This window comes from Zalophus californianus, chromosome 14 (assembly GCF_009762305.2).
Source record: "Zalophus californianus isolate mZalCal1 chromosome 14, mZalCal1.pri.v2, whole genome shotgun sequence".
NCBI classification, from domain to species: domain Eukaryota; kingdom Metazoa; phylum Chordata; class Mammalia; order Carnivora; family Otariidae; genus Zalophus; species Zalophus californianus.
In genome coordinates this window covers 92,874,283-93,162,640 of record NC_045608.1, presented here as the reverse complement: position 1 = coordinate 93,162,640, position 288,358 = coordinate 92,874,283, and the positions used below count along the sequence as shown (strand labels likewise).

At 50.0% G+C, this 288,358-nt stretch overlaps 1 protein-coding gene across 1 annotated transcript; it reads right to left on the bottom strand.

Moving 5' to 3' along the window:
• Positions 1 to 207,218: 207,218 nt before the first annotated feature.
• Positions 207,219 to 210,954, bottom strand: LOC113912402 (tyrosine-protein phosphatase non-receptor type 2-like). Its single transcript, XM_035723872.1, has 2 exons — positions 210,538 to 210,954; positions 207,219 to 208,517 (listed from the first exon to the last, which is right to left on the bottom strand). Exons 1-2 carry the CDS (start codon positions 210,952 to 210,954, stop codon positions 207,219 to 207,221), a joined length of 1,716 nt encoding a protein of 571 aa, XP_035579765.1.
• Between the last annotated feature and the right edge of the window lie 77,404 nt (positions 210,955 to 288,358).

Sequence of the window (288,358 nt, the reverse complement as noted above, 5' to 3'; positions counted from 1 at the left end):
GAAGGCTCCATGGAGACGCTGGCCCTCGGGGACTTTGAGGTGCCACACTGGCTTTCTGTGGGGCCTCCCGTGTCCACGGCAGTCAGGACAGGTCCCGGCTCTGCACACGGGGGCCAGGGCGGTGGGCGTGCGGGATGAAGTGGGCGTGCGGATGGAAGGTATGCTTGAGAGAGGCTGTGTCAGGCTCCCGGAGAGCGGTGGCAGGAATTTTATTCCGGTGCACGGCACACAACCTGGGAGTTGTTCATTAACTAGTCCTGTGACTGCAGGAGAATTTAATCGTTCTTTATTTCGTATCTTTTTAGCCAGAGGACTTTTCTCTGTATCGATAAACATTACATTAATTTTCCATTGTGCTGGTTAGTTCAAAGTACTGTGGGTCAAATAAAGTCTCCTTAATCCCACTGGAAAAATTCCAAAATAAGCAAAACGAGAAAAAAAAAAAAAAACACCCAACAAAAAACCCTGACGTCTAATCAGGAAGTGATGTCAGCCACTGAGGCTTTGCTTCCAAACTTGAGTGTTTTCCTTGCCTGTGTTCCTGTACGTGCCCCAGCGTGGGGCAGCTGTCCGGGCCACGCGGGGGTCACTGGTCCACGGCGCTCAGCAGGCTGCAGGCCCGGGGGGACTGGAGCTTCGGGAGGGAAGGGGCGCATCCTCAGCATCCTCTGTGATGAGGACACAGACGCGAGGGTGCTGGGTGGAGGTGCCGGCCGCCCACGCGGCCGCCCAGCAACGTGTCAGCGTGGGACCCAGGACCGCGGGCTTCTGTTGCACGGGAAGTGCTCAGCCGCTGGTGACCCCGAGATAATCGCGGGACTTCCCCACAGCGACAGATCCACCCCCTGGTCCCTGAGGCCTTTGAAGTTGCAGACAGTTTCAGGATTGTTGATAATCTAATCTCTGCCCTGTAGGGTTGTCTTTCTCCCTCAGCTTCGGCGGCTGTGTGCGGAGGGGCGTCTCCAAGCCTGCGTGCGGTTTGCCAGGCGGAGTGGCTGTGTGGGACCTGCCCTGTGAGCACCAGGCTTCCGAGAGGCCAAGTCCTGCCAGGTCCGAGTCTCAGGCAGTGAGCCCCGCGGCAGTGGGGAGGCGGGAGGCAGTAAAGGGGTTTTTATTTCTACTACCGTAGGGCTACACATGGCAATTACTACGCGGAGGCCGTAAAGGGCTGCTAATTGCAGGTTTGTGCCCCTGTACCCGGAGCAGGAATGAAGGGACCGAAGGTTACAAAGTGGTACTTAAAAAAAAAGTTATAGGTGATTTCTTTTCTCCTTTTTAGTGGAATAACTTAATTAATAGTCAGGTTTGGGCCTGATGAAGAAAAGAACTCGCAAAGAGGCATCTCATTAGAATAATTAAATTTTTCTATACCCTCCAATTTGCTTTTTGTAACTGTCCATTCTGTTTTTATTTTCCCTAATTATCTCCTGAAATCCTTCAGATGTGGGACCAAGAAAGCGTTAGGTATTAAATGTGCCTCCCCACCAGCATGGGTTATGATATCATATATTCACAGAGACCAAACGCATGCTGTCACTTATTAGCCGACTTCCCTCCGGGACCCGGGCGCCCCATGGTGCCCAGACGCGGCTGGTGAAGCTTTACTCCCTCGTGCCTCACCCTGCAGCCCCATTCTTGGGGGGGGGCCCGGGCAGACCCACCCCCGGGCCCCCACCCAGCGTTTCCACAAGGTGGGAAAGGCTGGCCTCTGAAACGGTGTGACCTAAAAAGTTCAATCCTCCTTGAAACTGTCTGCATTTCCTGCACTGACGTTGGACTCAAAACAAGGTCAGGAACTCGGTCAGAAGCCTGGGCTCACGCCTCACGGCATTAGGGGCCCCTGGACCGTGGGCGCCCGTGCTCCCTGTTTCGCACTGTGGAGGGTGTGCTCACGGCATTTACTCTTTGCATCCCCAGCACAGTGACGGCACACAGGAGGTGCTCACTAAATGCCTGATTGAAACAAAGGCAAGTTCAGCTTTCTGAGTGGTTCCTTCTGGTTCCTTCTGGATGCGATTCCTGGGTGGAGAAGTCCCGCTGCATCTGATTGACCCTGGGGTGTGTTACCGTACACGCGTCTCCTCGTGCTTCCGAGCGGTGGGGGTGAAAATGCTCGGTGCCGCCGTGGGGGCAGGTGGGTGGCTTCGGTGTATGTGAGAACCAGTGACCCTGCCAGGGACTTGCAGGCTTTCTCCAGAGACTCTAAGTCCCAGGAAGGACACCAGGGGCCTCTTGTCTCCCTTCAGCGGAGGCCTGGCTTCCAGGAGGGAAGCAGGGGCGGGAGGGGGTGCCGAGGACCTGCTCACACTCACGGTGAGTGTGCTACTGGGTCCACGGCTGGTCCCCGAGGACTTAGGGCAAGCACGTGGGGGCTGCCGTCATGATGGTGGCTGGATTCTGGGTCCTGTGCTGTCTGCCTGGCATGTCCCTCCTCACCGTTGTGGCGACAAGCAGCCAGGGTGCAGAGGGGTGAGCCTCAGGCCTTCTGCGTGTGTCCCCCTTACATGGGAATGTCTGTGTCGTCTAGGTGCCCCCCATTGAGGTGTGAACCCCACGGGGCCAAAGATCTGCGGTCCTTCCCTGGAGTTTGTGGGCTTGGCCGGCAAGCCGCATGTGTAGGTGCTCGGGTCCGACTGTTGACATGCAGCTGAGAGTCACCGTCCCCGACTCCGCAAGGGGTTAAGGTGGGAGGAGGCCAGAGTGAAGACCCCAGGCTCACGTCTCAGCACAAAGCCGCAGAGTGCAGATCATAACTGAGGCTGCATAAAATGATCGCAGGAAATCTGTTACACGGGACAGGTCCACGGAGAGGAACCGGGGGTGCAAGGTGGCCGCCTCCCAGAGCCTCTGCTCTCTCCTTCCTCTCGGGGTGAGGACCACCACCTGCCCCGCCGTGCATGGTCCCGAGGAGCAGGCGTCCTCAATCTTCCCCAGCGTGCCCCCGGGGGCTTCTCTCCCCTGGGATTGGCAACCCCCCCCGCCCCCGTACTCCAGGCCCAGCTCAGATGCCCCGGCCTTACGTCAGAAATGCGCCCTTTCTCTGCTCCGTCAGAATCGCGTTACTGGGTGATCATTGCGCGGGAACTAGGAAATTCTCAGAGGTAGAAGAAAATGAAAGAAATGAATGATCTTGCCCCAAAACCATTTTGTCATGTTTTCTTTCAGTGACTTTGCTGTCCTTTATGCACCGTGTCATCCTGCTTTCTGAGCGTTGTAATAAGCGCTCTGAGTAAAAAGTGGACTTTGCTGAGATTTCCCACTTTATCCTACAGTTGTTCGTGACGCAGTGGTTCTTCCTCACACAGAGCTCCCGGGGCTGAGGCTGGTGGCAGAAGCACCCCCCACATGGCGCGTGTGCAGGAACCGAGCTCAGAGCACACACCCCGAGTGGCACAAGACGGGCCGAAGCCTCGCGGCTGGAAGAATTCGTCATAGCAGGTTTCACAACGCGGAGCACCTCCACCTGCCTGTTGGGATCCACGTGTGTGGACAACACGGACGATCATGCAGACGTCACAGACATGCATGTGAGTGCAGGACATCGGTGGACGCACAAACTCAACATGCACGTGTACATGCACATGCACGCCCGTGTGCACGATGCAGATACGCACACATATGTGCACCTCCCCGGGCGGACGTCGAGCGAGCTTGTCCTGTGATGCTTGTTGCGGTCTTTTGTGAACGAGACTCACCTTCAGTCACAACAGGTAAATTTTCCATAGGGTTGTGCTGTTTGCAAAGCTTTTCCGTTGCCTCATCTGGTTCTCAGGCCACTTGTGAGGTGACGTGGTTCTTCCTGCGATCGGGGGGAAGCGCCCAGTGGCGTAAAGGATCTCCCCAACATCAGGGCTTCTCTCCTCATGGATCCTTATTTGTCCTTAAATGTCACAGTAGGGACAGAAAGACATGAAGCGTTTTTTTCTTTTATTTGGTGACGAAGGTGAGGCGACGTCAACATGGAGAGACAATAGTTTTAACCACACAGAAATTCACTGGCTAAATGAAAGGAAATCTGCGTTTCCTCATTTTAATCCAGAGTTTTCTGACCCCATTGCTCTGCACTTTACAATCTTACTAAAAACAGTTACATTAAACCAGAAATTAATAGTCAATTTTTCAAATTCTCCACAGACTCCTTTTGGAACTAGAAGTGGTGTTTGAATTTATGTTAGTGTGTTCAGGACTCACCAAGGGCAGATTATTTGGTAAAAATGTTTCCGGAATAAACACATGCACCTGCTCCCAGTGAGGGGAGAGGCAAGTGTTCCGAAGGGGGGCGCTGGGAGCCGGGAGGGGCCTCATGGCTAACACGGCGGGGCGGGTACGCTGGCTTTCCTGACAGCACAGGCCGGTTCCAGTCACAAGAATGCTCTGGAACCTGCAGCGTGAATGCTCTAGAAAGAGACCATGCCCTGCTGGGTCTCACAAGAACACCAATTCCAATATCTTAACCCTGGATTTTTAAATTGAATACTCTGACTTTGAGGATTGCTTTCCTTTCTGAGGTTGAGGGTTATGGACCGTCCACTCATGATGAGGGCGCCGCCCCGCGTCAGACACAGCGTGGCTGAATTGGTCAGTGAGTCACGGTCACAGGTGAGGAATGGAGAGCGGAGAAAGAGGGTCAGTGCCGTGGGGTAGGGGTGCTGGGCGAGCCGCCACCGCTGGTCCCAGGGGCCTCTTGTGTTCTCTGTTCTGCGGCTCTGCCCCCCGCGGAGCCCTGCCTCCCCCGTCCTCACCCCCCGGCACAAGCCACGCTTCTCTCTCACACCAGCCTTTCTGACAGTGCTGCTCATGGTCCCTGCACCTGGCTCTTCGGTGTCCTGTGTTTGTGCTGCGTGGCTCGGATCGCACGCAAGTGTGCAAGCAGGCGCATCTGTGTCCTGCACTGAGCGGAGAGAACCTCGGGTCTGGGGCAACTTTGGCCCCCCCGGGAGCTTGTGGTCCACACCCGTCCTGGCGGGTGGCTGGTGCTCTGTTCCCTCTCAGGGCGCGGGGTCTTTCCGAACCTTGACCCGATCCTCCCGCCCTCGCCCTCCTCTGGGGTCTGATGGGGGAGATGCGGTTCTTGCTGCTGGTCACGGATAAGGGCTAAGCAGGAAAGGGTGATGAGACACCGCCCGTCAGAGCCACCGGTAAGGATACACCCCCGTCTGTTGTGAGTGGAGCCGCGCTGTGGGGGGTGTGGGCATTGCCAGACCCAGATTCACGGTTCCTCCACGGAGGGGTAGACAGAGGGGTGCAGGCAGGTTCTGGACTGGAAATGGCCGCAGACAAACCACATCGCTCACTCTTTCCAGATGGGCGCCTTCCTCTTGTGCTCCACCCGGTGAGCTCCCCGAGCCTCCACATCTCAGCCCGTCCGCCCCTCAGGGCTGCCAGGCCCCGAGCCCCTGGCAGCTCACCTGCCTGGGGTCTCCACCCGCTCGGGCTAAACGACGAAAGCATGATGGCGGCCACGTGCAAAGACAGAGTGGCACGTTCTCCATGGACGAAGAGTTGAAATAATAGGCATTCCCAATCCTGGGGGCGTGCGCGGTGTCTTCGGTGATCTTGCTTATTTCCACGTGTTGTCACGAGTGGACAGTGGCTGGAGGTCCGTGATGTGGCAGGGAGGGGCGGGGTGGGGCGGGCGTGCTTGTCACAGCAGAACCTCGATGGGCTGAGGTTCCCCAGGGCGAGTTCAACCCAGGGCAAAACGGGGGATTCTGCCTCGTTAATCCGGAGAGCACAGAGCCAGTCAGGGGAGCGTATCGTGCATTTTGGAAAGATTTCAGGGAAAAACTGTTGTCATGGGGGGTTAGGAGTGGTACTTGAGAGTGGCCCGAGCACCAGAACACGGGTCCCTCCCGGAGGCCAGAACCCCTGCCCTCTTCCTCCTGCCCCTCCTGCTCTCGTTGACCACTAGTGGTGGCATGCCGGTGCTCTAAGGTTCCTGCCCTCCCCCCTTGACAGCGTGGAGCACCTGTCCCGCCCTCCCTCCTCGACAGCGTGGAGCACCTGTCCCGCCCTCCCCCCCCCAATAGCATGGAGCACCTGTCTCCGGATCCCCCCTCGACAGCGTGGAGCACTTGTAGGCGTCTTCAGAAATGTCTGGTGTTTCCCCATCTGACTTGTTAAATTGTAGTCAAATTTTGCATTGGCCCTGCTGTTCCTTGGCTGTTTTAATGAAACAGCTGAATCTGAAAAGTGATTTGAACACATCCCAGTGACAAGCATCTGAGCAAGAAAGCAATTGTTTAACTTCTTTGGACCAAATTTTCCTGAACTTCATTTGTCCAGAGGAACATTTTCTGAGTAGCCCGCAAATATCCCGGGGGCACCCACAGCACACTTTCTTTGCAGAAATCCCAAGGGGATTGAGAGCAATGACTTGTTGGTGAGAATTTGTTTAAAAATATTGACTTGCATCCATAGGAACATTTAATTCTATAAAACTTGCATTTGTTTGGAAACCAAGTTTGATGCATTTATGCCTGAATATCCATCCCTATTAACAGCTTTTCATCAGACGTTAGCGCAGTGTCTCCCTATGATGTTGGAGAAACTCCGTGGCAGGCCCCTCTGATCGATGGCCTCCACCTTCTCCCCCCGAGACCGGGGACGGCCACGTGCATGGTCTTTCTTCGTGGGGGGTCTTGTGGGGACTGGGTCTGATGGGGACTGTGGGCAGAGAGGGCCGTGTCCCTCAAAACACACTTGGTGTTCTGGGATCGCGGTTCCCCAGAGAGGGGAATCTGAGTCATGTCGGGAAGTCGGGGGAGCCTGTGTGGGGCTCTTCCGCTGTCCTTGCACGAGGGACGCTAACATCACATTTGGGTTGTTTGCTTCATGGAGCTTCTGTGTTTACTGTCTTTCCCATTTAGTGTCTGTTGGTGGCTCTCCCCAAAGTGTGCTGTCTTGGTTTAGAGACACGGGACATGGAGAGACAGACATGGAGCCCAGGGTGTGAGAACAGAGTTACCCACTAGGACCTTAAAACGAGGAGGGCGTAGAGTCCACCTGAACACATCCTGAGAGGGGCTTCTGACGTTCTGACGCGCCTGGGGAGGGAGCCCTGCTCGGGGTCCTTGGCCTCCGCGGCCTCCTCCCTGAGACCCCGTCTGCGTCTTGCCCTCGGCCTCAGGGCCACACTTAGCAGCGCATCAGCTGCACCGTGGTGGCACCGGGAGGGTCTCCGCAGGAACGTTGTGTCCAGAGCCCCATGAGCACCATGTGACATGCTCAGCTGTTTATTTCGGCTCGTGAAGAATAAAAAATCCAATGCGGAGGGATCCCTCTGTGTCCAGACATCGCAGCCCATCCTGTGTGTGCATTCTCCCACTCTCCGTGCAGCCTGAACACCTCCTCTGAGCCTTTGAAGATTAGTGCAGACTCTCTGTGTGTGCGTGCACGTGCATGTGCGTGTGCTCACATCTCCCCCCGTGGTTTCAACGGGTCACTGTGGGAGCTGCTTGAACCTCTCCCTCTGATCTGGAGTCAAAACTGTATTGATTCCCATGAATTGATCTGCACGTCAGAGGAAACTTTGTTCTTTGGCGGCATTTTTTCAAGATGACTTTCCTCGCGTGGATGTCCCTCGAGGCTCCAGGCACTATTCTCCAGCAGACTTGGCTGCTCACGATCACCTTTAATGTGAAAGCGACAGCGAGACTTTGTGGGAATTGTGTTGCTCTGACAAATGACACTTCATGCCCAAGGGAAAGGTGGGCAACGCGCACAACCAGACGTGTGGGTACCTGGACCAGGTATCTGGCTTCGTGGACAGAAACCACTTCGCCCTCAGCCCCCAGCTCCCAACGGTCCCAGAGAAGAGAACAGCTCCAGGCCAGAGGCCAGGGGACGCAGGACAGCCTGGTGGCGGGGACAGAGCCCCGTGGAGGGACCGAGTGCCGTCCTCCGTGCTGCCTGTCCTCCCGGGAACAAGAGTAGGGTGCATCACGGGGGCCTCGGGGGCCCGTCACAAAGGGCTGGATGCAGCTCTGAGACCACTGTCTCCCCGTTCTCTTCCCCAAAGTGAGAAGCAGGAGGGGAGGAGTGGTTCCTGAGTGGAGAGAAGAAGACGAGCCGATTGGCTAACCACAGACGTCATGTCGCTCAGCAAAGATGTCTTCCTCAAAAAGTACTTACAAAAATTCCCCGAGAGTTCCCGCCAGGTTCTCACTCGCGTGTTGGCTTGTTGAGCTCGGAGTTAGCCGCCAACACCTTAGTTTCTAGCGGCCCCGGGAAGCCTTTCGTGGGCTCCACGGTTCGGCTCCTTCCGCACGCCCGTGACTCCCCGCGCACCCTGTGTCCCTTTGCCTCCAGCCTGCACTGCTGTTCCCTGCTCACAGGACGGCCCCAGGGCCGGAGCTGCGGAGCCTCCTGGGCTGCGCGGCTGGAGTGGTCAAAACACCGCGGGAGCAGGACTTCAGGGTGCGTGTCCGCTTCCAGAGATGTGCCTCATTCTATGAGACAGTGGCTGTCAGCAAAATCCAAGTATATTTTATGCAAAGGAACAGAACAGAGCGCTCTTGACGACCGCCGCTTTCCCGCTCACCCCAGGACGGGCGTTTGCGTGTGTGCCGGCGCCCGCCTGTGCCTCGGCGCGGGCTTCACGGGCTCCCACAGGACGCACCGTCACCGTTCACCTGGCAGAGAGCTTTGAGGGGCTCAGGCAACGTCTTGTAACTCAGACAGTAATCCAGAAAACATAGCCTTTGTTCTTCTGAGGAAGACCTCAGCTTTTAAAGATCCTTGTAAATATAAAACGTAGCAATGCAATCATGTATCTTAATTTCTATTAGGTTATGACTGTAGTTACTATTACTGTGTTGCATATTTGAAAGTTGCTGAGAGCAATCTTCACCGTTCTCACAAGAGAAAGAGAGTTTTGTCACTGTGTGTGGAGACAGGAACTGCCCAGACTTTCAGTGGTGACCGCTTCCTGGACAGACACACGCGGAGCCACCAGGCCGCTCACCTGAAGCCAGGACAATGTTGTATGCCAATTATAACTCAGTTAAAAAAAAGAATGCTTCGTCTTTACATTTCGATTTCTTGTCAGGTCTGACTGTCCCCTTTGTGGCTTCCATGTGTCACCGTTTGCCTGGTAGCGGTCCCCCCGTGAGTGAACCGACATGCCTCCCGGCCACGGCGAGTGCTCGGGGCGGCGGAGCCCTCGGAACAGCTACCTGAGAGGTGATCTCTGTTACAACAAACCTTTTCACATGTGCCATATTATGAGTTTCTTTAATGGTCCAAATTTTTTTTTTAAAGATTTTATTTATTTGACAGAGAGAGACACAGCGAAAGAGGGAACACAAGCAGGGGGAGTGGGAGAGGGAGAAGCAGACTCCCCGCTAAGCAGGGACCCCGATGCGGGGCTCGATCCCAGGACCCTGGGATCATGACCCGAGCCGAAGGCAGACGCTTGACTGACTGAGCCACCCAGGCGCCCCTATGGTCCAGGATTTTGAGTGAAATGTGTCCAGCATCACGGCCTTCTGTGCACCTGCAGATTCTCATGATGGCTCTTGGCCAATGATAGGTGGGCAAAGCCATGCGAGAAACCAGAGATGCCCGTTTGGAAAAACGGGGCAAATTTGAAAACAGTCGTCAGAGAAGTTTTCTGCTTGCTGAATAGGTATTTTCTGAGTTTTTCCTCCGGAGTATAGCCAATAACTTCATTTCCAAAGATCACAACTGGGTTACAGGGAAAAAAGTTAACCCTGCCTTAAGCCAAAAACCAAATGACTGCAGATTTTCCACCTTATATTGGCAAGTGTGTAGCTTATACATGGGTGTCTCGATGGGGCAGCTTTTGAGTCTCAGATTTCTTCCAGGAAATTCTCCCAGCATGGGGGGTTGTCAGAGGCTGTACACTTTGGTTGTACTAATCTGCTGAATTTGAGTGAACAGTTTTGAATCCTTTTAGAATCTGAACCATCCCCGTGGATACAGCATATTTTCTGATGCTTTCATTTCTATCTGTTGGAGTCCACCAGCAACTCATAGTTGAGAGTATTTCTTTTTTCTGATTTTTTTGAATTTCAAAAGCTAATGTGCCCTGATCCGAAGTGTAAAGTTCAATGTTAGCAAGCGTTCCAACTCTTGGTCGGGGCCGAGTGGCATCACTAAGGGTCGCTGTGAACACGGGCATCGCAGACCAGAGAGAAACTCATCTTTATCTCCCACCTTCAGTCATGAAAACACACAGAGCTTGGCCTTCTATAACGTACACTGAAAATTATGCCTCTGACCCAAACCTGAGCCGTTAAGAAGGCAGCTTTTCTTCTCAATCACCGTTGGGGACATAAGGCAGGGGCCCGGGTGCGACTCCCAGCTGTTGCGGGGGGCGAGGAGGGTTGCGGCGGCCACACATGGGCTGGCTCTCTGCAGAGGCACTTAATCTGCAGGCCCAGGTCTGCTAAAGCCTCTTTGCCTTTCTTTGCTGCTTCTCAAGCTAATGCTGCATCTGAAAAACCAGAGTGACTTCATGTCAACAGGGGAGACGAGGAACAGCCACGGACAGTGATACCAGAACGCACTGCGGACAAAGATAGAGGCTGGTACAAAAGCATCATTCCTTGATCAATCCAGCAGAAGATTTGCTTTACCCGGCTTGAAAAGTGCGGGACCCCGGCCTACAAAACCAAGTTGTGGGAGCCCCTCGTGGCCGCAAGTGCCTGTGGGTGTGTGTCTGTGTGGAAAACGGAAGGCCAGCGAGCCGGCTCGCCGTGACAGGATCTGCTCCGGATCTCTCTGTGATGTTACGTGCTCCGGATCTCTCTGTGATGTTACGTGAAATACCTCAGGTACAAGAATGGAGAACGTAGCTCGAAAAACGTTCCTTGGCTGGTGTTTGGAGATTGGGAACTCCTTTCTGCCACTTTGAGTGGCCACTTGGTCCACGTGTCTTGGCTTACTCCCATATCTGAAGTGTCGCAGCATGCAGGGGACGCCGTGGCAGGCCACGTGCTGAGAGCAGTGGTCTCCTCACACCAGTACCAGCTTTAATTAATAATGCGCGTGTCAGACTGCAGGGGGTCAGCACTCACTTCCATAACGTTGGTGTTGCTGCTCACGGCTGTGGGTTGGAGGTGTGGTGCAGGCTGGTTCCACGTGTGGCCACTCCTGGGAAGCCCAGACGGCCTGTCAGCCTCCTCCTCAGGGTCCTTGCTCCTGCCCCGGGCAGAGTGCGCCTCCCCACCTCCCACCTCTCCCTTTGTGCTCAATAACACATCCATCCAGAAGGTCCTTGGCCCCACCGTGCCGTCCACGATGAGCCTGTCCACGGAGAGTCTGATTTCTGTTTCCAGCTCTGACAGGTAGCCTGCGTGCGCTCACTAAATGTGAGTGGAGCCAACCAGCCAGCGCGCAAGGTGCAGGAAACAAGGAACTTGCTCCAGGACGCGCTGGCGGGAGGAGAGCGCCCAGGCCGTCTGGCGGTGGTTGGCCCGGAAGGGCTCCTTTGTGGCCATGAGAGAACCGGCATTGTGGGAGTTTGGAAAGTTAGTTTCAGCTTCAATTCCTCGGCTCCCGTTGGCAGACAACCTCAGGGAATAAGCAGATTCCTTTGGCCTGAAACACAGAACCGTCAGGACTTGACCAAATGCAGGTTTCCGGGTGTGTCTCCCTCTCTGAGGATTTACACCTGATGCTTCCACGAAGCAGCGTCAGCTGGGCGCTCCTTACCCACGGGCACTGGTGGAGGGGCATATGCCTGCCCTTAGAGGCACTTTGGGAAAGTTACCGTGGCTATTTCCCCACTTCTGAGCATAAAATGGCTTTCTTTTTGAAAGTAGACATTTTCAGGCCATTAATTCCTAATTCAGACTAACCGCTGCACTGGGTTTGAAGGGTGGCCTGAGAAAAGGAATCGCTGCGGGGGGAGCGGGACTCAATGCTCGTGCACCCAGAGGCCAGGTGGCGGGCCCGGCTTTCACTCTGCGAGGGGCAGAGCACCCGCTCGAGAGCGCGCCACACTCCTTCCTGCCCCTCCTTCCTTCAGAACGTCAGCTAGGGCTCCTGATGGGACCGCATGGTGCCAGACCTCCCAACGAGGTGGGCGCCACTCTGGTTTCGTGGGACCTACAGTCTGGTGATGGTAAATGCTGGGAAATAGAGACAGGACACAGCAGGCAGGCACGCCCGGAGGAAGAACGGCAGGGCTGGTGTGGTCTGGGGTGCAAGCCCCGTCTAGGCAAGTGTGCCTCAGACCAGAGATTCTGGGGCATCTGTGGGGTTTTACATCCCAACACCTGAAACAGTCATAAAGGGGAAATTCATAGCCTGGAATTTGCATATCTTCCCTGCGTGTCCCGACTCAGAGGATTTCTCCAGGGCAAGAGGGAGGTGGTGGAGATGGGGGCAAGACACCAGCAGCTAGCGGGGGGACAAGGCCAGGCAGGGAGGTCCTGCATGCAGGCCAAGGGCAGGCCGTGGGGGTGGACTTGCCCCGTCCATGTCCTCCTTAGAGGCTTCCCGTGACTCCTTATTGGTTCTGGAAAATATAATCTGTTGATAAAATTTTTATTTTTCCTTAATATGTAATGGCTTCATTATTGTTCTTCTCAAATAAAGGAATAGTATTTTAAAGACCTCTCAGTTTTTAATTTTGATGTGATAAATATTGATAGGGTATCAGTCAGCATGAAGAAAAGCTTGCTGGGACCCTCACTACTTTTGAAGAGCATGAAGGGTCTTCCCAGGGTGAGAACTGCTGCTTTAAATTGTGTGGGAAAGTCCAGTCCATGCAATAAGTAAGAAACGCACTTACAAGTGCAGTCTGAGAATTGTTTTTTTATTATTTTTCAGAGGAAAGAGCCCCAGGAGGCCTGAGATATGACATGAGGTGTGAGAGAAGTCAGGGGCTCCAACCTGTGCCAAGCAGTGCTGACTGGTGTGTGTGGAGCAGGACGCCACGGGCACGCTGACGTCAGCCTGGTTGCGTGTCTCCTGCCCCCAACAGAGGCTACAGCCCATCACCTGCTGCTCCTGCCACTGTCCCTCTCCTCTCGTGCACCTAGTGTTCAGTTAGAGAGCCTGCTGGAGACGGTCACTGTGCTTTCACGGCCAACTCTCACGGGCACGGCAAGGTGCTGAGATGCAGGGACGGAGGGACATAGTCACCCACACACATGTGGGCTCACAGTCACAGACAGGAGCTCACACACACGCAAGAACTCACACACAGCTCACACACACGTGCATGAACTCACACATGCATGAACTCACACACACATGAACTCATACACACAGATGTGGGCTCACACACAGACAGAAGCTCACATACATGAACTCACACACACATGTATGAACTCACAGACATGCATGAACTCTCACACGGGCATGAACTCATACACATGCATGAACTCACACATATGCATGAATTCACACACAGATGTGGGCTCACATGCACAGACAGAAGCTCACATACATGAAGTCACATACACGTATGAACTCACAGACATGCATGAACTCACATACAGGCATGAACTCACACACAGACAGGAACTCACAGATGAGATCACACACAGACATGAACTTACACACAGACATGAACCCACATAGAGATAGGAGCTTCTACACACACATGAACTCAAACACACGAACTCACACACATGCATGAACTCTTACAGATATGAACTCGCACACAGATAGGAGCTCATATACACACATGAACTCACACACACATGAACCCACACACAGGCATGAATTCACAGACATGAGCTCACACTCAGACATGAACTCACACACAGGAGCTCACACACACACACACACACACACACACACACACACACACTCACTCCCTGAGGAGATATGCTTGCTCATTACTCTTTTTATTTCTTCAAAAAAGTTGAAACTTGTTTTTCACAATTTAAGTTTCAGTTTAATTCTTGTCATAATTTTTTGATTAAAGTTTGGGTGTTAAGCGCTTTTCTTTCATACCCCAGTTATTAAATGTCTAGAAAAGCAACACCTTTTGGCAAAATTTTCTCAACGTTTTCTGATTTTGACTGAGGCCATCATAAAGGCTTTCGAAGTTGGCGGTGGGAAAACCCGCACAAAGTCAGCGGCCGCTACAGGACATTCAGACGTCTCTCTGAGGTGTTAGACCATCTGCACCCCAACTGCTTATGGTATGCCAGGCGACACGGGGTGACCTGCCCGGGCATCATGGGCTTGTGTGGCTGGAGGGGGGCTTGCCATGGAGCTGGTAGGGCCACACCACCGGGGTGTTAGGGATGGGGTCTGGGAGAACAGGCCAAGGCCGCAGGACATAAGGCCATGGAGCTGGAGGCCAGAGGGTGGCTGACTTCCTGAGTTTGCAGCTGCCCTGAGGCCAGATAGCCTGGGAGATTCACAGGGCCTTTCCTCCTTGGCCTTCCAGCCTCTGAAGGCCAGTGTGCCCCGTCCAGCCCGGCCCAGGCTACCCCACACCCCTGCACTGTAATCCCAAACCCCTCCCTTGTGAGCTCAGGAAAAACCTGGGACTTGTGGTCTCCACCACTGGGTCCCACAGATCCGGATCAGAACTCATTTTGTCCAGACATGAGGCCTGCTTATTTTGGGTTGTTAAATGGATAACTGAGGTTTACAGCAAGACATTTCACATTTTTAGTATATAAATTGACATTTTCTGCTCATGCAAATATGAACTGGGAATATTATGGAGAATCCGATTAAATACTAAATAATCTTCTAGGTTGGAGATTGGCAAATCCAGCTGGCTGCTTATGTTTTCATGGCCTGCAAACTCAAAATGGTTTTTACATTTTTTTAATGGATGAAAAAATCAGAAGATGAATTAAATTTCTGGACAAGTGAAAATCATATGAAGTTCAAATTTCAGTGTCTAAAATAAAGTTTTATTAGCACACAGCATACATCCATTTATGTATCACCTGTGGCTGCTCGTTGCTTCGGCAGCACAATAGGGAAGCTGTGACCGAGATGTCTGGCTCACAAAGCCAGAACTGGCTCTTCACGGAGAAAGTTCTGAGCGAACCTACATCCTATTGCTTATCTAAAATCCATTATAAATTATAATGACTGGGAATTTCATTCTGTGACACTTCTAAATATGCCCACAGGCTATAAAGATACCAGCCAGATAATGCCCAGGGTAAAAACATTTTAATCACATATTGGAACATTCTTTGTATAGTTGAAGGAAATTTCCTTTGACAGAGAACTTCCAAATATCTTTTGCATGCACACGAATATGATTTGCAAAGTATCTGTGAATGCACGGAGTTTCTAACCACTCTGATTGCTAATGAAAAATGCAGCAATAGTGTGCCTCCTTCCAATTCACATGAGTGTAAATATGTCAACATGGTCAATTATGAAATTGTCCCCACCTGATATGAAAAGAGCATCTCAGACTCATCATGCAGCTTGGTTTTTATGTTTTGATGAACATAATCAAAATAAAAGAATGATAGAAGTCCCTGCTTATGTGAGTAATATATATAATTTCTCACCCTCACAGTGGCCTTTCCAGTTGAGGAACAAGCCCATTTTACAGCTGAAGCTTGCAGAAACTTCAGACTTTGTCCAACTTCTCAAGGGCAGTTGAAGGTCAAGGCTAGGATTCCTGATTATGAAGCATCTGCTTTTATCAATTATCTCTTTTTGCATCTCCCAGGTAATTTTATATTCCTACAGCTTTTTAAGGCAAATGTGAAACATCTGAAGGGGGATTTTTTTTGGTTTCTGCGATACAAAGAGGATGTCCTGAGAAACTGACTTCTGTTACTATTTCTGATATTATTATGTGATTTGATTTCTGATCTCATCCAATATCAGAGCTCATGCTGATTGGCCAGAGATGATCATCTTCAAGGACAAAGCTTCCCAGGAGCCTGATCTACTTCCAGGCCCGGAAGCTGCTGCTTTGTGGAATCCCAGCCCAGCACCGGGCTTGGCCATGGAGGGGGTAGCGGGGTTGGAGGGGTAGAGGTGGGGAGCAAAGCTGGCCCCGGGGAGGCTGAGGGTGTCAGGTTCTTGTCCCGTGAAGGTGGTGGCCACTGTGCCAACAAGGGCTTTAAAGGCCAATGATAGTGAGACACAGGCCACACTGGTTGGGGAAATGTGAGACCCCATCTTGCGGGCACCTGTCTGATCTGTGTGGCCCGACCCAGCTGCTGACCGTCAGGACTTCTGAACCTCGCGGGAGGTGCTTGTGAGCAAGATGACTCTGGACTCTGGCAGGTGCTTAGAGTTCCTGCAGAGTTCCTCCCCCTGACATTCACTCTCAACACTGCCCTTTTGCAGGGGCGGCTTGCCGAGGTGTCCCGCCTGACAGGAGGGCACCAACAGCCCAGCTGCCGGTGTGGCATCCCCGAAGCAAGAGCGTGAGCCAGCGCGTGGCTCACAGCCCACCCACCCCATGGCGCGCTCCTCTCGGTCAGATTGGTCAGCGAGAACAGGACCTGCTCCCAGCTCTGTCCTGGGCGCCTGCAAGGGGCTGCACGGTGTCTGTGATTCTACTGTGACGGCATCGCCCTGCCTGTCCGCCAGGGCCTCCGAGCTGGCCTGGCATCCGCCTCAGGGCTTCGGAGAAGCTGCCGCTCTACCTCCTGTCCTGTCCACACTGCCGGGCAGACTCTCCCCCAGCCCCCTGCACCCCTAGACTCTCCTGCTCCCACAGTGCCAGTTTCACTGAGTGCCCTTGGAGTTACGCACAGTGACGTGGAAAACGGCCTGTGATGTTTAAGTCTAAAAAGTTCTGTGTTTAAAAAACTCAACACCCAAAAAAACAAATAACCAAGTCAAAAAATGGGCAGAAGATATGAAAAGACACTTCTCTGAAGAAGACATACAAATGGCTAACAGACACATGAAAACATGTTCATCATCATTAGCCATCAGGGAAATTCAAGTCAAAACCACATTGAGATACCACCTTACACCAGTCAGAATGGCAAAAATGGACAAGGAAAGAAACAACAAATGTTGGAGCAGTTGTGGAGAAAGGGGAACCCCCTTACACTGTTGGTGGGAATGCAAGTTGGTGCAGCCACTTTGGAAAACAGTGTGGAGGTGCCTCAGAAAATTAAAAATAGAGCTACCCTATGACCCAGCAATTGCACTCCTGAGTATTTACCCCCAAAAGACACAGATGTAGTGAAAAGAAGGGCCATATGCACCCCAATGTTCATAGAAGCAATGTCCGCAATAACCAAACTGTGGAAAGAGCCGAGATGCCCTTCAACAGATGAATGGATAAAGAAGATGTGGTTCATATATACAATGGAATATTGCTCCGCCATCAGAAAGGATGAATACCCAACTTTTACATCCACATGGATGGGACTGGAGGAGATTATGCTCAGTGAAATAAGTCAAGCAGAGAAAGTCAATTATCATATGGTTTCACTTATTTGCAGAACATAAGGAATAGCCTGGAGGACATTAGGAGAAGGAAGGGAAAAATGAAGGGGGGGATATCAGAGGGGGAGACGAACCACGAGAGATTATGGACTCTGAGAAACAAACTGAGGGTTCTAGAGGGGAGGGGGGAGGGGGGACGGGTTAGCCCGGTGATGGGTATTAAGGAGGGCATGTTCTGCGTGGAGCAGTGGGTGTTATATGAAAACTATGGATCGTGGATCACCACATCAAAAACTAATGATGTATTGTATGGTGATTAACATAACATAATAAAATTAAAAAAAACCCCAACATGTTGAACTGCTAAACATTTAAAAGTTAGGAACCAAATGGTTGGTAGTATTGCTGTCGGGATCCTGAATGGGGTCCCAGGGAGGGGGTGAGGGGAGGACTTCAATTTTCTATGTTATTGTTTGAATTGTTTTGACAGCAAACACGTTACTTTTACTATCACAAAAATGAAAACGTGTTTACATCTGGGAGAAGAAAGACCTTACTCGTGAGAAGGTGCATCCTCTGTGGGGAATGCCCTCACCTCCGGGGGACCTTCCTGGGCCGCGTGGACCCCAGCCCCTCACCCTCCTGATGTCTGCGCTCGCCCCGGGGGCTCCACCCTCACAGTGGTGGAGGGCCCCCCCCCCCGACAGCGACCCTAGGGTCTGGCTGCACCTGGGTGAGCACCCCCCGCACGGCCCACCCTTGCAGCTGCCCCCTTGGGCACACCCACCTCCACAGCCCCACTCAGTCACCGTCCAGCACAGCCCACCGGCAGACGGCTCATTTGTGGTTTCTGATCCACGTGCCATGGCGCGCCACCTCTGTTCTCACATCACCTTAGCTTTCTAGCTCCTGCCATCAACCCCTTCTTTGCTTAGCACTTCTGCTCTCAAACAATTTAGCCAAGGCGTGTGCAGGAACTCACTTTTGTCATAGGTCGTTGGTCCGCATTTGATTTTCTGCTATTGGGTCAAGACCCTGATTCTGATCCAGATAGTCTCATAATATCAAGCACGGCTCCCTGAAGGCTGCTCTCCATGGGGTGGGAGCACATCAGGAAATGTAACCCATCTAATGCAGTGCAGGGATGTAGGGGCTCACACTAAACAGAGCTGAATCCCCTGTTCTTAAGAAAATGTTGGTCTTTTTCTTAAGACCTTCAAATGCTTAGATGAGGCCCACCCACATTTTGGAGGGCAATCTGTTTTACTCACAATCTACTGATTTAAATGTTAATCTCATGGAATAAAGACCTTCACAGAAACATCTAGAATAGTGTTTGACCAAATACCTGGGTACTGTGGCTGTGATGGTCTAAATGTTTGTGTTGCCCCCAAATTTGCATGATATCACCTATTCCCCAAGATGATGGCATTAGTAGGTGGGGCCTTTGGGAGGTGATTATGTCATGAGGATGGGGCCCCTATGAGAATCCGTGCCCTTACACGAGACCCCAGAGGGCTCCCTCATCCCTTCTGTCACTGAGGACACAGCCAGAAGAAGCAGTGAACCAGGAACGGGACCTGCACCCGATGCCATGTCTGTCTCCAGGACCGTGGAGGCCTGTGGTTTATCCGCTCTGCCCGTGCTGCTCTGGGACGGCAGCCCGTGTGCAAAGAGGCAGTGGCCTGGCCAATTCGACACGTGAAACTCGCCACCACAATACCTTCATCAAAAAGAAATCGTAGTATGTGTTTTCTGACAAGGTGGTTTCATTCTTTCTTCCCTCTCCTTACCATGTCTGCAAATATTTGGGTTTTTGACCATTAATTATTGACAAAAGAGAGAGGAAGACATTTTTTTCCATGTTGTAAATTATTATTAATCAGATGGCGGTATGCCAGTCCACGATTATGGTGAGGAAAAGTGCCAGCCTCTTTGGACAAGCTCCGCTTGGGGTCAGTGCACCAGGCTGGCTCCCAGGGCCGTGTCTGGCCCCCTGCTGTGTGACCTTGAGGACGGTATCCTCTCTGGGGTCCCCTTCCTTGTCCCTGAAATTAATGTAAGAATACCACAGAGACTCTGAGGGAAAGGTAAGCACCTGGCCCCCAGCACCTGCCCTCACCCCACAGTACAGTTAAATTAACTTCGAAGATTTCTCCACCTGTGAGCATGTGGACTGTTGTGGTTTTTAAAAAATTGACTTTAAACTCCCTGGAGATGGACTCAGAGTGGCTGCTCCTGTCATCTGTCTGAGCTGAGCTGAAGGGACCCTTTACCTGATTAATAATGGAGATTCTTAGGGGACAATAACTGTAAATACGTGATACCTGAGCTCCAAGAAGGTTTATTTTTTATCTATTATTATTTTAATTTTTATTAACCTATAACGTATTATTGGTTTCAGGGGTACAGGTGTGTGACTCACCAGTCTTACAGCACTCACAGCGCTCACCAGAGCACGTACCCTCCCCAGGGTCCATCATCCAGCCGCCCCACCCCCCACCCCGCACAGCTCCAGCAACCCTCAGTTGTTTCCTGAGATGAAGAGTCTCTTATGGTTTGTCTCCCTCTCTGGTTTCATCTTGTTTCATTTTCCCCTCCCTTCCCCTATGATCTTCTGCCTTGTTTCTCAAATTCTACATATCAGTGGGATCATATGGTAATTGTCTTTCTCTGATTGACTTATTTCACTTAGCGTAATATCTATTTTTCTTTTAAAAATTTTCTCTCACCGGATGACCCAAAAATGACAGTGCACTGGGATGGGTAGTGGGGGATGTGGGGATGTGTGAGATGGAAGGAGTGTGAGTGTGCAAGACAGTAAATGTGTGAGTGTGAGCATGTTTGTGAGCACTGTGAGCGTGTGTGAGCATTTAAGTGTGTGTGAGTGTGTGATCATGTGAGAATGTGAGAGCATGTTGGTGTGCAAGAGTGCAAGCATGAGAGTGTGAGCCTGTGTACACGTGCACGTGAGTGTGTAAGACAGTAAATGTGTGAGTGTGAGCATGTTTGTGAGCATTTGTGAGCATTTGACGTGTGGAGCGTGTGATCATGTGAGAGTATGTTAGTGTGCGAGTGTGCAAGCACGAATGTGAGCCGGTGCACACGTGCATGTGAGTGTGAGTGTGCAAGTGCGTGCACGTGAGTGTGTGTGAGCATGTGAGTGCATGTGAGCGAATGAGCGCATGTGAGCGTGTGTGAGCATGTGAGTTTCACCCCCGGGAAAGGCGCACAGTTCATGTGAGCGCCAAGCTCGGCGTACGCTCCTCTCAGTTCATCAGAGCTGTTAGCCAGTGGGATTTGCAGGCCCGCGGAGGGGAGCAGGGACACCACGCACAGCAGGCGGGTGGGTGCTGGACGGGGCAGTGGGGGCGGCTGGGAGGGCAGTGGGCGGTCCCGAGAGCCCCACTGGCCATTCTCGACAGTGGAGCTGCAGGCCCCGTGGGACATGACGGTGGCAGCGGGGCCCTTGGGCTTGGTGCTGGCGGCACGCTCTGGTGGCGGGGCCGGCAGGTGAGGTGAGGGGCTGGCCGCGCACCTGCACAGCTGTGCTGAGCTCCCTGTCCTCGGTTCCTCCGCGGGCCAAGCGGCTGGGGGTGGCCGGCCGGGGAGCTGGGGAAGAGTGGCAGCCCCCGCGCACTGACACCTCTTACGGTCTCCTGTTCCTCTGTGCTCCTGCTGGCTCGTGCAGCTGGTACAAGAGAGAAGTTAGGACATTTCTGAATGTACGGCACTGAGTTTGGGAGGAGGAAAGAAGAGGGAGCCGTGAAGCTGCTGAGTGTTTCGCTCTCCTCCTTTTGCAGCAGAAGTTCGGATGTGAATGCTCAGGCTCTCCTCTGCTAGGTGATGGCAGCCCGACGAACGCCCCGTGGCTTGGCACTGCAGGGAATTTGGAGCCCTGGGACCCAGCGCGTGGCTGCTTCTGCCTTGGCAGCGTGGTCTTGCCTTTCTGTGCAGTTTTTTCCTGGTGAAATTGTGACCAGTCAGTATTTAGTGGCTGACCAGACACGCTGGATTTCGAAGAAGGTGCAGCCACATGTGGTCAGCGGAGGACACAAGTCTTGCACGCTCACATGTGCTGAGAAAGCAGAAATCCCATGGCCGAGGGCACGGGTGGGGGCCTGGGGGTTTAGCTGGCTCTCCAGGAGGCAGGGTGAGAACTCTGGGTGCGGGGTGCTCGTGGGGGGCCCGTGGCAGGGTGGTGGCACGGCATGGCGGCCATGGGTCCAGCTCTGCACAGCTGGGCGACTCTGCCTCCCGAGGCCCGGGTCCGCTCTTGCAGACCGGTGATGGCAGCGCCTTCCTCAGCCATAGAGCAGACCCAGCTCTCTTCATCCCCCTCCTTCCCATCATGCACATAAGCCGACAGCGTTTCGTTGGTGTCTCTGCTCACGTGTTGGCTCCAGGGGCGCTGCCTGCCCGTCCACTTCATCCTGGTCGCCTTAGTGCCAGGACCGGGCCGCGCCGCGTGCAGGTATGGGTGGTGGACTGAATGAGCTCTTCCTGGGTGTGTTGCCAGGGTCAGGTGAGGTGAGGGGCGCCATGCCCAGCGTGATAGGGACACACTCGCAGTTGCAGCTGTTGTCTGTAGATGCGCTACTGAGCTGTGCCGCGCGGGCGGGAGCTCTGCTGAAACCCGCTCAAGTACAGGCCCCACAGGCCAGGATGCTGTTGTTTGCTCGCGGAGACCCAACAGCCCCTGGTCACGGACCTGGCACCCAACGGCCATGGTGAGCACTGCTGCCTGAGTCACCTCCATACTTGGAGTGAGGCTGGGGACGCTCGGGTCTTGGTGACCTGTGTGGATCGCACGCTGGTTCTTCCCTCGGAGCGCAGCCGGAGCAGGGCCGGCACTGCCCCCCAGACCCGGGATGCTGGAGACAGACACCGGCAGGAAGCGGCCGGCGTGAATGGGAGCAGCCCCAAGGGGGCGGGGACCACCTCCCGGGGCCCCTGTGGGGACAAGTCGGCACTCGGAAAACCACGCACAGTGGCCTGTGCCCTTCTCCTGGTTCCTTAGTGCATTGCTTGGGCAGATTCAGTGTGTGGTTGGCTTTTCCTCGACGGCCGTGAACGAAAGCATCACAAGACCAGGGGCTCTTATTTGCACAATGATTCTATTCACTCACTTGACTTGGTTACAAAAATCTGACACCCGGTAGCTGAGCCGTGTCTCGCTGATGGGGAAGCAGTGCTCAGGCCTCCACTCATGGGAGGCACGGACCATGAGCAGGGCATTTGCAGGGCTTGGTGGGGACTATCTCCAAAAATGGGAGGAGGTGTTTTTGCAAAGCTGCGAGTGAAAAGACAGTTTGCAGAATCATTGTGTTCTCAGACTTGAGCTCCTGGTTTTCTGAATCATAATGTTAGGATGGAATTACTACATTTCTTCTCATCTATAGCTTGTGAAAAACAAGTGTTCTTCGTGGCCTGCAAACAAGAGTAGTGAACATCAACGCTTTCCCATTGCTTTTTTCAGAAGAAAAGAATTAGTGAAAGCAGGTACCTTGTTAGGAACAGATTACGCATAAAAGGAATGTACAAAGCATTGGAATAAAAAGCCCTCACATCACTGAGATGCTTCAACTTAGCCTCTGGGACAAGTGCCTCTTAGGTCATTTCAGACGGAGGCCCCTTCTTGGGACCCTTCGTGGATCAGGAAATCAAACAACACCCATTGTCCCGTCCCTTTAACCACACTTGTGCTAACGGGTTAATTGGGACTTGTGCTCCTGCATGCTGGGGAACTTTGTGCACGGGAGGCCTGGAGAGTGTTGCCAGGGTTTTGCAATGTGCAAACCAGGATGGAAGTTGCAGGTGGCATCTCTGCTCCCCCACAGAGTGAGACAGAGAGAAACCGAGAGGGGTTCTGGAAGGCCTGACGCTCAACAGAGTTCCCCAAAACACTAAACACAGAGTCACCACATGGCCCCGTGGCCCCACTCCCCGGGACACCCAAGATAAGTGAGCGCACACATCCAAGTAAGGTGTGCACGGGGTCATAGCGGCATTAAGCACAAGAGCCTGGAAATAGAGATGACCGACATGCTGTGTCCCTCAGCGGACGAGCGGAGAGATGACGTGTGCATGGCACATCCGCACAGCCACAAAAGGAGTGAGATGGCCACACAAGCTCAGACCTGGACGGACTCCAGACACGTCCTGCTCAGGGAAGGACCACATAGTGTATGACAGCATTTATACAAAATGCACAGAAAAGCAAATCTACACACCGAAAGTAGATCAGGGTTTGCCTGGGAGTGGGGTACAAGCTTTCTTTTTGGGGTGGTAAAAATATTCTAGCATTAGCAGTTAGTGATGGCTGCATACTTCTGAGAATCTGGAAAGATACTGAATTGGGTGCATTAAGCTCAACTTTATGGCGTGTAAATCATCTCAATAAAATTTTTAGAGACAAGAAAGCAAGTCAAAGTAAATCAAGGGCACCTTTCTCTGATTACTGAGGTTCTTTGCTCCCGTAGGTGGTTTCAGATTATAAAAGTGCACCTGCATGCAGGGTCTTCCATATCGCTGTGTGCGGGGGGCCACGTGCGGAGGGTCCGCTGTGGGCAGACCCCAGAATGGGCTTTCCTGGGCCTTCTCCACTGCCGGCTGGAGTCGGCCTCATGCTGTGGACAGACTGGGGACAGCATGCTTATAGCCTTGTTGACAGGCTTGTCCGCAAGATTGGTGGGGTCCCACGTGACATGGCGGGGCGGCTCGGTGACACATGCCCTGGACCATCACGCACACGCTGAGGCAGATCGGAGAGGTGACATCACTTAGCAGGACAGAATCATGGTGCTCGGGACAAAGAAGGTGTTTTTCAAAAGAGAGAGTCAGAGTGGGTGTGGCTGAGGTCGCAGGGAGCCCCCCACCCTGCGGGATCCTGCCAAGGGGCCATGTTGGGGAGGGATAGTTGGGGTTGCAGTGTACTGCTGAGGCTTGGCTCCCTTTCCTTAATCCGCCCTTCTGGGGGCACGCAGGGCTGTAAGAGTCCGTGTTGACATGGTCTTACAGAATGACGCCAGGAACAGGGCTTAACTAGGACTCTGCTTCCATCACTCCTGAGGACCGCCTGGGATACAGTGTGGTTCTGGCCGAATCTGGGCCACCAGCATTCGCTGGCTGGCATTGGCCAATTGCCACAATGCTGATTTTTCTAAGGAGCCGAGGCAAGGTGGGCTCCCGGGTATGTAGACACAGAGCAATCAGGTCAACGTAGAGCTGTGCCCAGGCCCCGCGGAATCTGGGGAGTGGGGCCCAGAGTTGCGGTCACCCGCCCTCGGATCCCATGCTCTGCTCTTCCTCAGAAACGAGTGACGCAGGCTGCTGGGGAGCTTCATGTGTGAAACAGGAGATGCCCAGTGTCCGGCTGTCGTAATAAAATGTCTAGACAGCAATTAACACTAATTTCCCCGAAGAGTGACGGTGTCATCAGGAAATCCTCACGGCTTTACCAGGAGCTGACCGAGGTCTATCTCACCACAGATCCGTTTCTAAATCTGACCAGGATTTGCATGGATTGCAGTCACAGGATGCACACCCCTTGCACTCCTCGGCCTGCCTGTGTGGCCACCCCACCCCAATTCCAGTGGCCTCTGGGTCCCTGTGCCCCTGACCTGGCTGCTGGGGTTTGGGGAGCATGTGTGCTGGAAGAAGGAGTGAGCACTTTCTCTGTCTGTTCCTATTGTGTTCGAGCTGGAAGCAAGGGCTGGGGATGTGTGGCCGCGGTTCAAGCCTAAGTGACCCCGAGCCATCTGTCCCTCTCGTACACGTGGTCCGGGACAGACAGGTGTGCCAGGCTTCCTTCCAGAGCTGGGGTGTTTTCCCTCCGACCATTCTCTCCTAAACCCACCTTGAAATCCCCTCAGGTGCCCCTCGCTTTTTTTAAAAAAGATTTTATTTATTTATTTGGAGGGGAGGGTCAGAGGGAGAAGCAGACTCCCCGCTGAGCAGGGAGCCAAATGCAGGACTCGATCCTGGAACTCTGGGACCATGGCCTGAGCCGAAGGCAGTCGTTTAACCAACTGAGTCACCCAGGCGCCCTGCTCTTGTGTCCCTTAATCTACTTTCGGGGTCTCTCCCTTCCCGTGCATGGACCTGCCCCAACTGGTGATGGGCAGAGCACTGTGGGTCACTGTCACTGCTGGAGAGTGGACTCTGCTCACTCTCGAGGCAGGAAAAAGAATGATAATTCTCCATTTGTTACGTGACTAAGAGTCTTTCTCAGGGATGCAGAAATCCTTAGAGCGTGAGAGGGGGTAGGTGCTGGTGACTGAGCCCTTCAAACAACACGCCCGACAGGTTCTCTGTTGCTTCTTGGCTACACCACTAAGTGTCCCCGTGAGCAGGTCTCAAAGGAACTGAAACAGGTTTTTCCAAAAGTCATGTTCCCTTTCTCACGCTCTGGATACGCACGTGGAATGGCAGCGCACATCACGGTCACTTACGCGTTAAGCGATGATAAAGTGTGGCGATTGAAGCTTACCTAAGTTATTTTAAATGGGACACTAAATGCAACAGGCAAACTTTGCTGTCACGTGATCGGGTGACCCTGTCTTGCAGGCATCTGGCGCTGAGCCTCGCTTCTACCTCAGGATTTTCTTGGGAGTGTCATGTGGCTCGGGTTGGATTTGTGACGAGGAGTTCAGAGGCCGCCTGACGCCCGCGAATTTCAGGAGATCCTGGTTTTGCTGGGTGCTGCCGCGCCGGTGACTTCTTCATAAGCCACGGTGTCCCTTGACATTCACCACGTGGTGGGACTCCAGCGGGTCACGTGGTCCGTGGAGGACACGCAAGACGTCATGGCCGTGGTGCCCTCCTATCAACGGAGCCTGTGGGGAGGTGCGTTCAAGGGTCGGGAGGAAGAGGAGGGAGGCTGAGGAAGTGGCTCCGTCTCTCCGTGATGATGCCCGGCTCTCGGGTGACCTGGTGTGGAGAGTGTCACGGTGGCGGCAGAGGGGCTGGGGGGGCTCTCTTGGGGGAGGCGGGCTCACCGTCCACACGTGCCCCACGGGCACTGGCAGGCTGCTGGGAAAGCTCCCCATGCCTGGCATCGGTGTGATCCAGTCCCTGAGACGCTCCTGAGAAGGTAAGTAAACGCCAGGGTGCCTGGAGGTGGACTGGCCGGAGCCTGTTGGAGCTGGAAGTCGGCCGCAGAGTCACAGTGACAGGGCGTGGCATGTGGCACGAGGTGAGGTCCTTCCGCTGCGGATCTGGTTGTCATCGTCTGTGGGGACAGGGCGCCGGTGCCCTGGGTGCGCTCAGCACCGCGTCTCCAGCAGGACAGTGGCCTGGGCCCCGACGCCTGTGGAGTTTCCAATGGGCCTCCCGCGACCTTGTCTGTCTGGCACGTGCACAGAAAGGACATCGGAGCCAAGTGGGAACCAGCTGTTTTTAAAGTGAGCAGTAACTTCTGGAAGAAGTCGACCTTCCACAAGGGTGTCAGCTGCGGGCCACCCGTCTCCACCCTCGCTCCCCAAATCGTGGGCGAGGGGCCCAGCTTGCTGCTTCCACCCCACACGGACCGCATCTTTATGACTCTTTTTTTTGTGTAGGGCTCCTTCCTGGGCTTATTTGTGGCCAAGCGGACACAGAGAGGAGGCGGCTCAGCTAATTGCTCTTTCAGTGGATGGAAATTCATTGTTGTTTGGTATCAGACTCCAGCAATGTTGGTAATAACACTAATGAGCAAGGGAACAGGATTATAGGTAAGACACAGTTATAATCAGAAAGCTAATAATTACCTTGCAGCCACAATTGGACTTCTGAATTTTACATTTCTTGCATTTTAAAATTCTTAATTATAATGGTTTCATTAACGAGAAGCAGCCTTCTGGAAATAGAGTGGGATTCCTTTTGACTAAAGAAGACGTGCGTTCGGTGCAGGTGTGGGAACCCCAGGTCCTGGGCCGACCTCCGGGAAGTAGCTGGACGGAAGGGCTGCTTCCCACAGGGAGGCGCCCAGGGAGGCCTCAGAGCATGCACCTTGGGCAGGACAAACCCCGGGTCGTCGGGCTGCACCACCTCCGAGGAGCCCTCACAGCTCAGCTTCCTTGCCTCCTGCTCTTGATGTGGATCAGAATTAAACGCTACTTCCCTAAACTTAAGACGGATCTGTCACCGTGGCCGGTCAGTCGGGGGCAGCAGAAGAGGATCTGGAGAGGCTCTTGCGTGGGGCTTTCAGACGTCAGCTTCCTCCAGGGAGCTGTCTTGGTGCATTAAAAAGACCTCAAGTTCACCGCACTGAAAGGGTGGGTTCGAGCCCCGTGGTCTTGGAGCCCTGGACACAGCCCTGCACCAGGGTTACACATGGCCGGTTGATGGCACTGCGTGGGGGACCGTGCTGCCCACCGACAGACCATCCGGAGACCCGGCCCTTCTCCTGCGGTGGGCGCCCACATGCATCTTCCCTCCAATGAAGGGGCTTCGTGTGTTCCGAGGGCTGCTTTGCCGGCTTGCGGCCATACTCTGTGCTCAGTGCCTGCCCGGACTCGGCCCTCTCAGCTGCTGCCGGAAGCCATCCTCCGTGGATGAGGCGGACAAGGCCTCCGCATCTCATCTCACCATCCAGGGTCCCCTGCGATGATCCCCCTCACCAGCTGCCCGCAGACGGCTGGGCTTCTGCAGATGTCCGAGACCTGGACTTGTGCACGTGGGTCCCCTCCCACAAGGGAGCCTAGCTGGGAAGCACCACGCTCTCCTGCTCCTGGCTGCTGAAAGATCCCACAGAAACCCCATGAGACTGTGTCTGCTATCTGATTATCCTGCGCTCTCAACTCATGGACACTCAGGATGCTCCTGCTGAGAAGTCACAGACACGAAGGGATAAGATCACAGGCCCCTTACCAAAAAGCACTGGATGGTGTTTCAGTGGAGGAGAGCAGAGCAGAGGCCTGGGGTGAGGTGGGAAGCAAGCACCAGGAGCGGACAGCCAGGGGTGTCTGCACCAAGGCTGCAGGATGGGAGGGGCGAGGGAATGCCGGTTTCTGTGTCCAATCAGAATCTGCTTAAATATTGCCTAAAAAAGTCCGGGAAACAAGGGCAGGTGGCGGCTGAGTGGGCTGTAAGCCATGTGCGGGGCCGCCCTGACCCGGGCCCTGGCTTGCACCTGGAGCTGAGGGTGGGCGGTGGGCTGAGGACAGAAGACCGCGGAGCAGGTGAGTCGGCCCGGCGTCGGGTACAGATGAGGAGATGCTGGGATGTTCTGAGGGTCTGACAACTGCAACCACCCTTCAAAACGGACAGCATTTCCTCCCAAGCAGACTCTGTCCCCGCGGGTATCTGCACACCTGCCGGATGCAGGCGCGCGGTGTCGGGGAGGCTGACCCACACGTGGAGACATGCCCTGGGGAGCACGCGTGTGGCGGCCTGTGGCGCCCTGGGCTTTGCCGTCTTTCCAGCACTGATCAACACAGATGTGCCTCCCGCGCCATGTCCTGCCGCTTCTCAAGCGTCTTCCAAGTGCCTGCATTTCCTGAAGCTCCTAGAAGCATGCCAGGAAGTTTTCGAGACATTCCCGATGGGCGTGCCCCATTGGCAGAGCACCCAGGGCTGGGGCCGGGTGTCTGCTCATCCCTCTTACCCTGCACCCTCTCCTACAGGGTACTCCCCCGCCCCAGCCGAGGGGGACGCCCCTGCTGCCTGGGGCTGTGGAGTAGGGGGCACTGGCCAGGCTCTCGCTCATTAGTTTCTGCTTCCCCTGGACTGGACCACAGCCCCCCGGACCACGGTTCTGTGGAGGGTGGCGGAAGGGGCAAGCCGGCACTGACCAGGCCAGCCCGGACTCTCCCACCCTCTCTGTCCCTTTCTTCAGAGCCGGGCTGTGGGGCTGAGCTGCTGCACGGCATTGGGCTCCCAGGACCCCCACCAGCTGGCCCGTCCATTCTGGCTCTCCTTGGATCTGTAGAGGGAAACTTGGGGATGGCAGGTGTCCTTGTTCCTTTCATGTGGGGCTGGGGGCTCCTGGCTTTATGTCTTCCAAGCTGAGAAGACCAGAGAGCTCGCCCTGCTTGACGCTTCCAGATGAAAGCTCTGGGGTGTTTATGAGGTTGACCTAGGACCAGCTGCCTCTGGAGACAACATTAGCCGACCCTTTCCTGGTTGCCTTCGGCCACTTTGTTTCCCCCCATGCCTTACTGTCCTCCAGTCCCGGGGAATCAGGGAAGCACAGCCAATGCCTGGAAAAAGCTCCAAAAGACAGGGAAACGAGTGTGCATGTTACTGGGGGAGCAGGTTGTCTGGAGGGGCCCCACCCTCGCTGTAGGGTGGCCCTTGGTGGGGTAAGCAAGCCGCAGGGTCGGCATGCCGCCGCCCTCAAGCAGCCCTGTGCCGTGTAGACACTGTTCTAGCCCCTGCCCCCACCTGCTCCAGAGCCCGCCCCACGCTGCGCCGAAAATCGCTTCCGTCCCATCTCGTCTGATTTAGACACAGACCCTTGGAGGTTCCCGCTGCCACAGGCCCAAGAACGCCTTCCTTCCTCTTCGAGCAGGCCCCGCCGTGAACGGTGCATTTTCCCGGAGTCTTCAGTGGTGTTGTTCTTCTCAGCCGCATGCACAGAACACCCCTCATCACACTAGGTACGTGGTAAGTATTTTCCCCTTTTTAATTAAATTTAGATTTTAGTTACAAGCTGATCTTTTCGACAAGTACTTTGCTTGTCACTCAGCTGCTTTAGTACAACGAGTGTTTCATCAAGTACATCTGAAAGAGGGGTGCGCGGCCTGGTGAAGGGAGTGCAGGCCCTCTGCATCTGCTGACCTTCTGTGCGCCTTAGAAACTCCCGTCTCTTCCGTGAACTCGCGTCCTGGCCGCCTACCGTTTGTTTACTCCCTTTGTGCTTATGTATCAGGATTTCACAGCTTGGAGCAGACACACACCTTTCCGTCCACACGGGCGGGTGTGTCCGTCGAACTCCTGGTCTTGCTGGCCTGGGCTCCGTCTCTGGGGGTCATTCTAGGATCTTGACGTCTGTTTCAGGAGCATTGTCCCGAGACTGAATTTAACCTAGTTTTGCCCTAAAGGCTTTCCTCCTAAAGAAAAATGACTGTTTTATTTGTTGAATGATAATAGGATTAACCATGCGGTTAACTGTCACAGTAACTATGCAGCATATCTAGGCACAAAGAAACCACCACTGTCTCAGTTCCCATGCTGCCAACCGGAGCCCACTGATTAAGTGACAGACCAGGGGCGTGTGCAGCCTGCTGCTTGTACCTGGGGCTGGGGTCACATGGCATGAGCGTGGAAGGAGGGGCTCAGCTCTCCTGCACACAGTGGGTGCTCAGTGACGTGTGTTGATGGAGCAGAGGAAAGACGGGCCAGGAGGGCGTGGGTCAGCCTTGGGGGCTGGAGCAAACAGATGAGGGTGCTCTGGGGGGTCAGCTCCCACATCGAGTTCAAGTATGGGAGCTCTCGGACACAAACATGTAGGCCAGTTGTTCGGTTAGGAGCACGGCATAGCAGTTCAGTGAGCTGAATTGGGACCCAGGCTTCTGGGTTTAAACCTTGGCTTTGCCTCTTGACCTATGGCCTTGGGCAAATTGATTACCTGCGTGCCTGTTTCCTCATGTGCAAAATGGGGACCGTCATGGAGCCCATGACACGGGGTCATCTTGAGGACTGGGAGGGGACCGTCATGGTGCCCGTGGCATGGGGTCATCTCAAGGACTTGGGGGGGGAACATCATGGCGCCCGTGTCATCTTGAGGACTGGGGAGGTCTTACTCGTAGAGCTGAGGATGGCTCCAGACACGCTGAGTAGTGTTCCTGGCTGTGGTGGTTGTTCTGGAGTTGTGTCTGTTGTGGTTTCTGGAGGTCATGACCCCCACCAGGTAAGGGGCATGGGTGTCCGGGCAGGGCCCCCGCCTCGCCCATTTCTGAATACCCATGTACGCACGGCTCCCCTACATAGAGTCATCGAAACCACCTCTGCATGTGGCTTGGGGGTTTCATCTTGGCTGTGAATCAGCCCCTGGAAAGGGGTGTGGGGTCCGCGTCTGTGCGTGCTGGAGTCGGGGCTGGGCGGGTCCCGATGACATGCGCTACTAAGGGACCCAGAGGATTGTGGGAGAAACTCTCCCCATTTGAGGAAAAAGGACCAGAGTTTCTGTTTCCCTCAGTGGCTCACGCTGTTTTTCCTCATATTCACTTATATTTCTAAGTAACTTAGAACTAGCATGTCCAAGTGACTCAGAAGCACCATTTATTTTCTGAATTAATATTTCCTGTTGTCCATCGAGCCGAAGGTAGCAGAGGGTCTGAGTGGCCCAGGCGCCTCCTGGGCACATCCACTGTGGCCTCTACCACATGCTGCCCTGGTCTCCTGTTGGCAGAACCATCTAGATTAGTGGGGCGTAAAGTGCTTTCCTAAAACCCTGCTCTCCAGCTAGAAGAAACATATCCAAAGGGCCAAAAGCAGCTGTTGTAAAGCAGAAAGCCATCTTTCTCCACAATGTCCTGCCGGCGTGGGAAAACTTGTCATTCTGGAGGGCAGCGCAGCTTTGAAAGTCATGGGCTCCACTCGGAATTCCCTGCTGTGGCCTCTGCTGTTCTTGTGGCCTCTGCTGTTTCTGTGGCCTCTGCTGTGGCCTTGTGCAATCCTGATGGCTCCTGGCATTTTTAGAGACACCTGTCCTTTTAGGGAAAAGACAAGTCTGAGATACAACTTGCCTGCCAGGGTCACTAGACTTAGTTAGCATCGAAACACAGCGTCTCCAAGCTGTATGTCGGTGGGAGGGAGAGCCTCCTCTAAACCATCCTTCCGTTTTGAAGTCATGGGTGTCAAGTGAAAGAGAACATGTTTTGAAGCTCAGAAATTGGTGGAAATATCTGTCTGCTGGGTGATGCTGGACCAGATTCTTAACCTCTCTGAGCCTCAGCGTCTTTATTTTGAAGGAGGAAAATAATGTAAAGATTATGATTAGTCAATGTCCTGAAGCCAATGTCCAACGTTCTGGGTATAATGTAAACCAGAGGCATTTTTATCATTATTATCATGGGCATCAAGAAACTATGTTCTTTGTTGTCCAGACAAAATTTCCCAGAGCACACGTGCCTCTGCGAGCCTCAGCGGTGGCCCGAAGCCAAGCTGGGTGCCAGTGACCGATGAGATCTGCTGGGCAGGGGGCTCTGCCCTGGGGACGCTTCCCTGGAGCTGCCGACATGACCATTAATGTGCCTGGTGAGGTAACATTTAGAAGTATTTACGTTCTATACCTAATTAAGGATGCTCATCAAACCCATTTGGGCAACTTGATATTAAAAGAAGGAGTAATCTTTATGGGAATCGTCTTCTATAGAAAGATGAAGTCAAGACTGTGGAATGCTTGGGCGGGAGCCTGGGGGCAGAGGGGGCCCCAGGTGGTCACTGCGGTCTTACCTAATTCCCAGGCTGTACCCGCCGGGCCACCCGCGAGCTGCAGGCCCATTAGGAGAGGAGCTGCTCTGAAAGGGAGCAGGCCACTGCTTATATTTATTAAATCTGGGGAGAGGCTCCATCCATCACAGCAGGAGGTTTTAAGTGTTTGCTGGGCCAGGGTGAGCCCCATAAGCCCTCTTTGAAGTGTCTTTACTGAAGGTAAACATCTGAAGAACGTAAATAGCTTGCTCTTCCCTCCAATGAGCAACCTTGTGAGGGGGCCCGAGTGGGGGCGGGGAGGACATCTGAAAAGGAAAAGCAATAAAGGAATCCTTAGGACAGCAATTTGCACGTTTACTGCTCTTTGATATGTTAACTAGATTTTTAAAAATGGAATTCTTAGTCTTTGGAGATCCCTGGGCAGTGGTAGCCCGTGGGGACCTGCTGTGTGCAGGGGTGGGGCATCTCCTGACCAAGAAGGAGGCTTGGATGGCCTCCGTGAACCAGTGTGAGCGGTCGTCGGAGGGGAAGGCGGGCTCTTCATAACCCGTCTGATAATTGGCCAAGGTGGGCGCGGGCACGCGTGCGGTCACAGACGGGGTCCACGCGCCTGAGCCCCGCTGCCACACCTCCGGAGGCCCCTGGGTCAGGGGCATTTCCATTCTGAACGCTAGCAATGCTGTCCAGGCCTAAAGTGCAAACGTTTTATTTTACGTCATCAATGTCATCAGAAGACCAAATAGTTCTGGTTCTTTTTAAATTCACTGCCTTTAACCTCAGGGATGGGCTTTATGAGCGATTATGTTAACATGTTTTACTATAACGTGACACATGGTAATGGGTTTTGACATAATATTGGACAAAAATCAGCAGCAGGCTATGCAGATCAGTAGGAAAGCCAAGTGTCCCCAGGTCTGGTTAGTGGCCTGTGTAAGCATTGTTTTCTGCAGATTCACTTAGCTGCTCAAATAGCAACCATATCTTTGACTTAGAAAACTTACTAGCCTTCCAACAGCAGATGAGATGAAACTCGATTTCAAGATCACCTCCTCAGATCTGGTATTTCTCTGTCACTTCTAGGGGTGGAGCCCCAGCCTCTGGGGCCTGGGGGTCGTGGTGAGACGGCCTTGTAGCCACACAGAGCAGTCTGTGCAGTGGTTGGTCACCGTGAGAAAAATGTCTCCTAAAACACAGGCCGGTGGCGAGTGTCAAGCACACCTATCCCTCCCGTAAACTTGGCCAAATCATTTACAGTCTTACCCTTAAGTAACAAGAGTTTTGAGACTGTAGAAATGGGTGCAGGTATACCTGCTCTTGCCCTGGGGTAAGAGTTAGCCAGGATGACCCGACCAAGAGCTACCGGCAGTGCCCGAGGGCCCGCCCCCTCCGTCGGGACCCTGGGTGCCTCGTGCTGGTGCGAAGGAGACCCCCCCTGCCCTCTGCAAGGGACCTTCTCCAGAGGAGTGGTACGCAAGGCATATCTAACCTATTCATGCTTTGTGTTTCATATTTACTCAGGAAACTCACTTTTTCCTTAAAGAAACAGGAGAGAACTCCGTTTTATTCTGTGATGTGCATTGTTCGTCCTCTAGTTGCACGTTTCCTCACTTTGGCTTTCTCTGTAATGGTGTTTTCTTTCCCCTTTCTAATCTCGGACGTGTATTTCAGAAGGAGGTGTGCAGTACTTTAGGTTCCATCCATACGTACGTATGTTATAAATATTTACCGCTGTGCAGTTTTAAGGCTTTGAATAACACAGATTAGCCTGCCTCTCTCCTTCCTTCTTCCCTTTCCTTCTTTTCACTCTATTCTGTTTCAGTCTTATCCTGATTTTAACCCTTCAAATGTCTAGCTTCCCGGCGTTCTGCATGGAAATGCAGAACATAATGTTGCTCGACCCTGAGCCATGAGGGGGCCTGTGCTCCAGCCGGCTCGCTCAGGCGTCGAGTGAGTTCCCCGGTTAATCCGGGCCCTGATTCCTCCTATAAACATTCGCTGAGGGCCCACTATGTGCTGGACACTGCTCTCGGCCTTGGAAAGAGAAGGGTAAACACAATAGAGCCGCTGTTCTGCAGGAGTTGACGGCTCGGAAGGGAGAGGGAGAGCACGAAGCTGAGGAAGATGGCACACCCGCCGCAGGCCGCCTGACTGGTGTAGCGAACGAGCCCCTCGCTGGGGCCAGGGTGGGGAGAGGAGGCTGTGTGCCCTGGGTCTCGGGCGGCGTTCTCCGGCTGGCATTCGCGGTGGCAGCTCGCACAAAGACACAACGGGGGTGGGGAACGTGTCGTGCAAACACGCAAAGTCAGGTTCCGAGCAAGAGTCCGTTCCAGCATGTTCTAGATGGAGGAAGGTCGGCTCCTTGGCTTTGTGAGTATCTGTGGTCTGGGAAACTCTTTCCTGTCCTGAAATGTGCCTGGTTTACTCACCAGGTCACTGAAACACATTGTAGTTCTGTGTTTTAGGGCAGCTTGCAGTTTACGATTTTCCTTGTGACAATTAGAGTTTTGTTTATTTCACTGGGGTAGCAGACAGGGATATAAGCTGCTAGTATTTTTGAACCCTTTTATTTTTGGATACTGGCTTTTGGTTGGAGAAGCCCCTCTGACTTCAGTGGAGAATTTTGTCCTGACTACATGAACGATCTTTTGAGGCTATTGTTCCGTGCCCAGGAACCCCTGATTGTATCTCCTTGCTAAATTTACGTATTTCCCAGAAGACACCTCCAGAAAGGAAGAAGATACGGGGCTAAGGTGTATGTGATCACACGATCTTGGGCCTTATTTTCTTTATCTGTAAGGTGAGGCGACCGGAGGGGCCGTTCCCCAGGGTCACTTTCACCTGTAGCTCTGTGGTTGGATCAAGTGTGTGTTTGGCGCATTTCCTTGAATGCAAGTCTTTGTTAAATTCTTTTACTAATGAAATTTTCATTTTTTAAAATGAAATTCTCATGTTAAGGAGTTTTTGTATGTGTGAAGATAGTAACTTTGTAAGCAAGCAAAACAAGACTGATTCCAGCGCTCCGTGGTGGCTGTGGGGTTACTAAATTTTATTTGAGAGAAGGCTGTGTCCCAGATGCCGCGTGGCCTGAAAGACCCTTTTCCTGCCCAGACCGGACCAGGCAGGGATGTGCTCCCAGCTCACTGTGCCTTGATGGGTCCCAGGGCTTTTGTTTAGAGGCTGCCCAGTGTTCCTGCAACACGGTGCTTGTGGAAGACACAGGACTCTCAATGTGGTGCACGCACAGGGAAGCAACTCTACGCACCAATAAGAACAAACAGAGAAGTAGTTCCACATAACTCTGAGGTAGTGCCGTCTGAAATTTCTCCTTCACTTATTTAAGATTTTACTTATTTATTGGTCAGAGAGAGAGGGAGAGAGAGAGAGCAAGCAGGGGGAGTGGCAGACAGAGGGAGAAGCAGGCTCCACGCTGAGCAGGGAGTCTGCTTGAGATTCTCTCTCTCTGCCCCTTTCCCCCTTCCAAAAAATAAAAATTAAGATTGTGCACAAAACATTTCTTATACAAGTGCTATCTCTCAGGACAATTTTTGAAAATACCCGACTCACCTCTGGCAGATAAATGTATGTATAATTTCATGCATGTGTTTTGTGCACGTACATGTGTGTGTGAATGTTTGAGTGTAAATAGGCATGTTCCTGTCCATGACTGTCCACATGTGTGCTTGCATGTGTGAATGCATGCATGTGCGGTGTGTGAGTGTACATATGTGCATGAGTGTGCATATGTGTGTGAATGTGTGAGTGGTGTATGCATGTGAGCGTGTGCGTGTGTGCATGCTATTGGGTTGGACTGATTTAGCTGCATATTATCTGGCTTCATGTACTTACTCATTAACAAAATCACCTCACAAATCGGAATTTAAATCTCAAAGTCTTGTTGACAAGCTGTTAGGAATAACAGCATGGCTCTTGCAGAAGTGGGGGCAGGTCCTTGGGACTTTCGCGATGCTCCAGATCCTGGCAGTTTGGGTCGGATTCAGGATGCTCAGGGGTGGGATGTGATCCTATCTGAGAGGCACCATGCATCTGTTCATCTTCCATCTGCAAAGCACACCAGACCCTCGGGGGCATTCTGCGGCATGACAGGGATCGCTGGTACAGTCACTGTGCTGCTGGAGCCGTTTGGAGGGAGTCTGTCCCTCCAGAATCACCATTTTCTCATGGCCACATTGCAGTGTTGGAAAGTACTGGGGATGGCTGATGAAATTTGGAGCTAAGTAAGACAAACCACTTCAAATCCTGGCATGGCCTTGAGCCTTTGGGGTGGATCATTCCCAATACTCTATTCTTTACACAGCCTTTTGCTGCGGTTTGCAGATTTGAGACATGGCAATGGGGTAGTGTCTTCTTTGTTAAGTTCAAGTCCTCACTGGTCCAAAAAGTATCCAATGACCTCCACGGAAAGATGGGGTTAAAGTCGAGGTCCTCGTTCAAGCAGAGAAAGAATCTTTTTAAATATTTAAAAATAAACGCTGCATTAGCACTGTCTCATCATTGTTAAGACCACAGCTTTGTCCTCATTACTGAAGACCAGACACCTTAATTTTTGCTGTGTGAAACCAAAGAATCAAGTGGGCAGTCAAATTAAGGAGAGGCCATCCATCCATCTGTGTAGCTCCTGGGGACTCTGAGACAGTGGGGCTGGGCACTGGTTGTGGCAAAAACAAGTATAAATGCCCATTGAGGGGTTACAGACACCTAAAGATCCTGGTGTTGCGGCTACCTGAGCAGTAGTTGCCCTGGGTGTTTCAGTGAACTTAAAGGCTAGAATAAAACGTAGGCAGGAATAGTCTTAAATCTTACGCTTGAAGTCTCACTCCTTGCGGTGTGAGAACTGAGATGTGGACGGCAGGTGTGTGTGTGAACGTGCGATCGTGTGACGGTAACTACGAGGGCCGCGAGGACAGTTGGCGGTGTGCTTTCCTGGTCCTCGTGCCCGTCAGGAAGGAGGGCGCGGCAGGCGAGCTCAGGACTGGACGTTGTTGAGCTCCCCCACCGGCCGCTGAACTCCCTCCGCAGGAGAATTCAGCCATGTCTGCTGGACGGCTTTCTATATGATGAAGGTTGCAGGTGCATTCACACACAAACACGTGTGTTCCCACACATCTGTGTAAATTACACATGGCAGTTAATTGTCATTCTTTGGGGAAATTCTGTAAAGTCGCCAGGAGCACTGAATTTGCAAACACTGAACGTTTGCTCCCAGGGCAAATACAGGGTTAGGCTCCCGAGAGCCTCTGGTCACCAGTTGTCAAAAAACCAATACATGACCTTGTGTTTTATGTCTTTCTGTTTAAAGACACCTTATTTAATGTATATGGTGGACTCGCTAACGCTGAGCTCGCGGCCAGAGCGCCGTAAGCCAGGCCTGAAGGAAGCCTGTCACACACACGTGTTTTCTCCACAAGGCCCGTCACGCCTTCTTGTGCTCACGAGGCCTGGACGGCTCTCCAGCACTTTGCTTGGGGCCGTTTTAATCGGTGGAGTCACCAACAAAAACACACACAAATGTGAAGAGTGTGGCACCAAATCTACCGCAAGGACACGTGTTCATTGTCTAGGAGCCGGAACGAGAGGGCAGAGGGGGACCTTGTTCTGCCACAGCTGGTATCCTGCATGTCGGGAGACCCGGACTCTGCTTGGCACACACCTGTGACCACGAAGTACCGTGAGAGTTGATTTTGAGGTGACAATTTTTTTAAAAGATTTTATTTATTTGAGAGAGAGAGAGAGAGAGAGAGAGCACAAGCAAGGGCAGAGGGAGAGGGAGGGAGGAGCAGGCTTCCCACTGAGCAGGGAGCCCGATGCGGGGCTCCATCCCCCGACCCTGGGATCATGACCTGAGCCGAAGGCAGACTCTTCACTGACTGAACGGCCCAGGTGCCCCTTGAGGTGACAAATTTTAGTGAGTGAGGAAATGTGCAAATACAGAACCTATGGCTCAGGAGGATGGGCTGTATTTGATTATATTTAAGAAGTTCCTAAAAAGCAGGGAAGGTCGAATGGTCCTATTTATAGGAGAAAATACAGTGTGTGTCTCAGAGAAGGCAGAGCACGGCCACAGACGGGCTTCAGCAGCAGTTTGGTGACATCGAGGATTCTGTCTACACCTTCTTGGCAATGCCGCTTGCACCCTCAGCATTGGCTGTGAGCAGGTGTGGCCTTAGAAGTAGAAACACTTAGTTCTGATCTTTCTGAATCTTGCTGGGCTTTTACCCATGTTCTTTCTCATCACGTTGGCTCCTTAAAAAAATTTAGCCCCCTCAATTCTTTCTCGATTCTGCATCTCCTCCATTCTGAACATTTGGTGTGATTGTAAACTAATATTTTGCAGTGAAAGAATAAGAAAGAAAAACATAGAACTATTAATGTCTGCAGGTTCTATCGATCTCACATTATTGTTCCGATGTAAGTCTAAGAGGCAGGTGTGGAAGACAGCAGACTTACTTTTAGTTGACTTATGTCCCTGCTAATGACACCATGGCTTTTTCTGTTAGTTATGATTTTTTTATTATTGGCATTAGCATTAATCTCCAAGAAAATACATATAAGTCAGGAAACACGGCCTGGCCTCAGCGGCAGTACATTATTTTCAAGAACCCGGTTCCGCGGCATTGAGCCGAGCCACTTGCATTCTGCTCACATTCAATCACGGGTTGTCTTTTGTCTCCCTGGGCAATTCCATAACTCTGATATTGACCTTAACTGAAGTCCTTTGTTTTGTACCCTAACAGCCCGAAGCATTAAAAATGCGTGTTTACTTAATTTGTCCTGGCATGCAGTGTAATTACAAGCAGTTTGTTTTCTCTGTTGTAAAATATGGTCTGGAGAAGGAATAAAGTAATGTGGAAAATTAACATTGTGATGTACTGTATAGTGGAATAACACTAAAACACGAAGCAGAGCTGGGACTGGAGGTGCTGTTGTGCTGTGTTCGAGAGCAATAAAGAATTAAATGCGTCTTTCTCAACTATATTTGCATGATTTTCAACTGCAGTAAAATTAATCTGATCTGCCTCTGAGAATAAACAACAACAACAAAATCAAAGACCCCACAGAGTCGAATGGTGCTCTTGCAGCTCTGAAATTCCATTTCTGTATTTGTTTTAATGGGATAAATCATAGGGAAAGCGTCCTTGGCCAAGTCCCAAAGGTTGTGGACCGGCCGGGGGCTCGTGCATGAACGCCAGGTCCCCAGGGGCTCTGACAGGTGTGCCTTGTGGGCCAGTTTCAGGACAGGTGGGCCCAGATGGAAGTGGGGTGTGTGGGTACAGAGCACCCCGTGGCCTCGGTGCCCCCGTCGCTGGAGAGGTCTTGTCAACTTGGCAGAGTTTCCCGCTCCTCTGTGTCACTCTTGCTGCAAAACATTTTGTGATACTCCGTATGAAGGACACTGCATAAATAATAAATTATACTGTATCATTTACCAAACTTCCAGTGATCACAGGAAGAAACATAATAAGACTCTTACAACAAAGGTAACAAATTCACGCATTTGCTCTCGGGCAGGTCAGGACAGTGTCTGTGCACGTGGAGGTGTGGCCCACACGCATGTGAAGCGGAGCTTCCATTATGCATTGGGGATTTGTCATTTTGAACAAAGCAAGGGAGCAGAACGCCTTCAGACACCAGGGAGTGACTCGGCATCCTTCCCAGCTGCTGTGTGTTCTTTGCGGGGTCACCTGCCCGAAACCGGGCATATACAATGCCATGTGCTTTTAAAATGGGCTTGCTTTAAACACAGGCCTTTGGGGGGACAGTTGAGGCCTTTTGTACCTGTGTTTGCTGTGGAAGGAAGTCGATGAGGCTCTGTGCAGAGGGTCCACCCGGGAGCGGCCACCAGTGTCCCAGGAGCTGCAGGTCCCCGAGCTGTGTGCGGTTTACCCGGCTCACCCCCGCCGTCGGACTCGGCTTCATCCTTCACGGGAAGTGGGGTTGATGACAAGGGGAAGGGGCTCTTTAACAGCAGCCGAGGAACAAAAATCCACTGAACCGACTGGTCAGAGGTAGGAAAATCATTACATGAGGTCAGGCTCAGCAAATATCTTAAGAACAATTCCTCCTGTGATTCATGACCTTTTGGGGATATAATCAATAGCACTAAAAAAATCACATCAGCCAGTCAGCCATACAGCTCTTCCTGGCGGGAGCGAGCTTCTTGTCTTTGTAATGTTTGTGTTCTGTCTGCTCGTATGCAATAACCCTGATTGGGGTGGCCTCGTTCCCCCTTCTCTCCATCAGCCGGGGAGACCCACGCATGTCACCCTCAGCTCTGTCTCTGCTGTTTCACCCAGTGAAGGGGGTGAACCGGGCGTGGGGGGCCGGCCGGTGAGCAGGTGCGCTGCCTGCCCCCAGGGCCCTGGCCAGAGGGAGCCCCAGACACTGTCACCATGTTTCATCAGATTCCCACCAGAGGGGGAACCAAAGAGAAAACGGAGCCAGCCCTGTTGGGCACGACGGTCCTTACTCCCCCAAGGTCATTTCTGGAAGCACAGGAAATATGGCTTAAGTTCATTTTTCCCTAACCCAGGTCCTGTCTTGTCCCCAAGAGTGGAATGTATTTGGATTGGGAGCCCAAGCAAATGTGTCTGTTTCCAGCCCTCATGTGTGTGGCGGTAGTGGACATGGCAGGCATGGCAGGGGCGGTCGGAGGACGTGGCAGGCGTGGCAGGCATGGCAGTGGCAGTCGGTGGACGTGGAAGGCATGGCAGTGGCGGTCGGAGGACGTGGCAGGCATGGCAGTGGCGGTCGGAGGACGTGGCAGGCGTGGCAGTGGCTGTCAGACGACGCGGCGGGCGTGGCAGTAAGTGCACGTCAGCTCTGTGGGCCTGTGCATGGACTGATTCCTGCAGGAACTGGCGGTGTGACAGACCACGCACCCGAGGCCTGATGCAGGACAGTCTTGGGCTTCCCAGCGGTTGCTCCTTCCTCTTCCTACCTCCCCAGTGGTTCCAGTGACCGGGAGAGCCAGGGCAGGGGTGAAGCCTGGGGGCGGCTCCCGCCATCATGCACCTGCCGGGTCATGGGCAGCACGTGGGCTGGCCTTTCCCTCGCGGGCTCCGCCTTCCTGTTTCAGGTCCTCCCTGCCCTCAGCAACCCTGGGAAGACCTTGTTCGCCATCGTCCCCCAGAGCGCCTTGCACTGGTGTCTGGAACAGGGTCTGGCCTAGCAGAGGCACTGTGTGAGGACCTGCGAGGGGAACCGTGAATTCCCATGGCGCACTTCCCAGGGCAGCAGTCTCTGGAGCCGCAGGGGCGAGGTCATCACAGCGTCCTCCTTGTTCTGTGTCTGTCCCCACACCCAAATACTGGCCCCTTTCTGAGCTCCATTCTCAGCTCCTTGGGGGTGAATCTGGAGTAGAAGCTACTGTGGGTTCTGCGTGTAGGCTGGCGTGATTCTCCGCGGTGTGTGGGCCCCTGGGTGGTCCTGCAGGACGGAGAAGGAACACGCTCACCGACACCCGGAGAAACGTCCTTCTGGGTGTGTCTGTGCGGGCGCTCCTGGAAGAGATTAGTGTTTGCCTTGGCTGAGAGTAAACAGACGGTGCTCCCCTGTGTGTGGGGGGGCTGGGGCTCATCCAAACCATAGGGTGTGAATGGAACAAAACACGAGGAAGGGAAAATCTGCTCTCTCATTGCTTGGTTGGGTCATCTATGTTCTCCTGGCCACAGACATCGGAGCTCTTGGTTCTAGGGCTGTGGGACTCGGGCTGGAATTTCACCCCCAGCTCTTCTGGGTCCCTGGCAGGAGACAGATCATGGGACTTCTCGGCCTCTGCAATTACATGAGCCAGTCCCTCTAACAGATGTCCTTGTGTCTCCATCTCTGTCCCCAATCAGCCCTGTTTCTCTGCAGAGCCCTGACACCCAGCCTTCTGCTCTGCCGTGGTGGGGGCGCTCTCCTGGACGGCCCACTTCAGACACTGACCGCTGCTTCATGTGGAGCTGTGAGGCCATCACACGGACGGATGCTGACCATCCGACAGGGTTTTAGATATTTTTGCACAGTCTGAAAGGTTGTTTATCTGTACCTTGGCCACTGCTGGACCTCCTTGGGTGGCACGGTCACTAACTCAGGAGAAGAAAATGCGAGTTTCCCTCCATCAAAGAGATGTCATGTCTCTTGTTGTGTTGCTTTTGCTCTGCGATTGATGGCACTTCCCTCCTTCTGTTCCTTCAGGTCCCAGAGCCACCCGGAGCGAAGGGCATTGAACAGGGCTGATCTTTCTCAGTAGAGGAGTTAGTTCTGCTGCCCTGGGTTAACTTCAGGGCACTTCGCCTTTTCGAGAAGCTGCGGACAGAGCCGGCCTCGGGCATGGGCGTGTTAGCTGACTCCTGTTTTACCAGTAATTGTCGGAGACATTCTTCCTGGTTTGGTGTCTGGGCATCGTCCGAGGAACCAGAGGGAGACCTTTTCTGTGCGTGTGCATGAGATTGTTCCAATGAGTGAAAGTCTGCGCCTGGAGGCCCGTGAACAAGGTTGGAGCCGTTAGGCCGGCCCATCTCCTACGTTGCCCCCAATGGAACCGGAGAGGCCAGGTGGCCAGGATTTTCCAGGAAACTGCGCGTCGGGCCTGGGTCCTGCTCACCCTGTGCCCCTCAGCTTCTATCCTCCCGTGAAGTCAAGCTGGAGCCACGTGACTCTCTCTGGCCGACAAACGGTGAGTGGTGCCAGGGTCCCTTCTGGGGGGAGCAGGTGACGCACTTAGGTGCTGGGTGTCCCCGGGGGAGAAGTGGCAGGTGGAGGGGGCCCTGACCCACTGGCTGAGACCAAAGGACGCTGTGCTAACTCACGGAGGTCGGGGTAGGTCTGCTCCCATGGCACAGCTGGACCCAACTTGACCAATCCACGTATTTCACATTTTGCCCCGATTTGTCCTCTCCCACGTTCCACGGTGACACAGATTTCCCATTTGATCCCTGAAAGCCACTCTGACTTACAGTTTTGGGTTGTTTCAGCTCAGGTAACTCCTATCTGATCGATTCCATGAGGATCTAGTGACCAGATGACCCTTTGTCTGTTTCGCTGTGACGAGCTGATGGATTCCTGCCATTACCTGTTCTCTGCGTCTGCCCAGTTGGGTCACCGCTGCGGACTCTTCCCCCCTGGACCTCCAAATGGCCCATCTGCACACAACCCTTTGTAAAAGGCAATACTCACTCTCAGCTTCAGTAAAAAGGAGAATTTGTGGACACAGGTGAAGCTGGGTGTGCTGGTTCCTGTGGGGTCCCCACTCGCAGGTCGAAGTGCTCCTTCCCCCAGGTGTGGGGCTGCTGGACCAGGTCCCAGAACATACCCCCAAGAATCACCCCAAAGGTCACAGTATCTCCCTGGGGCAGCACACCTCCAACGATGGGTGGGCTGAGCTGCAGAGGCCCTCTTGCCCCCTTTAGGGAAAATGCCTTCAGCCTTGGACATGCCCTCAGCTTCCGCTCTGCTTGGTCCTGACCTGACCGTGCAGGGACATCCCTGGGGCACGCTCACGAGCCTGCAGAAACGCAGCATTCACTCCTCGATGGAGGTCATGTGGAAGGGGAACTTGGTTACTGTGGGCTGCTTCTGGCCGTGTGTGCGTGCAGGAAAGTGTGTGTGAGTGTGCACATGTGTGTGTGTGAGAGCCAGTCGTGATACAGGTGAGCATTACCTCACAAGCTAGAGGTTTGACTCCTCCTGGGGATCTGGGACAAGATTAAGTTGTGTGTTTGTTTCCTGCCTCAGTTTTCTCCAGGGCAGCCGGAGACGCCCCGGCGCTTGCTGACACCGTCCGAAGCTACCGCATGCTAGCTTCCAGCAGGTCGATCGGAGGGATGGCTGGCTCAGACTACCCCGGCCAGTGTGTTTCTGCTTGCCATGGACCCAGAAACTTTGTCTCCACAGATCCGTAGTTATCAAGCAGCCTAGAAATATTTTCCTTTAGTGATTTGTCTTAAAGGAGCCGGAGAAACAGGGTGGATTTTGGAATCAGACAGTCTGGGTGTTGCTCCGTGCCCCCCGCCCCCCCCCCCCCCGGCTGGCTGGGAGCTCTGGAGCCTTCTCTGAGCCTCAGGGTCCTGTCCGCACCCCAGGGCAGGTGTTTGGTTACTTGCCATGAGATGCGGTGCCATGTGGGCGGGACTGTCGTGAACCTCGCGGGGGCACAGGATGCTATAGCTGTGTGTGGCTCTGGGGTTTGAGGTTTTAATCACCAGCTAGGTGTCCCGGGCTTCACCTCATGGCAGTTTCCACCCTAACTGGTCTCAGGAGTAGACGGAGTGGGTCATTCTCTCTCAGGTGTGGGCACACAGTTTTTGCTTCCCAGAGCCTTTTCCATTTTAATGGGAGCTCGGATCTGGGCTTTGAGGGTGTCTCTATGGAGTGCGTCCAGGAATTAGGCTGCAGGGGAACTCCAGCACTGGAGAGCGATGTACTGGGCATTGTGCCTGGTCTTGCAGGATGACCCTCAGCCCGAGAGGGTGACACGTGAAACCCAGCTGGCTGCCAAGAGACCCTTGGCAGACGGATTCTGATGGCGGAGCAGTGAGCTGTCCTGGGAGAGCCGCCATTTTACGCGGGTAGACATCTTCTTTGGTCCTCGAAGCGCCCCGGGCAGTGGGCTCCCTATGCTCGCGTTCACAGGAAAAGGCCAGGGACTCCCTCAAGCTTGCCGGTCGAGGAGGTGGGTGAGCAGCCTGGGGCCCAGCCTTGCTCCCTCCTGGGCGGGGCTGGGCGGGGACAAGGTCACGGGCTGCTTCAGCGTGTGCCCTGGGTGGGTGTCGCTGGAGTGCAGGGGCGCGGCCCTGGAGCTGGAGGCCTTGGCGCTCGCGAGGGGAGGAGGGCTCTGAGCACCGCACCTCCTCCCTCCGCGCTCTGCGCCCCTGGTGTCCTCCGTCTGCAGGCCCGGGGTCCAGAGTCTGCGCCCCTGGTGTCCTCAGTCCGCGCCCCTGGTGTCCTCGGTCCGTGCCCCTGGTGTCCTCGGTCCGTGCCCCACTGGCAGGGGATGGACTCACGTAGAAGTTAAGAAGTACAAGTCCAGAGCAGCGAATGGAGGGCTGGACAAGGGGCAGAGGGCCAAGAAGGAGGGTCCCAGGGCTGGGTTTGCATCACTACTGGGCAGAGCCCTGGTTTGGGAAGAAGATGTTGGTTTGGGTTTGGTTGAGTTGGGGCATCTTTATCCTAGGTTGGGCGGGATGCATTTTTAGCCATTAGCAGTGACCCTGACGTCCTTGAGCTCTGACTGACCCCCAGCAGGGGTGCTGTGAGGGATCGAGGCAGGTCAGGCTGCTGGGGGGCTCTGCACGTGGAGGGGCCAGGAGTGAGGTCCCCCTGGGATCCTGTGAGCACTGTTCTCTCCTCTGTCAGCTGGGGGCAGTGATCCTGGCGTGGACCCCCCCGGCCCCAAGATGCTCAGTAAATGCACCTTGCTGAGGTCAGAAGGATTCCTCAAAGGCCTGTGAGCATTCGTGCATGTGGGATGATGCATCTATGGCTAACGAAATCTCACAGCCCGTTTAACTCATTTTAAGAAGCATTGATATTTCCTGTACTATAATTTACCCCACATTAACTCAAACATTATGGGGCCTGTTTTTGGATACGCATGTGTAACTCTCATTAACGCTAATTAGGGATATGCGCAGGCATCGAGAACAGAATGTCCCCTGCATATCTCCCACGGCACAAAGGCGACCTGCCCCCGGGGGGATCGTCAGGCCCTTTTCCCATAAAGAGGTGCCAGCTTCGGGTTTGAGAGGGGCCACGGGAGATGTCCGGTATGGAAACCATATCAAAGGTTACGGCAGAAGCAATCTGTAATGACTCACGATGGAATTACAGAATTAGAGTAGCAACAATTTCCATGCTTTGCTTATTTGTAATTATGGAAATCTTTTGGGAGGAAGAAAAGTATTTTCTGAAATTTATCAACAAATCTAGTATTATCTTCACATAACATGTACCGCAGAAAAAATCCCAGTATAAAATGTAAAAATGTTTTTTTTTTAACCTTTCATATAGTTTCCAGTTGTACATCTATCACATAATAAATGGCAAGCAGCATTCACAAGAGAAGCCAGGGGTCTCACGGTGCCTGGTTGGGAACTGTTGCCCATAAAATAGAGAGGCTTTCTGTCTAACAGCAATATGAAAATGCATGTTAACTAAGTTTCATATTATAGTCATGAAAATATTTCAGGATTCTCCCTTTACCCACAAGGATGTCAGCTGCCTGAAGAGCAACAGAATCTCTTTAAAATCTCCCACAAACTGGGTGAAACAGGCCAGTGGACTTGGTTTTCCTTTCAGTGCAGGGACAGTGGGACATCTTATTGGAAAATACCATTTCTCCTTTTTTGGATCCAGACAGGGAACTCTGCTCTCCTTCTGACTTGTACCCGACAGAACCACGCCTGTAACACTGTGACTGGGGCCTGTGGGTCTTAGTGCACCTGCCGGAGGCGGCTTTGGCCGGAGGTGATTGCCGGCACCTTCCTTCTGGGTGGAGAGATGCTTTTTCCGAATGTTGATCTGAGGGTCGTTGTGCCCGGTGTTGGAGATGTGACCCATGGCAGGGCGGGCATGTAGTGAGCCTGGTGCCACCGCACGGGAAGCAAGGCATGTGGGCTCCATCTGCCGGCGGTGCTCGGGAGCAGGTGCCCAGAAGGTGCCCAGCAGGGAGGCCCCTCTCATGGCCACTGTCTGGGAGGCCACGTGTGGTCAGGGACCGTCTGAAACGTGCTTGCAAAGGGTCTGGGAGTTGTGACATGTTTCTCACCCGCCTTTGTACGCATCTCCCTTTACGAAATCAGCGTTCTTTACATCATCAGACATCTCCCTCCCACCAGCTTTGGAAGGCGCGGCTTCTGACCCTTCGTCCTGGTAGAAAGAGGCTCCTTCGACTCCCGGGTGCTTCTGAATACGGGCAAGGATGTGCTTCTGTGGATGCATGTAACTCTGCTCCCCTTTCTGGCCGACAGGGCTTCTGGTCTCACGGGGCCCTGGCCGCCCGCAGTGAATGGGGAGCTGAGCTGGAACACGGCCGTGGGCCCTGAACGTGTCCGGCCGCCATCCTGAGATGGCCCGCTGTGCTGGATGGTGGCATCAGAAGAGAGTCTGCTGTGGGGACAATCTCGTCATCATTTTGGGAGGTGAGGACTCTGGGGCTTTTCTTGGAAGACTTCTTCCCTTCATTTCCGTGTTGCCCCACGTTTCCTCTAGGACGAAGGCCAGTGCGGGGCTTTCCCGCAATCAGCCTGGAGAGACTCTTGGCACATCAGCATACTGCAGCATGAAGGTTTTGGCTGTTTAAAAAAAATTCTGAAATAATTTTAGACTCACAGAAAAGTTGCAAAGATTGTACGGAGTTTCCGTATGCCCACCCCCGCTCCTCCTGACTCGGACACCGTGGGTGAGCGGGTCGGGCTGTCCAGCAGCGACATTGGCACGGGCGCACGGTGGCCAGATCGCCGGCGGGCCACACCAGGGTTCCCCCTGTTTGCCCAGCAACGTCCTTCTTCTGCGTCAGGATGCAAGCCCGGTCTGTGGCCCGTGAGCTTCCTTTGCCTTCTTCCTTCACGACCCCACAGACTTGAAAGGGACTGGCCAGTTACTTTGTAGGCTGTGCCTCGGTTTATGTCATGTGATGTTTCCTCCTGGCTCGACTGAAGGTGTGCATTTTTGGCCAGACACCAGACAAGTGGAGTTGTAGGATTTCTAGGGCATCCAAAGGGATGTAATGTGAGAAAATCCTACAAACCTGATGACTCGGTTAAGGTGTGGCCAGTGAGTGTATCGTCCTTTGTGGTTCACAAATGCTGTGGGGAGGGAGCGGTACCGGACACGACAGACTCGCGGGCACCGCCTTCAGCGTCTCACTGTACCAGCGGCTGGTGCCATGTCCCGAGGGTAGGGTCCTGCTGTCAGCTTCCCTCTGCCTTCCCTGGTCACACAAGCCATCCAAACCTGCCGATGGGACTGACATGAATAGACGTGCTTCCACTGGCTGGAAACATCCACTGAAATCACACAAGCTTTTTTACTGGGATTTATTCAGGAAATATCTGTCTGGGGTCACTTTATGTTCTATTTGAAGTGGTGACATTTTTTTCCCATGCACTTCTTTGTGCCTTTTTTACTCAATAATGTGGTGGGCTGTTAGCATCCGCATAAGTGGATTTTAAGATTGTTGTCCACTTACAGCACTATCTTGTGATTTAAAACCAGGTGCTAACCCACATCCTTTTAAATAATCACAGAACGTGTGATTCAAGTAGAGACAGTGGAAAACAAGGCAGACAAAGCTGGAATGATCAGTGGGAGTGGCTAATTCAGAACCAGCAGAGACAAGTAAAAACTTTTGGTAAAGAACATCTTTACAGGCACTACATGTCCCCACTCTTTCTCAAGAAATGACACATGGATATTAAAGAATATTTTTGCAAGACTGGGTGATTCGGATGTGTGTTCTTATGCATATAAATGTTTTACTGTCCTTTAGCAGCTGGTGTTAGCCAAGAAACCGAGATAGTTCTTCCTAAGCTTTAAATCAGTTGTTTTATAGAGCACAGAGAATTTTTTATTATAACGTAATTCTGTACATAAAATATCACATTAAAAGAAGAAGATAAAATTTTGTACTTTCATTCTCCATTAATTTGACTGAAAACAATTGCAAAGAAATCTAACCAATCAGAGTTCTCAGTTGGGAAGCCAGTAGGACTTAAAACGCAGAAACTGGAGCCCGGAGGGGAGTCTTCAGTGACCAGATCCCAGAGCCATGGTGGGGCTTTGGTGACTGCATTGAAAAGGTCATTTTAACGGTGAAAAAACAGCTGCTAGCCAGCAGTGCTGAGAAAGGCGTACCCCCTAGCTTCGTCAGAGGTTAGGGGTTGTGCTGATGAGCGGCGTGCCCCTCCTAGACCCTGCTGCTGGGGTGGCGGCCGTCCCCCTGGGGCAGCCCCGCACAGACACTGGATGCTGAGGCTGGCTCGGATGGGTCGCAAGCGCCTGGCTGCCTTGTCCTGACATCCTCAAGGGCCGCCCTCACGCGGAAGCCCTGTGTGGGTTGGGGCCTCTGCTGCAGCTGCATCCACAGCTGAACGTGTCCCGCTGTCCCCTGCCTCTCGCTCGCCCTCCCAGGTGCTGCCCCCAGGAGCACTGCCTGATCAACCTGCTCACACCTCCGTCTCTTTCCTGGGGAGCCCAGCTGATGACAGATGTAGGAAGGATTTAATTTTTTGAATATCCCAAAATGCCCTATAAAGAACCAGTCTCCACTCACTTATATTCTGAGTATATTGTAAACAGGCTGAAATGGTGTGTTTTGACTGAAATTATGAGGAGAAAAAAATCAAGGTCCACCTTTTTAAAAAATGAGAAAATTCTGCCTTGCGCACACACCTGTTCTCCTTGGTGACTTTAGCCCATCTGATACTCTTGTCAGACAGCCTCACATGTCTCCATGCCTTTGAAAACCTGGTTGTCAGGATAATTAAAACTTCCTATATCCTATTTTTCTGCTGCTGGGATGATGAATAGCAAATAAACTTTCTAGAGGACCAATCCCTCAGGCGCTCGGCAGTTATCTCTGCTGCAGTGCACCTGCATGGGAGTCCCTACTAATGTTTTCAGCACTCTTGCATTAGGGGAACAGGTAATTACATTTTATGCAAAGAAAAGTTTAGCTGAAATGTTAAGTCGATACTTCAGAGGATGTGCCTGGAGAATGCCAAGGACCACGGACAGCGACATGGCTAGAAAAATGGATTTGGAGGATTGGAAGAGAGAGTCTGCTGGGGAGTGGGGATGGAGAGAAAGTCTTTGAGTACGCCCTTACCTCAAGCACCACAGTTCCCGCTGCACCGTCTTCCCATAAGGAAGGGGTTAGTAACAGGGTCCATAGATGAGCTCACTGAAGCCAGGACTCCCAACGAGTTGTCCAAAGTCATAACTTGTCCGAAGACAGTAAGCTGCGGCCAGAGTCCGGTCACCAACTCCTTTGCAGTGTTGGGTGCCATGCTGCCATTGTTATACCACCTGGTCTACAAATAATGACTACGTAAAGCTCCATTTCTCTCGATGGCCAGTTCCTGTGATGAGGTGACGCTCTTCAGGGCTTGGCTCATGCTGTCTGATACCTTCATTTGCTCTTAGGTACCGATTGTCCTTAAGTCAGCAAATGTGCCCTTTGGATGGGCACCATGAGGTTGGGCAAATATCATAGTGACACCGAAGCTGCTTCACAAGCTGCATTTCCTTGTTGGTTCACCCCAAACTCATTATTCGTGCTTCTTGGCAGCACCCTGTTATTTGTCACTCATTTTTCCCCATGCATCTTGGCCAGCAGATTTGGTTTTCCTCTTTCTAGCCCCCATGGTTAGCACAAGGTTGGACATTTGCTAGGTGTTTATTAAATGTCTGTTAGAAGATTGCATGTACTTTGAAATCTGTAGGCAAAATGTTCCAATGGTCCTAAGTGGGAGCTGTTTTTGGAAGATATGTTTATTATTTAGGAAATGTTGAGCAAAATTTGAGCAGGGTACGTGATTACCCAGTTTATCATGTGTATAGTTTTGATTTTACCAGTGAGAATGTGACGCTCCAGGCTTGGCAACTAAGTGGCTACGGATGACTTTCTTTCCCAAGGACACATAGCATGGAGCGGTGGAGACTTGACACCGTGCTGGACCCACTGGGAACTAATGCACTTCAAGCCAAAGTGAATCCTCCTCTCTACCAATCAATGCTATTTATCAATCATTTTATTAATCCCTTTCGACTCCTTATTGCTATGTTTTCAAAGTATCCTCAGCAGAATCTCCTGGGGGTATTTGTTAAAAATGCAGACTCTCAGGGCCCCATTCCCAGATCTGCTGAACCCACACCTCTGGCCATGGGTTCTGATATTTTGCTTCTGATGTTATTTCTTAGCACAGAAAGATGTGAGAACAAAATGCAGCAACCCTGCTGATGTTTTTCATACTACTTTTGATGAAAATGAGAGGATCTTGGAAGAGATGGTTTTGGAGATTGGGTTTTTCCATCCACAGTATGGAGCCATTGCTGGGAGGGCTGTCTACATGGGGGCACATCTCATGGCTCCCCTGCTTCGTGGTAGGCCCAGTGACGAGCTCTCGCCAATGGGATGGGACTGGAAGTTACGTGTGCCAATTCTGAGTGTTTAACAGCTGGTGGTTGTCACTGTAAGATGAAAGAAGCCTGGGGAGGGAGTGGGAGCTGACCCAGTCCGGCTGGTGAACGAGGAGCAATGGTGGGTCTGAGACCGTGTGCCGGGGAGGATGCTTGCCTCTGCTGGCTGGGGCACAAAGGGCCTGGAAGCAAACAGACAACGTGCCTCCTGATCCTCTGAGTTTCTGGGAGACTAACAAACACCTAGACTCTAAGAGCTTTGAGCATCAAGCCTCAAGACCCCAACTCCACACAAGTAGAGATTGGCCGGCACCAGCCGTCCCTCCTCAGCTATGCCACCGAGGATGAGGGGCTAGGAAGGGCCTCCTAGAGGCAGAGGCAAGGGTGTGAGTTCTTCCCCGAGAGTGGAACCCGAGGCCACCAAAGTGCCAACCATGGTGCTGGAGGGACCAGCCTTGTGGTGCTCCTGGCAGGACTTTGCCTGCCCCTGCGCTCATCGGTCTCTGGAGCACCAGGAGGCGTGTCTGGACCCTGTCACCTGCCTGGAGTTTGAGCTGAATGTGGTGTTGGTGGGATTTGGGGTGAAGGGAACGAGGCTACACACAGATGTTCGGTAGCTGGAGCGGGATTGCAGACATGACTGAGGCCTCCGTGCTGTGTCCTCCCTCTTCCATGTGGCAGGTGTTCCTTGGAAGTGGCTGCTGGAAGCGGTTTTCTGTTCCTCCCTCAACATGTTCACCACAGGGGTGTGAGCGCCAGGGATGCCAGTCCACTCTGGCCAAGCAGGAACCCCCTCCATCTTCCTCACTTGTTGGTTGAGTGAACAGGAGTCTGGGGTCCAAGGGGAGGTCAGAGCCACGAGATGGAAAGAGCTTGCACCCCAAATGAACCAGTGGAAGGTGGAAGGGTGCCTCGTGACTAGAAGCAGTGACACTGGACCATAGGTGAGAAATGAACCCTGACTGTGTTCAGGAGGTGCCTTCTGAGGTTGGTTTGTTAGAGCAGATAGCGTGACCCTCCTCAGAGATGCACAGACCCTGCATTTGAGCTAGTAAAGACTTCAGCCTTCTGTGATTCCGGCTACCACCGCTGAGTCTTGAAACATCCCCCAACTTTGGTTAACTCCCCGACCATCTTGGCTCTTCCCTTGCATCCTGGTGACTCCTTTCTCTCCCTGTGAGATTTTCTTCTCTTTCTTCCTCTTTAAAATGCACATCTTGGCAAAGGTCCCTCCCTAGGCCTCCGCTCTCCTCTCTACACTACATTCTCATTTATCTCATTTATTCTCAAGCCTGGCCTCTCCCCACAGATGGCCCCCACGTCTCTACCTCCAGCCCCCATGCCCCTCACGGTGTTTCCAGCTCCCCGATGGCCATGGCCACCTGGACAGCTTGCTGGCCTCTCAGTGTCCACATGCATTCCCCAGCTAGGTCCCCTCAGCACTGGGCTTCATGCGTGATGTTCCTTTTATTGTTCCAGTGTAGATGTTTCAGACTTGGCTTATATGACAGTGGCATGTGCCTTATATTTGATGAGAGGAGGTGACGTATTTCTGAATGAGGCTAAGAACCAGGTCACAAAGATGAGCATGTAGTTGTCAGGTGCATTTTCCACCCTGAAAAAGATCTTTCAAGGCCAGCATCAGTGCCTGTGTTCCTAACAGCGCCGGCCCTGGCTCTGTCCTGACTTTGAGCTCATTCCTCATTCATTCTCTCTGCACAATGACATCGTGTCTTGCCCCCTGCCCACCACTGTCCACCTTTCCGGAGAGCAGGCACCCCACCGGACATCTGTGTCCCGCTCACCCAAAGGACAGGTAGGTAGACGGTTATCGGCCCTCCGTGGTGTGACTCACCGGGTATAACGTTTGGCCAACTTAGTGAGGGAGCCAGTGGAGATGCACACATTCCTGTAGAAAGAGTCTGAAGGGCCCCCGAAGCAATCGGTGTTTGTCTGCCAGGACACCTTTGTCTTGTTGGTGGGCGTGGTCTTGGCTTGCAAGGACTGTGGCGGCTCTCCCTGGCTCTCCCCGGAAAGCGTCAGGAGACTGCTTGCCCTTATGGAGGCAAAGGCACACTCCCCACATCTGAACCAACCCCGCCGGCTCGTCCAGTTGTGGGTCCTGGAAATGGAAGGAGAGCTGGGTCGTGAGCAGCACCACCATCAAGGTGCTGGGGGCGGGCAGCGGCCGGACTGCAGGGACCCAGCAGTAGCAAAGCCAGGCCGTGAGGGCTGCCATGGGGGACTCGTCCTGGCGTCCTGGTGATGGGCCAGCCACCCTCCACCACCAGCGCTGTACTCCATCACTGAGCATCCCTGTGCCCAGCACCGTGCTCGTTCAGTGCTGGGCGCATGGGCCGCTGAGGACGCTCACTCACCAGGGCTCACGCTTGGGCGGGCCTGAGCATCACCGTCACACAGGGTTGGCAAGAATGCCTGAGACCCGTGCAGGTCCCGCGGGAGCCCCGAGGAGGAGCATTCTACACTCCCAGAGAAGTCAGAAGAGCTTAGTGGGGCTGCAGATCCCAGAGGTGGACTCAAGTTTGACCGTCAGCCGGGAAGAGGAATGTGTTGAAGCTGTCAGAGCTGGTATGTGATTGGATTACCAAGATCAGCTGCTGCAAACCCCACCACGGAGGGCGGACGTGCACACAGGGCCCGGCCTCAAATGGGAACAGGAGGCCTGGGGTTGGGGGCCACCCATGAGAAATTTGGTGACAAAAATGACCTTTTTCTTGTACTTTACAAGAAAAATAAGTTAAGAAGTATAAAGGAATACATTAAATACTGACTTTGTCAAAGACTTCTGAATAAAATCTGTTTAAATTTTGTTTCAATGGGAAACCTGAGCCTACTTCTGTGAACACAGCTGTTTTACACTAAGCTTAATGACTGGAAGATCATAATGTGCTGGTGGCATGATATTTCAACTTCATTACCAAATTATTAATTACTGATGCTCAATATAGACCTAATATACTGGACTTCTAGGCCTTCTGGCTTATTTTCAATTTATCACAAACATTTTTGAAGAACAAAAGGGAGCATCAGATTGTGATAAACCCAAGGTGGTAACAAGTCAACAGTTACAATGTCCCCGATGACTGTTGCCCGAGCGCTAGTGGGGAGTCAGACGGGTGAGCCCTGCAGGTGTCCTGGTAAATTATTCTGTGTCAGTGTATCGCATTAGAGAAGAAGACATCTAAAGAGTCTTCCGGAGAGCAGAGAATAAGAGTTTTCTCTCTTATGGAGAGAGTTTTTATGAACTATTTGATTTCCTAAGAGGGAAATAGAACTTCAGAAACAAAACGTATTTTTCAGGATGGCTTCTTTCCAAAGACTTTATGTATTTCATTTTGCTATTAATTTTACTTTGGGCAAACTAAATGATGTTACAAATCCATTCTCGACACTCATTGCACATTATAATTAGCATTTTATCACCAAATTCCACATTAAATATTGTCTTTGTTGGAAAACAGGTCCTACGCAGCCCTACTGTATGACCTATACTTTTTCTCGTGTAGTCTGTTCCTCTCATTAAAGACCCAAACCGCCAGATTTACTTTCTATTTTGCTGTATCTCATTTTTCAAAGGGAGGTGCATCAGGACAACAACTGGAATAACTTTCAGCTTTTCATTTTCCAAAATAACACAACAAGTGATTTTTAAGAGCAAAGCATGGGAAGCCATCAGGAGGGTGGGAACGTGCAATTTGGGTTGGGCTGTGGTGGAGGGTCTTCACGTTCTCACCACGTGAGGACTCCTGTTGCAAAATTTTCTATTTCTGTGTCCCTAGAAGCCACTAGGCCTGTGCGACCTACAGCACAGAAGAACCCACTGACGGTGCCGCCTGAATGTGATGGAGATGTACGTGCGTTCGAACGTTGACTGTGCTCCACGCGACGATGCTCACAGCCCTCCTGGTGGCTCCTGTCTTCTCCATCTTTCCCAGTTCGTGCTCCATCTGCCTGTGCTTTTTGCGCTGACATTTCGTGAAGCCGGCTATTGGGATGGAGAGCCAGATGCCCAGTGCAGGCCCCTCAGGCCACCTGTGCTTATCCACACCCGTGAAAGCCTGCATGGAGGGGGCCCGGTGCACTCTGGGAGCACGGACAGGCAGACCAGAGGGCTTAGCCAAAGAGGTGACTGGAAGGGTGTCTGGGTGTGACAAAGGCACAGAGGGGCAAAGGACCAGCCCATGCTGGTGTCAGTCGGGGTGTGTGCACGTCAGGCCCTGAAGGGTCCACACTGTGGGAAGGTGGGGTTGGGGCAGGAGAGGCCCAGGAGTGAGGAACAGGCCAGATGGTGCGGGTCTCACCCCACAGCAGGGCGGGGATGTTCCTGTGAGGGCACTTGAAGCCATTGCCAGGTCATGGCAAAGGTGGCGTAATCGGGTCGGTAGCTTGAAAAGATCACAGCAGGGCTGTGTGCGGGAGGCCAGAGTGGGCTTGGGGAGGCCAGTTAGGAGGCTTCTGTGGTGTGTGCACCCAGGAGCACCAGCCTGGACACAGTGGGCTTGCAGGGCATGGTGTGGGCCATGACAGAGGTCAGGGGCAGCAGTAGGCTCTGCTTGATGGGGGCCCCATTTTCTGAGGTGGGAGCCTCATGGGAACAGCAGGTGATGTGGCAACGGGACTGGGGAGAGGACAGGCTGATGCTGGACAAAGGATTACATTCAATGAGAGAGACCGAAGCCCCCTGGGCAGACACAGGAAGAAGACAGAAGAACACTAACGGTGGCTGTTCTTCCCCCGCCACTCTCCCTCCCCTACCTCTCTCTCTCTCCCCACACACGTACATGCTTACATCTACACGTATATATACACACAATCATGCCTATGTATATGCACACCTACACCCCCCACATATGTACACACATGCACACACACGTATACACATGCACACACCAACATCTACACATGTATATGCACACACATGCTTGTCTAAGCATATACACACATGTATACACACAACCTACAGCCACACATGTATATGCACACACACATGCACATGGCACATATGCACATGCATGTACATATGTGCACACACATCTCTGTACACATGTGTACCCACACGTGCACACACCCACATCCATATGCATCTATATCCACACATGCATGATTCACACACACACAGGCACAGAGCCCAGGATGTGCATGGATCTAAGAGACAGTGTGAGTACCCATTAGGTGAGGGAAGGAACCAAAAGAGGGTATGAACAGAAATTACGACTTTGAGCTCTTTCTTTAATAAAATCCTAGGCTGTTTTTGTCTTCAGTTACACAGGGGTAGGAAGTCATAAATGTTTATTGGACTCGAGAGCCAGGAAGTAGCAGTTACACAAGTTTTATCTTGATGGTCAAAACAACGTCAAATATCAGTCAGGGCGGGAGCCAGCCCACAGCGAGGCACACGTCTTTGTTTCCAACGTGAAGGCCATAGTTACTCCAGCTTCTGAATTTCCTAAAGAATGTGGGTCAAGGTTTGTCTTTGGAAGTTCTTTCTTAAAGTTAAAATACACATCTTCGTCCCTGAACAAAATGTGGGCCTCATCCACAGTGGTGCAAACACTTAAAAAAAATCACATATGGCCTCATAGTCTGTCTATGGGAAAGAGTACTTTCTAATTGGGAGTGTCCCCCCAGAAATGCAAGCCTATAGTTTTTCTGCTTCATTTTTAGCTATTCTTGACAAATATCTCTCTTTCACAACAGCATTCTGACAAAGCCCATTTGAAACCGAACACAGACAAAGGGAAGCGCCTGCCCCAGGTGCTCCGAGGACTCTCGGTCCTGGGGCCGGCTGCTGGGCAGGGAGGGGCCCCCAAGTAGCACGGAGGTCCACTCTCCTGTTTCTGAATCCTTTCTTTCTCTCTTTCTGGAACAGTACTTGTCTTTTGTGATATCAGCAATTTCATTGGAAACTGCCGTTGTTGGAGCATTTAGGGGAAAACACACATGTGATGGGAGATTCATTCTTTGAGGGGGACTGAGCTGTAGAGACTAAAATCAAAATGGATATAGGGTCTCACATCGCTTTGAACTTTACTGGAGGAACTTCTTGGAACATTGATAAAGACCATCTACCGCCTCAATCATTTAAAAAAGAATTTCGTTTTGTTTTTTGAATTAACAATAATGCAAGCACATTTTAGAAAAGTTGGAAATTAGGGAGATGTCTAAAAAAGGTAAGGACTCTCCCATTATTATATCATCCCGAGACAGCTACGCTACGATGTGTGCCGTTTGCCTACGGGTAACCATCTGAACCGACCGTGTCCGGAGTAGTAGGTCAGATGTCAGATGTATGATTTATAAAGTGGAGTCCAGTCCAAGGAACGCACTGTGTCCTGGTTCTCCACACCCCACTTACCGCAAACATCTTTGTGTGTTGCCAAACGCTCCTCCCGAGAATGACTTTCCGGAGTACATGACCCCAGGCGAGCGGGCACTGGTCTGCGGCGGCAGGAGAGAGCGCCCACTTGCACGTCTTTTCCACCACTGTTTACTGATGTCCTGTTGGGAGCTCGATACTGGCCACGAGGGGAGAATTTACACCACAGAAATTGTCAGTCATGACAAATTGGGGCTTTTTCTCTTTTTCTGAAGGGACCGTGGTTGAGCAGGTGTAGGCACACCCCTGATTCTGGGGTGTGCACGTAGCATAGTTAACATAAAGTTTTGCTCTTCCTAAATGTAGGATATTGTCATGACTGTGAAGATCTTGTACATAAACCTTTGTCTACGCTTCTGATTGTTTCCTTGAGAGGGAACACTGCACGTGGAATTTCAGGTTCAGAGGGTAAGAGTGTCATTAAGGCCCTTGGTATGCATTTTCGCATGCCTTCCCAGAAAGGTTGACCCATTTGTAACCATAGGGGCAGGTAGAAGAGTGTCTGATCACCAAATCCTAGTTCCTATCAATTACCACCATTTTAAACAATCTTCGCTAATTCGGAAGGAAAAAATGACATTTCATTGTTGTTTTAATTTGTGTTTTTAAGTTATTAGCAAAGGTGAATTTAAAAAAATGTACTTTGGCCACACGTATTTCTTCTTCTGTGAATTCTTCACATCCTGTGTGCAAGGGATTTGAAACCGCGTGACAACCTTTCAGAAAGTTCACGCATGTTACAGCTTGTTGGCGTGGAGGCGGACACCCTGGTCACAAGCTTTCTGTGTTATGTGACTGGACCGTGCTGAGCATCACTTGCATGCTTCACCTGCGGGATAAACAACCCTCAGCCCAGCGCTCGGCGCACTGGGGGGCTTCACCGTGTTTTGTTAATTCCATCACTTTGTGCAGAAAGCAGGTTGGATCACATGGATGGGGTAGGACTGATGAGACTCTTGTTCCAGAGCCGTTTGGTGGCTGGACTCCGAGGTCTGGACCAGGCTGGTGAGGAAGCTGCATGGCGGCGTCCCAGCCCCTGGCCGACCCGAAGCCCCCGGGACTGTCTCCTGGTCGGTCCACTGGCTTCTCCAGGAAGGCATGGGCATGGACGCATGGACGCTATGGATGCCCCTCCAGCCTCGACACCAACCCCGCCATCCTGCGGGGGGCACTTTAAGTGGCCCACCTGCCCCCCGCAGATCCCCAGCTGTTGTTGTTGGAACCCTGGAAAAGGCGGGGATGCCTCTGTCCGCCGGGAAGGAGGCCTGCAGCGCGGGGCAGGGGTACAGGGCGGAGGCCCGCGGCCACTCCTGAGTTGTCTGACCCTTACTGGTCTGAGGAGGCGAGAGGTGCGGGAACATGAAGCTAGAGACAGAAGATGTGTGCTGAACTTTGCACTTTTGTTTTAGGGCCTTTGGGGGCAGCAAGGAACGCTGACACCCAACCATAAAATGCTCTAACTGTGAGCTGTCGAGGGCAGGACCGCTTACCACGTTTGAATTCTCGGTGGTCGGCACACAACAGCGCCCTACAAATCTGCACAACCTGTGCGGTAACTACAGCGTCTCAGTCCCAGAGCTAAACGACATTCTCTGGCAGAAGGACTTCCTACAGCAGGAAGGCAAGCCCACCGAGTCTGATGAAAAATGCCAGTACAGCGGATGGGACCCGGTCCGCCGGGTGATGCCATCCCTGCCCGGAGGTCCCGTGAACACGAATCCTCTCCCAGCCTTCGGAACATCTGCCTGTCATCCAGTAACCCACCGCTCGAGCGCTGTGCTCGCGCTCACGGAGATTGCCAAAACTCTGCGTGTCTACCGGGGCCCGTGGCATCCAGCACAGCAGCAAGATGTCCCCTGGTGACCGGTTCTAAGCTCAGCCTGTCGCGGTCAAGCACATTCTACCCTTTGGGTCCGGCCACATCACAGGAGCTGGGTCGCGTGCTGAACACTGCAGGCTCCGTGGTCAACGGCTGGCCCGCACACGCTCTGGCCAGGGCCTCTGGGCCCCATGCCAGGCCTGCCACATGCCTGCAGCGTGTGCAGGGCCCTGGTTATTTACATGGGAAGGAGAGCTTAGGGGAGTCTGTTCTCCATGTTTGGCATCACATGGGCACACGCCTGCACGGCTGCTTTCGGGAGAAACTGCAGAAAGGTGAGCTGAGTGTGCCTCCTTCTTTGGAGTCCAGGCCGCCTGCACCCTCGTGTGGACCACGTTGGGGGGATCGCAGGATGCCACATTCTGCGGGTGGGTCTCCCGTGGCTGTTGCAGCATGGGGGTGAGGGGGAGCCTGGGGGCTCTGAGGTCTGAGAGGCTGGCAGGGGCCCAACACACACACACATCCACAGCAGGTGATTGCAGTTAAGAAGGAAAGAACAGCTATTTTTCTCTGCAGTGACGTGTATGGTTTTTTCCCAGTGGCTCCTAGTTGACAGGACATGAACATGGGTTCTCTGGTTTGGACCTGCTTCTCGGTACACGGATGTTTCGTATTTCTCTGGCCTGGGGAGCCGTGAGGGGTCGCGAGCAGAGCAGGTTTGGGATCTTCTGCTCCAAGGGTTGGAAGGGCGTGGGGCCCTGCTCTGCCACGGGGCCGGGAGCAGCCGCTCGCTCGGGAGTGGGCTTCGGGGAGGCCCGAGCGCCAGGCCGGGCGCTGCTGGTGCCGCGGGAGATGCTGGGAGACACGGCCGCAGTCCTCGGCGACACCACGGTCACTCAGGAGGACGTGGAGGCCTGGCCTGGCCAACGCACCCTGATGCTCATCTGGTCCCAGCTGTGGGCTGGGCCCCGCCGGCGGTCGGGCTTGGCTGGGCGCGTCCGAGAGGCGCAGCACTGGCCTGGGGAAGGCTGTGAGGTACGTCCTTGTCCATCCGAGGGAGTAACATTGGAGAGAAGCCCAGCTGAGGGCAGGTACCTCAGATGGACAGCTTGGAAGCCGCAGTCCTACCGGGCAGGCTTGGGAAAAACTGGGTGGTCTGAGGTCATCCTCACCAGGCCTTCCTTTCTGGGTTCAAAATGGGTGACTTGCTCCTCAAAAACGAAAGGCCAACTCATGCGCAAGTTTGCATATGAGGGCGGAGTCTTTGTGTGGGAATTGTCCCAAGGGGGATGAACCCCTTCTGGAAGCTTCTGCACAGCTTAGGGCACGCTCACAACTTCTCTGTGAGAACTGACTGGGTCTTGGGACCTCCAGGGTCTGGTCAAGGTGTTGGACTCTTGAAATGCTCGGGGGTGGGGCTCTGGTAAAAATGGGACTAGCTTCAATAATGTATACTTCCATCACCAGCATTTTATCGAAACAGTGAAAATGGGTCAGATTCTTCCATACAAGCTGGTTTGGTGTGATAATTAAAAATCCAAACCCAAAGTAAACCGAAAATTAAATCAGAGGCTGAGATACTGTGTTGATAACTTGTGGAAAGTTTACGTGAACCGCAAAACATGGTTCCCTAGTTTGCTGGTCATTTATATTGAGAAGAAAAGTTTTTGGACTTCAACCAAGGTCAGTATTACGTGCAATGGTTTTGTCGTAAATATAAATACCTAGAAGCACTTACCTGAGTATTCCTAAAGCGAGTGGTGGTTACTCATTGGAATTCACTAATTCACTCAAAATGCTGAACACAAATAGCCCCACGCCCGCCCCACGAAAACCCTCCTAAATCTGCAGTTGTTTTGTGAATTCGTTACTCCCAGGGATGCAGATTCGCCATCGAAAACACTGGAGTCCCTGTTTGCTATGGCTCAGTGCACAAGCACACACTGTAATTATGGGCTTTATAAGACAAATGTTATTTACCTATTTCAGATCACTGGGCAAATAATGATTTTAAAAAATTAGTGACATTCCCTTTACAGTCCATACGAAGCAGCTTGTGTGTAAGGAAGTGCCTGACTTGGGGCTGGAGGAGGCCTCTCTTGGTTGGCGGCACAAATGTGGGGACACCCGGCCCTTTCCCATAGTTGGGCTCCTTTCTTCTCTTGGATCTTTCCAGAAGCCCCGGGGCAGGAGTGAGGGGAGCCAGCAGCTCTCCCTGGACAGGAGCAGAGGTGGGTTTCAGACTGCAAACCTCTCCAGATGCCCCTATGCCTCTGTGTCCCTTGCACACTTGGCGGTCCTGGGTGGGGGTGTGTGTGTGTCAGCTTGCTTACTCAAGAAGTGTTTCCAGAGGGACATGATTGTCTGGAACTTTCCAGAAAGCTTGGCCACTCCCACAGAGCAGTTAGGTCTTGTTGGTCCTTCAATGTGCTCAGTGTTGGGGAGAAAGGTGTTCGGGGGCCCTGGGTTGTGGGGGGGCCTTCATACCAAACACACGTGTTGTGGCAGAGGACAGAGGCACCTCCTCTTCTTGTCCCCAAACATAAAAAAACCATTAAATTTTTAGTTGACATTGGTTGGAAAGTAAGGTTTGATGGTTAAATTTAAAAATTAACTATAAGGTTTATTTATTTAAAAAAATGCATCCAATTGTATAGTTTTGCTCAGAGATACCCTAGAAAGGATCCGTTCTGAGTTGACCACAGTGACCAACCTTGTAGGAGCAAAGGTCATTGCCGACGGCGAGCCACCCCAACGGCAGCGTCGAGGGCCCATGTCCCAGCACATGTGTGCTGAAGCCTGGCAGTGGGATGGACCTCCCATGGCCCTGTCCCTCCAGCTTCCAGCTCTCCTGCTCTCTAAAAGGCCCCATGAACTCTGGTCCTTTCGTAAAGCAAAGTGTGGTTTCCTCATTGCACCTGTGTCGAGAGTGGGGCTTGAGGCTCAGCAAGGAGAGGACCTGGCATGCGTCTGGCCTGAGCGATGCATGTGTGGACAGGTAGCCTCCCTGCTCCGCTTAGGCCGCTGTCCACCTGCCTTGTTACACACTCTGATCTCAACCTTACCCGTGAAGAGGGGGAGACAAACCACCACTTTGTAGAAAGACTGAAGAATTTTTTAAAAAGTTGTTAAAATTTATTTGAGAGAGACCAAGAGACAGAGAGACAGAGAGACAGAGAGACAGAGAGAGAGAGCACATGAGCAGGGAAAATGGGCAGAGCCAAAGGGAGAGGCAGACTACCCGCTGAGCACAGAGCCCTACTCGGGACTTGATCCCACGACCCCAGGACCATGACTGGAGTCGAAAACAGGAATCAGATGCTTAACCGACTGAGCCATCCAGGTGCCCCGAAAGACTGAAGAATTTTTAAAAAGGTGGAGACAAGGATTTGAGAAATCAATTTAGTTTGTGGGTTCTGGATCTGGTCCTGGACCCCAGAAGCATCTGCCGAGCACGTGGTGAGTCAGGTCCGGTGACGTCCCTAGCAGCTGCTGATTCCAGCAGTGGGTCCTTGTCCTCGGAGTGTACCTGGATCTGCTTATGGGGCCAAGAGCATCTCTCTGGTGGTGCCCCAAATATGGGCACGCATGAGCCCTCCATCCTACGCCGCCCTCTGGGCATGTTGGGTTGTCCCGGAAACACGCACCCGAATCGGCTGTGGTGCTCGCCTAGCACCTTCTGTTCACCTGCGCGGGGCTGGAAATGTGACCTGGCAACGGTCCTGATGAGCAGACTCACGTTAACAGGCTGGCGTATGGTTCCACTCTACTCAAGTCCCGGGGCAAGGATGGATTTGGGGGCACTTCCCGGTGGAGCCCACAGCGCAGATGTGCTTCACGTGTCCTGAATAAACTCTGGAAGCAATGAAAGGGGTGGATCAAATGAGAATAAAATGAAAAGGAATTTTATGATCATTGTGAGAAACTGATGGCGTGTAGCTGGTATGGGCTCCTATAAAATGCAACCAGCTCCAACCAGCCCAGAGGACAAGCATGCACTTTCCTTCCTGTGGCTTATGAATTATTACCGCTGTGTATTCCAATATTTACTTCTTAGCATTGAACCTTTGCAAAGCTGTGATCCAAAACTATATTGCTGTTAATTGGAAATACCCCTACGATGCCTGGAAAAATTAGTCTTAGGGAGCAGAAGAAGAGAAGCTATAACCTAACAGGTCAGTTAGCTCTGTGATTTACGAAAGGGCGTCCTCGCTGACCTATGGTGTTATTCACAATTCACAGCCAGATGACAGAAGGAAAAAGAACAGGTTTCTTTCAGGTTGCTCTGTACATTGACATACATATAATTTAAATATTTATCCACTGGGAAAGCCTGCAGTGCTGGGCGCGGTGGTGCCAATGGGGACTACTCCTGGGGCATGAGCCTTGCTGACTTTGGCCTGTTTCGTGCTTGCCGGTTGAATAACACATAGCACTTTTCTTGAGAAACCCCCACCATGATTTCAAAACACATCAGTTTCAATTAACTCTAAGAAAAAAAAATGGGATCACTAATTCTGGGCTGTAGTTACTGATTGTGGAGCTGGTAGCTTTGAATTTGAGGACTTTGATGGAGACTTAACCAAAGGACATGCAATAATGGAATTTTTTTATTATTATACCTGGAGCGACAAAATTGCCAAACGGTATATGTTCTGGCTTTTAAACGGCATCACACCAGAGCCTGTGTGCCGGGGAAAATCTAATACGGATGTTGATTTCGACGTTGTGCAAACCGCGCCCCGAGAGAGTGAAGGGGCTTGTTTGTCTTACTTATTTCATCGACCGTGGTGTACCTGCTTTGCGGCAGACGCAGGGAGCACCCAGCGACGCCCCTTCCTTGTGCCGCCGTCCTGAGATGTGTGGGGATGCACTTGGGCTGGGGTGGGGGGTATGCTGGGCTCCCCCACGTCCCACCACAGCAGCGCCCCGGCCCACCTGTACACACACTCCAGCCCGATTTACATCTATGGTAAAAAAGTTCCAAGTTATCAGTTGAATTTTTCATGAGAGAATTCTTTTTTCTTTTTAGTTATGTTTTAGATAATTGTTGCTGGGAGCAGATACTCACTACCTAGAGAATATCCTCATTTTTGCTCCTATTGCTGCTTACACAGAGATGGTGGATAATTACATTTACACGTTAAGTGTAAATTCACTCTTTGCAGGGAGCACAGGGGGGTGGGGGGGCGGGGGCAGGGATGGAGCACAGGGGGCGGGGGCAGGGATGGAGCATGGTGGGGGGCGGGGGGGGCGGGGGCAGGGATGGAGCACGGGGGGGGGGCGGGGGGGCGGGGGCAGGGATGGAGCACGGGGGGGGGGGCGGGGGGCGGGGGCAGGGATGGAGCCTTGTGGGGGGGCGGGGGGGCGGGGGCAGGGATGGAGCACGGGGGGGGGCGGGGGGATGGGGCAGGGATGGAGCACAGGGGGCGGGGGCAGGGATGGAGCACAGGGGGGGCGGGGGGGCGGGGGCAGGAATGGAGCACGGGGGGGGGGGGGGCGGGGGCAGGGATGGAGCACAGAGGGAGGGAGGTCGGCCCAGGGTAGGGGTGAGCACTACCCAGGGAGAGGGGAGTCCCGGAGCAGAGGTGCAGGGTGCGCCCTGGGCTGGTGGAGTCAGGTGGAGGGGGAGCCCCATTACAGCGTTGTTCTGGACGGTCAGGACGCCCCCTCCTATACTGCAATTTTTTTTGTTTTCTGCATCTTGTGGTAAAATCTGTCCCATGTTGTCAGGGGATGTTGTGGAGAGAAGGGGCCGGCCACTGGAGGGTGTGAGGCAGGTGGCCACAGTTCTGGCTGGGACCCCCAAGAAGTGCCCTGAGTGAGGGTCCCAGCACCTTCATGAGTGACAGGAGCCCAGGGGACCCTAGGGCAGAGTCAGGACAGGGCCCTCGCGGCTTCTCTCCCAAATGTTCTCCCGGGGACGCCTCCCTTGGGGAAGGACAGTATCCGTGTGCAGTGGACTCCTTCCTCTTAGCAGCTGCTGTCCCGAGCAGAGGCTCTCGGCGGCTGGGTGGGCACCAGCTTCCTGCACGCTCCACCAGGGACCCCAGGTGTTCTTGCCTTCAGGGTCCCAGATCCATACGATGCCCTGCTGTGGCCCCTAGAGGTCTGGGCTGGGCAACCAGGTGGCCCCGCGGTCCAGGCCGGCCCTTCAAGATCTCACCTCACCTTGGGCTTCGACCTGGTCTCCACCACCTCTCCCCGAAGATGCCCTGCGACCGTTCGGCTGGGCCGTGGATCAGTCCCCTTGGACGGGAGCCGGCTGCCCTGACCCAGCTGGTTACACTTGGGCCCTAGAAGCTCTTCTCTTCTTTCTGACTTTCCCTGAAGTCCGTCCGTCCTTCCCTGGTCCCCAGAGTGGGTGGGGGGCTGTGGGTGAGGGTCCTTTGCCACTTCCTCCCTGGGCAGCACTGTCCCTGGAGAGTTGAGCACGCTCCCTCCAGTGACTGTCACATGAGATGGGGCGGATGACAATGCGGCATGTGCCCTGCTGTCCGACATTGATCAGTACCCTCTGGAGAGCGTGGGGGTCCCACTGGGCGGCAGGTGCAGGCTGATCTCCAGGTAAGTGCTCACTGGAGCTTCTAGTCCCCAGGCCCTGAATTCTGCAGATGTGTCTGGTTGGAAACAGAGATAAATAAATCTTACGTGTTTCTCCGCACTCACCTACCCTCAGGATTCTTCTCCACTCCCCTCCCCCCCGCCCCCCAGGACACAGAATGACACAGCTGCATTCTGCAAAATGAACTTCCCGTGTCCCGTGGCTCCTGTGGGGGACTTGTTCCTCTGGGACCCGAGTTCTCTGCCCACAGGTTAGTGGGCCGCCTCGGGGGGCCAAGGGAGCCGAGGGGCAGTGTTCCGCAAATGCCGTGGGCATGGCAACCACCAGTCTGTGCAAACGCACTTGGTGTGGCTGAAGGTACACATGGCCCAGCTTCATTTTACAGGTGGAGAGGCCGCTTCCTCTGCTCGGGCTGGGGTGTGACTCCCTCGGGACTAAAGTCACCGCTGATTGCAGGAGGGTAACTGGTCATGGGACTCCATGGACATAAATGTAACATCCCCTGTGAGCGTCTTTGCCGTCTGGCTATAAACCCTGCCTGGGCACGAATCCGGGCGGCTTACAGGCTGGGAGGTGCCCTCCCTCAGGGCAGGCGCGTTCCTGCCTTATCTCTTTTATTTTTTCTTCTCTCCCGACAGGACATAAGGCACCCCAGCAAGGAGTCGTTTCTGTAAATGCACAATGGAAGTAATTCGACATGCCAGGCCCTGTCCAGTTTAAGTTACATGCACACAAGGGGCAGGTGGCTCTGAGTGCCCAAGTGGGCTGTGAAGGTATTTGCGAGATTTTGTTCATAAGCCCCGGGCATTAAATTTCACTAGGAAGCTGGGAGTTTGCAAATGTGCAGCCCTTGGCAAGATCCCCACTCACTGCGAACATTCAAGAAGGTGACACTAAAGTCTTTAAAGAGATTCCCCCGTTGGAGCAGAGACGGTCTCCCACCATTTACACGGTAAATGTAGCTTGGGTGTCGGTTCCAGCCTCACTCACCTTGGATTAAATCCAACAAATTTTACTGGAAAAAAAAAGGCTGTTTCCTTAATTGCTCAGGGATCTGGCTCTGGCTCATCACACCTTGAACTTCTTCTCGGGGACAGGGAGAATGTGTGGCCTCGGGTCCTGCCAGGAGCACAGGGAGCAGAGAACGGGGGTCTAGAACCCAGAAAAGTCCCTGCCGCTTGCCAACATGGAAAGCCCTGAGGACGGGCTAGTTGGGGCTGGAGGTCCTCCCGTCACCGTGCCTGTGCGCGGCTCCCGAGACCTGCTCCAGGGGCTGTAGGTGTCGGAGCGCGGCCACCACGGGTCCACGCCAGAGGAGCGTGCTGTGTCTGAACACCCTCGTGTCACCCCTTCCCCAGCGGGGTCGGACACTCATGCGCTCCAAGAGAGCTCCCCACTGTCAGCCCAGGAGGAGGGTTTGGGATGCAGCTTTGACAACAGCCGGACAGAGGATTCACGTTTCTGATGTGTGTTGAGCCACAAGGTTTAAATAGCTTTTTCAAAAGATCTGATGTGTGTGGAAATGGAAAAACTCTTACCAAGTTGGATTTTAGTTCAGAATTCACATCAAGTCATTGAGGATTAAAAATTTCTAAGTGTATCATTGAAGTAAAAATGTTTCTGCTTAACAATAAAAAGTCTGGACAAAATTATGGGGGGGTACAGAGAGAATGAAGTGTTTTATACACACATATTGTGTGCTAATTCCAATGGGATGCTTTATTTGCCTGAATAATAATTAATGATGACAAGCTCCTTTTCTCTGAAAATGTTTTAAAAATTAGACTGCAGTTCTTATACCAGAGCTAGTTCAGATGACGAGGGGTTTTAGGTGGGCTGTGATTTAACAAACCGAGTCCGCCCTCCCTCTCTATGCTCCCACGCTCCTGCAGGTAATGCCCTCCAAAACGATGTGAGGCTGGTCCCGTGACCCCCTGTCCCAGGGCAGGGGCTCGCGCTCCGGCGCCTTAGTGGTGGGGCTTGGAGGTGGGTCCAGGGGAGGCACGTGTCACTGCAGGACTTTCCCCTGACCCTCTGAGGCCACCTCCTGTTCTGACTACGGACTTGCTCCCACCCTCCCATCTTGGGGAAAGTGTGTCCAGCTCTGAGAACACAAACGCAAGGGTGGTGACGTGTCCCAAGTCCAACTTGAATGCATTCTAAAATAGGAAAACACTGAGTGAATTGGCCGACGTAAACTTTGATCTGGATGTGCCCCCAGGAGTGAGCCCGAAGCACCCAGCGCTGCAGGGAGGCAGCCCCAGGTTTGCAGAGATGAATGAAGTTCATCTTCCTACATCAGTATCTGCCCAGCCCCAAAACATGGACGGCAGACAGAGTAAGGAGGAAAGAAAAGAGCGAAGGCCTCGGACCAGCTGCCCTTCTGTGCCCTGAGGACAGTCACGAGCTAAAAATAAAGGACAAAGCCTGTTCTGTGGAAAGCAGAGAGGCATGTTTGTGAAGGTAATCGTGCATCCCGAGGGACAGTGGGTGGCCCCGCAGGGCCTGGTAGCCAGTTTCCTCCACGATGTCACCCAGTGTGGGAGGCTGGTGTGACTGCCCTGCGCTGGGGGTGTGTGTGCACAGTGGGCGGGTTGGCGGTGGGTGCCTGGTGGGGTGCATGCGCCGGGGGTAGAGGGCCTCTGAGGTGTGTGTGTGTTGGGGGGGCTTGCGCCAGGGTCCTGTGCAGGGGGTGGAGCGTGTATGGGTTGGCGGGAGGGCTGCAGGGGGCAGGGTGTGCATGGGGAGGGGGGCATTCTAGGGGGTAGGCAGTGTGCACACCCTGGGCCCCCACCCTTGCTCTGCCACAGCAGGACCTGGGCTCTTCCACTCCAGCTCGTTCTAACCCAGGTTTGTCCCCCGAGGGCTGGAGTTTTGTTTTGTTTATTTGTGTTCTGCGGTAAACCTTCGGCTGCCCAAAAGCCTGGGCAAGCGTTTGCGTCTCGGTGTGAACCTTGTAGACGGTGGAACAGGTGGTGGGTTTGTGCAGGTTTGCCCAGCGGGAAGCTGGCTGAGCACTGTGCAGAGGGGTGCCGTGTGGGCAGTGCCCATCTGCCGCGAGCACAGGAGGAGGTCAAGATGGCCTGGGGGCTCCTTGGCCTTTCGGGATTTGGTTCTGTCTGCAGCGTTGCACCCCTACGAAGCGTTCCCCTGCTTTTAGGTTTCACAAAGTGGCTCTCCTCTGGCCTCTGCCCAGCGTGCGAAGGCAGCGTCAGGGTGCTGCGGGTGCACGTGCAGGAGCTGCTGTCCCAGGACCCTGCCCAGGGGATGGAAATCTGCCCACAGAGGAGGGCAGGAGCCCAGCTGTCAGGCCCACCCGCCTGCAGGAAAGCTCTGTCCAGCAAGGCAGGTGCGGACACCTGACCCCACCGTGGCTGAGGAGCGGCTCCGTGGGTCACCTAAGTGGGGATTCAGCCGGGTCTGGGAATGCAGAGATCTGTCTCTCTCCCCTGGCGCCCTCTTCCCACAAAATAATATTTTTTTTTTTTTAAAGCCCAATTCCCAATAGATAAATAGTAATTACAATTACAACTGCATATGCCTAATAAATACTGAATTGGCTGTCAATGCAAGAACCTCAGGAAAGTTGCCTTTTACAAACAAACTGATGAACACAATCCCTGGGGCTGTCTTCCTTTTTTTTTTTTTTTTTAAGTAATATTTAACGTCACTACAAGCGGTTTGTTGTTTAAAGGACTGGACCAGCCCAGTTGTCCGGGGCATGCGCGCCGTTCCCAGGACTGCTGCGCCATCCTATAACCGTCAGAACCACCTTCGCCTCTGCTGGGTCTCTAACACGGCGTTATTAACAGAGGTCTGTTTACCCAGATGGAGAAGGTGACCGACCAGATGTTCTGAGTTTTAAAGGGTCGGTGGGTGTCCCCGCGATTTCCACTGGGAGGTTGACTTGTCCCAGATTTTCCCGCTGAGGCCGGAGTAGCACAAGCATCGCCAGCACAGGAAAGCTCTTCCAGCCCCCGGGCGCTTGGGGTGCTGCTGGAGGAAGGGACAGGCTCTCCCTGCCCTCCGGCCCAGGGTCAGCCCACATGCTGCGGACTGACTGTGAGAGACAACAAACAGCATGTTTGGAGCTGTCTGCAGTAAAACGGGAGAATGCTGCTGCGACAGTCTGGATCCAGGAAGGTCACAAAAGGGAACCGTGTGCACCCCTGGGCCCGGCCCCTGCTGCTGAGCAGGACCCGCGCCCTCCACGCTGCCGGAACCGCCGGGGTGGCAGACACCCCCGCTGCAGGAGTGAACCCCACGCCTGTTTAATGTGAACCCCTGCACTAAGCGGAGGGTTATCTGCTTAATATGGACGAAGGGTCTGCGCGACCTCAGGTAAAGCCAGAGCAAACAGTCACATCGATTAAACGCAGCCCCCTCCCCTGCCTGCCACGTTCCCGTCACGGCAGGGGCCTGCGTGCTTATTTACCTGGAGAGCTGATAAAATATTTTGCTTTCTAAAGAGATGTGGAAGCCACCTGCCATACCCTTGGCATCTTCTCTGTGACAGAGCCCTTCAGGCTTCGGGCTGGAGCTCGCTGCTTGGCTCCACACCCTGGGCCAGAAGAGGAGTCAGGAGAAGCAGGATCCAAGCAGAAATTATTATTGATTTAATCACATAATCAGCAGCAAACACTTCAGGCTAAGATAGCAAATCCATAACAGCCTGCCCATACGGCCTCCCTTACGAATTTACCAGCCAACATGGCGCACACTTAGCAAACAAGCAGAGCCTGGGGTCAGCTGCGCTAGGAGGCGAGCCTCGACGTTCCTCGGGCTGAAATATGCTCGGAGTCAAGCGTTATCCATCAGTGATAAGAGTCGCATGTCTGTTAAACATAACGACATTGGCAGGAGGATTATAGAATGCTTTCTTGCCATAATCTAGAAGCATCTTTCAGACAAAACTCTGCTTGAAATCAATTGTGTGCAAGGAGCTGCCTGCTGGGGCCATTCAGCGTCACACAAAAGGGGTGAGCGTCTCCCTGTGATCTTTCACCAAAACCGGTTTATCTAATGAGACCACAGCTTTAATTTCTTTTCACATCAAACATAGAATCAATGCTCTGCACTCAGCAAAGTGTGGAAACGGCCGCATAGCCCTGTCCGCCGGCAGCCAGCTCAGCCGCCCTGGGTCCTGTTCAGACGGGAACCTGCGCCGTTGGCTCCTCCTGGCGCACCGAGCGGGTGGCGCGGGCAGGGCAGGGCCTCCCTGCCGTCAGCGGCTTGCAGCTTTGCTCTCTCCCCATTTCGGAAAACCGAAAACTGGTTTTCCAAGGTTCTCACCCTGTGATGACCCCAGATGGGGGAGGGATGACCGGACTAAGGGTGTGGGTTACCTTAGTAACCAGGGTCTCAGGGGAGGGGCCCAGGGAGAGAACAGGAAGCACTGCACCTGCATCCAGCCGTGCCTGAGTCCCAGGTTCTGGAGGGCACGCCCCCAGAAGCAACTCCTGATGCAGGCGAGGCTGGCCACACCTGTACCCTGGAGCACAAGCTGGCCAGCACGGTGGGCAGAGGGCCGGGACCACCGCCCAGCTATGCAGGCAGAGGGCACAAGGGGCACTGAGCTGGGAACCCCCAACTTGCAGAGCCTGCCAGCTGCCGGCCCAGCCCACAGCCAGGACGTCCTCTGCACTCAGCTCACAGAAAGGCGGGGCTGGACTCACTAGGGTCAACTGCTGAGCCTGTATGCAGGCAGCCAGGGCCAGAGGTCCCAGGTTCCCAGGTCACGGGTTCATAGGTCATGCGTCACCAGATCCTAGGTTCAGAGGTCGCAGGTGTTTCATTTCACCAAGCCCATCACATCCCAAGATATTTCTTTATCATCAGGTTTAAATGATACACTTGAAAGAATTTGTTTTCCTCCTTTCGATCTTATTTCCTTTCAGAGTCTTTGCGCTCCTGAGGAAGGCTTCTTGGAGAGTCCCTGGGAGCAAGCTGGTGGGTGGGCCCTCTGTGGGGCCCGTAGGGCCCTCTGTTGGACGCTGGCCTCAGCCCTGCTTCCTGACGGCGCATCCACGACTTGCGGGGGAAGCCGGCAGCAGGGGCTGCTGGCTTGTGCTCTGTGCAGGTCTGCAGGCAAGGGGCTTAGTGGTGGGCCGGTGCCGCCCGGGGGCCGCTCCAGAGTCCCGGAGCTGCCGCCCCGCTGTGAGGCTCGCTCACTGCCACGCCTGCGCCCCACGCCCCCGTTCCTGGGGCACCAGTTCCCCACCCCGGCGCTCGCGGAGCACCTGTCCTCGAGGCCTGGGCCCTGGCCCACCAGCACCTGCCCGCGAGCAGCTCTGATTGGAGGCCCGCATCCTGAAGAGAAGGTAAGGACACCACAGAAGGTGGAGAGGAGAAGCCGGGGCCCGTGGCGCGGCGGGGCTGCTGCTGGGGCCCGCGGCCTATCCTGGGAGAGTGCACGTGTGGGGACCCTGAGCCTTGCGCAGGCCAGGTCCGCCCGCACTGACCTCTCGGTGCCTGTCCTCTGTCCGAGCTTAAGCTCCTCCCGCACAGTAGGCCCAGCAAACCCTCTGGCCGATGCTGGATTTCTCCTCTTCCACAGAAGACAGGGAGGCCCCCGGCAGAGGACCAGATGTGCTCCGGGTCTTCCCCGTCCCTGTGCACTTGTTTCCTGAATTGTCTTCTTCTCCTCTGAAGGCCCACACCCCTTCCCTTCAAGTTGCTTATACACGAATAATGTGCATTGTTTAGAAAATTAGAAAAAAATTCAGAATATCACGAAGGTGAATATAGTAAGTTCTCAAAACTGTACGACCCCAGTAAACAAATACTAACACTGTTTTCCTTGTGTTGTGGTTTTGGGTGAATACTCCCTTCCTTCACTGACATCAACTCACTTAACACTAAAAGTGGGGTGTGCCCCGGCCACACCACGGGGCGCCGCTCCTTCCAGTAGGAAGAAAATCGTGTGCATGGAGACTCATGTCTGACAAAAGCCTACAGCAGATAGTGCTTGTCTGTTAAACAGCCATATCCACGTCGCCCAAACGTTTAGTACTGTGTAGGGACATTCATGCCGGGAGGAGCGCCCAGAGGAGCCACCCTCAGAGCCCGCGGGCCTCAGTTGCCAGGGTCATGTGGAGTCAGGGTCCTCTGCTGCAGCCCCAGGCCTCTGCCATGGATGCCTTCTCACCACAGATGGAGCAGGAGCTCCTGAGCGGCCCTTCATTGCCAAGGCTCTTGCTGTGTTCTCTCTACCCTCCCGGTCAGAAACTTTGGTGACCCCGGACTGTTTGTGAAGAACACCCCTCTCCAGAGCCTGGAGTGGGAGACGCCAGTCTGGTCTTTGGTGCATTCTCTCCCACTGGCCTGGGAGGGGCGCCCCGTGCCCGCTGAGGTCATGTGAGCATGATTTCCTAAACGTGCTCTTTTTCCTTTCTCGTATGTCTATGCCTTTGATTATTCAGTTATATCCGGCAACATCCTTCCCATAATCATTGATTCCGAAAGCTTGCTCTGTTCGCGGGCCCTGGGGCTCCCCTTGGAAGCCGTCAGCATCACCGTCACCAGCTGTGTCTCCTGTGCATCTCTGTGCCCCTCAGGGCTGCTCAGCCTGGTAGCTGAGTGACTCTCTGATGCCATCTCTCCTGGATTCCCAGCCACCCGACGGCGGGACCCGGGTCTTACTCACCACTGTACTTCCTTCTCTGAAATAATGCTTAGAACTGAGACTCGGTCAAGGAAGGTGCTTGGAAAACTGTCTAATGAATCATTAGTAAAAGGAATAAGTGAAAAAAAGAAACTTGGAGATTGGAAGAATCCTCCCTTGTTGGTATTTTTCTGTGTCAGTAAAGCTAGGGAAAATGCCATGGCCATTGGGGGAAGCTGGATGAAGAGCTCTCTGTGCTCTCCACCACTTTCCGTGAGGCTGTAATGATTTCCAAATCCAAGTAAAAAATCAAAAACACAAAAAAGCCCTTTGATGCCTGGGATGCATTTATTTTGCTTACATAGGTGTACTTATCAAGTTGGAACGTGGAGCCGTATAGGTCTGTGAAATCTAAAGTTTGGGGGAGCCTCAGAGTGGGGACATACAGGTCCTGCTGTCACTAAGCTTCAAAATACCCAAGCGCTTTGACCCCGTTAGCACATCATTGTTTTAGACACTGCTTCTCAAAGGAAATAATTAGGTAATAAAAGTATTTTAAAACCACCATATAAATTTTTTTCTGGATGTGGACACCCGCCTGCCACACGACAGCTGGCCGATCCTCGCGGCAAGCCTGCTCCTGCACGAGACGTGAGAGTGGGTTTGGTGTCTGGCTGCCGAGAGCATGGAGAGTGGGTGCTGGAAGGCAGGGGCTGCCTTCACACGGCGTCTCATCAGAGGGGAAGGAAGGTGCAGAGCAGAGGGGTCTGCAGGCGCTGAGGGCGCAGGGCCAGGGACCTGCAGTGGCGGGAAGAGAGCTGCTGCCGATCCAGCCCTGGGAGGAGGGGAGGCAGCCCGTGTGGCTGGTGTGGCTCGCAGTTCTTTGTTTATGAGAACATCTGTCTAGGGCGGGACAGCTGGAGATGTGTCTTGGAAGGGCTTTTACTACTTGGAATTTGTTTCAGCAAATAGATTTACTTCTATGTATCATTTTCTCTTATCAGAAAAAAAAGGAGGAAGAAGTTGGGCTTATAAACAATTTTCCTCTATCGTGATTACTTTTATTCATAGATTATGAATGTGTGGCATATGCTTAGGTATCTTACAGAAGATGAACCAAATTTTCATGAACTGTCAAATCACCAACCAAAAAAAAATATTGTGTAATTTTGGCCCACACTGGCTTTTTCCAGTGACTTTGCCAAACTAGCTAAATTTATCAAGACATCTCTGGAAATTGAGAACAGAAACATTCATTTGAAAATATTGTTCTTAATGTTGAAAGTTTGCTTCAAAGCAAAATTGTGCTAATAGCCTTGTTTCTTCCAGCCATTGAAATGCCCTACATACTGGAGAAACAGAAAGACCAAATTCATTAGGGATAAATTATTAACTTAAATCTTCAAAGAAAAGCTTAAAGAAGGAAAAGCTCACCGAACGGAAAGCGAGGCCCAGCAAGTGGCACATAACTTCACACCATTGTCTGTGTATTATTACAGCTGTTATAACTAATTGATGCACTAGCGGCTAATTAGTAGCCTGGCTCCTCCAAATGTTTCGCAGGACAATTACTCTGCACTGCTTCCAAAGGCTCCGCGTTTGAGGGCGGTGTTTGTCTACCTCTGCACACTGTCCCGCGCTCCCCCAGCTTGCTCCTCATGCGCAGGGAAATGGCATGGGAGGCGTCCTACTGCACCCGCCCTGTGTTCTTTGCCCAGACAGAAATCTCCTCATGGCCTTTGTGTGTTAAATGGTGGGCAGGAGAGAGAGTCCACCGAGATTAGGGAGCGCGTAGACTCAAAAGCAGCAACCAGAGCCACTCGCGAGCTGTGGTGCCCCGAGCCCGCCATGTCCAACATGTCTCCCCCTTCAGCGTGGCCAGCCGCCCCCCACCCCCAGAGCCAAGAGCTCCAGGAGCCAGGGAAGGAGCCGGTGGGGTTGTAGTGTGTTCATGCGCCCTCCCTACAGGCACAGTGCGTTTCTCTGGACCCAGGAGATGTATTTGCAATGATCACATTGTCTTGGGGGGTTGCTAATTTTTGTGCTTCTAAATCATCTGCTTGATGAAGATGGAATTCACGTCTCCGGACAAGAGCTGCACCTTGCGTGGACTGCTGCTGCCCACAGACCCAGGTTTGCATGGATGCACTCATTTCCTCTTTCATACCATTTCTAGCGCAGTAAAGATAGCGCGTACACAGATGGTCTCTAGTGGCTCACGGGTTCCCTCCTGCCCTTTGGTTCTGGGCTCTGTGTGAGCCGAGTGGGCAGCAGCAGAGGGAGGGCCACCAGGTTTTGTGGCTTTGCCACCGGAACACGATTTGTGTGTGGCTCCCTACACACGGGTCATTGGACCACACAGAGGCAAATTGCGTGTCTCTACCCTGCCCTGAGCGGCCTTGTGCAGCTACACTTCTGCTGGAAGAATGAGCTAGAAGAATATGTGTGTCTAGGAGCCTGTGTCTCGATCTGGGGACTTTACGATGTGTGGAAGATTGGACGTCCTGTAAGTCAGATCGATGGGCGTGTCAGTCTTCTTATGCTCCTTCATACTCTTGCACCTAGGACTTCGTGGTGATGGGTCCACAATTCCTCACAGGACCGTTGGTGCCCAGTGAATATTCGTTGGATACTGATGCTTATGCTACTGAGATACCAACTTTCATTTGTAGGGGACGCTAGTAAGTCTACAAAGGGCTCTCAGAAGAGCTAACCCCGTTGAGCCTCATGAGCCCAGGGGACAGATATTGTAAGACCATTCACGTGTAAAACCCCAACACTCAGGCTAAATGATGCACCTCGACAGGTGGTAGCAGGCAGGACAGGGACTTACACTACGTCCTCTGCATAGTGCTGCCACCTTCTTACCGATTCATGAGAAAAAAGTGAGTTCAGAAAGCGCATTTTATATGGAGAATTCACTGATTCCTTATTTTGGAGAAATATGGCACCATCTGAATTAGACTTGAGGTTGGGAAGAGCTTTCTGGAGAAGGCACAATTTAAGCTATGTTTTGAAGGATGAGTAGGAGTTGGGTGAGTAACTTGGAGACAAGCATTTTAGGCAGAAGGAACGGCATCGTGCAGGCATGGAGGCAAGGAGCAGTGTTTATGTGGATGAGCTAGAGGTGGGCAGGGGCCTATATCAGGGGTTAAACTTTATCCTGAAGGGCGTGGGGAGCTGCTGACAGCCCCATGGTAGTGGAGGAATTTAGTCCACTAGCATGTTGGATGGACGCTCATTGGAGCAGGGCGTGGCACAGTGGTCAGGGAGACAGGAGGGCGGGGCTGGCCTCATGGGGCCTGGCGGCTGGCTGAGGGTGGGCAGGAGGGGAGAGTCACCAGTGACCCTGGGCTCCCTGCCGGGATCCTGGGATGGTCGTGCTGTCCAGCAGGAGACGCAGTGGGGTAGGCATTGGGAGGTCCGACAGTAAGTGCTCCAGAGGGGGTCTTGGAAGATGTGTGTGGGTCATCAGCACAGAGGCAGTTCAAGCTCTGGGCTTGGACGAGGTCTCACGGGAGAGAGCACGGAAGCTGGGGGTTGAGCAGGAGTCTGGAGGGCCCTCTTCCTGTCGGGCTGCTGGGGACAAGGGAAGCATGGTCTGCGGATACACTTGGGGGCTCTAGAAGAGCGGCCTCCCCATTTCACCACGGCTACTGCTCCTTGGGAGGGAGACTCTCTCTTCCTCCCCTTCCTCCTTTCTGAACTGGCTGCTTCGTCTCTAGCAGACCCTGCCTGCTCGGATACCTGTGGGCCCCTCCCACACACTCCCCTGTGCTGCTGGACAGGTCCCAGGTGAGAGCTCAGCCAGGATCGGGGGGACCCTTCCATCGATGGCTTGTCCCTATGTCTGAAGATACCGCTGCATGCACTATGATGACACTCGCGGTGAGGGACAGCTGCCGCCTGGCAAGCGCCTTTATTCCTGCCCGCCTGAGGCCGGTGGGGCCACAGATTCACCTCTTTGTCCCACGTCTATCTTCAATGGGCTTACTTCTCAGCTCTCGCTAAGCTGGAGCGTGAGGCCTGCTGCCTGATGACCACGTCCTCCTGGTCCACGTGTATGTGGAGCCCCACGAGGTCACGCGTCACGCTGCGTGGAGGCTCTGCTGTGGCCGTGGGGCAGGTGTGGGCCCCTCCTTGGAACCAGGCCCTCGAGGAGCCGCCATGATGGTGCCTGCTGCACTGCGAGCGGGTGGTGGGAAGGTGTTTTCCAACAAGCAAAGAACAAATCCTGCAGAAAATATACCTACTGAGATGATTCAATTTCATCTGTAAAAATGTGGCTTTATTCAGAAATTGTCAGTGATATGATACAGCTAATTAAGGCATGCATGGTGTTAACAGTTTCATTAGAGGAGATAATATTGCACAAGAAAAATAAGAAATCATTATGATGAATGTCTCAACATTACATTACATGTTAATGAAGTGTAAATGATCTAATTATTTTTGAAAGAATACAGATTCGATTAAATTGTCGGAATTAAATTGGAAAGGACAGCCTATTGTACTTTTTATGTACAGACAAGTTAACGTTAATTAGGCACAATCTACAGGAACAAATGAGGCACAACCCTCGGTGAACAATCATGGATCCATTGCTCAAGGCAGGTTTCATAAAGAATTATATTAGGGGAAAAATTGTAAGTCAATTACATACAGTTCTGCAGCAGTGGGAGGGGCCGGGAGGCGTGAGCCCCGCGTCCTCCCTTCCCGCTGGGTTCTTACAGCACCCTGTCAGTGTGCTCTCCCACCAGTTCCATAAATTCTGATTCTACTGGTCAGAGGCATGATTGATTTTCATTGTGCATCCCTGAAATAGCTTCCAGGAGGCAGCATGACCCGGCGGACAGCTTCCCACCTGAGGATCAGGCCTTCGGAGGTGGCTTCGCTGCCAGGTGTCCCCACCAGGACCTCAAAACAGGACGCTCTTTGGTGTTATTGTCATCGTCATGGCAACACGGCAGCCACTCTTGGCCATTCCTTTCCAGGTGCTGTGACTGAGCTGTGAGGGACGACTTGGGTCCCCCCTTACCTGTTTCAGATCATTTGACTCAAAGAAGAAGAAGAAGAGGAGGAAAGAAACTGTCGTGAAGCAAAGAACCAAAATCTGTAAACTTCGTCAATACTCCATCAATACACACCGATCTTTTTTTTTTTCTCTTTTGGAAAAGCAATTTTGAAAACCAAATATTCTGCATCAGGCTTTATTTCTATCTTGTTTATATTTTTATAGAATCAAAATCTGAAACTAGAGGAGTCTACTTCTTAATGGACGTGTCTGCGCCCTGAGTTTCTGGACCTCAGTGCAGCCGTGTGTCCTGCGGGGTGCTTGGTGGTGCAGGCGTGGCATGCGGCGCCCGCTGTGGCAGGCACTCCCGTGGCTCCACACGAGGCGAATGTGCCCCCAACCTCAGGAGGGAGGTTTCTTGGACCTTCTTCCTAAATGCAGACACTGCAGCTGTTGACATGTCTCTGGAGCCGCTCACTCTTGAAGTCTATGAAAGCATCAGTCTGCGAAAGCGTCAGTCTGCATCTTGGACCTCTGTACCAGGCCTCTGTTTGCAAAATGAAACTATACACCTGCTAAATTATATTCTTGTTTAATTATGGAGTTGTCCTACTTTACTAAAACCCAATACACAAAAATATGACTAAAAACCTTCAGGGAAATGAAAAGATGATTATTTACAAATAATACAGGGTTTACTGCTGGGGTCCTGTTAATTCTTCTGGTTCATTAAAAATAAGATATAGTTGGCACATTAGCCCATGAATATATTTATTTCATAAAACAAGGGATTCAGTGTCCCCTCCCCTTCCTCTCCCTCAGTAAGTTTCACTGGGGGTAAGAAGGAAGAGGGCATAGTCTTTTGGTTTGCAGAACAAGAAATTTCTTTTTACACCCAGCTCCAAAACTTTAGGGTAATTATTAATAATTAGAATTGAGTGAAAAACCCACACCAAGTGAGTTATTCAGTGTAATTTGCAGTTAACAGTAGTTGCCTTTTTGAAACCTCAGGAGTCAGAACAAGAGAGTCATACAGTCTTTTTGTTTTAATTTCTGGCAGCTGAAGGGACCAAGATTTAGAAAAACCCTATAGAGGGAACCACATGCTTAAGAATTACCAAAATAAAAAAAAAAAGAGCACACACATCAACAACAACAAAAAGTAATTTGTAAAATGCATGGAATTTGGGGTTTTAAATAAAATATATTTGGACTCTGCTCAAACAATGTTCACAAAAGGTGCTCACAGCAAGCTGGGCTTTTTGTTTTAAAAATTTTCAGTATATGCTAACAAAACTCCATCCTGAAAAATATTCCTGGGGGAAGATTCCAAGGCTGTGAGCCTTCAGTTCCTGGAGCACCGATGATCTAGGCACCAGGTGGTGACCTCTAGGCACCGGGTGATGACTGTGGGTACCAGATGATGACCGTGGGTCCAGGTGATGACCACTAGGCACCAGGTGATGACGGTGGGTACCAGGTGAGGATCACTAGGCACCGGGTGATGACCATGAGTACAAGGTGATGACTGTAGGTACCAGGTGATGATGGTGGGTACCAGGTGATGACCACTGGGCACCGGGTGATGACCGTGGGTACCGGGTGATGACCACTGGGCCCTGGGTGAGGACCATGGGTCCAGGTGATGACCACTGGGCACTGGGTGATGACTGTGAGCACCGGGTGATGACCATGGGTACCAGGTGATCACTGTGGGTCCAGGTGATGACCACTGGGCACCGGGTGATGACCGTGGGTACCGGGTGATGACTATGGGTACCAGGTGATGACCACTGGGCACCGGGTGATGACTGTGGGTACCGGGTGATGATGGTGGGTCCAGGTGATGACCGTGGGTCCAAGTGATGACCACTGGGCACCGGGTGATGACTGTGAGCACTGGGTGATGACCATGGGTACCAGGTGATCACTGTGGGTCCAGGTGATGACCACTGGGCACCAGGTGATGACTGTGGGTACCAGGTGATGACCACTGGGCCCTGGGTGAGGACCATGGGTCCAGGTGATGACCACTGGGCACTGGGTGAGGACTGTGGGTCCAGGTGATGACCACTGGACACCGGGTGATGACTGTGAGTACCAGGTGATGACTATGGGTACCAGGTGATGACTGTGGGTACCAGGTGATGACCGTGGGTCCAGGTGATGACCACTGGGCACTGGGTGAGGACTGTGGGTCCAGGTGATGACCACTGGACACCGGGTGATGACTGTGAGTACCAGGTGATGACTATGGGTACCAGGTGATGACTGTGGGTACCAGGTGATGACCGTGGGTCCAGGTGATGACCACTGGGCACTGGGTGAGGACTGTGGGTCCAGGTGATGACCACTGGACACCGGGTGATGACTGTGAGTACCAGGTGATGACCTTGAGTACCAGGTGAGGATGGTGGGTCCAGGTGATGACCGTTGGCACCGGGTGATGACTGTGAGTACCAGGTGATGACCTTGAGTACCAGGTGATGACCGTGGGTCCAGGTGATGACCACTGGGCACTGGGTGATGACTGTTGGCACTGGCTGATGATCGTGGGTACCAGGTGAGGATGGCACAAGATAATGGCCAATAGATACCAGGTGAGGACAGCCCTGGAGAAGAGGCACGCAGCACAGCCCCTCTCGCTTGTGGCCACAGCCAGGCTTTGGTGTTAGGTCCTGGAATGTCTACCACTGGCCCTGCCACCCATCCAGGCCCTGCAGTCCTGGCTGCTCAAGGCCCGGTGCTGTGTCTGGAAAATGAGTCTCAAGAGGGCAGGTACCTCCTGAGGTTTTGTTGGGAGTCAGGAAAGTGCCCACAAAGCATCTAGACACCTAGTCAGTGTGGTGACAATGAATACTTTATGAACTGGGCGGTGGGCAGTGGTTGGCACAGTGCTATGCGGACATTCCTGTCTGAGGGTCAGGAGTCCTTCTCAGTGGTCTAGAGCCGTCTTCAGACCTAGGTTGCTCATGACGAGTCTAGCTGTGGATTCAGAGCTGGGGCAGGGGAGGGGCCCGAGAGCACGCATTTCCACGGCACTGGGAAGGAGCGTGCCACCCTGCTTGGTTTCTGAACCAAGACTGTGAAACAGCCCTGCTCAGCGGGAGGAAAATACCACAGCGGTTTCCAGGTACCTGCAGGCAGGGGAGTGGCTGCTGCTGGGGGGTGTCTCTGCATTTCAGGGTCCTGGGACCCTATTTTTCATACGAAGGCTTCAGTTTCTGAGACCCAGTGTGGCTGCCAGAGGTGGCTTAGCTGGAGCAGGATGACACGTGATCACAGCAAAGGAGGCAGAGCTCAAGAACATCCAGGGTCCTGGGCTTTGCCCTAGTTACCCTCTCCCCAGGCCAGCGTGCTGACAGCTGCCTAGACCCTGCCTTCTGTGGGCAGGCCGGCCGGTCGGCCCCTGGGGGCCGGCAGCCTCAGTGGGGAGGCCAGCGGTGGGGCCGGGCCTGGGGCCCCAGGCACGCCCTGACACCACGTGTGACGCCCTGCGTTCTCTTTTTCCCGTGTGAGTTCATCCATCTATTGCTCAGCCCATAAACCTGACTAGAGGATGGCATTGTGCCCCCTGTTTATTAGAGACAGTTTTCTGCACACTTACCTGCTAGTCTTTGTGAGTTATATTTAGAAAATAAAATTCCCTGCACACAAATATCTGTGAAAGATTAGCAAATGTCAGAAATCGTATTTAAAATCACTATTTCCTTAGAAGAGAAATATTTAAAGACAAAATATGCTTCAAAGCATATCTTGAATCAGTGGACACTTGGTGGACTATGGGTATATCACACGGCCACTATCTTTCCCAGCTAGAAAGCATCTTATATAATCTTCACTTTAGAAATATTATGAATTTCCCTTTGTAATTCGGGGTAATACTAATGGAAAGCCCTTGATAATAACTATGAAGCTGGCAGAGAAACAATGCAATATAACCATGTGAACGAGGATATAGCATCTGTGTGGTAACATGTAAAATATACTATTTTGCCAGTAGCTAATAATGCATTAACAATTATTCTCTTATTCCTCCCAAGGGACTCAGTATAATCAATTTCAGGTAATATTTATTAGGTTCATATCCTGTATATCAACCACTCAACTGGGCTTTGTAAACTTTTTTCAGGGGGGAAAATAAAATGTTTTATTCAATAGTATTCAAAATAGTAAAATGTTATTTAACTGAGTTTCAAAGGCAGTGCGGGTATTGGGGGTAAGAAATATATCTTTGCATTCTTACCTTAGGATACCATGTTCCTGCATTATTGAGATCCAGACCCTTTAATTATAAACACTATATCGAGTCAGGCAGTTACTGGAGCATAATACTCAGATGAACATGGCTAATATCAGTGTTATTAACATGGTCACTCGGAAACTGATTGTAGAACACAGCTAGGGTGTCAGTCATATTGTGCACTAATGCTACACAATGAAAGATTAATAATAGCAAAAAGAAAGGAGAATCTGTGACTGCCAAACTTCGAAGCCCAGTTGCCAAGATGGTGGGAAAGCTCTGAGAGAGGAGGGGCCCGCCAGGCAGAGATGGCTTCCAAAGAGAAATTGTAATTTGTTTCTGTTTTTTCCAGCATTGTGGACATGCTTTTCTGTTCAGTTTAAATTGATTTTTCAATGTGATCTCAAGCCAGACTATATGTGACCTGATGAAGTCTCAGCCCTCCCAAGCCCAGATCTTAATCTCTTGTCTGAAATAGTTAGCATAGTCTGTGTCTCCTGCATGGAAACCGAATGGACTAACGGACTCCTCTGACCATGGCTTTAAACAAACCAATTAGGTGTCCTCTGTTGGTGAACTATGGTGTCAAGGAGCAGTGAAAGCAGTAGCCACGTTCCTCTCAGTGCCCCATGCAGCAAGCAGGACCTCATCGGTCACGATCTCCCACCTCTGCCCACAGCCTGGCCCCTACCCAAGGAGGGCTGAGGGCACCAGGCAGCCTCTGGAGCCTATGTTCTGTGCACTTAACCTCCCTGGGTGTAAATAAGCCAGGGGCTGGAGCTTCGACAGTCACCGGGGGATTCTATTCTTTTGAGTTCAGTAGTTTAAACGTTCACTTGTGTGATAAATGTTGTCTCCTCTTGATATCATTGCGGTTGGAAATGTACAGGACTTCAGGGATTCAATAGGAAAAATACTGGGTAAACTTTATTCATGTCTCAGGCCAGTGTAGCTAGTGAACAAGTCTTATGTGCCCTGGACTATTCCTTGAACTCTTTCCATCCTGAGCCCACAACACGGTTCTTTAGTTTTAGTTTTGCCAAGGGTTGGGTCTCTTCCCTCGCCCACTTTTCAGCTGTCTCCTTTACAAAGATACACTATTCTCATCTGTTCCAAGGTCTTCTGCTAAAGCTTCTCTTTACCTCTACACCTCCTAGTTTTCTCTTTTATTTTCCTCTTAGTTATCCTTGGTAGGAAAAATGGGTGAAGAATGGGAATAGGCCTGCTAGTATCTGGAAGGGCTCTGGCTAACATGTATGGGGCCAGACGAGGCAGGGTGCTAGCTCCTGCGAATGACTCACAGGTTATCTACGACTATGGAACATCAAGAGACATGTCGAAGACTCCAGGATCCCGTAAGATGACATGCAGAAAATACACAAAACAACCAAGATATTGAGAAACAGAAGTACAAATGTTGTCTTCTGTGAGGTTGGGCGACGTCTGTAACCCCGAGGAGTAATCTGTGGGGAAGGCCTGCCAAACGCTATGAGGGTAAAACCGGAATGATGCAAGCCGCCCCAAGAAGATAGGCACAGCTCCAGGTCCCCGACAGCCCACAGAGCTCGGTTCACCCTGCAGGGCAATGAGTTTGGAACAATCAGAAATGGGTGGAGGGTTGGAGCGGGTCTTGACTAAGATGGACTTGAAGAGGCACAGAAGGTGGGGCTGAACATGGCCTTACACAGACAGACCCCACTGGCAGTAAGCTGCTGGTTGGTAAGTCAGAGTGGGAGAGCCCCTAAATCCTGAGCAGCCCATTAGTTGCTGATCTGTGAGAAGCAAGAGGTATACCTTCGATACCTACAGATTTTTACATGTCAATCATACCCCAATAAATTAAAAAGAATGCTGTCATAGGGCAGATAGAAATCGTGACAAAATATATTTTTATAGCTTAAAAAACAGATACATATTTTCTGAAGCAATCACTTCCACAAAACAAGAGGCCAAAGAAGAAGTAGTGGATCTAAGAGGCAGTACAATAAGACAAAGGAAGAGATAAAGCCAAAACTGATAGAGCTCATGAAGGAAGTGGGGAAGGAAAAACATCACAAAAACAAAGTCCACATTAGAAGGAGCATAAATTAGACGGGACACTGCCGGGTCCTAGAAAGGATGCACAGGGCAGAAGCAGGAGAGAAAGCAAGACGAAATGAAAATGAAGACAATGTTAAAGGAGTAGATGGAAATCACAGCTATGGCAGATGGGAAATAAGGTATAAAATATGCATAAATGACTTTCAATGAAAAAGATGATATAATAAATTATGTTATAAAACAGAATCATTTTTTCCCCAAGAATAAAAAGAAGCCTTGAAGTTTTAGATTTTCACAGTATAAAACAACATAGAACAATCAAGATAGGAACCGACTCTGATAATGTTATTGGATTTCAAAGACAAAGAAATAATGTCTGGGTCTCCCAGCCAAAAACACCCACCAGGAAAAATCATTTCAGACATCTCTGAGGCAAAAGTCTACACTAGAACACAGCTGGGCAATGACTACAGTGCCCTCAGAAGAGGAAAAATGTGAATCAATAAGTTTGTACTCAAACTATTATTCAAGTGGGAAGACAAGAGACAAATATTTTGAATTTCAGTCACTAAATTAATACAGTTTCATGATCTATTTTAAAGTTAGCTATGATGAATTCTAGCTAATAGACAAATGTAGAAGACAGTCATTGGGTACCGAATCCATATGACTGGCAGATGGACAGGGACATGGCACTGGGCACTGTTGGGTATGGGACAGAAGGTAAATGTTACAAAATCTAAAAATGTGGACATCGTATAGCGAAACTCAGGAGTAGACGGAGGAAGGGAAGGTGAGAATTAGTAGCAGAACTTGGGTTCCATGGTCTTTTATGACTTGGAGTATAAAAATATAGAAGTAGTCGAAGCATAGGTATATTTAAACTGTTGTAGTCTATGGATTGAGATTCCCTGAAGATGAGCAGTGTCCAACATGAATGCATGTACATGTAGATTCTATTTCAAGACAATAGGCTAAATTCTAAAAAAAAAAAAAATGATCAAGTACAACCAGTTATAAGGGGGTGGTGATGCATTGGGAAGGCATTGAAGAGTAGAAATGCCCTAATTTCATTCTTGCTTATGGTAAGGTCCAATAAAAACTGCCTAAAAGCAATAAATATATCACATAAGTTTTTTGTCAAACATGTAACAGCTAAAAGTGCAAATCTTTCTGCATATGGAAACACACAGAAAACAAAGCAAACACAGGATATGTAGTCAAAGAGGAAAAGGCAATAACGGCAGAGAGCATCATGAGATGTGATAATGGAGCCAAGACTATGCATATACCGTGCATCTCTACTTGTAGATGGACTAAATGAAAATATTGAAAGTACAAGGATATTTTTAACATCACTGAGTCCAGAATTTATAGAATATAAATGGACCAAGTAATAGAGAAACATACAGAAATAGGGCAGGTATGCCAGGCCTGATCTCACAGGAAACCAGTGAACCTTTAAGAAATAGGTGTCGGCAAGGACACTGAAGTTGTGTCTGTGTGGGAATAGACTTCCAAATTCTCTCGATGGATTAAAAACTGATAGCAAAATCAGATGAAAATAGCAGGAAAAAAGAGAGCCTCGGCTGTGAGCTTGGTTAAAAGAACAACATCTGTCCTGAGTAGAACTCTAGAGAACACAGTACGGTGATGGAGGGAAAAGAATCGTGTAACTTATGCGATGGGGCTTATTTCAGGAATCCCAAATTCACTATAGTGTATTTGTTAACAGTGTTTACTACATTAATAAAAATTTACATAGATGTGAGAAGCACTTGTTAATACTCAGCACCTATATGTGATTAAAAGACACTTTCATGATTCTGTTTCTTTTTTTTTTTTTGCAGCATCAGATACACATTTCCGCGGTGCTACAACACATATGTTCAACTACATGGCATCGTGTGTGATGGGAAAACGCAGGAGCATCCCATTCAAGGCAGGAAAAAAGTCAACCCGGGATAACCATTGATATCATTGCTTTCTGATACTCTGCTGGACGTGCTGGGTAATACAGTCAGAGGAGAGCGAGTTATGCGTCCTAAAAATTAGAAAGAATCAAAGCCATCATTATTTTCAGAAATACAATTATTTACTTAATAAATCCAAGGGAATAAATTGAAAAGTTGTGACAAATGAGAGAATTTTGTGAGGTGGCTGGATGTTACGTATATAGAAATTAATACCAGAAATATCCATTTAGAATTACTGGAGAAAATAGGCCACTTGCAATTGCAACAGTTAAAAAAATACCAAGAGATACACTTCACATGTTCAAGTCCTATCTGTCTGGAAATGTAAAACATAGTGTGGGATCCAGAAAAAAAAAAAAAAAGAACTTGGAAAGTTCCAAGCCTGCTTGGAAAGACTCATCATAAGGAATCACTTTTCCCTAAACTAACCTATGAATTTAGTTGAGTAGCAATCCCACAGGAATCTATTAGGTGATTCCAAGGTTATATTGAAAAATTAGCAAGAATAGTGAGGAACAGGTGGAAAACTTAGTGCAAGCCAGCACTGCTAGACTTTAAATGGTAATGTTGCGAGGTGCTTGTGTAATACTGGACAGATAGGTGGTAAAAGATGTTAGTGCATGAAAGAAAGAGTCCAGAAATAGTCTAAATACACACTGCAGTTTATTATATGGTAAAGATCAATGGCCCAATACATGGCATAGGGACACTGGGTAATGCTCTTTCAAAAATAAATTAATAAAACAGGACCTAGGGCACGTACTGCATGGAGCACTAGGTGTTATATGAAAACAATGGATAGTGGGTCACTACATCAAAAACTAATAATGTATTGTATGGTGACTAACATAACATAATAAAATAAAATTTAAAAATTAGTAAAAACAAAAAAAATAGGATCTATCTCATACCTTCTTTCAAAATAAATATCAGCTGGACCAAAGATTAACACAAAACTATGAAGGTGTTCAACATAAAATTAGTATTTCCACCCCTGAATCTTGGAATGGGGAAGGTCTTTTTAAGTGTAAAACCAGACCTACAAGGTATAAAAAGTAGATTAAGTAATTCAACTACCTTAAAATCAAACAATTTTTAATGACAACTATAACATAACAAAATCAAAAGACAAATGACAAGTTGGGGAAAATATATGTAATTTATATCACAGACACAAGGCTAATTTTCTTAATATGTGATCATGTATACATAAGTTAAAAAATATTTTTTTAAAGATTTATTTATTTATTTATTTGACAAAGAGAGACACAGTGAGAGAGGGAACACAAGCAGGGGGAGTGGGAGAGGGAGAAGCAGGCTTCCCACGGAACAGAGAGCCCAATGTGGGATTCGATCCCAGGACCCTGGGATCATGACCTGAGCCGAAGGCAGACGCTTAACCAACTGAGCCACCCAGGTGCCCCATAAGTTATAAAATATTTAACAACCCCAAAGAAAAATGTATATGAACAGTTTACAGCTAAGAAAATACAAATGGATCTTAGACATTTTAAAAGATACTCAACCTCACTCATAATTAGAGAAATACATTAAAATTATGCTGAGATTTTTTTTCACCTATTACATGCACAAAGACCAAAACTTTGGTAATACAATGGTTTGACGAGAATATAGAGAAACAGGAAGCCCCCTCATTTGTTGTAGTTACAGTAAACTATAAGCCTGCATATTTTTTGACCCAGCCAGTCTATGTACAGGAATTTATCACATACACACATTTAAGCATGTGTGAAATAGTGTACATGGATATTCATTGCATTGTTTGGAATAGTAAAAGATTCAAACAATCTAAAAATTCCACAAAGAGGGAATTAGATAAATAATTCACAGTTCATTTATTTTTTGGAATATTCTCTGAAGGTGTGAAAAGTATGGAGCAGTTCTACATACATTCATACGGGAAGATCTCCAAGAAACCGAACACCGCCCCGCCAAAATAAACACATGGCGTCGTAGGCTCACGATTTCAGTAGTAATACCCTTTTACGCATTTTGTTCTCCATCAGCTGGCAGTGGTGGGTGAGACCCTTGGGGAGGGCTCTGGGAGGTGGGGGAGACCAGGGGGTGTCACATGGTACTGGGTGCTGAATGGCCCAGTCAATAAGATTAAATGACATTTTTGGTTGCTGCGTAGAGGGAGCAAGGATTGAAATTGCACGGCTGCTGCCCCGTCTATGGACAAGGAGGAGGCTGGTGAGTTCCAGCTCACGTGGGGGTACTTGGTGGTGATGAGGTTGGATGCCTACAACAAACCTCCTTAGACCTGGATGAGAAGAATGGGGACCAATCGTCAGGTGTAATAGTTGCTGCTGATCACCACAGGATTACTGTCACCACTTCCGTGGGGTTTGAGCTGTGGCTGTGAACCCCTTGGCAAGCCCAACACTGTCAGCAGATTATTCTCCTGGGGTGGTCTTGTAGACGGACGACTCTTAGTGCTAGGTTTAGTTACTTCCTTTGAAAAAAGGTTGTGAGTTTGGTTAGCTTTGCAGCGTAGCTTATCACTGGCAATACTCCTTTGCGCTCTTTTAGGTAATGGTCAATTCCTGGTCACAGCACATCATTTCCAGTCAACACCTTCATACCTTCCACTGTGGAGAGGCGGCCGTGACCTTTCCTGAATGTGGGGCGCAAGTCTCCCCTAAAGACATCTTTCAGAGGCAGACTTCGTTGATGCCTTGCAGTTGGCTTGGTTGAGGAACACTTCCATCTGGAGTTCTGTGGCTTTGGAAGGTGGCCAGATGTACTCACACCATCAGTGGTGTTGACAACATCTGGTCCGTTAGCGGCAGGCGAAGTGGCTGATGTCAAGTGGCAGAGCCGTTAGGATTGAACAAAAACAGAAGGGAAAGACATCACAGTTAATATTCACTAATTCCTACTATGTTCCCCTTGCTATCTAAGCAACCTATTGGGATGCCTCTTTTCCCTTCCGTACGGATTCCCACGTTGCATGTGTCGATGCTGGGGCCACGTGTGCAGACTCGCGGTTAGCTGTGTCAGAGCTGGGGTGCAAAGCATGTGTTCCGGGTGAGCCCACCAGTTGGGGGGGTTTCTTGCGGCCGCACGAGAACGAGAGTGGGCCGCTCGGGGTGGCACTCAGCGCCGCCAGCATAGCTGGTCCTCGTGGCATGAGCCCCCCCGCCTGTCCCAGAGTCCAGCTCCCCCACCACAACGTGGAGCGGGGCGTCCTGTGAGGGGGCAGGGTCATGGGCGGTGAGGCTGCCGGCCCCTCAGTTCTGCCCCGAATGTGGTGCTCAGCAACGTCAGCAAGAAGAGTTTGGCAAGTTCTGTGAGGCTGTTTGCTGATTATTGATGTGCTGCAGAAGCAGGCTGCATCTTTCCCGGGAGCATTTATGATAACTCAAGAAAACACTGCTGCATCCTGACCCATCTGGGCTGAGTCCTCGGAATACGATACAGTTGTTTGATTTTGCTGTCCTTTGGTTAGCTGAGAGGGGAGGATGTGGCTTCCGGGCAGATCTCTGGGGGGCGGGCCGTGGCAACCCTGGAGCCTTGCTGACTGTGTCCACAAGGCACGGGCCAAACTCAGGACAGCAGCTATGCTGAGTTAAAGACAGACGCCCTTTTTTTTAAAAAATTTTTTTATTGTTATGTTAATCACCATACATTGCATCATTAGTTTTTGGTGCAGTGTTCCGTGATTCATTGTTTGTGCATAACACCCAGTGCTCCACGCAGAACGTGCCCTCCTTAATACCCATCACCAGGCTAACGCATCCCCCCACCCCCTCCCCTCTAGAACCCTCAGTTTGTTTTTCAGAGTCCATCAACTCTCATGGCTCGTCTCCCCCTCCGACTTACTCCCCTTTATTCTTCCCCTCCTGCTATCTTCTTCTTTTTCTTTTTTCCTAACATATCTTGCATTATTTGTTCAGAGGTACCGATCTGTGATTCAACAGTCTTGCACAATTCACAGCGCTCACCGTAGCACATACCCTCCCCAATGTCTGTCACCCAGCCACCCCATCCCTCCCACCCCACCACTCCAGCAACCCTCAGTTTGTTTCCTGAGATTAAGAATTCCTCATATCAGTGAGGTCATATGATACACGTCTTTCTCTGATTGACTTATTTCGCTCAGCATAACACCCTCCAGTTCCAATCATGTCATTGCAAATGGCAAGATCTCATTCCTTTTGATGGCTGCATAATATTCCATTGTGTATATATACCACTTCTTCTTTATCCATTCATCTGTCGATGGACATCTTGGCTCTTTCCACAGTTTGGCTATTGTGGACATTGCTGCTATAAACATTGGGGTGCACGTACCCCTTTGGATCCCTACATTTGTATCTTCGGGGTAAATACCCAGTAGTGCAATTGCTGGATCATAGGGTAGCTCTATTTTCAACTGTTTGAGGAACCTTCATACTGTTTTCCAGAGTGGCTGCGCCAGCTTGCATTCCCACCAACAGTGTAGGAGGGTTCCCCTTTCTCCACATCCCCGCCAACATCTGTCGTTTCCTGACGTTAATTTTAGCCATTCTGACGGGTGTGATGTGGTATCTCATTGAGGTTTTGATTTGGATTTCCCTGATGCCGAGCGATGTTGAGCACTTTTTCATGTGTCTGTTGGCCATTTGGATGTCTTCTTTGGAAAAATGTCTGTTCATGTCTTCTGCCCATTTCTTGATTGGATTATTTGTTCTTTGGGTGTTGAATTTGATAAGTTCTTTATAGATTTTGGATACTAGCCCTTTATCTGATATGTCATTTGCAAATATTTTCCCCATTCTGTCGGTTGTCTTTTGGTTTTGTGCACTGTTTCTTTTGCTGTGCAAAAGCTTTTTATCTTGATGAAATCCCAATAGTTCATTTTTGCCCTTGCTTCCCTTGCCTTTGGCAATGTTTCTAGGAAGAAGTTGCTGCGGCTGAGGTCGAAGAGGTTGCTGCCTGTGTTCTCCTTTAGGCTTTTGATGGACTCCTGTCTCACGTTTAGGTCTTTCAACCATTTGGAGTCTATTTTTGTGTGTGGTGTAAGGAAATGGTCCAGTTTCATTCTTCTGCATGTGGCTGTCCAATTTTCCCAACACCATTTGTTGAAGAGACTGTCTTTTTTCCATTGAACAGTCTTTCCTGCTTTGTCAAAGATGAGTTGACCATAGAGTTGAGGGTCCATTTCTGGGCTATCGATTCTGTTCCATTGATCTATGTGTCTATTTTTGTGCCAGTACCATACTGTCTTGATGATGACAGCTTTGTAATAGAGCTGGAAGAAGACAGACGCCCTTTAACTGTGAGGTGTGTGATTTGCAGAAGAGGGGCTTTTCCTGGGACCAACGGAGGGCTCCCGTGAGGCTCTCACACTGAGTCTACGGGAGGGGACATAGGTGAGCAGGTGCACCTTGGGGAGGGACTGGGGGCCAGTGGGGAAGCGTGAATGCAGTGCCTGGGGCAGTACATGGCCTCGTCATGGGGGCGTCTTGCTCATGGCCTGTGTGAGTGCTCTTGGGGGACGGACAGACATCTCAGCAGTGCAGCGCCGGAATGTAAGCCAAGGGACTTCAAATTCTTTGGTGTGAACCAAGAGGCCATTTGGGCACAGAGTTTTATGAGATCCTGGGAAGAGGTTGGGTGGTTCCTGAGTGGATGTGAACTCCTCCCATGGCATCCAATCTATGTAACTGAGCAATGGATTTGACTGACATCTTTGTAGCACTTGCAAAGTGCTGTTTTCGACCCCCACTCTCTCTTACTGTAGTATTTTTCTTCACTGATCATGAGGACTCAGTAGAAACAAAATACTAATATTCACGTCTCCCTTTCCTTCCTGGCCTTTTAACCCCCACCCCCAGCCCCCAATGTACCTAAATTTGGCTGGAGGCCATTTGGACTTCTGAGGGGCTCGTCTGAGGATTTGGATGGAGATGAGGCTGGGGTGGAGTCCATCTGCTGGGGTTGGATTGCGTGAGAGATCCGGGAACCAGGACACTTGAGGACCCCCAAGTTCTGTCCAGGTTCTGTCTTGTGGCCTCGTGTCTAAGCTGCCCTCCCCTCCAGCCAGCACCAGCCGGGCCTGCGGGTGCTGCCCTGCCCGAGCACAGCCCCGATGGGCAGAGCACAGGCGCCCAAGGGCTCTCACGAGGGATTTCTGGAACCGACGGGACCTGCACGTGCTGAAGGCTGTAAGAGGCTGGGGGCCGAGCTGGGGGAATCCGCCATCTGATTGTCGTTCAGGCCCTTGTGCCTCGTCTCTCCCAAATGCAGAGATAGCATGCTCCTGAGGGCACTGAGGCGGGGCATTGGCCTCGTGGAAGGGTCCACGGGACACTGGGGGGTGCGTATGTTGGCTGTAGAGTGTAGAGTGAGCGGAGGCAATGTGGCAGGGAAGCCTTTCTCTGTGCTTCGGTCTTGAGTCTGCCGCTTGCCACGGAGATGCAGACCCAGAGCGGGGCACCCAGAGAGCCCCCACACTCACTCCGTGCCTGGAGCGTGGTTTGCAGGACCTCTGTTCCCCTTGGTCTCATTCATTGAATGTTCGGCTTATTTCTCTTTCTCACTCTACATATTTCATTTTGAATCAGGAGGGTCTGTTGTTTGGGAAGAAAATGCCCATCTGTGACCTGACACTTGTCATGTCCTTCTCGTGAGTGTGAGATGCTAGCTGTCCTTGTTTCCCTGCGTCCTCGAGAACCATGCCCCTTAAAGCAGTTACCCAGCACACGCCTCCCCTAGTGACTTGTCCCGAAGATGCGTCTTTGACGGTTGGCTTCACGATCCCCATTAGTTTACAGGGAAGACAAGAGAATTCAGCAACGGAGTGGATTGGACCAAGTGGGTAATGCTCCTGGTCTCATTATATTCTTCCCATAACCCTTTTGGGTGGGTTCTGTTATCCCCATTTTACAGATGCAGGGATTGAGGAGCACATGAGAAGTAACCTGCTCAGAGTCAGACTTCTGGGACGGTCTGAGTGGGGCCCTGTACCAGCGCTGCCCGTCTCAGAACGGCTCCCACGTGCCACAGCTCAGGAGAGCATGGTGTGGGCTGCAACCTGCCCACGTTCCCCAGCTGGCTGTGTCAGCCATTGCCTACTTTCCGGGACATTGTTGACGAGGTGGGCAGTTCGTGCGTGATGCTTGTACTTGGGCTTTGAGACAGGGCTGTGAGTGCGGTGGTGTGGACCGAGTCCAGGGTCTGGGGCACCTTGTGGGGTGACCACCATCCAGCACCCTTTCCAGCAGCTCAAGGGTACCACTTTCTTCAGAGATGATTCATCTAAAGGCAGCCATTTCAACCAACACAGCTCAAGCTAATAAACCTCCCAAGAGACTGATGTATAGACGTAGGAATGCTGATGCATTAATTTAGGTTAAGAAATATGGCTAAGTGACCCCAAATAGTCCAATCCATAGGCAAGTTCCTTTCTCGTGGAGAAGTTTTTGTAAGCCCTGTCTTGAGAAGTTTCTCTTTGGTTGGATGGAAGAATTGGTTGAGGGTCCTGTTGGGAAGCTCTCCTGCCCCCCGTGCACGTATCAGCCCCCTTCAGGAGGAGGTCACTGGCAGGCGATATTTTGTGCACTCCTGGAGGACACGGGCGCTTGGCCTCGCTCGTGGAAGTGACTGTACCCCACGCAGCACCACGCAGCACACCCTCAGGCCATTTATGTTGCCTTCGCCAGCTCTGTTTCCTTTACAACAGACAAGTTCACGCGGCCTTAGGACACTTTCCCTCCCACTGGTTCCGGGTGGGTGTGAGCTGGAGCCTCTGCATCTCGCCAGCTTCCGGGCCCTCCCCCAAGACCAGGTTAGAGGTCACACAGTATCGTCCTCACCTCTCTGGTGCTGGTAATGCGAGACGTTGGGATGGCTTCCAAGGCAGGATTCCACCCTATCCCAGAGCCGGTCGTTTTCTGGGAGGCTCCAGTGTCTCTGAATACAAGCCCATGCAGAGCCCACCCTTTCTCCCGTTTATCTGATTGGCGCTTATCCTCAGCCTGGGACGGTCTGCTGGTGGGAGGTGTGGAGACGGACCTCTTCTCGTGACCTTGGTTAGACCAGGAGGGTCCCCTGTGCCTTTACTGCTTGAGGGAATCTCCCCAGCGTGGGTGACAAACTCGGAAAACCTCGAGGTCAAATCCTGAATCCACCACTTTGATAAGTCAGCCAGCCTCTGGTCCTGGTCCTCCTGGTGCGTGGGGACGGTCACAGACCCTTAAGGTTTGGAGGAGGGAGGGACAGGAGGGCCCTATAACTCTCCAATTGCTCTTTGTGGAGTCGACTAACATCCTTGTTACTGTTGATTCTGCTGTACCTACTTTGTCCGAGCCCCTTGAAATAGTGGGCTGTGCGATCTGGCGTCTCACCCAGGCTGCCATACTGTTCCTTTGGTCTTTGTCCCTCGGCTGAGCTTCGTGCCACATCTTAGGTGGGGTCGGGATGCCGCCGAGCCAGCTCTGTTTGGAGCTGATGTTATGACTTGAGGCAAGTCACTTCCTTTCTGGGGATTCCTGTGTGTCATTTGTGACATGAGCCCTGACTACACCACCCTTAGTCTTCTTACCAGGTCTGACATTCTGTGTTTTCAAGGGTTGTGAAGGTAGTGAGGGTCGCAGTGTGCTGAGCAGTCAGACACCTGAGCCTCAGATGGGCAGAATCACAGTGCTGTGCTGGGCCGGCTCCCACCCGTCCCTGAGAGCCCGTGTAAAATTTTCAGTTTTGTGAGCCATTATTGAAAATCGAGTTATACAAATTTACAGTTGTATCTAGGTATTTGTAGCAAATTTTGTAAAGTTACAATGAACAACAGCACACCGTGTAATGTTACATTGTACGTAACTCTGTACGCTCACGCCTACCCTCTGCATGAACTCCTCTGTGTACGGCTCGGGCCACGTTCAGCGCCAGCCCCTGAGCTGCGCAAGTCCGAAGGGTCTCTGCTCGCTCATCTACAAAAGAGCGCCTGGACTCCCCGCCCCCCAAAGCCGTCATCCCTCCATGCAGAGCCCGCCAGCGCCCTATCCTCAGACAATACGTGAACGTGGTCTCTTTGGGGCGGTCGGAACTGCAGGGGGTGGTCCCGCCTTTCTCTCCGTCCAGGTTCAGGTACTGCCGTGAAGGCAGGGACATGGATGGTCCCCATCGGTCTGGCGACCAACATAGGACGTTGTGAGGAAATGCTCTGTGGACAGGAAGGAAGGAGTAAGAGACTGTCCCCCGCCTGCCCCTGAAGATGGAGGCTTTGGTGCCCTTCATGACTTTCCTGGCAAAGGATTTGTATGCGGGGTGGGTGCACACGAAGCAGGAGGTGGGAATGGGGTTCCTGTTCCACGGTTACTAGCTGAATGCAGACTGGACGCTGGAAGGACAGGCCCCGGAGCTTAGGCTGGGTGAACTCGCGTGGGTCTCTGAGGGAAGCAGCTCTCTGGGTGCGCATGTCTCCCTCTGGTTAGAGTGGGTCCCACAGGTGCTCAGAAAGACCATGGGCCTGCTGTCCATGACCCTGGTGTGAGAGCCACACCGATCTGCACTTGGGGAGGGGGCTGTGCCTCCAGGGGCCAGAGTTTCTTTATCTGTGAAACCTCCCTTGCCATTTGGAGCAGCAAGGGTGTAAATGGGATATCTCAACATCCCAGATACCCCGAGGAACTCGAGCTGTTGTGATTCTTAAGAATCCATTCCCCTGGATGGAAACTCCCAGGAACAGGGGAAATGTGCCGGCTTTCCTTCAAACCCATATTGTTTCAGTAGGCATGTCCTGCCCTTTGCTGGCACTCAATGCCCCCGCATAGTGAGGTTGAAGGGCGTCGAGTCTGTGTCATTGGAGGGACAAGCCAGTCTGTGGGAAGCTGATCTCGTTGGCAGGGAGCTACAGAAGAATAAAGAATGAAGTTTTGGAGCCCTTGCCGAGTGCCGTAATTCTACGCAGCATTCACAAAGGCCCCAGCGAGACAGGAATTGCTCCGCCACTTTACAGATGGGGAGAGGTGAGACCTGCAGAGTCCTGGGGCTGGTGTGTCAGCAAGCCCCTCGAAGAGCAGAGGCAGAGGACGTCTTCAGGAAGCACGAAGGATGACGATGTGTGAAGAAGTCCAAGTATCCCCTGGACTTGTGGGGCCGGGGAAGGCGCCGCAGTGGAGACAGCGGGGTCAGCCAGCCATTTACCTCGGCCACCGCGCAGGACCTGTTTCGACGCTCAGTGAAGAATGACCACAAGGCACACGTCTGCCATGCGAGTGGCAGTGGTCCTGCCTGGGGCTGCGTAACGGGGCCCATGGGCCACACACGAAACATGACAGCCACGTGGCCCTTGCGGTCTTGTGGGCACTTTGTGCTTTTCCATAGGGAACCTTAGGGATTAAGTAAAAAAAAAAAAAAAGAAGCTCCTTTTTCTGGTGATTCTTAGGGAGGCTATGATTGCATTACGTTCTCCTAATCTAGCCATCTCCCCATGCAAAGATCTCATCAATGAAAAAGCAGACTCCTTTCCAACAGCGGGCTTAATCGCTCTGTGGTTTGATAACCACAATGACAATAGGTCAAGTGCGCTGACGGAACACGAGAGAGGCTGTAGGGAGCACGGCTTGCCCTGCGCCAAAGCGCCCAATTCCTGGGAGCTGCTCCCCATTAGGGGCTGGGAGTCATTGAAAACTTGGCCTTGGGTTAAAATCAGAATTCCGTAGGTCAGTGTAGTTCAAAGTCATGGGGACCAGGAAGAATCTGGCTGGAGAAAGCAAAGGAGGGTGCAAAGTGAGGTCCAGCATGCGATAGCCGCCTTGTCCACCCGTCTCTCCTGGCGGAGTGACCGCCTCCTCATCTGCAAGCCACCTCTCCGCACCTGACTTTTTGTCCCCAGGGCACTGGTAGGGAGTAATAATCAAGAATTGGTTCAGTTTACAGGGAACTTGGGGCATTACTGTTATGAAAACTGATGAAGTAAAACCAGTAAAACTATGGGAGACAGAGATGCTTCCTGTCATTGATCGGCAGAGTCCCAGGTGTTTCCGGGTGAGCACAGGAGTGGCATTTGTCGAACAAACTTTAGTAAAACCCACATTGTAGCAGCATGAATTGTGCCAGCCAGCTAGCCCATGGTTGTTAAAAATGGTAAAAATCATTTCTGATAAATTTAGAAATAGAGCAAAGTATCCTGCTGCCTAAAGTGAACAGCTACAGGGAGGGTGGAAACGTGGCTGAGAAGAGAGCGCCCTGTGTCCCCCACCACGCTCGGGCCGCTTTCCGAGCTCAGTGTACCTGCTGGCACCGGCCCCGCGGGAGGGGGGTGCTGCATTCATGCACTGGTTTTGGAGGCGCTGTCTCTGCGGAGATGTCCCTCCTTCCACTGCTCTTCCTGCCCCCGCCACCCCCACCCCCCACTTCACGCATTTTCACGGTTGTGTGGTTTTCTACCTTCAAATAGACACTGTCACTGATCTGTTCCTCTACCAATGGACGCCTGGGTCATTCCTGGTTTTTCTTTCTCTGTAACAGGTCCGCACTGACCACCCTTACGTCCACACAGGGCTTTCTCTAGAGTCAGCAATGAAAGTAGAATATTACAGGGTCATCACATACGCACCCCTTCAAAACCTAACTAGTGTCTCTTCTGTAAATTGGCTTGAGAAATATGGAAACACTGTGTCTTGGAGAACCTCTGTGAACAGGTTCTTCTTCATTCCCAGAACAGATTGAGGTGCACGGTGGTGTCTGAACTTTCTCCCTCTTGAGAGGCTCCTTTTCTCTTTGTATCCCAAATCCTGACCCCAAAGAATTATAAGCAAATAATAGTGTCCATTCCTGTAAATGTACAGCTGCTCGACCATGAAATAATCAACAACAGAATAGGCACCACGGGAGCGGTTATTTCTGGAAACCATCCTAGGAAATAAACCAAACCACTCTCTGGGATGCTTGTTGGGCTGTAAGAACAAAGACACGTTTTCAGAAAATCAACGTGGTTTCCTGGAAATGGTTCTACTGTTTCCTGTTCAAATCTGCATGCGGAGCCCTCGGAAGCCTGGGCCCTGGAGACCGGAGAGGTCACTGGATCCACAGCTGGGCTGACTCTGGTTTGCCTGGCTTCTTAATTAATGTGGGATTTTCTGGACAATGAGCTGACCAAGAAGAGGTCTGAATCTCTCACTGAAGCTCCGAGGTGAACAGCAAGCCCGCGCTGCAGTTTCTGTCTGTCCGAGCACGAATATGACACGGGTACAAGCCTTCACCCCACGTGCAAGGGCAAGCCCTGGTGGGCAGAGCTGGTGGTGAAGGCCACCTCTAAACTGATGGCTCTTCTTTGTTCCACGCCCTCTGCTCTGGAGCCCTGGACGAGGGTGCCCTGAACCCAGCCTTTGAGCTTCCTGCCCGAGGCCGGTGCACAGAGGTCAGTGAGGAGAGGCCCCCTCAGTGCGGAGTCTAACTGGGGCCCCCAGCCTGGACTGCTTCCCCAGCGTCGGGCATGCCTGTGCCCAGCCCACCTCTGCATTTGCTGCCACCTCACCTCACATCCAGGGCCAGATGGTGTTACCAGGATCATTTGCCACAAGCCCTCTGGAACGTTCTGGGGGCTCACTGTCCTGACACCACCCACCTGTTGGCTCTGAGATGGCAACACGGGAACAGAGTCACCGTCTTCCCCTCCCTCCCTCCTTCCCCCCTCCCTGCTTCATCCATCCATCAATCCATCCATCCATCCATCCATCCATCCATCCATCCATCCAAAAAGTGCTTACTGAGCTCCTCCTATGTGCCAGGTGTTGTTGTAAGTGTTGAGAGTTTAGCAGGGAACAAAATACGTTCCTACCCTCTTGGATCTTATAGCGGGGCAGACAGATAGTAAGCGACTAGCCCGGGGAGCTCATGGTGTGCTGGTGCAGAAACAGAGACCCAGCTGGGGGAGCATGTGTGGGTCAGGTTAGATGGGGGGTCAGCCCTCTGTGTTGCACCAGGCAGCAGGACAGAGGGCAGTGGACGAACCTGCACCCAGCTGTGAGCCGGGGAGGAGCAGGTGCAGAGTGGGGAGCATGTCGGTGAGTGTCAGGGAGCCAGGGGCGCTGGAGGGGAGGGGCCGAGGGCAGGCAGGTAGAAATGAGTCCAGAGAGGTCATGGGAAGGTGGGGTTGCTGGAGGGCCTGGCTAAGGGGCAGTGAGACACCAATACCCTTGGTTCCAGATGCCAGGTGGGGTTAGGTTGTCAGTGTTGGCAGTATTTCGGGAGAGAGGGTATAGGCGATGACCAAGTGGTCCTAGAGGGGTTGGTGAGGGGTGGTCATGGTCCAGACACATTTTGAAGAAGATGCCACAGGCTGGGATGTGCAGTGTGAGGGAAGGGGGACAGGGAGGTTTGGGTCGGAACAACCCGGAGGCTAGAGTTGCTGTTCACGGAGATGGCACCCCTGGGAGAGGAGCAGACCGGACCTGGTTGGGGACCTAGTGCCCACCAGACGTCCCCGTGTGGGTCCTGGTGGGTGAAGCCACGGCCACTTGGAGGCTCCCCTGGGAAGCACGTGTGCACGAAGTTTGCAGAGAGGCCTCTCTGGGAAAACCACAGGTGGACGGTGAGACGGGGTCATTTGGTTTACAGACAGATTTGTGAAGTATAGGCCTAGCGAGGCCACCACCCCACCTGACACTCTAGGCCTCTGACAAAGCCCTAGAGGGCTTTTATTCCGTCTTATTTTTATTTTGATGAAGTGGGTGCTGGGAATGGGCTATTCGGCCGCCATTTGTGGGCATCAGTGGCCAAAGCCTCTGAGGATGTGGGCCGACCTTATTGTGGTTTTGCTGAGCTTACTGGTCCCCGACTGGACCAGAAAACCACCCATTTCTCTCCAGAATCCGAATCTCTAAGCTCGGGCAGGACCCTGGAAGCCGCGCTGGGAGTGGGACCCTGGCTCCACCAGCGGCCGCGGGTCTGGAGGGCACCCTGGCAGATTGCTCACCTGGTTCCACGAAGCTCTCTCTTGGGTAAGACTCCCAGGTAGGCTGCACAAAGCACGGTTTTCTTGTTCCAGTGAGTGGATTGAGCACATTTCTCAGGCGGAAAATATTTATCGATGGGCTTTTTATCATAGATGTCACCTGAATAAAAATAATTTTCTAGGACTCAAGTTGGCTAAAATACAGGCGTCAGGACAGAGGCCAGTAAATCAATGTAAGATGTTGATACAGCCGCCCACGACACTTTCCGTTCTGAGAAGCAGTGTCGCTGTGCGAGGCGCCTGACGGCCGTCTGTCACCCCACACACTATGAACCCAAGACACCACAGACTCTCTCTGTGATGTGCTTGCTCTGCTCCCGGCTGCATGGTTCTCTGCACGGCCTCCCAGAGAAGCTGCCTGCAGAGAGCCAGCCTTGGCTGCACAGGGACCCCCCCGCCGAACCAGGCCAGAAGTTGGCGTCAGCGCCACAGACGTGACCCTGGGGCCGCCTGTTTGCTTAGGTAAGGCTCCTTCACCGTCGCGGTGTGTGGGAGTGTGTTTGCACATCCTTGTCCTAGCTGTGTGCCTGGAGCCCGGCGTGGGACAAGCAACTTCTCTGTGCCCTCATTAATACTATTCCAATAATGATATTATTAATTAATTACTAATCAATAATATTCCATAGGAGTTCTGTCCATGTCCTACATGAAGAAACCAAGTTTGCTTTTATTTTTAAGGACAGCACAGGTACATTTTTGAGAGCTGCAGGCCTGACCCTACATCCTGGGGCCGCCCTTAGACCCAGACACGTGACTGCCTCCCACGAGCTCTTGCTTGCCTGTCGCCTCCAGGACTCAGACTCGTGGTGGGCCCATCAGACCTGGAGAGCAGGGGTCCCGGTGCGGCCCACATGTTGGGAGGCCACATGGGCGTGGCTGCGCGGCTTGTGGGAGGCCTCCCCACAGTGGCCCACGTCTCCCCTGGCTTGTTCCTTGTCCCCACGCATTCTCAGCCTGCCCTGTCGGGAAAGGGCCCACTGGACCACTTAGCCTGCTTGCTGATGTGCTGATAAGTCGAGAGCCCAAGACGGCGTGACGGGCTGGGTGATAACCGCTGGATGTGGTGATGCGGCCTGTGGCTGAAGCCCAAGTCTGCGGAAGCCCAACCCGCGCACATGGCACCTGCGGCTCTGGGTGGCTTTCCTCTGCCTCTTCCAACCTCATGGATTAGTTTGCTAGATTGGCTGACTGTCACCTTGGACCAGTGCAACCACAACAGCCCTGTGGGGGTGGGGCTGACGGCGTCCGGCGAACACTGGGCACGGGGGCTTGAGCACGGAGAGGTACCCGGCCTGGCAACCGCCTCGGGTCTGGCCAGGCCCCTAGCAGGCTGAGAGCCCCGGGGGCATGGATGGAGGAACCGGTCCGCTCAGCCCTGGCTCTGTCAGGCCTGCGTGCGCTCGACCGCTTGGCTTGGAGAGTGTCTGTCGTGACAGACGATGAGGGATAATTTTCAGAAAAAAACTGGTTTCTCCTTGAAAAGGACAAATAAAAAAGTAATTATGGATCTTTGCACTTTCAGATTTACGCCCTCATTTCGGCCCCGCACTCAGAAAAAGTTTTCATTACATGGTTCGTGGTTGGAAAATTGACGTTCAGCTGATAAGAAAACCCTTGCTCTTGTGTTGGAAATAGTATAGTTAACTCAGAAATGATGTCTAACATGCACTTCTCAAGTACAGTCCTGAGGTCAGGGTCAGATTTGCATTCTGTAAAATTTCCATCATCTTGGGTTGATTTGTGCTCTTTTGACCCTCAGAGGATGTTAGAAATATGGTCAGCATCTTGAGGTATGATATTGGGGTTTTGTAAATAGCATATCATAGTAAGTAGAAGAAAAAATATCAATTTTTTTGAATCTCTGGCATAAAGGGTTTTAGTTTCTTAAGAGATAGTAAATCAGGAGTCTCAGATTAGAGACACTGACTTCTTTGGATGATTATGAGTTCTCTGTGTGTGTCAGGTCCCAAATGGTCAGAAAGGAAAGATCAAGAGGGCAAGTGTCATAAAAGGATTTGACGGGCAGGTGACCTCAGCATCTGGGGCCAGTCCCCTCAGGAAAGAGCCTGCCCCACCTGCATGTAGAAGGTATGAGAGGGATGGTTGTGGATTCTCTTCCACAAAGAGCCTGCATGTTCCGATGGTTTTGGTGGTGATGCAGAGAACATAAATCCTACTCAGGATGCTTGAGAAGAAGGGATCCTGAACAAGCTCTATTTTGGGGGATTTCCTGTAACTTTGCAAATGCTTTCCGGGAGCCCTTGACTCTTCTGAAATTTCATGAATAATTCCAGGCATTTTTCCCAAACTTACCGATTTTGTTGAGATGCTGTTTTACTGTTTTCTGTGAAGGCTGAAGAGTACCACATCTTAGACACTCGGAAACACATTCCTTTGGGATCACCCCATATTTGTTGGCTCTGTCAGCTCGAGAACCTCGTGCTGAGCTGGACTGGGAGGGCGTACGATGAGTGTGGACCAGGTACACTTACCTGCACTACCTTCCACCTGCCGATCATTGCGGCATCGTCCTCCCTGGCTCTGTTTCTCCTGAGAGACTAACCCCATCTCCCACTTTTCTAGATTTAAAGTTATGTCCCACTTAGCATCTCAAAGACGATTAATAATGTCTTTGAACATCCCAAGTGAACAGGACATTTATGTTAGTTGATGAAGATGAAGTTTTGGAATAACAAAGCGGCAGTAAATTTTCACACTATAGTACAATTTGGCACAGCCCGACTTAGTCATGGTCTTTAAACAAAGAAAGCAGAGGCGCAGACTGACTGAATGCCAAAATTAGCCAGTCCCAGTGAGAGCTAGAAGCTGATTCAATCATTTTCTGGGGGAAAAAAAGAGAAAAGGAAGATAATCCACAACCATCCCTCTCATACCCGTAGTCCAGAGGATGAGAAGCACCCACCTGCCTCGGGCTCGGGGTCTCGGAGGGAGCCCGGTCAAGGGCGGAGTGGGTTTGCTCTCGGAGAGACCTGAGATTGAACTCAGTTTAGCTTTGCGAAAGTGCAGCTGGGGCCCTCGGTGTTCATTTTTAGGATTGTTATGTGAGCCTGGCAGGGCTGGTATGAGAGATACGTACCATAGCTAAATAAAACAGAAAATTAAATAAAATAGTATGAAGAAGACATGCTAGGTGCTCAATAAATTATCACTCAGCTGAGCTATAACCAACCTTCACTCAGTTGGAACTCAGGGAAGCTCAGTGCCCCACCCCCTCCGGTCTCCTGCCCCCTCTCCCGTGCTCCCTCATCTTCATCCATGCCACGTGATAAAATTATGCCACAACCAGGATTTGTGGGATGCCCTTGTTTTTGAAGGAAGAAACAACCGTAACTGGAACCCAGCGGCCCTTCTCGGCTCTCACGCTCCCTGCACCTGACAGCAAATGCCTTTCTACTTGCACAGCCCGCGCTGCGGCTCTGACCTGGTTCGCGGGGGAACCCGGTGTGCACTTGGACCCAGGCCCAAGCCTGCGTGTCCGGTGTGGCCGTCCTCTGCGCTACCTCCCAGCCGGTCAGGTAACTCCTGCCCGGGGGCAGTGTGACCCCAGCAGCACGAGCCCCGGGGGTCCTGGACAACCTGGACACCAGGCCCGCCTGTGCGACCTCACGGCTTTGCCTCCATATGAGTCTCGCTCGACCGCCATTCCCGACCTCCGCTTACGCTCAAGTATTCTTTGTTGGAACATATGACCACGTGGACGGTGAAAACATCTCATCTGCTGTTTGGGAGGAAGAAATGTTTTTGTGCCCCAAAGATGCCTGGCTCGGAGTATAAATATTTTGTCGCCCAGCTTTTCCTTCTAGTCCTGCCTGGTGTTGTCTGCTCTGCTCTGAGACATCACGCCAGGCGCTCAAGGAGGTTCTGGGACGACGCAGACTCGCAGGGACCGCGAAAGGCAGGCCACGGTGCAGACAGAAGTACATTCACTGAGCTCGCGAACCCCCAAAGAGCTTTAGAATGAAGTTCCATGCAGCTATCAGAAGCCGAAGGAGCCACAACTCCTTTTGTAGTGTGACTGAGTAAAAAACAAAGCAAACAAACAAACAAACAGAACCCCCAAATCTACACACCACACAAAGTTTGGAGCAGAAAAATTAGCCCTGGGAAAGTCTGGAAAAGCCCAAGATTATACAAGACATTCATCCTCAAGCTGATTTTTTTTTTTTTTTTTTTTTTGGTACAATCCTGTGTTGTGCTCCAAACAAAAATCTGAGCATACTTCTTAAAGCGAAAACAAAGCTCGGCCCCGGCCACACATCTGTGAGTTTTGAAACAAAGGCTTGTTTGTGTGTTCCCCTCACTCCTACCCATGAAAGCAGACACTTACTTGAAAAACTTTTCAGGGAAACACTCTAAACCAACATCCTGGTATAAATTTGCAAAACGCAATACAGGCCTGATTGTTTTTGGAGTGGATGCAGGCCGCATACGAATAGCTCTTTCTGAAACGTAATGTTCTTTGCACGGCTCAGTGGCTAATGTACAATAAATCAACAAAAGAGGGCTTCAATAAAGCTGGTGGGCGGCAGCAAGGCCGCTGTTATTTTATCTTTTTACAGTATTTAATTGGAAGGTTTTTCCTGAAACTTTAGCCAGCCTTCAAATTACTGGACTCCATATAAGAAGAGATTGATAAGAGAAAATTTTTTTTCCAGGATTTTTCCCTTACAAGAGAGCAAGTTTTTGCAGAGGGAGAATAAAGTTACAAGTGTCTAGCATTTTGCTGAGGGAGAATGAAATTAGATGCTGAATGGGGCGGATAGGAAACGCTGGGAAAATGCAAAGTTGGCAGCGATCGCTGCCAGGTCAGCGCAGAGCCCCCACTGTCCCTAGCTGCGCCAGGTGTCCACCGCATTCAAATGATACTATTATTCATAGACGGGAACAGAGTATTAAAACTCCCCCCAAAAATCATTTGCAACTGAATAAAGATATAATCCTGGAAATATAACTCTCCATTAAGGGTCCCCATTAGCAACACAAGAGCCCCATTGTGAAGGAGTTATGTATATTTATCAAGTTTAGAAAAAAAACTTGTCTTGGTGCTTACATGTTAATAGGAAACTTTTATAGCCCTGGTCTCAGAACTAGTTATGCATAAAATGTAAAGCATCTATTATTCTTTGGCAAACTCTTTACCATTTGACAGTGAATTGCTAATACGTGAATCTCGAATCGTCTCCTGGCTGTGGATGGGTGAGTCCCCCAGGCTGGCCCAGGGGCTGCGTGCGTGGGCCGGGACCCGAGGTTCCACGTTGGGACACGTGGTCCTGCCGGGGATGGGTTTCCCTTTCAAGGGCTCTGCCGGGGTTGTTTCTGAATAGCATCAGTGCTTCCCAGGTGAGGGGCCCCTTCACAGTAAGGGAGAGCGGTGTCCCCTGCCCCCTTGTGCTTTCAGTGTCCAGGGAGGAGCCCCCGCCTTCCCTCCGAATGCGCGACCTGCAACGAGCCAACTCCGCACTCAGAGACCCAGGCTGCTCTCCGCCAAGATGCGGCCCACATTGGCCTGCCCCTGCTGAACACCACAGAACTGCTGCCGCCCACCCACCCCGGGCGAGAGTAAATGGGGTGCCGCGAGATCTAGAGAGGCAGGTGGGGTAAACATGGTGAACAGGGTGCGGTCCTTCAAGGAAGGGCCCCTTCTCCCTGCAGGCTCTTTCCACTTTCACACCAGAACGTAATAAATAGCAAGCAGTGTTGAGATGTGAACGCCGTCCCCTTGGAGTCTGGGACCCACTTTGTCGCATCTGCTGCAAGCATGCTAGGGTTAGGTTTGCTGTGTTCGCCTCGCCTTGGGTTTCCTGTCCCAGCTAGGCGCCACTGGGATTCAGGCAGTGCTGTGATGAGTTGGCAAACCGGGTCCTGCAGGATCCTTGTGGCTTGGACCTCGAGGGTGGATGGGCCCCCTTCTGGGGTCTCTGGGGGGGAAATCCCCTTGCCCATGTCTCTGTTCTTTCCTTACTTCCAGGGTCATTGGCATACTTATTGTTACAGGTTTAGTTGCATCCCCTCAAATGCGTATGTTGGAAGTCCTCGCCCCAGTCCCTGTGAATGTGACCTTATTTGGAAATAGGGGGTCACAGATGATGAAGTTAAGACGATATCATTAGGGTGGGCCCTAATCCCATGTGACTATGTCCTTATTAAAAAAAAGGAAATTTGGACATAGAGTCAGACATGCACCCAGGGAGAACGCTGTGTGGCCATGAATGCAGAGACAGGGATGGTGCGTCTCCCCGCCATGTGACGCTGAAGCTGGCCAGAACCCCCAGGGGAGAGGAGAGCCTGGAACAGACTCTTGCTCAGCCCCCAGAAGGAACCAGCCCCGCCGACACCTTGGTCTCAGACTTCTGGCCTCTGGGAGCTGTGGGAAAAGAAATTTCAGTGTTTAAGTCTCCCCAGCCCATGATAGTTTGTTATAGTGGCCTTAGCAAACACAAACATGGACACATTGTCAGAAGTCCCAGCACAAGGAAATTTATGCAGAAGATGTCATGGCAGCTCATATTAGGCACTGGCAAAGCACAGCTCTCCTCATGGGAGCATTTTGCCCTACGTGGCATCTTGTTCCAGGCAGAGCATCCTTGTTGTACACAGAACATCCTTGATCTACACGGAGCATCCTTGATCTACACGGAGCATCCTTGATCTACACGGAGCATCCCTGATCTACACGGAGCATCCTTGATCTACACGGAGCATCCTTGATCTACACGGAGCATCCTTGTTCTACAGGGAGCATCCCTGATCTACACGGAGCATCCTTGATCTACGCGGAGCATCCCTGATCTACAGGGAGCATCCCTGATCTACACGGAGCATCCTTGATCTACGCGGAGCATCCTTGATCTACACAGAGCATCCCTGATCTACAGGGAGCATCCCTGATCTACACGGAGCATCCTTGATCTACGCGGAGCATCCTTGATCTACACAGAGCATCCTTGTTCTACACGGAGCATCCTTGATCTACACGGAGCATCCTTGATCTACACGGAGCATCCCTGATCTACACGGAGCATCCTTGATCTACACGGAGCATCCCTGATCTACACGGAGCATCCTTGATCTACACGGAGCATCCCTGATCTACACGGAGCATCCTTGATCTACACGGAGCATCCTTGATCTACACGGAGCATCCCTGATCTACACGGAGCATCCTTGTTCTACAGGGAGCATCCCTGATCTACACGGAGCATCCTTGATCTACGCGGAGCATCCCTGATCTACACGGAGCATCCTTGATCTACAGGGAGCATCCCTGATCTACACGGAGCATCCTTGATCTACAGGGAGCATCCCTGATCTACACGGAGCATCCTTGATCTACGTGGAGCATCCTTGATCTACACAGAACATCCTTGTTCTACAGGGAGCATCCTTGCTCTATATGGAACATCTTTACTGTACACAGAGCCTCGCTGCATCACAGGGAAGTATCCCGTGGCTGAGGGTCATGCTCCTAGCAACAGGCTGCAGTGCTTAGCCAAAACTCTCATTTTGACCATTTAAATTTCAGGGAGACCACAGCCATGCAGGGCCCGGTGTAGAAAATACTGAGGCTGCTGGAGATCATTATGCCCAGGACCATGATGGGGTGAGACCAGACCAGCAGGCGTGCAGTCTCTCAGTTACATGTGGTTATGGGCCGTATATAAATAGAGAGGCAATGCTCTTGAGTTAGAGCCACGGAGACTTAGCTCCACCAGTGCGTGATGCACGTGAAGACCGTTACCCGGCAGAGCTGAAGCCAGGCACGGGAAGGCGGCATGAAGGAGGGACGAAGCCACCCCAATGTTCCTGGTGGGAAGCTGTGGCTCCCACTGGTGCTCAAAAGCCACTTGAATGGTTTGTAATGTGACAGCAGCCTTAGCTCTTCCAGACTGCCCGGTGGAGCTCCAGGAGGCAGGACTGGCCCAAGTGTTCATCTGCAGGTGTTGGTTGTGGGAGCAGCGGCCACGCGAGACCCCTGTGCCCTGTTAGGATTAGTTGTCTGGGAGGTGACACTGTCTTGCCCCATTGCTTCCCCTGTTCACTGCATCTCTCTGTTAGTTATTTCATAGGGCACGCGGTGCAGAGGAGTCTGGAGGGACCCCTTGGCTCTCACACGCACTCTTTTTGGCTTTTACTATCCCCATAATAATGCATCTCTTCTACCTTTCTCGTAAGTATTCCTTAGAAACACAAGCAACTGTAGCGCCACAGCTCTCTTGGGTTTCAAGATCATGGACGAGGAAGGTGGGCTGGCTGGCTGGCCTGGAGGGCTCACTGTTGGGTGTGGTCCACCCAGACCTGCAAATTCACAAGTGCTGTGTGAGGTCCCTGGCCAGGTCCCTGCCGCTCCCACTTCAGAAGACAGTGTTTGCCGAGCTTCACTCTGGACTGCAGTAGATGAGAGCGGAAAGCACGGAAGCTGCCTTTGGAAGGCCATGGTTACATTTTCACCCGAATCTGGGCAGCAGCCGATTCTCCTTTTCACTCCTGATTGTGTCGGTGTTGCATGAACCTCCAGAGGCTGATAAAAGAACTGTGAGCATGTCCACAATAGCCAAACTGTGGAAAGAGCCAAGATGCCCATCGACAGATGAGTGGATACAGAAGAGGTGGTATATATACACAATGGAATATTATGCAGCCATCCAAAGGAATGAGATCTTGCCATTTGCAACGACATGGATGGAGCTGGAGGGTGTTATGCTGAGTGAAATAAGTCAATCAGAGAAAGACATGTATCATATGACCTCACAGATATGAGGAATTCTTAATCTCAGGAAACAAACTGAGGGTTGCTGGAGCTGTGGGGGGGTGGGAGGGATGGGGTGGCTGGGTGATAGACATTGGGGAGGGTATGTGCTACGGTGAGCGCTGTGAATTGTGCAAGACTGTTGAATCACAGATCTGTACTTCTGAAACAAATAATGCAATATATGTTAAGAAAAAAAAAAAGAAGGAGATAGCAGGAGGGAAAGAATGAAGGGGGCGAACTGGAGGGGGAGACGAACCATGAGAGACAATGGACTCTGAAAAACAAACTGAGGGTTCTAGAGGGGAGGGGGTGTGGGGATGGGTTAGCGTGGTGATGGGTATTAAAGAGGACACGTTCTGCGTGGAGCACTGGGTGTTATGCACAAACAATGAATCATGGAACACTACATCAAGAACTAATGATGTAATGTATGGTGATTAACATAACAATAAAAAAAGAACTGGGAGCAAGCCCATCGGACTGGAGGGCAGAGTTTGGGGTTTGAGCAGGGAGGCCAACAGAGTGGGCATGGAGCAGAGCTGGAGTGAGATGGTCTCACCCATTCGGATCGAAGCCGTTTTCATTTTGACTTGTTGCCCAGAGCGTCATTTAGCCATTCGGAGGCTCAGCCCCTTCATTTACAGATGGGAATAATAACACGTCTCAAAAGTGATGAAAATACCCAACAAGAACCGTGGCCCCGCTCCCGGGCACGTCCTCACGAACGTCCCTCTCTCTTTTCATTTCTTCCTCCCTCTCCCTCCCTTCTGCTCCGTGGAGAAGTTGGCCAAGGTGACAATGAAAAGATAAAGATCAGTTTTCCTTTTATTCTTGTTGCTCAAAATTCCACAAGTTAAAGCCAGAACATTTCAATGGAAATAATGTCACACACGTGTATCGCTCCCATGCATGACAACACAGCACAGCACAACAATGCAACCGTCAGCCTCCTCCCTTATTAAATACAATCCAGATTAGAAAACCATGCTGTTTTCTGGTAAAACTATTTCTTTTCATCCATGTGGAAGCTCTATAAAGAAAGCAGAACCGATAATAGCACCTACTACATGCCAGATATTACATATTTAATCTCAATTTTTTCTCTCTTAGACCATTGTTCATTCAAAGTAACTCAATATTTTTTGGCGGTCTTTAGAAAGGGTACACTCAAGATATCTTCCCTGATTTTACTTTGCTTTAATGAGTGGATCAATTTTATTGAATCGCTGCAGCATTATGGGAAGGCTATCCTTGCCTGATTTTATCTGGGAGGAAGCTTGCCCCAGTCCGTACAGGCTGCAGACCAGCCACGGGTGGGGGGGTCAGGCAGCGTTCCTGCCGCCCCAGGCTGCCCCCCTGTTCAAGGTGAGAGGAAACATTCATGGGGCAGGACCTCAGCTCAAAACCAGGATTTTTTATTCATGTCCCCTGCAGTGACTGAAGAGAGGGGCGGGGCGGGTGGAGCTGGTGCGGGGGAGGGGGGCGTGGGGGGAGGGGGGCACCAGGGCCGCACTAAGCTCGTGGCAGCGAGGAGAACTGCTTGTCCTGCGTCCACATGCCATCTCTCCCTCCTTCAGGCACCTGGACGTGTCTGGGCCCATCTTCCACTTGCCCCTCTCGTCAACGTAGGACTGTTTAGGTGGGTAGTATGCCGCCCTGAAGACATACTTGCAAATATCCCGTTGTTTAGTCTTTGTGTATCTCACGATTTTTCTAATTCAGGTACAGTTGGTACACAGTGTCACGTCAGTTCCAGGAAGGCCCTCTGTTTGCTCTTTAGCTCATTCTCATTCTTTAATTTTAGCTGGACTGAAACATGGCTTAAATCATTGTCTGTCCTTCTGATCCTTCACTGAGCAGTAAAACAATCTTTGGCAACCCATAATAGCCAATATACTTATTAATTTGAAAAATGGGTCAGCGATTACATTCATGATAACCTACCTCCTTGGGCTGTGTCAAAGAAGGGTTTTCATGCTGTTGCTATTGTGCTATGCTCTTTAACACACTGAAAATACAGTGAAGAATTTCCTGGTCTTTTTAGTCTAATAATCTTGCAGCAGAACATAGAAATACAAAACAAAACAAAACAAACAAAAAAACCCCACATCTAAGTATGTACTACAGTAAATTTAAATCTAATACCATAGTTTTAAGATGTGAAAATACCAGATCACCATGTTTCAGAACAAGTTCCTCTTGATCACACTGATGACAACATGTCTAAATACAGCAGGTTATTTTCTGAAAAGATCCAAATAATTTCAGCTAGTTCAAAAGAACTCTCTAAGTGTGACAAATAAAATCAGTCTGAGCAGCCCCGACTGGCGTGCATGTGCCCCCAAGGGAAGGTGTGGGTTTCAGCCTTCTCTGTCCAGGTCTGATGGTCGACAAGTGTTCACGCTATTGTCAAACTTTGCAGAAAATCTTTCTGATGAATTTTGCCTGTTTCCTTGTTATTTGATTGCTCTTTAATACCTCTCTACCCAAAATGGATGTTTCCCACTGAAAACACATTCGGGCGGCGCCGGCCATGAGCAGTAGCTGGCCCTTGGGAACTGTGGCGTCTCCCTGGGTCCTCCCAGAGCCCTGATCAAATAAAACAGGCAGGTGCGTGTTAGAGGGGTTCCCGATTATTTATGGCTTTTAGATACTTTGTGGGTTTAGCTGGTGAGAAAAGTTTTATTCCACTCACATGGACAAAACCCAACCAACTGTCTGGGCTGATTAAATTCGCATTGTTACATGAGCACATGGCAGGCAGGAGCAGAGTTATGAAATCTCACTGCCCGTGCCATGGCAACTGGGCGAACAGCTCATGGGAAGAATGTGGATAATAGGAAATAGCAATATTTCTCTTTGTGTTTTCACTGCTGACAGTTTTATCCGTACATCTGCCCAATGCCCAGCGCACAGCAGCGGGCCGTCTGGGGGGCTCTTGCGGTCCTTTCTGCCTCCCTCACCTCACTCATCTGCTCAGTGAGCTGCCTGGAAGGTAACACTGTGCACGTAAGTTGCAAGGACACAGATGAGGGAAGTTTACCTTTCAAGTAACTGAAGACGAAAGGCAGTAATGCAATCAGCCATTTAAATAAATCTGATGTAGTGTTATTATGGCTTCTTATTTACTAGGACAATCCATGTCAAAGGCAATGCGCGCTCGAGAGACCAGCTCTCAGGAGCTTTGACCTAATGTGAAAAGCTAGGAAACTTGCACAAACACAGCTCTCAAAGTGTTGCGTGAATTACTTTTTTTGAGAGTGAAATTGGAAAAGACATACTCTTTCCATTTTTTCCAGAAACAAATAGTATGTGTGGTTACTCTCTCTCTCCCCTTTGTAATCTGCCAGTGGCCATGACGCTCTGGAATGTTCCCTCTGCTCCCACGTTTTCCTCACCGGCAGCCCCTCCTCTTCCGCATCCGGTTCCGCATCCTGTGGGGGGGATGGGCAGGACCTCAGTCCTCCTGGGCTGGGAGTCACTGTTTTGCCCTGTTAGGCAATAATTCTCCAGGACCATGGACAGCAATGCAATTGGGGCTGGGGGCGTAGTCCTGAAGTCCTGTCTCTCCAACAGCGAGCTATCTGTTTTTAATTCCACGAACTCGGATCCCGCAGCTGCGATTCTCTGGTTTTCTCTTCTTCTCCTTTAGAATTTGCCTACTGTGCGGGGCGCCTGGGGGGCTCAGTCCGTTAAGCAACTGCCTTCGGCTCGGGTCATGATCCCCGAGTCCTGGGATCGAGCCCCACGTTAGGCTCCCTGCTCAGTGGAGAGCCTGCTTCTCCCTCTCCCTCTGCCTGCCGCTCTGCCTTCTTGTGCTCGCTCTCTCTCTGTCAAATAAATAAATAAAATCTTAAAAAAAAAAAAAGAATTTGCCTACTGTGCATGTCCATTTGTGCATCTGCATATGGGTGGAGCTGTCCATCTCTTTGGCAAAAGTCCCTGCTGTGCCAACTAACTGACTTTGTGTGACCTTGGGCAAATTACTTAGCATTTTTCTTAATTGTTTGTAAAGTGAGAATAATAGTATCCTACAGTACCCTATGGGTATGTTGTGAGCTTTCGATGACAGGTGCCGAATATACAGGAAGCGCTCCATAAGGTAAGCCGCTGTGGTCACTGCTCCCGTGTGGCTGAGGTTCTGGGTCGGGTGGCTCCCTGTCACCCACGCAGGTGTTGCTATGCTCCTGATTCGCCAGCACTCCCGGGATGCACTTGCCCACCCATCACGGCAGCCGGCACTCCCCACGGTGTTTTGGGCAATTGCTTTGACCCTTTCCCCTCCAGATGATTCCGCACCTGCTCGAGTTCTGGCGCCAAACTCTCAGGCCTGCTCCTCCCCCGTGGTTTCCTGCCCTGACTGCTGAGCTTATGCTGGGATCTGGTCTCCCCAGCACTTTGGTTTCAGGCTTCTGGGAACCCTAACTGTGCTGCCTCTGGTTTTGCCACCCGGCGTGCTCTCTGGTGAGACTCTCTCATACCCAGCCACCTGGACAGCATCTTTTCCAGGCTAGTTCTGGTGCTGTACTTTTGGGACAGAGGGGATGGGGGAGGTTAGGACTCTTTGGTTTGTCCTGTTTAGTTTTTGTTTTTTGGGGGTACTCATGTCCTGTGACCCTTCATGCTGCTTGCTGGTTTTTAATCTGGGCTTTTCTGTTTTCTGTAGCTTCTGAGACCCTGGCCTGTTCTCATTCCATCCTCTCCCTTCTCTGGTTCCTGCAAAGAAAGTGTATCTTGGGCGCCCGGGTGGCTCAGTCGGTTGAGCGACTGCCTTTGGCTCAGGTCATGGTCCTGGGGTCCCGGGATCGAGTCCTGCATTGGGCTCCCTGCTCAGTGGGGAGTCTGCTTCTCCCTCTGACCCTCTTCCCTCTCGTGCTCTCTCTCTCTCATTCTCTCTCTCTCAAATAAATAAATAAAATCTTAAAAAAGAAAGTGTATCTTTATCAGTCAGCCTACCAATCAACAGTCAGTCAAATTAGTCGAGGCTCATATGTTTATTGAGTCCTTTCTATGCTTACATATTTTATTTGGTTCTTATCTACCCAGATGACCTTTCCCTCTATACTCACCTGCCTAATCCCTATTTGTATTTGGAGTTTTGCTTCTTACAGGAAGCCTTCCCTGACTCCCCAGGGCTGGGGTATGTCCCCATGCCTGGTGCTCCTACGGTACTTACCATACCATCCTGTTCATGTGACACGACGCTCACCAGGCTGCATTTCTCATCAGCTGCTCTGTAAGCTCTTTGAGGGGAGGCCTGTCTTGATCACTTTTACATCAATCCCCAGAACCCAACAGTGCTTAATAGGTGTAAACAATAATGTTCAATGAATATTGGTTTGAATAAAAGAGCTAATGAGCATGAACTTCTTGAAACCAGTGGGCATGACTTATTTAATTTTCTTTTTTTTAAGATTATTAATTTATTTGAGAGAGAGAGAGAATGAGAGATAGAAAGCACGAGAGGGAAGAGGGTCAGAGGGAGAAGCAGACTCCCCGCTGAGCAGGGAGCCCGATGTGGGACTCGATCCTGGGACTCCAGGATCATGACCTAAGCCGAAGGCAGTCGCTCAACCAACTGAGCCACCCAGGCATCCTGACTTATTTAATTTTCTATCTCCAAACCTAGCAATTGTATTGATACAAAGTCTCTCAATTGAAACATTAAAAATGTAGTTTTGGAGACATTACTAATTAGTTAATTAATTAATGTATGCATCGATTAGCTAAAATATAATAATGCATCTTAGTAATCAATCTGCTGCCACTATAAATGTATAGGGATTTTGAGACGGGTGAGAGATAATGCACTTCAAATGATTCTATGTGGTTCAGAACATGTTTTATCTATGCTATTTAATTTAAGCTTAGCTGTGGCTCTGGAAGTAGCATTATCATACCCATTTACATCTGAAGAAAATAGGGCTCATGGAAGAAAACATCACTCCTTTAGGGGTAAAGACGTGAGCCCCAGCCTTCTGATCTTAAATGCAGGGCTCTCTCTACCTCGTCGACATGGCTCCCACTTACCCATAGATACATTTCCTTAGGTTCTGGCTCCTAGACATGACATAACAGGATCTGGTAGCTAATTTGATAGTGGGTGTCAGTGTATTTTCTTTGCATGAATGTAGCATGTTTATGTTTCATGAGTGGAGACCAGAGGTCTTCTGGAAGCATGCTAGTTTAAATAAATGACAGCACAGAAATCTCTTCTGTGGTAACAGATTGGAGGCAGATGCATCTCACATTTATTTAGCAAGGATGGTCCCATTCACACAGATGGTGCAAGTGGGGATGAGCCTGGATGCACCTGGAGACAGGTACCATGTGGGCCGAGGGCTGGGGACACCAATGGCAAGATAGCTATAACTTTTGGTGCTGTTTATGCCAAGGGGAGAGCTCATCTCACTGCTTAGATACACAAGAAAACTTATAACCTGTCAGGTAAGTGTGTCACCTAATGTTGCATATGTTTTAAGGTCCCTGATGGGGGTTCACTACCACAGAGGCATCCATCAGAGAGCTCTTGCATTGTACGTCAGTTAGATACAATATGGGCCTATTATGTGTTGGTGAGATATCTGTTTATCACACATTCTTGGGAATATTTTTTAAAGATTTTATTTATTTATTTGAGAGAGAAAGAAGCATGAGCAGGGGCAGCAGAGGGAGAGGGAGGAGCAGACTCCCTGCAGAGCAGAGAGCTGGATCCCTGGACCCTGGGATCACGACCTGAGCCAAAGTCAGACACCGGACGGACTGAGCCACGCAGGCGCCCCACATTTTTAGTAATATTGAGAAATTTGCCATAATTCATTATTTTTTTCCAGAAGAATGAGAATACACACACACACACACACACACACACACACACACCTGGGGGCATATAAAGCATCTTCAGCTGATCAGGACCTGGGCTTCTCAACAGGAGGGGATCTGAGGATCTCTGAGGAGACAGGGCCAGCGGTCAGGACTGGAGGGGAGATGCTGCTGGCCTCCAATTGGGGGGCCACGGCAGCTGCTCCACAGTCCGCAATGCATGGCAGCCTCCATGGACGGAATCCCCAGATTTCAGCATTCCGAGGCTCAGAAACCCTTCTTCCCAGTGAATTTAACTCATTGGTAACATCTCTCTGTTTCCTTTTTTATTTTAATGGGTGAAAAATTACAAGGACATGTCCTGGTTTTGGCTGAGTTGGAGTAGTTCTGTTCCTGCCACCTGCTTGTTTTTACAAGTGGAAATGCCTGGCCGTAACACCACAAAGAAGCATGAGAAGACCGCAGGAGGAAGGCAGGCGGACTGGGGACCTTGAGACTTGACGATGACATCACAGTGAGTTCTTTGGGTTTCCTTACTGCCCACCACAGCCTCCGGGATGGACAGGGCACTGCAGCAGCCCCCAGCCCAGAACTGCCAAAGGCACAGACAGTAACTGTCCGAGGAAGCCAGGTTCCCTCAGCCAGAAGGACTGGCTCCACCAACAGAAAAGTTCACTCCATCTGAACAGTAGCAGGAAGCTTCACACCTTCCCTCCTTCCTGGCATTTCAGCAGGTTCATGTGGGGAACGGATCTCTTACCTTCTCCCACTCCCTCCCCAAGGAACAGGCTGCTGGTGGAGTCTGTGGGCTGAGCACTTGGCTAACTTTCACTTACCCGCCAGCTGGGAGCAGCGGGCGCTTTGATGGCCCTGCTGGGACGGTGTCCGGACACTCAACGGGGAGCGTGGGTGCCCCGTGCCTCCCTCCCTGGTGTCGGCTGTGCCCAGCGCAGAGGGGGCTATCCCCCACCTGGAGGACATGGGATGGTGGGGTCAGCGAGGCCAAGGGAGATGGAGCTCCTGCCCCATTCGTGGACAGCAAGGCTGGGTGCTGTCGGTGGGGCCAGTGGGAAACTCAGCCTACACGTCACCTGGCCCTGGACTACATCTCAACAGGGGGCTGTTGCTGAAAGCAGAAGATTGAGCAGGACCCAGAGTGTCATAATATATAATATCCAAAATATTCAGGATACGGCCAAAAATCACCTGTCGTACCAAGAAACAGGGAAATCACAACTCGCCTGAGAAGAGAATCAACAGACACTATCACTGGGATGAACCACGGATTAACCCACGGGACAGGCATTAAGTATTTACCATATGACAGTAATTTTAAAGCAACCATCAAAGAATGCTTGAACAGAGTTATAATTTTTTTGGATAAAGATAAAAAGTAGAAAATCTCAACAAAGAAGTAGTAGTTATAAAGAAGAACCAAATGGAAAAATAGAAATGAAAAATACAATTGCCTGATAGAAATAAGAATAAGAATAAGAATAAGAATAAGAATAAGAATAAGAATAAGAATAAGAATAAACATCCAGCTGGATGGGCTCAGCAGATAGAGATGACAGAGAGAATCAGTGAGACCTGAGAACAGATCAACAATTTGTCCAAACTGAAAAAACTTAAAAATCCCAAACACCTCTGGGTTGATAACAAAAGAGCTAAAATATCATTGAGTCCCAGGAGGAGAGAGAATGGGACTGAACAAGTATTTGAAGAAATAATTGCTGAAAACCTCCCAAATTTGGCAAAAGACAAATCTACAGATCCAAGAGGTTAAACAAATCCTAAATTAGATAAATCCAAGAAAACTACACCAAGAAAACTACTCCTACATTTTAATTAATCTCTTGAAACTGAAGAGAAAGATAAAATGTTGAACTCGGCCAGAGGAGTGACATGGCTTGTGGGGGCACACCAGCCCGAGTGGAGCTGGTTTCCCCTCTGGAACTGGAGAAGTGGGAAGAAAGTGACTCAGCACTTATCAGGAGCTGGGAGAAGAGAGCTGTCAACCCAAAAGTCTAGATCCCATGAAAATGCCCTACAAAACTAAAGGGGATTTGAAGGGGCACCTGCACCCCAATGTTCATAGCAGCAATGTCCATGACAGCCAAACTATGGAAAGAGCCCAGATGTCCATCAACGGATGAATAGATAAAGAAGATGTGGTTCATATATAAAATGGAATATTATGCAGCCATCAAAAATGAAACATTGCCATTTGCAATGACGTGGATGGAACAAGAGGGTATTATGTTTCAATCAGAGAAAGACAATTATCATATGATTTTACTCTTATGTGAAATTTAAAAAACAAAATAGAGGATCATAGGGGAAGGGAAGGGAAGGAAAATAAAGACGAAATCAGAGAGGGAGACAAACCAAGAGGCTCTTAATCATAAGAAACAAACTGAGGGTTGCTGGAGGGGAGGGGAGTGGGTGATGGGGTAACTGGGGGATGGACATTAAGGAGGGCATGTGATGTGATGAGCACTGGGTGTTATATACATTATATAAGATTGATGAATAACTCAACTCTACCTCTGAAACTAATAATATACTATATGCTAACTAAATTGAATTTAAATAAAAAATTAAAAAAAAAAACTGAAGAGGAAATCAAGGTATTCTCCCACAAAGGAAATATGAAAGAATTTGTTGCTAGGAAACCCACCCTGGAAGAATGGCTAAGGGAGAGTCTCCAAACTGATGGGAAGGTGTGGAGTTTCAAAAAGGGTGGAGGGGTGGGCTTGTAGCATCTCACGGGTCTCCTAAGTCATCCTCGATTGTGAAAGCATCAATGATAACACCATGAGGTGGATGCAGAGGAAATGGCATAATCATTCAAAGGGACCTCAGGGGAATTAAGTTTTCAATACTTAACTCTAAGTAGTAAAATGTTGACACCAGTAGACTGTGATAAATTATGTACTAATTGTTATACTAAGCAAAAAAAGAAAACTATATTAAAAAATATACTGGAAGACACTATTGATAAATCAAGATGAACTCCTAAAAAATGCTCAAGCAGCTGAGAGGTGAGCAAGAGAAGATGAGAAATAGGAGAAACAAACCAAAACCAAACGGACCTGAGCCGAAACATGTCAGTAATTGTCTTAAGTGTAAATGGTCTAAATACAACAATTATAATCAGGGATAGGCAGAAAAGATTAAAAAAATAAAACAACACGATCGAACAATGGTCTGTTTACGAGAAACTCACTTCAAACACAATGACGTCAGTTGGTTGGAATAAAGATGGCGGTTTCTTGCAAAACTCAATGTGTGCTCCAGCCAACACACTCTTGGGCACCCGTCCTCAAGAAAGTTTGCATTCATTTCAAAACCCCTACACCCTTGTTCTTGGTGGCTTTATGGTTGACAGTGAAGACTAGAAACAACCTGGCATGCTCCGTGAGACAGCTGGGTGCATGCATTATGGGATGGGCGTCAGCAATACATGCATCCATGCAACAGTGTGGACAGGTCTCAAGGTTATCTTCCAAAGTCGATCTCAGAAGGTTACAAACAATATGATTCCAATCATACAGCATTTTTGAAATGGCCAAATCACAGAGATGGAGAACAGGTGAGCCGTTGGCAGGGGTAGGGGTAGGGGAAGGAGGAGGCTGTGGGGACGCTGGGGTAGCTCAGGGACACTGGTGGTGGAGTGGTTCTGTGTTCTGGCTGTCCTGGTGGTTGCCGGGATGGCCTCCTGTGAAAAACAGCACACACACGTCAAGCCGTGCAAAACTGGTGAAATCTAAGGAAGGTTGATGGGTTACACCATGTTCATTTCCTCCTTGTGATATTGTTCTACGGCTTTGTAAGGTGTTGTCATTGGGGGAAACTGGGTGAAGGGTGTTCAGAGTCTCTCTGCTATTTTGTTACAGCAGCATGTGAATGACAGTGGCAATGATCTTCATGGGAACATTTAAAAAATTATAAGAAAAGCAAACTTCTAATTTTGTATATCCAGGACCTTCCAGGGCGCCTGGGTGGCCCAGCTGGTTGCATCTGACTCTTGGTTTCAGCTCAGGTCATGATCTCGGGGTCCTGGGATTGAGCCCTGTGTTGTGCTCTGTGCTCAGCGGGGAGTCTGCTTCTCCCTCTGCCCCTCCCCCCCGCTTGTCTGTTCTCTCTCTCCTTCTAAAATAAATAAATAACACCTTAAAAAAAATACCCGGGAGCTTCCAATTAATGAGCTGAGTTTGGCTGTCCCCATCACTACTCTTTCCCTTCCCAACCAGAGTGCCCCAAGGGTGGAGGAGTGGCCGGCTCCACGGGGACCCGGGGGCTCTCACACCGCCTGCCCCCAGGCCCTCACTGACCAGAGCTGAGCTGCTGGTGCCTCCATCAAACAGGCCACTTCTCCAGAGGCAGACATAGGCATTGCTTCTCTGTCCTCACCCCAGTGCTTGAGGACCACATCTGGTTTCGACATACATCCCAAAATGAAATTCCAAAATGCATCAGTCTCATTAAAATTGTTGGTCCTTTACTAAAAGCTCCAACCGCAGCTGACCCTCTCCGGCTTTGGTACGTGTTTGCTAGGTTGGACACTCGGCTCTCATATCGCTAACAGCCATAATACTATATGGTTTGGAGTGGCCAGCAATCAATTGTTCTAACACAATCTTAAATTTTTAAAATCCTGGCAGAGGAACAGCTTTGCAATGCAAAACCTGGGAGCTGTCAACCCAGAAGTCTAGATCCCGTGAATCTAGACTTTCACCAGCTTCAAAAAGAGAGCAGTTTGACACTGAAGTCCCCATCCGTTCGATATAAGGCAGATGTCACCACACTGAACAGCAAGACCGTGGGGGCCAGGTGTTGTTGGCCCCTGACTGGGTGTCCTTGGGCAAAGCCTCCACCTCTCTGGGTCTTAGTTTCCTGGTCTGTAAAACAAAGTAGTGGCCCCAATGAGCCCGCTCTTTCATTTTCTCCAGCAAAACAGTCCATGATTCTGCAAATCCTTGAGATGTTTCTCCAGCAAAGTGTGGCTCTCAGGAATTCTTTGCCCTGCAGTAGTCTTGGCCTAAGGAGAGAACAAACTTTGCAATCACCCCAATTTCCATGCACATACAACGACTAGAACCAGGTTCAATCATGGCTGACAAGATTGGACCTCAGCATTAGCATCATTTTGAGTGCGGGGAAAATGGATTTGTGATGGGCTTTTTTTTTTTTTTATGTTATGTTAGTCACATACAGTACATCATTAGATTTTTTTTAAGATTTTATTTATTTGACAGAGAGAGACACAGTGAGAGAGGGGACACAAGCAGGGGGAGTGGGAGAGGGAGAAGCAGGCTTCCCGCGGAGCAGGGAGCCCGATGCGGGGCACATCATTAGTTTTTTGATGTAGTGATCTGTGCTTCATGATGGCCTTTCCTGGAAATCATTGTCTGCACTGTAGGTTGCAGGTATCTGAGCCACGTCCTGCAGGCATGAAGGAAGGTCCCCACCATTAGCCCTGCCCCTCCTTCGGGGCCTCCTCTGATCTTGGGGCTGTGAAGTCTTCACCTTCTCCAGCTCTGCACCCCGGCCTGGAGGCAGTTGCTGCCTGCACGCCCATACTGCTCTCCAATGAGCAGGTGCCATGCTCACGACCACTCTCCCCTTTGCCTTCTCGCTTTGCTGGAGCTTCGGTTCCTGGCCCGCTGGACGTCCAAGCCCTGGGTGGCCCCCAGTGGTACCAGCTGCAGCTTACACAACTGGTTGGTCAGGAGGACATGTGACGCTGTGCCACCAGCAAGCTCAGCCTGTGGCTGTGGCAGGTGGTGCTGCACGGAGGGTACCACGTCAGGAATTGGGATTGTAGGGTGCTCTCCTTCAGCTGCTTCTGTGAATTCTTCCTTAGAGCCTGAGTTCTCTCTAAAAAATGCTTTTTTTGATGCTTTTTTTTTGTTAGACTTTTATTCTCTCTATCAAACTCACCACTCAGTCTGGTAACTTTAAATATCTTTTGAGAACAAAACAAACCTATTTTCTCTTGATTGAGCTTTAATTTACTGTTTTGTTTTAATGTTTTGCTCTGGTAATTTATAACTTGAGATATCAGAAAATTGCTTCCAAGTTCATGAATATTTGTCATTGTAACAAAGAGATGGATGGTTTGACGATGACATTTATGATGGTATTTGCTATTTTGGAAAGATAGAGAATCACCCCATCTTCACTGAAAGCCTACTCTGAGAAGACTTTTTCAAATGTTACACAAAAACAAGTGTGTGTTCAGGCAGCTGGAATTTCTGCTCAGAGCTAATGACTGTCAGGCCCAGACCTTCGTCTGTGCTTAAGATCCATGATACTGTTTCTTTTTTATGGGGATTGCTTTTTTGAATTTGGTAGTGCATCAAGGTATGTAGTTCACATTTCAACTCAAAACATCTTTTGTAGCTAAGCCGTGCACACACGCATGCACACATACATACACATGCATGCATGCACACACACACGCATACATACACACTCACACACGCACGCACACACACATACACATGCACAATACAACTCACACATGCACACACACACAAGCACACATGCATGCACACACATATATGCGCACACGTGCATGCACACATACACGCGCACACATGCACGTATGCACACATATACACACACGCATGCACGCACATATACACACACACTCACACATGCACGCACACATACACACGTGCACACATACACACGCACGCACACACACACGTGCACATATGCACGTGCACACACACAAGCACACACACACGCACACATACACGCGAACACATGCATGCACACATATACGTGCACACATGCATGTATGCACACATGTACACGCACACATGCATGCACACATACACACTCACACATGCACGCGCGTGCACACACACAGGCACACGTGCACACACGCACACACATACATACACACTCACACATGCATGCACACATACACACACAAGCACACGCGCACACATACATGCACACACATACATGGGCACACATGCACACACACATGCGTCTTTACATCCTTATGGAAATATTGATTCTGAACGGACATGAGCCGGCCTCACCTCAATGGTGTCCACAGTGAGCCAGTGCAGACAACGGCAATGTCCAAAATCGAGTCTTATTGAGAATCTGCTGCCTCATACTTAAACAAAATTCTGGGTCCTCACTCCCTGAAGAGAGAGTTCTGAGGTTAGTGCTCAAGCCCCTCTGTGAGCCACGCAATAGACACAGACGGAAGAATGAGTTAGAGCCAAACAAACTCTAGACAGGGTGGGGATGTGAGCAGGGAGAGTCCAGGGGGTATTTTCTGTAGCTCAGGAGGATTCTAGTTAATGGATTTTTGAACAACAGAGGGCATGTCAGCTTGGTGGCCCTTTAGCAATTTCTACCAGGTAAGCAGCAGCTGACAGTCTTTATAAAGATTGCATATCTTGAATTGCTGCTTTCCTGACAAAAATTACCCCAGAAGCAGACTTTTAAAAGTTCCCACACTAAAAAAAGTTCAGGAGAAGCAATTTACAAAAAAAAAAAAATCTCTTTCACTGCTCAAAAGCACTTTTTTTTTTTTTTTGGTAATTTATACTAAGCCCTTTAGAATGTCATATTGGTCCTTTATTAGTAACCTTGACAATATGATTAGACTCCAAAAAATGTCTACTTGTTAGTGAATAGCATTCACTCTCTGAACTTTAAAGAGGCTGCTCGGCTATGACCAGAGCATGCTTCATTTTTTAATTTTTTGCAACAAAAAAACACAGATGATAATAAAATATATGTTGGGATCGGGCAGTCAATGAAACATATGTGCTAACAGTTAAATAGTGTTGTAGAATCATGGATTTATTTTAGCAGACTAGTTAGACGCCATAATTTGGAAGGGGCTCTAACTTTCATTTTCTGAATTAGAGTTAACTTTAAATTATAATTGCAAAAATGATTTTGTTAAAATGCAGAGAAATGTAGTTTTTAGAAACATTTATTTTGTAGTGACAAAAACATTTTTCCTGTTAAAATGTTATTTCCTCTTTATTACATGCTGAGTTGCATTTGTGTTTTGTTTAGATGTTGCCACAATAGTGTAAACTAAGTTGCTAAGTTAAAATAAGTGAGAGAAGCCTGCACTTGTATTTACTAGAGAAGACAATGAGAGCATTAGCTACATTAATTGAAAAGCATTTTGACAACACTGATCAAGACCGAGGGCCAAAAAAAAAAAAAAAAAAAAAAGAAAGAAAGAAAGAAAGAAAGAAAGAAAGAAACAGAAAAAAAACCAAAGCAAATCCCCAAACAGCACCACCCACAAACCGAAATCAAAACTCCGACTTTAACCTTCACAGAGAGATCATGTTGTGCTTTTAAGAAGTCCCTAATATTTTTCTGTCTCTCCCCCCAAGTCACTTCACTGCCCATATGCTATTTAAATGCTGATAATCTTGTTCATGGTAATTTCAATGAGCCACAGCAGACATATAATGCTTCCTCTTTTAATAGGTGCAAAGTGAGTTATTGTCACCAAGCAGATATGAAAAAAGGATGTGAAAAGAGAATCTTGCCTAATCTCTGTAATGCGGGTGTGTGAGGGTGCTAGCATGGTCACCTGAATTATGCATGTCTATTGTGCTCGAATATCATAAATCGGTGCATGAATACCCTCCAAATCATTTTCAGTTCGTGAACATTTATATACAGAGCTCTTGAGCACTGCAAAGACAATTAGTCATATTTGTATGCCGGAATTAATTGAGAGTGAGATGCGGGAGGCAGAACAGGAGAACAAAGAATGCTTTTTGTCAGTTCTTCCAACTGACAGGGATAATTAGATATATGAAATTGAAATTCCTCAGCAGGGGGTTTCTGTTGACAATGAATTTTCCTTTGATTCCATTCTGTTATTCTTTTATGCTGTCATCTGTGGTAATTTGTTATTCAGCTTGAAGCTTAAAAAAGCAAAGCATTCCGCTTTTATGAGTAGATGATGTCAGTTTGTACACTGCTGGGAAATAGATATTAAATGTAATCTTTAAACTAAAAAAAAAAAAGAAAGAAAGAAAAGAAAAGAAAAAAAATAAAATCAGTTAAAGAGACAGTGCGCTGTTTATCCAGCCTGCAGAAGAGAAACTTTACAAGACATTGTCAGAACTTGTTCAGTGGTATTTGAAGTTGGTCAAGCTCCATTAATCCTGGGCCTTCACTGAGGCTCCCACTATTCTTCTAAGTGGATGCAATTTAGTGCAGGGACTCAAGGGCACGGCGCCGAGGCAGTACCCGTGCTGGCGACTGCTGAGCGCCGCTGCTCTCCTGCTTAATCTCGTTTCATCCGCCCCTCCGTTCTGTCTCCACCACACCAAGAGCATTCTTCACAGATTATCTCTTGCTTTGCTTCCATCTGAGTCAAATGCATTCTCAAGAAAGAATCTAAAGAAAGCCCTAGAGCATCCCCTTCCCCCTGATACGGTCCACTGTATTATCAGCCCGGGCTCCTTGGTAAACTGACTCTGGCCATACTTCCTACACGGGACTTCAAGACAATGGCCATTAGCCTGCAGCTCATTGGCTCCTGGGGTCTTTCCATCTGCAGAGGTGGTCTCTTGGTGTTGGCGTGGCGTGGACCTGGGTCCACATCCTGCCCCTCAAACTCCAGCTCGTGGGCTACACGTTCACTTGCTCGACCTTTCCCCCTCAACTGCGAAGAGAGATCCTTTGAACAGCTGACTCCCCGTTTCTGTGAGGAAGGGCTTCGCGTGAAGCCTGGAGCGAGTGGGCACGTCTGAAAAGGCAGATCCCACTCCCCGTCTTGACGAGAGTCGTTGCCCTTCCCACCTCTCGCCCGCTCATCTCTGCTGCATGCTCTCCCCGTGCGTTCTTTGGAAACATGCCTGTTGAGTAACTCACAGCGAAGGCGCTGGGCTGGATCCGGGGGCAGAGTGAGGGGCACAGGTGCGGGGCAGCAGGCCTGTGGGGCTGCGGGGCAGCATTTCCCAGGTGTCTCGAGGGCCAGCAGCGCTCTAACCTCCCACAGTGTGTTTACATGAGGTTTCTTGGGCCCCTCACCAGACCCCCCGAATCGGATATTCAGAGTGCGGTGTGGCACTCCGAGTTCTCTGCCTGCCCAGGTGGTTCCTACATGTGCTAATGCTTGAGAAGCACTTGCTTCTCATTTTCAGAGTTCCAAAAAGGGTCAGATCTGTGTTCATTTTGCTTCTGTTTCATGAACTGAAATGTTCATGGCAGAGGCGACATTTCTGAGCACCTTGATTGTCACGCTCGCCCAGGTCCACAGAATAAAGGTGCCTGCAGGACAAGATCTGAGGACAAGGTGTGGACCTAGGCCCATGTCACACCAGCACCAGGAGGTCATCCCCCTGCAGATGGAGATCCAGAGACTCTAGCTCCTGCCTCTGGTTGAAAAATGACCCACCAAGGCCAATTCAAACAGTTGCGTAGGTGCTGAGGAGAAATCAGGATACAGAAATAAGAATGGGCTTGGGGCCGTGTCTGAGGATGCAAACATGGGGGGGCATGGGGCCACGTCTGAGGATGCAAACGCGGGGCGGGGTTGTGTGGCTGCATCTGAGGATGCCAACACGGGGGTGTGTGTCTGGCTGCGTCTGGGGATGCAAACACGGGGGTGTGTGTGGCTGCGTCTGAGATTGCAAACACGGGTGTGTGTGTGTATGGCCACGTCTGAGGATGCAAACACGGTGGGGGTTGTGTGGCCGCGTCTGAGGATGCAAACACGGGGAGTGTATGTGTCCGCACTATTTGCCTGATGGAGAATCAAGTCTGGGGACATGCATGTGACTTCTGCATGATTCTCAGTTTCCAGCTCTGATCACAAAGTGAATAGTCTCCAGAGCCGGTGTTTTCTGTCTCCTTAGATTGATCCCCACATACATTGCATAGACTCTGGAAATTCAGTACAATTTTCTCCTTTTTAATTTTTATCTGTTTCTTTTCCTTTCTTACTTGAAATTTTCCAACAGATGGTCTTAAGTTTCTCCATTTCATCCATCCCCAGTCTCCTCATCCCAGGCTTGTTTCCTCAAAATGAAAGTTCCTTAATCAAAATCAGCATCCTGGTGACTGAATTAAAAGAAACAACAACACCAAAATCTAACTTTCGTCAAACCAAAAAATCTCATGAGGTGTTGGCCAACACCATGTTCCAGTTACCACTGTGCATGTAAATACGCCGTATAGAAGCTTGCTGAATGAGACGGTGTTAAGTTCAAAGAGCCTCATTTAATGAAGGAAACATTTTATGCAAATTTAAGGAGGGAATGCCAAGAAGAGGAAAAGGTCACCCATCGACATACAAAACAATCAAAACAGAAAAACGTAGCTGAATACACACCCATCTGGAGAAGTATTTTAGGGAAAGACTCAATGAATTTAAAGCCATAATTTTTTTTTCCAGGACTGAATTAGAGTGAAGATCAATGTTTGTCCACTTCCCCATTGCCAATGTCTCTGACGTGTCTAATGCACACCTTTGACTCCCTTAGAAATGAGTTACTGTTTTGGTTTCCAGTCTCACAAGCTGGAGCCTCAGAAATGTGGGTCAATGGAAGGACGTGGAGCCTGAGAAATTACTCGTTATTTTCTGGATGATGTAGCTGATGTTGGCGTGGTGGTGGGGGGCAGGTAGCAGGTGAATTGGAGCTCACCTACCTCCATGCCAGAAGGAACACTCAGCATTTCCACACAGGGTTGCTGGCCAGCACCACCATATTAGTTTGGGGGAACTTTCCGTGGTGCCACCATTTGTTCTCAGGTGCCTGCTGTGTACCCCGGGGTCAGAGGGGACTCAGTGCAAGGTGGACTTGTCATTCCAGGCTGAGCTTAATAGAGTATCCAAAGAAACTCATCCTTTATATCCTTCCAAGCAAGCCAGGAGAGCCTGAGCTAAGAACAGCTAGCATTGGAGTCTAAGGTAGTTCTTATCTGCCCAATGATTGTCAGATTTTTGCGCATTTCTGTGACCTATCAGGTAGATGGGGTAAAGACAACATTTAGAAGATAGAGTCTGAGCCATGCATGTCAGATCAATAGAAATAAATAATTGGGATTATTCACCCTGGAGTAGAGAAAGCTAAATAACGACTAAATGATGATCATTCATAAACTATGGAAAACAGTTTTATAACCATCTCTCTGCAACAGAACAGGAGATTTTACTTCAATTTCAGCAAGAAGAGGTACGTTGAAAAATTTCCTGGTGGCAAGTTTACTGCTATTCTCTGCTAAGACATGTTCAGACCCTGCCCTCAGTGCAGTGGATGCAGCATGAGGTGCTGGTTGCTCACCAACGCATCGCAGGGGCCCTTGTCTTTAAAGAGCGCAGTCTAGCAGGTGAGACAAACTGGGGACAAAGAAAACAGAGCATGATCAGTTTTGTGCTGGTGCTTATGTTCCAAGTGATGCCGGGGACCGGAGTGGAGGTGCTTCTTGAAGGAGCAAGTATTTAAGACTCACTGGATTTGTTGCAATCAGATGTTCAAAAGTTTTAACGTAGGGAGAAAGTGACCAGACTGTCGACAGCAAGGGTGGCCAATGCTCGGGAGGCTGGCGTGGGGACAGGCAAGAGGCTGCACCAGCCAGAATCACAGATGCTGAGAGACAGACCCAGGGATGGTCCATCTGAGGGGAGAGAGTGGCAGACCTCACCGATGATGGCCCAGTTCCAGGGGTACGGCAGGGAGTGCGCACCCGCCCTGGTGAGAGCATCCTTTGTTGAGGGATTATTGTGTGCCAAGAGTTGCCGACTACATTCATGAGGCACTTGATATTTATAACCATTAAGATGGATTTCAGATGAGAAGATGTACACTTGTAGGTATGAAACGTTTTGCTTCCATTTGCACAACTCACGGGGTTTCACCCCACCTGCCTGACCTTAGCCCTGTGCTCTTAACCAGGGCAAAGCTTGGGGGTGGCCGGAGAAGGTGACCATGAGAACCTACACAGAGGAGCCCAGCTGGCAGGTGGATCCTGCAGAACCATGACCTCCACCACCATCGAGCTCCCGGGTCACCCTCCTGGAGCGCCAGTAGGAGATGGGGGCTGGCAAGAGTATGGCTCCAATGTCCCAGCAAAATATAGAACTGCAGCAACTGAAATGCTGGCATTTAAATGAAAAATTAGCTGTGACTAGACCAATTTGCTAATTGATGATGCTCACACTTGCCAGTTGATTTGACACTTTGGAATTGACTTACTTCAGAGATAGAATATTTAAGGAGATTAACATAACATTTTTTTCTCTACAATTTAAGCAAATAATGATCTGTTTTCGAATCCTCTCATTAAAATTTTTTTAAAAAAGTCAAATTTAGCCAAAACTACTTAGATGACTAGATTTTGAAGTTTTATCATGTCAAACAATTTGTTGATTGTTGTTCAATATTGTGTCTAAGAGGGCTGTTCTTCCAAGTAAAATCCCGAAAGAATTAGTCTAGAGGTTGTGCCATGCTTAACTCTGGTTTTCTTTAAAGACAACAGAATCCTAAAAATCCGGGAAAATTTGTTAAACATAGTTTATTGGCCATGTTTTGATTTTGCTCACATTATTTTATTATTATATGGGATGTTGTAAGATTTCAGTTAACCTTTTTCAGCTGTTTCCTATAATCTGTTCAGATGTGTATGTGAATAAAGCCACAGAAGAAAATCGTGTAGATGCATTGTTTGGTGAGTGTGGAGATAAGGAAATGATTTAGATACATTTTAAAATATCTTCCTCAAATTTTTCACTATCAGCATCCAAACAGTTAACGATAGTTATGGTTTTTTAAAAAAGATTTTAGTTATTTATTTGACAGAGAGGGAACACAAGCAGGGGGAGTGGGAGAGGGAGAAGCAGGCTCCCCGCCGAGCAAGGAGCCCGATGCGGGGCTTGATCCCAGGACAGTGGGATCATGACCTGAGCTGAAGGCAGACGCTCAACAGACTGAGCCACCCAGGCACCCCAGTAGTTATGATTTTTAATGAGGTTTTAGCTTTGAGAACTATGACTTTGACCCTCCTCCCCACCCTGGCCTGGGCTGGCCTTTCTGTGTCTGTTTCCATGATTGTCCTAATTCACTGTTGCTGGTCTCACTCGTGACGGCAGTTTCCTTTAGGAAATCTGTTCCCTCGACAATGATCATGTCCCCAGAGATGAGCAAAAAGTGACTGGTGCATAGTAGGTCTTCGATAGATCATTAACAAACGACTTAAGATGTGGCTCCTATCATTTAAATTCATGAGACATGTTGTAAATGCCTACTGTGTGCAAAGCACTGTGTTAGGCTCTCTGTAGGGTAAATGTGGATGGCTGGCATTCCTCTGGGGAGTCTGCACGGTGTGCAATTTGAGCAGAATGTGTCTGAGGCAGTTACCAGACACGTCTCAGCTCAGAAACCTACTCCACTGGTGAGCCTGGTACCCCTGGATCCTGGAACCAAGGGTCCTGTAGGCAACAGATGCTTAGGTTAAGGTAACGTGGTTTCCTGTTTTCTTCTATTGTTACATAGATGTAGTGTTCATCATATTCAATAGCTGAAGGTGCATGGAATTCTCTGAGCACTCTGGACACAAGGTGCTCTAAACTTGGATAAAGATGCTACATTATAAATTTTAATTTGTAACAGTGTTTAACTAAAAGGATAATCTAGTAATTATCTTCATTTTAAGGTTCTGGTTTAGAATCACATGCCAATGTAAAAAGCTCTGCAAGTGACCACCAGAGGGATGGTACTCAGTGCTGACCAACTTTTAGAGTAACTGAGTCAATATCCCTAAGCAGAAGTTGCTACTTAGCTTCATTACAATGTCGTGATGGTGGTGGTTGTCTATCATGTGGGAGGTAGGAGGGACTTTGAGGATAAAGTCACTCTATAATCATTTATTTTCCAGGAGGAGGAAACTGGGTTTGAAATTTCTGGTCCAGGAAGTGTGAGATATCCCTCAAAGAAAACCAGTCTCCCATTCTCTGCAAAGATCTTGTACTAAGATCTTAAATTTGTTGTGTCTCTTTTAGTTCAGAAGTTCTCCTATCTTAGGATCATAGGAAAAATGTGAGACACTTGTTAAAAATGAAGAGTCCCACCCCGTCAGGGATTTGGGTCCAGGAACCTGGCCTGGGGCTCAGCAATCTTACTTCTATTTTTTTTTTTTAAAGATTTTATTTATTCATTTGACAGAGACAGAGACAGTGAGAGCAGGAACACAAGCAGGGGGAGCGGGAGAGGGAGAAGCAGGCTCCCCGCGGAGCAGGGAGCCCGACGCGGGGCTCGATCCCAGGACCCTGGGATCATGACCTGAGCCGAAGGCAGACGCTCAACGACTGAGCCACCCAGGCGCCCCCAGCAACCTTACTTCTAAGCGTAGACCCTAAGGACTCTGGTTCACGTTGTCCCCTGGGGAGGCAGCGCAGTTTGGACCAGGACAATGCGATGTGTCGGCCAGGATGTACAGGGCTGTGCAGGCTCTCGGCACGGGTCCGAGGGCGTGCAGTGACTGTCCCGACTGCTGAACACTCCTCCCTTTGCTGACACATGAGATTCCCACACAGCCTCTTGGAGTGTTTACTCTTATTTTCCTTTCAAGGACCCCTCCTTTCTATGTTCAAGCACGCGGAGTTGAATGTCAAATGGGTAAAAAGTGGGGCCAGAAAGTCCTTTTATAGCTAAGAGTGCAGAGCCCCTGGCATGAGAGCCCGTGGTCACTGCAACCTTCCACAGTGGTATGGAGGTGCACTGTGGGCTTTTCTCTATTAAATCTTTGCCCTCAGGGAGTCGTCTTGTAATTCCTTGGTGGATCTAAGGGAAGCTAATGATAGTGATGATGACGATGATGACAATAAATTATAAGTGCCAAAATATACTGGCTTGTGGCGCCTAAGCGTTGTGCCGAGTGCTTTATACCATAGGGTTACATATACATGTACACACGAGCACAGTCATATGTACACACGCACACACATGTGTGTGTTTATGTTATACACACCTATGTATATATACTCGTGTGCACACACACACACGGGCTCATATGAATATATACACATACACATATACTTGTGTATGTACACAAACATGTACTTATGCGTGTATACATTATACACATGATCCCACATGTGTACACACACACACACGAACTTGTATGTATATGCACACACACACTCAGATGTACGCACACGCACACACATGTGAACATACACACACGTGCTCAATGTACGTACATTATACACACAAACACATGCACTCGTGCATATATACATATATACAAATACACTTTTATTTATGTACACCCAATCCTCATTATTTGTGGATTCTCTGTTTGCTCACCAAAATGCAACTGTGACCTGAGTCAACACTCACAGGGCTGTTGTGGTCGTTTGTAGGCACAGAGCGGTGATGGTGGGATCCTCCAGCGGTGTGTTCCCAGCAGGGGAGGAACAGGGTGATGCTCCGTCTTCTTGTTTCAGCTCTCTTCCTCCGACTGTGAACTTGTGCCCTTTTCAGGGTCTGTTTAGTGTATGTTTTCACATTTTTGTGGGTTTTGTTGGTGATTCACCATTTAAAACGGTCACCAGGTGTAGTGCTGGGGAACTTCATTCCGGCATGAGTTACCGGGAGCAGACCAGCGGTATACTTGAGATGTGATGTCTTTAAAAGGAAACACGCATACGGTCATGTATCGGCTGATGGGTTAAAATGTTGGGACCTGAGGATGCTAGCCCTGTGTTTCTTAGGAGCAATGGTGCAGTGTTTGTGACTTGACAGAACATAATTACTGCAGAGATCAGAGACGTATGACAGGACTATCAGACCTGCCAAGTCTTTCTGAAGCTCCTGTCTTCTTGCCCAGGGGTAGCTGGTGTCGGAGTCAGGGGTGAGAAGAACACTCCGGAGACTCACACACATTTGCTGGCCGATCCCAGAATATCTCTGGAAGGGAGCACAGGATACTGTCCCCTTCTGGGGTCTTCTCTGGGGAGGGAGGAGGAAGGCTGGGGCATGGCCAGGTAATAACGGACTCTCTGTTCAAAAGCTAAGTGGAAGATCAAACATGATGAGAAATGATTTTGTTCAGAACCATGTATTCCAAACACCGAAACCCCATTATGTCCTTTGTGGGTGGACGTGTTTATAGGTCAGGCATACGAGGAGCTCAAGGAACAAGGTGAACCAGTTGTTTCATGGGTTTGGGCTCATCAGACAAACAATTTTTAACAATCGCATCGTCATTGTCCCCTATTCTTGTAAAGAGGTCAAATGGTTAATTTTTTTCTTTCTCTCTCACTATTCATTACACTTTTAGTGTTGGAAATTTTACCTTAGTGAAGGATATTATGTTCAAGAACACCTTCCTTCCCCTGGAGTGTAGTCATTGCAGAAAAGTGAGCCGGAACCTTCAGTTAATATTCTTGTTTTACTTCCCTGTTCGCCGTGTGTGATGCACCGGACGGGGTGTCTGCATCCTTTTCTTCCTTTCTTTTTTTTTTTTTTTTAAGATTTTATTTCTTTATTTGACAGAGAAAGGAAGGGAGAGAGCGAGCATATGCAGGGGGAGCGGCGGAGGGAGAAGACGACGCCGCGGAGCAGGGCGCCCACGCGGGGCTCATCCCAGGAGCCCGGTCCGTGACCTGAGCCAAGGGCAGACGCTCACCGACTGAGCCCCGCAGGCGCCCCGAGTGTCCGGATCCTTAAAATCGCTCCTACGTAGGAGCTGTGATGCTTTTTTGAAGAACACTTGCTCAGGAACCCGAAGTTGAGATAAAGAGTGAACGCAGGCCTATCTTGAGATCCTTCTTTGGTTCTCGTGCACCTTTACAACTTTGTAGTTTGTCCGGATGCAAACGAGAGCACGCTGCCGAGGTTCTGCGGCACGAGGCGGGCTCTGCAAGGAGGAGCCGGGCCTGGATATTCTCTCCCACCCACCTGAATGCCGAGCGGGAGCTCGCAGAAGGTACACGGGTCACGTTCACTGGGGAATGAGTGCAGTCCTCGCCTCCCTGCAGCTCAGCTAAAGAAGTCTCAGGCCACACGGGGACGTTTGCCGCACCCGTGTCTGACGCCATGGGTTCGCCTCGCTTCCTGCCAGGTGCCCACCGCAAGCCAGCCCCCTGGGGGGTGGACGGCGCCAGTGAACGTCCTCCTAGCCCACCTGCGCTCGAGGAGCGGGTTCTCTCCGGAAGTGCTAACTGTCCGTTCGCAGCTGTGCTTTATACCTGGTTCCTGAATGTGTTCCTCCGTCGGGGGATGGCGGGCACACGGACGTGGCGATGCCCTCCTTCCTCAGAAACAGCCGCCGGTGGATCTCTGTCATCTGAGCTGTGTTTTGGCCAACGAACCGCACAGACAAAAGAGCTGATCACAGAACCCTCTGCAAACGAAAATGACACTTCGGCTGCGGTCTTGCCTCCCAGGGGGCAGCACCCACTCGGCGCTCCCGAGGGTGCTGGCGGCCGAGTACCACCGGCAGCTTCCGCGAGCGCAGAGTTCAGACCATCTGCTCGCTTCCCGGCCCGAGTTTCAAAGAAGACTCCACGCCGGGGGGACGGATGCCTGCATCGCAGCACATTTCACACTGGATTTCTTTGCTGACATTTCTGGCTTTTTCACAGACAGAGATGGTGGGACCCCCTTTCCCCACTGGGAGAGACCTTGCTTTGCACGTTTTTATCCCCACTGAGCTTGGAAGAAATTTCAGACGTCCTTTTTGTTGCTGAGTGGGCGAGGGAAGGGGCCGAGTGATGACCACGACTTCACGTTAGCGTCAGCTTCGGAGGACTTACCTCCGCTTTCACACTCTGATCCTGCCGATGACACCATCCTGACGAGAGGCTGCGCGGAACCCCTCCTTCCCTCGTGGTCAGGGGGCTGTGGCAGAGGAGACATGGGGCTGAGCCCAGGCCATGGAAGGGACCACTTACGGAGCTCGGGCGAGTGGTGTGGCCTGCCGACCCTTCCTGCAACTCCTCCCTCCCGTCGCTGACATCAAAGACTGATCTGTACCACATCGCATTTCACGGTTATCGGGGGTGGTGGCACAGAGAATTAAGACCAGGGCCTTCGGAGAGAAACCCAGTGCAGCCTCATTCCCGCCATGTGATCTCATTTCTTATTTCCAGACGAGCACAGGGCTGAGGGAATGTCCAGTGAGAACCCACTTCGGCTGACTTAGGGAGGTGTGTTCTCAGGTGGAGGGAGCAGGGGAGGCCTGTGGCGCCAGGGGAATGAGCCGGATCAGGCCCAGCTTGGGACTAGCCTGTCTACTGGGGCCTAGCCCCCACCCCGAGCCCGGGGGCTGTCCTGCACCGTGACGGTGAGTCATCGGCCGACGCCGGCTCGGGTGGGGTGAGGCGCTCGCGGCCCGTCTGAGCCTGAGAGCTGCTCCGGGGTCGGCCGTGTCCCCGCCGCTGGGAGCACTCCAGCAGCACCTGCCTCGCAGGGAACGCTGGCCGTGAGGAGCCAGCAACTTTCCGGGCTGGGTATTCTAGGAAGGGTGGAGAGTGTGTCTGGTTGGTGAGTTGTTGTCGGTGGGGCAAGCAGGCCTGTGTCTGTGTGTGAGGGCAGGACGTGGGGGGGGACGGGGTTGCCATGCACCCCAACCCCAGGCATGCTTGTCTCGAGTGGGTAAGGGCACAAAAGAGTGAAGGCCCAAGGAGGAGCTGCAAGAGCACATTTAAATCATGGTCACTTCTGTGAAAATAGTTCTAGGAAGAAATGAAAGATGAATTTCGCATCTTCGGGAGGCTGTAACCTGTAGCTCGCACCCCGGCATCGACCGGGACCGAGGAGAGCAGGTGCGCGGGTCCGGCTGTGACCCCTGCTCCCTTCTCTGCAAACCACGATCATCGGTAGTACTCTACTCCACCGTCACCAGAGAGCACCTGGAGGGTCAAGACTGGCTTCCAGCAGGGAAGCCAACAAATAGTCCCTTAAACTTTAAACAAACTTGGTTCTACACTATTAAAGGGAAGGAGGACAACAAGCATTCGAGTGTAAGTGATACACTTCATTAGAAGACATACTTTGCCGTTACAAAGAGGTCAGAAGCACCTCGTTAAAAATATATTGTCAGAAGAAAAGAGCCAATTATGGTTCACATGATATGAGTGATCAGTATAATCAAGAAATGAATTCCCTATAAAAAGACTGACGAATGCTGTCTTCTGGCAGAACTGATATTGTATGGACTAATTAAATATTTACCGAGTGTTAGCTGAGTGCAGTGCCGGATGCTACGGGTACACAAAATATATTTCCGTTACTAAGGAACGTTAGCGTAACGCGGTCACGTGTGATGGAAGCAGGACGTGGTCAGGGTCACCACGGGGCCGGACAGCCAGCTCTGGACGGTCAGACGTCTGTTATTGCTGCACGGAGGCCTCAAGCTGAAATATTCAGAGCAAATTCGTGTGATTAAAGTATCAGTCATCTTGTATTATAACTTGGCTTCTCCCGTGCTCTTGGGAGCGAAGCTGGGGCGACAGAACGTCCGTTCACGCTCTGGGTCTCAACATGGAAATGGAAGGAGAAAGTAAATTAGATTTTTGGAAAGCACACACAGTGGTTGTCCTGATGGGGAGTGTGACGCGGAGTGTGTGTCTGTGTCGGCCAGGACGGTGGACGCCTGCTGCCAGGTGCAGCGCCCCCACGTGCCAGCGCTGTCTTCTGCAGCCGGCCGGGTGCGGGCCGTCCGGCCTGTGCCGGGGCAGGTGCTGGGCTCCCTCCATCCGGGAACCGCCACCTCCAGCACGGGGCCAGCCGGAGCCCCGCCGGGTCCTTCCCGTGAGGCCCACGGAGAACACAAGAGCATGAGACTCACAGACTTACAAGCAAGCCATGGACCTTTCGCTCACACTCCACGAGCCCATCACAGGCTCCCCGCCAGAGGCAAAGGAGGTAGTCTCTCCGTGTCCCAGAAGGAGGAAAACGGATTGGTACGATGAACGCGGGTTGGTGACACAGTCTTGGTTAGAAGAGCATGTGGTGCTGGCGCCAAGATTTTCTCAAAAGTGCGGCTAGAAGCCTTGATGGGACTGGTTGTATGGGGAGAGGGTGTGGAGGCTCTTTCTCGTCTGTAATATTTCTTCCAGCATCACAGGCCTGCGTTCAGCGTAACCACCATCCTGCGGCTCCCCCGGCCCAGGAGCAAAGCAAGTGTCCCGCGGGCCAGACGGCGGGGTGCCGGCCCTGTCGGCATATTCGCGGCAGGTGACACGGCCCACCGTAGAACGGACCCTTCCTGGAGCAGGAGAGGAGCTCTTCCTCCTGTGAGCGGATCCCCGAAGCCAGGACGGCTGTGTTTCACAGGAAGAATGGGCAGCGGCGCCGGCGGTGAGCATGGGCTGGGGACCTTGGGCTGGTCACTGGAGGCCTGGAGGCAGACCGAGGCACCGGACCTGGCCTGGGGAAGGCCTGTGCAGGAGGCTCCCCTGCCCCGGCCTCGCGGCTCCCGGTGTGGTGCCTGGACCGCCCCCAGCGACTCAGAGCCGCCCACGAGTGCCCTGGTGAAGGTGACGGTGACAGGGCGCGAGCAGGTGGGAGGCTCTGGCCCACAGCAACACTTTCTGGGCTCGTGCGTGGGGCGATCCAGGTGCTGGTTTCTGGAGCCTTAAATTCCTCATCAGGCAAGATGGAGATTTGCTGGCCAAGGGTTTGCAAACTGCTCTTTTCCATGGAGACCACATGGGGACAAGGTTTTCGACACATGAAGACATTCGTGTAAGGGGTCCGAACAGTGACCCAGGCAGGGGGCCACCCTCCCTCCAGACACAGGTCCCGGAGCCCGCAGCAGGCCGGAGGCACCCCCACTCCTGACTCCTCCTGCTACGACTGCAAGTCTGGCAAGGAGAGACGGTAGATTCTGGTTCCCTTCACAGCCGCCGCCAAGGGGGAGACCTGACTTCAGCTCGTGTGCAGTTTGGATGACACGTCTGCCTCATACTATCTGGGATATCAAGGTTAACGCTGAAACATTTTATGACTGTTGTCCTCCAGGGACGGTTGTGGGAATAAGATGTCTATCTCACAGGGTTCTCTCAGCGAGGGGAAAAAATGTTAAATAAATAGAAATAAATAAATAAATCTGAAAAAGTAACTTGCAAACATTTTTGCAAATATAAAGTGCGTGAGCTATTGTGTCCTGAGGGTATAGAATTAACTCGCATGATGATAATTTATATTTTATGTGAGTTTTATTTTTATACACCTGCTTTTCTTTGCAATTCATGAAAAAACATATTGATATCAAAGCTATTGTGCTGTCACAGAATTCATAATCCTAACTGGGAGACTTCACATCAATATGACACATCTCTTTTATGCTAACTCTAGCAATTTAGAAAAAAATACAGGTTATAAACAGCTAATAAAAGTTCCCCACTTGTTCATCTGATACATTTTCTTCCCATCCAGTGGAGTCACGGAGCTCCTTTGGCTCTGGAGAGATCCGCACTTGCAGGAAGGGGAGGGCTCATCGGTCCACCATAAGACCCACCTGCACACGCCTTCTGCCCCATTCACGTCCCGCAGGTTTTGCTCAGTGGCTCAGTCTGGGGTCTCAGGACCAGAGGGTTTAGGCTGACATGTAAAGAGCACCCAGTGGATCTAATTCCAGATCGCGAACGTATTTGGGTAGCGCGGGGTCATGGTTTGGGGAGGGTCAGGCGGTACCTGATGGTGGCTTAGGGTTTGTGGCAACAGCTCAGCTCTGTGGCCGTGGTGCAAAGGCGGCCGATAAATGTTATTGATGGAAATGACTTTTGAACTTCGTGTCACTTTCACATGTCATGAAGTGTGATTCTTTGCATTTTTAAAACTATTTAGAAATCATTCTGCGTTCACAGGCTGCACACAAACAGGTGGTGGGCAGCTTTGGCATGAGGGCCACCATGGGCTGACCCCTGAGCAGAGCGTGGGTCCTCAGACCCAGGCTGCTGGGGTTCCCGTCTGCCTCTGTGGGTCACGGGCTGCAGGTTCGTGCTCATGTACCTGCCCTCGATGCCCATCCTTTCTGCAAGAAGTGCCGCGGTCTGTGCCCACGGGTTACTCTGAGACCCATTGGAGTGATACGTGTTCTGCAGGTGAAGTGAGTGCTCTCTCCGTGCTGGCTGCAGGTAGCTGAGCAGGTGTCGAACTCCCCACATTAAATAACCCGGCTGCCAGGTACACAAGACGAACCAGAGGAGGAGACGGGAAAGGACTGCGCTGGTTCTCTCCCCCTCGACAGCGGCACTTCCAGCCTGGTGGTGGCGTGGTTGCCGCGCTGGGTCCTGCTGTCCATGAGGCTTGTCTGGTAGGATGCTGGGTGTCCAGGAGCATGCTGTGCGATGCAGACCCACACACACACACATGAGCACACACAGACACACAAACACAATGCACACACAGACACACATGAACACACACATGAACACACACACACGAACACAGACAACACACATTGCACACACACAAACAATGCACACACAAAAACACAATGCACACACACACATGAACACACACAAACACACACATGAACACATGCACGACCACACACATGCATGAACACAGGAACACACACGAACACACGCGAACACACATGCATGAACAACACACATGAACACACACAGACGCACAAACACAACGCACACACAGACACTGTCACTTTCTCTCTGGTCATTTTTAGCATTTCTCTCCTAAACAGACTGACTCGGCAGTCAAAGCAGGACGTGGCTGGAGCCTGCCTTCCACGAGTCCCGCACACAACTTCCTGGGGGTTCCTGGGGCCTGTGGTCTGGCTGGTTCTGCGTGTGATTGTGGCTGCTCGTGGGTTCAGGTGGCACTGTGTGAGGTCACATTGGGGGCAGTGGAGAGGCCAGTGAGGTGAGTGAGGAGACGCTGGGCTGAGCGACGGCGTGAGCGGGCAGCCACGGTTGGGGGAGCGCATGCCCCCAACAGCCAATGTGTCGGGCTGGCGCGGGCTTCACACCACGAACCACCTGCAGGTGTAAGGACCCCTGGCCTCCTGGACCAGGACCTGGCCCTCTGCGGACGGCCCGATGAGCACCAGGGTGTGGGTGTGGGGGTAGATAAATACCCCCGAGTCGGCCATTGGTGCAAAATTTGGGCTTTCCAGGAGAAAGAAAATGAGGCAAACATGCCAACAGCTGAGAGACAATCTCCAGCTTTCTCTCAGAAGCCAGACGAGACATGCTGGGAGGAGGGGGGCCAGACCAGATTCTGGAAGGAGTCGGACCCACGACCAGCCATTTCAGGTCCGAGGTCCCCTGTGCCCCAGCGTCTGGCAGCTGGGGCCTCAGGCCCAGGGCCTTGCCCACGTGCTCCGGTCCTGAGCTGGGCGGAGGGCACAGACGGGCCCCAAGTAGACGCGAATTCCCACCAACCTGCTGCCCCACATCACAACTTTTCCCCTTCCCAAGAAAAAACAGTGTTATTATTATATTTTTAATTCCCTGATGTGCGGCTCAGCAGCCAGGATCGTCTTATAGAGGATGAATAGAGGGTGGGGGGCAGGCTGTGTGGCCGGGTTTCAATAACCCCCTGCGAGCCATTACGTCACCCGGCTCCTCTCTAAGAGGATTTTCAGCAGGCTTGGCTTCGTTATTAAAATAGTAATTAATTTTTTCCTCTTCACAAAACCCAGGGACCTTCAGATGGAGGCCTCAGGAGTGAGGGCAATCTCCTTTTGAAAGTGGCCTTTCTGGAAACGGTAATCGGCTCTCCAGCCCCGCGGTACACATGTTCCCCAGTAAATGTGATTAAAGACCCGCACAAAACCCCCTTGCAGAAAATTAATTCAGTTTCCAGAATAAAAAGTTTGATAAAGTTGTGCCATGCTCCAGCGACAACACATAAAGGAAGGGAGAGTTTTATCCCCTTGAAGGGTAAGTGAACGGCCAGAAAGGTCTGGTAGTTCCCAGAGTAAGAACATCTGCTCTGGCGCACTGACTTCAGCCTTCGATTGTAAAATTCGTTAGTCCATTGGGCAGCGGTCGTTTCCAACATGCTGCTGGAAGGACCTCCTCACAGGCTGGGTGCCCATGTCCCCCCGGCCCCCGGTCGGGTGCGCCTGCTGCAATGGCGGACCCGCAGGGGTGGGAGCTGGGCGGGGGGCGCCGACTCTCCTTTCTCTTCGCCGCAGCTATGCAGGGCAGGGGCGCGGACCTGGTGAAGCCTCGTCTGCTGCTTCCTAGCCTCTTGATCTCTCTAAACCTCAGTTTTCTGTTCTGCAAAAGAAGAGTAATTGTGTCTCCTTTTGGGGTTATCATGAGGATTAGATGAAATAAAAATCGAAAGCGTTTAGCCCTGTTCCCAGAAACTAGCAGAGTCAATAATTGCCAGGGAGGCCTTCCTTGTTCAGGTTCTCAGCGTTGGAGGCGGGGAGGAAACCATGAACTCGCGTGAGGCTCCTTTGGGAACAGAATCTGCCTTGTGTCCTGTAGGGGGTTGAGCTTGGTCCCCCAAAATTCGTGTCCGTCTGGAACTTCAGAATAGGACCCTGTTTGGAAATCAGGTCTTTGCAGATTTAGTTAAGCATCTCGAGATGAGACTGTTGGCCATGTCCCCACAGAGGAGGAGTGTGTGGACTCACGGGCAGAGCCTGGCGGGCTGGCCGGAGGCTCGAGGAGGTAGGCAAGGTGCTCCCGTCAAGGCTGGGGAGGGAGGCCAGCTCTGACCGCACCTTGATTTCCAAGCTGTGGGCTCCAGAACCGAGAGGGTGGATCCTTGCTGCTCCCTGCAGACACGTCTGTGGTGGTTCCACAGGCCCTCTCCTCCTTTCTCTTCTGCAGATGAGAAGGCCGTGGGCAGGGCAGGCAAGCGAGCAGAGGAGACTGCAGCCCAGGACCGCCAGCCGGGGCGTGTGTGTGGCCGCGGCTCAGCGAACCCTCCCTCCTGGCCTCAGGGAGCAGGGCGTCCCGGGCTCTTATCGTAGTGCCCACGGGCCGTGCCAGGCCCAGGGGCTGATGCTGGACCTGTCGCAGCCAGACCTCAGTGTCTACACCGCTTCCCACCCTTTCCCGGACTCTGAAGAACCGCCCGGCAGGCCACTTAGGCATTCAAGTAGTTGCTGGAAAGAGAATGTAGAGAAGGAGAAACAGTTCATATCCCGCGTCTTTTTTCACTGAAAAACCATTTCCATCCCTCACATGTATCTAAAATGCACTCTGCTTCTCGGACAGAATTGTGTTTGAGGGGAAAGTCATGACCGCCAGAGCCCACAGCTGGCTGCCTGGATGGACAGGGCAGACGGGCAGGAGAAGCACTGTGCACCGAGTTTCTCAAGGTCTTCGTCACTCCTCCAGGGACGAGGGGACCACGCATCTCCTCAAACCCGGAATGCTCCCGTGTGACTTACCCCGAGGGTTTCTGCATTGACACAGTAATTGTTGATGTCACTGAGTGAGAACGTTCTATGTGGTGGTTGGTGACAGTCCCTGAAACCTCACGCATTTACACGAAGTGGTGCCCAGCCCTTGTCTGCCTGCGCTCCCTGAGGTTCCGGGCAAGAGCGAGGGCACACGGGCGACAGGCAAGGCGCACGTCTGCTTCTCTCTCAGTTGTGACGTGTGAGTCTGCCGCTGGGGAAGGACCGACACCCCGTCTGTGCCATGTTTCACAGTCGGCTTCCTCAACCGTCGGTCTGAGCTGAGCGTCACCTGATGTTCTCGGAAACAAGGGAGACAGTAAACGAAATGAAACGTGAGAAACATCTTCTTTCTTTTTCTTCTTTACTGTTCCAGAGCAAACATGGGGACCCTAGCCTTCATGGCCGAACGGAGAGCACTCTGGGCTCCCCTGCGCGTGGAGCACTCGCCGCTCCGTCTGCGGTCCCTGCACAGCCGCTTAGCACCCTTGCCCACAAAGAGTAGTTTCGACTTCATGATGCGTGACAATTATGCAGTTAAAGTGGTTCTGCGAGCTTTTTAATTTACGTGTTATTTATGTGCTGTGCCTTCACTTGTGGGCAGTGCATCTGGGAGGCTTGGCTCGCGTCTCCGCCGGCAGGGAGCCCAGGCGCGGTTTCCGCAAGCTTCACACGGGTGTAGAGGATGGTGCCTGGTACACAGTAAACACTTAATTAGTGTTATTTATGGTTTTAATTTACTATTACTACTTCAACTACAAGTATTCGAGACTTCCAAATTTAAAACTGAAAACCCTCAAGCTTCCCTTCCTTAAAAACATACAGCATGCAAAATTAATTTTTATATCTTATAATATCTTATTCCTTTTATTTACAATGATGTTAGCCCGGTTCTAACTCTTCTTGCCGTGAGCTCGGAGACCAGCACAACCTGTGTCATTTAAAGCCCTGGGTCCCCCTATGAGCAGCCCCTTGTCAGCTCCCGCAAGTATGGGAGGCCGGGGTTCAATTACTTGTGGGAGATTAAAGGGCAGGAAATGGCCGTCATGGCCCCAGAGGAAATATCTGTGGAAAAAGGAGCAAACAGCAAATAAAGTGCTAATTAATGTCCAATTCCAGTGCTGAGAAACGGACCACAGTCGTAGGCAGAAGCCGCCCTGCTTTCTGGGGTTCCACGGACCTTGTGAATTAGTCGACTTACATGCACAAAGGCTTCGGGAGGATGGGGCATTCCCGCAGTCGCTGGCCATAACCTACAGAGTTTATGTCTCAGGTTCCTTCTCTTCAGGGAGGATCTTTGAACTCCCTGCCTTTTAGTTAGCCCTTGATCCCTCTGGGAAATGGCACTTTGATTGCACTTCTAAATTCTGCCCGGCTCCCAGCCAACCTGGAGCTCAACACGGTGAGCCGGGGGGAGGGCCAGTCTGTAGGAAGAAGGGTCTCGCCTTCCCACGCTGCTTCAAGGTCCTGGGACTTCGGCACAAACCCGAAGAAACGTCTGTCTTTTAAAGGGAAGTGCAAGGAAAGTTAGTATTTCCCTGGACTCTCCTGTCTTCATCATTTTACACAGATAGGCAGGTGGGTTGGGTGGTGGTAGGGTGGAGAGGGAAGGAACACAAGGCATTAAGTTTGGCTTTGCTCTAACACACTTTATGCTTTGCATTCAAATGATCATAAATCACTACACTCAGATTCAAATACAAGGTGGAAAAGACAGAACCTGAGAAAACCGTGATCCTTACAATCAGGAGATGGTAAGTTCTCAGAGTCATTTGGGCAGAGTGTGCCTTGCTGATCAGGTACAGCCCCAGAAGATGAGGTGTTTGATGCCACAGTTTGGGATGTGTGATTCTCTAGCTTCATCCTGGGCAGAGACCTTCAGGCAGCAGCTAGAATTTTGGGGGACAATGGAAGCACATCTACAGAACATGGACTGGTGGTTTGGAGGAGCCAGGCGAGGTTAGCTTCCAAACCACTAGATCCTTACTACTCTTGAATGAGAATAGACTTCCAGCTCAGTGGAAACACTCACCGCTTATGTGATGCACAATCGTGCCCGATTCTGACTAAATGTGCTGCTAAAAGAACAAAACGAAAACCTCCATTAGCCAGGAAATGTCAGGATGATCACTTATTTCTAGCTGCAGCATCTGAGCATCACATCCTAAGGTGGATTTTTGGGAGGTGCTGATGAGTGAATGCCAGAAATAATCATCTGACATTAAGCTTTTGTGAATCTGACCAAATGAACGTGTAAGAAGAAAATTTATGAGAAGTCAGATTGTGTGGTAGTTCATGAATGCACTTCTTTTAGAATGTAAATGACAGAACAATTATTCATTATACCTATAATCAAACTACAAGTTTAATAGATACTGAGAATGCACACAGAAACTATTAAAATGACACCAGAAATATAGCTTCAATCAACAAAAGGCAAGACATTCAGAGTGAATCTTCAAAACTAACGGAATGCTTTCACTGGATCCGGATCCGGAGGCTCTTAAATGCAGGGGGGTGCGGGGTCTGGTTTGATGTCTGGCACTGTAGGTGCCCCAAATCCTTTTGATAGACATCACGCCTCGTGAAAAGCAGTTTTGGGTGGTGTTTTCTCATGATTTGAGTATTGCAGTGAAGTAAAGGTTAACGGGAATAGACGGGCCACTAGATTGACCAGAGAGATCTTGGGTAGGAGGGGGCAGTGTGGAGGGGAAGGGGGCTTTTGTGGGGGGAGAAGTTGATAGCCGTCGGATGGACTGTGGCAACCTGAGCTTCATCACATCTTTGCTCACATGAAGCTCCTTCCTGACCCGTCTCCTCCCAGCTCCACGTTGCCAGAGTGAGTCCTGGGTGGAATGAGTGTTCTCTCGTATTTGCTGCCCGTGTGAGGCAGTGGGCAGTGATCTCGGCAGGGCTGTCTGTCCTGCCCTTCTCCGCTGGGAACCCGGTTGGGAGCTGGCCATTCCGTCGGGGGCCCCTTCTCTGCACGTAGCGTGGGCAAGCTCTTCCTGCTCTGATTATTCTTAATCTCTGGTCCTTGCCTGGCCACACTGGTCACCAGTGGGCATCCTCTGCTGTTTGCATTTCCACTTGAGAAACTTGACTGCTTTCTCTTTGAAATGCTTTCTTCCCTGGTGTCTGTTGACAAAGGATTTACCGAATGGCTCTGTTGTTACTCTTCCTCCAAATGCACTTTGCTGGCACCTCCAGTGTTAACAGACTCAAAATGGTGATTCACGGCACCATCTTCTCCTCTGTGTCTCCACTGACTCACTGTTTATTGACCTGTGGCTTAACATACCATGTGTGTGTCCACGTGTCTCTTTGGCTCCAACTTTACTCTGCGTCGTGAACGCCAACGTGTCATGAGCTCTTCACAGCTAGCATGGCCACGGCAGCAGGAATGCAGTCCCTCCCCAGCCGCCCTTCCCACACCCTATTCAGCTCTCGCCCAGAGCCCCCTTGTCTGTCCCACTGCTGACCCCGGCGCTCATGTCGAAAACTTCACTGCTATAGTGGACTGACTGGTGGCTCCACAAGGACGTGCTCATGTCCCAACCCTGGGGGCCAGGGATGGTGGCCTTATTTGGAATAGGGTCTTTGCAGACCTGAGGTTTTCCCAACACCAGGCCCTCACTGGCCTCCCTCTTCTTCCTCCCACCAAATGCTTCACTTGCCACCGATTCCCTTCAGGGAACTCAAATCCTTGTCTCAGGCTCTGCACGTATGAAACGATCTGAGACAGGAATTTCTTTTTTACTATTATTACTACTTTCAAAATTCTCTTAGGAAACTAGTTTTAAGGTTTTACTGAGGTAAGAATAGATATTTTTGGGGGGTAATTTTTAAACATCAGATTTGGATTTAGGTAAATAATAGACACATTCACATCTAGATTTTCTGAAAAAGTGTGGTGGCAGGACCTACATCAAAAAATGTAGATTTCACAATTATTTTATGTCCGCATTCATTGTAAAGGAATGAAAATGAACAATTCAAGGGAAACATTTTGAAGTCTGAGTTATTTTATCTGACTCTCCTACACTAATAATTTAAATATTTACTCTGTCTCCATTTCAGGCTTTTAAAAAACATTTTAATTAAAAAGTGTCCTTGAAATACCATATTTACTTACAAATCCGAGAATAAATATTTGAGAGGTAAGCAGGGATTTAAGTTTGAATTGTCCAAATGAAACATGTTTTTGCTTTATTTGCCCAAGCACGATGCATCAGTGTTCAGCTGGCTTTATACATCATAATTTTTTTTTAAAGGAACAATCTGGTGGTTATCTTATAATTTCATCTGCATAGACTAACTGAAGGAGGAGCTATAAATTGAGAAATTAATTCTGTGACTTTGTCGTAATCTCTTCAAAAGTGAAATTTATTCCATTTCTCAGTCCCTGTTTCCCCCTCTGGTGATAATGTCTGTTCACTGGTCTCTGCTGTGCAGGGGCAACACAGATTTAACAGACTTCCTAGGCAAGGTGTTCTTGCCCTGAGCTGGTTGTTGGAGAATCTCAGCGCAGGCGAGCGTGTCCGTGAAAGCAATCCTGTACCCGGGGATAAGGCTACGTTTCTCACACTTGCCCCCCTCTCACTCCAGCAGCAAGACTGAGGAAACAGAGTTTATGTAAGTCCCCGTGTGGGCCGACCCCAGCAATCATGGGTCAGGATCGAAGAGGAAACAGAAGCACACACACTGTATGTCTCAATAGTAACATGAATCAAGCTAAAATCGTGTTAAAATGTCTCCTCCGATGTCCTACCCTGGCCAATATTCCCTCATACTGACAAGATAGGAAAGTAAAATGTAAAGATGTGTGCCCCAAACAGAATAGTATCAAGGGCGCCTGAAATTAGAGTGGCGTGGGTCTGGATGTTTTGTTGATGGGGCAGCAATTTTGGGTGAATAATACTACAAAGGCCATATAACCCATAAATCATTTCATGGTTAATGCATAAAATTTACATTTCAGGACTTTATTTTAATAATATCACTTATTATAATCAAGATTGTTACTTAATTTCTCTTGTATTGGCTAATGATTAAAGCAGGGGCCAATGCCTCCAGGCCTGTTTTACAAATTAAGACTTGTTTTGTAAATAAAGTTTTATTGGAACACAGCGGTGCCCATTTGATAACATTTTATCTGTGGCTTCTTTCAAGCTACGTTAGCACTGGGGAGCAAGTGCGGTGGAGACCAATGGCCTTGCTTGTCCTTTTTTAAAATTTATTATTCGTCCTTTTACAGCAGATGTTTGACAGCCCCTGATTTAGAAGACTAAAAAATAAAATGTTACTATCTCTGAAGTATATAAAATTTTATTATAGTTTTTCTCAAAAACATAAAATGAATATTAAAAATGAAAATTGTTTAAATTCAAGTATGTTTCAAAGTGCGTGGGGTTGGGTCCGTTTCCGCAGCACGGTCCGGACACAGGCATCAACGTCAAGGGTGAGTCTCCTGGTCCAAGCCCACGGAGCTCGGCTCTGCACTATCTCACCGTTTTCTTGTTGGGGTTGGTTATGACGGCAGTTCTTTGAATTTTTAATTTATTTTTATGTTTTTAAAAGATTTTTATATATTTATTTGAGAGAGACAGCGCACATGAGCAGTGAGGGAGATGGGTAAAGGGACAAGCACGCTCCCTGCTGAGCAGGGGGCCCGATGTGGGACTTGAACCCAGGACCCCGGGATCATGACCTGAGCCGAAGGCAGACGCTTAACGACTGAGCCTCCCAGGCGCCCCTGGTTCCTTGAATTTTCTAAATGTTTCTACAATTCCGTGCCAGTTAGGCAGCTGTAGACAGTAGCTCTCCAAGGCACACATGTGGTATTGTACTTCATGGGTAATATGTAAAAATTTATCAAAAATAGATTTTTGAAACTCTCAGGTACAAAAGTCATAGGACAAACCTGCCTCATACCCTTTACTTCTGTTATTGACACCAGCCCCCAGCCCCTAGGAAGAGCAATCGCCAAAACAAGTCAGGGAATCCTGATACCTGAAGCTTGAAAACACGAGTTTCAGTAAAGTGAAGCATGTGTTTTCCCCAGGATCTTGCTCAGATTTCAGACCCGCCTGTTAAATGGCCTTGGGCAGGCAGGGCAGACGCTACTCGCGTTTGCAGAAACAAAGGCCCGGAAGCACTGGGTGACGTGGTGGGAAAGAGACAGAGGGCACAGCACCCGGCCCTGGGGTCCTGCCTCAGTCTCCGTCTGGGGAGCAGAGCCGGGCAGAGCGGGGATGTCCGGGGGAGGTCTTGGGCCTGCCTCCCGTCAGCCACCGGAAGCTTCCGTAAGGGGCCTTGGTGGCCCTAGGCCGGTCCCTACGGTCATTGGCTCCCCTGCAGGGTGGGGCTGGGTGGGGGCACGCAGGGCCTGGGCCTTCATCCTTCTGGAGTTGGAGGGCAGGGGCTCATGTGGTGACCTGCCGTCACTCTTCTCCAGATTCCTAGTTCACTGACTTGCCAACTGCAGTTTGGTGTTCGTAGCACAATTTGCTTTGGTTCAGGGACATTCTGCATAGGCAGCGGAAGTCCTGACCTCACTGGTGAGCTCAGGGTGAGCTGTGAACAGGCCCAGCTGCCTGGATACGATGAACACAGACTGTGGCTATCCAGACCGTGCAAGTCTCAGTTCCGCTCAGACCCGTGTGTAGCTGCTGTGTGTGCACCTGCTCTCACCGCGCCCTGGATCTTCTAAGGTAAGTCTGAAGAGTGTTTCTCTGTGCCTTCGGTCTCAGGGGGACCGATGCCTCTGACCAAACGGATGGTGGCAAGGAAGAGCCACGTGACCTCACAATCTGCTTCAACTGATGAGAAGTAACATCACCGAGTTGTACCAGAAGGCTTTATTGCTTTGATACAGGATATTCGGTATCCAACAGAGTCGAAGCAGAAGGAAGGGTCCGAGGGGGTGTGGCCTGCAGGAAGGAGACGCCTCGCTGGTCAGGGCGGCCAGGGAGGGGAGGGGCATGAGGGCACGCTGGGCAGAAGGGAACAGGCGGGGATGTTGAGGGGATCTGTCCGGGACGGACTGGGGACAACAAACACTTCTCTGAGGAGGGTAGGCAGGCATTCGCAGGGAAATCTGAAAACAGGTTCTTGGCTGAAACAAGGCATCAGTGGTGTGCACTTTCAAATACAGACCATCAAAACCAGACGAAAATGAAGCTTTCTGTTGACCCCCCAGTGAGCCCTGTCACCATTGTAGTGTTTGGAAATGTTTGTCATGAAAGAACTAGAAAAATACAATGCACAGGCATTATTTTAAATCACCCCAAAGTTTCCCCATGCCGTGCCTGAGTGGGGTGCTTCCATCCTGGGGTGAGTCGGGGGCTCGGATCCATCCCCAGTTACGCTACCTCCGTCTTACAGACAAGGTGCCCGGGGGACCTGGGCCAGAGCCTCGGTTCTGCTCTGACGACTGCCCAGCGCACTTGGCCCGCACTGCACGTGGGCTCCGGGCAGCAAGGTGCAGCCAGGTGAGCTCCCAGGGCCGGTGCCCGGCGAGCCCCAGAGCCCCTGCAGGTGGCCACAGATGCCTAAGGGCAGCAGCGCCACCACCTGGCCCAGGGCGAACCCAGCACACGTGCCCCCTGCAAGTCCACTACCAACCAGGGTCCACTGGGGGAGCTGGCCGGGCCACTCCCGTGGCGTCTGGTGAGCCAGAACGGGATAGTGGCCACAGCTGACGTGGAGAATGGCCATGGGGACGGTGTCAGACCCTGGCCGGTGGGGTGGCATCTCGAGGGGTGTCCTCGGGCAGTCTGCTGAGGGTCAGCTGAAGGAGGTGGAGGACATCCTCTGGGCGGTTGGGATGAAGGGGTCCTGCGATGTCCGTCAGAATGGCTAAGGGACTCACAGAGGTGCTGGTCCACACAACCATGCTGAGGGGGCTGGAGAAGCCAGACTCCATAGGTCCTCCCTGTGACCCCGGGGCGGGACAGCAGGCCTGATGCTGGCTGCGTTTCCAGCAGGCCTGGAGTCAGGCCCCATCTGGGGGCTTCCTCCTCTGTGTGGCCCAGATGTGAAGGCTTGCAGCCGTTTCATAGGGGTGGACTCCTGCACGAGGCCCCCACTGAGCGTCCAGCCCCCATGGAAGAACAGATGGACAGGGCTGGTTCTAGCCCTGGTTCTGCAGACCCGAGCCCTATTCTCGCGCGCATGGGATGGACACGTGCTTCCTTCGTGAGCTGCAGAGAGTCATCATGCCTACCTGTTCTGTCTGTCCTCGGGCCTCCCCTGGCCGACAGGGTGTGTCGTACGTGTCCCTTTCTGGTGCTGTGTGTACACACCGGTCCCGGTTCCGGATGAGAACGCTCTTACCGTGGGCTTGGCCCTATGAAGCTAGGCTGTGTCTACACGGAGGACAGCTCACTTTTCCCAGCTGCTGGCCCTGGCTGCCCTTCTGTTTTGTCTTTGTCCCCCGCCCCATCCTCGGCAAATACGCTTTCCATGTGTTCAGCTACTTAGACAAGAAGGTTTTATTAATATAAATTGTTAATTACGATTGTTATCATTATTGTGTGTTCCTGGCCCGTTAGTCATTTGAACCTCGTTCTTCTTAGTGGCAGAAGGAAACCAAAGGAAACCACATGGTTTCTCCCATCAATTACCAAAGGGTTGAGGGCATGTTATTACCATCTCAGATGCAGACCAAGCAGCGGTATGGAGAACATGATAAGATACCAGTCAGTGGTGACCGAGAATCCTAAGATGCTGGAGCCCGTGAGAGTGTTTTCTGTTAGGTGATGAAGGGCTCCCGGAGCATCCTGCACGCCTCGTGGGCAGCTGGGACCGGGCACGCGGGCGTAGGGCCGTGTGTGCGCGGTGACTCGCCCAGCTTGCGCTAGTCTACGGACTCATATTTTCTCATTGTTCGTGTGTGAAGCCCTTTCTCTACCAGATAAACTACTTTTGAAAACAGCTTTATTTATTTATTAAATTTTTAAATTTATGTATTAAAAATGTGTCATTTGTTAGATTTTGACATAAGCATATGTCTGTTAAGCCATCACCACAGTGGAGATCGTGAATGTGTCTGTTCATCTGCAAGTTCCGTTGTGGCCCTTTGCAAACCCTCCCTCCAGCCCCCGCATTCCCGACTCCCGTCCCAGGTGCCTGGTGACCGGAGTGTATGCTATAGCTCCATTCCCTTTCATTTGGTGTAAATGGAATCAGTATGCATTTTTTTTGGGGTCTGGCTTCCTTTATTCAGCAAGATGATTTTGTGGGTCCACACGAGCTGTAGCCTGTGTCACCAGCTCACTCTCACTGCCAGGTGACATTCCTCCATGTGGATGGGCCGGTTTGCTTTTCCCGTCCCGCGCCGATGGCTATGTTGGCGCTTACAAATAAACGGAAACGAACATCTATGCAACGTCTTTGTCTGGACATAAGCTCTCACTTCTCTCGGGTGAGTACTTACGGTGGAGAAGCTGGGTCAGATGGTAGCTGTACATTTAACTTCTTAGGGTACTGCTGAATTGCTTTCCAAAAAGGGTGCACAGTTTCTGTTCCCAACAGCAGTGAAGGAGAATTCCATTGTCTCCATATCCTCAGTCACGCTTAGCATGACTGTCTTTTAATTCTAGCTCTTCCAAAGGTATCTTATCGTGGTACCCCTTTGCATCCTCCCGGTAACCAGTGATGCTGAGTGTTTGCGATCTGTAGATCACCTCTGGTGAAGTGCCAGTGGAAATATTTTGCCTATTAAAAAAAGTGGGTTGCCTCTTTTCTTAATATTGTTTTGAGAGTTCTGTATTTATTCAGGATACAAGTCCTGGATCAGATATATAATTTGCAAATATTTTCTCCCAGTTCTTATAAAAAATAGAAAGTCATAGTTCTTAGCTTTATATCTTTGTGAATATTCAGTAGGTGTTGCAAGATATCTAATATGGACAGAGCAGTAACCAGTGTGCACATGCATTCAGTGCGTGCAGGGCACTAAGTACCTGGGGTTTAGTGCATGGGGCAGCATCCACTATGTGCGCAAGGGAGTGTGCAGTGTGCACAGGGGAGAATCCAGCGTGCACGGGGCAGCATCCTGTATGTGCACAGAGGAGAATCCAGTGTGCGCAGGGGAGTGTCCAGTATGTGCACAGGGGAGAATCCAGTATGCACAGGGGAGAATCAAGTGTGAGTAGGGGAGTTTCCAGCATGCACAGGGGAGAATCTAGTGGGAGTGTCCAGTGTGTCCATGGAGTATCCAGTGTGCACAGGCAGCATCCAGGATGCTGGACTTTCAGGTCCAGCAGGGAAATTCCCAGCAGGCTGGGACAAATTGGTCACCCTATTCCTCAGCCGCCTTTCCAAACCTTCACCCCATCCCCTCCCAACCACGACAGGGCTCTTCCCTGTTCCGGCCCCATTCTCCTCTCGAGCACTTGCACACTGTGTGCGTATGTGATGTGTGTGCCCGTCTTCCTCCACAGCTGGAAGCTCCAGTGAGCAAGGATCTTCATTCTGTGTGTGGGTCTGCACCCCAGGCCCGGCGGGGTTCAGTACACAATTATCGAAAGAATGAAACTTGGTGAAGGGTCCTGCCCCCCAGGCTGTGTTCGGGACACCAGGAGCCAGGCAGTGGCCGCTCAGAAAAACTGGTCACCCTCCCGTCAGACGGCAGGGCCGCTCTGGATGCACCCTTCTTCCTGGGCTTCTCGTGTCTGAGCGTCCGTCCCGAGCATCTCCAACCTGCAGGGGCACGGTCCATCCAGGAGGCCGTGAGAAGCCCCGTCCTTCTCCCATTCAGGTCCCGAGGCTCCAGGGACAGCCGACGGAGCTTCGAGTCCCAGGGTCTGAGGAAAGCTCAGAGCCTCCACCAGGGTTCCTAGGAATGCATGTTCAAGAAGAGCCCAGCTTTAACAGGTAAACATGCTATTTCGTTATTCTGTGGTCATTTATGAATCAGAATTTGAGACATTGTCTTTGGAGAAGCGTGTCTCTGACTCTGGATATTTTGTTTAGTGGTTATCGGTCTGGTCAGAGAGCAGCCTGGGGTGTGAGATTCTGTGCAAATCAATAAAAATTAGCCTCGCTCTGGAAGAAGCATCAGGTTCCACCTGGCCTGTTTTCAATTGACTGGGAAGAAACTTCTGAGCCCACGTGCTCTTTTGTGTGAGTGGCCGCTGTGGTATGTCTGTGGTGGGGCGGCCACGGGCACCACTGCTCAGCAGACACACAGGAACACAGCCCCTACATCCACCTGCACAGGCACGTGCGCTCCCAAGGATTAGTGGGGAGGTAGGAAGTGTCCTGGGACCTGTTCCTCTGTGGGACGAGGCCATGCTCAGAAAGATGTGAGTCTACTTTAAGCTTCCTGCTCCACAAAAAGAAAGAAAACCGTTAGGAGACATCACTCACGCTAAGAAAACCAGAGTTCAGACAAGCTTTGACCCCAGAACTCACCTCTTGTCCCTGGATTGGCTGCCTGGACGCTGCTCACGTTCGCGCTAACGATGTCCCTGCCGCGGTCCCACCAGCCGGGGTCCAGGGGCGGGTGGAGCTGTGACATTGTCTATTCAGAGGCAGGAGGCAGCCACTGCTGGGGGATGACAGGAGCCGTGTCCTCAAAGGCCTCATCAACAGGGAGAGAGGGGGAGCCTGCTTGACGGAGCTGATGCCAACCTCTCTTCCACAGTGTGGTCACTTTGCTCGGTGGGGCTGACAACCGGCATGTCTCCCCGGCTGGCAAACAGCGTTGGAAGGTGGACACCTTTGGCTCACGGGACGCTGACAGAATCCCATGACCTGAATGTTCAAGAAAGCAGCCCAGCTCCCCCAAAAACCAGCCATGGTGACGGTCTCCATGTCTGGCGACAAAGAGCAGGAGGTAGTGGGTCCTCTGCCAACCGGTGGCTAAGTACCTGCTCTAAGGTGCCTTCCTGTCTCTCGTTCCCAAGTCACAAGGAAGTAGAGGAAGGTGTTGATTATGACAGCCAAGTGCCACACAAATAAAGAAACGTGTCCCAGACACAAAACACTTTAAACTTCCACGAGCAGCACCACGCAGAGGGTGCCACCCTAATCCCACAGGATGGGCTGTTCTGGTGGCACTCTTCTTTGTGGCCACTCAACAATGTGGCCTCTTGCACATGCACCCTCAGCATGCTCACACTGCGGTGAGCCCCACCTCCAGCCCCAGGACCGTGAGTGTAAACGACACCCGCCGTGCATCTCTGACGTGTATTTTGGATTCTTTCGTTCACAGCGTGCCTGAGACCATCTTGCCATTGGGTCCACTGCCGGTGCAGCGTGGTATGATGCAGTGTCCGGTGGTGCGAGCTGCCCCTGGAGGCCAACCTCCATGCTCTGCAAGGGCGGGCAGGCCGGGTGGAGCGGGGCTGCCGTGGTGCTGAGAGTGCACAGGGCCGGGGTTGAATCTGTCTTTAACACCAAGTACCGTGTGACCTGGTGCAACCTGGTGTGACCGTGGGCGCTTGCACATCTCTCCAGTGGCTGCGGAGGGGCTGTCATGAAACTTGTACTAGATGCTGGGCGCCCACCGCAGCGTAACGGTGCATAGGAACCATTGTTACCGTCTGACCAGTTAACCACGTTCTCAGTGCGTGACCACGTGCTGCACGGTTTCCAGGCAGGTCGAGGGTGCGGAAATCAGGCCACTGCACTCCGTGTGGAAGGCTGGGCTGCAGGGGGTTGTGGCTTCCACAGCCTCGGGCAGTGCTGGCGTCGCTGCCGACCCCGAGGTGCTCCATGCAGGGGCGCTGGTCTCCCAGGGGCTCCACGACGCAGCTCTGCTCTGGCAAAGCGTGCGGTGCCCACGAGGCACACGTCCCGGCCACAGGCGAGGCACGAGCAGCTGCTGCAGTTGACAGAGGAGACGTCAGGGAGCGGAACAGCCGAACAACTGCGAAACCCCTACAGGAAACCAATCTATACTGGAAACACCCTGGTGTGCGTGTAGGTGCACACACCGCAGCTGACCTGCACTGGACAGTAGTCGCGCCTTCGGGGCCCCCCGAGAACACTGCTGTGGGCACACTGGGAGATGGCCCTTGCTCACACTCGGTGTCTGATGAAGTCACTGGGTACCCTCTACGTTCCCTCTACCTCTCTGCCCATCCTGTCTCCAGGTTCACACAGATGTCCAGGGGAAACTGAGGCCTTGCACCTCTGTGGCCACCCAACGTGTCTTCCTAAGGTTTATTTGAAGTCTTGGCAGTGCACTCAGGGATTCTTTTGTGCTGACAGTGACTTTCTGGAACAAATTCGTGCAGGTTTCTTGACAATTGGCTTTTCACCAATGGACATACACATTCTCTAACTTCGGGCCAAACCACAGGGGTAAACGGAAGAGAACAAAAGCCAAGAGCTGAGGAAGCAGGACCCCGACGTCGGTGCTGTTTCCTGGGGCATGACAGACAATAAAGACTGCATCTTACGTACAGTCTATAAGGAATATGTCTTGAAAGACTTGATACAACAAATTAATCCCAAGAGGGAACCTCTTGCAATATGGTTTTATTCTATAGCTAGAGCTTCTGGAAGATTCTTCATTGCCCAGGTGACATGGGAATAAGAATAAAATGGTGTTTGTTGCTGTCGATCAGCAAACGTGGCCACAAAAACATGAATGCATGGGGGCAGCATTGAGAACTCTCTGCCTAGTCTAGGACCTCAGTCCCCTTCCCAAGGCCTGTCTCCTAGTTACTGCTGCACCTTCCAGGGGAGTCTTCATGGCTGTGGCCTCAGGATTATGGCCCCAGGGCCGTGGCCTTAGGACTGTGGTCTCAGGGCCGTGGTGTCAGGACTGTGGTCTCAGGGCTGTGGTTTCAAGGCTGTGGTCTCAGGGCTGTGGCCTTAGGACTGTGGTCTCAGGACTGTGGTCTCATGGCCATGGTCTCAGGGCTATGGTCTCAAGACCGTGGTCTCAGTGCTGTGGTCTCAGGATTATGGTTTCAGGGCTGTGGTCTTAGAACTGTGGTCTCAGGGCCGTGGTTTCAGGCTATGGTCTCAGGATTATGGTCCCAGAGCTGTGGTCTCAAGGCCATGGTCTCAGGGCTGTGGTTTTAGGATTATGGTCCCAGGGCTGTGGTCTCAAAGCTGTGGTCTCAGGGCTGTGGTCTTAAGGTCATGGTCTCAGGGCTGTGGTCTCAGGGCAATGGTCTCAAGGCTGTGGTCTCAGGACTGTGGTCTTAGGATTATGGTCTCAGGGCAGGGCCGGGGTATTAAGGCCGTGGTCTCAGGGCTGTGGTCTCGAGGCCATGTTCTCAGGGCTGTGGTTTTAGGATTATGGTCCCAGGGCTGTGGTCTCAAAGCTGTGGTCTCAGGGCTGTGGTCTTAAGGTTATGGTCTCAGGGCAGTGGCCTTAGGACTGCAGTTTCAGGGCTGTGGTCTCAGGACCGTGGTCTTAGGACTGTGGTCTCGGGGCTGTGGTCTCAGGACCGTGGTCTTAGGACTGTGGTCTCAGGACCGTGGTCTTAGGACTATGGTCTCGGGGCTGTGGTCTCAGGACCGTGGTCTTAGGACTGTGGTCTCAGGACCGTGGTCTTAGGACTATGGTCTCGGGGCTGTGGTCTCAGGACCGTGGTCTTAGGACTGTGGTCTCGGGACCGTGGTCTCGGGACTGTGGTCCCGGGGCTGTGGTCTCAGGACCGTGGTCCCAAGGCTCTGGTGTTCAGGAAGCTGCGTTCTCTTTATCTGGTCGTCACTGACATATCTGCTCCCGCTGGCGGCCTCGCCCATGCCAGGGTGCTGCTTCCCTGTTACCCGCCAGCGTCCTGTCTGCAGGGAACCGAAGGCCTGGGTGCTGTGTCCTACAATAGGAGTGGTCCCCCTCATCTTTGCGCCGCACACTGACACTGGAACCTAGGGCCCAATAAAGATACAGCTGACCTTGGATCAGACATCTGGAGATCCATGTTTCTTAGATTCAAATTAGGCGCTCAGTGTGGTGGTTAAGGGGATCTGAGGCCGACGCCTGGCCTGACATCCCCTGCCGCTGACGTGAGTTGTCTGACCGTGACAGGTGAACGACCCTGCTCTGTCTTTTCTTATTTCTAATGGGGTTAAAAAGAGTAACCACCTCTGGGGGTGTTGTGGGGATTATGTGGGAAGATTCAGTGCTCAGCACAGGTGGAATATCAATGTTCTGTGAATGTTAGTTATCACTGCTCACTTTTATTATAAAGTGTTACTTAGAGCTTCTCCGGGGAGTAGCCCTCGGATTCTGGCTCTGATACCTGCACCTGTGGGGTCTCAGGCCCATGCTGGGCAGGGGGAAGCTTGCCAACGCCTGCAGCATCTCAGTTACAACTCATTTCAGTGTTTTTGAAACAAGCAAAGAACCACACACAAAAAATCAAGCAAACAGAAAGTGTCTTTCTCCAATAAAAAATTTAAAAAAGAAAGCCATTCTGTGTGCCAGTATGCCCAGGTGATGCCGGAGTTTTCAGTGCGGTGAGCCAGTCGTCTTCATGTGCCCTGTCCACGAGGGAACCCAGACGACACAGGGTCAAGCCCGGATCAGGGTGTCTGCCAAGCAAAGGGGGATCACGCAAACAGCCACAGGGTGGCAGCCCACGCGGGAGCTGAGTGGAGAAACCGAGACCCCTGCTAGCGGAGCTGCTAGACTTCAGTGAGAGGCCCCGCCAGCCGGGTACAGGCCTATGGGGTTGTGGGGTCAGTGAGGACACCGAGCCAAACTGAAAGACACTCCAGCCTCTTTTCAGCGGCTTCCATGGCACAGGCGAGAGGCCGACGAGAAGGTGGCTCCATCACGTCCCATTTCCCCGCGGAGCGCCCCTGGGAGAGGCTCGGTGGATGCAGCTCGGATGGGGTTCCTCTCACTGCTGAGGAGCTGCTTATAGACCTGGGGGCCGAGGGAAAGGCACGGAGCCTGTGCCCGCCCGGGAGCACAGACCTGAGTGCCCCAGCCGGTGGGGTGGGACCCGAGGCCTCCCCGGCCCCTCCACAGACGAGCCCCACGTATGGCGGTGCTCCCGGTCCTGTGTGGGGAGGGCGGCTCCGCACGGGGCCTGCCAGGGAGAGCCCCTCTGGTCCCCTGAGGTCGGGCCTGAAGGCACACGTGGGATTCTGGCCAGGAGCCCCACTCGTCAAGGCCAGGATTACAAACTACTGGAGGTCGTGGGGCCACCGCGGGGCTGGTGCCGGACCACTGCCAGGACGGCTGGCTGCACGGTGGCCGGTGGCTTGGGTGGGCCTGGCTTCGAGGAAGGGGGCGGATGCAGCAAAGCAGACAGCAGGGTCCCTTCAACAGGTGGCTCTTTAAGCCATGTCCAGGAGGGCCCGGGGAGTGTGACTGTGGGGAAATTGGCCACGCGGCACCCTGTCCTACCTGGTGGCAGTCGTGGTCACTCTCTGACTTGTACGTTCACGCGTGTAGCACTTCTGATGTCCCTCTTCACTTCCCTCCTCCTGAGAGCCGGACGTCTGGGAACGGAGTGAGGGCTGCCCGGCATGAGGATGTTGGTCTGGCCACGGAGGGCACAGGCTTTCAGAGGCCCCTGGGCCCCAGCCCTCGAGCCGATGCAACTGGTCCTCACAGGAGACGCCTCTGGGGTTGCCCAGAGCCCCGGCCCCCCCCCCCCCCCCCCAGTTGGACCTTGTGAGCAAAACCTGCAGGTTGTGGAATGCCCGGCCCCTCCTGCAGCTTCTTCCGGCATTCCCAGCGCCTCTGGGCAGGCTCCACGTGGAGTCCCAGGGCAGCAAGAGTCTGGAGCATGAAGGCACCTGTCCCCAGTGCTCACCCGGCATGCCCATGGGCCCGAAGATGCCGTGGCCTGTGGGAGATGGTGTGGCTGGAGTCTGTGGTCTTGCCGCCTGCCCCCTGGCATGTGGCTCAGCGACCTGCCTCCCAAGTGTGGTTGCGGGGGCTCGGGAGGAGCCCTCCAGGGCTGGTGGATGTGTGGCTCCAGGGAGAAGGAGGCTGTAGGCAGAGGAGGGCAGGTGTGTCCTGCCCATGCCTGGCAGCTGGGCCGTGGCTATGTGGGGTTGGCGGGCTCATGAGCTATGGACATGGGTCAGTATGTGTAATGTTCCTTCTGTTCCTCATCTTCTTAGCCAGACCTCTTGCATGGTTTCCACTGCCGAGTTATTTGTGGGGGACAGTGCTGGGTTGAAAACATGCAGCAAAATGTCCTGAGCTAAGTCACTCTCCTCTGTGAGCTTGACCCTGCACTCAGGACATTGTCCAGCAATCTGTGGCCTTGCCTTGCAACATGCTACATGTTCACACTTTATTGGCTGATTTCCATTTTTGGCTATTGGTCCAAAAGTAGTGACATAGCAGGATATTGCTTGTACAATAACACCATTCCTCAAAGTGGGAGAGACTAATTATTTTAGTTTGAATGTAGACTAAAGTCTATTTATCCTGAGCATTCCTAAATATTGGATTGTCAACTCGAAAAATCTGCTAATTTTTCCTTTATGTAGCCCAGATGATATTGGATGTAAAATCTATTGATCACAGTTGAAAATATGATATCTAAGACTCTATGTAATATCTAACTATTATTTATGGACACGGGGTACTCAAGGGAGTGGCACAAATCTCCCTAATTCGCTGACTGAAACAGTGTGCTTTTATCTCTTTCAACTCACTGACGGGTGTGGAGGAGGCTCCCTCGGCTGAGCTTGATGCCAACTCCCACTTGAAATAGTTTCTTCTCGACCAAGCTTTTCCCTGATTATGTAACATATGACTTTAAAAAGTATTCCTACCCACGATCAAGCTTTCGGGTTATATGTTACACGGGGAAGGGGGCATATAGATGGAGAAGTTCAGCTTTCCGTGACAAGGGGTGGGTTGAGGGAGGAAGCGGCAGGGGGCCAGTCACAGCCAGGGCCCCAGAGGGTAGGTGCACTGTGTCCTGGGAGCAGAGGCTCCAGGAGCCAGGGCAGGTGGCCCCCGGCGAGCTGGGGCTGTGCCACCTGTGGCCCCGAGGGCTCCGGCAGGTCTGGGCTTTGGCTCTATTCGAGAAGGCATCCTGACCCCTATTGGGTCCACCCAAATCCAGGACCATTATGTTGGAATTCCTTTTTTTCTTCTTAAACCACAGGGAAGATTCCTAGAATGGACCAGAAAATGTGTTCTTTATAGGTTTTATGTCTAACTGGCAAGTTGTTATGGGAAAGAACCTTCCTGTTGATCTGACGCCGTCCCTGTAGGCAGCTGGGAGAAGGACCCCATTTCAAAGGAGGACACAGAAAGTCTACAAGGCCATTCGCACCTGCCGCTCACCTACAGCCTCTGAGGCTGACCTCCGTCCGTGACTCCGCCTCGCACCTGTTCCAGCTGGCTCCCCTTGACCCCGACCTGAGCCGCCTCCTGACGCCCACAGAAGTCCACGGAAAGACTCAGTACCAGTCTTGAGCCGGGGGCCCCCACGGTCTGGATGGGGAGTGCAGGGGGCACACAGCTCCTGGGGTGCCTGTCTCCTGGCACTGGGACCCGAGTACCTGTGCACCAAGGCACTGTTCTCCCTCTGACTCTTCAGATGCCCCGTAGCTCATTTAGCAGGTGCCTCCTGAGGGCCCGCAGTGAGGCCATGACCCTCTGGGCTTGGTGCACGATGCTGATGATGGTGCCCAAGATGGCCCACTGGCCATGGAGGGGCCCGGCCTGGGCCTCCGCCCTGGTCCCCAGGCTAACAGGAGCACTGTAGCCAGTCCTGTGTGAAGGCAGACTGACCACGTGGCTGCAGGCGTGGGCTCACATGCATCTTCCCGCCCCTTCCTCTTCGCCTCTGCACCACTCCTATAGCCCTCTGCCTCCCAAGCCCTGACAGCAGGAACCTGGATCCTCAGGCCTGGGGCCACTTCCAGGACCTGCTCCAGTGAACGGGTTGAAATCCTCGATGCTGCTCCCGCAGCATTGTCACAGAGCCCGCTTCTCAGGCCATGCCGCTCACCTGCTCATCTCTCCGTTACCATCACCCTCCGCCATCGGGCCATCCAAGAAGGAAATCATGTGGCCTGGTCCTCGCTCCAGACTCTGCCTCTCCTGCCCCATTTTGAGGAACAATGAACTCTCACAGCTGAAGTGTGAATTAGGATTAGCACAAGGTGAAAGCATTTTTACTTTAACTGTGAGGTTAATGTGGAATTATGGTTCTAATTAATTCACACTTATTTGGGTGAAGATCCCAATAGAAGTTTAGAAGCTGAGATAATATTGATTCGTTAGCAAGATATATTACCGGAGAATTTTGGAAACAGAAGATTCTTGCATGAAAGGATTGTTAAGGTGATTGCCATTAAAATATAATCTATATTAGGAATTAATGACATAATATGTAATTTGGAGCAACTAGTTAATTTGGTGGGATCATTTTGTCAGAATTTCTAGGAAAATAATGCTTTAAATCTTTTTAAATGATCAAGACACTTTAAAATATTTGAGAAACACCCAGCTGTGTGGAGACTGCTGTAAGAAATTAGGCTCGCCCGTCTTCTGTGCCTCCTGTCCCTGATGTGCGCGCGCCCTTGCGCTCCTGGCGTCTGGAGGGCGCCGCTGAGGACTTCAGGAGGAGCAATTCGGCAGTGGCTGCCGCTGTCAAACACCACATATTCTGTCAGCCTTAAAAGGTCAAATACACTTTCCATGGCGGTTACCATCCGCCCTTGCAGACGGACAGAAACTTACCAATAGAATTTCTACCTCCTTTGTTCTGTAACTTCACAGGCTTCTCTGAATTGTGTTAGAACATCTAGTAGTATGACTTCTGCCGGATCAGACGCCAGGGGAGGCTTTCTTTTGGCCGGTGAGGCCTGCGAAGGATCATGCAGTCATTCCACGGGAGGGGCCTCGGCACAGGACACTCACCTGCTGCTTCATCCAGGCGAGGAGCTGACAGCAGGGAGGGCTGTGGGCTGGCCCTCCCCTGTGCACACCCCCGTCCACATTCCACGTTTCTGCACGCCCCAGCCTTGGCCCCTCGGACGTGACCCCCCCCCGAGGGCATTGCTTGCTCTATTGATTATGATGCGCGTCTGTTTATACCGACACCACATTTCCGCGGTGAGTCAGCTGGCTAACTCTTCAGATTAGGACCAGATACAGTACCTGTTTCTGCGAAGGGCAAGACAACTGACTATTTAGATCAGCGTTATTTTCCCCTTTCAATTTGGAAACGCTCCTAAGATCATAAACTGCGTTCTAAGCCTTTGTTATTGGTTAATGAGCGCTGTGCTGGTCAACAGAAAGCTTTGTTAGTGTCTCACTCATAACTTATAAACAAATTCAGCTATGAGAAATGTTTTCTTTAACACATGGACGCCAGATATTTGAAAGGCTCCTAGGGATTCTGGACGGGGAGCCCTTGCTGTGGTTTGTGTGAATGTCAAATCTGTGTGACAATTACAGTTGGACAACACTCTCAAAGTGGGCTTGGCAAGTCCCCGCGATTCTCTGCCAGCGTGCATTTTTCATGGATGGCAGAAAATGACTCTTTTGCTCTAGCGCTGATCTTCCTTAATTAGTCACCGTGTTATACTCCAGCCCCTCTGCATCTGTATCGTCTTCCTGATGGAAGGTACACGTTATCTATGAACCGAATTTTAAGCTTGTCTGATGAATGTTAATTGCAATTGAAAAAAAAAAAACCAAACTGTTAGAACTTACTAATTGGCGGTCAGAACTCTCGGACAGACAGTGGTAATTTGAAAAGTAAAGCATGGTTCCTCAAATTCCAGTGGTACACTCCCCTTGTCCACACTTCTGTTCTCGATGGGCCATTGCCTGGCAGTGTCTCTTGGTGTCTAGTTGCATTAGGGCATCCCGTTTTTGGGACAGGATGCCCCTCTAAAGTTTGGACCAACACCCAGACAACAAATGTTGCCGCCCATTGCTGACTTAATGAGACCCTTAATTACTCACAAACACCAACACAAGTATCCTTCTCATTAGCCTGCCAAGTTATCAAATTTCATTCCTGTAGGTAAAGTCATTACTCCAGAAGACCCTATTTAAAAACATAACTACCAATTAGGAGGAGTGATAAATTAACCCACTGGTATCTATTATTATATTAGCTTGAAAGAGTCCTGAAATAATGAGATGTTGTAGGATGATTAACTAAAGCTTTATGATGATTATGACAGAATATAAAAATTTATGTCCATCGTCTTTCTGAGATAAAAAATACAATGTGTCCTTTAGAAATTGTAGAATTTGCTGTAGTAGAATAGGAGAGACCCAAAATAACCATGGATGAAGTAAATTAGGGTTTACTTTTCTGGAGATAACAGCTCAAGGCTGTTGTGGTGGGTCCATGATGTCCCAGGCTCCTTTTACTTTTCTATTCCGCCATCCTTAACTCATGCTTGCTTTCCATCTTCAAAGCTGTCTCCTGTTCACAAGATGGCTGCTGATTGCTGGCCATCACTTTTATATCCCAGTTCAGAAGAGAAAGATTTAGAGAAAAGTAAAAGAAGAATGAACCTCAACTGAATAAATTCCTTTTCTGGAAATTCTACCAATGACTTGAAAATGACATCTCATGGGAAATTCCTATCTCTGTGCAAAAGAGGCTGGAAATAAAATATTAAGTTGGTCATTTTGCCATGACAGATAAAATCAGGAAAGAAAGAGGAAATGGGTATTGGCTGAGCAATCGGCATTTTCTGCCACAACAGCCATACACATTAGCCAAATGAGTTTGCAAATGCTTCTTCTGACTGGGGGGAACATCAGTTGGAGTGCAGAGACTGACTTGGTTCTATTCAAGTTGAAAATATGTGGACCAGCACCAAAGTTCCTGCCTGAACTATAGAGGGAAGGGCTTGCCTTCGGCTGGAATGTCAGAGAGGAGATGAGGAGAGGTGCCTCTCATCCCACAGCACTCACTTCCAGCTGAAAACCACATCTGGGCATCGTGAGGATTAGCTTATGGCACATTTGAAAGAGTTTGGAATTACCAGTACCAGTACCAGTACCAGTACCCTGCGTGCACTCTAAGTGTTCAGTTGTTGGTACATGCATTGTTTTCCCTATAATCTTACTTCGGAATCTTATCATTCTTGAATTCTCTCGTTTGTAACTACCACTGTCCCTGATACATTCAGTGGTGAGGCATACCGTCGACAAAGAGTAGAGAAGGAAACAGCCAGTTGCGCATGTGGCTGGGGACTGGCCAGCCTTCCTCTCTTGCGGGTTATTTTCTCCTCACTCAGATTTGATCAGCAAGATGACCTACAATTACATGACCCAGAAATGTGGAATTGCTCGTGGTTAGTGGAAACAATACACTTTTATCCATGAATGCTGTGAGTCTACTGCATTTTTCATTTCATTTCATTTTTTTTAAATGCTTAATTGAGATTTATTCTTTTAAATGTAATCTGAATGATCTCATCTGTCAACACTGGCAACACATCCTATTACCCCCCTAGGCTGTCTACACTGCAGAGCTGGCCTCACTGCCCATCTCACTGGTCTACACCGCAGAGCAGGCCTCACTGCCCATCTCACTGGTCTACACCGCAGAGCTGGCCTCACTGCCCATCTCACTGGTCTACACCACAGAGCAGGCCTCACTGCCCATCTCACTGGTCTACACCACAGAGCTGGCCTCACTGCCCATCTCACTGGTCTACATTGCAGAGCTGGCCTCACTGCCCATCTCACTGGTCTACATTGCAGAGCTGGCCTCACTGCCCATCTCACTGGTCTACACCACAGAGCTGGCCTCACTGCCCATCTCACTGGTCTACATTGCAGAGCTGGCCTCACTGCCCATCTCACTGGTCTACATTGCAGAGCTGGCCTCACTGCCCATCTCACTGGTCTACACCACAGAGCTGGCCTCACTCTCCATCTCACTGGTCTACATTGCAGAGCTGCCCTCACTTCCCAGCAGCAATGGCACCCGACACACAGGTGTGCTTGGGCACTGAGTGTGGACTCTGAACTAGCTCCCGGTGGTGTGAAGCCCTTTCCTGCACAAACAAGTAAGTGGTATGAAGAGCTGGCAGAAGCAGGATGTGCGTACATATGGCCACGTGTGGGAGCCACGTGACAGACCAGTGTCGGAGCCTGGGGGAGGTGCAGGGGCCGGTGGGGCTTGGTGGGAATGAGCAGGGAGTGGAGAATCAGTGCTCACAGAGGGGATTCGTGGCAGCCTTGGGTAGAGGGGCTTCACCCTTCCAGGATGCCGTGGGCCGCGTGTCTGTGGGTGCACCAGCCCGTGGCAGTCCCGTGGGGACGTCGTTCTAACCCACGATTCCATGTGGCACCAGGAAAGCGTGGTGCACTGGCCAAGCCCATTCCGGTGACCTGACTGAGGACCCTTGGCTCAGGGACCAAGGCCATGATCTTGAAAACGGAGGTCTGCCCCACCCCCCTCCCCCAGCTAAGCAAACTTTGGTTTTCCTTCCTTCTGCCAATATATCATGCTTTATAGCACTTTCCATGATTAAAGAGGGAGAGAGAAACGTCCAGAGCAAGAACCCTCTGTGTGGTCTCATAAAATATTAATGGATTCAGAAAGGAAATGTGAAATCAAAAGACTCGGCATGCTCGGGCTGGCTGGGCCGCTCTTTGCTGTGGGGTCCGATTTCAGTGCAGGCTGGCCACGTGTACTCAGAGGCAGAGGGGCTCCGTGCGGCCGTGGCCCAGCTGGACGGACCGTGTGGCCTTGGAGGGTCAGCAGGGAAGGTCGCTGGAAGCCCCTGCTTATTCGGAAAACCCTCCTGCATCAGCTACACCTTTGCTTTTCTGATGGAGGCACAGTGGAGGCTGGGCGGGCACATCCCCCTGTCCCAGGATGAAGTGGGGTGTGCGTGCGTGGGGTCACGCGATCTTGCAGCTCACACGTGGCAGGGGCTCCCTGGGGAGCCGACTGCAGCCCCCGCCCCACATGAGGTCCCTGGGGTGCAGCCCCCACTTGCCCTCTGTGCTCTGAGCAGCCGTTAGGGTCTGTGTGGCTGGCGGACGTGAGGGCTTGCAGGCGAGCAGGGACACGCCAGTCCATGCTGACCCCGAGGACCCCTCCTTCCAAATCCCCTTGCGGCCGCCGTCTGGGGCAGTGCGTGTAGGACCCACTGCCTTCCCTGTGAGAGTGGCCCTTGGCTGCCCCGGGCCCTGACGGCATGCTCCGAACTCCCCTCCCGCAGAAGCCCACATTTTAAGATGGAACGCATCTCTGACATTCATGACACATTTAAAACCATGTTTAAAAAGACTCCAAGTGACTTGTTTTAAGTTTCTGGAGTAGCGGTGCCTACTTCAGGGCAGTTAGGAGGAACTAACAGAGCCAAGGGAAGGTCAGCCTCCCCTGGTAAAGATCCATAAGTGCAGATTTGGACAGCACTTGGGAATAAGGGATACAGACATTTTAAGTGAAACATTTGTGGGCAAAGTGGCCATCGAACGTGGTTATTGGACATTCTGCGAGAGAGCAAATTGCAGGCTCGGGGTCTTTCTTCTATTTTGGAGCAAAGCCAGCCTCCATCGGCAGTGAGGTGGCGACGGCCCTTCTGCAGACATTTGTAAGGAGGCCCGTGATGTGAGATTGGTGGCTTAAATACTTCATCAATCAATGCTTGGCCCACGCGCCGCCCCGTGATCGGTGGGAAATTCAAGCCATCCATCTTACCCCCTCACCCTGTTCTCCACGGTCTTCAGGTAGTTCCAGTTTTCCCCTGTGTTTACGGGGCAGCCAGCACGGCCGGGCCCACAGAGGAGGCCGGGCCGGGTCCCCCAGCAGCCGGGCCCCCACGGGTGCCCCCCGAGGTGGGGCCAGCTGGGGCGGGGGCCACCGTCCCGCACGGGACCCCCAGCTCCCAAGCGGCACACTCGCTTGCCCGTCTGTAAGAGGTGCCTGGTGGAAAGGACACACTGTGGTCCATGGCTTAAGCTGAGTGTGTACGGGAGGGCGAAGCTGTGCTGAGCTGAGACCACTCTGGTTTGTGGACCAAGGAACCCCAGCCTTGTTTGCCGGCTTCTTCGTTTGCACACAAACATCTGCCTCTGAATCCATGCTCCTTGTGGGCTAATTCTGACAAGAGCAGCATTTGGTGCCTGTGGAGGACGCGCCTTTGCTGGGGGGACCCCGAGCCCGGGGTGGCCTGCCTCCCGGGGAGGTCTGAAGGCCTGGGCCAGGCTGGGGGGCCTCCGGCCGCTGCTCCATTTCACTGCCTGCCTGGGGGCATCTCGGATGTGGGACTGTGAGCATGGGCAGTGCCTGGGAAAATAAATAGTTTGTTATTTCAAGAAATGATTTATGACGTCAAAGACGCCTTCCTCTGCTACAGGTAGTTCCTCCCAGCAGACAGCCCACGTTCTCAGCCCCAGCGCACGACTTGCGGCTGGTGTCACCGCAGACCAGCTTTCTGGCTCCCGTGCTCGCGATAGCTCAGGCCTGCCCTCCCTGGTGCGCGGCGCTCCGCGGGCCATTTCAGCAGGATTTCTGAGGACGTGGCGCTTCTCTGGGCATCAGGACAGCAGAGGGCCTGAGGGAGGGACGGAGCACGTCAGCACGCCTGCCTGCCTCCACGCTGGGCCACGCCACGCTCTGCCCGTGGTCTCCGGGAGCACCCTGGGGAGGGCAAATCCCGGCCTGCGCAGGAGGTGGCCAGCTCCGTGTCTGAGAATGGACAGGTGTGCGCGTGGACGGGAGTCTACACCTTCACCAGAAGATTGAGAAACCGCAGGGTGGGACAGAGTCATCATTTCTGTCTCTGGGAAAACAACGACGTTTAAAAAATAATTAGAACAGGATTACGTGCTTTCCTGGTGTCTGTGGTGTGTGAGGACACTGTGGACATGGGCTGCACCTGACCCCCCCATGTGGCGGTGGGGTCCACATGGGCGGAGGGAGCCACGGCTGCCGTGTCTGCTTCTCGGGCCCCATGGGGGAGGTGCCTGCTTCACCCCAGCGACAGGCAGCTTCCTTCTGACTTTAAAGCGAAGGCCCTTGCAGGACTTGGTTAAATTGAAGTTGTAGGGTTTTAAACATCAGTGCCGAGTAATGGCCAGGAAGGACTCGTGGGAAGCAACTGAGCAAAACAACCCACAACTGGCTTGGAAGGTTCAGGTGAAGAAGTGTGTCCGTTTGATCAACACCACAGACCAGCCACTGCCGCTCAGTGTGGGCTGGTGAGTCGGGGGCGCCTGGGCTTTGCAGGGTGGGAGTCACACTGTGGACTGAGGAGTTATCACAAGGGAAGACGTCACTGCTTCGTCCAGTCAGCGTTTCCTGGGCAGCCCCTAACGTCCAGGCTCTGAGCCACAGGACACAGAGCCTCTGTCGGGGGGATGTGAGGTCCCGTGGAGGATGGCGGGGAGCTGTTGCCTGAGGGCCGTGGTGTAGACAGCTTTGTGCCATGCAGGGAATGGGGGGAGTCTGGCTGAGACGCAGGGGAGGCTGGCCGGAGCCAAACCCCTGTCCAGCCTCGGGAAGGAGCCGGGTGTCCAGGTGAGGGAGGAGCGGGTAGGAGGAAGGGCAGCCTCCGGTCGTGGGAGGAGACTCTGTGGCTCAGCCCCGGGAGGCGGGGAAGGCGGCCTGTGGCTAGCAAGCAGACCCTGAGGTTTCCAAGGAGGCCGGTGCCTGAGCCACGCGGTCTGCGGCGGGTGTGGGGACCGTCAGCCAAGCAAGGCTGGGGCTGCAGAGAGGGTGCTGTCCGAGGGAGCTCGCGCCGGGTCCCCCCGACCCACCGACCTGCAGCATGCTGGCCACACGTGCCCCACATTCCTGGACGGGCCATCACCTGGAGTACTTGTCACCAACCACGACCACAACGGACGGACCACACGGGGGAAAGACAGGGAAACCAAGGCCTCCAAACTACCTGCACAAAGAGGAAGAAGCAAGTGAGGACTCTGGCTTCAAGACCTGTCAGCGCCAGGGAGCTGTGGCCTGTCCCCAGCCGGCCTGCAGGGGTGACCGCGATGCCCACGTGCTTACACACACTCAGCTTCAGTGCGAACCGGGGCCAGGTGGTGCAGGACTCCCGACGGTGTCGCTGGCACCCTCACCATCCTTGCTGCAAAGTCACTGTGTGGGAGTCAGGGAGGTGTGTGGCGGGCGTGGAACCACAGACACCCACGTCCCGTGAGTATTGCGCATTGGCTTGGCTTTGTAAGCTTAGCGCGCACTTGAGTTTCCCACAGTCACCTCAGCTGCTCTGCGCATGTTTGAGGAGACACCGCGGCACTCTTAGGGACCACCCGTCTGTCCTGCTGCTATCTGATGGGCAGGGTGCTCGATACGTTTTAACTGGATGTTTAAAGAGATGACTTGGATGGAATCACAGAACATGATGATGCAGAAACATTAATGAAAAATATTTTTTATTTTACAAACATTTATTTACAAGCATTCACATTTAGCAGCTTTTTATGAAAGGACTAATGCTCATTTTTATACAACAATAAAACTTGCGAAATGCTCATCCTCTGTCTTGCAATCTGATAAGACCAGTATCTCCCCCTTCAGGGCTGGGGAAGGGACGTGGCAAACATCCTGGGATGAATTTGCGATGGCAAGGTCATGAATTGTGGAAACTTCCTTCCTGAGTCGATCAGACAATATGACCGTAATTTCATGTTTACAAGGTTTACTCAAGGGTGCACCATTTAAATTGTTCTGGGTATTGCGGGCATTGGAGCTTGGTTTTGGGGAGGGAGCTCAGAAGGAGCAGGTGGCGGAGCAACTCTTCCATCTTCTGGAGAAGAAACACACAGAATCTTTCCAGGAGGAGCAGCTGAGATCTGGACCCACACAGCATCTTCCATGGTGTTCAGGGCAAACCCCCTACTTTTCTGGCTTCACTAACATGCCCCTGGGGTCACCCCAATGCCCCAGAGAACAGAGTAGTGGCCAGGTGCTCACATACAATGGCCACTAAATTAGGTAATTCTCTTTGATCATGGTTGAAAATGTTGAATTTTCACTGCCACAAACTGTCTCATTTCAACAGAGCAACTGAATTTCTGGGTCAGGTGAATTTGAATAAAATAATGAGCTGATTTGTGAAAAACCTGTTGGGCTATATGGACTTCAGTTGCCTGAACTATAAACTCATTTGTTTATTTAAAGCAAAAAATTCGACTCTATTCTACCCTACCCTAACCTATTCTTTCTCTTCTATTCTATTCATGGCAAAGTGCTAAACAAATATATTTAAAAAATATTTTATTTATTCATTTGAGACAGGGAGATACAGCGAAAGAGAACATGAATGGGGGAGGGGCAGAGGGAGGGGGAGGGGCAGAGGGAGGGGGAGGGGCAGGGGGAGGGGGAGGGGCAGACCCCCGCTGAGCAGAGAGCCCCGCACGGAACTCGATCCCAGGGCCCAGGATCAGGACCTGAGCCGAAGGCAGCTGCTCAACCCTCTGAGCGCCCCGGGTGCCCCAGCAAAAATACTTTTATCACATGAAGGTCTGACTTACTGATGTTGCCACAGTGTACAAAAGACAAGGTATTTAATGCTTTAGTATTATGCCAAAATTTATTGAAAAGCTTCACTTGGAGCTGCTGATCCAATTCCTATCAGTCTTAGGAAGAAATCTCTAAGCTGTGCACAGATGTTTACGAGTTAATAATTGGTAAGTAACACTCAGTGAGTTCAAAATGGTCAGCTCACCTCTGCATGTGTGTGGCCATATTGATATTTAGGGGGCAAGTGACATTTCCAAGCAGGGTCATTTTTCCTGCATTGATTTTAGCACAGTCCCACATTTACGGTGGTTTACAATATGATGATTAATAACACGCACTTTGGTTTAAAGTGCGGCACACTGTTAATACTCATCACTTGGTTTGACCCTCATGGTCCTTGGGGACAGCGGGGTGACCATCGCGCAGAAAGGAGACTGATGCTCGCACCACACACACTCAGCAGGGACAGACCTGGACCAGGGACCCAGGCCTCCTGCTTCTTCATGAGGCGGGCTCCCTGTCACACCACAAACACCTCCGCTTCCAAATGTTCCTAACTTACTAGAAGGTGCAAAATTCAAACCCCATGTGTTCTGGGCAGACGTTTGCGCTGGTGACACCGGGTTGAATCCAGTCCCACCAGACACCCACGGCCTTCTCAAAGGCTCCTTCATTCTCCTCCTGGTTATTATGCTATTGGGTAGGTTGTGGGCACGAATAGCAAAAATGCCCTTTCCTGAGACGACTTAACACAAACTTCTGGATCTCCTGGGAAAAGCACCCATGAATATGCTTTAAGCTCTTTGAAAGCAAAGGGTTGCCTATGAATACAAGATGGCGGCATCATCATAGTCAGCTGGTTAATCCTGTACGGCTCAGATTGGCACAATGCTGCACAAGGCAGATCCCATGCGACATAAGACACCTGATTAACATAAATGTCGCTTGAACTGCGGAGACAGTGTCAACATTCCTGTCTCCGTGTTCACCAGTGTCTTACTCCCTTGTCCAGAGCTGTGCAATTTTAACTTTTATCTGACAGTTTCAGGAAACCTGAGGAACAGTCTGCAGAGGCTGGCTTCCTGCTGCTGGGAACACAAACAGGTATATGCACGGAGCCCTTCCCCGGGCCCTCAGGGGCCCCGTTGCACACAGAGGTGCGTCCCAAGGGTGGGCATGGCCGTCCCCTGGGCGGCGTGGTGCCCAGGCTGCCTCAGTGTTAGGCACTGGTTCCCTTTGGTTCCCCTGTACCCGCTGCCTCGGCCCCGGGCCTACAGTGTGTCGCTCACCTACACGCTGAGTGTCTGACCAACCCGCCGCCCCGCCTTCAGCCCGCCTTTCCAGCGTTCATCTGACTGTGTTCCTGATTGGGATGACAGTCCACCAGTGGCGCCTGCCAGGTCCCCTCCACGCGGCCCTTCTTTGCCCCGGCCCCAGAGGCTCTCTGCACACTGACTGACTATAGTCCCTGAAGAAGTGTCGTATCCGCTGCTGACCCCAGGGACCTTCGTTCCCTCGCCACCAAGAACACCCAGGTCTGACTCCAGAAGCCCTTTTCCTGCTTCCCCACCTCTGGTCCCATCCCCGGCCTGCCGTGGATCTCATTCCATTTGTGCATCTCAGTCAACCAGCGGAGAAGGCCCTGCTGTGCTATCTGGAGCCCGGTGCCTGGGGTGGAAACCCACCCTCCACCCGCCACTCTCCCCGCCACTACTGGAGGACCACGTGGGCACAGAAGAACTCTGCTGTCACCCCCACGGACATGCCCTGGTCCTCCCCACCACTCTGTTTCTTTATGTCGGCCCGTTTTCCATTCCAGACCGCAGGCTGCCATGATGCTGGCTTTTTCTGGAACACCCTTGGAATCATCATAGTCCGGTTTGAGAGCTTCCTCCTGTGTTCCCACGGCTACCGCTGAAGTGGGTCCAGCTTCCAAGGCTGTGCTACTGAGGCCTTGCTTCCCTGTTCCCCAAGCTGCAGCCTCGGGGAGCGCGTCCCAGTGTCAAAAATCAGGGGGAGAGGCTTCCTGGAGGAAGTGACGTCTAAGCGCAGTTTACAAATCCCGGTCAGCTGGCTACCTCCATCTTGAGGCTCTTGTCAGTGTGCTTCCGAGAGAGAGCCGAGGTCCATGGAGGTCACGGGTGGGGCTGGCATCCTCCCCGAGGGTGGGCCTGCTGATGGAGACTGCCGGGTGGAGGACACAACCTGGCTTCTTGACGGCCACCAAACCCTTGCGGGAGCAATCACTGAGGGACGCCCCGGGATCTTGGGTGAGGTTTGACTGGTTACACCGTCCTGATTCACAGTCCGCAGTGTGCGGGACATAATGGCTGCAGGTTTTCAAGATTCAACCGGGTGCATCTTCCCGTCCCATGTCAGGGCCATCAGCCATCACGTCTGTACCCACGCTGGCCTTGCTGGGAGTATTTGTACCACAGAAATAGGCAACCATTACAAATCAGGTTGTGCGTGTGTGTGTGTTTCTGGAGGCCTTGTTTTTTTAAATTTTTTTATTTAAATTCAATTAACTAACATATAATGTATTACTGGTTTCAGAGGTACAGGTCTAGGATCCATCAGTCTTATATCACACCCAGTGCTCATTACATCACACACCCTCCTTCATGCCCGTCCCCCAGCCACCCCATCCCCCACCCCCACCACTCCAGCAGCCCATCCCCCAGCCACCCCATCCCCCACCCCCTCCACTCCAGCAGCCCTGTTTGTTTCCTATGATTAAGAGTCTCTTACGGTTTGTCTCCCTCTCTGGTTTCATCTTGTTTTATTTTTCCTTCCCTTTCCCTATGATCCCCTGTTTTGTTTCTTAAATTCCACATATGAGTGAAATCATATGGTATTTGTCTTTCTCTGATTGACTTACTTCACTCAGCATAATACCCTCCGGTTCCATCTACGTCGTTGCAAATGGCAAAATTTCATCTTTTTGATGACCGAGTAGTATTCCATTGTATATATGAACCACATCTTTATCCATTCATCTGTCGATGGACATCTGGGCCATTTCCATAGTTTGGCTATTGTGGACATTGCTGCTATAAACATTGGGGTGCAGGTGCCCCTTTGGATCACTACATTTGTATCTTTGGGGTAAATACCCAGTAGTGCAGTTGCTGGGTGGTAGGGTAGCTCTATTTTCAGCTTTTTGAGGAACCTCCATCCTGGTTTTTTGGAGGGCTTGTTTTAACCACTTGCCAGCATGTTTGGGTTCAGAACTCTTTATTACATGTGGTCCAACGGATCCTGACCTGAACGCCCAAGCCCCTAACAAGGCATCAGTCAGTAATCACAACTGCTGAGCTTCTCGTGAGGGGACCCGACTGTCACAGGCTCCCAGGGGCCCTGCAGCGGCCGCCCGCCCAGAGCTACGCACCTCCCACGCTGCAGGTTGCTGTTTCTCTTGGAATATCGTTTCTTACAAAGTCCTTTCCCGCAGAAATAGCTGCAGAGCTGGGTGGTGAGGACGAGTGCTCAGTCTGTCGCTCATCAACTGCAGAGTCTACACTGAGCGTGGTTAGGCTCAATCTGAGATGAAGATACTACGCTTCAGGTGTGGGGAGGTTTAGTGACCGGATCAGCTCTAACTCACACCTTCCGCGGGTGCCAGGGCTGGGCCAGGCTGTCTGCAGAGCTGATGACCCCGTTCCCCTTCTTCTGCGCTCACTGAACGTTTGGTTTGCTAGCAGACTTCCCAGAATATTCCCTTCTCTTTTTAAAATATTATCCTATGTCGTACTTTAGAAAAACAATAAATGACAATAAAGTTGACATTTGAAAAAATGAACACTTTTTGACATTGTTTGGGTTCATGATTGCTTCGTTTTAACCAGTATTTAGCAGCCAACAGTGTAACTGCTAATTTTAACAGTTAAATTTACAGTTTTAAACAGTTTTTGTGATGCCCAGCTACATCAACATGACAAGTCTACTGTTTAAATAACTGTTTGAACACTGCATTTATATTTGAAAACACTCTTTGTCACTGCTACATTAACTCATTTCAACTGCTATTTATTGTCAAAAACAATTTTTTTTTTAAATTACAGAGTGAGAACATAGTTCTCACAGAAACATAGTTCTCTCTTACAGAAACGTAGTTTCTGTAACTTTGAAATTAAGTCACTCAAACTGTTTGGAATACAGGGAAATATTGCATTTTAAACGGCTCCTGTTAAAAAGTGGGGAAATCATGTATCACACTTACACCGAAAACTATTAAAGTGATTTGTGGTGGGAATGAAGCTTTACTATGTGTGGTCGTGCTCCCAGATGCTGGGCTTTGACTCTGAAGCTCCCGGGGAACTTTCTCTTCCATTCCAGACTATTCCTTGAAAGTGCAGTCTTTGTTTTTCTTATAGTTAAGTGGATTTATCTTCAGAGGGGAAGATTAATATAAAAATTAGCATCATTGATAATGAAGGTCAAAATTAAACATTGTTTTGTCATTGGGAAAATATTCACACTCAACTCACAGTGATTATATATTACTTGTTTATGCAGGAAGTAATTTGGAAAATTTTTAAAAAGCTGTACTTGATGTGTGTTCCAAGAAAATTCAGGGTAGTGCCATCTTTGATTCTATAATCTGTCATATATGTTTAAAACATCTGTCCTACATGCCTCCTTCTCAAGGACTTGTGGCGGCATGGACACCGTCATCCGGGGACCCGTCCCCTCTCTCGAGGCTTTGGCTGGCCTCCGACATTCACGGGGGAAGGTGTGGCCGGGCGCCAAGCCGAATGCAGGCTTGCTGAGTTAGGCAGATGGGGGAGCATGTTACTCCCCATCATTCACGGCCGAGGAAAGGGCAGATAAACCAGGAACGAGATAGGATAGTGGAAACCAGCGACAGAAGTTCCCAACATTTCTCTAAGAAGATGTAGGTTTTTTAGGAAGAGCCATCGTTTCTGTTGCTGTCGTTTGTTGAAGGAAAGTGAGAAACTGTGTTTGAGTGAGCGGCCGTTTCAGCGGGAATTTGTGGGTGGTCGTGTGAGTCTGTGTGCGTGTGCAGCTCATGGTCGGCGAAACAGTTTCTGAACAGGACGTGGGGTTAGGAACCCATATTCTGATGATGTGTCCCCAGTTGGATCCAGTTTCACTCTACAAGCAAAAAAGCAACCCAACCACCATGTTCCTTTGCCACGTCGACCTGTGCTGTGTAGACGCAGGTGCAGGGAGTTTGTGCATGATGCTGGCTTTCCAGCACCCTGTTTCCCGGACGGCCCCACGGGCAGTCTGCTCCGAGAGCCCTCACACTTTTCTGCAGACCTACTGCGATGCTCCCAGGCAATGGCTCCAGGGTCCTGGTGTCAGAATGTTCTCCTGGTGTGCAGCCCCAGCTGGTGGAGCTTTCTCCTGAGACGGGTGCGGCCTGGCCCTCCCTGCCACAAAGCTCTGCACAGAGCGTCGACTCAGCCTCGGCCCGGGGACGGGGCTCCACACAATTTTCCTGAAGCAGCTTTGTGTACACTGGTGGGGGGTTGTTGATGCCTTTTCCTCGTAACACCATGAAATCCGTGACAGAGCCACACTCAAGTTGTCCCCATTCTTCCTTATGTCCTCAAACACTAACACAATAACCTCTAGCAACCTACTGGTAAGCAGAGCAAACTCTCTCACTTTTGGGCCATTTATCAGTGTGTTTCAGAAAAAACATGCCCACGTTTCCCCAACACAGTCCCTGCCTTTTCACCAGTGTCGCTGGACCCACTGCTACTGGCACGTCTCCTTCTGGCTAAAGCGTTCGGTTACCTGCACCACGCTTAGCTGTGCAAAATCTACACGTAAACTCAAACTCAATTTGTGGATCTGTACTTGAAAAAGTATTGGATCATTATAAACTTTTAAATGCAAGCTAAACAAAGCAACTCACTAAATATTTCAATTTGCCCACCTGTTCAAATTACCCACCACAATGGGGTTGCCATTCAGACTATTCTTTCTCTACTTTTTGTGTCATTGTTTTGATTTAACAATAGATGCAAGTTAATAAAATCCAATTAAAGACAAGGGGAAGCAGTTTGTAATGGTTCAGATAGAATATCTGCTCATGAATAATTAGCATAAAGAATATAATTAATCGGGAAAGAATTTCAAGAGGCATCTGTAGGACGCATAGTCTTCATGGGAACCCACAGCCTCTCCTAACTGCTTGACGTAGCTTCAGGTAACGGTTTAAAATACGTCCATGGAAAGGTTTAAATAAAAATATCACCCTGCATTTGCATTTCAGCTCACAGTCCTTGCAAGGTTCACATTTCTCAACTGAAAAAACTAGTCACTAACTAGTTGTTTGAGCAAAGGGCTGATTCCTTGCTTACATCCCTCTTCCGAATCGATCGGCGTTCTCCATCAAACACCTGGTTGGTGACCAGCCAATTAGTCCAAACAATTGAATGAGTTGTAGTGTGTAGACACAGCCCAAACTTCAACTGGAAGAATAAGCATTCAGAATCCAGATAATTTCAAACAGACCCATACACACTGCTCCTTTGAGGAAATGCTTTCCCCAAACACTTACAGAACTAATTGACCAATTAAAAAATATTCAGGAAGAGTGAGTGCTTGATCTAAAACTTTCTGACAAGGCTGCTTTGCGCTCTTTTGTTTAATAGGCTTCCAAACATATGTTCCACACACATGGGCGAAGCCATTGGGGTCCCCTTAAATGTTTTTCCTGCAGATGTCAGTTTGCGTTCATGCTCTGGCAGAATAGAGGACTATGTCCACAGCACGGCACGTTCCCCTCGCAGACGGTCCTGCAGTTATGTAATCAGAAGAACCGATATTGGCAAACACATGCTTTTTCGAAATGCTCCATAATGCCCGAACTCCCTTCCCCGGAGGCCAGGCCAGGCAGGGCGGGTGGGGGTTGTCTGGGAACCTGGGCTCCAGGTGCTCATGCTCAGGGGCTTTGCTTTCATTGCCCTCAAAGCAGGTACAGCAGGTGTCCTCCACAGGAGGGTCATCTCCTTAGCCGATTGTCTCCAGCCTCCCAAAGTACTTAGACACTTTGGTGCCAAGTACTTGGCTCTTCCACCCCGAATCGAGTGGGTGGTCCAGGGCCTGGAGCCCAGCACCCTTTGACGGCAGTGCCTCTCCCAGGCCTGGGGTGGGAGCAGCCCTGGATACCCCCGGACATGTGCTTGCTTTCTTGCCCTGTAGTAGTGGTCTGGAGTGCACATCCTGGCTGAAGGCAGTGGGGTGCCCGGGCACGCACCCGATGTTTGCACCCAGTCCTGCCAGCCTCGTGCACAAAGGGAGGGGTGTAGGAACACACTGCCCTCGTCCCCGACGCTCCCAGCTGACGGCTCTGCACTGTAACGTCAGGATCAGCGTGGGACTGATGGACGACCCGAGATGCTGACGGCTGACGGACCCAGACGGCTCCACGGTCTGGAGCTGGACCAGGAGCCAGAGTTTGGGAGCCTCCTTCCACTGCATGTGACCTGGGTGCCTTGGGACGTGAACGGGTACCCCAGATGGTGCCAGGAGCCTGACGACACACGACCCCCCGGACAGCTCTGCCAGTGAGGAAGCTCGTCCCTTCCAGCCCAGGCACCTGCTCGCCAACCTGCATGCAAACAGTCACAGTTGCTCCAAGACGGCAGCCACTCTTCTCTCCTGTATTTCTAGTGTTTTCTATGTGGGCATGTGTTTGCTTGGAGGGTTTATTGATGAGGAAGAAAGAACTCCCCTGTCTTCCAAGCAAAGGGACCGTCATGTCAGCTTTGGTTTGTGTGAAGACTATGAGGGAAATCACAGCAGTATGGGCTTGTTACACAGATGTGGAGTGAACAGGTTGAATCGTGGCTCCTGAGAAAGATACATCAATGTCCTAAATCCCCAGAGAGCCTGTGGATCCAATCTCTTATGGCAAAGGCCGTGGTTAAGTTAAGGCTCTGTGAGGAGATGCTTATCCTGGGTTATCTGGTGATCCTAAATGCAATCCTGTGGATCCTTATAAAGTCAGAGAAGGGGAGACGCAGACAGAGGAGTGGAGGCCATGTGGCCATGGAGGTGGAGGGTGGAGCCGCCAGGAGCTGGAAGAGGGGAAGAACGTGTTCTCCGTTGAGGCCACCAGAAGAAATCCTGTAGACACCTGGGGTCAGGCCTCTGGCCTCCAGACTATGAGACAACCAATTTCTGCTGTTCTGAGCCATCCAGCATGTGGAGACTTATTACGGCCACCCTGGGAACCCAAGGCATCCACTTCTTGAAGGGTTCTCTATCCATCTGGATGTGGAGGAGAAAACCTGCATGTTAATGCTGAGTTTAATGATGAAATGAGTTTATCTTTAGCTGGCCTCAGCCCTGTAGGGCACACACAAGCACCGCTCCTAAAGGAAGCTGTAGGCTGGCCTTTGGGGTCTTCTGCTTTCCCTGTGAGTGAAGACACTGCAACAGCGTCGCCCCCCAGGGCAGCAGGTGTCTCCTAAGAGCAGCTCCAACCTTGGCTGCTGGGCAGTGGCTAGGGTTTGTCCAAAGGTAGCCCATCCAGGGGCCTGTTGACCTGAAAAGGAAGGAAGACACCCTTTCCTATGGAAGCCACAAGAATTAACTTGCTGGGCCACGGGGAGTCTCAGGGCCCAGAATGTTAGGCCTGGTAGATGAGAATTTGTACTTGAGGACACGTCAGACTCCCAGAAGGGACGTGCTCGGGAACAGGGCAGACCTGCACTTGGGGGCCTGGAGAAAGTGACCCCCACTCTGAGCAACGTGGAGAGCCCTGAGCGGCCAAGGATGGTAGAAGAAGGGATTCATGCTCAGGGAGGTAGGAAGGCTCCAACTCATCCATTACACGGGTTCCAGAAGAGCCCCTGGGAGTGTGACAGCCATCCGCCGAGGCCACCACTGAGGCACAAGAATGCCCTGTGAAAGGGGACCTGAATTGCTGAAAAGTGCAGTGGAGGCTGTCCTCATGGTCCAGGGCTGGGCTGCTCATTAGCTGTGGGGGTGACGGCTGCTGGAAGTGGGAGAGGCTGAGCGGGGGCACTCGGGGGGCCAGGTTTCCATGACCCTCAGCAGAGCCAGAGGGCAGCTGAGGGGCCTGACCTGCAGGGAGGTTATGATGGGACAGGGCACCCCTGGAAGCAAAGGGCTGGGCAACCCAGGAGGGTCTCAGTGTCAGTGTCCACTATGGGAAGAGAGCAGGGCAAGTGAGGGGCTGAGTGGCCCCCCTAACAAAACCAAGATCCCAGACCTGAGCCTGTTGTCAGATCCAGAACCTACTGAAGGAAGCGGGGAGGGTCCTTCCTGCTTGGGCCAGACCCTGCGGTGTTGGAACCTGGTGAGAACGTGCTGATCCTTGGTCCTGGAGCAAGGCCATGTCACCTGTAGGAGACAGCTGTCTGCTTCCTGAGTGTCAACCCTGGCGTGCTGGTGAGCTCTGAGGCACTGAGTGATCTTGCACCCCCCACTGCCCACTATGAATAAGGGGACGTCTGGACAGGCCAGCTGTAGTCCTTTGCAAGATGGGCATGGAATGGAGCAGGCCCAGAGGGCTCTGTGAGCTCTTTGATCGGAGACCCACACCCTAATGTCACCGCTGTGTCCCAACCCCTGTGTACAAGTGCTTGGTTCACAGACGGGTCACCTGACTGCAGGACAAGTGTGTGGCATTCCAGTGTCCACCCCAGAGCCTTGCCCAACACGGAGCTCTAAGCAACACACTGGACAGAATGGCCTTCAGGGACTAGTCAGCCTCAGACCTTGGCCACCCCTGAGGTCACGTGATGGGTACCAGCATGGACAGCCCAAGTGGATGCTCTTCTTTTAATCCCCTGAAATGCTTGTCAGGGACTTCCACATTGAAGCATTAATTAATCAATTCAAGAGATATTTATTGCAAGTGCTGGGTATCATGCAGTCAATATTCAGCAAGTATGGTTGAATGTGTGAGTGAACGGACACACTTTAGGGGACCAGACAATGTGATACAAAATCAGACAGGAAAACCAGCCACAGGCCACACCCGCTTTTATGTTATTTTTTAAATCACTCTCTTTGAAGACAAAAGCTTAATTTTGGGAAAGAGACAGAATTCCAAAACAGTGGACAGGGAAGGTGCGTGAAGGTGGCAAGCTCTCTCAGTCAGCGTTTCAAACTCTAGCACTTAAAGAGAGCCACGTTCCACCGTTGGGAGCCCAGCACTTGAGAGGGAATCGGGAATGCTGAGGTCTGTCTGCCGCCCCAGGCTGGTGCCAGCGCCCTGTTGGCATGTGGCTTCCCAGGGCTTTATTTAGCTGCTGTGCTTAAAATAATTACAAGAAATGATTGTCAAGAATGAAATCTGTTTTTCCCGAGTGGAAATTCCTGCACTGACTGATCAAAATGTGTGAAGTTATTCTACAGAATCATGTGTTACAGAAGGTGGAGGAGAGGATGCTGTTTTATACAGTTCACTGGTTGTGAGAGCAGTTTATAACAATCGCATAACACACGGCATGGAGAAAGTTTTTGCATTCGCCTAGCAGGCGGTTGTAGGGCTTGCTTAAAGCAGATTTTGTTAATGGCCAAGGTAAGATGCTGGCTTCCCAGAGTGGACCCACCAGTGTGTCTTCTCTTGTTCCGTTTTATTTTTCTGTCCTGGCTGTTTGCCTCTTGGAACTGGACTAACTTTAACAGATGTGGAATAATGTCAGGACCTTCTTTTTTGATTGAAGTATATCCATACACACAAAATGTGCACTTTTCAGGTATACAGTTGGGTGGTGCAGAGTGAATCTGCTAATGCCGGCCCACATTCATCACCTAAAGCAGACCTGGCGCCCTTCCCCGTCCCTGCTTCCAGACCCTACAGCTCACTTTCCTTCCTGAAACCTTCGGTAATAGCTATTTTGCTTTCCAACCTGGGATGTCTCTCATTTCTTTTCCTGCCTGAGTGCTCTGCTGGAGTCCCCATGTTTCACCATAGGGATGGTTTCAGCCGCAGGTTTGCTGCAGGAGCCTTTCCTAAGCTGAGAAAACTTCCTTCTCCTTCTAGCTTGCTGGGTTTTTCCATTTACTCATGACAGGGTGTTAGATCCTGTCAAATGCTTTTTTTGTGTCTGTTGAGATGGTCCTGCGCTGTTCGACCTTCCCTCTGTTACTATGTTGCACTACGTGGGGTGACTTCCAGTCCTCGAACCGTCCTTGCATTACCAACATTATTCAGGATGGATGCTTTTTCAGTAGTAGATTATGACATGGCACTGTAGCCCCATCAATACGCTGAACAAATGCAGTCCAAAAAACAGAGAAAGCTACCCATCGACACATTCATACTGATTTGGGGAACAGCTTATTATTGGTTGTTGAGAAGTATTTGAACTTCTCCTTGAGACTCTGGCTCTGTTTTTGTGTCTGCAGCTAACTCTTGTTCATAAACACACACAATGTAACTGATAGACGCAAATGAAAATAATAATAATAATCACAGCCAGCATCTGTTGATCGCTTCTGCTAGCTGCCCTTGTTCTCACATCAGCCAGCGCATTAGTGGTTATTTTACGGTCCTATCGCACTGACCGGGGAGCTGAGTCTCGAAGGACTCTTACATAGACCAAAAACTACACAACATTTGGCCCCCAAGCCCAGGCTCTGACAGACACGTAGGGTTGCCCTCCACATGGATCTGCTCTGACTTGACAGTATTTACAGGAAACATTGCTAGTGAGCCACATGTAAGGTTATGAAGTTTACTTACTAGCTCATGGGTAATTAAAGATTCCAGGTCAGCCAGAGATTCTCTTTGTGGTGTAGAGAAGCACGTTCTTCCTGGTTTCACAGAACTGAATTAGGAATGAAAACATGATTTTTAAAAAAGACGTTCAAAGATCTATGGAATTTTTTAACTCATTAAGGAAAGAAGTCACTTTGAGTTCATGATTTTCATGTTGATTTGACTTTTCCCCAAAAGAATTTGCAAGGACATTTATGACTTTTACGTTATGCACTTTGCACACGTGCATTGGTTAGAATATTTCTGACGGCAAGCCGCAGAAACCAGCCCTAAAGGCTCAGAAAGTGGAGGGAGCTGCTCGCCGGGCTGGAGCCCTGCAGAGGCACACCGAGTCCAACCATGATGTCTCTTGTGTCTTCTGCCTTTCCACGTGTTTGCTCCTTCCCAAGGCTGCCTCCTGAGCCGCGGCCCGTTCCTGACCCATTGCTGGGGCACAGGGACTGGATGACCGCATAAGGCAAGCTCTGGGAACGGGACCGAGTCAACCCTCAGCAGAAGCCCCAGGCCAGAACACCGACATGAAGGGGAGCAGCATCTTCACAGCTCAGGCTCCTGGGTGGTTAGGTGAGTTCCATTTGGGGAGACACACCGTCTCTTCCTCAAGCATCACAATTCAACAACGCCTCTCGTGAGAACACTCTGCGAATTGGCCAGACTGCAAGGAGTGTTCTCTGCTCTCCTTGGTCACTGTTGTCCAAACACCTTGTCTAAACACACTTCTCTCACTTATTCTCCAAACATGTATCTGTTTGCTTGTGAAAATGACTGTATGCCAGGGAATATCTAGGCACGGGGAAATGGGCTAGGGCACGGACACGTCCTGCTCTGGTCAGTGGACGGTCATACACACACACCAGTGCGATGTAGACTGAATGCGGGGATGCGTAAGCATCTGATAGCACGGTGCACAGACCACCTCTGGGGGCACGCAGGGGGACACCCGTTGTAGAGAAAGGCCTTTGGAGACAGACTAACTGTGCATCCCTCTTAGGGGACTTGAAAGTCCTTTGGCCACCCTGCTTCGCCCTCCGCCCCGTGATGTGGAGCACCTCCACCAGACCGTGGCCGAGCAGGATGGACGGGCTGGCGTCCAGAGGCAGCACCGGGAAGCCGAGTCTGAGTGATGACTGCAGGCGGTTGGAGCATCTGTGGACTTTGTCTGTGGCCTCCATCCAGGGGCCTCCAGCCTTGTCTTCACTTGGCTTTCCCCTGGGACCTCACAGTCCGTGCTTGACCAAGAGCCAGTACCCCGATCCCTGTATTTACTTGTCCCCTTCTCGAGCATGAAGGTGCTTAGTCAGACTCGGTCTGGTTTCCTGTGTGGTTCTCGGACTTCACAGTGAGACGGCGGGGAGAGGCGATGTGGGGCGGATGGCGGGGTGTCCGTCCTGCGTCAAAGTGGCCTTCGCCAGCAAGGAGTGTCGACCTAAAGGCTCCTCTGGTGTCCTGGGTGAGGTGGCACGTCCTTCGGAGACAAGTACTAGGCCTTCCCCTCTCCCGTCTTGGGCCAGGGTCAGCCGGCAGCTCTGAATTCATGACATTCCTTCTGTCTCTGCTCTTGGCTCATAATAAGCTGGTGGCTTAGCAGCCTCTTTCTTAAATTGGCTCAGAAGGCAGGCGAGCTTTACAACCCAAACAATCAATTTCAAACTGCTGAACCCAATCAGGCCGGATGGAGAGCGACCCTTAAATTGAGTGTGAAATTGGGAGATGACCCCCCACCCCTCGCAGCGTGTGGGGGACCAGTGCTTCCTCTCCTAAGTGGGGGCCGGGCCGGGGGCGTGGATTCGCAGACGCTTTGCGCCCTCAGCGCCGGGTGCCTGGTCCGGGGCAGGTCCGGGGGGAGTGGGGCTGGTCATCTGTCCCCACAGGCGTGCGCGGGACGTCCAGACTCTTTGACTTTATGTACTTGTAAATGTGCGTTGTGTCTCTCGCAGGGTCTGATTTTAATTTGGGTAATATTCCTGTTAATAATAACATCTAATTACAACATCCATTAAAAGTTAGTAACATTAATTTAACAGGGAGAAAACCTAATAGAGTTCTCAGAGTGATATTGGCATTTTTCCATTAAATTAATGTTACGAACTTTTAACAGGATGTCTTAAATAGGCATCGTTAGTGTTGGGAATATCAAACAAATTAAATTCAGGCCTGTAATATGAGGTGGGAGCCTATTTATGAATCCAAAAAAAGGTGTCTGCTGGGCTCTTTCATCCACTTAAAATACTCGGCAGGAAGCGTGTGAGGCTGTGTAGGCGCCGCAGTATCTGAGGACTTCTGGAAAATTCCACGGGGGAAGGACGTGCTCGTCAGGCAGGAAGGGCCCGGATTGTGTCAGCGTGTCGCCCGGCACCCTGAGAGCCACCTCATCCCCGAGGTTCGTTTCCTGGGTCTCCCTCACTGCCTGGACTGCCGCTTCCCCTCCGATCTCCTGTGGGGCCATCCCTCTGGAGAAATCGTCCCGTGCGGCTGATTTGAAAGCCTGCGGGATGGGATGCGGGAAGTATTGCTGGACTGTGCTGGCCGCAGACCCTGCCGCTCCGAAGGGGGGTGCAGGGGTTGGCCTCCCGCCGCGGCTGGGGAGGCCGTGATCTCGCTCAGGGGCAGGGGGCGCAGAGGCCTGGTCATCCTCGGGGACAGGGGATGAAAGTTTCGATACCTGCATTACCGAGAATTAGGAGCTGATCTTGTCTGGCATTTACAGAGTGCGGAGATCTGTGACCAAGACACGGTTTCCCCGAGACTGTCCCATAAATGCACACGTTACCCACGTGCTTCAGACTCATATGGAAGTTGGGACAAGAGGTGCTGGCGAGAGACACGAGCCGTGACACCGGGAGCAGGCTAGCCCCGGCTCGGGATGGTTTCCAGAACACCCCTTCCCGCCGTCCCTCCTGTGGCTTCTCCTCCTCGCTCAAGATGGGCCCCTGAGGACTCGGGCCGGGAGAACCTGGGGCACTCCCTCCGTGGGACAAGGGCTGCCACCCCCCCCCCGTGACAGTCCTCCCTCCTGTGGGGCCTGTCCCTGCAGGGACAGGAAGGTCGTGCATTCTCGGTTCCGTGAATGAGTGCTGCGCCCGTGCGAGTGCGGGGCGAGCGTCGGAGCTGGACATGTCCGGGGTTAAGTGCGGCCCTAGTTTTCCAGGGCTGGACACTTTTGAGCATGTTAGTTCAACACCCAGAGCCTCAGCTTCCTCATCTGTAAAATGGGGATGGTGACACACTCCCGGGGGTGTTCTGGGGAGTAAAGGTCCGTTGTGCAGGTGACAGTAGGGATGCGTGCGGTGTGGCCTGAGACGCAGAGAAAGGGAATGAAAACTAGCAGCCAGCGGGTGGAGAGCAGAGGCTGTTTGCTCTCTGAGAGGCGTGCCTGCCGCCCGTCCCAGACCTCCCCTGCATCGGGTGGGAGGTGCTAGGGTGACGAACACGTGGCCGGATTGCTCCCCTGCAGGGGTGCCCTCCCTGAGTCGTGAGTGCTCGTGTGGCCTGCCTGCCGAGCACGGGCTGTGTGGACTGGGTTGGCTTGCTTCTTCATGGAGCCATGGCCGCCGCCGGGGCCCATTCCGTCACCGAGGAGCCCGTCACAACCTTGCTCAGGCGTGTTCCCACTGTGAACGCCAGGCAGCGTCCTCATGTGAGGTGGATGAAATGAGTTTTTATGGAAAGCTCATTTTTATATGGCATCTCTATAGCCTTGACAGATTTTCCAGCTTGTTGTTTAAACAGTGTATAAAATGAGGCTCGTGGTGCACAGTCCTGTTCAAAGCAGGACGGGTGAACAGAGAGGCCAGTTTCCTGGGTGGGAGAGTGGAATTCAAGCATCTGCTCTCAACTTGTATCTCGAGCGGATCTGTGGCCGACCTGTTTGCAAGCATTAGAATGCAAGATTTTGATAGGAAAGCATTGCGAGTTCATATTCGTAGTACGGGCTCCGTTCAAGCAATCAGTGTATTAGACCTTTCCTCCGTAGAAAGTCTGCTCTGAGTCCTCTACGGCTGACGCTGCACGGTATTAATTTTCACTGGAAGATAACTGTGCACTAACAGACGTAATTCATCTTCTCTGAAAAAGCCATAACAACTTGTGTCTTGATCATATTTGACTGAGCTCAGTGGAAGCAATTTATGTAAAGAAATCCTGAATTCTTTCCTAAAGCCCTGTGTTTGCCTGTTGATAAGAGCTATGATTTTATATAATATATGTGTTCAGGCACATGAAGCCCACATAAACATGCATTTTATGATGGGACCCATGGATGTTTGCTTATATGTGTGTATCCCAGGCCGAGGAGTCAGTCTGGCTTGACCGACGGAGTCCCCGTCCGGGTCTGGCCCCACCGGCTGCGTGGCGATGGGGGTGCCCACCCCTCTTCAGCCTTCGTGTCCTCATCCATACAGCGGGGGTCAGAATATGCAGGGGGCTCGTCTAAGGATTAGCTTGTGCCTGGCGCTGAAAACTTACTGAAATATGGAAGCTACTATTCTTTCAAATATCAGCTTAAAAGTAGAGAATGAACTGAATAGAGTTCTTAAAGGTTTTCCTAAATCCATGGTTTCATAAAATAGCACACATTATTGCCACAGAAGAGGTGTAGTAATTCCTTTGTTGTTCACACCACAGTTGTTTCCGAGAGACGGAACGTGCGTGGGACGGGTGCCCACGGGGAACGGCCGCGGGGAACGGGTCAGAGTTCTGCAACAGAACGTGATGGTACTGAACAGGGCCCTTGGTCTCACAAGCTAACACCGCAGATGGGTAGGGAAGAATCTCACTTTAAAAGCAGACGTCGCCCCAAATAAAGGGGTGAATCCGGTGTAGGGACAGCATATACAAATGATTTCAGATCCAGGCAGGATTCAGGCAAGAATGGGTAGCTTGGTGTCCTTGTCACTGCATTTGGGTTTTGAGAAAAGGTGTTTTCCCAGCTAGGTTACGAAGTAAGAACACAGACAGGACAAAATGCGAAACAGAGACATTGCCGAAGCCTCTGTCCCGGAACCAGGGTAGGGAGATCTGGACGTTACGTGCGGTGTGTGAAGGAGAGGCGTCCCGTCCGGACACCGGCCCCTGGTCCGAGGCTCACCCACCCTCCCGGAGGGCAGAACAGTCAATCGTGCTAAGCTACTGTTAATTAGTTTGATCTGCTTTAATAACTTTATTCAGAAGGGGTGGGGGGCGGCTTCCCTTTTCCTGTCTCAGAAAGGAGCCCTGCAACCATGGGCACCATGGGGCTGTCAGCCCTGCTCAGGACACCGAAGTGGCCAGGAGTCCTGCTAGCCCGGGCTAACGCCTGTAAACCTTCAATGACGAAGTGACGGGTAAAAGTGCCTCCATCCCGAGTCGGACAGAGGGTCTCTCACGCAAGTTAGACTAGCCGTAAAGTGGAAAAGACCCCATGGGGATTTGTCTCTTTCTGGCGTTCCCCTCAGTCTTCTTCCTGAGGCGGAGCCTCTGACTCTGCTGCACGTCGCTCACTAAAAAGAAGAAAAATTACTCTTTAGCCTCCAGGAATCTAAAATGTAGAACAAACATATAAGTAGAAAATACTTCAAGCTCATTCTGTCAAATGCATTTTGAGCCCCCATTTTTTTTTGTTACATGAAGTTATTCAGTAAGTTGAAGTGTCTGGCCCCCCAGGACGGGACAGCCGGAATGGGGGGGTCGAGGGCCAGGCCCTGGGGTCTGGGCTTGCCCGCCGAGACTGTGGCTTCTCCAGTGAGGTGGGCAGGCTGTTCCGTGGCGGGTGCTGTGCCTCAGCGGGAGGAATCGCTGAGTTATGAAAGCTGTCGCCTCGGACCTCCTGTCTTCCCCCAGTTTCACTATAAGCCTTATTCCCACGGGGACGCTTCTGTTCAAAAGCTGAACCTATGTGTCTATTATCCAAAAACAGGGATCCTTCAAATTTCTCTTCGTACTCAGCTCAGGGGACAGAGGCACCTTATGACACACGCGGGAAAGGAAGGGACCTAGTGACATGGGGACACTCGGAGACACTTCATCAGATAAAATCCTGATGGGGGAGGCTCCAGGGGCGTTTGGACCCCCTGAACTGGGAGGTAAAAAGACTAAAGCGTTAAGTGGCTACGTCAGGTTTCCAGGTGGCTTTGAACAGGTGTCCAGTCTAGGGGTGTGAGTGTCCGTGTGTCTGCACATGGGGATGGATGTGGCCATTCTGTGCGAAGACACAGGAGGCGGGAGGAGAGCTTCACTGTCATGGGAGACGATCCTGGCTCTCCCTTGAGATTCTGGCTGGATCCAATCTCCTTACAAATGCGAGGGATGGCCTGCCTATTAAGACCAAACAAAGGGTGTAGGAGAAATAGCCCGTCTCAATACAGTGCATCGGGTGGAATGTGCGCTTAGCTGAAATGAATTAAGCTGTTAGACAAGGGAGTGATGTATCTGAACACAGCCATTCACTGAAAATCGGCAGCAAACCCCGTCTAAATGCAGGATTCAGTTTACCTGGTGTTTCTTGCCTTCGCTTACCTTCCTGCCTATCTTGGAAAATCTCATTAAACAGTTAAATGTTCTTTTAATTGGTACGTCTCCTGATTTTATCAGGCACAAAGTTTGATGAAGTCCTGAGTTGAGGCTGGCCCGAGGGTGGGGTCCAGAACGTGTCCTGGAAGCACAGACAGGGAAGAAGAAATTCCAGGGTTTTCCAGGGCCTGGTCCCTCGTTTCCATGTGCTCTGTTTCGGAAACCCGGATGGCGGTGGGGGCAGTCATGTGGTTTCGTCAGAGCTCAATGCGTTTTGGCTGTTTGGCTTTTGGAGTGGTGGGACCAGATGCTCAAAGCCAAATCATTGCTTGTTTGGGAGAGAAGCTTCTTCGGAAACCCTACCGTAAATTACAGTATCTACCAAATGCCCCGGAGGTCTAATAGTCCGGGAGCGGCTTCAGAAGGAACCTGGTTTGTAACCCGTGCAAAGGCTAGGTCATGAAGAAGAGGCTCATTAAGTAACTAATTGGCATACGGCAAGCTCCGTAGGAAAGGGACCCTACTGACGCCAAAGGAATTAGGATGGGGTGTACTTTGTAGCTTCTCTGTGGGGAAGACACAAGATGAAGTAGACATGGCCTTTTTTAAGCCAAAACCCATAAAAACAGTATGTTCTGAATTTTCCATTTAGGTCTATCTGAGTAACTTTCCTTTAAAATACATAGAAAAAACGACTACTTACATATCTGTACTTTTGGGATTGGTTATTGGTGTCTGGCTTTTCGTGTCCCCCCTTGGCTAATATTAGCAACATGGTAAACAAAGGGTCACATTTGTTACGACAGTGGCTGCTAGGAGAGCGTTCGGGGTATTGGATGTATCTATAGTAAATTTGTTGTGGTCAAAATGTATTTTAAGTTTACTTTTGTGGGTATCATAACATAGAGCAGGATTTGCTGTGCGCTATAAACAAGAAATTGTGGAATGAATTCTATCCTTTATCTAAATTATGACACAGAAAAGGATAGTAGCCAACCTCATAATTTAATATCCTTTAGGATGCAAAGGTCTGTTTTGTTTAAGGGGTAGGATTCAGGCAATCAGGGCAACATAAAGCACAAATCAGCATTATGCTAGAACAAATACAAATATTTGTGCATTGGCTTGCGTGACCAGGTGTGACAGAGCTTGACTGTTGCTCTGCTTTTAATTAAGAGAGTACCAAATAGAATCATCGTGCTAACCTCAGAGAACAAAAATCCCAATAAAATCTGCCAACCAGCCTGCTTATAACAAAACGATTGATTTTCCTTTAGAATGGTAACGCTATAGATTTTGGTAATATGACTTATTGATTATTGCTCTGGGTGCTTTCAGGGCTATTGATAGGCTGAAGATATACAAAATCCAACACACCGCATGATTTCCTCCACTGTCCGGGAAATTGTGCACATCTGGTTTCTCTCAGCTCTGAAATTCTCATTAGTGAAGGTTTGCAGCGAGTAAATCCTGGTCTTCTAGGAAGTGAGTTAATTAGGGGTTGGTTTTACACTTTTCATTGGTTTCATTGCAATCTTTGCACTTCTGGGATGGCTGTTAGAAATTGCTCCTTCCTTGCTCTGCCTTCTGGAGCCGCGTGGATGGCTGTCCTCTGAGCGGTGGTCTTAGCAAGGTCATCCAGAGCTCACTGGTGTTGGGCGATGGAGACAGGCGTCTAGGAGCCCAGTAAATCAATCACAATTAGCACGGGGCTTGCTTCCTGCCTGTAAAGGCTCGGGAGGGAAAGGTCGGTGGGGAGGACCACAGGGCAATGCTCAGACAGAGTAACCAGTAAGTGTGCGGCTTGGGCCCCTCCGTGCGGCAATCAGGTTTTGAGCTCATTACGGTCAACACAAACATTTCTGGGAGGCCAGCAAGGTTTTGGCAGGAAGGATGGTTGCAGCGAAGTATTTTTGGAATCCCGTAGGTTCAGCCGGCTCTGTGTGCACCGAAACTTGCTTTCCATGATCGCTTGGAGAAAACAGCTGGGCAAAATGAAGTTTGACGACCCGTGGACCCAAACCTTACCATGGCCTCGTCGCTGGAGTCTGGCTGCTTTCGCTTCTTCTTTTCTTCCTCCAGGACAAACGAACTAGCACCACTTCCTCTGTTCTTCTAGCTTGTTTATCCCCCTTGTTCTGTCTTTGTAGCGTCAGCCCCATGATGCCTGGGTCCTTCTCTCCAGATGAACCACAACCGCCATCCTTCCTGGTCTGACTCCAAAGTTACTCCTCCTGGAAGATGCTCTCCTGCACAGGTTGGCTCGGGGTAACCTTCCCTAGGATCTCGGAGTTGAGATTATGCAGCCCACAAGTTTGCTGCCATTTATCTGTTTACAAATGTTAAATTGCTGTTCTCTACCAGACTGATCATTCTTGAGCCCAGGAAACACTGAATGCAGTCCCTTTATGTTTCTCCAGCACTCGGTAAGACACCAAGGGTATCGTGGACCGTCTTCAAATACTGGTTGATTGGTAACATGACTGCTTCCTGGAGTCCAATATTGATATGAAAACTTCATGAAGGTGATGCGGCATCTCGGTGGCTCAGTCGGTGAGGTGTCTACCTTTGGCTCAGGTCATGATCCTGGGGTCCAGGATCAAGCCCCATGTCAGGCTTCCTGCTCGGTGGGGAGCCTGCTTCTCTCTCTCTCTCTGCTGCTCCCCCTGCTTGTGCACTCTCTCTCTCTGTCAAATTAATAATAATAAAAAAAAAAAAACCTCCATGAAGGTGAGACAAAGCTCTGCAGAGAAAACTGCGCTGTTGTGTCTGTGTGTGTAAACCTTGCATCTTGTGTGCGTTGAGCATGCTGTGTCTGAGGGAAGTCAGATGAAGCATTCGGAGCTGATATTGCAGGGTGAGGTGGTCTGTTCATTTTTGTGTGTGTAGAGTGCGCAACCTGCAACGGGAGAAAGCAAATTTAAGAACTGACTTTTCAGGGGTTCTTAGAGTAGCAGAGGCAGTAAAGAAGGCCCTCCCCAGAGAGTGCCAACGAAGGGAGGGAGCGGCCCGGTGAGCGCAGGGAGCTGGAAAAGAAGAACTTATACCGGAATCTTGACCTCAACTTTCTTCTGTTTCTTTCTCCTCCCCTCTTTCTCCTTTAGGAAGCAAACAGGCTTCATTTCCATTTTGAAATATATTAACAAGAGTCAGAAAGAGAGAGCAGGGTCCCCAGTGGCCACTTCTCTCCATCGGAAAGACCCTGTACATCATAGGAAACGTCCCTAATCCCACCAGTTCTTGGTCTGACTCTTCCTTGAAATGCGAGGCTTGTGCCCTGAAATTTAGCCTCAGGTGTTGGCTTGTGTAAGACCAGAGCAGCTTGCAGGTGTCAAAGAGAACATGTCCAGCAGAGAAAAGAAGCCCTGAGGTGAGCCCGGCCGGCGGGCGGTGGATGTGCTACCGGCTTTGCTGTCTTCCGGCCCAGCTCCCTACAAGTGGAAACATGACTGCATATGATGACTCTTCAGGAGGAACAGCACCGGGGTGCACGCCAGGATCATTCCCTGCTGGGTGTGTGCATGGCTGTGTGCATCCATGTTGTCCTCACCTGAGGCCTTGGTGAAGCCTGGCAGCTTTTCAATGTCTGGTGAGGCAGGACTGTTTTTTGGAGGCTGACCCCTTGGCAGACATGAGTTTTAGTTGGAGTGTCCTGGTGTGAATTCACCTTAGTGGGGATTTGCAGTGGGGTTTCCTCTGCCACCCAGGAGAGGGGGGGCCTTTGCCAGTTTACAGAGTTTGATGAGGCCGTGGTAAGCCGCGGGCCCAGCGGGGCTGTGCTGTGTCCAGGTGCTGGCACTGAGGAAAGTGGCGGCTGAGAGACTCCTCCAGACCCATGGGTCAGTGTGCCCTCCCGTGGTCATCGTCCAATAGGCACGCTCCGGAAGGGGCCCAGAGCCCATGGAAGACTGGTCCCAGCGGAGACTGGCCTGTGACTGGAACCTGTGAGTGTTGTGACATTCACTGTTGTCCCCGTGGCCTGGCAGTCAAGGGGACAGCCCCGCGGCTCAGGGAGGACCCTGGGGAGGTTGTGAGGGAGCGGAGCTGCTAGCTTCTGCCATTACGGCTCTTTCCAGCCCATCGGGCACCTTGCTGTGTTTGTTCTGAGCCAACACTGAGTGAGTCAGGGTGGCAGGGAAGGAGGCCCTCCGACTTCCAGCTGTGGCGTTCACGAGTGATGATGGGATCTGTGTATGAGACCAGCACAGCCTGTCCGGCCTTCAACATAGTTCCCTAGAGATCACAGTTGAAGGCACAGCTCCCTGCTCACCATCTTTCTTCCCAACACAAGCCCTTGACTTGCTTTCTTCTCTCTCTGTGCTTCTCACTCCAAACTGGCCCTTCTGTCTGAGAAGACATGTGAGAGACCTTCCTATCCTTGGTATCATCATCATCAGCATCATCAATATTACTGCCTCCCATCCTTTTGGAAACAGACTACATGATCATGGACCAGGAGATGACCACCTACTGCGATCTTCTCAAAGGGCTCTGCCATCATTTTAATGCACTCTCATGACCTGGGTTTTCTTCACTATTCCTACCATCCTAAATAACTGACGAGTGTCACCACCACAGCAACGTCTCAGGCAGACTGTCCTGGGCTCACGAACAGCATACCGTGGCTGGGCATAACCGAGTCTCGCTCTGTACACTGGCTGGTTGCAGAGGGCGAATGCACCATCAGGACGCACTCTCTGGGAAAGCCAAGTCAGCAAGGGTCCCGTGAATCTGGGATGTGCCTCAGCATCTGGGGCTGTGACTCTCCTTTCACCCGAGGTTGGCGTGGCAGGGGTGTGGGGAAGGGTTGATGCTCGCGTGTGCTTGCACAAGTGGACTCACACACAGGAACAAGCCTAGTGAAGTCCTCTAGTGCTGTGTCTGAGCATTTCCTGGGTTAGCATCTTGAGTGTCAAATAATATATTAGATGAGCCCTTTCCTGGAGATTTAGAGGAGAGTTTGCCTCAAAATCTCTTTATGTTTCCACTCTGTAAGTTACAAAAAAAGCAATTCAGGGAGCTTCCATAGGTGTCTGCTTCCATTTCTTTGAGCTCAGGAAATCTCATGAGTCCAAGGCCAACTCAATAAAGCCTAACAAAGCTCCCCACGTGAATTCTGAACGTCAGTTTTGGCCCATGGATGCCGATCAAACCAGAACTCACAAAGGAAGCCAATGGTCATGGGACCACATGAGCTTAAACCGCTGAGTAATTCAATGAACCCCACAAGAACCCACACTTCTGCATTTGCGAAGTGCTGCCAACATGCTCTGTGCTACGTGGAGGGTGACACGGAGCGGACACGGAGAGCTTTAACTTCACCTCCACCGCTGCTGGTTTGGGATGAGCTGCCGTTTGTCAGCCTCTGTCTGCCTTCCTCGGTGGAGTCCCCAGCCACATGCAGATGGCTCTGTGTGATGTTTCCCAGTGCTTGCTGAGGCCAGGTATAGCCCGGGTGGAGTCAGGATCTGGGTAAGTGTACGTGCACATACGGTTACTATCTCGTCTTGATTTGGGGCACCTCTGTGTGTGTGTCGCAAATGCGTGAACGTGTCCCAGTGGCGTAACTTCCATGTTTGGGCCTAAGTAATTGGTAAAACATTTCCATGTCTTCGACCCATAAAATGCGTTATGGCTGTGAGAAGAACGCTGAAGCCTTAAATAGGCTGGTGGTGTTTCCGTGACACACATGCGTGTGGTTTTCCAGCAGATCTTCATCCCGCGGCCCACAGTGGTCCTAGTGACAACCACATGCACCCTAATTTCCATGTGATGAAGTTGCTTTCAGCCTCTATATGCATAAGAATTCACATATGAAATATATTCACAAATGCCGTTGGGTCATTTTGAGTGATTCCTATCAGCTCCCGGGGGCCCACTTCCCAGAGAGCATGCTGTAGCGAGGAAACCCCCAGGACAGACAGTCAGGACGGCTGCCCGAGCTGTTCACACTCTCCTCCATGCTTCTCCCCACTGCAGTGGAGGCCCCTGGGACGGTGAGGGAAAGCTGCAGGGGGTTGAGCAGTTAGTTCGTCAAGGTAGAAATAAGAATATCCCTCACCCCCTCCTCAAAGTCATATCACTGATAAACACGAATGAATACAAGAAAGTAAACCAAGAAGAGTATTTCATAATCACATTTAAAGAAAAAAATCTGACTTTTTGCTGTGTCTTGGCATCTTAAAACTTAGATAGTCTACTGATAAACTTTGACTGCCTGTGTACAAAATAATATTTCAAGCTCTTACTTAACAGAGTAAAGATGTATAGCGCTATTTAGGGTGAAGTTGACAGGGTGCCCATTTCGGATTTGGGGATCGTACCGTGGAGACATGATTTGCTCAGTCTTCGTAAGAGGGCTGTGAGTGTTCCGAAGCACAACGGGGAATGAGCACGCCGCCACTTGCTGGGAAAGCCCTAGAGAAATGAAGAGAGGGGGCTGTCCCCACATAGGATGATGTTCACGCAGCATTTCCATGGATTTCCACGATCGTTTGGAGACAAGTGTATGCAGGAGGGGGGCATGTTGGGCTGTTAACGCTTGACTTGGTAGGAAAAGGAAAATATCACATAGTCGTGTAAGGTGGGGATTTTGAGGATGGTAGAGTCCAAGATCCTATTAGGGTCATCCCTCTAGTACTCCAGCATCATAACACCCAGAAAATACACAATGCAATTTTTCTCCTAATATTTCCACTGCCTTGGCATTCTCTATGACTGATGTGTAGCTACATCCAGTAAAAAGCTTTGAAAGAATACATCTCCTTATTTTATCAGTTTCTCCTCTGTAAATATTCCAGGTTGTAGCCTGAGGAAGCAAAGCCCAACTTTTGAAATGCATGTAAGCCTAGCGACTTCCGGGTCTCATCCCCATCATGGACGTGGCTATTTTGCACTGACCTCTGTGACCCAAGACCTTACCTTTACGAAGCCCCCCCAGCGAGCAAGTCAGGGTCATGAAAGCCCCCCTCTTCCACGTGAGGGGTTTCAGTATCGGCCTCTGTTGCGGCCTGGGCTGAGGAGGGCAGAGCACTCACCAGTCTGGGGCCAGGAAGCGAGCCTGGTCCAACGTCTCTCTGCCCTGAAGACACGGCCCTGCCACCGTCTGAGAGACTCCCTCCAGTTTGCTTACTTTTTTCCTCTTCGTAAAGTTGACAGTGAGACGTGTCCTCTCCATTGCGAGGATGCACGTTGTACAGAGGCAGAGTGTCTTTCAGGAGTGTGCCCGTCTTGGCACCACCACCATGTCCTCCTCTGTCGCCGGATGGTGATGGAGCAGAGAGGCTGCTTCGCCCCGTGCTGACTTGGTAGTTGGCAGCAGTAGAGACGGAGTTCATTGCTTTTGTTTTCTACACTGCTCTGGCGACGGGCTTTGAATATGGCCAAGTGATGTGCGTTTGTTTGTTTGGCAAATGTTTGAATTGCACCCACTGTGGATAAGGCTGTGTTCTAGGTTTTGTGAATTTAAATGAAGGACAGATGGCCCTTACCCTCAAAGAGCTCTCCATCTACGGGAAAGATAAACATAGCGGCATACATGTTGTAAAGAACATTAATGACAGGAGCTGTTTCTGGTGCAGGTGGGAAGGTGGCTTCGGTTGTAGACATACCCACACTTGTGTGGATTTGGGGCATTCCCTGGTGTGGGATGCGGAGACTTTCTGATGACCTACAGGGCAGCTCAAATATCCAAAGTAGAGTTTTGCTTCAGCAGAGCACCTGAGCCACGGTGGACCGCCTGCTCATCAGAGGGTGGGCTTACTGATGCCGTCAACCTACACACGTCTTGCCTGACATCCCAGGAGTTACAGTGGTGAGAAGCCTGTTAAAGGCATTGTTTTAGACTGGGGGTCCTCCAGGACACAAAGTTGATGTGAGCACCAGCTGCTATAGCATTTCCACCCGTAAAACAGGGGAAAGATTGTGAGCCAACATCAGTGTCATCAGTGTGAGAAGCCCTCTCGCCGAGCAAGTTTACCTGTGTCTACCTGGATTCTCCTGGGGCACGGAGTGGGCACACTGAGAGGTTTTCCCTGTCTTCACTCATAAACCGCTCATGAGGCTCCGTATTTATGGCATGTTATTGGTCAACATGACGTTTCCTTCTGAATCTAATATTTGATTTCCTTTTCAGTGGTTTTCTTAATTTTTTATCTTCTACAAAAAAAAAAATGCTCAGGTCTGGACTTCAGTTAAAGCAGTGAGATTTTTCTGTATATTGACTAGTAACTATAATGTGTGGTTGAGGATTGAGATATATTTTCCAATTCTATTTGAAGTTGTTTTTATCACAACATTTCTTAACACCTGAAAGTTTACAATATTTTTCATTGTTTTATTGTCTTTAGGCAGCAAGATGCAAATGTGATATAGCAATGGTGAAATTATTTTTAGCATAATTATTTAAAAAATCTAACCAACCTGCCAATGGGCATTATACTGTAAACTTGCAACTCTGCAGCCGGGGGGTGAGGGCAGAAGTACATTTTCTGTCCGACCCGTCCAAAGCTTAAGTAAGCAACTTAAATGAGTTTAAGTACTACTATGGCTGAAGCATAATTAATTTAAAAATCATATTTAAGTGTTTCTTAGTCTGTGATCTCCTGGCTCATTTAATGTTAAACGAACATCACTAAATCATTTGCTTAGCAATCATTTGAGAGTATGTGGAACACTTTCTAAGTATTTGTGTTTTTATTTCTGTTCTCATTTCTAGACCAGAAGATTCTCTACAGTTGCTCTGATTACGTTATAAACGATCTGAAAGCTCCGTTCACAAAAGCAGATATCTTGCAGAAATGCCAGGATGACTTCTAAGGAGAAGTGAGTGGCTTTGTCAAGTTTGAAACTTCTATTGTGATGCACACACGGAAGTTCTATTTCTCTTTTTCCTTCTCTCTCTTCTTTTGTGTGACACCTACTAATTCTATTTTATGGCAGTTCCTTAAATATGGGTTTTGGCATGATTTCCTCATATTTATACTTGAGAAACGGCAGCAATAAATATAAGAAAGTTAAAACATTTTTATGGGAAAATATATATAGTACTACAATGATGAATTAATGTTACCCTATGCATTTTAATGGTCTTTCTGTTTGAATTCTTTTTCCCTGTGTAAAGTCTCAAATTCTGCAATGCAACCAATGTGGGAAGATCTTATCTCCATTTTTCTAAACTGGAAAACAAGCCAAGTGATTTAATTAGGCATAGAATGAGCTCCTTTTAAAAATTAAGATATATATACGTATATCTTAATATAATATATAAAGCCCTGAAATTTAGCTCCCACGATCATGATGAGTGCTAGGCATTCAAGCCCATTTTACAGATGAGGATGTAGGTTCTGAGAGGTTAAGTCACTTAAATAACAGCCTCCTAGTAAAGGGCATCAGGGATGTGAGTCCGGGTTTGTTGAATCAGAAGCTGGTACTTGTCCCCCTTACTGCTCTGACTTCAGACTGCTTCATGAGAGAGGATGTTGCTTGCACTAGAAAGGATGCAAAGACCTCTGTCTTTGTCTAAAGAAAGAGTGGTAGGGAACGCCTGCAGTGGTATCCTGCACCGCCATTCTTTTCTTCTTCTAATCGTCAGCTCTGAAGGGAACCGCCATCTCTGGTCAGAGATCTCGGAAGACCCATGGTAATATCACTGGTGCGTAGCAACGGCACATCTATAGCTTAGGTCTGCAGCTTTGTCACAATATGGTGTTTCTGGAGTTGTGTAGCAGTGTGTTTCAGATGGAGGTGATCTGTAGGACCCCTGTAGGCTGCGGCCATGGTGGTGAGTGCTGGACACCCATACTGTGCTAGGTTCCACCGTTGGCCAGCAAGGACACTGAAAACCATTGTGGGGATTCCAACAGAGGTAATGCCTTAAACTCTCATGCCCCATGGGTGGTGGCGAAGCTTCCAGGTATCCGAAGGGTCCTGTGTAGTCACACTTAGAAGTCAACTAGAAAAGTAAGCCCATGAGGTGTAGATTAATAGAAGAAAATCATACCTTGCAATCGTGCCTTGGCACAGACAACAGTTTACAAGTGAGTGTTTATTAGAGAGCAGGGCTCAGCAGATGTTTTCTAAAGCCCTTCCAGATTGAGAGCAGGAACCTCAGTTGATGTCCTGCCAGATTCTCAAGGACGCAGTATGTCTACACGGTGTTCAGACAGCCCCACAAAGGGCTGACAGAGCCTGAGCAAGGCACCTTGCTCTGGGACCAGTGGGAGCCAGTTATCATATGGGTGGACAGTTCCTGATACAAAGACTTTGTTCTCACCTAAAGAATGGAGCTTGCGCTTTGAGCATTCCTTTCATCATGGGCAGATTGAACATATTAATAGAATCTACCCTCCAGGGTTGTTATGGAACAAAAAAGATCAGGATACAGAGCCCATACAGGGTTGTCCACGCCAGTCATGCAATGGGTGTTTGCAAGGTTTTTCAGACTCTCATGAAGCAGTCTGAAGTCAGAGCAGTAAGGGGGACAAGTACCATGCCTCCACATCCACACTTCCATCTGATGCCAGAATGCGGAGTATGGTATTCCAGAAGGGCCACCCCAGGAGCAGACACATCTGCCATTTAGTAGAACTTCATGATTGAGAATCTTTTTATTATATTTCAGAAGTTGTGGCAGAACTAACATTGAATGAGAATTTAGCAGATGCCTGATGCCATGTGCGTGCCTTGTGTTGTTGGATTTAACAGGAGGGTCACGCCACATAGTCAGAGTTCTCCTCTGTGGGTAGGAAGATGATGAACCATCCCAGCATGGTCTAGGGGCCCTGCACGCCCGGGTGGGGCTCACCTCTCCCCTTTAGTTCTCTGCCTTCTGCATCTGGTCCTCCGTGAAAGTTTGTTTATTTATGCTGAACCACCTCTGGTTCCCCCATCCGCTTCCTGAAACCCTGCTAAAGCTGTTCCTTAGCTCTAAGAGTATGTGTGTGTGTGTTGGGTGGGGGCACTCCCTAGGGTTCTTAATACACAAGATCAGATCATCTGCAAATAGAGATTGTTTTACTCCTTCCTTTCCAATCTGAATGCCTTTTATTTCTTTCTCCTGCCTCATTTCTCTGCTTAGAACCCCCAGAACAGCATACAACACAAGTGATGTGGGTGCATGTCCTTGCCTTGTTCCTGATCTTAGGTGGAAAGCTTCAGTTTTTTTTTTTTTTTACCATTAATTAGGATGTTAGCTGTGGGTTTTCCATAGGTGACCTTTATCAGGTTGAGGAAGATCCCTTTTATTCCTAGTTTTGCCACGTTTTTATCATGAAAATGTCTTGAATTTGTCAAATGCTATTTCTGCATCTATTAAGATGATCATGTGGTTTTGTCCTTTATAATATGGGGAATTACTTTGATTGATTTTCATATGTTGAACCAACCTTGCATTCCTGGGATAAATCCTGCTTGGGGTTTAATGTTTCCATGTCGCCGGATTTAGTTGGACAGTAATTTTCTTTGGGTGATCCGTCTGTATTCATAATGGATATTGATTGGTCTGTGGTCTTCTTTCTCATGATGTCTTTGGTTTTGGGACCAGGGTAATGCTGGTCCCCTAGAATGAGTTAAGCATTACCTCCTCTTCTGTGCTGTTTGTAAATGACTGGTGTTAATTCTGTAGACATTCACTAAACTCCACCAGTGAAGCCATCTGAACGAGGGCTTTTCTCTGCAGAGAGTTTATTATTGTTATCAGTTCAATCTCTGTATTTATTAGAGCTCCGTTGAGATTTTCAACTTCTTCTGGCATCATTTGTATCTCTCTAGGAATTAATCCATTTCATGTGGGTCATCTAAGTTTTTGGCATGCAATTGTTTACAAGATTCCTTTAATCCTGTGTGTTTCTGTAAGGCAGGCAGTGCCGTTTCCTCTTTCATTCCCGAATTTAGCAATTTAAGTCTTCTTTATTTTCTCAGCCCCTTTCTAAAGATTTGTCAATTTTGTTGACCTTTTCAAAGAATTAGCTTTTTAAAAATTGGCTTTGGTTTTTCTATTGTTATTCTATTCTCTATTTCATTTGTTTCCCTTCTTGTCTTTATTATTTCCTTCCCTCTGTTTGCTTTGGGTTTACTTTATTCTTCTTTTATAGTTTCTCAACATGAACAACTAAATTGCTTTGAGATATTTTGTGTTGCATTTGCACATTTCTGCACATTTCTGGCCATAGCTTTTTTTTGCGTCCCGTAAGTTCTGTCGGTGGTGTTTTCATTTTCATTCATCTTGAAGTGTTTTCTGGTTTCCATTCTGGTTTCTTTTTTGATCCATTGGTTATTTAGGAATGTGTTGTTTCACTTCCCTGTATTGAAAATTTCCCAAATCTCCTGTTTTTGATTTCTAATTTTATTCCATTGTGCTCAGGGAATATGTTTTATATGGTTTCAATACTTTTAGATTAAGTGAGACCTGTTTCATGGCCTGACATTTGGTCTGTCTGGGAAGACATTCCAAATGCAAGTGGGAGGATGTGTATTCTGCAGTTTTTGGGTGGTATGTTCTGTGCGTGTGTGGGGTCTAGTCAGTTCACGGCATTGTTCAGTTCTCCCATTTCCTCGTCAGTCTCTGTCTGGTTGTTACACACACCACTGAAGGATAGGCATTGAGACCTCTGACTACTAGTGTTTAATTGTCCATTTTCCCCTTCAATTCCGTCAGTCTTTGCCTCACACATTTTGGGGTCCTATTGTTAGGTGCATATATGTTTATAATCTTTATGTCTTCTTTATGGATTGACATTTTTATCATTGTAGGATCTCTTTCTTTGTCTCTAGTAACAATACTTATCCTGGAGTCTATTTTGTCTGATATTTGTAGAGCTACTCCAGCTTTTGTTTTTGTTTAACATCTGCATGGTACATCTTTCTTCCTGTCCTGTTTACTTTCAGTTTATCTGTATCTTTGATTTAAAGCGTGTCTCTTATAGACAGCATACAGCTGGGTCCTGGTTTTTTTTTTTTTTTTTTAAGTCCTTCCTGCTAGTCTCTGCCTTTTAATTGGAGTCCTTTATTCATTTACATTTAATTCAGTTACTGATAAGGTTGGATTTATGCATTCCATTTTACAATTCATTTTCTATGTGTCTTGTCTAGCTTAGGTTAATACCAACTTAATTTATTTATGATTAAAATTAAGTTGGTTATTAACTTGAACTAGATTTTTTATCAGTTAAGATGTGAACGATAATCCCTAAGGCAGCCAATAAGAAAATAACTAAAATTTTTTTTAAAGGGAAGGAAATTAAAATGATACACAAGAAAATATTTGGCCCCAAAGCAGGCAGCAAAATAGGAATGTAGGAACACAAATAAAACCTTAAAATACTGATTTAGTTTCAGTTGTATTCAAAAACTTTGCTCCTGGATAACTCCATTCCTTCCCCTTCTTTCATCTTTCCTTTTTCGTACAAAATATGTCTTTACGCAGTGTGCCTACCGGCACATTTCTGGTCACTGCTTTATACAGTTACCTTTTAAATCAGATAGGGGAGGTAAAATGCTACAGACAGAAGCCACACAGACACCCCCAGGGGAGAAGGTGTTCCCACTGGGCAAGCGATGAGTCAGGTCACATAAAGACAGCCTCCCAAGTGGGATAACCACCAGACAGGTCAGACAACAGTAGTTCTCTGGGAAGGAGGCTTTGTGGGGGCTGCACCCCCATGCTGTTTCCCACCGTGATTGCAGGCTGTAGAGCTGGAGGGGGGGCGATGGGCGTAGGGTCAGTTAAAATGCCACCGGGCTCTCTGTTCTTACTGAGATACAGCAGTTTCCCCTGAATAAATGTCTCCTGTTGCTGCAAACCTTTGCTTAATCCCCAGAGTTCTCAAAGAGCTGATTCTGACAACTTTTGCCAGTTTTCTCATTGCTTTTATGGGTGAGAGAAATTTTGGAGGTACTTATGCTGCCGTTTCACTGATGTCAGAGGTCTATGTGGTTTTGGGGTGGCTGACCCCGGCGACCCAGCCTGTGCTGTGAACGTGAGGGTTTGGTTCAGAGGTGGGCCAGAGGCCACATGGCCCGGCCCAGGCAAGCCAGCCAGCCCGGGCTTTGTCAAAACCTTGGGGGAACAGGCACGCTTTCTGCTTACGTTGCCGTGCTGATGAATTGCGAGCCTCCCCGGAATGGAAGAGCACGGCCCACGGAGGAGAGGACACGGCAGAGAGCCCGTCCTGAGGACCCTGAGCCCGGGTCCAGCTGCGCCCAGGTTTTCGGTCGTCTGCATGTCCTGTTCTCCATTGGTGAGTGGCAGAGTGCAGGTACCATTTGGTCTGTGACTTACTTCCTTGAGCCGTTTGCTTTGCTGGGACCCAGCCGCAAAGGAGAACCGGTCAGGCCCCCGCACAGGCCTGTGGAGCTGGTCTGGCTCAGATTCAAACCGGCAAGGTCAGCCTGAGTAGGTGCATTTCTCACGCTAACCTCCTGTGCTCCCAGGTTTATGCTAAAGCAGATTCGGTGAGAATGATTATGTATCAACGTCTGCAACTGTTACTTATCACTTCCATCGCAAATGACAAAAACATTAGCATTTTCATTTACTAATCTTCTTATGGTTTGGGACTTTGGGCACTGATTACCTGAAAGACAAATGTTTTTCTTAACTTCAGATGTCCACGCACATGACGTCCAGCCCAAATGCAAGCTACTGCATTCTAGGTAAATCTTATAGCGAGAATAATAGACCTGCATCCTTGTGCTTTAACTGTATGGAGAATTTTCACTGTGGCAAGACATAGCCCAGGTGGAAATTATGACTTAAATAATTCCTCATAATGTGCTCCAACCACATAACACTTTAGATTATCCTATTAATCTTTCCTCCCTAATGCTTCCTTTGTTTATTTATCTTCTTGTTGGGTTGTTACTTTTACTACCTGACCATGCTGTGTGGCCTCTTGTATAAAGCAGTCGAAAGACTCTAATTTTACAATAAATGGCTAAGAGAATGGATTCTGTGTTCACTTACTTTTAAGTAAACTCTGATTATCTGGATTGACTGCCCCACCAACATCCTTGTGAATGGAGCTCTTTTGTACGAAGTTTATGATACCTCATGTGGAGTAAGGTTATGCTTTAGTGTAACCTGATACCCTTGTGTTAAAAGGCCCAAATTAACCAATTCCTGAAAGCTACACAAGGAATACATTTTCAAATGGTTTGTTGGGCATGAAGAGGGTGTACACGAGTCACTCATGAGTAGGAAGCCTGTGTTTTAGGTCTCACTGCAAATTTACCACAGATCGTCATGAATGCTTATGACCATGCAAATAAGGCACATTTCAGGTGTCTTATAGGTACAGTGAGTCTGCGATTCATAGTCAGGGAATGCTGCAAAATTGAGATGAGCAGACACTGCCTTCACTTGCAAGAATGAGGCTCCATATACCATCATAAATCTTTGGATGACTCTCATGACATTCTGATAGATTCTCTTCAGATCTTTCTTATATAAATTGCTAATTTGAGAAAGTTCATAACTGTTGGATCTTTTTTTTTCATCTTAAAGAGAAATGAGTGTGTTGGCTTCTGTGTTTGATGAGAGCACAGGAATTTCATCGATTGTTCCCTGGGGCACGTCTGTGTCTTGGGTCTGGCGAGCAGGGGTCTGGGGGCAGTGGGGCCAGGTTCCCACAAGCAAAACCCATTCCTGGAAGAACCGTCTGCTCCCTTGAGAGACGACTCACTGAAAAAGTCCCTCCATGGTGGCTGCACCACCTCCCCTCTATCCTTCTTGAGAAGACACACCTGTTTTCCTGCTGAGCCCAGGAGATTAGGGATTTAGGATAAGACGCGTTCACCGAGAGCCTGGTGTTTGCACCACCAAGAGCCCCTCAGACATGTTCTCAGCATGAATATTTAATCTGCTTCATCCACCCTAGTGTGAATATTCCTTTCCATTCAGGGAGCAACACTGAGTTATTGGAATGTCTCTCCGTCTGACACCTGATCCCTGGTCTCTGGGGCTGATGCTCACTGCCCAGCCGGTCAGAGGCGGAGGCCACACAGGTGGGCTCCGTGCACCCAGCCCATCTGTCAAGCACCATGTGCAGGACAAATGAGGAAGGAAGCAACTGTGGCCTGCTCCGGGGTGGACCCGGTCCACTTTGGGAGCTGCCTTTCTAAGTCACTGACTGGTTTTCTTCTACTTTCTTTTCTTTTCTTTCTTTCTTTCTTTCTTTCTTTTTTTTTTTTGTACATCATCATACTATTTATGGAAGTAGAAAGAACTTGAAAAAAATTTTACTTCAAAACTTCAGTCTAGTAAACTGAAATCATGGATAACAAAATGATGCTCCTTATTTTTATTTTCTAAGTCACGATTTACCCCAATTATAAATTAGGGTAATTACATTGAAATTTTCATGAAAATTAAACAGTATTCATCACGGGCTTTACAGAAACCAATTTCTTTACACAAAGTCTTGACCAAATGTTACCTGACTATGCCAGTAAGGAGAATTTTCCTTCAAAGATATTTTTAGGGAAAACTTTTGTTTGTTTGTTTTTCTTTTTAAAATTGGGAAAACTGTAAAACATAAAAGAAATGCAAATATATAGTAAAAATTGCTTATTCAGAGTTAGTTCTAACTGCTCGTATCAAACTTCTCTTTAGGAAAATGTATTCAGTACAATTGAATCAACACACAATTTATTTTTTTATGGTAACAGATTTTTCAAATTGAGTTTTTAAAAAGTACATTTAACTACAAAAGTAAGATTAAATAGATACTTATAAAATATATTTACCCTGAAATGGCTAAGAATATAAAATGTCGATGTCCATGTCAACAGTACATTATACATTACACACATTATTTAAAGGTCATTTTCTTTCCAGTAATAATGTAGATAAAACCACAATATTTATTGCTTGTATCAAGTGCAGGTTAAAATCCAGTTGGCCTCCAAAAACCAATCCTTATGGTAAAGGATTTCTCAATCTGGTCAGGTGAAATAGTACGCTTAACAGGTATGAATACAGTTGCAAAATGTACCAGTTTTCAACAAGCATTCAAGTGTTTATTTCAGATAGCCGTTTACAGTTTGGGGACAGCGCCCTGAGATGTTTGGGCTGGAGACTGAACATATCACTTCTCTGGCTGGTGTCTATTCTACCGCACTGTCTCTGGGGTGCGAGGAATCTGCTAACATCAAACCCTGGGACTAACGCAACACCGTCAGCTACGAGACCAGCAGCTCGCTGGGCAGAACTGTTTATTTATAGGACATTCTGCTGAAACAGCAGTGTCCAGCCAACAAAAGCACCCACCAGAATGAATGGCACAAACCCCATCTTAGTGAGAATCGGTTGCCAGTATAACCACCTTTTCCTTTCTCGTTCAGTCTCATTTAGCCTCTGTTTCATCTGCTGCACCTTCTGAGCTGTGTTAGCCTTTCTGTCCTCTCGAATTCGTTTCCGTAGAACACTTTCGCTGTTCTCTTCCGTAGTACCCTGCATTTTAGAGCATAGTCCTGTATATCTGTCACCTGTCAGTTTTTCTTCTTCTAGGCCTATCCTATTGCCATTGTATTTTTCAGTCATTATTTTGGTTGGTGAATGATCAAAAGCAGGGCATAAGTCTTCCTTAGAAAGTTCTTTCCACCGTTTCTGTATATTTGAATCTCCCTTTATAAATTTTCCTCCTTCTATTATAGTCATATATGAAAATCTGAGTTGATCTGGTGTCTGAATAAGTCCCATTCGATATTTCCTCATATTCAGTAACAGTTGTTTAATGTTAATATCATCTCCTTTTTCCATCAGAACAAGACAGGTATCTACTAGAGAAAAGGCGCCTGACCGCCCAATGCCTGCACTACGGTGGATCACTGCAGGCCCGTGTTCAGGATTCAAGGAACCAGACTCTCTCACTTTAAGTAAGAAATTGAGAAATGAAGCTGGTGATTCAGGGACTCCAAAATCTGGCCAGGTAGTATAATGAAAGTGAGACATTGTTCTGGTTTCACCACTAGTGATATTTTCTAACTGCAGTAGATGTACTGTATCATATGACTTCACATCTTCTGACAAGAACGTCACACGGAATCCTGTTTCTTTAAACAGCATCTCTCGATCATCTTTTGTTGGCCAGTGCTGTGCACATTTAACCGATTCCTTCTCCACAACTCGGTTTAGCATGACAACTGCTTTGGTTTTTTGCTGCCAAACCATGAGCCAGAAATGGCAACCTGTATTAGGAAGTGGGCCCTGTGTTAAGATGTAACTCCTCTGCGCCTCTTCTGTATCAACTAAACTGGCATTTATATAATCATTTTCAGCATTTTGCAGCTGAGCACGACTGCGATCATATGGGCTTACATCTCTGTATCTGTTTCGATTTCTGTCTTCTGGAAACTTGGCCACTCTATGAGGATAGTCATGGGACTCATTGTGAATTTCCAAGTACAGCTGTTGCCAGCGATTCTGAGCATCCAACTCCTCAAACTCCTGTTCGACGGAGGCAGACACGGCGGCGGGAGCGAGCTGGCACGAGGGGAGCCCGCGCCGGCGGAGAGCCTCAGGCCCCGCCTACTTTATTTTATTTCTTAAGATTTTATTTATTTATTTGAGAGAGAGAGAGAGAGAGAGAGAGAGAGAGAGAGCAGGGGGAGGAGCAGAGGGAGAGGGAGAAGCAGGCTCCCCGCAGAGCAGGGGGCTGGATCCCAGGACCCCGAGATCGTGACCTGGGCTCAAGTCAGACACTTAAGTGACTGAGCCATCAGGTGTCCCTTCTCTTCTGTTTTAAAGGAAATGTGAGTCCATAGCCAGCTCCAGCAGCAGCCTGTCCTGGTTCCACTTTTCTTTACAAACCCCTTCTGCCCCACTACGGCCACCATGGCCTGACGTGGTGGTCACTGAGGGAGGGTCTGATGTGTCCATCTGCACAGCCATCCGCCGGGAGAGGGGACGAGAAGCCCCCTAGCTTGTGTGTGCTTCGGATCAGGGCGCACAAGATCGGGTAGCCTGCTTCATCTCTGCGCCCAGCACAGTTCCGAGCAGGCGGGAAGAGCTGCCCCATGAGAAGTTCAGAACGCTTTTCTAAAAACCTCAGAGCTTCCTTCCAGCTCCATGAACGCATCTTCTAGAAAAGACTGTAACCATTCCTAAAATGTTAATCACTCCTGTTGATTTTTGTTATTTAGATGATTATTCTTAGCCTCGCTGAAGAATAGGATGATTTCGTTGGCAGCAGAAAGTAGAATCATTTTGTTTCTCACCGTGGGACGAGTAAAATTGACAACCTCCTCCCTTCCCGCTAAGTCATAATTAGAAATTAGAGCTACATCAGACTGTTCTCGGCAGCTGTAAACTCTGGCAGGAGCATTAACGAACACCTCAAAACTCTGTCAGTTACTGAACTCATGACATTTTTTCAAATAATATAGGCTTACTTCGGCCCCCTGTAAGAGCAATCCAAACAGAATCTGGATCTTTAGATAGTTCTTGAAGTATTTAAGAATTGCCCACTTTTTAGTGGGAAAAAAATTAATCTCGACTTGTTCTTGGAATCTTTCCTTTTGAGGTTGAGACACACTCGGGTTTTTATTCTCAAAGCGAACTGTTTTTACAAAATTGTTACGATGGGTACAAAGGGTAGAGGTGAAATTTTGAACCAGGTCACAGGTGTCTCTGCTGTTTGTAATCATGCGTCCTGCATATGAGCCTGTAACCCGAGCAAATTGGGTCTGCTCACATAAAGCCATGTATGTGGTTGATTTGCACTATTGCCAAAAACGTTCTCACTGTGTATGCAATTTGTCAAAACAATTCTGAGGCTTGCATGAATATTTGGATCATGAATATTCGGATGTTTCCATAAGCTTTTGTTGCTTGATACATGGCATTTGGGTGGAAGTTTAGTTCATTGTGAGTTTTTAAATTATAGGTTTAGTAAAAATTTTAGATTATTTTTCACTAGGAATTATGTGACTGGATGTGGGGCTTTATACAACATGATAAATTTTAAGCAGTTATTTGAAAACTCTCTGAATTCAGTGAAAATAGCCTTTTGGGGACTGATTTAGACAATTATAAAGGAACAATCAACGTCACACGCTGGCTTGTGTTTAGAAGCCGCTTGTGGGAGGCAGGGCAGGGAAGATGTCCACGGGTTGTTCCTGGCCTTTGAGCCACATTCGGGTGTATTTTCCCTTGAGCCATTTGGGTCCTGCGAGGGGTCCACTTGATACGAAAGAACCTCTCTGCTCCTGGGTCCCCTTGATGGCCCTCTCTGATTGCAGGGCCAAGGCAAACTCATGGGTTTCCCCCTTTCTAAGGGCAGCCTGGGGCTGTCTCCTCTGAGCCGATCGCCCCTGGGCCTTTTGTCACACAGCAGGAGTCACGTCTGCAGACGGATGGGATGGTTTCAAGCGTCGTGTGGCCTGGGGGCTCATGGCCGTGACCCTCGTCTGTAACCCCATCCGGGTCAGGCCTGGTTCAGGGGCACAACGGCCCAGGAGCGTGGACGACTCCTGCCCCACGAGGCTCCCTGCCCATGGCAGCACGTGGGCTGGTGGCAGAAGCTGCAGGGACGGACCTCATGGAAGCCACGGCTGTGGCCGGGCGTGTCCTGTGGACCTCCTTCTCCATCCTGAGGGAGCCCCCCCAGCTTCGGTGCTGCAGGAGGCCCCGGCAGGAAGTGCTGTGTTTGGAGGGAGTTGCAACATGCCGGCACATTCCAGACACTGAGGGTGTCCGTGATGCTGTGGAGGGAGCTGGTCACAACGTGCCGCTCAGCGTGGAGGCCTGGGTCCGCCTGCATGAGAAGGGGCCAGGGAGCGAGGATGGGGTGTGCGATGGAAGGCCCCTCAGCGCGGGGGGCGTGGCAGGGCTTGCCGTTGGCCCTGAAGTCCGCGAAGACAGCAGGACCGCCCGTGATAGCTGCAATCCCTTCCGGAAGCCCGAGTTCTCTGTTTGTGTTGCAAGGCGGGAAACTGAGGCCCTGGGCCCCCATGCACCCTGTGTCCGAGCAGACCTTCGCTGCAGACAGTGCAGACCTGGGAAGGGCCCCTTTCCCCAAAGCTGCGAGCCAGGGATGGGGGTCTGGATCCCGGCTCTGGGTAGGAGCACCTGTGCGGCAGTTACCCAGTGCAGCCCTCTGCTCAGGCTACCGCCTCCACCCTGGCCTTGTCGGTGGAAGGGGGCCTAGCCGGAGGCCTCGGGGGGCCAGGGAGGCGGGCGTGGTCTCCCCGCCACCAGACTGCCGCTGCTTCGGGGAAGATACCACATTTAGTCATTTGTCGCAATGACACGCGTCCCGATGACACGGGGTGCCCGTGAATGCTGCCAACAGCCCTACTGGGGCCGGGCGCCCGCGCAAGCCGCAGCCCACCCACCCAGAACAGGAACATCTACACCTGATGGGGGAACCTCACTTGCACATGATTGATCCGCTCGTAACAAAGCTAATAATTACACGGCTCTTCATTTCCATCCGTCTTTGTAACATGAAATTTCCCTCAGTGTGAGCGGCCTGGGCCTGCGGGGGTAAATTGGAGAGCAGAATGGCTAACCGGCAGGTGCTGCGTCGATCTCCCCCCCCCCGCCCCCGCCCCCGCAGGTACTTCCTGAAGACAAACAGCCGCGCTTGCGCTCCGTTTCAGATGTTTGGTTTCATTTTGATGTATTTTGAAAATCCACTCACTTTTAGGAAATCTTAATGTTTGAAATTACTTTTATACCCTCAGTCCCGTACATATTTTCCCACATAACATTGTCAGACCTGGAGTCTACCTTAGGTTATGGCTTTATTTCAGGAGACCTAAGAGCATGTCAACACGGAAGTGCTAACCTGAGTAGTAACGATGGCGGGTCCCTGGTCAGTCAGTGTTCTTCTTCACCTTCTTCCTCCGGCCCTTGGTGTCTCAAAATAGCTACCGTGTCACAAACAATTTGAAACCCAACCCCTTCTAAAGAGAGAAAGGCCTTGTAACAGAGCGGTCTCATTTCTAAGACTAATACAAGTGTCTTCTAATTCATGTATTCAAAAGGGATTTTACTGCCCCATAAGAAAGGCTGAGAAAGGAGCGCTCGGTCCTGGTGCTGGGATTTGGTGGGGTCTGGTGAGGTTTGATGGGGTCTGGCGGGGTCTGGTGGGGTTTGGTGGAGTTTAGTGGGATTTGGTGAAGGTTTGGTGGAGTTTGGTGAGGTTTGGTGAGGGATTTGATGGGGATTGATGGAGTTTGGTGGGGTTTGGTGAGGTTTGTTGAGGTTTGGTGAGATTCGATGGCATTTGATGGAGTTTGGTAGGGTTTGGTGAGGTTTGGTGAGGTTTGGTGGGGTTTGGTGGGGTTTGATGGAGTTTGGTAGACACATGCAGACTCACACTCACAACTCTCTCACACACTGACATGCACACACTGACATACACGTCCCCACTCCCCAGACTATTGGGAGTCCCCAGTGTTTCCCCCCAGCCCTTGACAATTAGTGTCCTGAAGTGCCTGCTAAACATCAACGTACAGCTTCCAGGGTCTCTGAACCTGCGAGTCTAGACGGGGCCCGGGCACACACCTTGATAAAATAACCCAGGGGAGGAGGTGTAGGCGACACTGGCCTCCAAATCTCCTCTGGCTGGAGCTGGCCCAGCCACTCCAGGAGGCCCCTTGGTCCCTGCGGCTGGATGGCTTCCCTCCCAGCCACTCCTCACACCTGCCATCGGCTGGGTTTGCATGTTTTGCTGCAGGAGTTGCTTTCACGCCTGCGTCTCCCAGTAGGCTACCAGCCAAGCAAGGGCCGGGTCCATAGACAGACGATTGTCGAGTGGCAGCGTGACTGTCTCAGCAGGAGTGGGGCCATGGAGAGGCTATTTCAACCCTTCTCGTGTCTTCACCCTCAACACCTGAGCACTGGGAAGTCTGCCATTCTTCCAGCCTCTCGTGTGTGGGCCTGGCAGCGCTGTGTGACCTCCGAGGGGGTGCTGGTTGCCTGCTCTCTGGGCTTCTCAGGTCCCATCTCTTGGCCGCACACCTCCTCAGTTTAGAAACCTCCCACACCTCGCAGGGGCTGGGAGAATGGAGGATCTTCCAGGAACCCTCCCTCTGATTCATCTTCCTCCTGCTTCTGTGAGCTGGGTCCACTCTGCATCTTCGTGCTGCACATCTTGAGTAGAATATCCCTCTCTCAGAGAAAAAGGACTTGCCTTTCAGAGCAAAAGCGCCACCTGTCCTGTGCGGTGGGACAGACTGCATCCTCTGTACACCGTCCTCCTTGGCTTATGTGCCAGGGACAACATTCCCCACATCCTGCCTCCTGCTTTCGAATTTGTGTTTCATTCTTAGTCCTCTGTCATGACAATTAGGTGTCTCTTAACCTCTCGAAAATCGGGAGAACAACATTGCCTTTTGAATTTAAATGTGCACATTGATTCATGATTGATCATCAGATCCAAGATTTGCAAAGACAGCTTAAAGAAACAGGATGGCTCCCAAGTGAGCAAAACTGAGCTGGAAGCAGATGGAAGGCATTTGCTTAGTTTAGGAAAGACTGTCTAATTAAGGGGGGATTGGTCAGCTTGGAAAATGAGGCAGGAAGAAGTGGTTCTGTCAGGGGCAGGCGTTCGTCTTCCTTCACAGTGTGCGTGCGCACTGCCTGGGGGTCCTCACCACCTCCAGGCCACACAGCTCAGTGAGGGACCCCAGTGGACCCGGTTCTCGCCGAGTCGGCTTGTGTTCTATCGCTGTCTCTCCATGCACCTTGCAGCTTCCCCTCCACCATGACGTGACTTTGTCAGATTACTCATCCATCTGATTGGCCATCCAGGGCATGTCATCTGTTTGCTAAAACGACCCGCACTCGCCCATTTTGTTCTTGCTCGCCCCTCGGCCTCTTCTCCTGTGAGCTCTGGGTCCAGTTCTAGCTGCTCTCACCCTTGGCATTCAGTTATGGAACTGAAGTCCGAGCTGTCATCTGCGGTGGACAGCAGAGAGTCATCCTCCTATGTCCACCGAGTTGCCCCTGCTCCCACGGAGCCCATCAGGTAAAGGCAGCGAAACTTCTCTTCTACCCAGCTCTTGCTTCTTTCTCGGCGCCTCGTCTGGGGGGGCTGGCCTTAAAACCGACAGGGCACAAAGCTCCAGGTGGTGCTGGAGGCATGGGGGTCCGCCTGTGCCAGGGAAGCTCAGGAGAGTCTGTGGAGGGACACCTTGGGGCCAACTGAGTGCGGAGGTGTCACTGTGTGTGCATGAGACAGTGGCCCCAGTGGGGAAGGTGAACCGGGGGAGTGAGACATGAATGTGGTCTCGAAAGAGATGACCTTGGCAAGTGGACAGGAAAGACGGATGAGGAACATGTGCAGAGCTGAGCAGAAGCCAGCAGGAGACGGAGGGCACTCCGAAGAGCGGTTTGAAAATGCACAGGAACCGAAAGCCGCTTGGTCGGCACATAAGGAAGCTTCCACCACGGCACCGGTTCTTCCTGGACGCCGTGGACTTCTTTCATGACGGTGAAAACGGAGCCAAATGCTCATCTCTCGTTATGGACTTTCAGGTATTGGGCAAAATCCCTGTGAAACAAATCACAGGAAATTCTCTGCTGAAAAGAAATCAGCGACGGATGTTAAGTGATAAGAACCTCTTGTTCACGCTCCCTCTGAATTACACGTCCAGACTTGGAACCACAAAGAGAAAACATCCTAACTTAGATATAAAATAGAGTTTACGTATGGAAGGGGGATAAAGCCTGGGTCCGGAATGGCAATGTTTACCGAGCATCAACTATCTGCAGGACATTTGTGGGTGTTCCTTAGGTTTAGAAAGCACGTTTTCATGGATTACTTCAGTTTGGGGATTATTACCCGTTTGCATGGAGGAAAAAGCCTCCTAAAGCGCTCTGGTTGGATGTTCCTCTGTTATTTGAAATTCATCATGTCCAACAGCCGGAGCAGGACTCTCTCCCGAAGTTGGCTCTCACGGCCGAGCAAGACAGAGCCAGCCCGTGACTCGTGGAGGGACGGCATCTGTAAAGAGTTACATGGAGACAGAGTGTATTGTGGAGTGAGACGGAGTGAGAACGTGTGTTTACTCCCTACCTTAAAGGTATTATGCTTGGTAATGTTTTCATTATTATTATTATGAAATCAATTAATCAGTATTAATTTTGAATCTCAGCCAATACAGTATTTAAATTCCAAAATAGAGATCTTCTTGCAGCAAATGACATAGAAACGATCACTAGGAATCTCGTAGAAACAGAGAGAGACAATATGCCTGACATCGGGTAAAGTCCCAGCAATCCAACGAACTAAGTAAAAGTCTGGTTTAACTAAGGCCCAGAGGGTGTGTGTTTAATCCATATTAGGCACTAGCTGTATGCTTGGAGCTGTACTTGTAACTGTTACTTGGACCAGACTCTGTATTGGGTGGGCAACTCCAGTTTCAATGCAGGGAAAGTGAACTTGGGTCTTCCAAGGATTCTCCAACACTTGCCATGGAAGGAGCCTGGTAGAGTGGGTTCCCTGCCCGGCGCCGGGTGGTTGGCCTCGCCAGGAGCCCTGCTGGGAGAACGCACATGGCCTTGTGTGCGTATTCCTCACCCCAAAGACAATGGGATGGGAGAGTGAGCTTAGTTCTTCAGGTTCCACACGCAAGAAGTCCTTCTCTCTAGAACTTTACAGCTAAGCAGAAATTGCAAGCTGGCATTTCTCCCACGTGGGACACCCTCATGAGTGTTTTGCAAGTCCAGAGGCAGCCAGGCAGCCAGTGAGGCAGGTGACAGACGCAGGGAGCGCACACTTTCGGCCGTGTGCTCTTGGAAAAGACTAGCTCGGCTCTTCTGAGGAAGTTCAGTAAACGCTAGCCACTCTCGGGGATTTTATTGTGAACCCGTCGACCCACCCTGTTCTGGAGCCTGACTTCACCCCATTCATGGCCCTCCACTCTGAGTTTACCTGAGCCTGATGGGAATTGATTCCAAGGGCTCTAAAATTAGCTCCGTACATGGTTACAATTGTTCCAGTGTCTCGGCGGTCGCTGCCGTGGCCGGGCTGTGCCTCCGGCCATTGCAAAGGTGCGCCCCCCATGCGGGCCCTGGAGCCCGAGTTAAGCCTGCCCCCGAGTGTCGCCTGCAGAGCTGGCTTCCTGGGGAGTGGAGCTGAGTCCCGGGGCTACGGGCTGGGGATGGCGCAGACAAGGCTGCGCTGTTGCCGATGTTTGGACACTTGGTGTCACTTAACTCACTGGCGGGTGCTGCAGCTAGATAACCTTGCAGCATCAGAAGGTCACCGTTTCCTGGCCGGGCTCCGCAGTGCAAGGCACAGAAACTTCGGGCATCTGGGACGCCGCAGTCCTGACAGGGCTGGCTGCTGCCTCCCCGCCCTTGGCTCCCTGCACTTGGGGATGCCGACAATCGGCATGTCATCTGGGACATGCTGTTGCTGACGGTCAAACGCACACCTGAGTTTGTGTAGAGCTTTTCCTCTCCTGAGGTAGAGTCTACACCACCCAACAGAGACAGTAATTATCCGGGAAGCTGCCTTCCACTTTCTCCTTGGTAGCTGGGAGGTGACCTCCGAGCGTGTGGGCTGTGCCTCTGCGCGCACCATTCTGGGCAGGCCGTGGCCGTGGAACAACTGGTTGTTGGAGTGAATTGACCGGCCCGCGTGGACGCAGCCACCTTGTGGCTAAAAGAACCCGATATCCCCAGAAATCTCATGGGTATCCTTTGTGGGCAGCCAGAAAGAGTGGTCTGAGTTCCACGGAGCTGTTCCAGGCTGTGGGCTCTGTCCTCAGTGCCGTCCCCACTCTCTCCCTCAGATGCCCGGCTGTGAAGTGGCCCAAGCGTGGGCGGCCACAGAGCTCTGAGGACTGGCTGCTGGCTGGGAACCCAGCAGACAGAGCCTGCGCGGACCTGCCCGAAGCCCACGTCCAGCCCCGGAGCCTGGCCCCCGGCAGCCTGCTGTGCCGTCGGCCGTCGTGGCCTGGGGCCACGTCCTGCGCTCCCAGCCTCCGTTCCCTCCTGCTGCTCAGCCAGTCACCAAGGGACCTAAAGGCAGAAAAGACAACAATTTGCACAAGGGATCCTGGCCACAGCGGTGAGCAGGCCTGTGTTGGCGCTGGGCAGAGACGAGTGGCTCATCAGATGGAGAGTGGGAAGAGAAAGCATGGGCGTTTCTGTGTTTCTACTCTTCAATTTTCCACGAATATGGTAGAATTTCATGCAATTTTGTGCTTTTGAAACATGTAATTTCTGCCTAAGATATTATGCAAATAGAGATTTCTGCGGCAGTTGACAAGCTTCATGGTCCCCCTCCCCCCTTCTGAGTGGCCTCCCTGTCTTGTCCTGGTCCTTCTGGGTTTCACTGTGGCCGTGTCTTCCTTCCTCAGCCCTGCCTCCTCCCCTCCGCTCCCGCCTTCTCATGGGCCCCCCGCGCCTGCCTCCTGGGGTCTCACCAGCTGCGGGGGCCGCCAGGACGAGTCGCTGTGGAGCTGCCATGCTGGGCGGTTGACACTGTGTTGTCCACTGAACCGCCTATGCTTCTTCCCGATGAAGTGGAACTTCTAACAACTAGCTGATCATACATTCGATGCGTCTAGCATGGCGTTATCACAAGCTCGCCTGCCACGGGGTCTCTGGTCATCCCACGGCTTCCTGGTGCTGCCGCGGCGCACGGACCACGTGCATGTGTCCGCCGTGCCATATGGCTGCACCACCCACGGGTGCACTGGCGGAGGGAGAGTCCACGAAGCCTCTTATACTCGGCAAGCACAGTCCGCGGCTCAGGGAGGGGCGGGGGGAGCTCAGGACAGAGGGCAGGGGTGACGCCCCAGTCAGACACAGAAGTACCATCCCAGCTGCTCCGTGGCAGTGACCCAGAGCACGCCTGTCGCTGGGCCCTGAGCTCTGGGCCTCGTGCTTCAGGGTGCGCCAAGGGGGGATGCCAAGGCCCCCGCCCCTCTCCCCACTTCTCTGTGCCGCTCCTAGCCCTGCTCCCCATCATCCCTCAGAGCCCTTGAGTCCTCACATCTTCTCCAGAAGCAAGTCGCTTGCTGAGCATCCTCACAGGTGCCTGTTTGGGGGTCTTGGAAATGGCATGAAGAGGGGGCAGACAAGACACCTCCCTTGAAGTCTGTCTACAAGGCGCTCTCCTGCCCTGCGAGCCTCCTGGATCTGCTGTGGCAGATTTGCACCATGTCCGTGGCCTACTGCCGTGTGAGCTCATGGCTTCACACGGCTATAGTTCAGAGGTCTCCGGGGGGGTCCCAGGTCACAGTGAGGGTGTCTGCAGGCTGGTTCCTTCTGGATGCTCCCGGGCAGATCCGCTCCTCAGCTCCGGGCTCTGGGGGATGCCCCTTTCCTCACCTCGTGCCCCTCCATCCTCACAACCAGCAACGGTGGGTCGTTTCTTACGTGGCGTCTCTCTGACTGACTCCGTCCTTCCTTCCTCTTCACACTGAGGGACCCTTGCACTATGTTGACCACCCACCCTGATAATCCAGGATAATCTCCTATTTTAAGGTCATCTGATTAGCATGCTTAATTCCATCTGCAGCCCTAATCCCCCATGCGTTTCGCAGGTTCACGGGTTACGACGTGGACATTTTGGGAGCCAACATTCTGCAAGGTTGCTCAAAGCAGACAGGCTTTCTGTGGTGTGACCGACGGGGCTTATTCTTCCCTAGCTCTCCCCTTCTGGGCGTGGTTAGTGGGGGCAGAGGAAGGGAGCATTTGTAGAGCACCAAATTATCATTTAGATCTTGACATTTTATGCATATTTTTAAATGAGAGTCACACTCCACAAGGACATTTTATAAATTTTGCTACATGAAGAATGGGGTCACTGAGATTAAGGAGTTAGTGTGAGTTCCCCCAACTAGCGGGGGCTAGAACTGGGTCTACTAGAGTTGCTCTGACCTGGGGTCTGCACAACTCCCATTTAGGAATACTTGCACCTGACCAGGGATATAAAACTGGAGCCGGTGCAGAGGATGAGTCTGTGGAGGTGGCACGCTGGTGGTAACTTCCTGTGGGGACCTGCAAAGCAGAGGAGAGCCAGCCACCACCAGCGTGCCACCCTCACAGACTCATCCTCTGCATTGGCTCTCCTCTGCCTTGCCCTGCTAGCTGCCACCTTGCCTTTGGGTTGAAGGGAACATGGAGGACCCACCATTCAGCTCTCACTGAGCATTCCTTTCCAATTTCCTAGAATCCATGTTTTAAAGTCTAGTTGGAAATTATTTCAAGGGAGGATACTAGCTAACATGACTGAATTCAAGGGGCTTGCTCGGTGCCCCACATGCAGGAGCTTATTCATTGCTTGCTGCAAATATGCAAGAAAAGGCGTCAGACCCTCTTTGCTGATAAGGATACTGGCTAAGGGGGTGAGTGATTTGCCTAAGCTAGTCAGCGACAAAGCAGAATCCCGTCCCCACAGCCAGGCTCCCATCGGTGATGCCTCTGCCTCTTCACCTGTTGAGGGGTTTTCCTGGCAGCAAACCCCCCTCCCTGAACAGATGCATGCCCCTCGCTGGGCTGTTTGCCAGGGAAGTTACTGTACATGCTCGCAATCTCTCCCCAACAAGAGAAAACATCATTTGTTCTAAAAAACATGCATGATTTCCAGTAGCCACTGTAGCTACATTTTGGAGAACACCTCATGAAAACGACAGTAGAAGTCCCATCTCTGGTAGGTAAACACCACTGGTTAGGAACTTAGACTGTCTGTGGCTTTGGAAGCAAGAAAATGAAAATCTTAAGAGTACCCCAAACACCATTTCTGCCACAACGACAATCTTTTCCTCCACACAGTCTTCTGGGGCATGGCTAGCAAGGTGATGGGGTTCTTCCCATTCTGTGCTTCTGTCCTTCCTTCACGCAGAACGCCGTTGACAAGCATGGTCAAAGTGGGCCGCAGAGTGGGGACGGTCGGCATATGAGGATGGACAGAGAGAGGTGAGGGGGTAGGCAGTTAACAAATGATACGTGAGGCTCCAAATAACTAAAATTTAGTTCGATGTATTTCTATTCCCATATTATTGTCATGACATCTAATACTGTTCACTAAATGCTCAACCCTTTTGAAGCAAAAATAGCATGGTAAGTTAATATTAGCTTTTCAAATAGTAAATAGATCTTCTAGTAATTGTTTTTAATAATGTCACAGTTTTTCTTTGCATATAGTTAGTTGTAGGTCTTGATTTTCCATGTGCAGACTAGTGAAAAAAAGAGCAGAAGCATTAATCTCAAATTCACAATTTGAGTTAATTGCAAAAACGACTGGTTTGTTGAATTTGTTTTGCATAAAATATCCACCACAAGCTCTCTTCTGGGAGGCCATCCCCGGAGGAGACAGGCCAGGGACTTCGTGCTGGCATGCTGGCCCCCAGTCAGGGTGACTGTCACAGGGTACCGGGGGCCACCTGGCCCACGGCAAGCCCATTCCCCTGTCATTGTCCCCCTGGAACATGGACAGCCTGCAAGCTGACTTCATGCACAGACTAGTCATTTACTGGGAAAAAAAGTCCCCACTGAGGGGCAGAAGCATTTCAGAGAAATCTGTTCATTCTGAACAGATACTAGCTATTGTTTTATGTTGAATGGAATACAAACTTCTTTTAATCTTCAGTGTGGTTGTCAGACTTTCATAAATACTGGCCTTGCTGCTCATCAGATGGGAAGGTGTGAATGTGGTGTTTTGCAGAGCATGGTTTTTGAAGATTGGGTTGATTAATGGCACAAAAAAAATGAAGACAATTAATTGCTTCACATGCTTCTGACACTTAGATGCTCCTGCTACTCCAAGTTAGGCTATCATTTTTCCTGTGATGCGTTGCCTGGAACAGGTGTCTTCAGACTTCCAGCGTACTATCTGCTTGTTGATCGCCATCCACGATGTGCAGAGGTCCACATGCTCAAGCCACCAAGCTCAGTCTGATGGTGGGAGAAGCTGATGCCCGCACGTCTAAGGGCGAGGAAGGCGGGCGGGACACATCATCAGCGCAGAGGATCCTGGACTCAGCGGTGGGTTCGACAAGGGACTATCACCACCATGAGAAGCCATAAGTGGAGAAAAATGATCCCTAAGGGATTTGCATAAGGCATACACATGGTTGTTAATAAAAGCACAGCTCCTGTGATGGTGAAGGACACAAAGCAAAATGGAGTGAAACCCTGTTTTGGGAGAGCCTGTTAGCCTGTCCTTTCTTTAGCGGGTGACTTCCTGCAGATTGACCAGACTGTTGCCGTCCAGATGCTTCACCCACGTCAGGACACTCAGAGTTCCCAGGAACCACATTAGCTTAGGTCTACCCTGCGGCGACTCTTCCCAATTATCAGTGCACTGATGAGGTCAGGCCCTCCGGGCAGTGGGGCTACCTTGCTGGGACTCAAACGTCGCACCCGGTCCAGCAGACGCGGTTTGAAAACTCAGAGCCTTCGTTGCCAAATACCGAGCTTTGACTGAGTTCTTGGAGTGTTCCTGGTCTGGAGTAAACGTTGATGACGTGGACATTGGAAGCTCTTCAAGAAACTGAAGCTACTGGAGATTTTGAAACCATGTAACACGATGGAAGCAAGGCCACATCCACACAATGCTTCACCGTGAGGCCTGAAACCATGACCTCAGAGGACGCTCTCCTGGTAACCCGTGTGAGTCACCACAACCTGAGAAGTGAATGCCAAGTGCCCAGGACATTGGGTGGAATATGTTTGGTGATGTTCTAGTTCTTGATTTTTCTAACACGAAATATCATCCAGACTATAGCAAAATATACTTTTGAAATCTGACATCACTTTATCATATTTTAATAGTTTTTATAATTTATAATTTTTATAATCACTTAATAATTGTATTTCAGAACTTAATCACTCATCTTTGTTTTTTTTAGAGTTACTTTCTTTCCTTCAGACCTCTCTAGTGCTTCCCCTCATTAGGGCCTTGACTCCAGAGGCCGATGGGCATCGTCTTAAAGACCCAACCGCAAGCAAGGCAGGGCTGTTGTTGAAACTGGTAAAACTATGAACTTATCTAGCTTTTATTTTCAACAAAAAATAAAAACTGTATGCAAATCACAACTGTATCAAACAATTCTTGATAGTCAAATGTTAAAAAGTATCTATATAAAATTTGGTTCTATCTTACAAAAAAGACTTAATCATATATTTGTACCTTTATCGACTTTGACATTTCTCTCTTTACCTCCCTGAAAATTTTAAACCTAGTCAAAACTCTGCTTTATGTTTTATAGAAATACACAGTTGTTAGGTTTCATTATGTTAAAATCTTTATGACTCATCCACCAAATGGAATTTTATAATAAAAGCCTATAACACATAGTTATTTAATCAATTATAGCTTAATGATTGTGGTTTTAATTTGCAAACTACAAAAAATGCTGTATCTTGGAAACTTTTAATTTTGAGATAATTGTGCAGTTGTAAGAAATCCTACAGAGAGGTTCCATGTGCCCTGTGCGCAGTTACCCCTGAGGACGCATCTCATGCAATTACAGAGCAGCCCCGCGACCTGGACAGTTCTCGCTGGGTCCCACCCGTTTTGCACACGCACGTGTGTGTGTGTGTGTGTGTGTGTGTGTGTTCGGTCCCTCACAGTTTTACCAGGTCTGTACGTGTGTGTCACCAGCACCATAACTGAGAACAGAATGTCCCCATCCAGAGGACCCTTCCCACTGCAGCTCAGCTCCTTGCACATGACCTGCCTCTAATCTTTTATGCATCTTTACAATCTCCTCATTTCAAAATGGCTTACACGGGGAATCATACCGTATGACTGCTTGGACTCTGGCTTTTTTCTTGTAGCACGATTCCCTTGCGATCCACCCATGTGTGTGTATCCAGAGCAGTTCTGGTTTCTGTGAGGTAGGGCTCCATGGCCTGGATGGGCCACCATCTACTTAACCATTCACCCTTTCAGGGACATTTTGGGTTGTTTCCAGTTTTTGGCTTAGAAATGAAGCTGCTATGAACACTTAGGTACAGATTTTTGTGTGAATGTAAGTTGTCATTTCTCTGGGGATAAATGCCCATGAGGGCCATTGCTGGGTCATAGGGAAGTCTAGTTTTAGATTTTTGAGAAACTGCCAAATTTACGTTCCCCCCAGCAATCTTTGAGCGATCCAGTTTCTTCACATCCTCACTGCATTGATGTTGTTTGTGCAAGCCTTTCTAACGTGTGTGCAGTGAGATCTCCCTGCCGGCCGCACATCTTTTCACGCGCTTGCTTGCTATCTGTATGTCCTCTTCAGTAAGATGTCTTCTCCTGTCTTTTGCGCAGTTTCTAATTGGTCATTTGGTTTTTTCCACTATTAGGTTTTGAAAACTTCACCATCCATTCCTTAGACCAACATCACAATTTCTTCTTAAAAGACAAAATGAAATAGTGTTTTTTTTTTTATAGTGGTCTTGATGAAGTCCCTACCCATTGACTCTGAGATGAACGGACAAGTAGTCCCCACCCTTTTCCCTGGAAACGTGGTTGTGAAAAAGTCCTAACAAAATTCTTTCCAAATCATCAGTTGCTCGACACTTTGATAACCTCCATCTGGGTAAGAGACATAAGAGTCATATAAGCGAGTCTCAAAATCTCCTTTGAAAATTTCTGCTGAGTGGTCTGGTATCTCTCATATCCTGGTGTTCCTGTGGAATTTTCCAGTTAGGATCTTGGAACATTGAATTTCTTTTCAGAACACTCTAAAATGTTTTCCCAGCCTCTTTTCTTTTTTTTTTCTTTTCTTACTTTATGCAGTAATCTTATCCAACTCTGGAGTTCTAATCAAATGTACATCTTTATTTTCAACTCTGAACTTAAAAAAAATTGCTTAACTGGACACCTTTAAACAGAGCTTACACTCTCCCTCTCAAACTGCCATTGCTCACACATACACACATGCACACATGCATACTCACACACACATGCACACAGTCATAATTACATGCATATACATGCACACATGTGCACATATACATGCACACATGTACATACTCACCAAACTTGCTTCTCCTCTGGTTTTTCTATCTGGATGAATGGCACCTCCATTCACTGTGGGATCAAAGCCAGGAGCCCGTGGTTCTTGACTTACCACCTTTTGCTACTCCCCACTTGTAAATGATGGGTATGTTCTGCTACTAAATCTCTTTCAGTCTTGTCCCTTCCTCCTCATTCTCTTTTCCTCATCATTGTTATTTTTTACTTACTCACTGAGCCATTATAAGATTGTTTACAACTTGTTTCTCTGGCTTTAATTCTCTTGCATATGGTTATCAGGCTCTTCTTCCGAAAAAGTTAATCTCACAATTTTTTTTCTCTGTACCTTAAAATCAACTGTACTATTGATAATTATACATATGTTGTACCACAGACTTTTCTTCATTTCAATGCCAGTTTTCTCCATCTTCGTCTTAATGGGATACTTCATTCTACAGAACTTTTGAAAATTCTCCAAACTACCTCTTTGCTCATGTCTCCATTCTTTTGTCCTTATTATTTAGTATGCTCTTTACTTCCAGAAGAATGGCTGTCACTGCACCCAAACTTCAGTGTGTTGGGTTGAATCGACGACTCCTTCTTTTTAGCCTATGTGGTATCACTCCACTGCATGAGGCATCTACCACCTGACGTCACTCGTCGATTTAAATTACTGTCTCCACTGCAAAGCTGTGAGCTCCTCCACAGTGAGAACAGCGTGGTTTCACTATTGAAGAACTGAATCCTCGCCCAATAAATGTGTGTGGCTTATGAACGGCTGGAAGGAAAAGGATAATCCTATCAAAAGGAAAAATCCAAAAGGATTGGACTTGAACAAATGTGAAGCCAGGGTCTTAAAAATTTGATTATAAAGCCCAAATGACAGCATGGAATTTATTCCACAAAAGATTGCATTTATAATGGAGACACACATTTATCACATCTGTAAAATATCTAAAATGGGCCAATTACATGCCTTCAGGCAGTCTAGAAGGCACCTGACTGGAATCCTGAAGTAAGAGTGTGTACCTTGGGAGGCTCAGATGCAACCCCAGTCCTCAGGCTGGTAGTGGTGCTCACTGCATTGACACTAACACGAGGAGCACCGCTGTGTGCATCATCTCACCAAGTCCATACAACAGTCCCAATAGGTGGGCACTATCATTACGTCCAGCTGCCATAAGCTGAAGCTTGGAAAACCAAGATACCTTGCTAATGGCAGAGTAAGTTTGTAAGTGACACAACTAGATCCAAATCCATTGTCAATCTGATTCCTTAAGTGAAATTTTCTGATGTCTGGAGCAGGGCATGGTTGTTTGAAGAATCAACCCATGTATCTTTTGTGTAGTTGCCTTTTCTTCCTTCCATGCAGCCCTGCAGCTCTGAGGCTGAGCATGGGGCAGATATTTGTTATTCCAGTGGGGAAGGTGGTGTAAGCTTAGCTTTGGATTTCTTTTTTTTTTAATATTTTATTTATTTATTTGAGAGAGACAGAATGAGAGATAGAGAGCACGAGAGGGAAGAGGGTCAGAGGGAGAAGCAGACTCCCTGCCGAGCAGGAAGCCCGATGCGGGACTCCATCCCGGGACTCCAGGATCATGACCTGAGCCGAAGGCAGTCGCTTAACCAACTGAGCCACCCAGGCGCCCTTAGCTTGATTTCCAAAGTTAGACTTTAAAATTCCATGGCAAGGTCAAAGGTTTGGAAGTTGGGCTTTTAAGAGATAAAAATGAGTTTTATCAAGATTCTCAGAGCAGAACGTTTGCAAGCCCTGAGGGCAAGCTTGGGAGTAGGCAGGAGGAATTTGGGATGGAGTAGAAAAGCTGAGGGAGAGGGGAGAGGAAAAGAAGCTGGCTGTCCTTGTGTTGTGCTTCAACTTGGCATATTCCAAGGTGAGCAGATGGGTTTGTGGAAACTTCAAAATGCCAGGACTAGTGCCTGCTTACCAGGGCATACCCTGGGAGACTGAGCCACCAAGGGAAGGATCTCGTTCTAGCTAGAGGTGCCCAATGGTGGGCTTCCAGGTCCTGCACATTCCAGAATGATGTTGAATAAGCATCTCAAGAGTTTCCACCTCCAGTGATGTGGTGGAAATCCTAACAAGGCTGTGGGGCCAAATGATCTGTGGTTGACTTAAGGAGGCCACAGGGCTCTCACTGCTGAGGCCACTTGAGGTCCATGATCATTAGCGACCAGTGTTGGCAAAAGAATGTCCTCCATTGCCCCATAACAGGTGGCACCAGCCTACTTGGTGGAGAGCCTATGCAGGGCACCTAGGCAGGAATCTGGGGAGACAGGCTCACTGGAGGGGTTGCGTTGCCACTGGGCAGTGTCCTTCGTCCTGGGGATGAGGCACTTTGCCTGGAGGCAGTAGGAGGAGAAGGCACTTGGGAAAGGGGGAGGGAAGGAGGGAGAGGCTGGTAAAGAAGACACTCTTTTTGTTGGCAAGGTCAAGAGCTTTCCACTTTCATTGAGAATAGGGACTCAAAGTCAAGATGAAATCATATAGAAAATAATGGAAGTTACTTTTTATTTTTCCACACAGCAGATCTGTAACAAGGAGATGCAACCATTTTTACTGATTAAATTATAAATAAATATACTAACCTATCTAAACTTACATGAGGCCAGAGGACCACGCGAGAGGGTACAGTTCAGCTGTGACTCAGGGAGCTGCTTAATGCGTCCCGGGGTGTCCCAAGGCCAGCGGAGGAGGCCCCGGCCGTGCGCTGGTGCCGTGCGCAGGGCAGGGCCCATTTCGGGGGAGGAGCAAGGAGGTTAGCAAGAGCAGAGGACGATGGGAGGGAAGAGGGGGAGGTTGAAACCAGCGCACTGCCTCCATTGGCAAACCTCCAGGATGCAGAAGAGACTAAGGGAAGAATGAAAAACTAAACAAAGCTCTGTGGTGTAGAAAGAGCTGGTGATATGCCTCCTGATGTACCTTGGGGAGAACTCTGCACTTCTCGCTCGGGGCCTGTCTGCTCTTTTTTTAAATTTTATGATTTAATTTTTTCAAGTGGTCACTATGCCGAACACGTGGCTCCCACTCACAAGCCCGAGGTCAAGAATCGCAGGCTCTTCCGACTGGGCCGGCCAGGCGCCCCAGGGCCGGTTTATCCTTACTGCACATATTTGGAACAGGCTTGGCCCCGCGCTGACTTGCCCGGAGGCGACTGAGAAGCAGGGAGGGTGTTAGAGGCTAGACCACATCTAGGGGTCCCGGTAGCCTCTGCCGCCCCCCCCCCCCAAGAAAGAACAGTTAAAGCTGGCGGACAAAACTATAGACTCACTGACATTCTCACTTTATGACAACACAATTAAATTATGTTTGGGAGCATCCTCTTTCAGAAGGCAAGAAAACATATACCTCATTTTAGAAATATTTCCACAGAGCACCTATGGGGGAAAAAACCCTTCAAGGAGGAAGTTTAAGTTATCAAGAGTTTATATCCCCACGCTCATAGTGCTACAAGTAAATGAGTTCTGAATGCGCTTGCAGCGGCTGATCGCGCTGATCCGGGCCGGCGTGCACCTGCGCGCCCGCGCGCGGACTGCTCTGTGCCCGCGGGGGAGTGCGCGTCACCTGTGGTTAGGTGCTTCCTGCAGGGTGCAGGACTATTCACACCGTGTGCGCACACGCCTGGACCTGGGTGCTCACGGCCGGGTCGCATTGTGCAGTGCGCCTCCTGGATCCTCCGCTGCTCTGGGACGCACACTTCTGAGATTTGGACAAGGACAAAGGCTTTGTGACAAAGGGCAAAAGGGCTCCTCCCGGAGCAAGCCCCACAGGGAGGAAGCAGCAGAAAGACCCGCTAAGGGCTCCTGGCAGCTCCAACAGAGGAGGAACCCGAGCAGGCCCTGGCACAGAAGCCCTAGCGCCTTTGTGCCCGCGAGAGACGGGGGTCAAATCATCCTGGAGGCCTGAGAAGCAAAGGAGAACACAGCTCATTCGCTCAGTCCAGCTGCGAGATGTGAGGCTATGATCTTTCTCTGGGTTTCCCCCGCACCTCTGAATGAGTATAGAGCCTAGCTTAGAATGAAAATGATGTGATTTTTTTTTTTTTAAATTTTTTGAGAGAGAGAGAATGACAGAGAGAGAGAATGAGAGGGGTGAGGGTCAGAGGGAGAAGCAGGCTCTCCACCGAGCAGGGAGCCCGATGTGGGACTCGATCCCGGGACTCCAGGATCATGACCTGAGCTGAAGGCAGTCGCTTAACTAACTGAGCCACCCAGGTGCCCCGAAAATGCATTTATTACCAGGAAAATCCGTATTTACCATTATTATGAAACCAACTGGAAATGAGAAAGTGGTGCCAGGGTCCAGGACAGTGGATGTAATTTCTTTCCAAATGGGAGTCAGTGACCAGGAAGAAAAAGGTGTATTGACTGAATGAATGTTGGGACCAAGAGAAGGTAAGTTGGTAATGTCACCAATGAACTGTCAGAATGCTGGTGAGTGAGAAACACATCTCCTGTCCTTGCTTCAGTTTTTCAAAACCATTTGTCCCATTCTGGGTCTTAGAGGATGGGATACAGTTGCCGCCAGCTTGATACACTCGCGTCAAACCTCAGTGTCATACTCACGCCTGGACTCCGGTGGCTTCACCCGAGGAAGCTTCTCAAGGAGCCTGTCTCCAAGCTGTTGCAAGGCTGACTTTATTGGTCCCCCAAGGCTTTCTAAAATCAGACCAACACAAGCCGACCATTAGTATTAGTATTATTTAAAAAGTGAGTCTCTCTGCCAGGGAGGTGCCGCAAGCTGACCCAACTCTGATTATGACACTAGTTACAGTGGTCATAAAGAAGAGAGCCCTGATTGCCGCCTCTTTGTCCCCAAGGCTGCTTGAAGACAGATGCGGGGACCAGGGCGGTTGGGGCAGCCCCTTGCCGGCCAGGCGCTCATTAGCATCTCAGGTGGGCGGGACCTGGCTCTTCCGCGGTGACTGCTGGCCCGGCTTCCAGCAGGGAGACCGACTGTGCTCCGCGGAAGAGGTCGGGCTCAAAGCTGAGCTGTGCGGCGGCCGGGGTGCGGCCACTGGCAGTGGGGTGGCCGTGGGGCAGGCCGGGTGGTGCTCTGTTTGCACAGCAGGGCTGAGAGTGCCCGGGGCGCAATGCCTACGGTGTTTTTGTTCTCTGCTTCCCTTGGCGCAGGGGGGCACAGGGTGGTGGCGTCCCCGTGGCTTTCCTGGAGCTGCAAGACTGACATTCCTGGAGTAGAGGGGCACCCTGCCGGCAGCCCTGCCCCCCCCCCGGCCCCTCCCCTGCCCGCAGCCCTCCTCCTGCAGCCCTCCTCCTGCAGCCCACCTCCTGCAGCCCTGCCCCCCGCCCCTCCCCTTCCCGCAGCCCTCCTCCTGCAGCCCTGCCTCCCCGCCCCTCCCCTGCCCGCAGCCCTCCTCCTGCAGCCCTGCCCCTGCTCTGCCCAACCCCTCCCCTGCCCGCAGCCCTCCTCCTGCAGCCCACCTCCTGCAGCCCTGCCCCCCGCCCCTCCCCTGCCCGCAGCCCTCCCCTCCCGCAGCCCTGCCTCCCCGCCCCTCCCCTGACCGCAGCCCTCCTCCTGCAGCCCACCTCCTGCAGCCCTGCCCCCCGCCCCTCCCCTGCCCGCAGCCCTCCCCTCCCGCAGCCTCTGAGGACCGCCGGCTGCAGTGCCTGGGGCCGCGTCATGAGCCCCATTCATTTCCTGCCGCTGGCATATGGCATGTCATTGTCCTCGGTCACCCAGGCAGAAGTGATGCAATTTGTTGGCATGTCCTGCCCCGGCACAGACTGTCCACCCCACTGAGCCCCCGAGAAAACAACAGAGGCCGCGAAAGGGCAGCCAAAAGGGTCCCAGCCCCATCACGCATGCGCACAGGGCGCAGGGACAGAGCCTGAGTTCCGCAAAAGAGGGGAGGGGAGGGGAGGGGAGGGGAGGGGAGGGGGGGAGGGGAGGGGAGGGGAGGGGGGGGAGGGGGTCTTAGAAGTCACCACTCTGTCCCTCTGTCTCTGTCTCTGTGTCTAACTACCAAGAACGTCCAAATCACCGACAGCGATGGGGACCATTCTCAGGACATCGCTTACAAGTCTCTGGTTTGAACCTCATCTGTTTCTCCTTTCCCTGCCTCTCAACAGAACCGAACAGAACAAACAAGCGACCAAGCAAACAATGGGGATTTCAATGCCTCGTCAATGATACCAAGTCCCCGGACATGACTCCTACCCAGAAAGGATGGAGGCTTATCGAAAGGTCCAGTTACTGTTTCATCAGAAAAGGAAAAAAAAGTGCACACAGCCTATTGAGCAATGGTTTCTACAAAGACTCAAAACAGAATGTTCCTTGCAAGGTTTCAATAAGGTTCACATCCCGTTGGAGTCTGGGTTTTACAGGAAAAGCCATTTTGAGTGTCTGAAGCCAATTTGAAAACAGGCAAAAGTGTTTTGCTCCATATGGTTTGAATTTTCACAACAGTGATAATAACATCCTAAAATCTGAGGCTGATGTGATCTATCCCATAATGGATTTGAGCAGGACCTAATGATTCACATGTTGTAATGACACAGATTACCCTTGTCTGTGCTGTTTTGTTACCGAAGCATATTTATGGGAGAACTGATGCCCAGCTGAGGCTGCTTCATCCCTCCCGCAAATGAACACAAGTGCTCATATCCACACATGGCTAAAATTTATACTGCTGGAAATAAGGACCACTCTGATGGATGGAGCAGGCCTGTGGGCCACTGCCTACCTAGCTGACGTGGGGCACACCCATCTGTGGCCATCAGAACCACTTCTCTCAACTCCACTGTCCCTTCTCTGAGAACAAGTTGTTTGAGAAGATCCCCTGATTCCTTCTAGCTGTGATAACGTGAGGGCCCTTCCCCGCTGGTTATGGAGAAAGCCCCGGGTGGGCACCGCTGTTCCGTCGGGGAAGACGGGCTGCTTCTGAGGGGTGCTAAGTGTGCTGGGCACTTAGGGGAACCCGGAAACCGCGAGCGAATGGGAGTGGCCACTGAACCTGGGATCCGAAGTGAGAAGCTAAGTCAGGTTTATTTGAGAAGCGACTGTTAGCTGCCCTACATCGGCAGCCGCTGGGTGTGGGGACGCCCATCCCGCCTTTAGGAATATCACATGATGGAGCCACATGCAGAGAGGTACTTAACAAAGACATTTGATTAATTTATATAGATATATTCACCTCCGGAGATTAGAGGAGAAGGTAAAGAAATTAACTTTTAGCTTGTAAGAGTGAGCATTACATTGGGAAGATTTTTAAATTTCCTGATTAGGAGACAAGTAAAAATTGCCCTCCATTTTGTGAATATTCCATTTACTGTTAAATTCTAACATTCTTATTTTAAAAACAGGGAAGCAAATGGAAAACGGAAGACAATGAGCAAGAAGTACATTCTTGGCTTGGGTTGTGGCCCGAGATAACTGTGTGTCCAGTACATGCTCGGTTCTGCAGACTGGGACGCAGCCGTGAGCGGCATGCACAAAATCTCCCGCCTCCAGGAGGCTCCCTTCCCGCCAGTCTCGGAGCCTTGTGCTTCTGAAGACAGGGTAGAGCACATTTCTCAGTTCTCCCCCAGGCCCTCTGAGGAAAGTGGAACACCCAGACGTCACCCAGCAGGCCTATAAGAAAGCTCTGGAAGCAGAGAAATGGAGGCTGGCTGTCTGGGGACCAGGGACCTGAGGAACAGCACGGTGGGTTTTCCTTTGGCCTCCTGCGTCCCAGATTTGGAGGCAAAGGTCTGGCTACCCAGACACACCAGTGGGTACAGACAAAACCCCACAAACCGGCAGAAGCTGCTCTCTTGGGCAAAGGACCAGGAAGGGGCAGCCCGGCAGACAGAAAACATTTAGACTGTGGCTGTTTTGCTCCAGTCAAGCCACAGAAACACGCGCCCCTCACCCCCGGCCCCCCTCCAGGAGGGACCCTCGGTTCCACCTCGAAGGCTTAGCAAGGCTGCCCAGCCCCACCAGCGTGGTCTCAGGGAGAGCCCCTCAAGTCTCTCAGGGCAGTGGGGGCCATGCGGGGAGCAGTGAGGAGCCCCCACCCCAAAGCCCAGTGGAGTGAGGAGCCCTCCACCAGTGGCAATGGGGCAGTGTCCTCCCATGAGGTGTTGGTAGAGATCGGGCAGGCAGTGGGGGGCGTCACCTCTGTCAGCAGCCACGAGGACCCCTCTGCAGACTGAGTGAGGCCTCCAGGCCCTGCTGGTGGGTGCCGTGGAAAGCTGGCTGGAACCGCAGGCTGGAAAGGGTGCAGCGTCTCAGAGCATCCTGCCAGTCTGTCCAGCTTCAGCACAGGTCAGTCATCATACCCAGGGCCACACGAACAACCCTGGATCCAACGGTATTAGATTGCCTTCAGCCCACAAACAGGTGAACAAACTGAAGTGCATCCACACCATGGGACACTACTCACTTGGCGGTAGAGAGAAGCAAGCTCCTGACCCAGGCAACAGCCTGGTGGGTCTCCAGGGAACTGCGCTGCCCAGAGGAGGAGGCGGCCCAAAGCCTGCACACGTGGAAATGATCCCACTTACGTTCCTGAGATGGCAGAAACAAGGATGCAGGGCAGGTCAGGGTGGGGGTGGGCGATGGAGGGGGCTCAAGGGGGACCCTGCTGGAGGTGGACGCCCTGTGTCTGGACGGAGCCGGAACCCTGGCCGTGACACTGTGCTTGCAGTTGTTTGACAGGTTACTAGGGGGGGAAGAGTAACAGGAGCCTCTCCTTTAGGCGGGGCATCCTCAGAGACTTGAACAGGGAGAAATAGCAGGGATGGATGGTCTGGGCTCAGGAAACCGGTGCAGACATCCTCAGGCAGGAAGACCCGGGGGCAAGGAGTGGTGGGTCCCAGTGTGGGGAGTAGGGTGGTCACGGTGAGGGGTGCAAGCAGCAGGGGCAACCCTCGCAGGGTTTGAAACTGTGGAGGGATGTGTCTCGGTTTACATGGAAGTAAGTTACTCTGGACTCTCGCGGGAGGTTGGGTCGAAGACAGGTGAGTTTGGAAGCTAGAAGACTCAGGTAGTCTCCATCGGCACACTCAGAGAGAGGTGGCGGGCTGTGGACACCGTGCAGAGACGCACAGATGGGGGAGTTCTCGAGAGGGTGTGTCGCATGCATATGGGGGCAAACGGAACATGAAGAATGGCTTCCAGGTTTGTAGGTTGAGCCACCCAGAAGTTGAAAGTGCCACACGCAGACTTCTGGCAGTGGGTCAGACAGGGGCACCCGCCATTCGTCTTTGGACATTAACATGATGTGGAAGACCAGCGTGTTTTGATAACTTGTATGCTATTTGCCTAAAGTTATTCCTAAAACCAGGCAGTTCTCATCTGTTATTCATTTGTGGCTCATGTGATTTGTACACTTTCATCCTTAGGATAGTGTTTGTCCAATTCTAAACAGAATCATTCAAATATATGAAGTTTGTCATTATTATATCATTGTATAAACGTGTATCTTTAGATATATGGTGGAATAATGTTTTCAAGTATTAAACAGTGGGCTTTTGAACTCTTTTACTTCCTCCTCCCACCTGGACCGTGAGACATGGACCACTCACTGCAGAACCAGGGGAAAGGTCTCGACACTTGGTTCTTCAGGCAATGGCCATGGTCCCAGGGAAAGATGGGCACACGTGGACAATATCTGCAGAGAGTGTTGTCCCTCCTGCATACCAAATAAATGATGCTGTTTTTTCCAGAAGGGACAAGCTGGGTCCCACCAGGTTGAGATCAAGAGCCCTCAGTCTCTAGGGACCACAACTAATAGCCCCGTTTCTGCCCCCGTGGACAGTCCAACATGCTGGGGGAGCCTGTCTCAATTGCCTCGGACACCCTCGTTCAGTAGACTGGGACCCTTATAAGCCCCCCCGCCCCAGGGCTACAAGTATGGCGATAGGGTGATCTTATGTTCTGCTTGCCCGAGCAATCCTGTTTTACACCTGCACTTCTGGTGAAATTATGTATAGAGCCCCTTTCATTCTCAAAAATGCCATGACTGGGGTGATAAATCATACGGTCATGAGGGGAAAGCTCCTTGTTCCTGACCAAGGTGGGAACAAGATGGGGCCAGCTCAAAACTGCCTGCATGCCGGGACAGTTTGGAGTACTCACACCCCACCCCTGGGAGCTTCCCAGCAATATATAGATTAGCATTTCCTGGAACCGCAAAACTTTCTTTGGAGAGAATATACTCCTAACAATTTCTTCTTTGTTACCGAATTTGACTTAGAAAGTCAAATGGTTTGCCTATTAGAAAACGCCTACCAGGGGCCCCTGGGTGGCTCTGTGGATTAAGCGGCCAACTCTTGATTTTGGCTCAAGTCATGATCTCAGGGTCGTGAGATCGAGCCCTGCCTCGGGCTCCGCGTTCAGTGGGGCGTCTGCTTGGGAGTCTCTCCTGCTCACTCCCTCTCTGTCTCTCTCTCTCTCTCAAACAAATAAATAGAACCTTAAAAAAAGAAAGAAAATGCCTACAATCTTGCTTACTAAACTGCACCATGAGGTGTTAAATCCTGGTCTAGCACATAGGATAGTCCATCAAAACCCACCCTTTTAAGAAGGGGCGCTGAACCCTACTTTTCCCAGCAGTGTACTGGGCAGCGGAGACAGGAGCTGCCTGAGACATGCTTCTGACCTCAAAGAACTCAGGGGTTATGTGAAAGACAAGCCCAAGGACACGTGCAACTAACCGCCCACGTGTGAAGGGTGTGTGAGGAGAATACGGGTTTCTGGGATTCACGGAACAGGCGGACTTCAAGTTCATGCCCAAACACAAGTAGGAGCTAGCCTCACAAAATTGGGGAAGTGCTGAAGTAGAGCAACGACCTCCAAGCCGGAGGCGCGGTTTAGAAAGACAGAGCCCCTCACCCAACCTGGACGATCTCTGCTCTTTCAACATTATTATTATTTTTTCTTCTGGTGTTGCTCTGTGTCAGTTTACGTGTGAAGCTTACATCGGTGCTGTAACAACGCTTGCAAGTCCCTGCAGGGGATGATTCTGCGGTCGGTGGTTCTCCTGGCAGGGGCAGGGGCTCCTTCCATTCAGGGGAACCTGTGTGTGGGCGTGGGGGTCAGGCTCAGGCAGGGCTGGTGAGGCGGTACCCACACATCAGAAGTGGGGAGCGGCAGAGCCCTAGAGAGAGGTGAGAGCGGAAAGGAGTGTTTCCGTGCAATCCTGAAATGCCGGGACAATCATTAGGGAAGAGCACGCACACATGGGAGAAATGGGTGATCCTTTGGGAACCAAAAGAACACGTTCTGGAGCCCCTTGAGTTATGTCCTTGTCAGGGGCGGGTGCTAAATAAACCAGGGTCAGCCGAAAAGGGCTGGTCACTGAACTGGTGACTTCTTTCCTACCTGATGACTGGTGTGGCCAGGAGGTGGGGGGGGGGGACATGCAGATCAAAGATTATGAGATGTACGTATAATAACATCTTTCTCTCATGCACTGTGTACACACACACACACACACACACACACACACACAGGTGCTCGTGCCGGGAGCCGGGTCAAGACCAGATGGGTGTACTTCTTCTGTCCCACGATCACAGGCATTGCGCTTTCTCCTCTTAGGGATGCAGCTGCTGTAAGCTTGTGAATCATGTGGCACGTGAACCTGACCCACCCTAAACAGACTGGGTCCTGTACCGGGACGCTGCATGGGTGAGGCTCCCCACCGCACCCAGCGTTTACCTCCGAGTGCCGATTCCTGTACGCCTACGTTAAAAGAAAGATTGCGTTTAGGTAGCTGTCGCGTGACTGTTCAGTTAGCAAGAGTCACACACACGAGAGAATACGCACCTAAACCACGTGGGGAAGCAGAGGGCCCCTGTTGGCACAGAGGGGATGCGTGTGTCCCTTCCGGGGGCAGACGGTGCCCTCGCAAGCCGACGCCGAAATCCTGGTCTGTTCTCTCACAGGTTCTTTGTTTTCTCTTCTCCTGGCCCTGGACTGCAGAGAAGGGTTCGCTCCAGAGGATGGGGCGCTGCAGAGTGTCTGGTGGCCCCTGTGCTGACCACGACGGGCCAGCCCTTCCAGTCCAGCCATTTCATGGTCAGTGCTGACGGCTGGGCCAACTGCTGTGGGCCTCCACGTGCAGCGTAAGAGGGAGGGGCTCCTCCACGGGCCACCCGGTTTGCATGTTCGAGGTGAGCCAGGTTAGGTTAAAAGGAGCTGACGCTCAAGATTTATTTTTTCCCAGTGAAATGATTACTTCACTCTGGATTCCTTCTAAGGAGACACCTGCCTCTGCACAGATGGGACTGGAAACGCCATGGTGTCATGTCCTCTGAGTGCAGAGCACCGCCCGGGTCCCACGACTCACTTTATTATGTGGTGGCATCTGTGCCTCTGTTCACCAGGAGCAGGTGTGTGCTCTGCGACTAACCTGGCTAGTGATGACCGAGTAAGACCCTGAAGGCTGGGCTCCACTCAGCCCCAGGCACCAGTTAGATGTAAAGGAGAGCAAGTTGCTTTTCCAAAGCGGGCTTCAGTTAGTGAAAAGCTCCCCAGATGCCGCCTCCATGCTGCCCGTCCTCCTGCCTATGGACACGTGGCATCTCCTCTCTCTGACACTGTGGTGGCTGGACTTCACGTGTCCACTGGCTAGGCTGCAGTACCCAGTTACTCACACACTAATCTAGGTGTTGCTGCAAAGGTAGCAACGGCTTGTAGAGCAGTTGAGCACATCTCTTGTTATCACTTGTTAAGCACATCTGTAATAGGTTGACTTTAAGTAAAGGAGATTACCCTTGATAATGTCGGCAGGCTTCATCCAACAGTTGAAGGCCTTAGAGCAAAGACAGGTTTCCCGGAGAAGAAGAAATTCTGCCTCAAGATGACACCGTCAGGTCCAGCTCTAATTTCCAGTCCGTTGGCCTGTTCTGCGGATTTTGGATTTGCCAACCCCCACAATCACATGAGCTAATTCCTTGAAATAAATCTCTTTATATCTCCCTATCTTTATTTATCTATCACCTGTCTATCATCTATCCATTTATCTGTCTATCTACCCACCTACCTGTCCATCCTGGTTCTGTTTCTCTGGAGAGCCCCGGCTGATACAAACATGTCGGTGACTCTCTAGTCTCACACAGGTGCCGCCGGTGACACGAAGAAGACAATCTAAATTTGAAGTGAGCAATGGTGAGTAATTGAGGGAATAGGCCCTTCTTTTTCAGGATTGTTGGCAACACATGCTACGGTGCATGCAGCAACAATAAGATCCAACAGTCTGGAAAAAAAAAGAAGGAAATAGAGCATGGGAAAAAGACATTTGTACTGATATTGTGTCATCTGTACTTGACCTTTACTCTGATCAAAGATAAGTTTTCACTCAACACGTCCTTTCTGGCTGGTGAGGCCTGGCCAGTGGTTCGGAACTCTCTCCTTGGCCTCTTACTGGCCAGCTGTCCAGGTCACTGCACTCACCAGCTGGTCACCTCCTCAGCTGGCGGGAGCGGGGCGGTGCCTTCCTCAGGAGGTGGGAGGAAACGTGTTTTGGGTATTGGTAGAGTGGTCGTGGTAGGTGTCTTGACCCAGTGTGTAGAAACGCCCCGCTGTGGCTGTCTGGGTCATAGCACTGCTTTCTGTTGGGCCGGTCTCACCCAGCTGGACTTGGGGCCGACTAGAGAGCACCGGCCCGTAGCCACGCACGGCTTCACTGTGGGCCAGATGCTCAAGGACCAAGCTGCTATTGTGCAAAGCCTCCTGGCTTCTGTGAGACTTTCTGGTCTGTTCCAGTCCAGGGTTCCACCCTACTGTGTCCATGAAAGAAGAGAACAAAGCAAAGAGGAAGGGAGAAGGAGGTCTAATCAGCCCATTAGCTGGTGCATTTCTGGACTCCTCTGTGTTATTAATTTGGACTTTCAGCTTAAAGACTGAGTTTCCTTTTATTGGATGGAGTGCTAGCCATACTGAGGATGGCGACATAGGACAGCCAAGGATAATCCTGCCAAATTCTCCTCTATGGGTGTCAAGAAGCAAGATAGCAGTGTAAACATCTGAAACCATTTGAACTGGTGCCATTCTTTCCTTGAAGCAAAGGGATTTTTAGCCCCGGCTCTCTGAGAGGCTGCGGATCTCCTGTTCAGTGATGTGAGAATACACCCTTTTGAAATCATCACAGGCATGAACTAAAAAGCATCTGGCAGAAGTAAGTAGAGAATTTCTCCCAGTGTCCTCCTGGTGTTTTTAAGATGGAAGTCACAGGAAATGAAATCTGTAGTGTCAGAGTGAATGGGAGCTTACCTATATCCCCCACCTGTTCGGTTACTCAGGTGTCTGCTCCTGGGAATTTCATATCTGGCAGGCCTTCTGAGGCAGTCGTCGAGCGACTGGAAACCCAATTAACTCAGGAGATCAACTGCACCACTTCTGTTCCATAGAAGAGGGAGACGTTGAAGGTTCAAAACGATGAATGAAAAAGTCTTTGATTTCTTCTGTGAAACTGTCCATTTGCCTCTTTTTAAAAAAAGAGAAAATGAAAGTGGTCTCTATTATGTCAAATTGCCTTCTTAATAGTAGTAACTTTCCTGAATATGCTTTTTTTTTTCACTGTAATGGGAACAATACAAAACATAGTCCCATTTAAATACAATCAATTTAGAAAGGAACAGTTTATACTAAAACAATTATAGATTTTAATTATGTTTCATAGACAAGGTGGAATAGCTTGTATAAAATGAATTTTGTTTATTCAAAAGAACACATAAGGATGACATTTCAGGAGAAAACTACAACCTGCTTTCAGATTGTATTTTCTAAACCTTTCACTACATTGTAACCTTAAAACATTGTTAATGAGAATGGAGCTCCCACCTTCTGTCAGAGAGAGCTTCTCATCAGGAAAAGACCAACTCCATAAGCACAGACTGTGCACCACCCTCAACACCTGACATCAAAAATTCTGCTGGAGAAGTTCTAAAATTCAACTGTAATACATTCTAGTATTTATTTTTATTGAACAAATATTAAAGGTAATTCAAATATATCATTTGTTCCTGAGTTTGCATATTAGTCTAAACTGAAGTTTATTTTGAGGTAAATTTATGTCTTCTGTGTCTCCCTAGGAAGTCCTAAAACTTAAATATTAGGCTAATGAGAAATTGCCAGATTCAAGGCATAGTTATTGCCCTTTATCTAAAATATATTAAAAATGGTATTTACTTAAATAAAAAAGAAAACATGAAGTTTTATCATAAAAATTACTTTCACATTTACTTTTTAAATAAAAAAGCAACTAGGGGTAAGCAGAAGAATCTCAAATCTTCCTATATTTTCATATTTTTCTGCTACTGTATCCATTTCAGTGCTTCAACACAGAATGACTGTTCAATAATTTTTTCAAATAAATTTTTGGTTTTAGAATAATTTAAGATTCACAGGAAGAAAAAATGCATGTGAAGATGGTTCCTGCTTTGCCCATCCCCTATTGTTAGCACCATATGTTAGCAAGGCACAGTTGGTTAAAACAAATGAAGCAATATTCATATACAGTTGTTCACTAAAGTCCCTACTTTATTCACATGTCCTTAGTTTTTACCTAATGTCCATTTTCTGTTCCAGGATCCCATCCAGACATCTTATTACATTTAGTTATCGTGTTTCCTCAGGCTCCTCTAGGCTGTGACATTTTTCTCAGAATTTCCTTATTTTTGGTGACCTGAAAAGTTTGAGAACACTGGTCGGGTATTTTGTAGGCTACCCTCAATTTGAGTTTGTGTGATTATCTTTCTCATTATTAAACTGATTATTGGTTTTGAGAGGAAGACCACCAAAGTAAAGTGCTATTCTCATCATATCATATCAATATGACTTATTGCTGTTGATGTTGATCTTGATTTATATCTAAGTACTTTTTTTGGTCCTGTTATAAGTGTTATTGTTTTTGTAATTTTCATTTCCAATTGTTCTTTGCAGGTTTATATGAAAGCAATTGATCTTGCATCTTGTGACCTTGCTATTCTTGATTTTTTGTTCTACATGTTTTGTTTTGTTTTTGTGTTTTTTTGGATTTTCTGCATAATCATCCATGCCATTTGCAAAGAGTTTCATTTCTTTCTTACAAATCTGTGCTTTTTATTTCTTTTTCTTGTCTTATTGCACTGCCTAGGACTTCTACTTGGATGCTGAATAGCGGATATCGTTGCCTTGTCCCAATCTTATGGGGAAACATCGAGGCTTTGACCACTAAGAATTGTCTTAACTATAGGTTTTTGTAGGTGTTTTCTATTAAGTTGAGGAAATTCTCCTCTATTCCTAGTTTACTAAGAGTTTTTATCTTGAATGTGTGTTTGATTTTGTCAAATGTTTTTTCTGCATCAACTGATAAGATCATGTGAGCTAACTTCATTTTCTAACATAAACCCTCAGCTGTTATTTGACATGCAACGGTGGCAGCTTTGATTTCACTTACAGGTCTATAACCAAGTAGACTTTTCTAAAAGGCTTGGCACCAAATATAATTTAACTTGGATGCTTGGGGTCTATTTAGGCTGGATCTACACTCAAGCTATATTTCTGTTAGCAGCTGGAGTTGAGCCAGCTGGAACTCTACTAGCTGGCACTTTCCAAAATACATCCCAATGAAAATTTTGCCTCAGTTACTTTTTTAATGTGCATATACCAGGAATACCAGATGATTAAATCATATTCAGTACTTTACACTGCTGGTGTTACATCCCTGGTGAGACACAGCTTTACAACTATGGTGCTACATCAGTTATATAACTTCACATCTACGATGTTCCACTATTTTGAAAAATTGCCATCCTTTTTATTATGCATAACTCACCATAATTTCTGATTTTTTGATTAATCAAATGAAATTTATTTCCCACAAATAACAAAGAAAGAAAAAAAATACAGCAGCTTTGTCAGTTTGTCAGGTGTTAAATATCTTCTGACCTTTCCTCTTTCTCTGGCTTTTTCTTTTGTCCCCTGAAAACAACATCTGTTCACTACATTTTTGGTGTTTCTCACAAATAGAAATGAATAATTCAGCTTGACAGTACAGTAGTCAAATGACACCTTTAGGCACTATTTACATCTAGTAAATAATATTTTTTGGCAAGGTAGGTGGTGGAGACAAGGGTCCAGAAGTGACTTACAGGTTTCCTACAAGACTAGCTCCTAGGGCTAAATCTGACACGTGGAAGGGAAAGAGCTTGATTAGTTCTTACAGACCTTTGGTTTGCAGGGAATTCCAACAGTGATCTGATTGTTTCATGAAATATGGACGGATTGGTGACAACCACATGTTTGTTTGATTTTCTTTTTAATTCCTGAACACATTATAATAAAAAATATTTTGGAATAGTTTCCAGCAGAGAAATCTTTTAGAAATCCCACTGGCGTTAAAAGCATGGGACAGTTCTGTAAGGCATGTATGCATGTGTGGGCAGCCGGGACATCAGGACCCACGGGACAGACGGTCAACACTTGTGCTTCTCCAGTCCCTTCTTTCCTGTCATTCTTGTTGCAGAGCATACGACTAACTGTGGTCAATGAATATTGTTTATTGATTAGTGACTCATTCTGTGCCTCATTTAAAAGTAAAGTTGTAGGAACATCTCCACAAACATCTATGCAATTTCCAAGCGCATATTTACAGTTTTAATATACTATGGAGAGGCAAGTACTGATAATGAATACATATCCTTTCTAATTTTAAGTTAAGTGAACTCCAATCTTTCTGGCACAATTTTAGTTTCTTAAAAGAATAAAATCAGCTCCCGAAGGTGCCTGAGGATTCTCGTCTGTACTCTCAAGTGTTTGAATTTCATGACAAAATAAACTAAAAAATAAAAAACGACTGATACGGATTCCACAACCTTTAAATATTTCCAATTAAAAACATTGAACATACACTCAAAACACAAAATGGCATCTATTATCACCACGTTTTTGAAAAACAGGAAACATTTAAAAATTTTTGTCTTCTATTTCTTATTTCTCTACAAATAGAGAAAACCTGGTCACAGACCAGCTGCTGCATCTCAGGATCAAAACGTTGAACTCATTCCTTAGTCTCAGTAAGTAAGTGTAAGGAGAATAAAGCTATATGCTGAGTGGCTGTGCTGTGCCAGGTGCTCTGTGGTGTTGGTGTGCAAACAGGTGTGTGTGCGTGTGTGCGTGTGTGTTCTCATGTGACCCTTCTAGACTTGTCATTTGACAAGAGAGGAATCCAAGTTTCTGGGAAGCTTAGTGATGATGCCAACGTGTGTCTGGCTTCAGGGCCTCTGCACACCATACTCCTGGCAAAGCCTCGGGTGATCTGTGCACTCCACTGGGGTCCAAAATACACCAGGCTTTTAGGGATTAGAGAATGGCCAGATAGATGGGCTCCATCAAGTAGAGTGAGCATTAGAAATGAGTATTAGGGCTTCAATAGGATCTACAGTTTCCATGTTCGAATCAGAATCGAATTCCAAGAGTTTAGGGAAGAAATGGTTAGAAAGAACACGTCTATAGATACATTTCATGAGAAGTTGTCGTCGGGGAGCTAAGAGGAGAGTTAGAGCATATGCTTCAGTAGAGACGGGGAAAGCCTTTCAGTGAGAATGTCACGGACCAAAGAAGTCACTTCCTAGCCAACTGGTCTTGCTGCTCCAATCCATCCCTCCTGGGATCACCTGAGAGATTATTCCAAGATTCAGGGTCATTCCCAATTCATTTTCCAATCTCCCCCATTCCTGTTGCTCAGAGGACAAAAGCGGAAGGTCCTTACCTGGAGCGCCAAGCCCCGGCATGTTCTACTTTCTTCCTGAACTTTTGCACCATTGCAGTAGTCATGCTTGTGGGTTGATAGCCCACAATCTCTCATCCCACTTCCCCTTTTCACATGTGTTTCCTCCCGTTCCTGCAGGCAACTCTCACTCTTCAATGTCATGCAGTTACTCCACATTCAGGGCTTGATTTCCCAGGTGTACTATGGATGCTTTCTACTCTGCGCGATCACACCTGGACTGTTTGCTTCCATCTGTGCTTCCCTATTGGACTATAAACTCCCTGAGAGGAATGATGTCTACATCCTCCCGCACCCAGCCAGATGCTGGTGTAAGGACTTTAAGAGAAGTTGTTTGAGGCAATGAGTAATTCTCCCTCTGGAAAGAGAGAGAGAAGGACTTGTTATTTCCTCTCAAAAGGATGGAAAAGAAGAGCCATTGACTTAAGAGAGAATCATTCCCCACAAGCCTGGAGGACTTGCTTTGATGGGGAAAGTCACAATATGCACGTCCACATACACACGTTACGTAACAAATGTAGTACCAGCCCGCATCTCAGTGACCTCACCATCCCTGACATAAGAGGAATCGGATGGTGTGTCTGGGTCACAGTCCTGTTCGTGACCCTCTGGACACCCTGCAGTCTTGGTCAAGGACGGCAGTGCTTGAGTCCAAGGCGGGGTCTTCCAGAGCCAGAGTTGGCCTGGGCGTCACTGGCTCATAGCCCAGGCGTGCGGAAAATGACGATGCTGAATTTCTAGCTGGGGCTTAGGCTGTGCTTAGGGACCGGGAAAGAAGGTCTGGATGAAGCACAGAAAGCAAAGGGGACCATTCAGTGGGGCAAAGCCTGGGTCAGAGTGTGATCAGCACAAGGCAGGGCAGGGAGTCCTGGAGGCAGCTCCAAGTTGGGGCATGAAGACATCCCTCAAGTGGTGCTGGTGCTGGGAAGGGTCAGGAGCCACCCCAGGTCCCTGTGAGTGGGGAGGGAGATGTTCACGTACCAAGGTGGCATTGGCTGAGCCAGGGCTGGCCTCCAGGTCTCTCTCCCTGGCGGGGCCACTGTGTTACCCTGTCTGCCCTACAATGCACTGATTATATGTGCACACTGAAGATTTCCCTACCTTAGTCTCTCCTTGTCCTTATTTCTTCATTTATACATAATCTCTTGGGAGAGCAGTAAACTATCACAGTGACCTGGTCTCCTTCGGTCTAATGCATGGAAACCATAATCAAAGGCTGGGTTCCCACTTGGCTGGTGTTGACAGGCAGGTTGCCTTAATTCATAATCTCCTGGTATTTATTTGCTTCTGCTTGACTGCTGGGGCACCCGAACCAAAACTCTGACTATACCTGGAGGCAGGCAGCTTGGTCGCACCCAGCAGAGGTGCACTGGGACTATGGCCCAAGCTCCCTAACAAGGTTAAAAGTATTATCTGGCTACACCTCTCAGTCTAGTTCAACTTCCTTCCTCAGCGATGCTGTATGAAATTAATAGGATTAAAGATAATCCCTGAATGGGGAAGGATTAACTCTAAAAGTAAGGCCAATTTTTATCAATTTTCATAATACTTAAAAATTATCATCTCAAAGGGAAAAATCCAGGCTGCCAGGAGACTTACACAGTTTAGAGCAGTGATTTCATCCTTTCATAGCTTACTAGCTTTTCCATACAAAGTCCGTAAGTATTAAAATAGACACTGTAGCTTTATCAGCCTTCCGTACCTATAAATGTTGTTGCTGTTTTCCCTACAATACCCGCAGTTTTCGGTAGTTTGGTAAGCTGAATCAGTACAGACTCACGTTACTGCTCTTGGCTATGGGAGAATTAGAAAATTAGCTTTCGCTCATAGAACTATATTTTTTGATAAAACAAGTATTTCCTAAGCAAGTGGTCAGTATGAAAAGTAGAGGTAATATTTATTATTTAAATGCTTTTTCCTGTTTCCTTTCTCCCTCCTCTCTCTCTTCCCTTCAACTCCTGCAGATTTTACCTCATTCCCGTCCTGAGGTTTGGCAGGACCAGTTTGGTTCTCCCATTCTGTGGGCGTCTGAAGTAGGGGAAGGGCAGTGGCCTTGCTCCCTTGGCTCTCGGCAGGCCTGTCGGCTGGCTCCGCCATTCTCGGAGCTGTAGCATGCGGGGCGCCTGTGTCCCGTTGAAAGTCCTCACTGGTATGCAGAAGTGGCGCCGCGAGGCCCCTGACATCCGTTCTTGGAGTTCGGACAGGTGCACGCACAAGGCTTGGCGGTGCCCAGTCCAGCTCTGGAGCTCCGGCAGCCCCAGCTCTCTGGCCTTGTCCAGGGGACACGGACGTCACAGCACAACGGAGAAGAGAGGAAAAGCCAATCTAATAGGAGACTCCCAGAAACAGACCTGAGAAGCCGGAGAAAAGAAGAGGAAAACACTGGAATTATTAAAACAAGCAGGGAGACAAAAGGCAGATGCACAGAAGCTTTTTGGACTTTTTAATTGCTTCTTAAGAAAGTTACATCTCCTGGACGTGACGTTCCCTCTTATATTCACTCTACTAGTCACCAACAATGGTCTCTACGTGCATTTTCCTACTCACTATTGCAAATCCCCATGAGAGCGAACTAAATCAACGTGGCGCGTGGTTATCCTCCTCTCGGGGGTGTAGGCCAGGCGCAGACGAGAAAGGACGTGGATGGCCTCTCGGTGCTGCGTCACTGCCGAGGCGGTCGGTTCACCCATGGGACTGACCGCGCGACAGCCCAAGCAAGAGCATGGTGAAGCGTCTGCTGTGGAGGCTGATTGACAGAGAAACAAAAATCCGTATTACTTCTCCAACTCTGAAATATGGAAATTATAGTCTTATTGTAAAAAAAAAAAAGTGAAAACACAGAAATCTTCCTCAGTAGCCTGTTTTATTTTTGCAATTTGAACTTTTTAGGAGAAGAAAACAACACACTAAACCGAGATCTTAAATGAGCATTTGTGGAAACATTTAGACGTGCAAAAAATTCAAATCAAACAACTTTTAATAATACTTTACTGCCAGAGGAAAATAAAATCAGAGCTGCCACTATAAAATAAAAAAGCAATTAGCAACTTTCTGATTGCTATTTCTTTAAGGATCTACCTCAAGAAAACAAATGACGCAAAGCAGAGGGAAAAAGATCTCGTCTAAGGGAAAAAAGTCACTGCCTGTAGTTTCTGAAAGTCATGTTTGGGAGTATTTTGGCTGGAAAGCACAGCCGGGACTGGCCCTCGGTCACTGCTCTGGTGTAAACCCTGTGTGCAGGGGCCCGGAGAGCCCAGCTGCTGCAACACAGCTTCGTGCCTCGCTCGGTAACGGTGGTTTCGTAAGGAGGTGAGGACATCACCCAGAGACACTTGAGAGGCCTTGTTCGTGTAAACTGTTTACGTCTTTTCTCATCAACGGCTTTGGAGCTTCTACCTGGTACTAGTCCTTGAATTCTGTCTACTCAGTCCTTGAAAAGAACCAAAGGACAGGCCTTGCTAAGTGCTTCCTATTGTCCTTCTAGAATATTCCCTACCCAAGGGAACCTGCATCATTAGTCATTGCAGTTTACACCTGTTCACACTCATCCGACACTGTGCTGGGCACCATCCACGGCTCAGGCTTTCACACAAACAATTTCAGTTCCTAGCACTTAGTTCCCTTTGTTGCTTCCACAGGAAAACTCTTGCCACACCCCCCTTTTCTCCAGACCTATTCTGAGACCCGATTAGGTGCCCATCTTTGGGACAAGTCAGAATTCACGCTCCACGAGCAGGGCCCTTGCCTGGGTGCATCTTAACAAACACAGGGTTTGCCTCTCACGTGGCTGCCAGCGAAGCAGCAGAGACTTTCGGACCTTGAACGTGGAGCTGTCAAGTGAGCTAAGTGTCCCCCCAGCCGCGGCTTCCCCAGAAGGGCATCTTACACTGTAACTAGACAGATATATGAATGTTTGTGTTCTAAATACAGAATTGTACCACGCAGTGTTAACACGCATCGTGTGAGCATGCAGTGTTGTTTAAAATGGGTGGGGATTAAAAAAAATCCTAAATAGCCAAAATAGGGATTTATGTAAAGAAATTATGGTGCACCATGACACAAATACTGTACAACTGTTGAAGTTGAGGCTGATGTGCGTTATGTGTGCAAGATACACTGCTGAATGACACAGTTACTGAACAGCAGGTGTAGGTAGAATATCCAGTCTGCATGTGTATATGTTGTCTCTGTCTATAGCTATACCCATTTGTCTATGTATCATCTACCTGTCTACCCATCATCCATCATTCTCTCCTCTATCACCTACCCACCCAGCCACCCAGCCACCCAGCCACCCAGCCACCCATCATCTACCTTCTCCTACAAAGGACATATGAAGAGAAGAAAATCTGGAAGAACACACCAGAAGATGCTCAATATGTTAACAATATAGATCTCCGGGCACAAAGTAATTTTGAAATAACTTTCTATATTTTCTTTTTTTTTTTTTAAAGATTTTATTTATTCATTTACGAGAGAGAGAGAGCACAAGCAGGGGGAGAGGCAGAGGGAGAGGGAGAAGCAGACTCCCTGCTGAGCAAGGAGCCCGATGTGGGACTCGATCCCAGGACCCTGGGATCATGACCCGAGCTGAAGGCAGACGCTTAACCATCTGAGCCACCCAGGTGCCCAACTTTCTATATTTTCAGTTTTCACCCTGTTCATTTGTAAATCTAGCAATAAAGACAATTTTCTTCAAAACATTTTCCTTCCTGCACAGAAGTGTGACTGTGGTCTTTGTCATAGTCACCTGTTTCTGCCTCAATATTCATTCAGGTGCCCTTCACAGCACAGGGTTCAAAACCTGAGTGCCAGAAGCCTGAGCTCAGCGGACCCGGCTTGGGGCACTGGTCCAGAAGTGCCCGTGTTCATTGCCAACCTCCCCCTAGGCCCCATGTTGGCTTGTCAGCACAATGGGGAAGAACCAGAGAAACACAAGTCACCAAAACTGAACTGGTCAGATCTTTCCAGCAAGAACCAACGATAAAGGGGCGCCTGGGTGGCTCAGTTGGTTGAGCGACTGCCTTCGGCTCAGGTCATGATCCTGGAGTCCCGGGATCGAGTCCCGCATTGGGCTCCCTGCTCAGCAGGGAGTCTGCTTCTCCCTCTGACCCTCTTCCCTCTCGTGCTTTCTATCTCTCATTCTCTCTCTCTCAAATAAATAAATAAAATCTTTAAAAAAAGAACCAATGATAGAATGAAGGTACAGAAGTTGCAATAGGGACCCATTTGTAAAAATGCATGTGTTTCACAAAATTTATGCCACTTAGTTTTAACTCAGCACGGCATGGTGGCATAATAAATATTATAACATGTTGTGATGAGTACATATAGCCATATGCTCATATTCAGAGAACAATGAGGCTTGCTGATCTAAGTGTGGGAGGAACGGCCCCAGCAGAGACATTTCCAATGTGAACAGCCACACGTGGGAGCCTTGTCCAGACCCTCGATGGCATTCCAGTTCCAGGTGAGAATGCAGAGGGCCTGGCCCTTAGGAGCTCAGCTTCCCAAAGCCTCACAGGCGCTCACTCTGAAGGGAAGTCAGAATCCCAAGGAGCTAAACAGGACAAGAAAGTAGTCATCTCTAGTATACAATGTCCTAAAACCAAGAAGAGACCATATTTATTGAAACATGATGTTTGTTTTCCAACCTACATTCTGAAATTCCAATTAGTTTTCTCTCCCTGGTCCCATATTTAGAAACAAGAAGCTTTAGTGCTAAAGACAGGAAAAGGAAAAAGGATGTCGAAAACATTTGTGTCCAGGTTTCAAAAATCCCCCCGACGTTGGACTGAGTTGCTAATTCCTTTGCTGTTATGTACCCCTAGCCCCGTCCCTACCTCTCTCCTCTCTCTCTCACTTAATTTGGCAGAGCTCCCCAGCAATACCATTCTTCGCGTGGCTCTGCTGAAAACTGAAGGAGAAGCTGCCTGTCGCGAGACCATGATCAGCTCACCCGCCAACTCACCTAGCCTTATTGCACTTGCATTTTATCTTCTTAAAACAAGTCCTTTAAATTAGCAGTCACTCAAATGCACAATCATGAACGTGCAGTAGAGTTTATCAAGCCTGGAAAAGCCTTCCACATGAACAAACTTGTTTTTGTAGAGTCAGACTCAATTTAGAGCAGCACCCTGCCCCCACCTATGAACCTGGGGTCATGTGGTGCTGACTCCTCTCTTGACCCCTAGCAATGCGTGGTGCCCAGCAATCTGCTCTTGGGACACTGCCAGCAAGCCGGGCTGTTGGATACCACATCTTTCTTGGTGTTTCTAGGAATAAACTCCTTGAATGATACAAAACAAAACAACAACCTTGTCCCACAACTTCTGTGCAGTTACCAATCTGAGGAAACCAACATGTCTTGGCTCCTAGGATAATCGCTTCCCTGATCTATGAAAAGCTATGATGGAACATTGGCATTTATAGCAGAAGTACATGAACCAGGTCTGGACTAACCTTTTAGATTTTCCTGCTGTCTAGTGTTAAAAGCCAATTTTCTTTCTTTCTTTTCTTTCTTTCTTTCTTTCTTTCTTTCTTTCTTTCTTTCTTTCTTTCTTTCTTTTTCTTTCTTTCTTTCTTTCTTTCTTTCTTTCTTTCTTTCTTTCTTTCTTTCTTTCTTTCTTTCTTTCTTTCTTTCAAGGATTAACAGTTAACAGTATTATTTCAGAGCTCAATGTCAAATAAAACAAAAAAATTCTGAGTTCATGCCATGTGGGGTTTCCACTTGGAAGTTAAATAGACAGTATCTGCACTTGCAGAGAAAAACCCCAGAGTTTATGTTTTGATTTTGGTTTTACACTTTTTCAAACTTCCCTTTACTTGCTTTGAAAGCTGACCACAATCACCTTTAGTATTGTGCAAGGTCAAGGGAACGTGGGACAGCTGAGGGTATGGTCCTGAGAGACCCTAGAGACCCACCACTAATGAAGGTATGCAGTGTGAGAGGCCATCAGAGAGGCCATGGCATTTTCGCAAATTATAGGGCACACACACAGCTTTAGAGGTATTTCAATTTCCTGGCACCACGTGCCCCTTCCCCGAGGAGAATGTGCTGGCCAGGCCCGGGACATGGTCATACTGAAGACATGATTCACTGCTTGTCTATAATTTAAATTTAACTGGGTGTGCTGTATTGTATTTGCTAAATCTGGCAGCCCAGGGCTGAGGACACAGAGCCAACTCAAAGGGACCCGGGCTCTGATGTTGGCGTGCTGTGGGGTGACGTCAGCGCCTGCAGCCCCGTGGACATGTTGTGGGTTAGATAATGCTTCCTGGCACACGGAACAGGTCTGAGGAGACCAGGGCTGTGGCCGCTCCCCTCACAGAGACCACCATCCCTCTTGCCAGTGCACACCACTGCAGAAGGCCCCAGGGTCTTCAAGAACCTCACGGTGGAGGCAGGTACGTCAGGAGGACACGTGGGCACTGAGACAAACAAGAAGGGGTGAACATGAGGGGGGTGTGGCAAGATGGCGGAGGAGTAGGAGACCTGGGTTTCGTCTGGTCTCAGGAATTCAGCTGAATAGGGATCAAACCATTCTGAACACCTACGAACTCAACAGGAGATCGAAGAGGAGAGTAGCAACAACTCTCTGAACAGAAAAGGAACCACTTACTGGAAGGTAGGACGTGTGGAGGTGTGAATCCGAGGCGATATTTGGGAGGATAGACGGCGGGGGAGGGGGCCTCCGTCGGCCGCTTCTGGCAAGTGCTAGAGCCGCGGAGCACAAAATCGGACCTTTTAGAAGTCAGCTCCGCGGAGGGACGTCGCTGCAGTGGCTAAGCGGGGGGTGGGACCCTCCCGGGACAGTGTGGTCTCAGGACTCTCGGGGTCACAGAAAGACCGGGGGTGCCTGAGTGCGGCAGAGCTCCCAGGTATCGGAGCGGGGAAGCCGGCTGCAGAGACGGAGCCAAGGCGCGGGCTCTCAGCTCGGGGTGGCCATAAATTGTGATCCGCGGCCCAGTCGGGGCACTGCGCCTCCAGCAGGGACCCCACAAGCGGCAGAGCCGGGGAGACTCCCCTCCCTCCCCCGGGAGGAGCGGCGCGGGAGCGCACCGCAGGGATCTGCTGGGTTTGGAGACTCCGCGCGGGGTCGGGTGCCAGACATAGAAACGCTCGGTCACAGGCCGGGTGAGCACGGAGTGCGGCCGGAGACCGGGGACACGGGAGTGACTGCTTTTCTCTGGGGGCGCACTGAGGAGCGGGGCCCCGAGTTCTCAGCTCCTCCGGGCTGGAGATGGGAGGCCGCCATTTTCACCCTGGGCCTCCAAAGCTGTACGGAGAGCTTGCAGGGAACAAAAGCTCCTGAGAGCAAACCCGAGCAGCTTGCTTAGCCCGGACCGACAAGGGCGGGGCAATTCAGCCTCCGGCAAAGACGTTTGGGAACCACGGCAACAGGCCCCTCCCCCAGAAGATCAGCACGAACAGCCAGCAAGCCAAGACCAAGTTTACCGATCAAGGAGAACGGGAGAACTCCAGCGCTAGGGGAATACTGCACATAGAATTCATGGCTTTTTTACCATAATTCATTAGTTTTTCAAAGTTAATTTTTAACTATTTTTTTTGAATTTTTCCCTTTTTCAAACAACATCTTATCAATCTCTTTTTAAAAAAACATTTTTTATTTTTCATTTTTAGTCATATTTTTATCCCTTCATAGTAGTTACCCTTATTTTTGGCATATATATATATATATATATATAGGTTGTTCTCTCTTTAAAATTTTGAGATACAATTTCTTCTAACAGATCAAAATATACCCTAAATCACTAGTGTATGGCTTTGTTCTATTCTCCTGCCTGATCACATTCTCTCCCTTTTTTCTTTTTTCTTTTTCTTTTTAAAAAACAACGCCTTATAAATTCCTTTTATAAAATCTTTTATAATTTTCATCTTTACAGTCATCTGTCATCCCTTCATTGTATCAACCCTTATTTTGTACATATATAAGTCTTTCTTCCTTTAAAATTTTAGCAGGCACTTTCTTCTAACAGACAAAAATATGCCCAAAAGCTAGTGTGTGGCACTGATCTATGCACTAGCCTGATCATATTTGATCATATTCTGTTTTTTTTTTGTTTTGTTCTGTTTTTGTTTGTTTTTATCTTTATCTTTTTGTTTTTCCTTTTTTTTTTTCTCTCTTCTTTCTTTCCCTTTCTTGTCCCCTGGTTTCAGGTCTTTTCTGATTTGTATAGAGTATATTTGCTGGAGACATTGTTAACCTGATAGCATTCTGTTCTCTCATTCATCTATTCTCGTCTGGACAAAATGACAAGACGAAAAAAATCACCTCAGCAAAAAGAACAAGAGGTAGTACCGTCTGCCAGGGACCTACTCAATACTGACATTAGTACGATGTCGGACCTAGGGTTCAAAATCATGACTTTAAAGATACTAGCTGGGCTTGAAAAAAGCATGGAAGTTATTAGAGAAACCCTTTCTGGAGAAATAAAAGAACTAAAATCAAACCAAGTCGAAATCAAAAAGGCTATTAATGAGGTGCAATAAAAAATGGGGGCACTAACTGCTAGGATAAATGAGGCAGAAGAAAGAATAAGCGATATAGAAGACCAAATGATGGAAAATAAAGAGGCTGAGAAAAAGAGAGATAAACAACTACAGGATCACGAGGGCAGAATTCGAGAGATAAGCGATATGATAAGACGGAACAACATTAGAATAATTGAGATCCCAGAAGAAGAAGAAAGAGAGAGAGGGGCAGAAGGTATATTGGAGCAAATAATAGCAGAGAACTTCCCTAATGTGGGGAAGGAAACAGGCATCAAAATCCAGGAGGCACAGAGAACCCCTCTCAAAATCAATAAAAATAAGTCAACACCCCGACATCTAATAGTAAAACTTATGAGTCTCAGAGACAAAGAGAAAATCCTGAAAGCAGCTCGGGAGAAGAGATATGTAACCTACAATGGTAGAAACATTAGATTGGCAACAGACCTATCCACAGAGACCTGGCAGGCCAGAAAGGACTGGCATGATATCCTCAGAGCACTAAACGAGAAAAATATGCAGCCAAGAATATTATATCCAGCTAGGCTATCATTGAAAATAGAAGGAGAGAACAAAAGCTTCCAGGACAAACAGAAACTAAAGGAATTTGCAAACACGAAATCAGCCCTCCAAGAAATATTGAAAGAGGTCCTCTAAGCAAAAAGAGAGCCTAAAAGCAGCATAGACCAGAATGGAACACAGACAATATACAGTAACAGTCACCTTACAGGCAATCCAATGGCACTAAATTCATACCTTTCAATGGTTACCCTGAATGTAAATGGGCTCAATGCCCCAATCAAAAGACACAGGCTATCAGATTGGATTAAAAAACAAGACCCATCCATATGCTGTCTGCAAGAGACTCATTTTAGACCCAAAGACACCCCCAGATTGAAAGTGAGGGGTTGGAAAGCCATTTACCATGCTGATGGACACCAAAAGAAAGCTGGGGTGGCAATCCTTATATCAGACAAATTAGATTTTAAAACAAAGACTGTAATAAGAGATGAAGAAGGACACTATATCCTCCTTAAAGGCTCTATCCAACAAGAAGATCTAACAATTGTAAATATCTATGCCCTTAATGTGGGAGCAGCCAATTATATAAGGCAATTAATAACAAAAGCAAAGAAACACATTGACAACAATACAATAATAGTGGGGGACTTTAACACCTCCTTCACTGAAATGGACAGATCATCTAAGCAAAAGATCAACAAGGAAATAAAGACTTTAAATGAAACACTGGACCAAATGGAATTTATAGACATATTCAGAACATTCCATCCCAAAGCAACAGAATACACAGTCTTTCTAGTGCCCATGGAACATTCTCCAGAATTGATCCCATCCTAGGTCACAAATCAGGTCTCAACCGGTACCAAAAGATTCGGATTATTCCCTGCATATTTTCAGACCACAATGCTTTGAAACTAGAACTCAATCACAAGAGGAAAGTCGGAAAGAACTCAAATACATGGAGGCTAAAGAGCATCCTACTAAAGAATGAATGGGTCAACCAGGAAATTAAAGAAGAATTAAAAAAATTCATGGAAACCAATGAAAATGAAAACACAACTGTTCAAAATCTTTGGGATACAGCAAAGGCAGTCCTGAGAGGAAAGTATATAGCAATACAAGCCTTTCTCAAGAAACAAGAAAGGTCTCAAATACACAACCTAAGCCTACACCTAAAGGAGCTGGAGAAAGAACAGCAAATAAAGCCTAAACCCAGCAGGAGAAGAGAAATCATAAAGATCACAGCAGAAATCAATGAACTAGAAACCAAAAGAACAGTAGAACAGATCAAGGAAACTAGGAGCTGGTTCTTTGAAAGAATTAACAAGATTGATAAACCCCTGGCCAGACTTATCCAAAAGAAAAGAGAAATGACCCAAATCAACAAAATCATGAATGAAAGAGGAGAGATCATAACCAACACCAAAGAAATACAAACAATTATAAGAACATATTATGAGCAACTCTATGCCAGCAAATTAGATAACCTGGAAGAAATGGGTGCATTCCTAGAGATGTATCAACTACCAAAATTGAACCAGGAGGAAATAGAAAACCTGAACAGACCTATAGCCACTAAGGAAATTGAAGCAGTCATCAAAAATCTCCCAAGAAACAAAAGCCCAGGGCCAGATGGCTTCCCAGGGGAATTCTACCAGACATTTAAAGAAGAATTAATACCTATTCTCCTGAAACTGTTCCAAAAAATAGAAATGGAAGGAAAACTTCCAAACTCATTTTATGAGGCCAGCATTACCTTGATCCCAAAACCAGACAAAGACCCCATCAAAAAGGAGAATTACAGACCAATATCCTTGATGAACATGGATGCAAAAATTCTCACCAAAATACTAGCCAATAGGATCTGACAGTACATTAAAAGGATTATTCACCACGACCAAGTGGGATTTATCCCTGGGCTGCAAGGATGGTTCAACATCCGCAAATCAATCAACGTGATACAATACATTAACAAAAGAAAGAACAAGAATCATATGATCCTCTCAATAGATGCAGAAAAAGCATTTGACAAAGTGCAGCATCCCTTCTTGATCAAAACTCTGCAGAGTATAGGGATAGAGGGTACATACCTCAATATCATAAAAGCCATCTATGAAAAACCTACAGCGAATATCATTCTCAATGGGGAAAAGCTGAGTGCTTTTCCCCTAGGGTCAGGGACGCGGCAGGGTTGTCCACTCTCACCACTGCTATTCAACATAGTACTAGAAGTCCTAGCCACAGCAATCAGACAACAAAAAGACATCAAAGGCATCCAAATCGGCAAAGAGGAAGTCAAGCTCTCACTCTTTGCAGATGATATGATACTGTATGTGGAAAACCCAAAAGACTCCACCCCAAAACTGCTAGAACTCATACAGGAATTCAGTCAAGTAGCAGGATATAAAATCAATGCACAGAAATCAGTGGCATTCCTATACACCAACAACAAGAAAGAAGAGAGACAAATCAAGGAGTCGATCCCATTTACAATTGTACCCAAAACCATAAGATACCTAGGCATAAATTTAACCAAAGAGGCAAAGGATCTGTACTCAGAAAACTATAAAATACTCATGAAAGAAACTGAAGAAGACACAAAGAAATGGAAAAACGTTCCATGCTCATGGATTGGAAGAACAAACATTGTGAAGATGTCAGTGCTACCTAGAGCAATCTACACATTCAATGCAATCCCCATCAAAATACCATTCAGATTTTTCAAAGAAGTGGAACAAATAATCCTAAAATTTGTATGGAACCAGAAGTGACCCCGAATATCCAGAGGAATATTGAAAAAGAAAAGCAAAGCTGGCGGCATCACAATTTCAGACTTCCAGCTCTATTACAAAGCTGTCATCATCAAGACAGTATGGTACTGGCACAAAAACAGACACATAGATCAATGGAACAGAATTGAGAGCCCAGAAATGGACCCTCAACTCTATGGTCAACTCATCTTTGACAAAGCAGGAAAGAACGTCCAATGGCAAAAAGACAGTCTCTTCAACAAATGGTGTTGGGAAAATTGGACAGGCACATGCAGAAAAATGAAAGTGGACCATTTCCTTACACGACACACAAAAATAGACTCCAAATGGTTGAAAGACCTAAACGTGAGACAGGAGTCCATCAAAATCCTAAAGGAGAACACAGGCAGCAACCTCTTTGACCTCAGCCACAGCAACTTCTTCCTAGAAACATCGCCAAAGGCAAGGGAAGCAAGGGCAAAAATGAACTATTGGGATTTCATCAAGATAAAAAGCTTTTGCACAGCAAAAGAAACAGTGCACAAAACCAAAAGACAACCGACAGAATGGGAGAAAATATTTGCAAATGACATATCAGAAAAGGGCTAGTATCCAAAATCTATAAAGAACTTATGAAACTCAACACCCAAAGAACAAATAATCCAATCAAGAAATGGGCAGAAGACATGAACAGACATTTTTCCAAAGAAGACATCCAAATGGCCAACAGACACATGAAAAAGTGCTCAACATCGCTCGGCATCAGGGAAATCCAAATCAAAACCTCCATGAGATACCACCTCACACCCGTCAGAATGGCTAAAATCAACAAGTCAGGAAACGACAGATGTTGGCGGGGATGTGGAGAAAGGGGAACCCTCCTACACTGTTGGTGGGAATGCAAGCTGGTGCAACCACTCTGGAAAATAGTATGGAGGTTCTTCAAACAGTTGAAAATAGAGCTACCATACGATCCAGCAATTGCACTACTGGGTATTTACCACAAAGATACAAATGTAGGGATCCGAAGGGGTACGTGCACCCCAATGTTTATAGCAATAAGGTCCACAATAGCCAAACTGTGGAAAGAGCCAAGATGTCCATCGACAGATGAATGGCTAAAGAAGAGGTGGTATATATACACAATGGAATATTATGCAGCCATCAAAAGTAATGAGATCTTGCCAATTGCAATGACGTGGATGGAACTGGAGGGTGTTATGCTGAGTGAAATAAGTCAATCAGAGAAAGACATGTATCATATGACCTCACTGATATGAGGAATTCTTAATCTCAGGAAACAAACTGAGGGTTGCTGGAGTGGGTGTGGGGTGGGAGGGATGGGGTGGCTGGGTGACAGACATTGGGGAGGGTATGTGCTGTGGTGAGCACTGTGAATTGTACAAGACTGTTGAATCACAGATCTGTACTTCTGAAACAAATAATGCAACATATGTTAAGGAAAAAAAAAGAAGAAGATAGCAGGAGGGGAAGAATGAAGGGGAGTAAGTCGGAGGGGGAGACGAAGCATGAGAGACAATGGACTCTGAAAAACAAACTAAGGGTTCTAGAGGGGAGGGGGTGGGGGGATGGGTTAGCCTGGTGATGGGTATTAAAGAGGGCACGTTCTGCGTGGAGCACTGGGTGTTATGCACAAACAATGAATCATGGAACACTACATCAAAAACTAATGGTGTAATGTATGGAGATTAACATAACAATAAAAATTATTAAAAAAAAAAGAAAGTGTGAACATGATTAGGTACTAGGTTGTCCATGTAGTGAACTGAATGGTGCCCCCAGAGATATGCATCCAAGTCCGAACCCCGGTCCCTGGGAATGTGACCCTAATAAGGAATGGGACTATGTTAAGAGGAGGCCAGTAGGGTGGACCCACCCCGGTGACTGGTGTCCTTACAAGGAGAGACACGGACACCCACAGAAAACACGGCCGTGTGGAAAGCAGGTGGAATTGTAGGGAGGCAGCCTCACCTCAAGGCATGGAAGGGCACCAGACGCTGGCAGGCGTGGGATGCCCTCAGAGTCTCAGAGGGGGGTGGCCTGCTCACCTCAGCCTCAGCCTCCCGGCCTCCAGACGGGGCAGAAGGAAGTTGTGCTGCTTTAACCAGGAGCTTGTTGCGCTCTGCTCTGGCAGCCCCAGGAAGCGACCACCGTGTGCTGCGCGGGGCATGCAGAGATTCACGGGGGAGAGGGTCGTGAAGTTCGAGTAGGCAGATGGCTGCTCAGAAATGTTTCCACCGAGTTTGTTCTCTGCCTCAGGACGCTGTCCACTTCAGCTCACTGGTCCCCTGTGGAAACACGACAGCGTGTAGGCCACGGGGACCTGCCAAGGGGGAGCAGAGCCTGTCACGTGGGCTCCCGGGGCCCACAGCCCCGAGCCAACGAGGCAGGGCGGCCGAAGGCCTTGCTGGGTCCCGAGAAGCCCATCTGCACTCTGGGCGTTGTGTGGTGCCCCGGGCCCGCGGAGGGATGCAGATGCTAGTGGGGAGCACTTATCCAGCAGACGGAGAAAGATTCCTCACTAGGATGATCGCTTGGGGAAAGATGCGGTGGGGACCAGGCGGGGAACACCATCTCCGCGGGTAAAGGCTTCTGTTGTAGAGAAATCCTGTGAAAGCACAAGTTTTCTGCAGCCCGGAACTGTCTGCCGTGGGGCCCGGGCCGGGGCTGAGGTGCTCTGCTTCCATGCGGGAGGCTGGTGCCCTGCATGCCCTGAAGCCTCTGGAAAGGCCGCGGCCACAGGCAGACGTGTGGGGCCGTGCCTAGGAGGCGGTGTTGCCGTGCCATCGCATCCACCCTGAGCTCTAGGATTCATTCTCGAGCAGGACAGAGCAGACAGAACGAAGGAAACGGCGGTCTGTGCGCTCCAGCTTTTGGGAAGTTAGGAAGGAGTAACGGTTTTATAAATGTGTGGGCTCAGCAAAATCTGCTGGACTTGCCCATGGGCCTTTTCAGTGGGTTCAGGAACATCTCTCTGTCCCCCATGGACCTCAGTTAGACACCAACAGAGCAGAGCACAGTGACGCCCTCAGCGGAAGCCAGGGCCCCCGAGCAGCCCCTTAGAGACGGGATTTCAACATGTCTGAGCAAAGGACAAGCCCGTGTGGGTCCCGACAGCTGGACCAGGAAACAAGCAACACCCTCACCTGAGATCCACAAGACTGCTCGTCCACCCTTGGGTTCAAGGCCGGAGGGTGAGACCAGATCAGGGGTCCCCGTGGACACTCAGGGGCAGAACTCCTCACCTGCCTGTGGGGGAAGCTGCCGCCGCTGGTGCGGATAGCTTGCTTCTCTGTGGGGCAGGACCCCCGTCTGTGGGGAAGGGCCCCCCGTCTGTGGGGAAGGGCCCCCTGTCTGTGGGGTAAGGGCCGCCGACTGTGGGGAAGGGCCTGCCGTCTGTGGGGAAACCTCACGAGGGGGCGGCCATCCGGGCTTCAGCAGGACACCAGAGCTTGGCCTCTGTTCTTGGGCCGTGGCTCCGGCAGGTGCGTCACCTGACAGGCTGTGGGCAGGCTGTCCCGTCACTCCTTTGTCAGCAAGGGCGACTTCCCCTGTGGAGTGTCTGCACTCCCGCGAGTAGAGCTGGACCTTCCCTTCGTGTCCCGTCGGCACCTGAGTTTCTTCCACAGCTTTTATGCTGCAGGAACTTAGGATCCAGGCAACTCACTGCTGACCCTTTAACAATCTCCGGACTACAGACATGCAAGGAATGGCTGTAAAATACGGACTTAAAATGTTTACTTTGAAATAATCACAAATTCGCAGAAAGTTGCAACAGAAACCTACAGGAAGGTCTCACAGACCCTTCCCTCAGCCTCCCGCCCCGGCAGCATCTCGCATAACTGCAGTGTGATGTGGGGGCCCACAGGATGTCACACAGGCGTGGAGTGGACTCGGGGTTCCTGGTGTGTGTGCACACGCGTGCCTGTCTGTGCACATGTGTGTGGTCACGTGGCCCTGTGATGTGAGCAGCTTCACCTCTGCGCTCAATGCCCAAGAACGCAGGCGCGGGGTCACCTGGTATGCCCGCTTTTAGTTTTAGAAGGGACTGCTGAACTATTTCCACAGGGGCTGCACCATTTTATCTTTCTACCAGCAATGCAGCTACTCTTTTTTTTTTTCTTCAAGTTTGGGAGTTTTATTTATTTATTTTTTTATTTAAATTCAATTAGCCAAGGTTAGTACATCATTAGTTTTTGATATAATGTTCACTGATTCATTAGTTGAATATATCACCCAGGGCTCATTCCATCATGCGCCCTTCTTAATGCCCATCCCCCAGTTACCTCATCCCCCCACCCCCTCCCTCTGTAACCCTCAGTTTGTTTCCTGTGATAAGAGTCTCTTATGGTTTGTCTCCCTCTCTGGTTTCGTCTTGTTTCATTTTTCCCCCCTTCCCCTATGATTCCGTTTTATTTCTTAAATTCCACATATGGGTGAAATCATATGATCATTGTCTTTCTCTGACTTATTTTGCTTAGCATAATACCCTCTAGTTCTCTCTACATCATTGTAAATGGCAAGATTTCATTTTTTGATGGCTGCATAATATTCCATTGAATATGTGGACCACATCTTCTTTATCCATTCATCTGTTGAAGGGTATCTCGGCTCTTTCCACAGTTTGGCTACTGTGGACCTTGCAATGCAGCTATTCTTATGTGCATATTTTTATGTATAACTTTAATATCAACTCATCAAGCTCCATAAAAAACCCCATTAATATTTTCACTGAAATCATGTTAAGTATATAAAGTAATTTAAAGAAGTTCACAGCAGAATCGAGGGGAAGGTAGAGATATTTCCCATAGGTTCCCCCAACCCACCCATGCATGGCTCCCCATTATCAGCAACCCCCCCCCCCAGAGCCCTGCATTTGTTATAATTGGTGACCCTACACTGACACTCCATATGGTCACCCACAGTTTACATGAGGGTCACTCTTGGTGGTGTGCATTCGATGAGTTGCACAAATGTATAATGTTGTGTATCCACCATGATGACGTCACACAGAGTAGTTTCACTGCCCTAAATATCCCCTGTGCTCTGCCTGTTCATCCCTCCCACTAAGACAATCCCTGGTAACAACTCATCTTTTTACTCTTTCATAGTTTTGCCTTTTCCAGAATGTCCCGCAGTTGGATTCAAACAGTAGTTGGCTTTTTCAGGTTGGCTTCTTTCACTTACTGATATGCATTTAAGGTCCCTCCATGTCTTCTTACAGCCTGATTGCTCATTTCTTTTTGGTGCTGAATAATATTCCATGGTCTGGATGGACCACAGTTTATTAATCCATTCACTTCCTGAAGGACATCTTGGGTGCTTCCAAGTTTGGGTGATTATTATTTGTTTTTAAAGATTTTATTTATTTATTTTAGAGATAGAGAAAATGTGAGTTGAGGAGGGTATGGGCAGAGGGAGAGAGAGAATGTTAGGCAGACTCCCTGCTGAGCAAAGAGTCCAACATGGGGCTCAATCCCATGACCCTGAAATCATGACCTGAGCCAAAATCTAGAGTGTGATGCTTAACCAACTGAGCCACCCAGTTGCCTTGGTGATTATTAATAAAGTTGCTGTCAATAGCCTTGTGCAGGTTTCTGTGTGGACACAAGTCTTCAACTCCTTTGGGTAAATACCCAGCAGTGTGATTGCTGGATTGTACGCTCAGAGTATATTTAGTTTTGTGAGAAACCTCCCAACTGTCTACTGCAGCGGCTGTGCCGCGTCGCATCCCCACCAGCAGCGAGTGCGAGTTCCCACTGCTCTCCCGTCCCCGTCAGCGCTGGGCACCCTCCATGCTCTGGATTCGGGCCGTTCTCATCAGTGTGCAGGGGTGTCTCGTTGTGGTTTGATTTGCATTTCCCTGGTGACATTTGGAGTCTTCTTGTATGCTTGTTTGCCATGTGTATTTCTTTTTTCGTGAGGTGTCTGTTAAGGGCTTTGGCCCATTTAATTAGTTTGCTTGTTTTCTTATGCTGAGTTTTAAGAGTTTGTATGTAATATGTTTTGGATCACAGTCCTTTATCAGTGTGTCTTTCATAAATATTTTCTCCTATGTGATCTTCTAGGAGTTTTATAGTTTTGCATTGTAGCTTTAGATCTGTGATCCACTTTGTGTCAGCTCCGTGAGGGGTGTAAGGTCTGTGTCTACACTCACTTTTTCCTGCATGAGGATGTCCCCTTGTCCTGGCACCTTTTGTTGAAAAGACAAGACTGTCGTTGCTCCATTTTATTGCCTTTGCTCTTTTGTCAAAGATCCATGACTATCTTTGTGTGGGTCTATTTCTGGACTCTCCATTCTCTTCCATTGATCTATTTGTCTATTTTTTTTTTTTTTTTTTGATACCACGCTGCTGTAATGACTGTTCTAGTCTCTAGGACTGCATGACAAGTAAGACCAATCTGTAGGCCATGCCTTTTCCTCACTAAAGGTTTACATTATTATTTTTGAAATTTTACTAAGATACATCTAGGTGTTTGCCTATGTATCATTACATCTTTTTAAACTGAGTGATCTCCTTGATTTGCAGATGGAAGAACATTTTTCAACTAATGAAAATGCCTTAGTCCACTTGGACCCCGGTAATAAGACACCATGGGCTGGGTGGCTTACACAGCATAGATTTATCTTCTCACAGTCCTGGAGGATAGATGTCCAACATCGGGGCGTTAGTAGGTTTAGTTTCTTCCAAGGCCTCTCTCCTTGGCTTGCAGGTGTTGCCTTCCTGGTGTGTTTGCAATGTGGTTTTGTGTGAGCTCATACCCCTGGTGTTCTGTGAGTCCGAAATCTCCTTCCTACAAGGACACCAGTCCAACTGGACCAGGGCCCACCCTCAGGACCTCATTTTAACTTACTCCCCTCTTTAGATACCCCATCTCCAAACACAGTCCATCCCGAGCTACATAAGAATTTGGGGAGGACACAATTCAGAACCATACAAAAGTTGTGTGTTTTCTTTTTAATTATTTGATGGATTATTTTCTCTAAGTGCTTTTGCCTCTTCAAATTTGATCATGTGTTGATTAAATTTCCTACGTCTCACTGGCCTTTCAGCTATCAGTTTTCTCTGTCTTTTGCTTTTGCTTCTGAGAGAAATTCTTATCTCACACTCTACTGACTTGATATTCTGCAGTGGTCTATCCGTGGGTAACCAACTATTGTTTAAAATGTAGCAAGTGTGTTTCCATTTCCATGAGATCTTTCTGAAATTCAGATGGTTCCCTCTTCTTGACTCCTATTCTATTTTTAGATGGCTGACCTTATCAATCTTTTTGTAAAAATTATTTAAAAACGTGTTCTGTTTCTTGTAGTAAGTTGTAGGGAGATACTTGATTTCATCCTTCAAAAGAATTACTGAAAGAATCAGGAAGTCTTACTCTTTTAGACCAGTTATGACTGTACAAAATAATTCCTGCAAGAAACAGGAACACACTTCACAAATTTTACTCATCTCGCTTCCCCAAAATATAAAGTAAGCTCAAGCCAGCTTCATTTTGGATATTCGCGAGCTTGAACAGCCCCTGGAAGAGTGCCCAAGGAAATAAATAAGTAAAGTAGAGTGAAGCGGGCAGAGCGCGAGCACACAAATCCCGAATTGCTGCATCACTTTACGTGAGGATGGTGTCCAGGAGACACTCCAACACTAAGAAGCCACAGGTTAGAAGAACCAAGAAATGGCTTCAGTAATGGTCCCTGGCCACCAGTTAAAAAGCCTTCTAAGTATCAAAAATCATTTTCATGCTTTAGCTATTCCTTCTGACTCTGTAGCCACCGACAATGAAATCAGCAGAAGTTGATTATTCAGGTGGCTCAGAGATAAATACAAATGCTTCCCTTTTCTCTGTGGTTCTGACTACAACCCAGTTGGGTTCAATGTGGGATGTGGCCAAGAAACATATAATCAATTTGCCCTTTCCTGGGAATGAGAAGGAAACTCTCAAAGTCTTGCTTTGGAATACATGACTTCTGACTCAGATTCATGAAAATTCCCATTATCAGCCAATCATTAAAGGTCACTTCTGAGTAATTCTGAGGAAGCCTCCTGCTCACAGGGATATTCTAGATTTGGACCTGCACTGCCTTGGGACCCCCAAATCCAGGCTCCCTCTGCTGCCCCCGGCCAATGGGGTCTTGCAGCGTCCTGGCGAGGAGACCCACGGTCTGGGTGGTCAGAAGTGTGGTGGCATGCCCTGGGTACCAGGGTGCACTTTCCACTTCAGCTGCCCACCCACCCTTCCCTCAAATCAGATCGGGCACTTGGTTCACAAAAAAGCCAGACTACTAGATGTCCCCTCTGTTCAAATCTTTCACCCAATTTTATTGGGTCCTTAGAGTTCTTATTATTGAGCTGTGTAAGCACTTTATACGTTCTAGACACAAGCCCTTTATCTAATGAACCCGTCATAAACATTTTCTTCTCTTCTGTGATTTGTGTTTTTACTTTCTTAATGGTGTCATTCAAAGAGCAAAAGTCTTTAAATTTGTTCTGGCTTAATTTATCAATTCTTTCTTTTATAATTTAGGCTTTGTGTTCTATGTAAGAAATCTAAAATCATCCCAACTTTACCAATATCTTCTCCTAGAAGTTGCATAGTTTTTGGTTCATTTTGAGTTAAATTATGTATATGTTGAAAGGCAAGAGTTAATGTTCATTATTTTATAGGGAAATCCAGCTGCTCAAATACCATTTATTGAAATATTATCATCTACCCTTGAATTTTTTTGGCACCTTTATTGAAAGTCAATTGACCATATATGGTTGAACTTGCCTGTAGACCCTCTATCCTCTACTGTTAATCTATCTGCGTACTTTTCACCCACACTAACACCAAGACAAAGTATTGATTTTGTAGCTTAATTGTAAGTCTTGAAGTAAAGTACAATAAATCCTCCAACTTATTTGTTTATGTTAAAACTGCTTTGATTATTCCAGGCCCTTGACATTTCCATATAAATTTTGGAATCAGCTGGTCAATTTCTACAACAAAAAGCCTGCTAGAATTTTTATTTGGGTTATTTCATCTACTGATATAAAACTGGGTGTAATATTTATTTTCTTATAATTGTTTAAAAAAGCTATTCCATGTCTCTGTGGTTTCTGATGAAAACTCATGGTCATTCAAATCATTGTCCCTCCCTAGATAATTGGTCTTTTTTCTCCAGCTGTTTCCAAGTTATTTTTGTGTATCTTGGGCTTTCAGCGTTTTGAGTATGATGTGACCAAAATGGTTTTCTTTGCTTTTATCCTTTTTGGGATTGTAGAGCCTCTGGAATCTGTAAATTTATGTCTTCCACCAAGTTTGGCACACTTTCAGGCATTATTTCTTCAAACATTACTTTGTGTCTTAATCTCAGTTTTCTCTCCTTTTTGGACTCCAAAGACAGGAATGTCTGTTTTTACTGGTGTCCCACAGGCCTCTGAGGCTCTGTCTACCTCAGCCGGATCATTTTCACTGGCTTGTTTCTGAGGTGATGGAATTTTTCTTCCAGTATGTCCATTCTGCTATTCATCTGTTCTGTGAGTCCTTTTATTTTAGATATTGTATTTTCCAGTTCTAATTTTCCATTTGTTTCTGTTTTTATCATCTGTTTTTCTGCTGAGAATTTCTTCATTGTCCTTCCTCTCATGGAGCACTGTTACGTCCCTATTGTTTTAGGTCTGTTTCTGGTGGTTCCAGCATCTGTATAGGGTGTGCTTCGTGTGTGCTTATTGATTTCCCTTGATAACTCTCAGTTTCCCGGTTCTTTGTATGTCAGTTATTTCAGTTTGAATCCTGGATGGTATGAATGCTAGTCCCCAGGAGAACGTTTATGTTTTTGTCAGGCATTTGACCCGGTTGGGTCAGACCTCCTGCTCTGAATGCTGCCCAAACCTCAGGTCAGCACTTCTTGCCTTAGTTTTACCTTTTAGTATTTTTGAATTTACATTTTAAACCCAATTTTGTTCTATAATCATAAAATATTCACATGGCTCCAAAGCAAAGCCAATAATTCAACATATATACCCACTGCTACTTCTTTTTGTTTTATGAATCATATGCCTCTCTTCTCATACAAATGATAATACAGCGTATACACTTTTTCCATTTTTGTAGGAACTAAGTCTTGTTTTAATTTTGGTTAAATATGTGAATCAATTTGCACAATTGTGGTATAATGTGGTTGGAAATATTTCAGTCAATAATTATTTCTTGCATTATTTATTTACCTTTTCTTATTCCTATATGAATACTGACAAATGAATCAGTAGTTTATCTTCTTAAATCCTAACATAATCGATATTACACCTTAGTAACAAAATTTTCATTTACATTTGTTCTGAAATTGAATTTTTTTAGTTAACATTTAAATTTTAATTTAAAATCTGAAAAAGATTGTTTTGTCAGATATATCTCATACTACTAACATGAAAGAGTGACTATATTCAGTTTTTAGAGCTACAATTCCCTTAATTCTGTGTTCAATCCTGGCGTTTTTTTCCCTTTTCTTTCCTTTTTCAAGCTCAGCCTCCAGTGTAGTAAGTAAATATACAGAGGATGCATGAATCAGTTCATAACGGTAAAGGGACTTGAAGTAGGCAGGTGACAGGTTGTTAATTGACCTCCTGCTCTCCTTTGGAAGCTGCCTGGTGAAATGTGTGTCGTGATTAAGACTCTGGCATGCTTGGTGCTCAACAATAAGGCTTCAGGACCGAGCGGCATCGTCTCGCCGGCAGTTGGCTGATCCATCACGAAGGAGAAGAAGAATTTCTGAGTCCTTACTGGGGAACATATGGCAGGCTCTGATTTCCTTACTAAATCAGATGATATTACTAGAACTGGGTCATTATGCACACATTGTAATCTATCGTTAAGCCCAACAAAGTAATATTTAGCTAGTGTTTTAATTGTGCTACTGGGATTTATCTCTGCTTTTCAAAGAAAAAAAAAAGTCAGGCGGAAGGGAATAGGGGAGAAGCAGTGAATTTTCCATTTTAATAAAAGAGATTGTCTGTTTTGACAAATGATGCTGTGGCATGAACAGTTATGCATCCCGACACACGCGGAATCGTGATCATGTTGGATTGCCGTGTGCAGGAATGTACTATTTGGAAGGGGTGGCCTCGTGGCCCTGGTGTGCAGTTTCTGTGTTGCAAGACCACACGGGAAGTGTGGCTCTAGTCAAGTCAATGAGACTGGTGTCCGTAGCACCTTTTCTGTTAAAGCAAACACACTAAATACATATTGCAGTCAATTATTCATGTCTTTAGGACTTTTCTATGAGCATGCTTTCCCCTCCAATGTTTTGTCAATCCTCCACTTCTTTGGAGGTGCTTTGGTTATTTGTAGTCAGGAATAAAATCATTGAAAGTCTGTGGACCACACAGGTTTGCTCTGTATGAGTAGCATCATCTCAAGCTAATGCTCACTCCCACCTGTTTTAGGATTCCTTCCACACATGCAGGCCCCTAGTGTTCTAAAAATAGTAAGCCTCTTAGCCCCCGCGCTTTCCTTTGGAATCAGTTCCTATCCGGCCATAACCACCTGCTCCCCGGTGTTTTGTGCTGAATGACCACCCCAGCGTGGCCAGGGGGTAAGTGAGGAACAGTTATCACTCCGGCCCCAAAACTTTCGGGGGCACAGGGAGCCGTCATGAACCCCATGCTGGCAGACCTGCTAAACACACGTTTTCTTTTTGCAACATGTTAGGAGAAAGACCCAGACAAATTCTGGCTCTATCTCCAACAGCTGGAGATAAAGAACCTTGTTTTCTTTTCTGTCAGGGTTAATAAAACAGGCAACTTATTAAATAGCATTTTGACAAGCACAGTGGATAATGGATCCCGTTACATAAAGACTTTCAACAATTAAAAAGATTTATGAGCTGAGCCCACGCACATCCATGCCTGAGGAGTGGATGGAGCTGCCACTCACCCCTGCCCAAGTGGGGGCTGGGGACACGCAGGGTGGCGTCTTTGAGGCGAGGCAGAAGGACACCCAGAGGGGGATAGTGCGTGGCTGACATTTTGGATTCCCAGCTGCACGTGACGTTCTCGCTGCCGTGCCTTCTGATGCAGGCCCAGGGTCCTGAAGGTCAATCAGATGACCCAGTGGCTGTTTGCCGGGGCAGGTGCTGGCTACGCAGTGGAGGCTGGGGGTCCAGGAGCTAATGGCACTGCCTTGTTGCAGGCGCCTCTCCAGACTGACAAAGGAGCAGATTGTACCCACGGATAGGTCTCTACTTGGAACATGCAAATCCTGCTTGGAAGAACTTTCACTTAAGTATGTATAACTTTGGAATGCGTGGTGTGAAAAGAAAATAACAACAACAAAAAAAAGGGAACAGCACAGTAAAGATTCACACTTGGCAGAAATTAGGCATGAGAAGGGGGGAAAGAAAGACAGTCCACCACTGTGTTCAGTTTAAGGTGCTGCAGAGAGAGCGAGACAAAAACACAAGGACAGCTCCCGCACTAACTTAGTCCTGGGGTTGGTCCACGTTGAGACGCTCTTAACGTGACCTCAAGGGGCTGACAAGCACAGAAGTATTTTCAGGGAAAAGCCTTCGCCATTTTAGCTGGAAAAATACACATCCGTTTCTGATGACAAGGATTATGAACTATGTCAAGAATTCTCAAAGCTCTGAGACGGTCTCTCTGCAGCTTACGTCTGTTTGGAAGGTGTTAGGAACATAAGCCTGAGGAAATAAAACCAGTGGCCTCCTGGGTCCACCTCGCCTCGGTTTCGAGCGTGACACAGATGTACAAATGCACGTCTGGCCCTCCGTCTGAGCTCCTGTCTGGTGAGAAGCAAGCGCTACAGGCTGTTGGCCAACATAGTCACGTGGATCTGTGACTCACGACATACTCTGTTGTGATTGTCTTGGAACTTTCCTCTAGAGCAAAGGAGAATGCACAAGTTACATCTCAAGTAATCACCTGCCTGGACAGTTTCTCCAAGGTCCTCAAATGTCACCGTAATGTTTCTTTGGTGCCTGAAAGCAACATGGCACAATACTAGGAGAAGAAACTTGCTTTCCAGTAAACTTTGCAATTTACCATTTACTGTTTTAGGGAGTTCCCGGAACTCCCAGAACCTGTCACATTTCTTGATTATTAAGTCCAAGCCACATGAGCTTATGTTTGAGGTTCTAGAACTTTCATTTATTGTCACCAGCTAATCTTGGTGATTTATAGGAGTTATTTCATTCAACACTGAGAATGGTCCTGAGTGGTAGGTATTAGGTATATTTTATATATTGAATTTTGGTTAAGAATGACTAAGTGTTTTTTCCTACTCTGCTACTCCTAGAAATAAATTTGAAATGGATATTCATTTCTATTCATATTATATTTCTTATCATTCATTTTATCTCTTGGAAATTTGACCTCTAGTCTTCCTGTCCATTTCTGGAAGATGCATGTTTTATTTATGCATTTCTAAATTTTTCCAATTTCTGTCTGTTCAGTAACAGAAATCTTTTCAAAGAATTCAACCCTCTGAAAGTCTAAGCATCATCCCCCAAGAAAATAGCTTTTCATTTGCTTTGGGAAGCGGCCAAATTTTGGTTGATTTTTTTTTTTTTTTTTGCATTGAAACCAAGTTTGAAAACTGTAAAAAAAGAAAAAAAGAAAGAAAAGCTGAAACTATGTCTGGCCTTCATAGTTAACTTCTTATATATCAAGATGAGCATATTTTCCATAAAATGACTTTCTGATTCTAGTTTAATCTATATTTAACTAAGAGGAATAGATCTCATTTTCTTCCTCAGAGCAATGCAGAACCAACAGGTTATCCACTTTCCAAACTGCACATGATACTGTCAGAACTTCAGCGCATTTCCCAAACTTCGGAGTCGTTATGGTGGGCGGATTGTTTGTTAGGGCTAGTTACTAAATTGCATTCTGTGCTGCTAGGCTTCTTTTGTGCTTTAACAGTTGTGCTCAAAAAACATGCACATTTACCAAAGTCATCTCCTCAGAAAGGAAATCTTGCAATGACGTGTTAATAGCACTGTTTTATATGGCACAGCAAATTTAGCCTATCCCTAGAGGCACAGCAAATTTTGATATATTCTGCTTCTCCTTGATGATGCTTATCTGCTTGGTATTTAATTTGCAACTTGTTATCTATTACTCATGCTGTTTGCCAATTTCTCTTTTGTGTTTCATACCATTGTCAAATTAACTTTTTACTGGAATACGCCTGGAAAAGGTAGGTGTAGCTCAAAATAAACTGGTTTATCATTTAAATTTCTCTTTGCCTCTGGTTTCTAGAACTTTGGCATTTTATAGATTATAAGTCAAATTAATGTGTATGAAGATTTGTTGCTGTAGCTATGAAGCAGTCTATCTATCTATCATCTATATCATCATCTATCATCTACCTCTATCATCATCATCTAGCTCAAGATCCATCCGTCCATCCACCTATCCATTCATCCATGATATCTATCTATCTATTTATCCATCATCTATTCATCTATCAATGTATCTATCAATATCTAGTAACCTATGTGTATACATACACATACTCAAACATATATATTTGATAGAAAAGGGAATTTTCTATTCCTCAGAGCAATAATTAAGTTAATTTGCCATTTGTCCTTTTATCTTTGCAGGGAATAGGAAGTGGGGGAAGGACAAAGCAGATGTTGTCATGATTCTATTTAATTTTGAACTAATTATTAGGTATTAGTTCATTTATAAGATGAATAAGTTCTGGAGATCTAATGTACAGCATGGTGACTATAGTTAATAATAATGTTTTATATACTTGAAATTTGCTGAGAGTGGATCTTAAATGTTTTACACACACACAAGTGGTAACTATGTGAGGTGGTGGACATGTTAATTAGCTTGATTGTGGTGAATATGTATACCTAAATATACATTATTTTTGTCAATCAGACCTCAATAAAGCTGGAAAATTTTAAGAAAAACAAAAACTGAATATCTTATTTTAAGTGAAACTATGATATTTGAAAGTTTCCTTCAGCTGCAAAATAAAAGTACGTTGAACTTACCTACATGCATTTCTTTATTCAGTGTGACTACAGTTCCAGAAATGGGGGCCTCACAGAGATTGCACATTGCTTATAAAAGCTGGTAAGTATGTGTGCGTTTGTGTGTGTGCCCGTGTGTTTGGAGGGGTGCATGGCAGCGGTAAGGAGGGAAGCGCAGGGCGGGAGGAGGCTTGTGGGTTCACCGTCAACGCCCACACTGTAGTGCGTTACTGCGTGGTTGTGGTGTCGACTGCAGACATTGTGAACTAAGGCCAGGAACGTGCACAACAGGGAATGAGGGCTGATGGTGGGCTGGTGTCATGCAGACTGGCTGGGTGACACCTACTCTCGGTCACTCACTGGATGGGAGCGGAGCAGGTCACATACACCGTGCACCTCTGTGAAATGGGGCGCTGATGCTCCCTGTCTTCTTTCATTCCCTCTCTCTGTCTCCCAGGGCCTCTCTGAAAATTTGTGAATAGAAAAGGGGGTTCCTGTGAATTTTCCTAGCTCTTCTTCAGGATGAAAGCATTAGGGGCTGGTTGCCCTGGCCACCCTGGTTTTGCAGCTGCTCTAGAAGCCAGTCCTGGGACGACTGGAGCTCTCCTTACGACAGAAGCTGCCAGGCAAACCCAAAGGAATGCCTTCCTCCTTCCCCTCTTCCTCACCGGCGTTGAGGGTTGTATGAGAATGAATTTTGGGCTTTAATGTTGCTGATGTAAATGTGTCTGAGGCAATGCAGAGTAGAGGGAAAAGGCTAACAGCTGTGGGCTCAGGTGTCACACAGTGACGGCTTGTTAGGGGCAGCCATTCCTCTTGGCGGACTTGTTCGAAACTTACGGGCATTGTTCAAAGTGGTGTGTGCAGCCGTCTCCATGTCTATGTGCACATTCCCCTCCTTTACACTTACGTCTGTCTCTCTGTGGTCTTTGCGTGTGTCTGCGTATATTTACCCCTGCACGTCCACGGCATCTACACCCATGTCCACCTGTGTCTGCGTCTACAGCCGCTACCCCATGTGGAAGTCTGTCCCTGTCCCTGTATCATGTGTACCTATACCTGAGTCAGCGATACCCATGCCCACCTGTGGCTGTGTCTATATGTAAACTATCCGTGTGTATCAGCACCTACGTCTCTATCTACACCGTCTATTTCTATTCAATCACCCACATCTGTACTGTATCACCCTCTACAACACCAGGGCGTACTGATCCACATAACCCGGATTCTCGTCATTAGCTGCCACTGAGTGCCCCAGTGTTACATGCTGGTTGCAATTAAGAAACCTATTAATAACCACAGGAGAATTTTACTCAGTTGCAGAGACAAGTAAATTGAGGGCGAAATTAGATTATAGACAACAGGTTATGACAGGTGAGATATTTCTCTTTTTAACCAAAGAGGAATAAATGAATAATTTAATAAATTAAATTTTTACCAAAGAGGAACACAGAAGCCTAATTCATTCCCATTTCCAGCCTCCATTTTTAGGGAACCTCTAAGACACCCTATAAGATGTCCACTACAGAATGTTTCTTGGGCTTTCAGAGATTGGAAGGCCCTTTGTAGGAGTTTTCTTCTCTGTATAAATTGAAATGCCAGACTAAAATTGGCCATTCTTCATTTGTTTTTTCACTGACTTTGATTTTTTAATTGGAACCTATCATGGCCTGGCTTAGAATGTTAGCTGAGGTTTCATGGGGCCTGTGCTCATGCGGCTCTGCCGTGGCTGGAGAGTTGGGGTGCCTTCCTGGCCTGGGGTGTTGCTCGCTCAGAATACCCGGGCGCCACTGCAGCCGGCACCGGCGGGACTGAGGAGAGGCTCGGTGGCTTTCTGGTGGGAAGCCTGTCGGGAGGGAGCCCTGGGCTGGGGCTGGCAGAGGTGTTCCCAGGCTGGGGCGTGGTGGGTTTGGAGACTTAGCGGGAGGGAAGAGCAGGAGCCTCAGCCAGCTGCACTCGGGGGGAGTGGGGAGTGGGGCACCAGCCAGGCGGCGGCTCCAGGGAAGTCCATCTGAGAGACCATGGAGTGGCTCTGGGGTCGCTGGTGGGACCAGGGGGAGCACACGTCAGGACCGGGAGGTGGGTGTGATGGAAGCTTAAGGCTCTGGACGTAGTTTGGGTTGGATCCGCCTTTGGGTTCCCAGCTTTTAGCTACTGAAGGCTGTGGGTGGATGGGCATCCCCAGGGCCCCAGGTGGCTCACACGCGCCAGGGCTTAGAGGAAGAAGCAAGTCCTCAAGAGACAGAGAACAAGCTGTTCCTGGGCTGACCTCTGTGTGGAGACCCGCACCCCTCCGCCCCTCCCACACACAGCCCTGCCTCTCAGACGGAGGGCTCTCAGGTCTGCTGGTGGAGCACCTTCTGCCCTGCTGCTTGGGCACAGCCCCTCCTCCCTGGGACGTGACTCCCTGTGTGCCGTCACCTGCGAACCTTCATGCAGACGGCTCACTCTCTCCACTCAGACTCTTCGTGCGGCATCCTGCCCCTGAAGACCCCTGGCACTGACCCCAGCAGCCATCTCATCAGACGTGCTCAGTGAACGGCTGTAGCATGAACAAATGTTTCTGTTTAAGCTTTCTGTGTGCACAACAGTTTCTTCTGAGACGGCAACAGTCCCGGAAAGCAGGTGTAGCGCCCCCAACGTGCTCCTCACAGAGGTGCTCAAGAAGAGTGCTTACCTGAACGGACTTAGAAGTGAGGACATGGGCAGCGGCAGACTCTGGACCCGGCTCAGGGAGGAGTGGGCTTCCAGCCTGTCAATGCACGGGTGATTTCTGCTGCCGCCAGCCATGTGATTCTTAACAAAATCCCTCACACTTCCTACTATTACAGAGGAAATCTTGCTCTTCATTCTCCCTCGTTCTCCGACTTGTTCAAACCCTACCTCTGGATTCCTTGAGTACGTAAGAATCGTTTTGTGTTAGATCCACACGTACTGTTACACACGGATTGGAGGATTGGACGGAACCATAGGGAATGGCGGGTACAAGCCTACAAGCATTGCTGTTTCAGGCGGTTCGGTCCGACCCGTGCTTAGGCATCAGAACGGAGTAAAACACGGGACGATAATCCTCTGAAGCTGACCATAGGGCTGCTTGAATGGCTTGGCCATCCACACAGTGTCCCACACGTGGAGCTGGTCCCTCCTTGCCTTTGCCTGGCCGGCCAGCGGCTGAGGGGCAGACCTCTGTCTCCCGTCCCCGGACGGAGGGATGGAGCTCCTGCAGCCTGGCCGGGATGTCTCCGTGGCAGGCCCTGGAGCACCCGCTAATGCTGGTTTGCTGCATCCTGGTACCAGGCAACTGTCAGTGTGTCTGCTGTGTCTGCCTCGTCCACCACACTGCTGAGGCCTCTCTCCGCGTCCTGGGGCGTGGCAAGCCCCCAGCCTTGTGAGGAAGGGAGACCCCCTACCTCGACTTCTGGTTGCAAGCAGGCATCCTGCCGACTGAGGCTGCAGAGCCGGTGTGTGGTGTGTGAGGATGGGTGCTGGCCCCCTCAGAGCCCCAGGGGCCTGCGGAGCCCGCCCGGCATGCGCACACTGATGCTTGTGCGCATGGATGTCCACAGAGTGATTTTGTCCTTGCTGAGCATTTATGCACCTGCCATGCTTGCAAACACCACCTCCCTTGCAATCGGTGTGCTGGGGGCTGACCCTCTTAGGGGTGGTATGTCTGTGGGGCAGCTGCACCTTCACCCGGGAGCGCCTGAGCCAGTGTGGTGTGCGCTCTCTCACCCCTGTCTGTCTGTCTGTCTCTCCCCTGTTTCTCTCACTCACTTTCCAGCCCAGGTCTGCCTGACCAAACCGGGGCTCATCCTTTCAGACGCGATCAGATTCCTGGGGCTGCTGTAACAAAACACCACAGACTGTACGTGTTTTTTCCCGTGTTTTGGCTAGGAAGCTAGAAGTGTGAAATCAAGACGCCCCAGGGCCGTGCTGCTCCGAGCTCCCTGGGGGAGGGTCCTTCCGGTGTCTCCCAGCTCTGGTGTTATGGGCAGTCCTTCGCTTGTGGCTGCGTTCTTCTGGCCCCTCACACTGAGGTCACCCAGCCATCTTCCTGAAGCTCTGAGTTCATCTTCTCCCTTCTGATAAGAACACCAGTCATATTGGATTTAGGGCCCAGCCTACTCCGGGTTGGCCTCGTCCTGATTACATCTGCAAAGACCCTGTTTCCCAGGAAGGTCTCATTCACAGGATCCAAGGGTGAAGATGTGGACATATATTTTGGGGGGACAGTGAAAGGCAAGTGGAATGGGAAATGCTATTGGAGCTATTTCTGGAAGATGCAACCTGCCCCGGCTATTCTAGCTGGAGGCTTTGCTGGGGTCAACGTCTCACAGCCCCTTCTCTGACCGCACGCTCTGCCCACCCCCCAACCGGGATCCTGCCACTCTCCCAACGGTGTCAGACCCCTTGTACATCTCTTTGGCAATCTGTAGTGTGAAAGCCGGATCAGCCTGCTGAAACAGGTGCGTCCTGGGGCTCATTCTCCTGTTCCCTTCCTGACCAGAATGTGGGGTGAAGACAGGAGGTGACAGGAAAGGCTGTCCTGGGCAGCAGGGTCTTCCTGGGCTGGGGTACCCCATGCTCGGGGTCCAGCAGGACACATCGGGGAGCAGCAGGCTCGAGATGTGTCATCCTTGGCTTCTGAAGGGCTTTTTAATTTGATGGAGCCACGGGGGCCCTGAAGGGCTGAGAGCACCGCTCCCAGGGCAGAGAGAGGACCTGGGACACTTGCTCACCCACCACCCTGCACAACCAGCCCCGTTACTCACCTCAGGTGCACCTGCATTCCCGCGTCTCTGTCCTACTGACTCCAAACCCTCCCGCTGCAGCCCGTGACAGCCGCTGTCCCACCAAGGGTCCTCGTGAGTGTAACAGTTGTTACCCCTGGCTTGATTCCTTCGGCTCTTAGCCTCCTGCCTTGAATTAAACGCTAGAGGGTCGATGTTCTGAGGGAGGGAGGTTTCTTGCAGAATGGACTACAAGATAAACATGTGTTTGTTTTTTAATGGGCGATAAGTGGTCATGGTCTTTGTTTAATGAGACCTAAGGCTTGGGATATTCTTCCACCGAACACAAGAGATGCATTTCCGCTCTGTGTGAGCTTCACAAAGACAAGGCAGGGCATGAGGACTGTTCATCGTACACGGGGGCTGGGCAGGGAGCGGGGGAGTGTGGCTTACGATCACGTAACTTAGGCCTCCTTTTCCCACCAAGGTACAAAGAACGTGGCTCCCCAGGAGGACGTCCTAAATGAACGTAAGAGATGGAGATCTTGTGGGATGCTGGGGCCTCATGCAATCTCATCTGAAGACCCCTGGGCTTACTTTGTTGATGAAGCGCTTGAACCCCAGCCTCAAAACTGGAGTTCTCTGGGGCGCCTGGGTGGCTCAGTCGTTAAGCGTCTGCCTTCGGCTCAGGTCATGATCCCAGGGTCTTGGGATCGAGCCCCACATCGGGCTCCCTGCTCCGCGGGAAGCCTGCTTCGCTTCTCCCTCTCCCACTCCCCCTGCTTGTGTTCCCTCTCTCACTGTGTCTCTCTCTGTCAAATAAATAAATAAAATCTTTAAAAAAAAACAAAAAACAAAAAACTGGAGTTCTCTTATCTCATGGCGCGCATGCTCACACACGATCCCCGCCTTTTCATCGGATTTACGCTTGTCCTTGCATGTGAGGAGTGAAGTCCACACATGGAAACAGCCAAACTTGAAACAGCGTTGACAGAAAGATAGGGTGTGCATCTGCAGCTAGAGTCCTCTCCCCAGAGCAGACCTCAGGCTCAGCTCTACCAGGGACGAGGGGAATGATTCTGTGCCCGCCGGTACGAATCCAGCCCGCTCGCCCTCTCTTCTGGGAAGGCATACATCCTTGAAATGAAGATTCATCTCACCGTAGAGGCAAAAAGAGAAAACACACGTTTGAAGACTTTTAAAAATTCAAAAACTATTTTGCTACAACACAGATGACACGGTCCAGGTAAAATTTCCCTGTTTTTCTCTGTTAACAGGGTAATTTACTAAAATTCTTCATAGAGGGGCAGGGTCCTCATAGTGGAGAACCACGTCTACAGGGGTGGGATTGACAACATCCACGCTGGGGTGTGACACCTGCTCGTCCTGTACGGAGTCCGCGTTTACCTGGATGTTTACCTGCGCCTGGGTGTCTTACTGCTCGGGTGTAGGCAGCATCCTCAATGGTTCACGGAGGGAAACTTCTTTGACGGGGCCATGGGTTGTCCTCCTCTTCCCAGGACAAGCTCTCCTGCCTGTTGTTAAACACATTTTTCCGAGGGGGTAATACATGGTCAAGTGTAGAAATGCAAAGCCATGACAGTCATGGAATGAAAATAAGCCTCCTTCCATTCATCCCCCCGTGTGTCCCTCCCCTTTCCCGTGGAAGGCTACTGTGGTCCTGTGTGTGCTCTCAGACACATTCTGTGCCTCCGTGGCTCAGAACTTGAGTAGGTGGGCGTCTGCTATCCATTCCCTGGGTTTCTCCGATCGACGTCACTGTGACCCATGACGCCGTCTCCTGCGCTTGTGTTGATGCGGGCAGAGATGCCTTAATACCCTTACACATCCCTCGGAGTTACATGCAAGCCTGTGTCTGCGGTGTGCTCTCCTGGAGCTGGAGCTGTTGTGCACAAGACCAGGAACACGTTAAGATTCAAACACATTTCAGGGCACCTGGGTGGCTCAGTCGGTGAGGCGTCTGCCTTCGGCTCAGGTCACGATCCCAGGGTCCTGGCATCGAGCCCCGCGTCGGGCTCCCTGCTCCGCGGGGAGCCTGCTTCTCCCTCTCCCACTCCCCCTGCTTGTGTTCCCTCTCTCGCTGTGTCTCTCTCTCTGTCAAATAAATAAATAAAATCTTCAAAGAAAAGATTGAAGCACATTTCGGGCATGATGGCAGTGCCTGCCCTACCTGCACAGGTTGTATTGATCATCGCACACCGAGTAACGGATGACAGCAACTTCTCCTCAACCCCGGCAAGGAATCTGGGCCAATGTGATGGATGAAAAGTTGTATCCTGATGTGGTGTTAATTGTCATATTTCATAGGAGTGAGTTTGGGCATGTTCTTCTGTGTTTTTGGCTTGTTCACGCATTTTGTCCATATTGCTATCACCCCGTTGGCCTTTCTCTTACTGATTTGTAGAAGCCTTTAGATGAAGAGGGGCAGCGTTTTCTCGTGATGTATGTTGTAGAGATGTTGCCTGTTCATTACTTCCTTTTTGCCTGTTTGGTGGAGCTTTGCAGCTAGAAAACTTGTATTTTTATATAGGTGAACTTATCAGTTACTCTTTGATGACTTCTGGATTTTCCTTTTGTTCAGGAAGGGAATCATCCTCACTCAGTGGTGACGACCGTGTTCCAGTATTTTCTTCTAGTGTTCTATGCTGTGTTTGTTGTCATGGTTATTTCATAATAAGGTAGGCATCAACTTTGCTTTTTTCAGATTGCCCCTTCATGTCCCTGTAGTATTTATTGAACCTTCTTTTTCTCAATGATGTGAAATGACAACTTTTTTATATACTAAATTCTTGATATAGATATTTGGATCTATTTCTGGACTCCCTATTCTATTCCGTTGATTTATCTGTCCATTCAGTGCGACAGCTGTAACCCTCACGTCATGGCGCGTGCTCTGACATCTGGTGGGCAGGGTACTTCCCTATCACTCCTTTGCCACAGCAATTTTATGGATATTATTTTATGGTTTCTTCCCTTATGGATGTTTTATTAGGATTACATGACATTTCTAAATTAATTCAAGTAGAATTGATATCCTCGTAAGGCAGACTTCCTGTCTGAAGGTTGAGCATGACTCTTCATGCAGAAAATCTTTCTTTTGGAATACTCAGCCGAGTTCTAAAATGGGCCTCACACATATCCTATATCTATCATTTGACTTTTTTCCCCTCATGCTGTCTATCTGATAGTTGATTACATGTGGAATGATGTTGGTGTCTCATTTTTTATGTAGACACCTTACTGAATTATTTGATAAACCATAACCTTTTAGGTGATTGATTTTTTTTCCCAAATACATGAACTTATCTTCTGCTAATGATGAATCCACCCCTCCTACCACCCTCTCCACTCCCTCCTGCTCACTCTCCACCCCCTGCCCTCCTCACTCCCTCCTGCTCACCCTCCACTTGGCTGTCTAGAGAGATGAGCTTCAGAGCATGTCCCTTTTCAACATGCCTACCTTTGATTCAGTATCAAGGACTATTTATTCCACAAATTTTTTTCATACAAGACATTTCCTGGATATTTTGTGTCCAGTCTGGACAAAATCCCTACCCAATACTTTATGTTTTATCTGCTTTACTCAGTGTGTCTTAATGATTTGCCTCATAGCAGTGCCCTGCATAACAGCTAAGCCTCATTTTTTTCGAGCAAAGACCATGGTTACAGCACCTAGCATGTTAGTAAGTGCTCAGTAAGAGTTTTGTTATTAAGCGAATGTGATATATTATTTTGCTGTCGGCCTTTGCAAGGCACGACTGACAGGTGAGAACACAACATGGTGCTACGTCCTCACATGGAATCCAATTCTCATGTGGTGGTTTTTAGACTTCTACTCCTTCAGAATCATGAACTCTCTGTCGTGGTGGTGGGCATTTTACGCCACGTAACAGCAGTTAATTCTGTGTTCTCAATGCACCATTGAGGATGCAGCGTGATAACTCACTATGGTTAATCTTGGTTTCTGGAACTCAGTGTCGTCTCGGGGGGGCAGGGCAGAGATCTCAGGGAGAACCACCCCAGTAATAACAAATGAATACGTTCAGTTCTACACATATAAATTGGAAAATTACTATGCCCCAGGCATGGCGGTAGGCACTACGGTTATCATGCCATAATAATGAAATTTTTACGTGAGCTTGGCCTTATGCTAAGTACTTGAAATGTTTTAAATCCTTTAATTCTAAAAATGACCCCACAAGGTAGATATTCGCCTTGTACCAGTTTTTGGATTTGCAATCTGAGGATTGTGCCCCCGTTGCTGTGATGCCCATTGAGCAGCGAGGGGCAGAGCTGGTGGCCAAGAGCTGGGTGGCTGCAGAAACCCCACCCACGTGCTGTGGACCACGTGCTCCCATGGCTGCCGTGCGCTGCTCTGACTCGTGCAGCTTACGTGGTCCTAGGGAGATGACCTGCCTTTTATGTGCTCTCAAAATCTCTTGCATGGATTCCTCTGAAGACAGATTCCAGGTCATCATGTTTATTATTATAGCTCAGTTATCTGCATAAACAGCTGGTATTTATTGTATGGGTGGAAACCATTTTATGAACTGGTTTAAATTACAATAAAAACCTGGGAAAACTTACAATATTTGTCTAAAAACATTAACTACTATCCTATGAGGTGAAGATACTTTTTTTTTTTTTAGTTCTAATCTTGGTAAAAAGTCAATCACTCATAGCTCATTGTTGTGGGGTCGTGAGTGTGTATTTTTTGCTTTTTGGTTTTTTTGTGTGTGGGGTGTAGCATTTCCTCTTGTGTCAAGAGATGAAGAAGTCTCTACATGAAAGTCGACCCATCTGTACGGTGTGCGTGGAATTCCACAGTCCGGGACTTTACTGGAAGATCAATTGGCGGGCAACAGAAGTAAATGTAAGGCCTTGACTGAGCAGAGATGATGAGCCCCTGATCGAGGGAAGGTCCACCCATGAGCACCTCTGCAGAGAGATGGCCTCAGACCAAGGAAAATACACTGATAAATTTTATCTTTGAGTGTGAGAACTAGATAGTCAAGAAAACCAGTGACCTCAGAGTCCACTTCCTTTGATTATGTTATGTAAATACCTGACCACCACTAGCTACTCTGTTCTTCTGGCCTGAAGGAGCGGGAGCAGGACAGCATTCACACGGACGTCCAAAGTCAGGCTCTCGGGGCTTGAGTTTGTCTCAAGTCAATGCCTGACAAAGGCTGGAGTTTCCTGGGTTTTTTGTGCTCTTGTGTCCAAAGGTAAATGATGTTGGTATAGTCAAGAGAATAGGTTTTGAGACAAAAGTAGTTTTAAAATGTCCATTTCAATTCAAAGTGCACCACATTGGCATTAACTCTGTAGGATTTGAACCTGGGACTTGTGTGGCTGGTCTTGTTCTACCTTATGCTGAATTCCAAGGGAACCAGGGTTAGGTAACTGTCCTCTGGAAAGCGTGTACCGGCTTACCCCAGATGGCAAAAAGTCAGAGGAGAAATGTGTCTAAGAGCATGAGCCCCCTATACTGGTGAAGCCTCTTTGTTGTTTATTACTGAAATGCTAGTCGCACTGGAAGATAATTTTATGTAGGGCCATGGCGCATGGCTTGACTCTGCAACATTTTAATATGTTTGACGATCATGGGCTTCTCTGAGGATTTTATAAGAAGCATATGGATACGGAGAAACTTCTCTCAGAAGAAAGCACCCACATCTAAGTGATTACTATGCACCTCTGGATGCAGTCTCTCCTTCAACAATCTGCGTGGTAGCACCTGCTGGATGCCCCCCAGTAACAGCGTCTGTTAAACAGGGGCCGTGGGCAGCGTGCTCTGAGGAGGTGGGCAGGGGGCAGCCGTGCAGATGTATGCTGGAGAAGTCATCTCTAATCCTGTTGGCCGTCTGCGTTCTCAGCGGCTCTGAACCCTTCCAGACTCTCCCCCTGTGTTTTCTGCACCTTCAATCCAGTGCTGCCCAGAGCCAAACTGTTCTTCTCTTTTTCTAAAAATATTTAACTGCTCATTTCCTGCTAAAGAAGATGGATTTCAAGCATGAGTTGGTGTTAATATAAATGGAAAAATGATCCTTTGTTGAGAACCTCAACACTCAAAACAAAATGGAGGAGGAACATGGTTCTTCCGCCCGCATCTGACTTCAAAGCAGAGGAGATGACTAGGGGAGAGCTTGTGGTCTGCCTCAGAGATGCTTTCCTCCTGAAAGGTGGGCTTGGGTGAGCTCGGACACATGGGCTGCACTGCACTCTGCGCAGGTGCCGTGAGGGATGGGAAGCGAGACCCTCGTTGGAGGAAAGCAGCTTGTCACAAAACCCCCAATGAGCTTTAGGAGCCAGCATACTTAATAATCACCTTGAGTGTGCTTGGGTCACTGAAGTGTGGACCTCTCTCCTGTTTCTGCCAATCTCGGATAGAGTCTGGCACACGCACAGCTTTGGGAAGGGGATTTTATGCTTGCTGTGGTGTCTTCTGCGATGTTGCAGCGAAGACCGGTGTGATGGGGATCAGCGTGGCATGGGAAGAGCAGCAAGGGGCTCTGAGCGTAACCCAGGGATTCCAGCTCATCTTCCAAGATGGTGAGGGAGGAGCCCAGCCGACAGTGGTCTGCACAGGTGCTGCGAAGAGAAGTCGAGCTGGTACCACGGTCTTGGGCACGTTCTTCCTGCAGGAACCTCAGTTTTCTCCCCTGAAGTTGGAGGGTGAACTCAATGGCCTGTCTGCTCCAAGTGATTGTCTGGGACCCGGAGAAGGGTGACTTCAGTGCCCTCATGGACTCTGCTCCCGGTGGGGCTCTGGCCTGTGTGTGAGACGTGGAGCCCCCACGAGAGGGGTGGGCAGCAAGGTGGGGCTGTGGCATCTGCCAAGAGTGTGGTCAGAGTGCTGCCTTCCACTTCCCGCAGATGGTAGGGGGACCAGGTGAAGATCAGGCAGCAAGCCTCTTGCATCTGCAGCCCCAAATGCTTTCTTAAAGGGACCCAACAGGAGGGAGGAAGAAACAAGGTCAGGGCGTGGGGAGCAGCCTGTCCTCAGCCAGTGAGCTGTGGTGGAAAAACGGTCAAACCCACCAGCAAAGCGCCTGCACGGCACGCCAAGGGAGGACAGTGGCACGCCGGACCTCAGTTCCTGGGACACGTGGGCATTGTCCCACAGGAAGACCTGGTCCTGCCCCAAGGAGTCTGCAGCCAGGGGCAGAGGGCAGTGCTGGACGAGGGAGGCGAGGTGTGGGTCGGAGACTCTCCCCAGAGCCTGGTGCGCAGGTACCTGGGCTCCGCCCTGGGGCCCGTGGTGAAGAAGAAGGCTTGGTCCGCAGGAAACACTCACGGGTCCTACAAGGCAGTTCGTGCAAAAGGCGGAAACTGTGACCTAATTTTAAAAACTGATCTAGCCTTTTCTCGGAACAGACGGTTCTGCTCCCTGTGCGTGAACATAGTTATGGGAAGGCTTGTTTGAGGTTTCCATTGGAAGATGGTGAGAGGCAGAGTTGGCTGCACTGCACTTTAAAAAGAGAGAGACCGAGGAGCCAAACTGCTTCCGTGGGGGCTGAGGAACCCGCCTGTCCTAGACCCGCCCCAGACGGTGAAATGTGTGAGAAAGCCATACCCGGAAAATTCTCATATGCATATGAAAAATCATGCAATGAAAAGGGGCAAGGGATCAGGACAAGATAAATTTATACCAGCTTTGCACATTCCATTGACAAATTTGTTGTTTTTGCGTTGTTGCCCCCGACCTCCCGGTTACCGAGGGGATGACATTAAAGTGGAGAAAATGGCTTATTCTGTGTGATAAATTCAAACAGAGATGACGCACTTTGCCCACCAAGTATATCTAAGAAATTGTGGGGAAATGTCAAGCATTTCAAGAGAAAGCTGCTGTAAATTCTGATGCTGGAGACGCTCACAATTTCTGCCGAGCAGAAAGGGCCCTTTGTTTGTGCGGGGCTGACACTCAGCGTGTGGAATATTATGAGCTGGGAGTCCCAGGGAAGGAAGAGAAGAAAAGTGGGGACGTGACAGCTCAGGTTCTGGCCGGCCAGGAGCTGGGAGCAGGCCCCGGGGCAGGGCTGGGGCCGTAGTGGCAGGAGGACTCCCGGCCTCCCGCGTACCGGCCCTGCCCCTGGCTTTGTCTGGCACCCCACCCTGCACTGGCCTTGCCCCTGCCCCTGCCCTGCCCCTGCCCTGCCCCTGCCCTGCATCTGCCCTGCCCTGCACCACCTTGTACCCACCCTGCCCCTGTCCTGCACCCGGGACGGGCAAACCAGTGCCTGGGGGTCCAGGGCGCAGTGAGGAGGGGCACCCCATCCAGAGCCACCGCTTCCCCCCAGGGGTTGTGGCCCGCACACACCGGGCCCGTGGGACACGCGGCTCCCGCAGCTGGGTGCTGCAGGGGTGTCATTCCAGAAATCCACAAACCGGAGCTGGAAAAGAGCTCCGTCCCTCAGACTCTGGGGGTTTGTTGGGGTTTGGATTACATTTCATTTGAGGAAATAAATGAAAAGAGAACACACAAACCCCACCGACACTGAAAACAACGTAAAGAACACTCTTCTGCCGGGGGCGGCATAAAGGACAAGCAGAGGGTCGAGGCTGTCTCTCATGGAGGTCAGAGGTGCGGGGCGGACAGAGCGGGGTGGGGGGAGGGGAGGGGGACAAAGACACCCCCCCACTGCGGCAGACTGGCCGTTTCACAGTGATGTTCATACTTCCCAGTCTTCTCGCGATGACCTCATGGTGTCAGAGGCTGACGGGGCAGAAGACCTTCCTCAGCTTGGTCTGCAAGACCTGCCTTGTTTCTACTCCCATGGCCTCTACAGAGATCAGGCCTGAGGGTCCCGCTGTGCTGCAGAGCACCCCGTCCTTCCTCCCTCCTACCCCCAGCTCACCCTGCACTGTGTGTACTCCCCGCACCCCCTGCCCCCGGCCGCCCCCCGCTGCGCAGCCCTCCCGCATACACCTGTACCCTATCTACCCGGTCACACAGGTGAGGAGGTGTGCTCGCAGACCCGCCGGCACCTGTGGAGGGAATGCCAGGTCGTGTGCCCACGGGCAGTCCTTGTTGCAAACCTATTACTTTGGTTCAACTTTAAACCACTGTCCTGGTCTCTGCATCCCTGACTGTTGTAATATCTTGAACCAGGCTGCAGACTCTTTCACCTGTCAGAAGAGGTTGTTGAAATCATTGTGAAGTAGGGCACTATTGGCCTTTTTTAATGAGCAGTAAAGATTATCCCCTGTGATGACAGAAATGCAATGCGTGCATCCAGCTGCCCTTGGTCAATACCTTATTCTGCTCCGGTGGCATCATCAGAGTTTCATTATGCAACACTCCACTGCAGGCCTGGAAAGGACCCTAACATCAGGTCACTAATCTCTTCATTTACAGCGGAGGACACTGGGTGCCGATGGGCGCAGGGCCCACCGCAGACCCCAGCTCCACGTGCCCACACCGAGCTCCCAAGCCCCGGCTCCTTGGGCGCCGTGCTCAGCTCTGCTTTCTTACAGAGACCTCAGTCCTTTCTCACGGTCTGACGGAGACAGAGTCATTAGAGGGTGATTTGAATGCAATGGGCAGATGGGCATGTTGGGGTTGGTTGGCCATTGGGCATCATTGGGAACCCAGAGATGGAGGGACCGTTCCGAGTGGGGGTGGACCAGGAGACTTTTTGGGACCTTTCAGGATGAAAGAGCGTTCTCCCATCTGCAGGCAGCAGGGAAGGGTATTATTACAGGCAAAGGAAAGCCTATACCCAAGGGTCCAGAGGCCAGAAGGAGGTGCCCCATGCAGGCCAGGAGGGGTGGAGGGCTGGGTGAAAGCATGCAGGGGTCAGGCCCTGAGGCCTTCGGCTCCTGCAGGGGTGGTTACCATCGGTATTTCAGAGCCCTGTCTCTGGTCTACGCTCAGTGCACTTGCAGCTACATTTCATTGTAGATGGAGAGAAAACTCGAAGAAACTGCAGCTCCTTCTTATCAACGAGAAGCTAAAGTTACACTCAAGTACTTCCTTGCAGGATCGGCCATTAGGAGCTTCCGTGGCCACCCAGGCATCTCAGGTCCGTGATGATGTGCGCATGCCTGAGTCAGATGGGGGCCAGGGGAGCATGGCGGCACGCGGGGAGGGTAGACACTCTGTCACACTATTTCCTTTTCTGGAAGAAGAAGAGAAGAAACCGCTCACCGGGGAGAGCCGAGCTGCATATCGGGCATGCGAATGGTACCCCAGTGCCCCATCCAAGCCTGTGCACTGGCAGGGGGGCGAGAACCAGTAGGTAAGGCCTCAGTAAGACCAGCTGCTTCCTGTATGCAAGAAGGAGTGTTTACCTAGGTATGGTAAGCGTGCTCCCATTCCAGCTCCTAGAGAGGCGTCACACGGCAGAATGCCTGCAGCTCCAGCACTCAGCTCCAGCAAGAAATTTCCCTATTAGCCCAAGCACGTGAGCTGCACACACAACTCATCTGAGTTCTAAGTCAATGGAAAATTTGAGATTCAGATGAGCGGCGAATTGGGCCCAGAGGTGTTGTGGGCACAGTTCACATCGGTGGAAACACAGAAGATGCAGGGGATGGAAGGCTCAGAATGAAGCCCTGGGTCGAGCAGAATGCAGCCCACAAGAACCACCGATGTTAATAAGATAGGGGGCAAATCTGCTCACCTCCGTCTCATGCAAAGTGCACTCGGCTGCTGGTAATGCATGGCCTTTGTTTGGAGTGGAGGCCGGCTGAATGAGGGCATTAAATACCTTTCTCTGCTCTGTGCTACTTGAACTCCTTGCTTCAAAACTGCTGTTCATATTCGTCACTGTTTGTTTGGGGGTAACTTCAGGGGCCGGCATCCTCTACTCTAGACCTTTCTCAGGACAAAATGGTCAAGGGTGGGGCTCTGCCTTCCAGCCCATGCCTTAGGGCTTGGTACAGAGGCCACACCTCGCCAGTGTCCCAGCATTTTACAGACACATACCCGCAGGATTCCCTTGCATCTCCCAAACACCTCTTTAGGGCTATCATCATCACACCAAGCGAAATAAGGTTTTGTACAATGGGGCTCTGACTCAGTGCCATTCAATTTCACGTTTTCAGTCCCTCTCCCTAATATTTGAGAGCACAGTAGCATTTCCTTTGACCAAGCCCACGGCCGAATTGGGGTAGTTGTAACTGCTGCCCATGATCGCCACAGCACAGCGGCATGCGTGGTGGACATGCATGCTGACTAGCACGTATAGCTGAAATCTTGAAGCAGGAGTAAGGCCTCTGGAAGTGGCATGTTCTTCCTCTTTGGGGTTACTCTCCTGAGTAACGAGCATGTATCCCATACAAAGACTTACCCTTCTTCCGCTGCTTCGTAGAAAGGGCACAGACACCCTGGTGCAACAGGTGGGCTCTGAGCAAGGGGGGCGATGTGGGGAGGGTGGGTCCTGAGAGTTCCCCACCAGGAGGAAAAGACGCTTGCGATGCAGGGGTGCGGCCAGGATGACAGGCTGCCCAGCCCAGCTCTGCAGATGCGTGTGGGGCCTCACCCTTTCACTGGACTCCAGGGTAGAGCTTCATCACAGATGAGGATGACTCTGAGGATGCAGGAAGGACATGGAGGCTGGGCTTCCTCGATGGTGGGGCCTTTCAGTGGGGGCATGGGGGTGGCTTTGAAAACTGAAGTCCCCAGTGAGTGATGAGATCCATCATCTGGACTAAGGTCCTAATGATGAGGAGCTAGGTCTCCCCTGTGCTGTGTTTCGGAGCACCCCACCCCATCCCCCAACTAGGACTATTTTCTTACATTGCTGTCTGCTCAGCTAAGACGAGGAGACCACACAGCCTCCACCTCTCTGGACATGATCCTTCCATCTAAAACCTTCTGGCTGGGCTGTGACCCTTGTATTTGTGTCCCATGGCCGCTGTAACAAACCAGCACAAACATGATGGTGTAAAACAAAGAAACGCATTGTCTTACAGGTTCAAGAGGCTACAAATCTGAAGCCAGTTTCCAGGCCGAAGTCAAGGTGCTGGCAGGACCTCTGTGCCTCTGAGTCTCTGGGGGGAACAGGCGTCATTGTGTTTAAGCTTCTGGGGGCTCCAGGCTCCACCTCTCTGGTCATGTGGCCCCTCCTCCCCTATCTAATCTCCCTTTGCCCCTCCTGTCTGGACACCTCTACATAGAGCCCACCACACGATCCCAGATAATCTCCCCTTCTGAAGACTCTTTACTTATTCCAATCCACAAGGACCGCTTTTCCACAAAAGGTGACGTTTACATGTTCCATGATTAGGATCTGATATTGTTCAGCTGACCACGTGCCGTCTCTGTCTCCTGCTCCTTTGGGAGCTCCACTTCCTCTGGTGGACATTCACCACATTGCTTGTCTCTATGGACCTTCAGTGATCGCTCGCCCTCACCAGTGAACCCTGACCCAGTGCCCATGCTTGTCCAAACAACATACACAGCCCCTCTTATTCCCCAGTTGACTTCAACATGACATTTTTTGGCCTCGGCAGGGTTGTTACTGACTTCGGCGACCTCACAAACTGAAGTCTGATGCTGGTACAGCAGCCTTCCAGCTCTGTCCATCTTGGTTTGTGCCTTGAATACATTCCTGAAATTTCCTGCATTTTACCTTCTTCCCCCATAGAGTGGGTCTGATTATAGAGCCTTCCTTATGAGTATTCCCTAGGTTAGGCATACACCGTCCTTTGCATGGCGCCTGGAGCCCCGTAAATGTCTATTGAGTACCGGCTGTAGCTACCCCATGGATCTCCGGAGTGAAACTCACAATGACAATGATTCTTCTCCAGAACATGACAGCATGGACTCCTAGGGATAAATGCATTCTCGCAATACTTCCTTATGGGCCCCATACACATGCAGTATCTGAATCTCTTGGCAGTCCAAGATATGGGGCATTTTCCTTAGGCAGAAGGACAGTCCATGACAGAGGTAAGCAAGGAATGGTGTCTCCCACATCCTCCCAACCCCTTTACTAACAGCAGAGTGATCTATTCTCTCCATCCTGACGCAATTCTTACCCCGGGGGAGGGCAGCCACGTCGGTATCGAAAAGGTTGTCCGTGTGCACACTGTCTTGCCTTTGTCTGGTCCTACTTTGTGAACTCTAAGTCCCATCCATTACACCTAGCTTTGTGCAGGTGGTTCTGGGGTGCCAGGCTTGGGGAGAAGACAGGTGGGACTCTTCATGGAGG

Coding starts and splice junctions, on each gene's coding strand:
- LOC113912402 (XM_035723872.1), bottom strand. CDS start 210,954: ATGGGGGCCCAGGGCCTCAGTTTCCCGCCTTGCAACACAAACAGAGAA. Junction 208,518..210,537: donor ACAGCCGTGGCTTCCATGAG/GTCCGTCCCTGC, acceptor GCGGGGCCTGAG/GCTCTCCGCCGGCGCGGGCT.